This window comes from Xiphophorus hellerii, chromosome 11, assembly GCF_003331165.1.
Source record: "Xiphophorus hellerii strain 12219 chromosome 11, Xiphophorus_hellerii-4.1, whole genome shotgun sequence".
NCBI classification, from domain to species: Eukaryota; Metazoa; Chordata; class Actinopteri; order Cyprinodontiformes; family Poeciliidae; genus Xiphophorus; species Xiphophorus hellerii.
The window spans coordinates 3,332,018-3,620,375 of NC_045682.1; the positions used below are offsets into that span (position 1 = coordinate 3,332,018).

The window sequence follows — 288,358 nt, forward strand, 5'->3', positions numbered from 1 at the left end:
ACCTATTTCTCATAAGCCATGGCTCAATCAAATGCAGGGTTGGGCAACTCAGTCTTTCGGCACGTCAGAGCATGAGGTAGAAAAAAATGCTGCGACTCCTGAAACTCCATTCCTAAAGGTCTTTGCGTTGAAAGCATTGTCTAGTGTGTGGATGGATAATAAATAGGATGGGCTATACACAGAATAGAGTAACTGATTGTACTGAAATAAGAGTTGCAACTACGTCAAGATACTCAAGTAAAAGTAAAAAAGAAGCCGTCTAATAAATGACTCAAGCAGGAGTAAAAGCGCATTTGGAGAAATGGCTCCTCAGGTATTAAATAACTGATCATAACATTGGATTTAATATTTTAAAGGATGTCAAACGGACATCAAACAGGCAAACATATAAACTTATGTGCAAATTCTGGTAATTTGAAGACTAAAATGAATTACATTAATACAAATAAATAGTATAATAATGAAAATAACTACGGAAGAGGATTAGGGCAACTGGAGAAAAAAAATGTTGTTTTTTTTCAAAATTCTGAGAAAAAATTCCGCAGATTGACTTGACCTACGTACATAAGACACAACAGGTTCAGAGTACAGAAATTGCCATGAGTACAACAAAGCTGGGGTAAAAACAAGAGGTCTCACTTCAGCATAAACTGTAGTTGTGTGTCTGATGCATTTTTTGGTTCAAACATATTTGCTCTTCATTCAGTTATGTACCCTGACATTTTATTTAAGTGACAGTAGTAATATTTCATAATGACTCAAGTCATTTTACTAGGTTGTAGTAAAACAACTTCAAAAAGTACATCTTGCCCAAAAACCTACTCACGCAAACTGAGTAAATGTGACAAGCTACTGCCCCTCTGTCTGTTAATGAATTTCAAATAATGTTTTGAGACCCAAGTGACGGCTAAAATCCAGAAGTTAGATGAAAATGTTTCCCATGTGAATCAGATTTCTATTCATTCATCTGTCTTTCCTTCTTTGCTTCTTTGACCAATAGTTCCAAAATCAATCTTTATTTTAGGACTTTTGTGTAAGGAAACAGGATTTTGAGAAGTCAGTGTTTGGCCATCAAACATATAAACAAAACACACACATGGGGCCCTGTACTCATTTCTTTATTTTCTCAGACATTTGTTGCCAACTTTTTTTTATGAACATTTGTTTACACAAAGATTATCAACAACAGTAAAAAATAAGGTTATTCTTTTTACACAGTAAAATCAGAAAAGTTGTTAATGTGTCTTTTTGTGCCCTCTAAGTCAATACTTTGTAAAACTGGATTTCCATACTGTTACAGCTGCAAGTGTTTTAGGAGTGTGTCTCTGAGAGCTTTGCACATTGTGAGACTTGAGTTTTCTGCTTAATAAATCAGGTTGAGTGAGATTGCATTTGAGAGCACCTGTGAACAGGTTCTTAGTTGAACCTGGCTCAAGATTTTTGGCTCTAACACATAAACACATAAACATGTTTTCGCAAGACAACCAAACTCACACACACTCACACCAAAGGGCAATTTAGAGAGACCAAGCAATCTGATAGTCATGTTTTTGTGAGGGAGTCAGAGTTTAATCATGCTCATATTTGTAAAAAGTGGAATTAGTCAACTTTTTAATCACAAAATGAATCGTTAATATTCATTACATTGCATAGCTGACTAACGTTAAACTAAGGATTTATTTGAGTTTGTTTGAGCTGATGAAGCAAATTATTACCCTGCCTTTTAGGTTGACTCAGAAGCTAATATGTTGCTTATGTAATTATTCACTTTGGACACAAGATCGCCAGCAGGAGGGCAGCAATGATTCACCTAAAACTATTTTCTCAGCTTTCTGTTGAAGACGAGTTGGAGTTTGTTTGTAGTTACTAACAACTGACCTCTGGGAAAGAAAAGAAAAAAAAAATGTTCAGGCTTTTCAGTCTGAATGGCACAAAGGGAGGCCCGGCTTTGTGGTGGTTCTTCATTGAAGAAGCAGTTTTGTTTTTAATGTTTGCTGTGATGCGGGATCTCAGACAGCAGTGCTTTTTAGAACCAAACTACGCAAAGAAGACTTTCATCTCTGGATTTCTTCTCAATAGAGAGTCAATAAATTGAAGGTCAACATGGATGATTTTATTAAAGAAAACTCATAGATCTCATTTTTCAAGTAAAGTAATAACATTTCTTTTCACATCATGGTGTCTCTTATAGAAAGTCCAGTTTGATATATGTTGATTTAGAATATCTACTAACAGTGATGGTTATGACTTCAAGATCCAATTTTTTAGAACGAATACATAGAAATCTGCAATACCATTTACATTTTGGACATTTTTAAGTGAATTAAGAAGTCAAACTCTTTCAAATAATTACCAGCTTCACATGTAAAATGTCTAGTGAGATATAAAGTTTTTATATTTCCTGCATCCTCATCGTTTTTGCTTCCTGTAGTGTCAGATTTCCTCATGCTGTTGTACTGGGAAAAAGTCAAACCTTTTCAGTTTTGTGGTCCTGCCCCCATGTCAGATGCCAAATATGATAACATCGTATTACCAAAGAAGTGTTTATTCTTTAATCAGGAAAACATTCCATCCTTAAAGAGTGAAGGCTCAAAAGATTCAAAAGTCGAAAACTTTCAACTTTTGAGCCTTTGAGAAAATCAGACTTTTTTCTAGAAGATTTCTAACATTAATCTCAAGATTTCTGAGTTCTTTGGCAGAAATGTACTCCTCCTCTTTTTCTATATACAAGGACCGTAATACGTCGTCGTAGTTACCTGACTAATAAACTGCTATCATCTTCAATGTGAAGGCCTCAGACAGCTCCACCAATCCCATCATGATGTTCAGTTCAACAGGTAAGAGTCAGTCATTCTAAATGTCTAAGGTTTAAACTTCTTCAACATTTTGAAGGAGTTTAAATCTTTAATACTTTGTAGGTTTACAATCAAAGCTTAAACCTTTGACATTTAACTTTGAATTAGACTTCACAGAAAATGTTATTCAGTTCTTCTTTATTCATTTAGATTTATCAGTATTTTACTGGACTGATATTAGAAACAAGATATGACACCAGGTAAAGTTACCATCTGGTTTGTAACTTCTATTGGGTCATATTCTTTTCTAGATATATATTTATAAGAAAGAACAACTTTTATTTTCCTTTTTATATACACTAATAATTTAAATGATTGAGAAAATCGTGAAACTTTTGTTTGGAACAAATTTGACAAATAAAGCTACATCTGATCTAAATCTGCTAAATATATTTTAGATTAATATTTAAATCTTTACTGTTTATACAATACAATAAGTACTGAGGAGCCTGGAGAAGTACTGAGGAGAAGGTGGATAACTAGAGACATCTGGTGACTGGAAACAGCAAGACATGATAAAAACATAGCAGTAAAATAAATCAGAAATATTAAAGTTTTAGCTTCTTTTTTTTATTTTTCTACATTTTTCCAGATTGTTTCTACAAGCATTTAGTGTGATTTAGGCAAGCTAAACCTAAATATATATGAGATAGTAAAAGCCGCCAGTCCAGGAGTTTTATTTCTGTTCACCAACTAAAATTTAAGATTTTTTTAATGCCATTATGAATGGAATTTAAGACCTGTATTGTGGTAGAAATGTACAAAAGAATGTCATAAACAAACACGTTGTATAATTTGGTAACAGAAGAGAGCCAATGGCAAAGATGAACATTGTGCAGCCCACTGGTGATAGATTTGCACTTACCCATAATGAACGCAGCGTTTCCCCCACAAAACTTGCTAAGTCCAGTGGTCGAGGCGGCGAGTCGGGACGGCGAGTCGGGACGGCGAGTCGGGGCGGCGAGTCGGGGCGGCGAGTCGGGGCGGTGAGTCGGGGTGGTGAGTCGGGGTGGTGAGTCGGTAAACCATGTTTTTGTATTAAAAGATGTTAAGTAAGCAGGAAATGTAAAAATATTACTGGGTAATTATATGTTACTGGAATACATCACCAGTGAAATGCTATGTAAACCTACAACTAGTCTTAAAAACAACTAATCAAAAAATATAATTAAAATGAATATTAATTATTTGCACTTCTGTTTAATCCAAATTAAGTCAGTGGCTCCATAAAGCCCCTAGGGCTTCAGGGGCCCATAAATGCTAATATTTTAACACAGACCACAGATACATAAATGTAACATTTGTTTATTGAGATTATCAAGGCTGCTAAGTTTGATTTAATGGTTTCAGTATATATAAATTCAAATATTTTAAATTGTTTAAGTAAGATTTTATGGAGCTGGCAAGCTTGCTTTGTAAAAGTTCAAAGAACAATATTCATAGTTAGATTATTTTGTTACCATAGCAACAATCTGATGCTATGAATTTGATCTTTGAGTTTGAGATCTGTTTGTTCACAAATACAAATTAGTAAACTGCAATTATAATTGATTGTTTTTAGGTTGGCCAATTAAACTATCCCCCTTCTCCCAAATTAAATCTAACACAGAAGCTGTTAGAGGTGCTGATGTTTTTAGCAGGAAGAGGGGCCCCTAAGTAAAATTCTGCTCACGGCCTCATACAGCTTTGTACCGGCCCTGTGTAACAAATGGGAGACTTCATTCAATGCTGCTAATGTGACTTTAGTGGCTCTTCCATTTTGTGTCTGTTGGGTTTTTAATACGGGCCACAGAAACTGTTTTGGTTTGTTCGAACTGTAAGGAATGAGATTTTCTAATCTCTGCGCGGCCGCGCGCATCAACTCTGGCTGACTAAGTGGACAAAGCATTTGATAAGGTTTGATGCTTCGTGTAACCGGAAAAATGATAATAAAATAATATAAAACCAGCGTGATGCGTGACTACAAAGCGAGAGCGATAGCTCCTCACCGGGCTGAACCTGCATGATGAGGTTAGCGCTGGTTTGTTAACCGCTAACATATAAACTTTACCATCACAAACAGAGCCAGGCGGTGTTGGGATGTAAACAGCCAATATAATCCTTAGTTCACGAAGATAAATCAATCTCACCGCTCGTTCAACGCGCACATCAGAAATATTGCTGGGGTTCACAACCAGAGTTAACGTGGCGAGGTTTAAACTCCTACCTTGATGTGGAGTAGGCTACTCCAAAGAAACATACTTCCACACAGGGGGTTGATGTAAATATCTGTACAGGTCAGCCTGTGTCCAGTTTGAGTGAAAGAAGTTAAACTTCAGACATCCAGCTGCTTCTATAAACATAACTTTTAGGAACAAATCTGTTCAGCCAGTAAAACACTCAGAAAATTGCGTTATTTTTATTTTTATTTTTTGCAATCCGGCAAAAAAATAAATAAATTACGCAAATTTTTTTTAATTATTATTATTATTATTATTATTATTATTTTCCTAAAAACAAGCAACGCTTAGCCTGGCAGGGGGCTAGGGAAGCATGGCGGGCCGCCAGGCTTATAATACACTGGAGAAAACCCTGATGGACATAAATAAACTAGCTAGCTTCATCCTTGCAGGGTGTATTAACAGTTATTTCCAAGCACTTTGAGAACAAAGTGAGGATATCTGCGCATGACTCAAAGTTTTGCTCAACAGTGAAGTCCAGTGAGAAAAAAGGAAACTACACAGACAATATTACATTAAATAGCCCTGCCACAACAACATTTAAGACGTGTGATTAATGTATTTACGGTAAGCTTTTTTTCCCAACAAATTAGATATTTTAAACCATGGCATGGTGTGTGACTTAAAGGCTTCCATACCTCAATATCTCGCTAACCTGGATGTATTACATCCATATTGGTAATTAATTAAACATGTCTTCAAAGTAAGAGAAATACATTACACACGTTAATTTTAGTTATTTATTATACCTTTATTGGAAAAAAAATAAAGACATATGTTGCAGGTTGAAGTAAAAAAAAGGAGGTAGCAAGTACTGAGGCTTAGGAGAAAGTGGACAATAGGGACATCTAGTGACTGGAAATAGCAAGACAATAAAAACAGTAATAGTAATAGTATATACACCCCCACACACACACACACATACAGTATATATATATATATATATATATATATATATATATATATATATATATATATATATACATATATATATATATATATATAGTATATATATATACAATATATATATATATTATATATATATATACAATATATATTGTATATATATATATATATAAAGGTTTAATCTGCCAAAATCACACAAAATACTTGCAGAATCTCTATTAAGAAAATAAAATTCACTTGGAAAAAATACACATTTATCTCTGATTTCTATTGCTGTTTTTATTGTCTTGCTATTTCCAGCATATGTATAAATATATAGATATAGATAGATAGATAGATAGATAGATAGATAGATAGATAGATAGATAGATAGATAGATAGATAGATAGATAGATAGATAGATAGATAGATAGATAGATAGATAGATAGATAGATAGATAGATAGATAGATAGATAGATAGATAGATAGATAGATAGATAGATAGATAGATAGATAGATAGATAGATAGATAGATAGGCAGGCAGGCAGGCAGGCAGGCAGGCAGGCAGGCAGGCAGACAGACAGACAGACAGACAGACAGACAGATAGATAGATATTCTACAAAGAAGACATAAAAACTGGTACAGTTGTATTTTAGTTATACAAACAAAACCCTGTTAGTAAACAATGTTTTTGGATTTCACCCAAATCCATTGGCCTTTATTCCTAAAGTTTTAATCAAGATCATATTGCTCTGCATGATTAAGGTTTTCTATGCTGATTTAGAAACATAGATATTCTTCAGTATCCCCTGCACCAGAACACGTATCAGCCCAGGTGGTGGTTTGGAGGTTATGCGGTTTTGGCTGAGATCATGACCGGGGCATTCCTCTTGTCTATCTCCCTGGCCATCTGACACCAGATGCAGACGGTACAGAAGCTGGACAGCACACAGTCGTCAGGAAGGGAGCCCTGAGGATTAAAGCGCTCTGAAATTCAACAAATGCTTTTTTTGAACACGGTATTAATAATATGAAGGAAATAGAATAACGCCTTTGTCTATTTTTCAACTGACAACTTACATCGATGCCATAGCGGTGTCGCATGGAGACCCTCATGGCCAGAGTGATGGGTGGGACGCACCAACCAAACATATCCAGCAGGGGGAGACAGAGATGCTCGCCGTAGTCTTTAGAGGTTTTGCATGCGAAGCAGGGGAAACACCAGTACGCAAAACAGCCTTCAAAGGTGAATAAATAAAAATAAAATAGAGGAAAAATACACAATTATGAACCGTTGTTAAGCAGTTGCTATAGAATCGCATCAATGAGGAAGTCTCTGAATCTGTCTTTAATGTCTTAACCTCAGCAACGTTACTTACATGTTTTTATATCATCGAGACAATCAAACAATCCCGAACTCCACTCTCGTGGGTTCATGACCTCGACCACTTGTGTAGGTGGCGGTTGCTGGATTACTATTGTTGTTGTCATGATAAAGTCTAAAAGAGAGAGAAAAACATACCCATTCGTATACCCAAAGACATACGAATAATGAATAATTATGAATAATTTTGTGTAGTTGCTTTGTAACTACCCAAAGGAATGCTCTTTGCTTTCACTTTCTATGTAAATGGCCGCTTAAACACCAACAAAAAGTTTGAGCAGGATTTTGAAATTAATGTGATTTGGTTTTAAAGGGGACAACAAAATTAAATATTAGAAGCAACTCAGCAAGTTGGATTTTACAGTACATCACCATATCTAATTGCCACATTAATATTGATAACTTATAGGAAGAAAAACAATCCTATGTATCTTTAAATGAATAAAACGAAGCGTATGCTAGGTATATCATTTTTCTTTGAATGTTAAGTGAACTTCTCCATAATAAGACTATAATATTTAGGTTGTTGCAGCAACTGATCAGAAAGTTTGATGTCTTACCTGTTGTGCCTGAGCTCTGGGTTGAGCGTCTTCTCACAGCTGATCTCTGCTTTGAATAGCTTGGACTTGAGTCAGATCAGCAATAAGTTCCAGGATGGAGAAGTAAACCAACCAGACACACCGGTTCAGATCAGATAATTTGTATACGTCTGAAACAAAGTGTTTATTTTTAACTTCTGGCAAGAAGTAATGGGTGTTGAGCCATGTCTGGTTCTACGTCTGGTGTAGTTCTGCTTTTCTGATCCACCAAAACTTTTGGAAAGAATTTCCTTTTACTTTATAGTGTATTGAACTGGGACTGTCAGCGAGAAAAAGAGATTATTTTCAAGCATCTTCTTGTCAGAGAGAGAACCTCAGTTAGTGTCTCCTGGTTAAATAACGGCGAAACATCATAAAATAAACAGGAAACCTACAAAGATGAGTCGTGAATGAACTTTTCACCTCCGAGGCCAAAAGCATTTCATCGGAGCGAATCATGAGAGACATTTTACCAAAACCGATGCTACAGTAATAATAAACAACCGTGAGACGTAGTTTGACTGATTTTGTTTTGTTTAAATAAGTGAAAGAAAATAGCTCACAAATATTCCCACATGAAATTTCTCTTTCATATGGAAATGACAAAGCAATTTTTCCTGTAGAGCAACATTTCAACACCCAGCAACTCTTCTGGCACCACGACCATAAACAGCCACCATTAGGCAAAAAGCTGATACTTTTAATTTCATAACCCATCAAAACATGAAGAGCTTGATAAACAAAATAATAATAATAATAATAATATTTAGTTCTATTTACAGATTTCCTTATAGTGTTAGCAATAGAAAAGAAAACTTCTAATTGTTCCTGACACCCAAAATTCATGGTACACCAGATGGTGAGCCATATTGGCAAAATAAAAAAGTAAAGGCACTAAAATAGTTTTAACTTGTTTTTTTTTATTATTCCTATTTTTATAGACTTTAACAGCAGACTTAACAGCATGTTAACATGATAAACAGAAACAATAGGAAAACAGTACATTTGTGTGCTTTTTCCCCCCTAAAACTTAACATGCAAAGTGTTTGAGAGCGAATCAAAACAAAACCTTTTGAGGAGGATTTGAGAAACTACAATACAAAATGAAAATTTCAAGGGGGTATCAACAAAATTATTGATCTTACCACACTAGTATAGAACCAATACCTGATATTGATATTTTGGGTGATCCACTTTTTTACAATCCTACAAGTGTAATACTGACAAGTGAATATCTTTTTTCATGTCTGAAAAATCTGAGGAAGGCTGGGATAAATCACAACCAGCCCTTAAAGAGCTCTCCCAAAATTTAAACTGTTTCCATCCGCAGACATCTTAATGTGACACAGCACATGCCACAAACCTCTGACCACATCAAGCCCGCTGTGAACATTAGAGAACAATGCTCAGACAAAAACACACACGTCTTTCAGTACGCAAAACTGAAAACTGCTGATGGAAATCAGAGAGAATAATAGACCAGCTGTCATCTGGAGCCACGGAGAACATGTTAGATAACACAATGACATAAAGGAAAAACAGCTAAAGACAAAAGTGAGATTTGCATCTTCGTAGCAACAGAAACTACCTGCAATCATTCCTGTTTGACACTGGAGGCGTCTTATCACACAGCCAGTGGCAGCTAAAGTCTGGAACATCGAGAAGAAAAACTGAAATTTAATGATGGAACTTGACTTAATGTCATGTTTTGATTATTGATTCTATGTTGCATTGTGTTTCTGTGTTTGTAATGATGTAAAGCACTTTGAAATGCGTTGCTGCTGAAATGTGCTATACAAATAAAATTTGATTGATAGATTGAAATGATGTGCTTATTAAAAGATGAAAGTCAGAAAGCAGTTCTTCAGTCATTTATCATCATCAATAATTTGCACAGTAGTCGTTTTTATCCTTGACTCATTTCTGCTTTGCTTGTATTTTTGTGGCTTCAATCAGAGAGACATTATGTAGAAAAGTGACGCTTTTTCGTGTTTTCTTATGCAGAAAGTTTACCTAAAGTACAGTAATCAAAATATCGACGCAGATGTAAAAAAACAAAAAACTTTGCACTGTGCTTTTCTTCTGCTTTTCCATGAGTAAACTGAGATCTGGATTCCTGGCATTTGAAGCAAACTTCCACTCCTCCTCTGCTTCTCGGTACTTGAATGCTGCTACACTTGAAATGAAATGTGATTAAGATCATGGATAAAATACACAGATACATGCAGCAGGTCATTCTCAGCAGGAGGCCTGAGCTCAGCCACAGCGATAAGGTGAGAAGCTGTGTCACCACAGACTACAGGAAGTCAGCTGTAACCTCAGCAACAAGGACTCAGAATCATTTTGAATCTACTAGCACAGTGGACCACCACTTATTCACAAATTCACCTATTTAGATTTTTTATGTAGTTTATTTATTTCAAACAGGTTTTTAAAAATAAGAAAACAAGCATTGTGTCTAAACATTGCTTGTTTAGACACAATTCTAAACAGTATCAATTAAAATTGGTTTTGATTTGAATTTGGCTCGTTTTTCGCCAATTACTTGGCCGTACATTATTGTTTGTTCACAATCATACGGTTTGAGTAAGAAGGTAGCGCATGTGATCTGCCTAGTTAAAAGAATTTGGAGGTGAAATCTAATGAACTTTTTCATGAAAAATTAGCCTATTCATGAAATTATTCAAAAGTAAATGCAAATTGGAAAGCTGAAATGCCTGTTCCTAATGCTACCTGACAGACTATTGGCCGGCGTTTGCAAACCAGCCAATCCAGGAGCAGCATTTATTTTTCTTGACAACCCGTAAGAGCAAAGATAAGACTGTAGATATTAGCTTCTGTGGTAGTGCTAAGACCAGGGTTTCTATAGGTTTAAGACATTTCTATGACCATTATAAATGACATTTAAGAACTCTGTTGTGACAGAAAAATACAAAAGAAAAGTGCAAATAAATAAATAGTATATGTTGGCAACAGAAGTGAGCCAATGGCTAATATGAAATCATTCAGCCAACTGATGATAAATTTGCACTTACCCATGATGGACATAAATAAGCTAGCTACTAGCTTTACCCTTGCTGGGTGTATTAGCAGCTAGTTAGCGGTAGCTACAATCACCTTGAGTCACAGAACAAAGCGAAGATGTCTGCATGTGACTCAAAGGTTTTGTACAATGGTGCAGTCTTGCACAAAAAAAGGAAACTACACAGAAAATATTAGACTAAATAGTCCTGCCACAATAAAATGTAAGATCTGTGATTAACATATTTAAGGCCAATTTTTCCCCCGCAATGAATTTAAGACATTTCAAGTCCTTAATTTTTAGATACATCAATTTAAGACTTTGTAAGGATATAAAGACACCCTGTGTTTTCAGTTTTCACTGTGTGCATTAATGTGTATTGAGGTGTACTTGGGGTCTTATGTATTAGTGGATTTCAGTTATTTGGGGCTGAAATCCATATAGCCCCAAAAAGGGTTAAGGTGAATATGCAACTAAATGCATATTCATCTTAATCCCTACAAATACAGATAAAAGGCTTTGGACAGAATTTGACTCTGTCACTATAAAGATAGAATACAATAGTTTTAACTCAGATAACTAAATAAAGTGCAGTTTTATGTTCTTCTAATTGTGTCAGCAGCAGATCTGGAGGTACTGCACTATGCTGACAGCACCATCTGTGAATTCTACTGATAACTGCTTTTTGACGCTCTCCCTCTGCCTGTGACCTCAGCTGATGGCCACGATAAGAGAGAGTCTCATCCTGTTGGAACTTCCAGTCTGTGAACTTTATTCCAGAGAGAGGAGAGGGACAGCGTCGGCTCACCATGTGAGAATGACCTTTTGGGGTCAATGACAAAATGATTAGGTGTACTCTTTAAATATTGCAGGGCTACGTGTGCAACACCTGCAAACAGTGCAGTGCATACAACGTGGCGGACTACAACCCGGACCTGCTTCCATGGCATGCTGAAGGAAAACAAAGGGTTAAACAGGATTCATGCAGAGGCTGGAAATAAGACAAAGTGATTTTACAGACATCTCTTTTAGACTGAACACGTCTGAACTGTTCAAAATGTAAAAACCATGGTTGAATTTAAAGTCCATGTCATGTGCAGTTGATTTTTGAGTAATTGTTTGTTGAGTAATAATTCTGAATTTTATCTATGCAACTAAATGCATATTCACCTTAGACCAGTTGACAGTAATAGTTGGATTACTGGAATTAAAATTTTCTGCTATTTTGCCCCTCCTGTCTACATCTGAAGTGATATTTTGGTGAGAAAACATTACATTTTAAAAATGAGTTGCTTTGTGTTGTTTCTCAGGGTTTATGTGATTTATATTACCTGCATGCTTTCCTTAGCTCAGATTAATTCAGAATTGCATTGTGCTGGTGATATACAGCTTAATATTTCTGCTAACACCTAACCACAGGCCCTTACAGTCACTAAGTGTTATTATAATATTAATACATGCCTGGGGCTGAATGCTTCAAGCTTATTTCAGCAAATATTAAAGTCATTTTTAAGGTCAGTGAGCATTACAACTAAAAATCATGCACAAAACAGTTACTGTTATACATTCAGACTTACATTTTTACATTCACAAAAAGTACCAAAAAACTAGGCAATTATGGTCTTCAATTATTGAAAGAAATAAGAGTTTCTGACAAAACAGGAGACTAAAAAATTGGTGTACTTTATTAGTTTTAGAAGATGTTAGCTGTGTTTTTACTGGTCTCTAAAAAAAATTTTAATCCGTCATTTGCAGTCCAGACCAACGGCGAAACAAACTGGTGATTCCGCTAAAGAGTCACCAGTTTATCACCAATCCTAACCTGTGGAGAAATAAATCTTTTTTTTTAAATAATGATTTATTAAAAGAAAAAATGCTACCCAAACCAACCTAACCCTATGTGAAATAAAAACCAGGTAATTAAGCACACCAAGTTCACGCGACAGCAACAATGACCAATGGCATTCCAGCGAGTTTACCTCACAATTGCTCAAAAAAGACAATTTTGAAGTGTCCTAGTCAAAGTTTAAATTATGTGAAATGACTTTAAAGAGACCATTTCGAACATGAAAAATCCTTGAGTGTGGCTAAATTAAAACAGTTCTGTAAAGAAGAGTGGGCCAGTTCACAGAGATTTCAAAGGCAGCTATCACAAACACTTGTTGGCAATTCTTGAAGTTTTTCCCAAAAAAAAGGAAAAAAAAAGGAAAAGTCATAGAGATTAAAAAATAGTACGAGTTCAACAAAGAACAAGAATTAATACCAACTGTCACTGAGTGAATAATTACTGACAGTCATGTTTCTATACAACTTTCTTGGCAGAAGCTTAAATTTAGGTCAGGAATGTTCAGCTCTAAGTTGCTGACAAGTTAACATTCTTTAGCCATGGTTTGACTCAGCAGCTATCGGCTTTTCTAAGCAGCCAACGGGACTTTGAAATGAAAAACAGATGGCAGCACAGCAAGAGAAGGCTGTAAAAGAGTTGTACGCCAGCAAATTGTATCAAGATGTTGCAATGTACTGAACATAGGAGGATGATGGAAACTGGGGCAAGTTCTCGGGAGTGTCGTCACTAAATACACACACACTCTCTCTCATACACACACAGTCAGGCCACATGTTCAGCAGCCAGCCTGTTGTATCCACCGCAGATGAACCGACTGAACTGTGCATAGAAAGACCAGGCAGCTGACGTCTGGCTGTGAGCAGAGAGCTAGACGTGAAGCAGAGCAGGAGTCACAGTCCACGCGACGAGATATCCTGAAAACTGATCAGGAAGCAACTGAAATCAGGTAAGTTTCAATTAAACGATGCATGCAGCAGATCAGCTTTTTATTTCTAACTTCATTTTTTGTGGCTCTGGTAAAAGAAATGGAGATAAATTCAGAAAAAAAGAAGTGGACATTAAAGTTTAAAGGTTTGTTTTTTGTTTTTGATTTTTTTTTTTTTTTTGCTTTTATGATAAGAAAATGTGCGTGTGTGTGTTGGGTTTTGCAATAAAACACCAATCAGCTGTTAAAAAGATAACTGATGCTCAATGAAAATACCATCCATATTTCTTTTGGATGGTGAAACAAGGAGACAATAGGTATCTGAGATTAAAAAGAACAGAATCCGGTCTTTCTTGCAACTGAAGACGTCTCAAGATTGGCTGAAAAAATGCTGACATCCGCATACCAGCTGAATGATGTTTTTGTTCAAAGCGATTGTTTAAGAGAAACACAGATTAAACATGGTTGATTTTCAGGAATTTCTTGATCTTTATTTCTAACTCTGTTCCTGGTTAGTTTTACGTAGCTTACTGTGATTTTCTTTAAGAGCTCTTTCCATACAGTCCCTGCATTCTGCCTTTATTTGAGTCCTTGCAATCAGTTTCAGTAGAGAGTATTTGATCCTTCTTGTTGCTGCTTCCTGAGTAGTCTTTGCTTTTAAGTTCTCTCCAAACCTTCACCTTTTGACATAGGTTAGTCTTTTAGAGGTAATTAGGAAACAATGAGCTCAACATCTGAATCTGAGATAAATTTAAAGCACTAGGTCAGAAGGAACACCAAGTTCCTGGGTTTGACCCAAAGACTTCCCAAAAAACCTCCAGGAGGTGAAACGCATGAACTACCTTTCACTGAGCCTTTCCAATGAGGAGCAGCAGCTAAACGCCAGGCTACCTCCAGAATATGAAGCCTCTCACTAGAATGACCATCCTAAAACCCAATTTATCAATTTTTCCAACTCAATAATGCAGTTTTTCCATGAACATGAACTGAGCATAGCTGTCCCTGAATATGTTGAACTGCTATCTATCTTAGATGGGGTTTTTTAAAACAGAGAAACATTGAGGACAAACTTTTGTTCTTCATGCAGAAAAAAGTTGCAACATTTCCCTTCTAAGACAAAAACTTAGTGACTGCTCTGTGTGCAGGCAAATGCCGACACTAAATAAACCCTGGGCATCACTTTACCCCTAAAAGTTCTATAAGTTGCAAGACGGGGCTTTTATGGATTGAACCTGTTAGTTTGCAGTCATTTTCTAATCCCTTTATTACCATCAAGTCCCCGTTTAAACTATATTCAAAATACAAAGAAAAATAATCCTGCAAAAAAAATACGAACAAATATATCATATAATTTCTTTGAGACCTACAGTGACTTTTGTGACAATAAAATATTATTAGGGACAGTTTTAAGCTGACAGTTATTTTTAAACACGTTTAAGTTAAAATGAAATTCCTGCAAAGATTATTTCAATGTTTGCTTTCAGCAATGCTTTAGTTTTCAACATGTTTTGAAGGAATTTCTTTGCACAAAACAACCAAAGCGTTAAAATCCAACAAGATTGTGCTTATTGAATTGTTGTTAAGGCATTTCTTCTTCCTTTTATGTCTTTTTCTGAAGCTTGTTTAGGAAATCTGGAGTCTGGGGCTGAGGGACAATAAGGAACCAGCAGCCACAAAAAGGGTAAGATTTAAACTGCCTGCACTTATGTAAGAGATTCAGTGGAAAGCTTTACTCGGATTCTTATGTAGCATACCAGGGGATTTGTCTCCTGCTAGTGGAGGAAAGTTAACCTACAACGTAAATCTTACGTAATTGGGGCACAAATACTTTAGAAAGTGTTGCTAAAAACAACATAATAGAGAAAGTTGTTCTAAACAAAAGCAAAAAATACACTGCAAATAATAAAATTAAAGCATAGCTGCAAATATTGGAGAAAGTAACAGCAGGTTACAGCACTAAATGAAATTTAGCTTTTGAAGGAGTAAAATTTGGCCAGAAACACAGAAAAAAATGCAGATTGACACCAATATTTTTCCATTAGATCACACAGAACGTGCATTTAAAATGTGCAAAAATTAGAAAGTATTTTAGAAGCACAAAAGTGTTGTTAAAATGGATTGAAGTGATAAAACAGCCAGAAAGAAGAAGACCCAGAGGACATTTCATTGGGTAAAAAACTTATGGAGATGTTTTGAGAAAATATTTATTTATACATGAGATAAAAGTTAGATTATTAAACTCCCAATCTTTTATCAAAGATAAAAGCTCTGCTCTAGCTCTGCTAGGAAAAAGTATAAGCGTTACCTGCTGAGCTGTACATTTCTTCTTTGTCTAAGCAGCATTTCTTGGACCTCAGCAGCCCAGGACTTGACCCTGAACAGCAGGAAAGATGGAGTGCAGCAGGGATTATAACGGCTACAGCTTGACATTGGTCAAACCGAGGCCTCCTCCATCAACACAAAGCCAGACGGACTCTTTCCTGACCGCAGCCCGGTTGGCCCGCGAAGGACTGCTGGAGGACGGAAGAACAGGACGGCAGTTTTCTGCTCTTGGACAGTCTCCTTCTAGTTCACAAGAAAACCATGGTGCTGTCTTGAAAGGCCTGAGGATCAGGCGGTACACCATCGTCTCCAGGAGGAAGATGGAAACCGGCAGAAAGACGAACAATGAAGAGGGAAAGCAGACCCCTCAAGGTGCCTCCACAGCAAAAATAGAAGCAGAGAGACAGAAGGTGTGTTTCAGTGCATCTGACTGTCGCTTCACATGTAGACAACCTGGAAGGTTTAAAGTTGCAGTGTTACCTGTAATAGCAGAAATTTAGGCAACATTATAGTCAGAGTTCCAGACTTGTTGGTAAATTTGTGGTTTTGAGGTTTGAAAAACACCTGAAGGCTAATGTTTGGTTATTCCTAACATCAGCACTATCTAGTTTAAGAGAAAGTCTAAGATTAAGCATTTGACTTACGTACTGAGACTACAGGAGACAGCCATCAGCCTTTTATTAAATACATCACCTGAAGTCAGTAGTTTGTATTTGACTGTTTTCCAACTAAGACACACTGGCTTCACCTTGCAACCTTAAGGCAGTGGCAGTGACACCCATAGTTTCAGGGGGGAAAACATTGATATTTGAACACATTTCAATTTACTAGAGATTAAAACACTGACATCTAGTGGCCGTAAGTGGATGTTCAGTTGCACAAGATTTTTCCCGTTACAACCTGTAACTAATATATTTTATTTGGATAGTAGCACATTATTGTATGGGGAAGGGAACCGCCAATATATTTTTTTTATTGTTTAAAAAAAATAGTTTTTTTTATTTTTACATTTTTGTCATTAAAAACACCCTGGAAAGTGTGGAGTGCATTTCTGTCCAAGCAATCGCACAAAGATCTAGGGAGACTGATGTAAGACAGACATGAAGACAAGCGCAAAATAAAATGGCTTTTGCATTATCATACTATAATGTAATATAGTCAAGCTAAAAATACCACTGTGGTCAGTAAGTACACATCAGCAAGAAAAACCAGTTGGTTGACTGGTTTATTTATTGTGCCCCGCCACGTTTCTTGAATTTATTTCTGTTGAGCGACCATGCTACTTTCATTTGGCGGTTGTTAATTTAACCAAGTACATAAAACCTTTACAGGAAGGTTTGCCGAAGCAGTAAAATGTTAGTTTTCTGCATGTCAACTGTGTTTCTCTCCGATCTTCCAAAATTTGTACTCCTGCAAATAATATATGAACAAATATATAACATAGGCAAATGCTACATTTGCAATATATCATCTTAAGAGACTCCACTGAGCATCTCAGGTAAGACCCTGTTGGTCTGCTGTAACATAATGAATGACATTTTATAGCCAATATTATGATAACTGTGTTCAGAGGCTCTTCAGACGTTGACCAGAGGCCCAACACTTGAAAGGACTTCATGCCAATCTTCAATATATCATAAAATTAGAATATAATAAAAAAGTTGATTTATGTCAGTAATTCCAGTCAAAAAGTGAAACTTGTATATTATGATCGTTCATTACACAGATTGATGTTTTTCAAATGGTTATTTCTTTTAATGTTGATGATTACAACTCACAACTAATGAAAAATCCAAATTCAGTATCTCAAGAAATTACAATATTACTCAAGAAAACAATACAAAAAAAGAAGGATTGTAGAAATGTTGGCCAACTGAAAAATATGAGCATGTACAGCACTCGGTGCTTAGTTTGGGCTCCTTTTGCCTGGATTACTGCAGCAATGCGGTGTGACATGAAGTAAGTCAGTCTGTGGCACTGCTCAGGTGTTATGAGAGTCCAGGTTGCTCTGATGGTGACCTTCAGCTCTTCTGAATTGTTGGGTCTGGTGTGCATCATGTCTTCCTCTTTACAATATGCCATAGATTTTCTATGGGGCAAAGATCAGGTGAGTTTGCAGGCCTGTGTGTAGGTGCTAAGTCCTGTTGGAAAATTAAATCTGCATCTCCGTAAAGTTGGTCAGCAGCAGGAAGAATGAAGTGCTCTAAAACTTTATGGCAGATGGCTGTGTTGACCTTGGACCTCAGAAAACACAGTGGACCAACACCAGCAGATGACATGGCAACACAAACCAACAGTGACTGTGGAAACTTTCAACTGGACCTCAAGCAACATTGATCCTGTGCCTCTCCTCTCTTTCTCCAGACTCTCTTTGGAACCTTGACTTCCAAAGGAAATGCAAAATGTACTTTTATCAAAGAACATAACTTTGGACCACTCAGCAGCAATCCAGTCCTGTTTGTCTTTAGCCCAGGCAAGATGTGACAGCTGAAACCCATGTCTTGTATATATCTGTCCATCAGTGATGTGCCGTGAGGTGCAAAGCTGGTGAGGCACAGACTTAATCATAATCAGATATCGAAGACATAATCGAATCTGTTCTCTGCCGTTTCTGATCGCTTCTCAGCACATGAAACACGTTACACCGTTGGTGACAAAAAACACTGTACATTATATACATAAGCTAAATTATGGAAAATCAGTTCATATATTAAATGTTTAACCATTTCATTGGCGACGTACAGACAGGGGGAGCATGCTCCCATCGAATGGCGGCCAGGGCAGTTAGTGAGAGGTTGCGCAATCCCAGGTGAGGCTCAGCTCGCTGCTGCCTCACAGGCTGCACTTCTGAGCATTTGAAAGGGAAAATGCAAAAATTCTGCGATTTTGAAGAAAAAGTCATCAAAATTGGCTAAGCTAAATAAAAAAATTAATACTTTACAGTACAAACCCCAGGGTGACAATAGCAATATAAATAATTTTATATTTTTCCATTATGACAGGTGAGGCTCTGCCTCGCTTGCCTCCCCTGACCGTACGTCCCTGTTCATGGTGGTTCTTGAAGCACCAGCTCCAGACCACTTTTTGAGAATCTCTCCATATTTTTGAATGGATTTAGTTTCACAATTCTCAGGATGTGGTAATCCCTATTGCTTGCCCACTTCTTTTGTTCCTACCACAACTTTCCCTATCCCTCACCTTTCTTGTGTTGGACACAGAGCTTTGTGCAGTCAACTTCTTTAGCAATGACCTTTTGTGCCTTGTCCACTTGTGCTAGGTGTCAACGGTCATCTTTTGGACACCTGTCAAGTCAGCAGTCATGATTATGTTGCCTACAGAACTGGATTGGGAGACAATTTAGAGACCTTTGCAGGTGTTTTTAGCCAATTAGTCTGGCACCAGGGGTTTTCAATATTAAAACTTACAGAATATTCTAATTTTCTGATACTAAATTTGGAGTTTTCATTCTTCAGTAATAAACCTAAAAAGAAAAACAATTGAAATATACCAGTCTGTATTGTAATGAATAAATACAAGTTTCACTTTTTGAATGGAATTACTGATTTAAGTCAACTTTTTCCTGATATTCTAATTTTATGACCAGCACCTGCATATTTCCCGTCACCAGCCCACCATGTTGTAATGCTTTTGAAAAGAACTGAATTTCCACAGCGAACTTCTTGGCATGACCTTTGGTGTTTTTCCGTTTAATTGTGAAGTGTCTGCTGGACGAATGTCCACCAGGTGGCGACACATCTATAGTAAAACTAGTTATTTCCAGGATACTGAATTTGGAGTTCCCATAAGTTGTAAGCCACTAACGGAAGTAAACTGCAGAAACACACTAATTTATACACAACTGGACATTTTGGACCCTTCAGGTTTTTAAAATACTTATAAACTGGTGCTTTGTGGAACTAGACTCCGGAAATTCAAACTTAAGCCAGTTATATTTAACAGTAACATTAAAACAACAAAATAGAACAGAGATTTTACCAAATGTGAATGTTTATTACTAATAAAGGCCAGCGACACTGGCTGAGAAGACTACACTGGCAAGATTAAATCTGTCCAAAAAAGAAAAAACAAAAAACAGGGGGACAATCTAAAATCAGCGGTACTTAAATACTCTAAACAGAAACACCCACATTACGTCCTACACAGCTGTAGGCCTTCACACGTCAGCCTCACTCAAATGGTTTTCACGTATTCAGACAAACTTCACAAGCCCTCCAAATAAAAAAAAAAAGAAACAAACTCAACTTAAACCCCATTTTGATTCAACAAACCTGCAAGCGTCAGAACAAAAAGAAAAAAAATTTACTGAAAACTGGTTTTATTTGTCAAAAAAGCTCCTTTACAGCGCAACGATTTTATACTGTAAAGCCAGCACACATGTAAAATACAACCCTTACAATACATTAGAATCAAAACAGGTACCAAAAAGTACAGTAAAAATTACACTTCCAGTGGAAATGTGGAGGGGGAAAAATAAAATTTAAAGAAAATAAAAAAAACACACCAAAGGGAAAAGCAAAACTTAAAAAAAAAAAGTCTAAAGAAAAAAACAAAAAAAAAAAAAAAACATGGAAAAGTTACATTTCAGATGTTTTCTGTACAAATGGTCTTCTGTCATAAAAGAGGTCTTAGTGAACCCAGTGTGTCCGTCCTGCCGTCGGTGTTACTGGATCACTGGAGTCTTAAGGAACACAAAAAGTTTAAGTTAAGCTTAAATCTGAAAGAAGTGCAAAAACATTACTCATTACCAGAAAAACCCAGAATAACCAAATAAACATCTGTAACACAGCAAATCCTGTTCATCTGAGCCCACTGTCCGGGTTGAGCTGCTGATTAAAGAACTGCCGTTTTGATTCTAAAGAACTTCACTTATGTAACGGATGTGAATGTGTTGGTCAGCATACCTTCCCCCACCAAGTGATCATCAGTACGGCTTGTAGCTGGTCTGGTGTGCCCCCCGCCTCGGGGTTTTACCGTAGCTGGCATTCCCCTGGTCTGTCATGGAGACAAAACAGGAAAGTCAGACACTTTGGCAGGAAGTTTCTTCACTGTCTCCTAAATATAAACAAAGGACACGGACGAATGACCATCTTTAAATGGTCACCATTTAATCCCTGCAAACCGAACTGAGACCAATTGGGAGGGAAAACAGGATGGCAAATGGAAATATATAAAATCACACCAAGTGGTGAAGAAAACAACTCCAAATACGGCTGAAATGAAATTCCCAGCATCTTTAAGTGTTTTTTGATCATTTCAACACTTCAAAAGACTTGAACACTTCACCCACTACTGGGACCATCAAGTCATTAGATATAAAATACTCTCAAAGCCACAGAAATCACCAAAATAATCTGAAGACTGATGAAACGAGTTCATTGACTTATCACTTACTGTAGTCATATCCGGTGCCGTATCCATAGTAACCAGAAGAGTAGTCGTAATTGCCGTAGCCACTGTATCCACCGTAGCCGTAGCCTTGACCGCCATATCCCTGGTAGTAGTTTCCGTAGCCCTGGTTCCAATTCTGGCTCTGACCTGAGACAACAGTTGATCTTGTTCAGACCGAATACAAAGCAAAGGACGGCCTCCCTGGCCTAAGACTGGTATGCAATGATGTGCTTCACTTTGGACAATCACTAGTACTCACAATAACTGAGAAACAAGAGCAACTATGACTAAAACCTAAAAGTAACAAATTGTCTCTGATTGCAAGGGTTGCCAAATTTTTCCATGCCATGGAATCCCAAAGAGCATTAACGCTTGGCTGAGGACCCCATTTCAAATCAAAATTTGTAGCGAAACATCAACTTTTAGAATGTTTTTTTTATTGACTAGTGAATAATTATTACATTTATTTAGAATAACTACTGTTTCACACCTTCTGATTCTAGATGGCCATGAGTTCTATGGCAGAAAGGTTTATTAGATAATATGTCTATTACCAGATAATACAATTTTTCATTACAATTCCCTCCGTTATAATATGTAATACTTCATACTAATCACATCAAGTTTTACATCATCCCCACCGTTCTTATGGTGCTTGCATCAGAGTACGTTCCTTTGCCCTTTTTCATTATCAAACATTTCTATTTCTTGCTTGTTACACTAGCTTGTGGAGCAAAGTAGCTTGATTACTTTTACAGCCAATTTGAAAATGAGCATCAGGAATAACATTTAAATCAATAAAAAAAAATAAAATAAAGGTTTTTCCTCATCTTCCCTCCAACTTTGAGGCCTCTACATCGCCCCCCGGTGGCACACATTTGAAAAACACTACTCTAATGTATTTGAAACAGCAGCTCTGTCGTTTACCTCCACGGCCCCTTCCTCCCCGGCCTCCATATCCTCCTCCACGTCCCGTCCCGTACTGCTGCTGCTGGTACACCTCCTTCGGCTGGGCGATCTTCAGCTCACACTGTGGAGGAAATGAAATCCGCGTCTTGACCTGAGGCCATCCAGCTTTGAGAAGGCAAAGAAAAAGTGAAAGAGCGTACGCACCCTGCCACCTTCGATGGTGTGGTATTTCTTCTCCAGACACTTCTTAACGCTGGCTTCATCTTTATACGTGATGAAAATGAAGCCCCTCCTTTTCTTGGATTTGGGGTCAATGGGCAACTCAATGGTCTCAATCTAGGAGAACATCACAATATAAATGATGCAAACTTCAAGTGCAAGTTTACATAAAAAGAAGGTTTGCTAAAAACCTGTTTCACGACTTTCTCTACTATTCAACTGGACACCAACCTCTCCAAAAGCGCCAAAGTATTCCCTGATGGCCTCCTCGGTTGCTTCAGGATTCAATCCCCCAACAAAGATCTTCTTAGCAGGCTCTTTCTTCATCGCCATCGCCCTTTTAGGGTCGATCTGACGTCCGTCAAGTCTGTGTTCTTTCTGTTCCAGCACCTACAGAAACAAAAAGGTATCATCAGTGTCTCCAAGAAAGCCAACTGACATCTCAGGAATGTGTTTTGCTGTTGCAAGGAAGAACAATCAAATGAGGCTCACTTTGTCCACACTGGCAGAGTCTTTAAAGAGCACAAAGCCGAAGCCTCGGGACCGGCCAGTGTTGGAGTCCATTTTGATGGTGCAGTCTGAGACCTCCCCAAACTTGCTGAAGTAATCCTTCAGGTCTTTTTTACTTGTGTCCCAGCTGAGGCCACCAACAAACATTTTTCTGCAAACCGAAGACACAAAACACTTCCATCTCTCTTCTAAACAAAGACAAAACTTCTTCACTTAATCCCAGCATACACTGGAGTTAGCATGACTGTCTAAACTCTTACCCAGCATCCTCTTCTCCTTTGCTGGCGTCGATCTTGCCACCGTCTGTGCCGCTGTCCTGGCTGTCGTCGCCCCCCATCAGCTCCTGCTCGGCTCCATTCTGGTCCTCGTCTCCGTTCTGTTCCGATGTCTCCATGAGCAGATTCTCTGCGTCTGCCATTCTGAAATTGGTTTCTGTTCAAGAGACTGAGTACACACAAGCACAAAGTTCAAAGTATGAGGACCATCACTTGAAATGTTGAACAGGCCTAACATTACAGCTTTTTTTTTTTTAAAGTAGAAAAATGGCGAGATGCTAATAAATTTGGCCGTTTAAGGCCAAGGAGCAAATATTTATGCCTTCTAAAAAAATGCCCCCAAAGGAGCACATAACTTTATATTTTTAGTGAAAGACGCAGCTCTTCAGTGCGTTTCAGATTCATGCAGTTATGTGAATACTTTTTTTTCCCTAGAGAAAATATGAAACCATGGTTACTGCAACTGATAAATATTAATCCTAGGGAGTATATGATGAAACAAAAAGAGTGCTGTAATGTTTATATGGCGAATTAGTTCTTCAAATCAAGTTCCCTCCAAAATACTCAACCTTGCTTGTGTTTCGGTATTTTAATAAAATTGACAAACATCACACAAGCTGTGGGAAAAAAAACATTACACTGGTATATGCAACATTCAATAAATCGCGAGCCATGATAAATCTGTTTAATTTTATTTTAATTAAATCACAAGGCACCACTTTCTGGGAGCATACATTTCATTTGGCTTATTTCATGAGTCCAAATATGTTGTTCACTCTGCACCTATGTATACATTTAAGGCAAGTATTTATAACAATTTTCTTTCCCAGGACCAATAAAATGCCTTGTGTATAAATAATTGGATTTTTTAAAGTACGCCACTATATTACAGACTATACTATTTTTGTCTACCACATCTGAGAGTTCCAAGGCATTTGCTCCAGAAATTTCACTGTGTTGCAACATTGATTGATGCATGCTGCCCTTAAAAACTAAAGAACTTCACTGCTTTTGTCCTTCAGCTGTCTGAAAACTGGCAAATTTTGATAAATTAAAAGCATATGCCATTTTAATTAATATAGAAAATCACCATAAATGAATAGGTACTCTGCTTTCCTACCCCAACTCAGACCTTCAAAACTATAACTGTATAATTTTGGATTGAATAGTTTTATAATCACATCACTTGAACGTGTCAAACAGGGCCTGAAAGATTTTTAATAAACTAAAGTTTCCTAATAAACTAACTTCCACTAAAAAAAAAAAATTATAAATTTCTTGGTACTTGCAAACAGATATGAAGTCCAAGCTCCAAAATGAATAGAGGTCTTCTTTCTGCTTTTTCACAAATTGAACTAGAATTTCGCAAACAGAAATGAATAATTTAAGTGATCCCAACTATGAAAGGCCTCCTTTGGCAGTATGGCAGAAAGATTACACGTTCCTTATGATCGTTCATCTGCCAAGATTCATTCATTTCTACAGAGGACTGCACAACACAAAAGTAAACATGAGTAAATTATGAAAAAAAGAGAGACGTGTGCATCTCTGAGGGTCCATAAAACGACAATATATAAACAAAAAGATAACGAGCGCCGCGAGTCTCCATGTTGTTGAGCTTTTGAGCGGACCGCGCTTTGCCTCGTACCCGCTCGGGACGGATAGAAGGCCTCACTTGCAGCTAATCACTAAGGAGCCCGTTAAATTACTAATAACGAATAGTCGGGGAGTATACACCAATAAACAAGAGCTAAAGCATACGCATGTGTTGCTTAGTAGCGTGGGAACATGGAAGGGAGCGTTTCATTCATCGCTTTAAATAATCGCGTTCATGACCATTAGCTCCTTCAGCTAACTAAATGCTAACATCAAGACACGCCGCAAAATAACCCTCCCCTCTCAGAACAGACGCACACAGAATAACGCCTAAATAAAACTGAACCACCTCACTAAGGTTTAAGTGAGCTAATAACAACAGAACCCGCTGCTTACTTTGCGTGAATAAACCGGGGGGTCGCCGACTCACAGCTCAAAATGGACACTCCAAATTCGCCGCTAACTCGTGGCAAAATATATACGACCGGATGTGAGCAAGCAGTAGGGAAGCGCGGAAAGACGATGTCTGTGATTGGACAAGGTCTTGCGTTTAGTAATCAAAACTCTTACTCTATTGGCTGAGAAGGTGAAGGCTGTGACAAAAGGCATAGTCACCAGCCGAATGTTCTTTCTCTGTTAGCATTGCTTTTCACGCTGCTGTTTCTGTTTTAGATATATCACCGCATACATATGAGAGTAGCCGCCGCATCGGCTTCTTTGCCCACGATACATGAGCAACTCCGCCATATTGTGAGTGGCAAAGTTTCCGAAACAGGATTTCTGAACAAAAGAAACACTCAATTTTATGTACAACTAATTTTTGATATGTATTTTTGTATGTTTGTTTTTGTAAAATTTAGTTGGATAAAACAAAAATAACATTTATTGTCCCTCAGTGGGAACATTCGGTTGTACCGGCAGCAAAGTGTCAGGCAAGTCAAAGCATCTAAATTTACACAAAAATAAAAAAAGAAAATAGAATGAAGGATGACATAGTGTACCGTAAGAGCTAAGGTACAGCACAAAACAATACTAAACAGCTATTAAAATGCATACTCTGATTCAAAGAAATGTGCAACTGAGTATTATAAACTAAAACATGTATGAAACGTGCCTGTGTATTTGTGCATAAAACAAGACTATTTACAAAAACTAAAGAACAGCAAACAACAGGGCTGTGCAAATAACAGCAGGAATGTTAATCAAAATGAGGAAAACTACACACTAAAGAGCAGGGATGTGAACATTTCTGAGTATAAGCCTAATTGTGATAAAATATTCCAGTTCCAATTGCTGGGAGGAAGGATCTATAATTACACTGCTTTGTGCACAAAGGATTCAGCACTGAAGGAGCTCTCCAATTCAGCAATAGGTTCATGCATGGGACTGACTGTCCAACAGGGGCTCCCACCACCTGTGGTCTGCACTGGGTTGAGGGGGCATCTTAGGACTGGCCTTCCCGATTAGCTTAACTGCTTCCTCTCAGCTTTAGATAAGCTGCTGCTCCCACATACTACACTATAGAAGCCAGCTGATGTCTCTATAGAGTCAAAAAGGGCCTCCAGGAGCCCCCATCCACTTCAAAGGACCTCACTCAGTCAACAGGTAGTGTCTACTCCGACCTTTTCTCTAAAGAGCATCAGTGTTATGACTCCAGCTGTTTATTTTTCAGGTGAACACCCAGGTACTCCGAAGAGTAGCAATACCGGTTACCATTGAGAAAATATATCTTCAAAACAAAACTTAAATCGACCTCATCTCAAAAACAGCAACCCACTTAATTCAGATTTGTAATAAAACTGCATTATTCATCTACATTATGCAACCACAGTAGAATTATTGTGTCCATCTAGTTGACACCTCTTACTAAAAGGGAATGAAAAGCAGAGAAAAAATACAAATTGATAAGGCAATTTAACATTTGGTCACAAACAGGAAAACTAATAAAGGCACAACAGGCAAAATGGGAACATGGGATTAATATGCAAATTGGATATGCTGGAAGTTTATTGCTTCAAAAAGACAAATGCAGCTTCATACTTTACCATCTGGATGCAAATTAATCTGCTAGAAGACCAAAGGTGAAAGTTGTTCAAGTCTGAATAAGTTGCCTGCTTAGTTCCCAAATCTGCAAACAATTCAAATAAAACATTTCATTTGGACTTACAGTATCTTGACTGCATAATTTATATCATGCACACTATATGTAAACTATCTGGTATTCAGTGCAAAAACCTGGGACAGACACCAAAGGAGGCAAGTTGCTCATCTGCCATGAGTGGAATCACACATTACAAGATGCAGTCATAAGGTTTTCAGTAGAAATCTTGAAGTTTGCCATTTTCCTGTGGTGCAGTTGGGGCTTTGAGGTGGTCGTTGGTGCTAATTTAAGTGTCAAATACCTTATCTGGATTCAAAGTATCTTAAGTTCACATTCATACAGGCATCACCCACACCAAGTCATACCATACTAAGTTGTTAAATGAAGGGGGGAAAAAAAAGACAATTGGCAGATGATGCAGGAATAAATTTATTTTTCAATGACAGTTCATTCTCACTTTATTCACACTTGATTTAACCTCAGTTAAAAACACATAGAATTACATTAAAATAGCACAGTACGTTTCATAAAAACCTGCTTAAACAGCAATACTTTAAACTATCAATTTAAACCAATTCAAATAAACTAATTTAAAGATTCAAACACTATGAAAAAGTCTAGTCTTAAAGCAATACATTAAGTACTAAGGGAAGAGCCACAGCCAACTTCAAGATCGAGATTTGGAGACCCAGTGGTACTTGTCGACACGGGGCCCCGCAAAAGTAAACGTGGTCCGATTGGATTTAAAGCCTTTCTGGTTGGAGAACTGAGACGGTGGACATCCAGTGGAGGAAGAGAAAGACTCTCCAGGGAAACCCTTCCTCTTTTCTCTCAGCCAGGTCTGTGAAGCTCCTGGAGAGAACTCGCTTAACTGTAAAAAAAGAAGGGTACAACAGTTATTAGAGTCTAAAACATTTCAGAAAGACTCTTAAAATTACAAGGAAAGTTCTTAATGTTGAGGTTAAATAAAGAAATGGACAATTTAAGAGTTTTGGACAATATTGTAGCTTCATGTGGGCAAACCCGGTAAATGCTGTTGGGGTTGATGACAGTTGGGATGGTTTTAGGCTCGAGGCCTGTGGAAGGGCAGGGGCCTGATGGACGGCGGCAGCTACTGTTGCTACTCGTGCTGTTGTCCACATCTTTGTCTTCTTCATCAGAAGAACTTCCCGACTGGATGTCGAGGCTTGCTCGCTCCACAGCCTCATGGATGCGTCGGGAAAATTCACCATCGCGCCGATAGCTGTCCAACACTGAGACGCAGAATGGAGTGCTACGTTCACCGTACCTTCGAAAGAAAACAAAAGCAGATGGAGAAAGTTCCTTAAACACATTGACTCCAGTGGTTATTTTGGCAGTCTTTAACTCTGCAATGCCATTTATCACCAACTCATCTGGCTCTCAGGTAAACAGACCTGCAAGAAACCTCTCCAGGGTCGACCCACACTGTGATCTCCAGGGGCAGCCCCAGGTCTTCGTACCGCACTGCGCTCCACTCACAGGCCTGCTGCAACACCGGGTCCTGCAGCTGGACACGGTTCATACGAAGACACCTGAAACCAGATTGCAATGACAAAATTAGAATCAGAATGTCTTTGTCACAGAAGCACAGTTTCATTTCAGTACAGTTCATTCAAAGAGGAGAAACTGCATAAGACTGGGGAAGACAGGTGTTAAAGGCTGCAATTCAGTTTAGTAACTGCATTTACTTTACTCAAAAGGCTTACCATAACCAGTATATTACTAACCCAAACAAAAACTTAGTTCACACCATACCTCTAAATTTAACTAATAACCACCACTACATTACAATCAGAACGTGGCCCCATAAGGCCCAGTGGGCTTCAGTAGGTAAGTGAATGTGCCAGAGAAGGTCCAAGAAGAACAGTTAAACAAGTTCACAACACAATTTTCAATCAAGAGTACCAAGTTATAGAAGGCAAGAGTTCTCATTTTGACTCTCATTTATTGCTCTGTCACATAAGACAGCATATGACAGCAGTAAATTGAGCTTTTGGGTTCAGCTATTTTTGGGAGCCGTTTTTACCTAGAAAAAACTCTGAAAATATAATATACAGTTAGAAATTGGTCACTTTTCATACCTGGGTGTCCCTCCAAAAGAAAATTGCTAGCATATTGAGGTTATTGAGAATCACTTATTTTCTTTACCTAGTCTAGATGAAGGATAGCTCAAACAAACTTTTGGACAAAGCATCTCACTTACTTGTAGGTGAACATTTATCACCATAAGTGCAGCAGACAACCTAAAGGTTGAGGTTAACACATGGCCTCAGTCATAAGGAAATAGTAATTCCTGTAGAGCATCATCCAGTAGAGTAGTTCAAGCAGCAACTTTTAACTTTAAACCTGTTACACATCTTGGAGTCGTTACCTTGAGCCCAGCAGTGTATCGCAACGAGCTCCCAGGGGCCTCACCTGTAGGCCTGTCCTTTGGTGGGCACGCTTGGGTGCCAGTGATTCTTGTAATTCTCAAACAGAGCCGAGGTGAGGGCGGCAGCAAAACGCTCCCTGCTGTCGTTATCCAGACAGCCGTATCTTTTTACCAGCCGAGTAGTAAAAAACACAGCGGCAGCAATTTCCTCTTTCATGGCTTACACACTCTACTTTCCAGCGCAAAACACAGAAGCTATTCAGCTAAATAAGAATAAAAAACAAACTCAGATCATAAAAAGACTTGTACAATAAGTCTGCTTTTAAAGAAATAGAAATATAAAATTAACCAGACAGAGACAACGCAAGCAGATGTATTTGCGGCTAAAATTTCATTAAGCTCTCTGGATGGGCTACAAAATCTAAAAAACATAAATCGCAACAAACTTAATGAGTCAAAAGCAGCAAGATATCAGCCTCAACACTTTACAAAAAAAAAAAAAAGCTTCTCCCTCCACTGCTTCTCAGGGTTCATTAAAAACACAGCTCACCTGTGTGACAATCAGACACACCTGAACCTGGTCGGTTTGATGACCTCAACAAGCGCTAAAATAATAAAGCCTTCAATGCGTCACTTTAGTGCTGAAATGTCGCAGCTGTTTTACACTTAAAAGACACTCATTGTTTTTGGAATAAAGCATGCCTACACAGTCAGAGCATGTCCTTTATTTAGTAAATATAAATAACATTAAACCAAAGTGGCAAAAAAAAATTCACATAAAACTTTCAATATTAACATTCATCAAGTGAAAAGTGAGAATACAGACAACAATGATACAAGAAAATAATCATGGGCAGTGAAATATTTGTATTTTTTTCCCAAGCAGACTGATTTATTGGTTTATTACCTTCTCTGCTAAATAATTTGAACATTTGAAAGGAAATGCATCAGCAAGTTCGCAGAAGAAACACAGGCCTCCTTTCAGATTGATTTATTGGTTTGCAAATTTTTAACTCATTGCAAATATGAAATGCCCTTAAATGCAATAACTAATACGTCTGTGTATTTGCAAATAGATCAGTGTAATACTATTAAAATAAAAAAATCCTATATGAGAGAAGTCACAAGTCAGAAGAGAAACTGGATGTTTATATTTGAAAATGTTCCCCCCAAATCTGCCAAAATCAAACTTTAACAAAAAATATATGCTCCACACATTTCCATAAAAAAGTGAATTCACAACTATTTAACCAGTTTATTATGAGTAAAAACAAAGCATGTATGAGGCTATCTCCACACAATAGGCCTTTATTAGGCTTCACACAGAAGATAGCAGATCTCAAGTATTTACAGAGAGGAAAATATCCCAGTGCATATTAAACAGAAACATTCAAGACTGATGAAAAGCTGAAACTTTCTCCAAATAATATGAAGTTAAACTTTTTAACTTTTTCAGGATCTTGAAACAGCCAAATCTTTCATCAAGATAAATTCAGGACAATTTATCTGTAAGAGAGCCTTCTAGGACCTCTAGTGGTCACGTTTTTAAATGCAATGCTAACACTGCGACACAGTTTAGAGAGAAAACATCCATCCTTCACTGAGATGTGATAAGGATGGATGTTTAGAATTAAAACTTCACAGACTATTTTCTGATTAGTGCAAGTTTGTTCAATCAGAGAAGTGTTCAACTACTGACCGTAAAATCACAACATCATTCCTCATGCAGAATATTGCCAAAGAATGGGACTTTTTCATTTTGTATCAAATACACCATCTGAATGCAAACGATTATTATTGCACAAGTTCAGCTGCTGGAATATCCAACTTTTGATGGTACCAAAAAGCATGCCACAGACTGAACATCAAGACCTCACCAGCTTTTATAAATATGGCCTAACACCCAAACCCACCATGTAAATATAGCTCTACACAAAGAATGGTACATTTTTTTCTTTCTTATTTTGATGACGGCATTGGAAATTTTGAATGAAGACTTATAATAGCTGAACAGATAATTGTATTACCATGGCCAACACAATGTAAATGGTGTCTTGCTGTCTAAATAAAAAGACAAAAATATACTCAAGATCAAATTCTCTATGGTGATTTTAGAAACAAACTTTAAGAAGATTTAGACCTCAGTTTGTTTCACAAACACTGTTTTGTGCATATTAAAGGAACAGTCTCTTCAAAGAACATTAAATTTGACCAAAAACAAAGCTATTGGAAGATGATTCAACTTTTTTCCCCAATTGAATATTTTCATATAGATAATTATAACAGAGAACCAACTCCTTTTCAGTCACACATCAAAACAGTTTTCATTTATATTCTCAACATTGTGCAAATGAGCTAATAGCTACATGCTGTGATGGAAAAACTGATTACTTTAATGAGATGAATCTGTTTTCCCATTCCAAAAGACACAATGACTGGTTCTCTTAATGCTTTTCGGAATATACAGATTTGAACTAATTGCTGATACCTGAAATGTTGACAAAAACAAACCTTTGGCCCGAAAACCAATCAGAAACAATGAAAACCTTTGCAATGAGTACTAAAACTTGGTGATGAGAACCTTTTTAACATCTGGCTTGTTTGTTTTATGCACAGAACAAAGTGACTTTAGGGGCTTCTTTGTTTTTGTGTAAATCAAAATGTTGCCAATGTTAAACCCAAAATTTCTCATGATCTGAACTGTTAAAAAAGAAAAGAAAAACAAACACCAAATAATATCTTATTTTCCTAAAGAAGTGATTTGTCTTCTTCTACGTTTTCTTCATTTTGAGTTTTCTTGCAACCAATCAACCAATCACAACACTCCTCCTTCAATCCATGCATTGCTGCAGCAGCAAACATTCAGCAACTTTTCAAGCAGATGATAAAAGCGATAATTAAAGGCATTAACTGATTAAGTAGGGGATACAATGTGCTGAAACCGGAGAGCCTTCAGAAGAACATGAGGGAGAAACATGTTTCAAACTTTAGCTTAAGTCAACAAAAACCTACAAGCTCACAGCAGAATCTTTTCTGTAAACTTTCAAACTGAAACAGATGCTGTAGCACCTTTGAAATTAACCAGTCATATTAGAAATAATCTTATGAGGCTGTATTGCAGGGGTTTGAAATTTGTGACAACAGATCATATTGCATGTCATAATGCAGTAAGTTCCTCATCTGTACTTTGGAGACATTGATATGCCTCCTGAATAGTATGGGGCCTTTGTATGTACTTTCTTTTCTCTTATTTTATTGATTGTTTTTTTCTTTTTAATGTGATTTGGACTTCAATCCTGAAATAATATCAATCTATCTATTTATATTTAGATTAGAGAAAAATCTAGAAATCTTAATTCCAATCACTTGATTTACTTTTTCTCCAGTTTGTACCCACGAGTTGATATTATACAGAATACTACTTCCACATTCTAACTATGAATAATGTCAAACCAATGTACAAAAATCACAGCACAAGTTTGTTTGTTCTTAGTAGTGTTTTTGATTGTGGAGAGGAGTAGTTTAAAAAAATTCTTATTTAACTTTTATTTTTTTATTTAAGAACAATTGAAGAGTTATACCCTATTTCCATTTAATTTGGTCCTGATTCCCATTAATGCTAGTTGTCTGCTGACCTCTGATCAAAGAAAATTGAAATGTCCATTTGCTGGTAGATCTTATATACTGGAGTCACATGGCTGCATTTCCTTACAGTGGACTATGAGTGGAACAGACAATTATTCCAAATCGGTTTTCAGGACAAACCCCCCCCAAAAAGGTGTGAATTTATCAAGAGGTAATTATTTTTTAAACAAGCCTTAAATATGTTTAGATGTAATTGTAAATTTTTCTTTTGGATTAAAATAATTGATTCAGAATGTGATTTTGATTTCTGTAAAAAAAAAAATGTTATTAATCTAGAGTTAAAACAATGAGCTGCTGATCTCGACGTCATTTTCCAGGATGATTCATTTTCTGTCGACTGAACAAAGAGCGTGAAAACGTTTCTCTAGGAAAGTCAGAACAAACTAGTAGCAGTTGGGATCTTACTTATTAAATTATAGTGGGGATTAAAGAAAAATATATAAAAAAAGACAGAAACCGGAAGACAGTCACTGTTTACTCCATAAATGCAGAGGAAACATGAGTCAGGTGCTTATTCCCATTAAAACCATACGAACAGCACAGACATTTTTGTGGTTTTGAAACCTTTTAAAAACTTTTTTGTGGGTTATCAGCCTCGGCCAGAACAGAAATGACTGAAAGGCATTTTACATTTTCACAAACAAAAAGCAAATACGAAACAAATCTTATTATTAAGAAGCAATAATAACAAATAATGGCAAATAATAACATGTCCACAAACCCAAGAAGATTTCTAAACACTAAACACCCAGCTTTAAATATAACTCATATTCAAGTAAAATCCACACCTCTAGCTTTTAAAAGAAACATAAATAACATTTGACATTTAAACATGTTTGGTGATGCGGAATGTGAATATTTAGGTGTAATGTCTTTAGACCTATGCAACACATTAAATATAAGTTAGTTTAAAATTTAATTTGGTCTTCTTAATGCATGCAAAGAGTCTTATTTGGATGTGTTGCAACGGAGCAGCTCCAGAGAAATGTAACAGCGCCTAAAAGAATCCATGGTGCACCATGGCACTGTGGACATAATACTTTGTTTGGCACAAAGTAAAAAACTGAATGTACAGCTGATTTACAGGAAGTACATTCACCTTTAATGGGTGGATGAGACTGTACAGACATTTACATTATATACCCTATCAGGACAGAAATGATCAACCAGTTCCCTGTTGCTGTCTCAGAACGGAGGTGAACAAATTCAAAGGAATATGTCATTCTGAGGCAAAATAAGAAAACAACTTCATTAAAATTAGCAGCTCTGTAAAATAAAGTATAAATATAAATAACAATGCAAATGTGTCACTTCTTTTCTCTTTGGAGACTTTGGTTCAGTTGGGATTTTAACAGCATATTTTATTCACCAAAATCTTCCTATAGACGGATTTTCTAACTCTTTTCACATAAAAACAGATGTTTTCATGTTTGTTATTACTTCCTTTCAGTCAGGACATCTGCTTTACCTCCAGCCTGTAACAGTAAGCCTGTCATTTGTTCAGTTTTTCTATAAAGCATAAAGCATCGTGGCTTTAAAAAGAATCTTTTCATTATCCCTGTGCCGCCGTGTGAAGCTACTGTATGTGCACTCAGATCAGACGTTCCAGTGTTCGACTCATCTTATGATGTTGGACAAATAAAAGAGAAGTCAGTTCAGTAGATAAACACACAAACATGCAGGAAACCTGAGTGCATGATGAGGATAACAATATTTTTTTATTAGTTTGTGACTCGAGCGACCTATTTTATTCAGTCTCCCTTCTTTGCCAGCTCTCCACACACTTAGCTGCCTGAGGAGTATCCAACGTGACGGCATGGAACTAAAATGGCACGAAAACAAAAACGGTGACGGTAAAAAAAATATTTACACCAGTGCAGTGTGAGGTTCTGTCTTATTTACAGAGAGTCGGGGCTTGCTGGTGCACATAAACTCCTATCTGCTGCTCTGTTCAAACTCCACTTATCTCTGGGAATGTCCAGCAGACCAGCGCGGTCCCACGTGCGGCCCGCGTTAAAACGGGAGCGTCTTCAGCTGCTCGAACGTGATGAAGAACTGGATCGGTTGCTAAGGAAAAGCTCAGGAGTTTGCATGAAGGAGAAGCTTACTGGGAGTCAGATGACGACAATTCACCTTTCATTTTACTAGCAAATAGAAGATTGACATTCAAACACAGGCTGGCAGTGACAAACCTGAACAGAAAGGGACTGAGTATGATCTGTGATGCTGTTGGCCTATTAAAGTTCCACAGGCCTCTGGAATCTTCTTAAGAGTGCATGGCACCATGGACATAAACTCAAGGTTTTGTTTGCATTGCTAGATCTTGTAAAATCAAAAAAAGTTTTTTTTTAAATTTAAGTTTAACAGCTAACAAGATCAAAAAGTGACAATAAACATATTGGTTTCCATATTTGTATGACATTTTACTATATTCATTAATTTCACAATCATATGTCAATATTTGCAGCCACTGTTTATTTTCTCCAAGTCACAAAACAGTTAATTGAGTATGTTGGTGTTCATTATTGCAATAAATAGTATGTTCTTTCTAATTTTGTTAACAACGTTAAAGTGGAAAGAATAATTATTGTCCTTAAAAAATTTTGTGGATGATTTTAAAAAATTGTGCGAAGAGAAAAAAATCAAATAGTCTTCTCTAGGGATGGCAAAACTTGCAAAAGTATGGGAGGATTACATTCTCCACTGAATAAATGTCTTTAAAGTAAAGATTACATTTTCTACGCTATTCAAATTAACTTATTTTGATCCTCAATAGATTTACTTTTAGACAAACTGCAGGAAGTGTTAGCAGGTAAGTGTTAGATCTAAAGCAGCGTTCCCTAACCCTAACCCATTTAACAAACAATCCTGGACCACCTGACCTGAAATTGCCCCCGCAACAATACAACTTAAAATATATTGCAACCTGAAATGAAAATATTAGTCTCTTAACTCACTTATTGTTGTTTTCTTTGTTCATCTTTGTGAGAAGAGTGGTGCTGTTAGGAAAATGTGACTGGCCACAACAAAGCCATGAACACATCTACTTGGCATTTTGAGTTAACTGATTCTGAAAGTGTCTAAGCTTTCCAAAGATGTCAAACACATGGAAATAAAAAAGAAGTTTACAACCAAATGTTGTGTGCATTAGTAACATTTAGGGTTATTTGTTATTTAGAAGCACTATTAAAAAAAATAGACTTGAGTTGCTTTAGCAGAAACAAAAAATCCTTTTCTGCACCATTAAATATAAAATAATCCACCCATTTTTGTCAATTGTATTTACTAATTGTATTTAATTAATTTAATTATTTTAAACTAAATAAAAATAACAATAGCTTTAGATGTGTAAGCAGCGCATCATAAGCAAGCAAAGTAAAAAAAACAAAACAAAGAACAGTTCTGACTAACAGAGACCGCTCACCACAAAGAGACATTCAAAGGAACGTTCAATCGCTAGTGAATGGCACATCAACACTTTCAGCAGCTATGACTTGGCTTTCTCTAAGTAGTCCTGGAGTTGTTTTCTTCCCATCGGTATCAGAAGCTTTTGTTTTGGGTGACTTGGTTTTAAGCTTTCCATTTTAAGTTTTCCATTATTATTTTTAAACACATTCCTTTGGTAAGCTAGCTGTAGCGTCGCACTTTGAGCTAACCTCACGGCAAGTAAACTGTCGTTTGCATGCAGTACCTAACGGACCACCAGTGGGCGCCCGCGGACTACCAGTGGTCCAGGGACCACAGTTTGAGTAAGACTGGTCTAAACTATTGTCTTTTTTTGTTTCTTCACTGAAATAGGTTTTTCTGGGTGCTTTTAAAGGATACAATTATATTCCAAGGCCCCAGTCGCAGCCAGTTTGGCCAGAATCCCTTATAAAGAGCAAAGAATCCCTCGTTACTCCAAGTCTGCATCACTCCATCCAGCGTTCCTTTGTACATGGGGCTTCCAGACACAACCCGCTGGTTCATCATGCGAGTCCGAACCACATCCACAGGGTTGGAGGCGATGGCCCCGGCCAGGCCACAGGTAAAACTGGACCTGTGGAAAACATGTTGAAAGTGATTATTACCGTACACAAAAACCAAGAGAAATTTGCTATAAAGAAGAGACTGACATGAAATGTGTCAGGATGGTGTCTCCCACGAGGCCAGAGTGAAGGAGGTGCTTCTTTGTGACGTCATAGAAAGGAAGTTCCACTCCGACCACAATGGCCGCCCGCTGGGCAGTGGGGATAACACCCTGAAAACAAAGAAGAAGAACAAAGTCTGACTTTGGCTTTATGACGGAACAACTCTGAATAAACTGCCTAGAAGTTTGTCAATATTTTCCAAAAATATTTCTACAACTGAAAGTCAAAAATTATGCAAATAAGATATTTTCTTCCTTATCTTTAGGCCTGGGGTTAGACTGGATATGGTTATGTATTTCTGAGTTGAGGTCATACATACCATGTCTTTCAAAAGTATTCATACCTCTTCCAGTTCTTTTTTTTTGTCTTGTTAAAACCGCAAACTTCAAAGTAGCTGTTGCTATTTTGCAGACTAGCATAAGTGCTGCCAGGGTGAGTATGGAGAACCAGAATTTCCCAACAGTCAAGTTAGTTCGAAAGGCTAATAAATAGATTCATAAACACGAAAACAAAAGATATCATATTATAATTTTAGTATGTATTAGTTTTAAAAAAAACCCATGACATTGGTTATAGTTTGTCCCCTTTAATTACCGTTTTTATTTATTTCAGTTCACAAAAATGTTTCTTCAATTTCAGTTCTGGTTATTTCATTAGTTTTATTTAACTATATTGACCTTGCCTCTGAACCCAGTCGTCCCTGAACCCAATAAAACGTTCCACAGCAGCATTATTCCAAACATAATGGTCACAGAAGCATCCAGACAGAACCCACCCTCCACAGCCCTCTGGTGCCCTCGGTCTGGTAGATGTTGATGAAGTTGGACATCATGCTGCCCTGCAGCAGGCTGCCCTGCGCTTGCATTCTTATCTGGAATGAAAACAATTATGGAAAGTTAGAATTTTTTTAAAGATTCTCATAAATGTATGTTTAGGAACTGATTTATATGTCTACCACTACTACAGCCAGCTGTTGACTTAATGAGAAATGTTGAGTTTCTCCTTATTAGTGACGTCAGAATGACGTCATCTGCCTGAGTGCAACAGCCCTGGAAGAACACCAACCCATTTCCATGCCAACGTACCAGCAAAGCTGCTTTTATGTGTTGGCAAACAGACCCATCGGACTAATGTTACCATTAGCAATCACCTTGAGGACGTCAGTGGGGTTGGCCAGAACGGAGGACATCACTCCGGATACGACCCCACAGAAGATGTTGATGATCAATGTCTCATCTGTGAACCGAAGCACAATCAGAAGTCACCACAGATGTTAAGTCATAATGGAAATATCCATGTTTTAAAAGTCTGACCTGATGATTCTGATTTTGCTTGTTTAGGAAAAAAGGTTTTTATTTACATAACATAACCAGATCCAAGTATAAGGACTTGTTATTTTCACATCTGGATCTTATCTGAAATCAATAAAGGTTTTACATGGAAATATGTGACGTCCAATCGCTAGTGAACGTCACGCCCAAATGTTTGTACGTTTAAAATTAAATGCAAAGAAACATATTAACTGTTTTATGAAGGTTAGCTGCCCTAATTGCAAATATAAACTCCTAATAAAGACCGTTTAAAATCTCCATTGCTATATTGTCCTCGTTTTAAAATGGAGAAGCCTTGTTGGAGAGCGAGTGCTGCGACTCATTTTGAATTTACGCCAAATACAATTAAATTGCCAAATAATGACCTTTTGAAAGTTGTTTTTACACATTTTGACTTCACATTTGTTCTAAAAATAATCTGAATCAACTAAAAACAGATGCTTAAAGAAGCTGCACAAAAATAAGAGTGTGGAAATTGGCCACAATATTCTGAACAACAAATCTTTAGACATAACACAAATAGTTAGAATTTATGGTCTAATTCTAGTTCAAGGCTGCTTAAGTAAGGTCAACACAGTGCATTTACTGAAGAGCTTTCTAGTGAAAAAAATACAGTTTATCAGAATTATACTCAATAAAATGAGTACAGGCCTTCAGTCTTCCCTTCTTGCTTCAGATTGAGGAAAATCACGATTAAAATAAAGATAAAAAGTGAATTGAGTCAGTGCAAATTAAATTTAAAATAACTGCTTGGAGCTGAAATGTTTGTAGCTCTGCAGTTTCTGAACTTTACTCGGAAACTGCACTGCAGTCGATGATGGCAAAGAGACACTGGGGAGAAGAGAATGTTGTTGGCAACGGCAGGTAGCAGTGGCAGATAAAGCAGAAACCAATCAGTAGGAAAAAGTCATATAATGAATCATGAAGAGAGGGGGAAAAAAACCCAAAGAGCAGCCATAAACATCCTGACAGTCTGAAAAACATCATGGCGCCGCTTATTTACACATAAGTGAAGCTAAATGTGATTTGGATGTCAACCAAAGTCATTTTATGTACACACTGGAGATAAAGCAATCACTCAAGTACTTCAATCTCTTTATCAAACCCTCAAAATACTTGTATTTTTTTTTTAAATATATCAGTCATATTTTTCTTCTGAGCTCACAAACATAATCCCTGTCTGTAACAAAGAAATATATAATTCTGTTACAATTTTATCATATTTATCTTTGGTATCAGAGACAGTCAGAGGAAATCTGACCTCTAATTATTAGTACACTTCTTCTTTTGTAAAACATTTCCTCAAAATCTATTTTTCTGAAACTTGTTTCCCTCTTATTTAGCTTGCAAATTACTGAAGTCAGGTTATTATATTGACTCTGCGTCAAATAATCATAAAGGAAAGTTTTAAGGAGTTCTCCTCATTCTTTGTTTAAATGAAGTTGACTCCATTGAGGCTGTGAGAATAACTCTATTAAGCAGGGGTGTAAATACTACAATAAGCTCCCAACATAAGATTTTAATAAGACATAAAAAAGTGAAGTGAAACTTGTTTGATTTTTCTTCTGCGAATAGAAGTTTTTACATCTACACAAAAAAGATTTGGTTAAGACCAAAGCATAACTAATGCTATTTTAGTCTAGCTGTGTGTCTGCAAAACTATATAAACAATTCATAACTTTGAAATCCAAGCTTAGAGGATTTTTTGAAACATTGGAAGTGGTTTCAAACTAATAGTTTATCCAACTAAAAGATGGAAGAATGCATACTTAGCAAAAAATATACAAACACTTACCTTCTGGGTGAGTGACGAACATCCTCTTCAGAGAGTTGTACGTTCCTATTTTGATTGTACCGTAGGAAGCTTGTCTCAGAAGAGCCGGGGAAATCCTGTGCAGAGCGGTAAAATAAAATTTGTCAGTTGAAGTCAACAATTTTATCATTTTATATGCAAGACCAGGAGAGAAACATGTGGGTCTAAGTGAAAAGTCTGCATTTGGATCAGTGGACCAATCAACCCTGAACTGAACTAGTATGGTGTAAATACATTGTAACACCATGTCTGAAAGGTCAAAGTAAGAAATATCAACAAATCTTGAAAGCGATAGAAAAAAACTAGAAGAAATGTAAAAAATAATAATAATTAATTAGTGGTCCATAAAAATTTTGAAATACAGTACTCTAATATCTGATGACTGGATTCAACAAAATGATAATTCAACCAGACGTTTCTAGTAAGGTCAGATTAAAATTATTCACATCAATAACTAAAATCTCCTCCAGGAAAGCAGTTGGAGCTTTTTTTACTTTGTTTTAGGAGTTGTGGACCCCAATATTAGAGAAGCAAACAATCAATCACCCGGAAACGGTAATTTGAATTCTTTTTTCCATGTTTGGCAGGTGAAAATTGGATTAGTATCCCTAATACTAATGCACCAACACTAAGAACTCCCCTCTTTCAGTGAACTATATCAGTAGTTCCTTTTTCTAAGTTTAGGGAAAAGCCCAAATATCAGGAGTATATTTTTGATGCATAAATGGGAAAAATCTTGTAATTCCTTCACTTTTACTACTACTGCTGCTTGTACTGAAGACCCTGCAAAACTGCCTTATCTGGTTTGTGTTATAGATCACAAATCTGTTTTACTGCTTCTAGTAGGAAAAATCTCCTGAAATATTCCCAGGTGTCCCAACATCACTGAATAGTAGAAGACTCAGAAACAAATCAGTGTTGGTTAACTAGCTATAAGGAGCAGTGATAATAAACTACTAGTGATGATCAAATCTTCATTTAAAAACAACAGAATAACACCTTTAATGTTAATGAGCTGGGTTTCATGTTAAATATCTAAACTACTGAGAGATGTGATAGAACATGGAAGGTCTCTAATTTTCTATCTAATTTTGCAAAAACGTAAAGAAACATTTGGTGTTATCCGTAACTGAATCTAATATATTCCTAAAAGAAATTGTGAGCTATCTGCTTATTTGAAGTTTATTATTATTCTTAACCGGAAAATAAAAGAGGAAATCAAAAATCAAGAACAAAATGTGAGCAAGACACAGCGGCATACCCAGAGTAGAGCGCCAAGATTCCCTCCTCCTTGCCGATCCTGAGGAAAGCGTGGAACATGCCCCGGTAGCGCACCTCCATGTACTGGCACTGACCCTGGACCTGTAGCCGGGTCTTAGCCAAGTCCACAGGAAATGTACCTGAAGATGGAAAATAACAGATTAAAATGACGATGAATTTTGAGAGGGATGTTAGCCCCAAATCTTTATTGGGATTTTATGTGACAGTCCAATACAAAGTAGCACACAATGGTGATTTTTCTACAAGTGAAATTTATAAAATTATGGCCCAGTGTAAATACTTTTATAGAACCACGTCTGCTGAAGTTCGGGCTGTAAAGTCTGGATTCTGGGATTTTGTTCAATCTTTTTTTGAAAAAATAGCTTTACCTCAGTCAGGTTAGACAGTTTATGTAATCATCAGTTTTCCCAAGTCTTTTCATGGAAATTTCAATTGGATTTTGGTAAAACTTTGATTGGTCCATTCTATCTTCATTTAGCAGGTGTTTTTTACTCAGACTAATCCATCTTTCCATGTACTCTGATCAGCTTCTACTGAATGATGTTTCACTACTAGGATGGTTTATTCAATGTTAGCTACATTTACACTTAGACTAACTCTGTCACTTAATTATGTGACTGCTGAAGGTCTGTGGTTGCACTGGATATTATGTATTGATATCAGTGTAAAAGCAGCTACAAACAATATCTTATCATAACAAGATATTGTTTAGTTTCCACTCCGCAATCCAACACAGCTTTAAATTGCATTAAAATGTGTGGTTTTAATGTAGAAAACTTCAAGAAGTGTGGATACTTTTGCAGGGCATTGTATATTCTGTTATTAATTATACACAACATTAATTTACAGTCTAATACCTACATCGTTTACAACTTTTATAAATATTTATGTTACTGAAATAATCAGTATTAGGATGATAGATTTAATACATATACAGCTCTGGAAAAAATTACTAAACCCCATTGAAAACCTTATGGTTCTTCCACCAAATACAGATTCCTTTACTCTTCCTGAGTTAAAACATTAGTATTGTTATTTCTAAGTTAATATGAACTTGTTATCTTTGCATTATTTGGGGGTCTGAAAGCACCGCATCTTTTCCCTTATTTTGACCATTTCTCATTTTCTGCAAATACTTAATTTTTGCTTGGAATTTCAGAGTCATGTCAGATGTTCATAGAATAAAATAACAATGTTATACCTATTACATACACCTATTAAGAGTGCTAAACATCTATTAAACATATACCTATTAAGAGTAAAATCAGAGAAACTGACCATTTTAAGTGGTCTCTTAATTTTTTCCAGAGCTGTATATTTGTACAGGAATAATTTTCCGGTTTAGCTAGAGGCTAGCTCTGACTAAAACCTGCTGATATCACATGGAAGATGCAAATTGAGGCTAACTGCCATTCTGCTGTATCTTTGACTTTGTGAACTGTGCACATTATCTATTCTAGACTTATTTATTAGGTTTATGGCCTTTAAATCTATTTAGCAGAATCCACCAGCTTCCCTCTGAAACCAGAGTCATCATCACTCTGCAGGTGCTGCTGCACAATTTGTCAGCAAATTTCAGAAGCTGGTAACAATTTATACATAAATCTGAAACAAATTAGTAGTTACTGCCCTTTGGATTTACATTGAAATAGACTGAAGCGAGTGTCTGTGTGTATTGGTGCATCAAGTACCGAATTCTGCGACAATCGAGGCTATTCCTCCGTAGATGAATGGCTTCCAGTTTAAGTTGATCATCTCTGTGTCGGCGGCGGCCGCTTCCACCTGCTGCAGCCCGGCTAAAAACAAAAAAAGGCCCAGACAGAGGTCAACGCAATGCTGCAGCCTCTGACAGCACAGCATGTCGACAAACATTGAGCTCTGGTGATGCTACAGATCAACAAGGTTCCTCAGCATCAGCATCCCACCATACTGCGCCGGAAAGAGACAGCGAATACAGTCTAGGGAGTCTCCTATCTTTGGCTCGGGTTCCTATTGGCTGAGAGTTAAAGCAGTCAAGCGGTTCAGTGATTCTATTGGCTGTTTGATTAGACATAGTTGAATCAGTTGAGTGACAGCAAGCGTCACGAGCGAAGTTATTCAATAATAATGCAAATAAACACAACTGAAGTTTCAATTGCTTACACTTTTAGGTCTTCGAATAAAATTTAAATAAAATAAAATAGTGTTTCTGAACTATATTCATTACATGGAAGGTCTCCGGTTCCCTGAAGCTTAAGCAGATGGCTGTTATTATTATTAGACTAACGGCCATTCAGCTAACACTTCGAGTTTACCGGCTGGCAGTTAGGCAGCACTTTGAGCCAAAATGTCCCCTACCTGTTGCGTCGAAAAAAAAATCCCCAAACCACGGGACTATTTGTCTTTGTTTCCCATAGCTCAATGAAGTCCCGTGCAGTGACTTTACCAAAGTACAAGCAGGAAACTTCTCATCTACTGTTAGCTACCCATTTGAGCTAGTGTAAAGGTCCAAATGATTGAAGCTCAACTTCCGTTTATACTTTCAAAATAAACTCTTTCCCCCGGAAAACAGGAACTGAGTCAAGACGATAGTTTTAAAACAGCATTTTCCTGGTTAAATAAAGGAATGAAAAGTGAGGCGCACCACGAGGTTCTCTCTTCTGTCTGTAGTGTGTCGAGATGTATTTCCTAAGTAGTGAAAGTCTAACAGTATTAAAACCTTGAGTGAAACAAAGCTAAAATAACAGTGACCACCAGTTCAAGTTGTTTATTTTCACTCATGTAAGTTTGTATTTCATGAAATCAGTGACACAAACAGCAGGGTACTGCATCTATTTGAAACACAGACACAGCATTATCTTGCTTTTATTTCATCAGCAGTCGACTCATTTGTTATATAGAAAAGTCCATTTAATTTATTTATTTACTTTGCAATTTATAATGCTTTCCATTCACTCATTCCATGCAAGTGTGTTAAAATTTACATCACTACAACATGTTTTTCCCAAGATTTTGCTTCCTAAAATGACATTCAGATAAACAGCTTGAAATGATCCACCATCTTATATTTTCACACTTCTTTGCAAAATCACAAGTCCAACTAAAAAAAGAAATCAGCTCTTCTCTTAACGCAATGTCAAACTCACTGAATAGCTGTTTTTGGTTAACGGCTGTAATTAATTAGTCTATAAGGAATGCAAAATACCATCTAGTCTGGAGTGCTAGTACAAAATCCACATCTTAGGAAAGGCATGTTAATGCTGCCCATTGAAACTGATGTTGGTTATTGTTTCACTCAACAATGTAACTGCTGTTTAGATTTTCTAGCACAAAACGGAAAAGTGTTTCAGGGACCTGTTGCTCATCTGTTAGCTCCCATAAGCAGCTAAACAGTATAAATAGTAATAGTTATGGAGGTCATGTTTAAACATTATGAACCATCTAAATTTGTGTCAGTTAGCCTTTTTTTCATCAGACTTGTTTTACCTACTTTCTTCTGACTTTCTTATAGCTTTTCTTTCTAACTTACATATAATCCTTCTTATTATCAATTATAATTTCTTCTTCACCATCTTAGATCTCGTCTTTCTGACTCACCAAATTAGTTTCACATGATAAATTTAGTCTATTATCACAAACCTACTGACATAATATCTGCTGTTTTTTGCTATAATGTTGAAAAAAATAATTACTTTAGATTTAAATGATAAAGAACTTAGTTGGAGGCCTGAAGTTTTGGTTCAGTTCTCATCCAAACACCCCGTTTCAAAAGTAACTTTACTTTTCACTGGAATTTTTTTTTCACCTTTTCACAGGTATTTTAAGTATGTAGTTTAGAATTAGACTTTCAAAAATTTAAATTGTAAATGCTGTATATTATAAATATAATTTATGGTACACATTAGAGATGTCAAAAAGATTATACATTGCAATTAAGTAGATAAAGTAACAATGTAACTCATCAAAACTTGACAAAACTGAAACCTCTTCACAAACAACATGGGTTAGATGTAAGGAATGTGTCCTCCTGAAGCCAAGAAATAATGAGTTTTTGTCTGCATAAATCAGACCTTAGTGATTAATGTTATAGAAAAACTGAAAATGTACAAATACTTTCATAGGAATCTGTAACGCCTACTCTGGGTAATCTTGCAAACCGTCAAGACATTTGATTAGTTAACTTTTCTCTTCTGAACCACACTAATACACTACAAGTTATTCTACCAAGTAAAAATTGTAACTTTGTATTCAACTGAATTTTTTTTTTGTGTATTTTAACAGAATTATCTATCCAACAATTTTTACTCGTGATCAAACATACATTGTCAAGTGTAGAAAAATAAATTTGTCTTCATCTTCTTCTCTGGTCATTTGGAAAGCTGTTCAGACAAATATGAGTCAATTCAAACTCTGCAGTCCCACACATATTATTCCTCTTTTCTTTTCTCTTCTTTTATTCATTTGTTCTTGCTCTGTTGGGAGGCATGCTCGGTCACGGTCACAGTGACAGGAGATCCAGGGTGGCTCTTTCGAACACAGGAAGTGGTGTGAAGTCACAGCGTGGTTCTCAGCATTCGGATGACACGCTGGTAAAGTTGTTGGAAGACGGTCGACAGACTCCTTAAAGAAAATAAGAAACAGTCTTCAGACAGTTTTTCAGAAAAAAAAAAGGATTTAATGGAGACACATCTTTTACAAGCTTAATTTTGCCCTTAGTTACTAATTAAAATTTAAAATGTACCATCAAAATTAGTGAGAAGACATATTTAATATCTTTCAATAAATCACACATACTGTCACTTTGTTTTAATGAGGGTCAGAATTTGATAATATTTTCTAGACAAGCATTTATTTATTTTTTTACTAGAGTATTTGACTGAATACTCTAGGTAAAAACTAAGCTCTTGAGGAATCAGGTTTCTCAGTCTAAAGTATTCCGACACTAAGCATATGAAACATTTTGTGACATCTTCAGAAAAACTAGCTGATTGTATAAGAGGGTCCGTCCATCCATCCTTAGTAAATCTCCAGATCAGATGATGTTTGAATGTTCTCATTGTTGAGGAGTCCGGGCAAAATAATAGATACCTCCAAACCAACCATTAATAATTGTTTTAGAACCACTCACTATACTATAATACTAGACAGGGAAATTTGTAAAACTCAACACATTCTCTGTCTAAACAACAGCTCCACTCAAAAGACTAAGTATGCCTCTAAATGTGATAGATGGACAACATTTATTATCCATTTTGACCTTTCATGCAATGTAAAAAAACACATTGGTATTATAATACAAAGAATTCGGAAAGTCCGGGAATGTTTCACTGTTATTTTGAGCATTTCAAAAAATGTTGACATCATTTTAAAAATGACATTGTTTGAATATCATCACTTGTGTAAGGCTTGAAATACAAGTGAACCAAATTTATAAACCAATCATATTATTACTTTCCCATAAATCAGCTACCAATCCATGTTTAACTTGCAAAGTGTTTTGGCATCTTATACTCAACTTATCTGGGCATTGATGTTCCCTATAGTCTATAGACGCCAACTTGGTAAACCTGCGTGTTTCATTTACAATTAGCTGCCATTTTTGCCACTGTGAATTCAACAGAAGTTGTCTGTAAAGGATTCGTCAAACTCACCGCGCTCCCACTGAGACAATATTGCTGCGGTTTGGATGGAGGCAGAAGAGTGAGGCCACGCAGTAAACACAGCACAGAAACATGGAGACCAGTCGGCGCTTTAAAGACATCTTCTCTCCTGGCAGAAAAATAAATAAATGCAACAAGTTTCCCTAAAATCAGTCTCATCCTTAAACCCAACTGTTTACTGATAAATATAACTTTTTCACAGATTAGCAAGCCTTCTGCTCTCCGACACAATGAATTGTAAACACATTCACATCGCTTAAAGCTCCATATTTAATATAAAGGCCCTCCAAAAAGACAGCTTGTAAAATTTGTGTCTGTGATCCAAAACATTGTGAAACATGTTGAGGGGCTGTGAGTTGATTTGCAACCCATCGTGTGTCAAACAGTGTTCCTGTTTGACCTTTTTTTGTGAGTTTATCTTCTTCATGTCTCTGAAAATAAACAAAAGAAAAACTGAAGAAAGAAAATCTTTTTATTCTACATCAGAGGTCTCCAACCTGTGATTCTGCTTGCAGAAGGACAGAGATGGTCATCTGCATCCTCTTAATAACTTTGACTAAAAATAATAAAGAAATAACTAATGTTTTTAAATAAAGATATGACAACAAATGCAAGTTGTACCAGTTTTTCAGTTGTTTCATGGAATACTAGCATTGGAGTTCCACAACAGAATGACATTAAAAGTATAAATAACATTTATTTAGATTTTTCTTATTACATTGGAAACCAGAGGATTTTTTTCTTCACTTCTTTCCACAAATAGAAAGATTCCAATGAACAAAATGTATCCATCCTATTTTTGATTTTTTTTTTTTTTTACCTTTTTCTTTACTTTAAAACCTAAAAGTAGTCATAAAGTGATTCTTTAAAGATGACAAGACATTACCCATCATAGGCATTTCTCAAAAATGATCAGTTTTCCTTTTCTAAAAAAGCTTAACAAGCTTTATTTGGCTGAAGGGCCCAAATGGCTCTTTGGATTGTAAAGGTTGCAGACTCCTGGTCTACATGATAAAAAATTGAGACACAACTCCAACATGAAGCAGAATCTAACTTTGTGTTAATGCTTTGCACAAACATCATCGTCTGCAAAAGACGATGATGATCGTCAATAAAAGACGTCTCCAAAAGATGATCGTCTTTTGGAGACAATCATCATCACCTTAACAATCCTGTCCAGAAACAAATTCCTCACAGATTGATCTTCCTAAACGGTGGGAATCCTCACGTTGGCTCAGCAGAACTCCAGAAACCAGATCCGAGGTCCAGGTGAAACCGCCAGAACCCGTCACAGCCGCTGACCGCTGGTACCAACTGAAAGCCCGGAGCCCTCTGGGTTTCTGCTGGGGACCAGGCGCAAATAATGCTGACACATGCTTTTGTTGTAAAAGCTCCTGAAAGGTCTAGCATGGGGTGAATGACATTCCCACAATGTGTGTCTGCTGGAGTGATTTTGGTGCGTTGGTGTGATGGTGAGGGGTGACAGAACAAAGCGACTTCCTCTTATGTGGCTTTGAGTTTCTCAGTCTTCTACAATTAAATCTTTAAAGTTTTAAAGTTTTAATTGTAACTTTAAACTCAAAACACTTTTATCCGTTTGACCTGCACAGTAACAGACCACCAGTCCTGCCTGTTGTGACCCACTGAGTGAAGCTGATGCTCTTAACACCAAAATAAACAAGACTGGAGTTTAAAATTCACCCATCTTATGAAAGAAAAATCATTCAGGAATCTTGAACTTTTTCCCATTTTCATACACAAAGTGGGGCATACTTGTGAACTGGAAGATTTTTTTTCTTAAATAAAAATGGAAAAAAATGGGGATGTAAATTTATGGACAGTCTCCTTTATTCAGATGCTCCATAATAAAATCAGCTTCTGCATCAATGCAGTGGTGTGAACATTTTTTTTTTGCCCTCTTCACAATTTCCTGATTTTTGAATGTTTTCCACACTTAAGAGTTTCAGAACATCAAACCAATTTAAATATTAGTTGAAGGCAACACAAGCAAACACCTAATACAGTATTTTAAAGAAAGATGTTTATTATTGGAGAAAAAATCCAAACCTACGTGACCCCTGTGTGACAAAGTGACACTTTTGAAAAACACTTTTTCACTCTAGTGTATTTAGTGAATAGAGTCCACTTGTGTGTAAGTAAATGTTATTATAAATCCTGATGGTTTGTTAGAACATTAGTGACAAACAGCATTGTAAAGAAATGAGATCACATCAAACTCATATAGCACAGGACATGGTGGTGGCAGCATCATCCTATGGGGATGTTTTCTTTGGTAGGAACAGAGATCCTGGGACGCAGCAGTCTTCTACTTCTAAACCTTCAATTTAATAATCCTTCATTGCTAAAGCTTTAAATGAGAACTGCTTCAAACATTTTACCTTGTAAAACTGAGGTTAAAAAACATTTCTTATATAAAGAGAGAAAACTGGCTCATCCCTTGAGTTTAGGGGCCTTTTCTGGTCTGGATAATTTATAGGCCAAACACTTCCAGGAACCCCGAACAGCTATTGATGAAGACCACTTTAAGCGATTACAGCAAGCCTCTTTAAAGGGGAGATTTAAAGAAATGAGCAATGATTAAGACATTTATGTTGTAAAAATGATTCTTTTTCTGAAGATTTAATCATAAAAAATAACACAACAGCAACAACAAAAAAACAAACAATCAATCTCCTCAACTCTCATGATTCAGTTTATGCAGAGCTGTGCTGGGAACTGTATAAATAGAAAGGTAGCCATTTCTTTTTAGAATCTCCACACAGCCAGTAATGAGAGCTCGTCTTGATAAGAATTTTGCTGATTACAGCGTTTTGTTTTTCACCAACCGTGGCTCTCTGCCATAGCTTGAGGAGGAGGAGGACTGATGTCAGATAATGTAATGAATGTGTGCAGACAGAAAGCATCATTAGCTGGGTCTATTTGTGTGTGAATCCTAGTGGAAAATGGTCCCATTATCCCAGATGTCTCTCCTGAGGGCCCATGGCCAAAAAAAAAAAAAAACCAGCAAATAGAGGTTACACTTTAACTTTTTCAGATCTGCACGGCACATTTTTCCTGGCTGTGTTTTTGCAGGTACTTCACATTAATCCAGATAATTTATTGCTGTTTGCTAAATTATCCTCAGCAGTCTGACAATACTAAAAATGTATTGTAAGTTTTTGAGATTTTATTTATTTATTTCTTCTTTTTTTTCTGAATGTTATTGTTCTGACTGGCCCTCAAACATAACAAATTGAGTTGCTATGTTACATTGTGCATTAATGCTATATCATATATTATGTTTCTATTAGCTGATGATCCAAGCTTGTAGTTCAACACCGTAACTATATCAACCTGATCCTTCTGGATTACTTTCATGAGAATAACTCACACCCCTTGAACTGTATCTTTGGCGTAAAGGCAAAAGATTAAATTTGTAATTTTGTGCTGAAGCCTCTTCAGTCACTGGACAGCTATTGTCCCTCAGGTCGCTATAGCAGCAGCTGAGACCTCACCTCACAGGTTAATGTCAAACGAATTTGCCCCAGTTTAACCCAGTGTTGGTGTTGTCATCAAATGACATGAACCATTGTTCTTTACTGGCTGTTGAGGTCCCTTGCATCCCTGGATCCTTTTACTGACATTACAGTTTCATGATTGTATTTTTATTTTTTTTTTTATGTGCAGCGATATGTGGCTTGTGATAAATAAATAAATAAATAAACTGTTAATGTCTTTCTGCTATGAGTCCATACCCAAATAATAGGCTGTCCTCTTATTTGAAATAAATTAAACTCATTATTTCAATCTCAACAACAAAGCTTTATTGGAAAAAAAAATACGGCCGGTCAATGTCTATTGTTTTTGGCAATTAAATAATCTATTTCTATTTCTTTTTTATTACTTTACCACCTATTTACCTTCTAAAGCAATTACGATGCTTTAACTCAGTTTTTTTAATTAAACAGGGAAACAAGATTACTTTCATGAGAGCATGTTTCCATATTTATTGCAAATTCTCATAAGAGTTTTAATTCATTTACAATCATCCATGTGACTACACTTGAGGTCATGATGCAACACCCAGTCACAGCAAAGTACAATGAAAATGTCTGAAGCGTGTGGGAGCAGTGGGGCATCCCAGTGTTTTTGTTCCCACTCTAATTCATCCTTCCTTTGTTGTGTGTGTGCTTTCATAATATAATTAGGATCAAAAGACTTTACAGTGCAGCAATTTTAGCCATAATTGTTCCTACTAATGTATTAGTGAGTAATTAAACAAAACAAACATCTGTCCATAAAAGTATCTAACAAGTTCTTTTTTTTAACCCTCATTGGGTGTTTTTCTGATCTGTACCAACAAGGCTCCAACAGCTTCACTCTTATTTTGTTTTGATCATGGGAGTGTGACAAGAAGAAAACCACTGTGGAAAGACAAACAACATTTAACATTTAACATTTTGGACGCTTTTTGGTTCCAGCTAGTTTGAACATATCTGATAACATGTCCGGCCTCCAAGGATTTCAGGTTTTGCAGAGTATAAGAATATGTCATACAGAGGGGCTCTCCAGGCCAGACCTCAAACACGATAGAGGGACCATAAGCCACTTCTGTACTAGCGTGGCTTTAACCGGTTCTTCCCCGGTCAGCCTGGGCCAAATTCATCTCCATCTCCAAATCCATTTGTAGTTCCTCCCTGTTTTTTAGGAATCACATCATCTGTTTTTGGTGGTACCAGCTGGGTATTGCAGACAAGCAATTTGATTGGCAGCAGACTGCATTCATTGACTGGCCTGCTGATTTACATGACTGGATGAGTGAAGGTCGTACTTGCAAACTCCTTGAACAACAATAGCTTAACTATTTTCAATCTATGAAGAGACCATACTAGTAGATGTCATAGATGGCAGTATGCAAATTGATGACTGGATGGCCAACGTTGAGGTTCAAACCTTTTTATCAATTGTGGCAGTAGAGTGTATGGTATTAGCTGGATGGACCAATGCACAACAAACTAATATACTGAGAGACTTTGGAGAAAATGGCCGCCAAAAGGTGTGAGAATGAGAGAGGGAGAAACAGAGGTAAAAAGACTAATTAACGAGAAAAGGAAGCAGACAAAACACACCAAGGATTCAAAAACCACTGGAGTACAGAACATAAGCAATGAATAAGAAACCCAACACAAAGGAATGAACTCGAATGTCAAAACCGTAATGACAAGAATGAACAACTGAATGTGGCAAAAGCTTTTAAACAATAGTAAGAAATGAAATAATCAGAAAACCAACATGAAAGAAAACTTATGGATCACAACACATCCAGGTCAAGGAGACTGAAACCTCAAGAAAAACAACACGTTATAGTGTAAGATGTAAAATTAAAGCACATTTCAAATGCAATCCACAAGGGAAGGTGTTTGTCTGAAAAAATGTTTTGTCTCATATGTTAAATCCACAAGACCTGTAGGAAATAAACAGTTAAAAATCAGTGACAGAACTCATGGTTTTAAAGATGGCAGAGCAGGATTCAGACACAGCTTCATTCACAACTGCAGTTTGCACTGATTTCATTAGTTTACAAAAGGTATAAAATTTAACCAGCTCGGTTTAAAACAGAAAAAAACAAACAGGAATGATTCAAATGAACGTTTGTGAATACACTAACAGCTCACAATAAAAATAGATATCGTCACTTGTGGCAGAGAGCCAGCAAGCAGGCGCTCAAGGCTCAGAGAGGCAGAAGTAGCAGAGGGGTGTGTTTTCATTTGCCTGTAGGGCTCTGTGTGTGTTTGACAGAGGAGGGCACAACACAGACCCGCTGATAACATTAGGACCATCTCTGTCCTGCTAGCATTTATTGATGGGACTTCTAAAACCCAGATGTTGCAATTAACTTTGAGAGCAGAAGGATGTTTTAGGAAAAAGTTAACTTGAATATTTTGGGATCGGTCCGCAGACGACAACACTGGATTAACATTAGGAGATATTCTCGGATACTATTTTTTTTTCTTTTTTTTTTTTTAGCAATATCTGGAAACCTTTGATCATGTGTTCAGTGATGCTTCCACTGATCTACACAATCAATAAGAGCTTGATGTGACTGAAAATGATCAGTCTTGGAATAATGTCATCTGACTTTGGGCTTTTTTCTTCACTTTGAATCAATATGTCATATTTAACTGGACAAACCAGCACAGAGCCTTCTGTCAGCATCACGTCTGACTTCATGGACCAGCCAACCGTCCAAAGTGAAGTGAGGCCTCGGGTGATGGGCTTTGTCCTGACCTTCTCTGCTCTCCTCATTGTCTCCACCAATCTGCTGGTGGGCTCTGCTCTGCTGAAGCTGCTCCTGAAGCGAGGATGTCAGAGCTGGTGTTTTGTCCTGAACTTGGCTCTGGCTGACACTCTGGTGGGCGTAGGCATCACTGGACTGGCCACAGAAGACTTTAACAACAAATTTATTCAGCATCGCAGTGGTTATATTGTGATTTATCCTCCCACAAACGGGACACCTCCTGCTCTGCAGGGCAAGACCCAATGTTTGCTGCGAATGTCCTTTGTGACGTCCCCCTGCATGGTGTCCATCTTGACTATGTTCCTGATCTCACTGGACCGCTATATGGCCATCAAGATGCCCCTGCGTTACTCTCTGATGTCTGGGAAAGGGAGGACAACCGGGTCTTTACTGGCTGTGTGGATCAGTTCCTACACTATGGGATTTTTACCAGGTGAGGCTCAGCAATCAATACTATAAATACTAGAGAACACAGATGGAGGGTTTTCTGTTAAGTCAACGCAAGTTTATTTGTAAAAGTTAGCTCAAAGTCTTTTACATCATAAAAACATAACCAATTAGAACAAGCAATGAACATTACATTTGCTAAATATCATCAAAATTATCAAGCAAATACACATCAAATATTTTGATCAATGTCCCAGTAACTACTAATCAAAGACAGCTCTAAAACTGGGAGGTGGGGGGCAGTTAGTTTTGTTCAGAGTCCTGGTGACATCATAATATAGAGCTGTGCATTTTCTTTGTAGTTATGGCAACTAATCTTATGGCTTGTTAAAAGCCATGTAAGGTTAAAGTTGTCCACTAGATTACAGCAAAAAGTCAAAGGAAGTATATTGTGCATGCTCAATGATAATGTGATGTCTGGTTTGCTATGACATATGAACAATATGTTTGAGTTAAGTCCTTTAGCTGCAAATCAGAAAATAATTATAATGTCTTAACTTTGTGCAAGAAGGCGAGGTGAGCTACTTTTACAAGTCAACAAGAGTATCTTTGGGACAGAATGCTTCCAGAAAAAATACTTTTCCAACTGTCACAAATATAAATGTGCAGAATTTTCTAAAAGCTACTGAAACACTAACTGTAACTATACCTGTTAAAACTGATTTAACTGCTTTAACTCAGTTATAAAGAGCAATCTCTTTACAGGACAAACTAAAGTGCGCTAGATATAAATTATGGATTGCTTCCTGTACATAAATTTAGAAATTTTAAAGATAAATCGTATGTTTCGTCAAATGTGCAGATAGATGTTGGCATCTTCATTGTTGTGAAAAAGTACTCACATTCACATTTTATTTGATCCATCACAAAAGTATAATCTTTTTTCCCAATTAAAACATGAATTGTCCTGGGTGTAATTGTTTGTGGAATCACCTTCACTGCTATTATAGCTGCAGACTTTTTGGGGGAATGTCCACCGGCTTTGCACATCTAAAGACCAAATCTTCTGAATATAACACAGATCTTTAGTTGGTTTTGGACTGTAATTGATAGAGGAATCTTTTAGCATTTTCCCTGAATGCATTCTAAATATGCAGCAGCATTATATAAAGAGTTTGAGAACTGAGAGCTGCTAGAGTACAGTTCTTATACTGCTTTAAAATAAAAAAAATGTTCATGAATATAGCAATTTCACAGTGAAAACAATAGAAAGATATTAGCAGCAAAATTAGGTTACATCTGAAAGCACAGTGATTCCATTGGATTTTTCATTAAGGGATATTAGACTAAAGGGGACTGAATACAAATGCACAGGTCAATGTTCCAGTTTCTTTTAGGAATTTTAAAAACAAGTAATTTTCTTCCTCTTTGCAGCTATACACTACTTTGTGTTGGTGACATATAATCCTTTCAAATGTTCAAATGAAATACTTTGAAGTTTATAAAGTGGATAATTAGGTTAAAGTTTCAGGAGTGGGAATACTTTCAGAAGGCTTGTGTCTATTGTGGAGCAATGTCCTTTTAAATCATAAATTGCACTGTTTCACAATACTGCTACATAGTGACACTAGTTTAACCAACCACTAATCACTGATGATGCCACGTTCAACAGGTTGTAGATATTTCAAAATAGATTAGCTAATAACATAAGGACAATATTAAAGCATTTTATTAAAAGTTTAGTTATTTTCTTCTGCACAATGGCAACTATTTTGAAATCATTTTTGTCTGAACACAACAATACACCCAAAGCTAATTTTTCAAACCCAAGGTCTTCTAAAGCAGCCCAACTGCTGAAAACCCACCCAATCTGGCAACATTGCTTACTTTGTTGACTACATATTTAGTTGGAAATAACCTTTTTCTGCTGTTAAACGAAAAAGGAAGGGCCTTGATTCCATTGTGACCTTTTGCATTACCTTTGTTTTGTGGTTCTGTCATAAATGGAGCATAAATATGTAAATGAACCCGTGTCCTCTGCTCCTCAGTGGTGGTGCCCCAGCTGCAGGCGGCGGAACCCTACGACGGTTTCTGTGCTTTCTTCACTGTCACCCACGACATCGCCATCATCGTTTTGTACAGCCTGCTCTTCTTCCCCATCCTCTCCCTGTTCACCTACATGTACCTGGACATCCTGAAGATCGCCTGCGTCCACCACGAGCAGATCTCCCAAATCGGGCAAACCAGCTCAAGAGCTGAGGACAGCCATCACGGACAGTCCCAGTACCACCATCATCACCAGCATCACCTGCTGCGGAGCTGGAGTCACGTCAAGGCCTTGAGGACAGTGGGGGTGCTCGTCGGCTGCTTCTTGGTGCTGTGGAGTCCTTTCTTTGTGGTGTGCATTGTGCACCTCCTATGTAGGGAGTGTGCCCTTAAGGGGGTGCTGGAGAACTACCTGTGGCTCCTGGGGCTCCTCAACTCTCTGATAAACCCCCTGGTCTATGCCTGCTGGCAGAAAGAGGTGAGGCTGCAGCTGTCCGACATGTTTTCCTGCATCACAAACAGGTTGCTGTCTGCTGCACCGCCGAGTGTTATGGAAAGATGCCACTCATCGCCGCCTGTGCAGGCTCGTGCTTGTGTTTCTGAAGGAGCTATGAACAATCCTTCAATTAGGCTACCAATCAGCAGCTTGGACGCCACTGCCCTTCACCTGTCTGACACAACCAGTTTGTGATGGAACGAGGGAAACGCCACAGATATTTAAAACGCACTAATAAAGCGACCAACTCTTTGGTTAGTATTGCTGCTGCAACGAGAAAGTGAAAAATAGACCTGATTAGCTGTTGTGTGTAACCTGCACATGTGTGTTTTCTCTAACAGACATTAGCAGGTGTCAGTTTTAATGAACCTCAGGTTAGCAAACGGACATTTTTAAGGCAGAAGCACAAGCAGAGAAACTGGAAGATATGGATCCGATTTTGGGCTGAACAGGAAAACCCTAACATGATCACCTCAGCGGTTTGTCTGGATGTTCAAGGGCCAAACGAAATTATTATACACCACCATTCCTTTAGGATTAGTGGGATATATGTGATATATATGCTAAAATGTTTTTATTGGGATGGTGGCAGCTGCTTTAGAAATAAATTAAAATAGTCTCAAAGTATGTTTGATAATTTGTGCAAACAGAACAGCGTGCAAAACGCTCTATTTAGTGTCAAGTTGACAATTCCAAGGATATAAATGTTTCAACATTTGACATTTTAAGCAATAAAAGTTTTGTGATCAGTCCAAGTTGAAAAGTTCAGACAACCACAACCCCAACTCTCTTTTTATACACAAAATCCAACCTGAAGATAAGATGTTACACCAACGACCTAATATTAGTTACTTAATCTCACTTAATCTCACGCATCTGAAGAGAGTTTACTCCCTTCAGATGCTAGATGCTTGAAGGAGAAAGTGAAATCCAATAAATCTTTTTCTGTCTGGTTAATTCAAATTCAATTCAGTTAGTCTAAAAAAAACTTTATTGCTCCTGAAGGGAAATTAAATTTCCTTGTAACTCATCTTACACAATTGTTTTCAAAGAGTTATTTTAGATGCTGGTGTGGATGTGGGCAGGATGGATTTCCTGTAGCAGTCTGTATTCCAGCAGCTCTAAAGAAGCCTCTGATCTTCTGTTGTTGTATGACAGTTTCATGGTGAGTTTGCTCGGGGTTTGTCTATCATTTTTTTGATTGTAATCCTTTTTTACACCTTCATCTCCAGTGGGTTCACAAGGGTCCCCCAAAACAGAACCAGTCTTCTTCATCAAGCTGTTGAGTCTTTTTAGGTCCCTTCAATTTGACAAAACATTACCTGACTACTTGGGGTCACAGGAATTTCATTCGCAGAGGGTTAGTTTACACTTTAACATAAAACAATAAAAAGATGTGGTTGACATGACAGAAAAGTAATGTTTATGCGGTTGAAAAATGGGAATTTGTTAAACAGTTAGCATCAGTAATGGTAGTTAGCGAAAGAATGGGGAACACTGCAGGAAATGCATGTCTGTATTATCAGAAAATGATTAATCATTTGAGGATACAAAACATCGAATAAAAGGGTAACGAGCACAGCTGGTGGAACACCACTGAGGATTTTTACAGTTTCTATTGACTCATGATAGCAAAAAACTCAGTCCTGATGAATCACAAAGACCACATGAGAATTAAAAACCTTTAGTCTGTTAATTACCAATTTTTTTAAATTATGCAGTGGTGCAGAAAATTGATGACCAAGTAGATTTGTATGTTTTTTTTTCTCCCGTAACAACAAACACCTTCATTTAAAAAATGGATTTTGTTTTTACTTGTGTTGTCTCTGGCAAATATTTAAATTGGTTTAATGTTCTGAAACACAAACATGCAATTTTTCACACCACTTTAAATACTCACTGTTATTTTGGACTTAGAAGTGGAATATTTTAATCTGGTTTTATTACCTTCAAAACTGAATTCAAAACCCTTATCTCCTTTTTTTGGACAAATGTTTTCGGACTGCTCAAGCAATAAGTTGACTTTTACTCTTCTCACGTTTGGAAGAAGACTAATAAAAGCCACTCTTCATGGAACATGAGTGGTCAGAGGTCAGTGGTAGTAGAGGGCAGGAAGTTTAATGACGTATTGTGAACGGCTGTGACAGGCGAGCTGGGTAATTCCCTAGGGGCCTCAGACCCGTCCCACTGAGGAACTCCTGATTTTCCCTTTGTGCACACTAACTCCTAGCCTCACATCCCAAACTCTCCCTACATTCAACTGAAGGAAATTCCATAAAAGAGCGGGTGTAGAAACATGAATCATGAAAGAATAAAAACTCTGAACAAGATTTTGCAGAAATATTTTCTGAGGAATTTACATCACTTGTGTATCTTCTTTGTCTTATTATTTTTTTTTTTTAATTATTATTATTGCACAAACTGAAGGCATGAAAAATGTCAAGCTTTGCTGAAAACCTGGTAATGGAAAATCTAGGTGAATGTACACTAAAATTACATGTTATGCTATATGAATTATGTAGTGGAGAATAAGCAGATTTTCTTAATGAAAGCAACATCTTCCATATTAGTCTGATTTTGCAGTCCAACTGTCAGCTGTTCTTGGAGAAATTCATGTCGGAAACATAAAATGCATTCTCACCAAACTACAAAAATAAAGTAATAATATTTTTTTGCATAGAGAATGAATGTTTTGATATTTTATGTGTGTTCCTCATGTCGGACAAAGAACTACAATAAATTTTCATTAAGACTGTAGCTAAAACTGTAGTAAACGTTCACCCAAAGAGCAACCAGAACAGTTCAAAAATCAAACTAAACAAACAGACACATGAATTGTGCCAAGATTTTATATGATAATCCAACACAAAATAGCTTATAGTTGTTCATTTGAAGACAACTGACACATGACTTACAAATTTCAGATATAAAATATGAAAGTGCGACTTGCATTCAGTGTAGAACTACCTTGTAAAGGGGGTTGAATTAAAGCAGAATGTACTTTTCATATTTCGGAAATAACGTATTGTTTTCTTTTCGTTTCACAACTGTGCATTATACACACAAACTCCAACAAGTTGTTGCAACTTGGTTAATTTAGAAAAGGTCCAAAAGGGTAAGAAGACTTTACACATTACCAAGTACCTTTATAATGAACCAGCTTGTTTGACTTGCTTTTATTCATGATTACTAGCTTTTCTCTAAAAAGCAGTGGTTGAAGGGTTCGCCAACAAATATTTCTCTATAGCTTCCACGGCTACCTCGAGGTACAATAATACTACCAAATATCAGACTATTTGAGACAAAAGCAAAAGCTGTAGCTTTCCATTTTTCTATAATTAGCATGGCCTTTGTTTCTCAGTGTGTGTGATGGGCTGAGTGAACTGAAGCAGAGCAGATTACAAACATCAGCCTGGGACCCACTTTGTGTCATCCTGCTTTATTACGTCTGTGTAATCTAAACTGATCGCTGTCAGAGAGAAAACAGGCCGCCAGTTTATCTGGCAGGCTGCAGTTGAGCGTGTAATATTTTCCACCTGGATAACCGTTCGCTCATGGAAACTTCCTCAGCTGCTTGAACCACGATAATTATCCCGCACTTCACCTGCCAGCAGTCTGGATCAACAAAACACTTTAACTGGTTGATATCATGGATTTCTACAACCGGCTGTCTGATATTTACCCAGGACTAATACGTTGTGGGACCGATCAACTCTGCAGGGTTGAATATGGTATTTTTTATTTGTTGATACAATTTTATGCAATATAAAAGCCCTCTTAGAGTAAGGCATATTTAAATGGGACAGTGTGTGCAGTTGAAAGCAGACGTTCATATTCACCAAGCAAAAACACATATTTTTTTTCTGATTGTTTGAAGTCAAATCAGACAAAACTTCTCCCTGGTTTAGGTCAGTTAGAATGACCAAAATTATTTCTGTTTGCTAAATGCCACAATAATGAGAGAAAGAGCATGTCACAACTTTATTAATCAATATCTTCAAAATCAGAAGTTTACATGCATTTTCTCAGTATTTGGTAGCACTGCCTTGCATGGCATAACTCAGGTCAAACGTTTTGAGTTTCCTTCAAGCTTCTAACAATAACTTGCCGGAGTTCTGATCCGTTCCTCTTGACAGAACTGCTGTAACTGGGTCGATCTCTACAGAACTGAGATCAGGGGTTTGTGATAGCCGAAGCATTGACTCTTTAAGCCACTTTGCAACCACTTTGGCTGTATGCTCAGGTTAATTGCCCATTTGGACCAGGGGTCTCAAACTCCAGTCCTCAAGGGCCGCAGTCCTGCAACTTTTAGATGTGCCTCTGCTGCACCACACCTGAACAGAATAATTAGGTCATTAAGGCTCTGGAGAACTGATCTACACAAGGAGGACATAATTAAGCCATTTCATTCCAGTGTTTTGTACCTGTGGCACATCTAAAAACTGCAGGACTGCGGCCCTCGAGGCCTGGAGTTTGAGACCCCTGATTTGGACTCATTTGGACATGAGCCTTAACTTCCTGGTTGATGTCCTGTGATGTTGCTTCAATAATTCTACATGTTCTTTCCACAGGATGCAATCTATTTCATGAAGTGCACCAGCTCCTCCTGCCATAAACGTCCATTAATTTGAACATTTCAGACCAAACCACGCTCAATTCTGGGACAGAGAACCTGTCTCCTTCCTGACTGGATGGATGTTTCCATCTTGCATATAATTGTTTGAACAGATGAATGCAGCACCTTTGAGCATCTAGAAATTGTTTCTTAAACAACCACTGCAGTTTAAAACTTTAAATAAATGTAGTTTGGATTTGTCCATCTGCTATTGCATCATTTTCTGTGTTTCACGCATGAATTATATATTATTATTAATATAATTACTTCTAATATATTTGCATGATCTCACTAAAAATGGCTAGACAACTACAGCAATTTTACAGAGTAAAAAACAGTATCATAGCTTTGCTATGTTAGAGAAATAATTTACTTATTATCTGGCTGTAACTCATGTTTTGGGTGCTATTTTTTCTGTCAATATAATAAATTATGTATTTTAAGGAAACTCATCTTAAAACATTTTTTAAAATGAAATTAAGCTTAATTCATACATAATAATTCTCTTTCTTTTTTATTTTAGAAAATGCCTGCTGGAAGTAGACGCCAGCGCAGCATAACGAAACAGGGTTGGATGAACATGTTAAAGAATTATCATTATTTTTCCACCAGATGGCGCCACAGTTTCCGCTCTCCTTACATGCTTCACCCTTCAGTTTCTCGTCATAGTGCAGTTACGTATATCTCAAAAGACAATACATTTAATTAGCCAGAATATGATTCAGAAGTTAATTTGTTTTATTTTCTAAATTCAAGTGATAGTCACTAAGTGATGTACTTCACACCATTTTTTCTGTTAATACAGACAGTTAGAGCGAAATACATACAACTTTTTGACACTGTTTTGCCAATTTTCTTTAACGTTATTTTTTGTTGTTGTTGATTAGCAGAACCCAAAACCAAGCAAAAGGTAGGCAGTGAAAATTAATTTTAATCATAAATATAAGCAAACAAAACTCATGAAACTGGAGGGAAAACAAGAGTAGTTTAGAAAGATGTGAGGAAAGAAACGTGTGTGGTAACAACACACTGGCTGCTTTTCCACTGAAAATTGCACAGTTCAATATTTTGAAAATTCATTTGCTTAATGAAAACAGAGCAATTTTGAAAAACTTGATTTTTGATTAGAAAAAAAAGAAGTTTTGACACTCGAGTGAGGTAATTGTATCACAATTGGTTGATTTCACAAATCTACAATGGAAACACTTTTTTCACATCACAAGAGCCACATGATCAACAACCGGATGTTAACATTGGTGCAAACAAGAAAAAGACAACATGAAATCATTTCTTATTTAATGGGAACACCAAAACTAAAAAAAAAAAAAAAAAGTGTTTTTTATTGACAAAGTTTTGGGCTCATTTGTAAAAGAAACACAGCTAGTGTGTGATATGACAATAGAGCTCAGTAGGAACAGGCGAAACTGATTAAATGAATGTGGAACAGCTGCAGGGCAATATAAACAGGAATGCTCTCACAAACACAACTAAACCACATGTAACAACCATTTCTTGGGTGAGGTAGACCAAGACTGCGTTCTCGTTAGCTTCGCTCCGGTTGCTGCTGCGGTTGCTTCTCCGGTTGCTGCTCTGGTTGCTGCTGCGGTTGCTGCTGCGGTTGCTTCTCCGGTTGCTGCTCCGGTTGCTGCTCTGGTTGCTGCTCTGGTTGCTGCTCCGGTTGCTGCTGCGGTTGCTGCTGCGGTTGCTGCTGTGTTCTCAGTGGGCAGAAGAACGGATGCCACAGCGCTTCTTCCAGAGTGATCCGCCTGCTGATGTCGTACTCCAGCATGCAGCCCAGCAGGTCAAACAGCTGCTTCTCCTCCTCACTGTTTGTTCTCATGTACTGCTAAAATAAACAATAAACAAAGATTTTTTTTCTTCTTGTGAATTTAAAGCTGCAGGCAATCAGCTGATGTATTTAAACAAAGCAATTACTGTCAGTTTAAGGATTGGTTCTCAGTCCAGCCAAGAAATGGAGCCATACTTTTATTACAGTATGTTGTCTCTCACTGTGGGAATGTTTAAATGTTTGAATTACATCATAGATTTCAGTTTATTTTTGATAGTCACACCTGATTTCCAGCAAACCCAGACTGTCACAGGTTGTTTTCAACATGTCTGCACGGATGAAGATTTACTTAGTCCAAAGTCTGCTAAAGAGTGACATATCAATCAACCGATCAATCAAGTCAATCAAATTTTATTTGTATAGCACGTTTCAGAAGCAAAGCATTTCAAAAGTGCTTTACATCATAAACACAAAGTCATGCAACACAGAATCAACAATCAAAACTTTACATTAAGTCAAGTTCCATCGTTAAATTCATAATTGATTACATTTAAAATACAATTCTAAACAGGCTGGTTTTTAATTGAGATTTAAAGGAAGTCAGTGTTTCAGTTGTTTTACAGTTTTCTGTAAGTTTGTTCCAGATTTGTGGTCCATAGAAGCTGAATGCTGCTTCTCCTCGTTTGGTTCTGGTTCTGGTCTGCTCTGCATCCCCAGAACCAGAACCAGAAGACCTGAGAGGTCTGGTAGGTTGATACAACAACAACAACAACAACAGATCTTTAATGTATTGTGGTGCTAAGCCGTTCAGTTATTTATAAACTAACAACATATACACATATTCAAAATAATACCAGGATTTATTGCTTCACAAAACTCACCAGCACAGATAGTACAGAACAGCAGCGTTCAAATGTTTTGCACTGCCAGCCAAAAATAATCAAAATATTCAGGTGCCTATAATTATCTACATGATTAAAAACACACAGAAATGAGGTTATTTTACTTTTACCTCATTGGCGATAGATGTAAAATCTAACATTTTAATGAAGTAATGTAGAAAAAAGATTTTCTTCAAAAACCATTAAGTTTGATTAATATTTTTGAGTATAAAGTTGGTGGATGTTTGTAGCTCTACTTGCTTTGTTAAAATGAAAACTTTTGAAATACTGTGATATTTATCTTGAAAGGTGCTACATAAGTAAGGTTTTACTTACTTACTTGAATTACTTTGTGTTGTACCTAACATTATCCGTTTAATAAAATATTCATTGAAAATTTCTTCCTGGAACAATTACAAAAACTGCCTACCTGTGTGTCGTATGTAACTGCGTTAGACGGGGGCAAAAAATAAATCTTTGTTTTACCGTCAGAGGCTGGCAGTGTTTCCGAATATCATCTTCAGAGGAACTCGCATCATTCCAGTTCAAACGCTCATTTTTAACAAACTTCTTCTTCCTGCATGTCAGACAAATGTAGCTTGTAGTAATTCAACATCAATAATAGACAGACATCAGTTAAAATATGCACTGCGAGGGCTTTTGTGCATCAGCTAGCATGACTACATCGAGAGAATGATGTTTGCTGGTCTTAGCAACTGTTAGAAAACAAGAGTTACAAACAATACAATCATTATATATTGATTATTGTTATCTTGTTGAAATTTGAGCATTAAAAAGTTATCATCTGCATAAAATAGCACAAAAAATAGCTGCAAAAACTTCAAGTGATTTCCCAAAATTGCCAAAAAAGATCTCTTAAAATCATTTTTAAGCAGCTTAAGTCAGATTTTGAACATTTAAAACACTTTTTGTCAGTGGATGAAATGTTCAAATACAGCAGAAAACAATGACTGTGTCATACTGGACAGGATGTCTACTGGACCTGGTCTGTTTCAGAAGGTGGGGTGGAATCGGTCCCAGGACCCTCTCCATCATGGCCAGATGTTCTCCACAGTCATGACTCTGAAGTAATACAAATAAATGTTTAAATAAAACTTTCTGTTTTGAAGATTACTTGAGTTTGTGTGTTTGTGCTTCTTTACAGGGAACAGTGTTCGTCCGAGGTAATACTCGATGAGAACGCAGCCCAGACTCCACACGTCACATGACTGGTTCCAGCCCAGATCTGAACACAAACACATTGATGTCTTTAAAAACACTCGCTCCTGAAATAATTTAGTTTTTAATTAAGGATTTGCGTTGTGAGCATACCTAGTATGACCTCTGGTGCTCTGTAGTGCCGTGTCGACACCAGAGTCTCATGGTGTTGGTGGTCAAAGGTAGCGGTGCCAAAATCCACAACCTTTATGTCTAGACTCCTTGGTTTTGTATGCTTACAGTTCTGACACACACACACACCCCCAGACACCCCACACACACACACCCACCCCCACACACGCACGTGGGCACGCACACACAGACCAAAATGTCACACCCAGGTCAAACTTTACATGAATATCACAGTTGTGGTGTTTTTAGGAAACTCTTTACCGTCTGTTGGCTGTACTCCGTGTTGCAGTCACAGCTGACAAACAGAATGTTCTCAGGCTTCAGGTCTGTGTGGGTCAGCTTGTTACGGTGCAGAACTGTGGAACAGAAAAAAATAAAATGTGTGCATATATCCTAACTCAAATTTTTCAAGTTTTGCTTAAGCGCTGCAAAGTGAGTTTTCATTCAAAAGACGAGAAATTTGTACATTTAACTAACAACTGACATGCAGAGAACCATGTTATCCATGGGGATTAGCGACAACAGCTTGGTTTTAATACATTTAGGATAAATTGTATTACTGTCATTTTGTTTGAAATGTTTAGCGTTCAATAAACAACAAAATAATGAAAGAAGAGAATCTGCAAACACCGAATCACAAATAGGCAGGGGTCTACTGTAGTGTCATTCCTTTCATTTCTTATACAGTACATGAGTCCTTTCATCCATTTGTTGTCTTCTACAAAACAAAACCAAAAAACCCACAGCAAACAACTGTCAATGCACAGACTCTCAACTAAATTCAATTTAAAGTTTTCAGTTGACGGCCTTCTGAACGGTGGGAGGAAGCCAGACTGTGCAGCGAAAAAATACAACCACATGATTCAAACCCAAGACCTTCTTGTTTCAAAGCAAGTGCAAACAACTGTGCCACAATTTATTTTAAAAAAAGTCTAAAGTTTTAATTTGATTTAATATGTTTTACAGTTTTATCCACAGGCAAATATTGGTTAAAAATCGACATCTTGACAACAATTTTAATTTGGATTCATGCTACGGGAAGCGATGTGACAGTCAGTACTTTGTTCAGAGGTCACGTCCACAACCATCAGCATACCAATATTCAGGGTTAGAAGTTTTACAGGATTCACCATGTGAACTTACAGCTGACCGCTCTGAAGATCTGGAAGGCTACGTGTCGGATCTGCTCCACACTGAAAGGGACGAAGTCGTTCTGTCGCAGGAAGTCGAAGGTGCTGGGACCGAGACGCTCCAGAACAATGCAGATGTGGGATTTATGCTTGAACCAGTCCAACATCCTCACACAGGGGCTACCAGGACAGAGGAATACACAAGGACTTAACCTACCTTTATGACTGAAGGACTCAGTTGTCTAAAAGTCACTAGTTTTGACTCTAAAACAGAAAATAAACCAACTGGTTCAAAGTGAGTTCCTCACAATCTGTTGTCGTCGTCCAGGCCGTTGATCTCCTCAAGCACGGTGATCTCTGATCTCGCAACTTTACAGAAACTCTCAAACTTCTTCACAATTTTTACAGCCACACGCTGACCTCTGTGGAAAGTGTGCACAGACAAAATGACAGAAATACAGTATGTAAGCGTTCATTTCTCCTGCAGTGGCCTAAGCGAGAGCGACTAAGTAAGACACGTTTGGATGATTACCGTTGAGCCCTGATCAGCACGCATGCTTACCTGTGTCTGTCAATACACTCCACTACTTTCCCAAAAGCGCCTTCTCCCAGCGTGGAAGAAATTTCATCTGGTAAGAACAACCAGAGAGTTTTCATTTATTTTGTTTTCTTAAAGTTGTCATTTTAAGAGTCTCTCTTGTGCATGCCAAGCTGATATTTTTCTTGTTAAGTTCACTTTGTTTCTCCACAACAGTTGTTATACATTGTATTCCTCTCCAATGCATTTCTATTTCTTGTATTATATACGTATATAATCCATTCCCTAACATTCTTGTATATTCTGTATAATCTGTATAATCTGCGCATATAGCTCCCATATTTATATTTATATGTATACACAATATCAATATCTCTTTGCTATAACCCCTTATAGTCCATACATACATAGTCTTGTACATCTGTAAATAAATATTTATATCTCGTAGAGCACTTCTGGATAGATGCAAACTACATCTCGTTGCTTGTACTTGTGACAGTGCAATGACAATAAAGTTGAATTCTATTCTATTCTATGTCATCCATTTATTTTGCGTAAGTGTATGTCTGCTTTTCATCATTTCTAACTGAAGTTTTCCTTCATATATCTGGAAATTTTGAGGCGTTTTACCCCAAATCATGATGCTGTTCATGGGCAGGATGCATGTGTGCTTTTGTATTTCAAGTTCATACACTTAGACTGAAACTGCAAAAGAAATATTTAGAAGGTGAAAATCAGTGCTGCGCACATCTGTCTTCCAACACAAGGCCGATGTGATAGTCCAGGTTTCCATCGTCATCGTTCTGTCTGGTCTCTCTTTGCCGAGTTTCCTTTGGTCCATCGTCTGCAGCAATGGGCCTGCTGTCATGGAAAGACGCCGACTCAAGTTGGACTGAGGTGTTTTTAGTCTGTCGGGCAAATGCAGCAAGAAGGAAATTTATTAAAAGTCATCAAAGAACAAAATTTAACCCCAAATGAAGAGGTTTATAACCTTCATTCAGTTTGTTACAGTTTAAGATGTATAAATGAAAAAGAAAAGCTACTGACTGTCATGAAAATAAGAATCCAGCTGCTGAAAAGTACATTTTTTGTGTTGCCTGCCTGATTTTTCCTTTAAAAATCAGTTAAACTTACTTAGAAAATTAGACATTCTGGTGATACATTTAGTTATAAAGAGGAAAATAAAGCTATAATAGTTAGAAGTTCTAAATAACTATGAAAGGCCCCTCCTCTCAGTCTTACTGCATTTTTGACTCTTGATTTCAGATTGAAAAAACTTTATTTTACCGATTTGAAAATGTCCAGGATGGGCTGTTGTGTCTTCTTGGAGCTTCCAGACTTTAAGTCTGATTTAAACTTCCTCATGCCTACAAGAAGACAGAAAAAAAAAAATATTTTTATTTTTTTTACATTAAATAGATTGGAAACAGTTACTGCATCTTTAAGCCAGACAGTTAAGCTCATATAAAGTTTTGAAGCATAAATTACAGCAAATAATTCTGAATCCCTTGAATTTTCTTTGCTCAGGTGGGATTTTGTAGCTAATATGTCCATTTAAATCTGAATTACATCATAAACAATTCAAAGTGGTGTGCCTCTGGAAAAGACTTATAAAAAAACAACTGCAAGACTAACTTTGAGACAGAAAATCTTTACCACTCCAAGAATCTTTGTCATCATTTTTTCCCATAGCTCAACTGTTCACACCCAGAACTTTGTCCCACTTTGTTCCATGTCCGCCAGAACTTCAATAACACCTGAAAAATAGAAAGAAAACTTTATGTTTGTGTGATTAAATGACTTTGAAATCCCGAATCCCCTTCCAAAACGTCCGGATTGAGAAGGTTCTAGTTGGGAAATTTAGAGAATTACTTCAATAATAGGATTGTTTTGATCACAACAACTAACAGTCATACAAGTTCAGAACATATTTCTTTAAAAGTTTGTGCATTCGATTCCACAAAAGCATATTTGTGAATAAATATCTGACAGTGTTAGATGTGCTGCTGCTTTGGTGAGATACAAGCCTTCAAACAGCTGATAAATCTTTTATTTCTGCAGATCTGCTTGGAAATCTCTGACTCTCTCAGTGACTACACTGCCTTTTGTTTTTCTGACTGGAAACTCAGAAACATTGACCTCCTACGACAGACATAATGCAGCCTGATGTCAATCTTACTACTTATATGTCATGTATAAATGTCTGAGACCACTTATGAGAACTTTGTTATTGTATCTAACATGTAATTTATTAGGTTATCATGAGAATACAAAAACAAAACAAAAAAAGATCTACATTTATGCTGGAATTGCTGAAAGACTGCCATATTGACTTTTTTTTTGTAAATTTGTCTTTTTGTCTCACTTATTCTTTTTTCTGTGCATATTTAAGCTTTCATTTTCTTATTTCACACTAAACATTTTCCCTTCAGTTTAATTGCATCCTGTTAAATGACATTGAACTGGATGTGGCTGTCTCACCAGACAGAGCATATTGATTCACAGTGCTCTCTGGTCCATCACTGTTCCACCTGTCAGAGCTTCTAATGTATCTTCATGCAATTAAAGCCTTCCTCCGTTCCTCTTCCACAAATAGCCCACATGCCAGTCAGAGCGGAGGTTTCTTTCTCCATGTTGTTTCTCTTCTGCTTTTCGTCCCCTCCCCTGCATTACTTTTATGTGCCTTTCTGGCAGCTTAACAGTTTTGCTTTTAAATAGTTTTCAACTGCTCTGGTGCATAGTAAAGTGTTTTAAATATGTTTTGTTTAGTTTTTTCAAGGTGCAGAGCAGCTTCGCTTTTTATAGATGATAACGTGAAGGAGCGTTGTGCATTCCCTGGAAAGGTTTGTCCTCCTCCCTCTCCTGGAAACGGATCTGGGCCCCCGTGCCCCGGCTGGCCGGCCGGCCCAGCTGCCTCTCCTGTACTGTAAATCAGCAGCGAGGAAGACTCTCCTCCTGACAACACGTCGGATTTTTTGTCACTCACTTTAGATCCTCCAAGGCTCACGAGACAGCAACCGGTGGTGCCAGGAGCTCGGTGTCACTCTGTTTACAGCTTGAGGAGCAGAACAGGACTGCAGTTAAAAGTCTGACTGTCAACACCGGCAGCAGCAACTTTACAGGACAGAAACATTCAGGTTTGCTCTGTTTCTGCAGGTAAACAGGTTCGCTCTTTACAGCTAGACAAAGTTTGTATGAGAACACCCCTCCATCCCCCCAGTGTTGTCACCTTCCTAAAATAATGGTCTTTGTCACTTCTTTCCTAAACTGATTTTTGACTTTGGACCATTATTTTAGGAAAGTGACAACGTATTTTATTGGGATTTATGTGATGTGCCAACACATCATATAAAATGGAAAAGGAGTGATTCATAGTTTTCAACATTTCTCAAGATTACAGCTGTAGTACGTAACTTCAGAAATAAATCCATACTTATTAAATCTGTCACTATGTGGTGACAGTTTAATGAGAGAGATAAGTCGATCAAAAAAATAGAGCTTCTTCACTGCTTCATAGTGCTTCTATCATCTGCAAAAACGCACAGCTTCAGATTCACATCTTTTTTTAGCTTCAATTTTTTTTTTTCAGTTTTAAGATAATTTTTCAGTTTCAAATCTTTTTTTCAGTTTCAAATGATTATAATTATTATTTTTAACAAATTTATGGCCTTAATTTAGCTCCATATTAAAGCACCCAGAAAGTGGACGTGCAGAAAGGGGCTTTCTGCCCCTTTTAACCTCATGTCCCTAAATAAAATCCAATGCAACTAATAACACCTTGAGGTCACATATAGAGTCAACTTGTGTGCAATATAATTTCAATATAAATACAGGAAACAGTCATCAAACATCATAATGACGACCAAACAACACAGCAGAACACTCTGGAACAACTTATTGTTGAGGTTATAAAACAATAGCTCAAGCTTGAAGAAATGAACAGGACACAGCAAGCGTGGAAGAATGAGATCCGGTTCATCCAATCTGACTCAGTTTGTGCTATTCTGCAAAGAAGAATGGGGAAAAGTTTTACTCTGCAGACGTGAATAGCTGGTGGAGCTGTGCCCCTAAAGAGTAGAAGACGTCATTGCAATAAAAGGAAGTGATGCCGCGAGACTGAATGCAAATACATGGGACTAAGTTCTGATTTGTATTCATAAAGCATCTCGTTTTCCTGCCATGTCATAAATAAGTGCTGCTTTGTGTTGCTGTGTCACATAAAATCCCACTTAGTGAAGTTTGTGGTTGGAACAGGGAAAAGGAATAAAATTCAGCGGGTGTAAATGATTTATCTATGTATTTGATATTTTTGTTTTAGCATTGAAAATCATACTATTTTCATATTTGTTCTGCCTTGTTTATCACACTTCATGTGTAGTTAAAAACATTAATTTATTTCATTTTTGTTGGTTTTGATTTAAGACGGAAACGATACCAAAACAGTTTATATGCTAGTGCATAATGTAATAATAATGATTAAAGCTCTTAATTGCTTTGCTAAAATTATTATGCATTGCAGTTTATCAATGTTTCACCTTCAATTTCGACTCAGATGGGATATTCTACCTCAGAGATTTCAGATTGTTTTTCTTCAAACTTGCATTCTGCTTCCTGAATATTTTGTTCATTAAAACAAAAATACATTTTCAAAGTGGCACTGAAACTAAAGTGAACTTTATGTAGGAGAAAAGAGGAGCAAACATGTTAGAAATTCTTGACTGTGAGACTATTTCAAAACGAAAAGCAAAATGAACCAGTAATCATAAATTTGGTTTCTTTATACTCAACATCTGAATCTGAAACTGGTTTAGAAAACTCCTCAACTCCATTCCATATTGGTCTGTTCATCCAGGTTATTGTTTCACAGGTCATCTGATATGGCTAAAATTAGAGTGTTTGACTTTTCAGGAATCAGACCATCTCCGCTGTGACGCACAAAAGAAAAGTTTTGCCTCGATACCCGACAGCTGTATTTGACTGGAACCTAACAAGAGTCTGAGCTGTGCGAGCCGATCGTCTTTCACAGCTCCAACAATTATCCCTGCTAATCTGACCGGTGCTGTCAGGACCACTTGTCCCTGCAATTAGTGACCGCCTTTGAAATATCAAGAAGGATCTAAGCATAGTTTGTTATTGCTTACAGAAAATGATCTTTGTTATTGAAACGCAGCTTGAATTTCCGACTGTAAAGTTACAGGTGGTTTCCCCTGGTTTCCCAACAATGTTTGGCTTATGTAACTGTTAATAATTATGAATAGTAATGTATTATTATCAAAATGATTAGTAAAGTTAAAGTCCTGATCATCAGGAATAATTAGCCAAACACTGCATACACACCAACAACTTCTCTTTAAAGTTTGAGAATTTATTAATACAATACTTTAGCCTTACAGTCAACATGCAACATACAATATATGTTGATAGTTATAAACATGCAACTGACCTACTGAGCCAAAAAGCAGAAAATGAACAATAAGCAAAGTATCAATTTAACTAATTAATGAATGCTGATAATAAAATAAAGTGAAATAATGAGGAATAACTCAGAGACTAATTAAGTAATTAAATAGAAGTGCTGCTCTACTGAATGCTGAATGCTGGGAGATGCAGTTTGATCAGTTTATTTTTAGTAAAAGTAAGGCCAAACACAGGAAACGGACGTGTAAAACCCTGTATATGCCAGAGAAATCTTTTAATGCAGTAGAAAAATCTCACAATGAGAAAATATGATAAATCCAATTTTTAGTTTAGCAGTGAAAAAAAAAACCATCCCAAACCCTAAAATATCACCATTACTTTTCTTTAATAAATGAATCCAAGTGTCTAATGATCCAATGTAAAAAAATGAGTTCATTTGTTACAAGTAATCAAATTAAGTTTATCCAAGTAAATATGTTAAGTTTATTAAGTTGTCATGCTAAACCAACCTAAATAAAGTAAGCTTGACAAATTTAATTTGATTACATGTCACAAATTAACTCACTTTTTAAGTTGCAGCTCCTTTCTCTTTTTTACATGGTAGGACTTTCTGCCAAGCATGACTTCCTGTTCAAATATAATGCAACGCACAGGTCCGTTTCTTAAAGCATGCATCAAAATTGATAATACAAGTGAATGTGTAAAATGAGTATGCAAATAAAATCTCAAGAAAGTAACATCCGTAAAGCTCAGAGTCAAAGATAAGGAGCAAATAGTGGGATCAGAAAGTCTCCAATGATTCATTTTTGTCAAACGTTTGTGGCTCATGCCAGTAGAAATGTGACTCATAGCTCAGTGAAGTTGAGCAATTCAAAAATAGATCGCCAAATTAAAAGAAAATGTAGCCATTTAGTCTGGAAGCACCAAAGTATTATTTCTGATTAAATATTGCAAAGATCTGTGGAAATATAAGAAAACCTTTCATTAACACCTTTGCACGATGAGACAATGCAATTTCTGTGAACTTTTGTGAACCAAATTTTACCAGAATAAATTAATCTGAACAAAAGTAATCCTGTAAAGCCAAATCTGTTTTTTGTACTATTTCCTAGTAATTCTTAAACCTTTGCTTCTTTAACAAGGTTTTTACTTGATATACTTATCCCCACAACGCTTTAAAAATTAGAAACCACATGTTTATTTATTGTTGTTGTTGTTATTGTTGAGCAGTTTAATTGTTACAAATGTGAACGTCAGATTACTATTTCTTTAAAAGTTTAAAATAGTTCTGCTCGTTTGATTCAATGTTTTTTTATGGATTTGACTTAGAGCACAAGTTTTCACAAACATTACGATTTGTAATAGACAACTCTACTTCTTTAGTTTTTACTTTTGTCTAATTATTCTATTTGACTGCCCTTCTCCCTCTAAAAGGATGACATGATTTCATTTAGCTTAAAGCCTAAATAAACTCTAATATTTGGACCCAAGGAAGTGATGAGAGCTGTTGAAAAAGACTCAGAATCGTTTTCCTGATCTCAGAATGAAATGGATTTCCTTACTCACCTGATGTGGCTCCTTGAGATTTTCTCCAGTCTGCTCCTTCTCTGCTCGTCCGTCTATTTGAAACATTTTCCTTCACGCTGTTCACCTTCCTCCTCTTCCTCCTCCCAGCAGCCACGCAGCCGCTTGTTGCCATGAGGTGCAGCTGCCAAACAGCGAGACACAGATATGGCGTTCATGGTGGCGCAGTAAAATATCAAGCCGGCTACAGCAAACTAAGCCACGGACATTCCTGTGTCCTTCGAGGGCAGTAAAATCCTCGGCCAAGTGCAGTGAAAAGATAGCTGCTCCCGCTGTGACCCCTGGCCCGGGACTGCATGGGCTCTTCTTTCATGGAGCAGAAGAAAACACGGTGTACTGAAGCTTATCTGGAACTCATGATGCAAAATGATCAGGAAATATTGTGCGGTTTACTTTGTGAGTACTGAAAAAAGAAAACGATTAAAGATATGAGTTACTTTAAAACTGGATTTTTATCCATATGACTTGGGTCAGAAGTGTGTCTCCATAGTTTGGCCCATTGCTCTTGAAAAACTGTTACAAAACCAGGGGACTGAGATCAAAGCTGAGCATTGTCTGGCATGTTGAAAGGTCAGACATTGGCCAGGAACTGTGATTGTATTATTTCGAACCAGATCGAATTGGACACACACCTTCTTTTGTAGTCATTTGGATTAGATGAAGCACTGCACAGGCCATTCAAACTATTTTTATCTTGTTGGTTAACATTGTATTTTCCCCAAAGTTTTGGGATCAATTGTTGTCGGGTTTTTTTTTCTTTGTTAAAGTGAGACAGATCTTTTTCACTTTAACCATCTTCTGCTGGTAGCGTTTTTCAGCACTTTCTCATTGATTTTTTTTGTACATTTTAAGTCTACATCATGTTGTCAGTCAGGTGCCATCTGAAGTGAAACTAATCTCCCTGTGAAAGCAAAGTCCAGCCTCTGGTCAATTTTTGAAAAATTCCACCAAAGAGGGTGGAGCCAAGACATACTGAAGGGCGTGGCCAAATGAGCGGATGAGTGAAGGGGGTTAAGCCTGGCTGTGGTAAGGATGGGGGAAAGAGGAACGATCTAGAGTCAGAAAACAGCTTCAGTTATTGCAGCTTGAAACTAGAGATCAGGCCTGAAATGTGGGTGTGGTGATGAACTCTGACCTGAACATTTCCAGGATTAAAGGACTAATGTTTTATCAAGATCTAGAGAAACAAATCCATGCATTTATCTGTGGTCTCATTGATTACTGAAACGGTGTGTTCATAGGTCTGCCTACAAAAAATCAGAGAGCTGCAGCTGATCCAGAATGATGCTGCTGACGTTCTGACTAAAACCAGGAACCAGGTAGAACTCATCACTGCAGTTCTGAAGTCCTTCCACTGGCTCCCTGTAGCTCAGAGAATGGACTTTAAAATACTGATGTTAGTTTATAAATCACTGAACGGCTTAGGACCAAAACACATTACAGGTCTGTATTTGTATCAACCTTCCAGACCTCTCAGGTCTTCTGGTTCTGGTTCTGCTCTGCATTCCAACCAGAACCAAACAAGGAGAAGCAGCATTCAGTTTCTATCAACTACAATCCTGGAACAAACTTCCAGAAAGCTGCAAAACAACTGAAACACTGAGTTCCTTTAAATCAAGATTGAAAAGCTGTTGTGTTGCTGAAATAAACCAAGCTGTAATTTCCATTGTAGCCAATAGGAAAATTTGACCGCAGTAGCTCTAAAGAGGGCAGCACTAAGATGGTTGTAGGCCAAAAGATTTTAAATATTTACACAAGAAGGTCACAATTTGCACCAAAACATAAAGATATGACTTACTCTTTATGTAATTTATTTATCCTGAAGACAATTTTCTCCTAAAATAAATACATTTTCGCACACATTTACTTTTTCCTATCTTTGATTTGGTTCCATGTGTTAAGATCCATTTTCAGGAATCATGCACTGCCAAACAGAACCCACCCATACATCTCCTCCTGTTTCACCATGAGTCAGAGATTAATGTGACCTTTCATTAAACTTCCTACTGCTGACTTTTAAAGGTCTCTCTTTACTAGAAAACATCCTAATAAACTACCTTTAGTTTTACAACTGGGATCCAATTTAAATATGACAACACTAAACTTATGACCAAAACACTGCGGCTGAAAGTCCTGAAGTAGTTAGTGCACAACTAGCAATGAAACAAAATTAGATTCAAACTACCGTAGTTCTGTTGAGGAGTTTTTCTGTACTATGGAGAGACCAAAACTGGTATTATAATAAGTCTCCAGTGCGACTGCAGTTATTAAAACAAATGTAAACATCACAGCTGCTGTGTGTGCTAAGTAGCTAATTTTAACTTTTTGTAATTTATACAGCACCAAGAGGATTATATGCATTAACTTTAGAAATCAAACCTAGCGCTTGCAGTAAATGTACAGGTGCATTTCAGTAAATTAGACTACTACTTCCAGTCAGGAAGGGAAACCTGAATATTACATAGATTCAATAACTGTTAAACCATGCAGCCAAAATATGATGTAGTTTAACCCTTTATAATTGTACTATTTTAATGAAAATCCAAATGCAACCAATACTTATTTGGTTCATTCTAATTTCTTAATATTTTCTCCAAGTGGGATTCTCCTTATATAAGGTTGTTTTGTAAAGATTTTTTTTAATGAACCATTGATATTGCCTCAGTTTATTTTGTGTAATTTTTCTGTGACTTTAATAGAAAATACCGCTGACTCAGTGCTTGTGTCCTTCGCTGCATCTCTTTCCGAGACAAAGTATTCAACAAGACTGTTGTTGCTGTAAACGCTCATTTTTTCCCCCCTTGTTTCTCGAAAGTACTCCTGACTCTGTGGTTCTGTTTTTCTGTCGATGCAAATGGCAACTACATGCTGTACTATTCAGGAAAAATAGATATGAATTCAGCCTTTTTGCTTTGTAAAGCATTTTAAGATGGCTCTAGTTGGAGAAAAGCAAAATCTACGGCAAAAATAAACTGAACTGAATTTGTAGGAAATACGCCCATGTGAATCAGTGTAGCGAAATATTCGACGTGAAAAGGAAAGCAGGTGACAAATTCAATTTTCACCTTCACACAACTCGTTGTTACAAAGAATATGATATCAATTTTCATTTGTATTGACATGTGGATGCCGAAGCTTTCAGCTGAGATTGGAAATTAGTCATCAGACAAACCAGCTGGCACTCAGACAGCAGAGTGTCGATAGTTGTTGCAATGGAATGAGGAGGGATGAATTGTTCAGCTAACAATCTTCTGTTCTTTGACACTTTGGATATTGTCCACATTTGTATCTTTAAAAGCATTTTTCCATTTATCATTTCATTCTGCAGCTTTCCAAGGTTGGTTTCAGACATGAATCTCACTACAGACGTTTTGTCCGACACCATGTGGTTTTATCCGAGACTTCAGAACGTGGATCCATCCAAATTTACTACCAAACCAAGCTTTGAAATGCCACTAAAGCATTAAATGTGCATCATCTGCATTTCCAAGAATTGGGTTGTTGCCAAAAAGCTGGTCTGAATAGTTTGATTGGGAAAAAAAAGCACTGCATGAAACTATGCTTCATAAATCACACATGAAGTCAACCATTAAGCCTAATAAAAAGCCTCTCTCTGTCTTCATCACTTTCTGCAGCACATTAAATATTGAAACATACTAACCACTGGTTGAATAAATAACTGTCTCAGCGTGAATTACTAATGTGCATCCCTTTGATAAATATGTTATCTTTAAAGTAGTCTGGAATTTAGAGAGAAATAAACAGAAAAATTAATTATATAGTATGAGATCAGAGCACTAGGAGAGTTTATTTTCAGAAACTAGAACTGATTAAATTTTTAAGGTATGTTTGGAGTTTGAAGAAAGCTGTATTTTACACCAAATTATTATTATGCTAAATAGTTTTGATTATAGACTACAAGCAAGAATGGTGCTTTGCAAAAAGTTGAATTTCTTCACATTATAACTACACATTTTGAGGTATTTTTGGAATTTTATAGATGGACTACCACAAAAATGTTCAATTGTCATTGTGAACAGAAGGAAATTGCTACATGATTTTCAAAACTGTTGTGAATAAAAATCTGAAAAGTGTGACACACATTCAGCCCGTCATTACTTTGCACAACAATCTATTTCTGCGTTTTAAGCTGCGGGTCTTTTAGGTTTATGTCCCGACCAGCTTTGCACATTTCAGTTATTTTGCTGCTTCTTTGTAAAATTGTTCATGCTCACTGATTGGATGGAGAACATTTGTGAACAGCAATTCTCAAGTCTTGCACACATACTGTACATATTGTGATTTAACCCTGGACTTTCACTGCGTCGGCTGTATATTTAGTGCAGTCGTTCCTTTGCCGTCTCCAAGCTGTTTTCTTCCAGGATTGACCGGCAGCACAAACAGTTTTCTCAGAAGTAGCTTTCTTCTTCCAAACTCTTCCATTTTTTTTTTTACAAAAAATTTTAAAAGTCGATCTCACCTCATGTCTATGCAAAACACTCCAGAGATGGCATGCAATCTTCCCAGCGGGGATTGGTCCTTTTCAGCAGCTGGATGTCCAAATTACTGCCGGTTCAAAATACACATCACTGTGTCTCACCGCTTGACAACCATTCTGCTGAAATACATGTATTTGGTCAGAACTTGTTTTGACCTTATGCTTAGACGTCAACACTTAAAATGGCTATTGATAACACAGAATAATTGGAAAACTGACAAATATTTAAAAGTTATTTGGAAAATGTGTGAGTGCATATGATATTTTTGATGTTTGGATCAAATTTCTAGGCAAAAATTAAAATAGACTTGCAACATTTTTTTTTTAATTTTGTTCCATGTATGATCAGAGGAACAACATTTAAATATATTTTCTTATAAAACATAAATTTTAAACATAATGCGAACACGGTCAGAATTCTGTTATTTGTCAGTTACCAGATATCTTCTAATGATTCCAAATCTGATTTTAATAGAAATTTAATGTGCCTCCTTATTACAACATTTGTTTATGAATATTTCAAGAAATGTATCCAGCCAGCAACATTTTCTCAAACTTGCTGTAGGAGAAACCCCACAACTACGAGTTGATGCAAAGTTCAAGTCTGAATTGATTTTGTGCTGATTTAATCTCTTGATTGAACAGCAGTTAATATTTGATTGCTTATATTGATAAGCAACCAAATTTTTTGAAACTCTGTATTGTACTTTGAGCCAAACAGTCTTATTGAATTGGACTGTCTGGAGGTTCATACTATAATTGAGTTCAAAAGTTGACCTGGCTGAGTGGCTCCTCTGGCTTTTATGTCCACTTGAATGATGGTGACAGTAAGAGTGTGCTCGTGCCGCGGACGGCCATACTTCAGCCGCAGCAGAATTTCAGCCAGATCATCTCCCTCCCTCTCTTGCCATCAGCTGTGATTACTTTGGTAAAACAGCTCTGCGTCGCAGAGATCCAATTTTCCTAATGCACAGCCTTCACGCACACACACACACACACGCACACACACACAGCATGGTTATTGATGAGGCAAATGGGGAGGGGGGCAACAAGGGGCACACACACTGCTGGGAAATGGAGAGAAAGAGAGAAGGCGGTAGTGGGAATGAGACAGAAGTTGGACGTGGACAAAGACAGGGACAGCTGGAGAGGGAAGGAATGGCGTGAAGGAGGAGAGGAAGAAGAGGGGATGGCGAAGACATGGACATCCAGATGTGTGAAGTGTCCTTTGAAAATGGAGCGGGACATCCAGTTAAAGAGGTAATAAAGCAGAGGACATAGAGAGGGGGACAAGGGAGGAGAGGAGATGCAGGAAGGAATACTAATATGGCGTCTTTTCAGCGTGGAGGATGAAGTATTCTGGAGATGGTGAGGAAGTACGAAGTTCCTTCAGGATGCGTTTACCGACCGTTCACTGATGTCAAATGCTAAAGGGGAACATCAAGGAGAAAAGACAGCGTGCCGGTCAGAAGACGCTCCAATGATAGGAAGCAAGGTGAAAAATCTCACTCCTGCTGCTCAGGTTGGATCTGGGACGGTTTTGGGTGCAGTTTCTGCAAAGATGCACTCTCCACATTTACGGGATCAAGGGGAACAATGAGAATCTAACTGGGCTTTGAGAGCAAATGACAAACAAAAACCATTCTGCAAAAAGGACACAACACAACAAACCAATTTTCAGCATTCCAGTTTGCTTGTCAAGGATCAACACCCTTTTATTGGTCATTTCTCCACAGTTTCTGACAGGAACATTTATGAACATATTGAGGTTTGAAGAGACTGATTTGGACATTTTAAGGCAGAGCATATTCATAACTATAAAAGCTCTGCAGGGTCATGCAACAACGCAATAACTTCTACAGAAATCATAACCACCAAAGATTTTTTTCAAGATTTTCCATACTTGTTTTTCAAGAACTCCTCTTGATAAGCTTTTTTAACTTAAAACCTCTCATTAAATTCCTAATTATTGCCATGAATTAAAAGTGGGAGAGCCTGTATTCAGAGAACTTTCCCTTAAGATAAACATTTGTAAATCAAAATGTTGATGAAAACTACATAATTTGAAAAAGAGACTTTTTTCAGTGGTAGAAAGTTTGGCAGAAGTCTTGATTCCCAATGTGTATGTCTTCACTCACACATTTGGACAATCCAAACTTCTGAAACCAGTCTGTAGATCCGTGTTAGAGACATTTTGCTTTTCTTTCTAATTTTTTACAATTTAGTTGTTCCATGATTGTTCAGCATCCACTTAATGGTGCGTCTCTTTCTAACCAGAAATTGGTCTTTTTTTTGTCAAATGTACAATCTCAATTATAGAGATTAAGAAGGATTCCAGGGACTTGTGACCTATTTTATTTATTAATCCCTCTTTAACTCTGTAAAATACATCCTCACTTTGGGTTGAGCATCTCCAACCAGGCCAGAAGTGGTTGCAGCATGGGACTCAGCTGCTTTAAGTCTTGGAAATATGACAGTACAGGCCACAAAGGTAAGAAATACACACAGTTGGCATGTTAATTCCCAATCCCTCCCAAACTCTGGCTGCATGTGTGTCATCCAACAAGGAAAACATTTAAATGCTGAGTCAGGAAGTTTGGGATTCTTGTCTTGTGTGTCCGGGTGTGTGTGTGTGTGTATATACAGTACATTGACATTGAGAGGGACAGAAAGCTAAAGATGATGGGGAAATAGAAAGAGGACAGTGTTTAAATGTGTTAAGCCATGGTGGGCATGTGAAGGTCACATCTACTGTTCTGCTTTTGCTTCCTACAGATCAACAAAGATAACCAAAGTAAATAAAGAATGCAGTTTTAAAATAATGATTAGCTAAGTGAAAAAAGCTAACCCAACTCAAACTTTGGTAAATCATGAATTTAATGTGTTTAAGCATACTTCAGTTCAGTTTCTTTAGCCACTGTCATTCCTGAAAGCTGTCAGACCTGTAGAAGCAACAAATCATTTATATAGAACCTGTCTAACACAAAGTAGGTTAAAAAATCTCAAAAGCAGTACATCATTCCTTGATCTTAAGACATTCAAGAACAGATAAAAAGCAAAGTCAATGACATTTAAGAGTCTGGAAATGGTGACAAAGGCAACAACTCAATAGTGAGAATTGAAACCCTAAGCCTTTCTTAAACATTGAAGAAATGTTTAAGAAAGGCTAGAAAGAGTTCAACTGTGTCTTCCTCAATAAATATGTAGTCTTATAACTGTTACAAAATTCAATCAATATTTCATAAGTCTGCTAAAATACCCATTGTTGATGATAAAACGCAGTTTTATCTTCACCCAGTTGACCTGACGCTAACTGCTGTATAGCTTTAAAAGTAAACTCAATCTAAAGAGAATTTTATTCTGGACATTAGCTTCATTAGCTGAGTAGGTTAGCCAGAAAGCTATCACTAAGCATGGTTCAAAGCAGAAACAGTCATTAGAAGAGTTGAGTTTAGTTTAACATTAGCTTTTGAAACAACAATTTCTAGTAATTATACTGCCAAAAAAAGTTTCTACATATAATAAAATGCAGGTTTAAAAAAAGATTTCTTTTTTAGCATACTCGCTAATGTAGCTACATATTTGCTACAAATAAGACCAAAATTATCATTATGTTAAATCTCAGACAGGAGGAATTGATTTATGATGATCCCCACTGAGAAGAACATCTTCAGTGAAAATGTTTGATTTATATTTAGGTAACAGAGACGTGCTGGCCAGCCCAGGATCCTATTTCTTCCTATCTAACAGCGCCGGTCAGGGTGACGAGTGGTTGAAGAGCCTCAACAAGGGAGTCTGGATCCCTTTCACAGGTGCGAACTCACTAAAACACACAAGATGGTTCATGTGTTCATTGGTATTACTTGGAGACCCTAACACGGGACATTTATTGACTCTTACAAGCTTAACAAAAACAGAGAACTCCAGTCTGATTTTAGGATTTATCGTAAGGGAGGGATTTCTGTTTCCGTTGCAGGGGTTTTTGGGCAACGCCTGGAGGAGACGGTGCTGTATGAGCGTCGGTATGGGGTGCGCTTGGTTCCTCTGGTGGTGGAGCAATGTGTGACATTCATCCGTGAACGTGGTCTGCATGAGGTGGGCTTGTTTCGCCAGCCTGGACGCGCCAGTCTGGTGAAAGAACTTCAGGAGGCTTTTGATTCTGGTGAAAGGCCGTCTTTTGACAGGTTCCGCTCCTTCTCTTTTTCCTTACACAGATTTCAGATCACATTAAAGTGATCTGAAATCTGTCAAGTTTGTCTGTATAGTACATTTCAGCAACATTGGCAGTTCAAAGTGCTTTACACCATAAAACCATAATACAGTAACCAATTCTGAAACTAGCAATAAACTTTACATTTTGTTAAATGCCAACATCAAAATCATGAATATGTTGATTAATGTGCCACTTACAACTAGTCAAAGTCAACTCTAAACAGGTGGGATTTTAGCCTTGATATAAAGGAACTCAGTGTTTCAGCATCTTTGCAGTTTTCTGGAAGTCTGTTCCAGAAGAGATAAACATAAAAACTGAATGTTGCTTCTCAATGTTTCGTTCTGATTCTGTGGATGAAGAATAGACCTGAACCAAAACACCTTAGGGACCTGGAAGATGTTCCAGATCATTTTGTTGTGACAATGTGTTTTGAATGTATTTTCGTAAGCCATTCAGTGATTAATAAACTTTAAAAAAAAGTATTTTAAAGCACTTAAAAAACACCCAGAGGTTTTTTGTTTTGGCAATAATTTAATGTTTTTTGGTAATTGAAAAATGACCTGTTACAAAAACCTCTGGAATGTAAGATCCTCTCACCTGGCAACCCCAGTGTAGTCCAATTTATTACCTAGCAACCCCAGTGGCATTTTGCATGTCATCTAGCAACAAAAGCAGAGCTCCAGCACATTTGGTCAGCTGGTTTTACCGCTGTATGTGTTATACTCTGACTGCTGGAAAAGACAAACGTTACTATCCAGAAACCACTTGCTGCATTCTTGTTGGTTATGCAAGAGGCTCTACTTCTATTATTCAAAGATGTATGGTTGTATAATTGTGCATTTGTTTGCAGTCACTTTGAAGTGTGAATGTAACTTTGAGTTGGGGGCGCGTGGCTGTTTAGGTAAGGAATCTGATGTGTTGTGTTTTGTCTGCAGCAGGACAGACGTCCACACTGTGGCATCACTGCTGAAGCTCTACCTCAGGCAGCTACCAGAACCTCTGGTTCCCTACTGCCACTACCAGGACTTTCTGCTCTGCGGTCAGAAGCTGTTAAGTGACCGTACAGTGGTAATCACTCAGTGCCCCACACCACAGAGACTGATGAAAACACATTGCTCAGATTAGATTAGGTTTAAAGAGTGTTTTATTTTAGAAAGGTTCCTTCGTTCTGTTTTATCCCTCAGGGTCTGGAGGAGTTGAAGAATCTTCTTCATGAGTTACCCGTCGCAAACTTCAACCTACTCAACTTTATCTGCCAGTATGATCTGTCTGACTTCATTAGTTTTGACATTTTTGGTGATTAAATCAAGGCAGATTGTTTCAAAGTTGGGACCAGCTTCTCTGTTTGTGCAGCTCATGAGGAACGGATGTGTGTGCAGGTTTCTGAATGAGGTCCAGAGCTGCTCCAGCAGTAATAAGATGAACGTCCAGAACTTGGCGACCGTGTTTGGACCAAACATCCTTCGAGCCAAAGCTGAAGACCCACAAAGCATCATGGGAGGTAAACTGGCAACAGTTCATTTCATAGTTTTTGCTTATTTCAAAATACTGCATGATAGCAATAATTTCTTTCTTCATAACGGTTTTTCAGTGATCTAGAACAAGTCAATATTTTTTTATCCCTAAATTAAAAGCATAAACGGTAAGAAAATCTGCAGAAATCATGAATTTCTTTTTTGCGGACTTACTCTTGATGCGTTTACATCATTTTTCCATTTTTCTCAGTTGCCAGGAAAAACTAGCGTCACTGATAAACTTTGTCCCTCATGGTTGTTTTCTTAGGTAGGAGTTTATAAACCCTGCAGGTTTTCTGTCAGATCAGGTTCTGAGTTGGTGTTAGTCGATTGCAAAACTTTGTTCTTCTTGAGGTGGTTATTTTATTGATTTAGAAATATGCTTGGAATCTTGGTGATGTTTTCAAAAGGCTTAGCATCTTCACTGTCAGTCTTCTAGCTTACACCTGCAGATTTTGGGTCAAAACGGTCAATAATTTCATCTATTTCTACAAAATCCCATAGCATGATGCTTGCACCTGACTTACTCCTGGGTTTAGAGGTAATGCTCAGTGCTTTGCCTGTTGGAATTATCTTCCTAAAACTTAAGTTTACTTCCTTTAGACATGTTGGCGGTTTTGATCCAGACCTAAATATATTCTTAAGAAGAATTCTATCTTGCAACCAGTACTTGTTAAAAATTATTTCAGCTCCTGCTTAAGTTTAGGATATATGACCTTAAGCAAGTGCAACAACATTTTCTAGCTTTGACTTCCACACAAAAGTTCTTCTTGTCTGTCTCCAAGCTGCAAACCTGGTCCAGGTGCTCATGTCAGAGCTGATCAGAGAACATGAATCTCTGTTTGCCAAGTTCCCTCCTTCTGCCTGCTTGCATCCTTCTGCAACGCCTTTGAAGCAACCCCATCTCCAGCCACCGCCCTGCCTTCGCCAGCTGTCTTTGCCTCTTATTGCAGACCACTCCAGTGAATCAGGACAACCAGCCGCACATGCAGACCACACTAGGTAAAACCCAAGGGTTCAATCATTCAACCGTCAGTTGGCGATTAGTCGTTCTCACACAAGTAGAGAATAATAAATGCCTCTGAAAAATAGAATTCAATGGAAAAGTTAATTTATTGAAGTAATTGAGTTTAAAACCAACCACAGCGTCACCATGACCTTCAAAGCACTTTTTTAAACATCCGCCAGTGGGCAGGTACCTGGTCCTGCTGGAAAGTGAAATCCGAATCTTTATAAACCTTGTAAGCAGAGGAAAACTTACAAAAGACATTTTGATTTAAACTTATAATATGAGAAAACAGTTTTGTTCCACTGGCAGAGTATTTCACTTATAACTGCTAATTTTTCATCAATATATAGGAATTATTGACTTAAAACAAGCTGAAAAGCTTACTGTAAGTTAGTTTTGTTTTATTTCAAAGGCACTAAGATATTTGCAGTGGAAACTAAACCAACAACACTTGTTAACATTTGTGTTTTTGCAGTTTCTCACTTTTGAGATTCAAGTTAACGTTAAAGATCCAAAATAAATCCCTCTGTGCAACACAGTTTCAGTCTGACTTCAGTATGAGTTGTCTTTAATAACTTTTGAAGTTTCTTCCCTGCAGTTGTATCTTCTCTGCTGCTGGTAAATCAGACTTGCTCTCTGGTCAGAAGAAACACCTTGGCCATCGCTACACTTCCTCCCATCCAGAGAACTGCTTCTACCCCTTGCCTTCTTCCAGTGAGTCCATCAACCACCACCCTGGCAGGCACCAAGGAGATTTTTACAAGTACCATGCTGGGCAGGGTTCATCTTCTGCAAATGCTCAAGCCACAACAACCAACCCCCAGCTACAGGCTGAAAGCTCAAATCGGGGGGCAATGGGATGGCAACGCCAAGAAAAGGCAGCTTCTGCCTACTGGAGCTGTAGTGGAGCAGAGGAAGAGGCTGATATTCCTGAAGCAGCCAGTGGGGGGAGCAGTCAAGCACAGGAGGACAGTACACCCTCTGTCTATGACAACCTGGACAGAGCCTCTTTGTCTCACACATTGGAGAATGTTCCTACTGAGAACTTTGATTCAGATTCTCCAGGAACCAATGTTGGAATATGTGAAGCAGAGGTAGATCGAGCGGAACTGGGGAAGGCAGGAGACTCCTCTTCCTCATGGTCTTCCTGTGAAGTTCTACCATTAGATGAAAGCAATGATGACCTGGGGGTCAGTAGTCCTGATATCCCACCAAAGAGATCCAGAATGTTGCCTCTGAATCAGAGAACAGAACAGGAAATTTGTGATAAAGATGCTCATGACGGCAATAGTGCCAAGCAACATCCAAGCTCCTGGGCTTCCTGTTCTGTCATCAGCATCAGCCCTCTCAGCACAGGGAGCTCAGAGGTCTTCCTCCCCTCTGGGGCTCCGGATCTCCAGGTTCAAGAGTCTCACGTAGAATCGAGGGACACTAATTCTCTGCTGGCCAACCTGAGGCAGCAGATGACTCAGCAGAAGGCAGAGTACCAAAACAGGATTGAGAGGTATTACTTTTCCGCATTTTTAAGGTTCATACAATTTCCATCTGGCCCCTAACCCTTACCCTAAACCCCTACATTTTGACTGACAGACCCGCTCACCAGGACATGCACGTTTACAGTTAACATTAATTACCCCACTGTTGCCAACTCACTGATGTTCTTGCTATATTTAGCAACATTTCAGACAAAAATATCAGTATCGGCCACAATCAGAGTCGGCGGGTCAGGCTTTTTAAAGATTGGTAATCAGCAATTGGTCAGAAAACCACAATCAGTTCACTCCTAACGCAAAGGTGCTGCAACAAAATTAAGATGTAAAAATATCCAAAAGTTTAGGAAATCTGAACACTATTCTTTGTAAATGAAGAGGTGCAACACTTCGGTCACTCCATGTCATTTATTGGTGGATTACAGGTTGGAGCGCTGCAATGACGTCCTCGAACGGCAAGTTGCCGTTCTGCGACTCAGTCTGGAGCAGCAGAGGCGAAGCCAGAGTGTGGCGGAGATCAAGATCAGAAACATGGAGCGAGCCAAGGCAGATGCAGACCGCCGGAACACCACCCTTCAGAGGGAGATGGAGCTGTTCTTCAGGACATATGGAGAAATAAGGAGAAGAGGAGGAGATCTGGGAAGAGCTGGCGGAGGAAGCATCTGAAGACTGAAAGTTTTTCTCAGCAGGAGTGAAGAAGGGAAGAAAAAAGCTGCAATTAGCATTGGACAGATTATGTCAAGATGAGTTAATGGTATGAAAACAGAAACAAGAACATCACGTTAGTGGAGGTTAACGTTATTAAAGGTCAGGTCTGATGGCATTTTTTTTTTTTTAGAAATTTGCCTTTAAATCTCAAATTAATTCTTGTCTTCCTAGGCAACTCAGGCAGCACACTGAAGCCTGTGATGTAAGACTGAGACTCAGTCAGTCCCATGTGTCTCCATGTGATAAAGCATCAGTTTTATGTTCCACATACAGTCAAAACTGTACACCTTTATTTACTCCAAAAAGCCCAGACGTACAATGTACAAAAGATTTAACGTGTCGGCGTGACCTGTTTGGTTAAAACAGTTAATATATTGACATTAAAGACCATTTTGCTCTTTACAAAATCGTGGTGGAAATTAAATAAAATGTATAAATTATAATACGTAAAACTAAAATTATTCCAACACTTTATTCATTTTGTTTTTAGGACATCTTTAAGAATTATGAGTAAATATTTTTAGTTCCACCTTTACTAATTTAAGGGCACATTTACAAATCTATAAGGTCCCAGAACTCCCAACAAAAAGCAGTGAAGAATACACAACTACTGAACTTTAAATAGGTGGGGGTCCACTGTTCATTGATTCATTACTCACAGATTCTTCAAAGGTTACTTTTGATGACTGTGGCCAATGAAAACCCAAATTGAGCTCATTAGAAAGTCTTATACTAGAGTATAAATAATAAAACTTGGTTAAATGACATAAATGCTGACATTCTGATTTCTTGAGACGTGAAAGACCTGCACCTTTCAAATCACATCCACCTGGACTCTCAATATTTACATGTATGTCGGCGCATTGTCATTTGAAACCTGAAACCACTGTTTTCCGCATGAAAAATCTTTTCTAATAAAACCTATTTTAATCCACTTTCTTTTATTAATTATTGCCAGTTAATCTGACATGAATTAAATGAAAACTGAAAGCAGGTCTCTTCACAGGATGATGAGATCTACTGTGAGCAACGTGGAAATGATCTTTGTCATGAAGTGCCAATGAAATTTGTTAAAATAAAGTTTTTTAAACCAAAAACAATAAAGCTCAGACTTTTTTTTCCCAGAGGATGAAATATTTATTGTCAAACTGTGCCGGCAACGTGAACTAAACTGTACAGACACTAAAAAAATCGAAAAGAAATATAAAATAAAAATCACTGAACTGACAGAAACTTTCTACCAGAACGGAGTCACGCCTACAGACAGAACATCAAACTGTGATGCTTCAGTCTGATGAAAGGGGGAGAGTGACACACTGACCACTAAGCACCTGTAAACACAAGTACTATGGACTCATCTTTAACAAATGGAAAGTAGATACATCAAATATCAACAGTTAGTGACCACACAGAATGACAGCATCTGAATACGACCACAGCAGTTACAAGTGGTAAACTTTCAGTATTTTTTATTTTATTACATCAGAAAATAGTAATAAGAAAAAAAAAGGTTCACTTTATGGTCAACGGTGCCAATAAAAAAAAAACAACTTAAGTTCTTAATGAAGATGCTTTGCATGGGTAATTTTACAGAAACGTTTATATATAATGTTAGCCATCACCTGCAAACCAGCACAGTAAATAACTTAGCTAAATTAAGATAACTTGGCAGTAAGACCATATTTTGTTATTTAGGGAGAAAATATATAAAGTGTTAAAGTTATATATGTATATAAAAAAAATGTTGTAAAAAACAAATTCCTTCAAATGCAGCCGTCAGTAAAAACAATGGAGAAAAGTGAGTTCAATTAGTGAAAATTTCACATTTCTTTACAAGACGTTTGAGCTCAGGGGGAGAACAGATCTCTGATTTGAACTCTGGATGTCTTCATCCTTTTGATTTCTAACTGGAATAATGTCTGTAAAGTTAGAATATGTTAAATATGTACAACGAAAAAGGAAGAAAAAAAAAAAACTTAAATAATTCAGCTTAACCTTCCACAGGGCAGGAGCCTGTCAATTCTTCCTGAGACAACTTTTACAATATATCTGGAATATTTTTGCTCTGTTGGTTTGATCACCACTAAAGTGGTTCGACTTCTTCGTCCCGTCCTGCTTGGTGTCTCATTAACAAGGCAAATGAAAACAGTTTCTACAGGGGATAAAGTGCATCGTTACATCTGGGACCATAATCGCGTTTTAACTTCAGCTGAACAAAACAGCAGGTGTCTGTAGGCTGACGTCAAGTTGAAGCTTTTATATAACAGTTTAAAGAGCAGAAGGTGAAAGAGACGATTTGATTTTACACACAACATCAGAACATATAGAAATGTTTAACTTTTTTTCTGCTGAGGTGTTTGTGGCGGACATGTTGGAAACTTTATACTAAGTGGTTACGGCTCACAGGTTTCATGAAAAGTGATTTTCGTTTGGTACCCAGCAAAAATAGTGACATGAATACAACAGAGTTCAGTAGGCTGAAAACAAAAGAATCACGATAAATGTAGCGAGCAGGAAATCTTTCAGTGACTATTTTGACCTTTGTTGTTTTGGACTTTGTTAGCTGTCAATTCAGAAGAATTTTCCTCAGAGTGCTGTCAACATGAAAGAGTATCTGGGCTGCTGGAGATAAAAAAAACAAACAAAAAAACAAAAAAAACTCAAAATCTTCTACATTAATGTTAAATATTTGCAAGTAAAAGAATGAGATATTCTGGGTTTGGATTCGCCATGAACGCCTCAAACAGGACCTGGATAAACGCCTAAACACTGAGAGGAAAGCTGCATGGAGTCTGAACTCTGGAGATGTTCACATACAGGAAACATTTACAACTGCTGCATTTTCTGTGGCGAATGTCTGATTACATAAAGTCAGCAAATACATCACAATTTATGCTCTTAATCGTGTAAAATTACTTTTTTTCCCCTGTGTTAACATTCGACATGGGAGAATATCTAATTGTTTTCTCATAAATATGTGAAGATGATTTAAGAATTTCTGAGTTTGGCCACATTATTTCTTCCACTTCATTTTTTATCTGCAACGGCCCTAATGCTCGGTAATATTGCTCAGGAAATGTGACTCAAATAACATCTAACATAAAACGTTATTTTGGTTTGATCGGGGCGTTAATGTCATAAGAATCAATGGAAATAAGACAAAATATAGCAGAAATAGATTACATTTTACATGTGATTTGACTTTTTTACGCACCTTTATCTGCATAATTCATGAAAATACTTGACTAAAAATATAAAAAACAAAAAAATGAGTAAAATACATGCATGTGAAGCAGGAAGGGGTGAAGGGAGGGTAAATGCCAATGAATTAATCCAAAGATGAAACTATGTTTTTCATGCTAACTATTTTTTGTAAAATAAACAAACAAAAAAAAAAGCTGGGTAAAAATTGTCAACATAATAAACAAGGTGACATAAACCAAAAACATGAGGGAAGAAAATATTGAACATTATTTTTACAGATTAGCTAAATGAAGCTAACTATGCTCTAGCATGAACCCAGTCTGAGCTGCTGAACGTCTGAACTGTAGAGCTCTGCTTCTGAAAAACCTTCAGCTGGAGTTCAGCTCACCACTTGTTTGACATTACAGTTATGATAGATGGTCAGAGCTCTCAAGTTCCAAACTCAATGTATTTCAATAAATTTTGAATTCCTCCTAAATAAATAAATCAAACCCAGGGGGGTTTCAAATGCTTTCACTCTGACTGGAGTTTATTCTATTAATGATATATAGAAAATAGAAACATGAAATGAGCAGCAAGCACAAAATGTCTTTGGAAATGCCAAGACTCATGTTTCTGTTTAACCTGAACATTAAGAGACTGTGAACAGTAAAATGAGGGACCCTGGGGCGTTTTTTTCATGTCGTGGGACCTTGGTCGTATCGACGGCGTTCGTCTCAGAAGCCGGACGGCGTCAGGATGTTCATGTCTCGGTGTTTGAGCTTGTGGGGCCGCGCTCCCTGCCGCCGGCCCTCTACCGTGGGGATCTCCATTTTGGGTGGGGACACCCTCTGGGGGTTGTCAGCCAGTCGCGTGGCCTGCGACTTCATCACCTCCATGGGGGTCGGCTTCTGGGCTCCACGGTACGCCTGGATGGCAAAGCCTGCTGGGAGAAAAACGCAGCAGTCAGCATATGCAAAAACTCAAATTGGGTCATCTTTCAGTGCAGTAGCATTATTTTAGACAGAAAAATCTACTTTGAAATGGACTACATTTAATAAAGAAAACAAAAAACTGTTTTAGGAAAACCATCAATAATCCCTTAAAAGATTCTACTGAAGCATCTTTTCTAGATTGTTTTAATACAAATTTCAAGCAACTTCTAATTTGGCATCGATGGTGTTCTGTTTCCTTTAGGTATAAATACGATACGACACAGGATTGCTTATTTTAACCACTCTTCAAGATGGGAAAGACAAGAGAAAGTGGCCTGTAAGGAAGGCAGATATGTCAGAAACTGATTACAAAGAACTAGCGGCTGCCTCCAAACCACACATCTCTACAGACCATCTGGAACTGCTTTGCACAGAAGAAAGCGAGCGTTTCCTTAAACAATTCATGTAGGTCTTAAGTCACTTATTCATAGAGCTGTTTAAAATCAACCAAATCTGATTTAAAAAATAATTATACTGTTCATCCAAGATCTTATCTCATCCAAGCAGCCAAACAGAGGATAAATGTAACACTGGATGTCATCTGCATAGCAGTGGAAAAGTTATGACTCACTCTATTCTTATTTAAATGCATTTTTGAGCTATGTTATATATCAGAGCTGAAATTATACATTTCTAATCCCCGTGTTTACTTTGCAAATAGTGCATTTTTATTTGCTTTGCACTTTTGTAGCAATTCTTGTTTTAAAATGTCTCTAGCTAATTCAAAAAAAATACTTATTCTGAACTTAACAAATTTAAAATCCCTCAGGAAGATAAACAAATCTCAAATAATCCCAAACACATCCAGAAGCGATTATTCCCTGGTCACCTACCTAGAGTCATTCTGAAGGAGAGATTTTAGGTCTCCAGTTCAACCATTCCAGATGCTACCATCTAACAGCAGCTTCTCAGCAGCGTCTGCTGGTGTTCATGTGTTTATGTAGAGGGACGTTCTGCGTCACTCTTTGCAGGGGCCAATGACTGACAATGTGAATGTTGATCAGTGTTTACTGCTAGTCTGAAGGTCCTGCTTTCATCCTTTAACCCAGAATGTGGCTGTGAATCTGGGACAGAACCTCAACCTACTGATAAACCACAGTTTTTGTAGGTCTAAGACCTTTTTAAGACCATTATGAATACAATTTAAGATCTGCATCATGACAGAAATGTACAAAAGAAAACTGAATATTTTACATAGTAGTAATGCTTAGCTGTTTTGCACTGAATGAACATATGGCTAGACAACAGAAGTGAGCCAGAGGCTAAGACGAACATCCTCCAGGAAACTAGCGATAAACTTACACTAGTTTGCTAGATAGCACATGCATGCTAGCAGCTAGTTAGTGGTAGCCTCAAAAAGCAATGAGGATGTCTGCGCACGACTAAACGTTTCCTCGACAGCAAAATCCTGCAAGAAAAATGAATTATGGAGAACGTACGACAGAGTCCTGCCACCACAAAATTAAGACCTGCAAATTAATGCAATTAAGGCCAACATGCATATCATCACCTTCTTAATATAATGGTCTATCTTTGGCAAAAAAACAACAACAACAAAAAAAATTACCACCTCTTTCTTTCCTAAAGATGTTTAAAGCAAAAGAAAAAAAAAATCACTTTTGGCAAAAAATAAGACCATTATTTTGACGATATTTTCTACTGAATTTGTGACATTTTAAGGCCTTAGTTTTAGATAAGCAGATATAGGACTTACTAAGGATGCGCAAACACCCTGTGAACAGATCACTCATGCTGGACAAAATGAGTTTGTGTTGCTAGAACTTGTTTCTGTTGTATTTAAGCATTTGCAGGCCTTTACTGTTACCTGCAGCAGAACCATCTGGTCCCACGTCAGAGGCTGAACTCTGGACAGGAAGTCGAGGCCCAAACACGCCCCACCGCTCGACCGCTCCACCTACGCCTGGATCTCCCGCCGCTCCTCCTCCTCCCATGTCCACACTGCTGTTAGAGGAGCTGATGCTGACCTCTGACCCTGTACTCCCGAACCAGCCTCTGCAAACCAACACAAACAGCATGCCAGCTTTCAGGCCCTTATCCAGGTCACGCCTTTGCACAGAAGCAGGGCTCAGACCACAGGAAGCTGAAAGCTGCATGTGTACCTGCGCTGCTGCTTCGGCGAGCTGTGCGGAGTGTTCGATGGAGTGGACTGGGCAGAGGAGGATTTCTCTTCTCTGGCCTCCAGGCTTTGGATCTGCAGCTTCTACACAACAACACAGAGGGTATCTGTTATCTAACATTGCTACATCTGATACAGATATTTGCCAAAGCATTCAAAGCCTTTGGACTTTTCCACATTTTGGTACATTACATAACAAACTTTAATGGATCTTCTCGGGATTTTATGTGACAGAGCAACTCAATATGATATGGAAGGACAATGAAAGATGATATTTGAATTTTTTTTTTATTTAACATTCTGAGAATGTGTCTGCTTTTGTTTTCAGAACCCTGACTCCATTGAACATGAATATTTTGCTGAGATTGAAATCTGCCAGACTCCTGTTTGCAAAATATGTTAAACTCAGTCAGATTCAGTCAGAGCAATTTTGCACCTTCTAAATTTGATATAGGTTTGAACTTTCAAGCTAACCCCCCATAGCCCATCCATTTATGGATGTATGTTTAGACTGTCTATCCTACTTGAAGCTGATCAAGTCTTTTGCAGCCTCCAATAACAACCAGGGGTCTGAACACAAATGTGCACCGAGACTTATTTTATAATATTTGAAAACTATTCTTTATTTGCCTTCCACTCCAGAAGGAAAATTTCAACAGCAAGCGGATGAATTCAAATAATAATAGTTCAAACCAGGCAGAAAATACTGCTGGAGTTGCATTTTTTAGCTTCGCTAAAGATAAAATACTTCCATCAAATTTGGATAAGTAAACTCCAACAGGGAAAAAAGAAAGGAAAATAGAGGAGGATGTAACTACAGACCATGACGCAAAACAATGAGGAGTTATATTGTATATCATTTAATACCATAAAGTCTTACAGAATCTCTTCATATACAAAAAAATACTTCTTCCATTTCCACTAAACACTCCACTGCCTCGAGTCAGAACGTAATATCTGCCCATGACTCAAACGTTTGCCTGACAGAAAAGTCCTGCAAAAAAATAAACTACATAGAAAATACGAGATCAATACCTCTGCCAAGATGAAATTTAAGACCTGTAATAAACATATATAAGGCCAACTTACATGTTTTTGAATACTTTTAAGACATTTTAAGGCCTTGATTTTGGATGCATGTATTTAAGATTTTTTTTAAGGATGTGCGGCCACCCTGTTAATGTGATCTGCAGCTGTGATTGGTCAGCTGGCCTGTAAACCCAGCATATAAAGCACACGATTGGCTCCTCATGTTTTCTTACTGACGTGCTGATCTGACCTGGAGGGACTCGGGGACGCGGTGGTGGTGTCTCGTCTCCTCCGCTGTCAGGCCTTTGTGTGGAGTGTAACTGGTGTCGGTGAGGCCCGCCGTCTGCTCAAACTTGTACATGCTTTCCTGAGTGTGCTCTGAGGGCGGATGACAATACATTCACTCTAGTGGAAAGCTGCTTGATAGCAAAATCTACTTTCAAGTCTTAATCAAATAGTCTGATTTAGAAAATATTCAGATAGCATGGAGAACTTTCCACCCTAATAAAGGATCGTTACGTAGATTATAGGAGCTCCAACTTACTGGTTATGAGAGAATTCATGATGATGGACGACGCCTTAGTTTTCACCACAGCAGGAGCCTTGAAGAGGCCGCCATCCTGCCCGGCAGCCTGTTTGACGGCGCCGCCTTCATCCTCCTGTAAGGTCAAACAGTCAGACTGAGAGTGGACCTGTTGGGAAACGATCAGGCGTGGGAATGGAAACCGTGTTTTACCTCGGCCAGCTGGGAGAACTTCCTCTCCGGTATTACAGGCCGCCTCCACAGGTTGTTGATGCTGATGTCGTGGGGCGGCGTGGACATGGGGGCCTCCAGGTTGTCGTCGTAGCTGAGGGCCCGCCGAGTCATTCCGACGGGGAGCTTCATCCCACCCATCCCAGAACCCTCGATGGCTGCAGAGATAAGTTCATATTTTCTCCTCTTTCACTGTGATATTACTTCATCTCCAGAATGGAGAGATTTCACTGTAGCAAAGCGGCTCCGAACAAAGTGGACAAAAGCTTAAAGTTAACATTAATGTATTTTTGTGCTTGGAGTCGTTCTTAACTAAATATTTAAAGGGAATGAATCAGTTGAAAGAAAAAAAACGGAAACTTCTGAATAAAGGCTCTAAAAATAGGAAAATATCCAAAGACATTTTGTTCCATTCTTTTCAGCTAAGAAATAAGCAGGGAAATCGTCTCCAACTCAAAAAATGTTGGGATGATGATTTTCCAAACCAAAATCATCAAAAACAGAAATATTATCTGAAGCTCATCTGGATGAGCTCAAATGACAAAAATGTGAAAAATGATAAACTGATGGCTCCTTAGAGGAATATTAGTTTACTATAAGCAGACAGACTAAACCTATTAAGCTTCTGATAAAACTGTGGTGAACATGGACCTGAAATAAGTCACTGACAAGGAAATTCTAAGGATTTATTTCCTCAAAGACTTTGAACTTTTATATGTTGAATTGGTTTATTTACAAATAAATATTTTTAAAAAAATCAATTATGAAAATAAAATGTTAAAACACAAATTTAAAGTTAAAAAATGTATTAAAAAATGACCCCCCCTCCCCCCTCTACAATACTTAGTTTATAAATTGGATTTAACCAAATTTAAAGAAAAATCCATTGTAGAAATAATCTTACCTCCATCTGACAACTTAACTTGAGACAGACGGACCTTATCCTTCCTAAAATAACTCGCTTTGCTTGTTTTATTGGGTGTCCTGACCACAGAACAATTTAAAAGCAAAGTTTCAACATATTCAGTTACACATTAAATTATGAATACTATCTGGTGACATGGAATATGATTCAGTTAGGAAAATAAATATTGTTCAGTCACAGCAAAGTTAATGGTTGGTTTAGGTATGAGGTTGCAGGCGGTTGCAGCTGCAGGTTCATATGAGGTGCAGAAGCAGTTGCCAAGTTTTAAAGCTCCCATCTGAGGCGACTGAGAGACTTTGGTTTTGTTGATATTCAGGTCAGAATATTCCCACAGATACAAACATTAACAGAGCAGTGAATGACCTGTGGTAAATCTCTGCAGAAAGGAGGAGTGATCATGTTTAGTAAGTCAATTAAAAAATTTTCAGACCAAACTAAAACTTGCATTTGTGACCAATATTTATTTTTTTTTAAATCATTTTATACAAGTTAATATTTCTTCTTTAAAAAAACTCTTAACCCAATGAGAATCAAATGAGCCTTTATTGTTTGGCTTTTGTTACATAAGACGTATCCTAAAAAAATAAAATTAAACTAAAGTTACTGAGCAATGGGCAGAGCACGTACTGATTTATCAATTTAAAACTGACCTCCATTAATTCATATCAGTACTCACCTGGTAAGTCACCAGAACCAGACATAGCTGCAGTTAGTTAATAAACAAGTTGAGTCAGGGGAAACCTGAAAGGAATGAAAGGAAACAGAGAGAGAGAGGCGTTGGCTTAAATCTGTCTGACCTCTAAACTGAAATCAGACCAATTTCTGTTTAGAAATCACACTGTATTTCTAAATAGACCACAAGTATTAGACTTATGTAATAAATCTAATACTTAGACTTGTTACAGCAGTACAATCACGTCTGAAAATTTTTGTAAAAACAAAAACAGGAGCTAAATTGAGTAAATTTATTCAAAAGTGCAAATTCTTGTTGACTCTGCGCAAACTCCTTCTGGCACAAGAGCAGCATTCTCCTGTACAACTTCACAAGGCTGGAGAATAAAGACACAATGAGCTTTGACCTTAGTGCAATCTAGGGCTACAAATAAATACAGAAATAAACATTTTATTGCCCAAAATGCAACAACACAGCATTCCTTTAGTGAATGCTAGATGAATAGTAGCAAAAAATGCATGAAGGTTCAAAACTGGATTTTACTTTTAAGCTGCTGCATATTAAAACTTCTTACACATCATTACCACAACTTTCAGTTTTCAGGAAAAACTAATTCCTTACATGGGACTTTTGTATTTCAGTATTTTCCACATAGGACACATATTGTGTTTAAGAGTCCTACCTTCCAGTTTTGTTGCTCTGACTTGGGCTAGAAGGAGTGGAGGTAATTGTTATACTGGTCTGTGGGATGAACACAAACGCCTCTGGCAATGCATTGTGGGAGAGCAGCAATACCACTGACGCAACTGAGGAGACAGCAGAGAACAAAAGTGAGTCGTTCCATTGCATAAATCCTGCAGAGGACAAACAACCACTCAGTGTTTCTCCCTTAGAGCCAACGGCAAGGCAGACAACCAGAGTATGGGCAGTAACACACAGCACACCACTCTGTGCTCACCATCACTTATTGTAGGGAAAAGATTGAGAAAGCAGCTGGAGGAAGTGGAAATGAGTTTCCTGTCTCCCAGTTCAGCCTCGGCAGACAAAAGACTAAGTTCACATGGAAAACCAATGACAAACTCGATCAAAAATGGTTTTACCGGCAAAAATTCAACTGCTAAAAATTGTCTCGATTTTTGGTAGCTTGTTAGAGTTCAAGGGAAATGAATTATTGCTTTGAAATGCAATTGTATGCAAGCCGGTTAACTTCATAAAAATGTTGCTAAATAAACATTCCCTGCAAGAGGTTGAGAACAAAACAGCAATCACAATGTAAGTATCTTTGGTTTCATTGCAGTGTTTTTTTTAATTTTTTTTTTTTTCATCAATTACTATATTCTGCTGTGGTTTCCATTGACTCCTCTCTCCCCCAGTCTAATGCCTTTTGTATTTTTTCTTTATCCATTTTTAACTGTAGAAAAAGTCTCATGAGGAATAAAAAGGTATTTAACTTTTTATTAAGTTATCTTACGATTAAAATCCACTTTTTATTGTCTAAAAATACGGATTTCTTTCTTGGGTCAGTTGGTATTGGAAACACTGCTGCCTTGGAACAAGAAGGTCTGGTGTTCGAATCTCGACACGGGGTCATTCTGGATGGAGTTTGCATGTTCTCCCTGTGCGTGAAAGGGTTCTCAGTGGGTACTCCTGCTTCCTCTCTGAGGAACACGTTAGTACGTGTGGTGCGACTGTAACTTCTGTCAAATATTTCAGGGTTGAATTGTGTGCAGTGATCCAGCATCTGCATCTAAAAATCCCCTCACAAACCAATCACTAGCCTTCATGTGGGCCAAATTACTTCCAAGAGGGTCCAATTCTTTCAGAAACTGTACGTTAAGAAAAGGGTGACACATTTCTTGCATAAACTTGCGTGGAGCCAACAATGAGACAGCAACTCAGATTGCAGAGGACAGAAGATCCAATAAAGAGTGCCATGGCAAGGGAAGCTGGTTCCGTTATTAAACCCTTATAAAACAGGATCACTGCAGCCAGGCTTTAATGTGCAGACGTGCACCTCAAACTGAAGACATGTTTGGTTCAAGAGGGCCTTGAGGCAAATATTTCTGAGCTAAAATCAGCTAAAAAAAAAAAAAAAGACAACAAACTTGAAGGTCCTGACAGGGTCATCTGTTTTAACAATCCATAACCAGACTGCATTCAAAAAACAGCTAGAAGAAGAAGAAGCATTGCTGTTATTGCTTCAGACCTCTCGTTAAATTTCCGTTTATTTTATTCCATCTAACGTGGCCGAGATTAGTTATTCGTCGTTTAAAAATATTGTCAAGTGTACGCTTCTACGAAGAAAAATCCGATCTAAAACACTTGTTGTTGGCCATCGACAGTATAACTAGACTCGAAAATGATATTTTTACCCACTCAAAAATTAACATTAACTGCCAACGCCGCACAAGACCCGACTACAAACTGACCATTTACGTTGCAAAAAGTCAATTTCGTTATCGTTTTGCGCAGAGAATAGCGGAACCTCCGCAACACTGTGCTGAAAAGCAGAGTACATCAAACAGATAGTAGGTAAATATGTCTGAAAACGGCATTATTGGCGCATTTTGAATAATTCTCTCTCACCTGAAGTAACAAATGTATCAAAGCAAAGACGCAGACGTCGTTAATACGCCGGTTTCGATTCGTAGGCTAGCCTTGCAACAAAGCAGCTGGGCGGCAGCCATTATTGTGTTTGCAGACGGAAAAGCTTCCTCATGCACTGCAGGTTTGGTTGGTCTCGCTGAACATCGCGAGAAAAATAAGTGCGCGTGTCTTTTAGCTGTTTGCCGAGATAGTTGTGAGATCTGCTCCGTTTAAAATATATATTTTAATTTCGACGATATTTCAAACAGAAACAGGTTTTTGCGTCCAAGCTGTTCTAAAAATATTTCCCTTACGAATTTCTTTGGGTTTCGTTTTTTTTTTTGTCACATATAATGTTTCAGATAATTAAAAAACGTTCAATATCAGACAATAACCTAGACAAATATATCCAGCCCTAATCATGATTGCCCCCTTGCTAATTGATCATGATTAATCTTTATTTTAATCAGTTACATGCCATACAGAGGCCTACGGAAGAGGATTAGGGCCACCGAAAAAATGAAAAAGAATTCTGACTTTAAAGTTGACTTAAAAAAAAAAAAAGAAATTCTGAGATTAAAGTCAGAATTCAGAATTCTGACTTTAATCTCAGAATTCTCTTTTTTTTTGTGTGGCCCTAATCCTCTTCCGTAGAGGCCTGATTTATTACCTTAGTCTGAATATGAATGCTTCTCTATTTACCCTTAACATGCGGCAGGTACAGCTGGATTTCACCACATAGGACAGTTAAAGGATATTCTAGTCCTATTCTACTCTGATTTGAACATAACATAAAGTAAAATAAGGATCAGAAAAAGTAGCAAAATAGAAAACATTGTAGAACAGATAGGAAACAAAGTCACTGACATCCTTCAGAGTGAGAAATACAGCTAGAAAAGTAATTTTAAAATATTTGGGACTGTTGTGACTTGACCTGAAACAGACTCTCCACAACCTCTAATGTGTGGCTCACACACAGTTTTTTAATTTTTGTTTGGGAGTTTTCGATTTTGCCTGTGGGAGAAAGACTACGCCTGGACATTCTTCTTGCTGCTTATAGCAATATAATAATAATAATAATAATAATAATAATAATAATAATAAAATTATCATTATTATAATACATTACATACTGTAGTTATTATTATATTTAAACATTATTATTATTATTATAGTATTTACTACTATTTTTTGTCTCGAAATAAAGATTTTCTTCCTGTCTAAAAGGCTGTATTCAGGCACGAACCGCCACAGGGATTTCAACGGGCTCTGGAACGGGCTCTGGAACGGGCTCTGGAACGGGCTCTGGAACGGGCTCTGGAACGGGCTCTGGAACGGGCTCTTTGCACGTACGGCGCTGAGGTCACATCCGCTGAGCGAAATGCGGCTGACTTGCTTCCGCTTTGAGTGGCCATGACCGCAAGGAAAGAAAGTAGTATTTCAAAATCAATTTCAGCAATACCATGAACACTGTTGTGTTCCACGGTGCACGGCGTCTTCCAAATATAACGGGCGTTTACGTTTTCATGGACTTCCAGGCGATCCTGACTTAAAAAGACAATGGCACACAATTTCACGTTAACACCGCGTAGCAAAGTTTTCAGCCTTCACTTCACTTCACTCTGGATCAGCTTCTTCAGCCTAAAGCTGCTGGTGGGAGAAGAATGGTTAAAGGAGCCGTCCCTGCGTTATTTCAATGGAACAACTTCTGAGTTCAGCCTGAAAGAGCGAGTGTGTGGGAAGGAGAGACCAGACCAGAGCCAGACAGCCGAGCAACTGATCGGCCTGTGCAGTGCACTTCTGCAGATCACGATTATTGCTCTGTCCCAGAACCAGCTGGCCCTGACATGACAATAAATGAAAACAACATATTAAAAGAAGAAATAAAAGCACTAATAAACCAGATCGAAGAACTGAAAATCCAATCTACCTTTGGATTACAAAGGTTCGCAGGGTCTGATGACGACATCCGATTTTACACAAGGTAAGCTTGCACAACGAACCTTTTTCTTTTTAAAATTTGGGTTACTCACCCCACCTCTGGTTTGTTCATTAAATATGTCTGAACTCAAAAATACAATAAACAAACTTACATTTCGTCTTAAAGTCACACTTGTTAGGTCACATGCGTCATTGTTCAGAAGTGTTTTGTATTTGCTGAACCTGCTGCGCTATATGGAAAATAAAAAGTATGTAATGTTACTGAAAGTATTTTGCATTTTTTCTAACATAAAATGCAAGAATTAATACAATCTACTGCCGTAGTTTCAAAAGATTTTCAACTTTCTAAATTACATTTTTTGGAGGCTTGGTGGTTGTAAATTATTTCTATTCTTTAACAGGTAAAAGTTGTGGTTACTTTATCCACTTTTGCATTATTACAAATAATCTGCAATGTTACTGTGTTGTGTACCAATAGATTTGCAAGTTATGGTCACTTGATGATGTTCTGGGGGCTCATTGAACCTTCTGTCCACAAAATGATTCGCTCATCATTGTTATGAAGGGTCATTTGGTAAATAATGACACTTTTAATGCAAAGTTTCTCTGAACGTTACATTAAAAGTCCATCAAAAGTGCCAACTTTGCAATAAAGTGTCATTATTTACAAAATAATACAAAGTCGGATTCTTTATTAACCGGTGTTTGTCTCCACCTGGCGGCTGAATCAGATTATGCATGTTTGTTTTTCACCTCTACTAAAATTTCCAGCTTCTGTTTGTGGCTTTTAAAGTGAGCTCGTTATTTTGCCTTTGGGCTTGAAGGAAACAGTGTGAAGTACAGTAGCATACATGTAAGAGGAAATGTGCCTAGCCATTGTTGCATGGTTTTTTGTGTGTTTTTTTTTTTCTTTTATTCATGCGAAGGTAAATGTAATATCTTCGCAAAGAGTTTTTCAGGGCGTTGCCAATAATTAGGCCGACATGCCTGAAGTTGTGTGCTGGGCTCCACGGTAAGCCTCCCGCCTTCCCTAACATTTGCATTCAGAGCAGCAGAGCTCCTCCCTCATGTTTCAGGTTATCCTTCACAAACAAGTCACTCCTCCAACCGGACTTTCCTACCCAGTCTTCCCAGCTGAGGAGGAAATCAGTCGGTGGCGAATCACCAGTTTGCAGACAGAGACACCCCACGGAGGAGCTCTTTAGAATTCTGCGTGTTGTTTTTTTTTTCCTCACTTCGTGGACTCTCCCAAACTTTTTTTTTTTTTTGCTGCGGCTTCGGTTGTTTTCCTTTCGGTCCGAGCTGCTCTGCTCCAACGTTTTGAGTCAACATGTCTCACCACACGACCCAGAAGTTTCAAACGTACAAAACGATGACGTCCGAGCCGGTTGTCCAGTCGACCCAGAAGTTTCACACTTACAAAACGCTGACGTCCGAGCCGGTTGTCCACACGACGCAGAAGATTCAAACGTACAAAACGCTGACATCTGAGCCGGTGGCCACGCAGGTGTTCTCGACCAGGTCGATGTCACCGGCGTCTCCGCTCCCACAGGTCTCTCCGGTGTCTCCGGTTTCACCGATACAGTTGTCTTCGGTCTCTAATGTGACTACGCTGCCGGTTACCGCGATGAACGGCTCCTACGGGACAATGCGGTACCTGGTTCCGGTGCAGCAGGCCATGCCCCAGCAGAACTACGTGTTCATGCAGCAGCCCATGATGCAGCAGCCCGTGTTGCAGCAGGCCGTGGTGCAGCCCATGGTGCAGCCGATGGTGCAGCCGATGTACCTGCAGACTCTGCCCCGTGTGAGCAACAGCAGCAACCATGCGACTGAAATTATCTACCAGCAGCAGCAGCAACAGAATTTTATTACTGAGGTGAGCGCTTCCGTCTTTCTCCCTCTAAAGAGAGAATCACTAGAAAATGGAATGTTGCTCTGAAAACTTTCAAACATTCGGGCTAATATTTGTTAGTTCGAGCAAAAGTTCAAAGGGAACATAAATGATTCAAACTTGCAGTTTTTGTTTATGATTTAAGGTACATATTTGAGTATAAAAAATGATCTTGATCAAATGTATGGCAACTTTAACAAAATTTTACTGCTTTGGACTTTGACTTATTTCGATGAACTGACCAAGAAAAGTGGAGCACATTTACGTCACATGCAACCTCAAATCATGCTGCCTTCACTGTCCTTTAGAAGAGGGAAATCAAATCTCTTGCTGATGTAGATCATTTTTAAACATGTGATATTGGCCCTATAAGTAAAACTATGTATAGTAAGTAAACAGATACTAATAACAGATGTCATAAAAATACCAAAGTCTCAAATACAGGTTTAATATACACTATTTTCTGAACATTTTGCAATTTATTTCCCTTGGTTGTGGTTCCAATCTCTGTTTTGGTCGATCTTTTTAAATACGGACAACTATGATCTTTGAGCATCTTCCTGTTGATGCATTTTACTTTTTAAAATTGTAACCGCTGTTTATTACCATCTTTATCCCCCGTATTTGTGTGTTTTGTAAAGGTGCAGGGACGTGGCTGGTGTTTGTTTGGTCATGTGATAGTAATGCGTGTAGGATTGTCAGGTGTTTAACTGAAGCAGAGGAATGTCAGCCAGGAGTGTTGTTTCATACATTTGTAGATTTTTTTGCCGTCTTTGACCAAACTTGAACAAGGACAGTTTTGGATCCACTTTGACAACTGATGGATTGAGTAATAGTTGACATAATATCAAATCGAGCTGATCTGCAAGGAAATGTGCTTATGCAGCTTCAAAAAGTAAAACGAATAAATATGAGGTTTCTCAGATTTGATTTAATTTGATCAAGAGTCATGACCACGTAGGAAAAGAGTGACCAAACCAGAGATTGGAACCACGATCAATGGAAATGAATTGCAAAATCTACAGAAAAGATGCTGTTAAGTATCAAAATTCACAAATAACTAGACATAAATGGCTAAGTGGTTAACACATGGCAATGATATGGTAGTAAGGGACAAAACCCTGGGTATAAAATGGTTTTGTAAATTGGAGAAAAGGCAAATTGATAAACAAAAATATCAATTCTAAATGTCATTGAGATGTAGAGGCTCTGGTCAATCCATGTTAGCTCTGTCTGCTAACATGGAACCAGAAATATGGGAGGGTCCACATTACGAACCATACGTTTGAAAAGTGGATACTAATGTCTTGGAAGCCATGACTACTGTAAGATAGTTGAGTACAGAACAAAATGAGGAAAGTGCAAAAAAAAGTGAAGGGAGAAAATAACCAACACCCAATCTAATCTGGCATATTTCAGCAACCATTCCAAACTCTAAGTAAACAGAATGGAGTCTCAACACTAAAACCAATTATTCTTTAAGCTTTGTATGAATAGTAATGAATTCCTTTTGTCTTCAAATTCCAGGTTAGACAGATCAACAGAAACCCTCCCATAAGTCGAGGGTTTCTCTAAAAAGTTAACCTTAAAAGCCACTATTGGTGCAGATCATGAAATGTGTTATAGCTCAAGAAATACTCTTTATTTACACATCTAGTTGTTTGTATCTCTTTAAATCAGTGGCACCCACAGTTCTGAAGTATACCTAATAGTGATCATGTTACTTCAGAGTTTGTAGATTTGAAATTCAGAGATTCGTTGTTGTTTGGTTGTTTTTGTTAACTTGTTCAGTCAAATTTAATAGTTTCTCGACTCTTGACCAAATAATCAAGGTATGTTATGATGCAGCGTTTGCATTTCTGAAGAAAACCAAAAGCAGCTTAATGAACTAAACCATTATTTTTGATCCTCCTATTATTTCAGTTCACTCTAGGGCTCCTAATAGCGAATGGCTTCTTGTTAAACTGTTTATAACGTCATTTGTAGCAGCTTGAAAATGTTTGACTCTTGACTTATGATTCTTGATGTCTATGGTGATTGTGTGTCATTCTTCACTGCCTTCACTTTTCTGTTGTATTTTGTTCTGATTTTAACAAGTAACAACTGTACTTGTAAATCATTATGACCTACGTAGTTATTGAGGCCAGAGTATGCAAGGCTTCCTGGTGGACTGGTTTCTCTGTTTTTCTCAACCAGGTAAATAACTGGCAAGCAGCTCGTTTTAAGAGCTGATTCTGCTGCTTGACCTCTTGTTTTGTTTTCATAAATCAGTTTGGGCTCACACTGAGCTGTCAGACATCTCTGTTTATTAGTTTGCCAGTCATGATCCGTCACAGATGTCAGGGAAGACAGAAATGCGGTGCAGGGCTGAGGCCTCAGACAGGCTGTGGCGCTGTGGGAATGTGTGCTATGTGGCACCAGATTCTCAGTTCTCACGCCGGGTTCTGACTTTTCACAGCCTAGAGCACAGGTGTCAAACTCCAGTCCTCAAGGGCCGCTGTCCTGCAGGTTTTAGATGTGCCACAGGTACAAAACACTGGAATGAAATGGCTTAATTACCTCCTCCTTGTGTAAATCAGTTCTCTAGAGCCTTAATGACCTAATTATTCTATTCAGGTGGTGCAGCAGAGGCACATCTAAAAGCCCTTGAGAACTGGAGTTTGACACCCCTGGCCTCGAGTATCTGTCACAAGATACTCTAGGCCAGATGAACAGAAAGCAGATGACGTAAAGGTCCGCATACCTGCAGATGTTTTGCTAATTTGCATACAAAAACAAACTCCCGCAGAGTGTGAGCCTTCCAGGTTTGAACTTCTGGGTTTTATAACTCATAAATGAAGGGTTGTTAAAGACATACTACGCGTCTTTAAGATTTAAAAACATGACATGGCTTTGTTTGAATCCATTGTAGTTTTGGTTGGATGTTTAGAGGCGTATCTTGCTGGAAGTTGAACTTCCACCCAAGTCTCAAGTTTTTCCCCAAGTAATGTCCTGTAATGGTTCTTTAGTATTCAACATTTCACCAGCACACCTTTGTCCACATGTTTTATGTGCCCCCTACACGGCTTTAAGCAAACTTTGAACAGGTTTTTGCTTGCCACTTTTTCATAAAGGCCAGATTTTTGGAGTGTCCAGTTAACAGTTGCCCTGCCAACAGATTCTTCAGCTTGATCTAATCATCTCTGCAGCACCTCCAGAGTTAGCATGAACCTCTTGTCTTCTTCTTTAATTAATCTGCGTGCCTTGCATTTCCTTTCTGTACTCTTTCCATTTTTCAAATAATCAGTAGCAGCGGTGTGTACACTTTTGAGACTGCGTTAATAGGGTGCTAATTTTTTGTTTAGCGCTTTAACCTTTGCTGACTTTGGAATTGGTAATTTACTTGGCTATTTTGTAAACTTTCAGTTAAATAAAGTTTGACATCTGTTTTGAAGGTTTGGTTATGAACTGTTAAAGAATTCTTTAAGTAGTTAAGATGTTTATATCCATGCTCTTATTTTGAAGCAAGGGAAGACCGTTAACGCAGTATATCATGCAGGTAGGTGTGAAATAACAAATTTGACCCTGTTAAGGGAGATGTACTGTCCCACATTTTGTTATTGACACATTGTGTTCATCTACATGGTTGAATTTAGTGCTTTAGCATAAGCTTTTGCTAAGATCGCCTTCCGATGGAAACTGTTCCCTTCTTTTGCAAGGTGAACACTGCTGAAGCAGAAAGAGTTCTGAAATACCTTTAGATTAACATTCTGTCCCTCCCTACAGTATAATGTTACTTCATTAATATAAACTCTCATCGATTGTGCTGCCGGTTAGAGTTTCTGCTTGTTTTCTTGTTAATGGCACCAGTCTGGTCCTGAATCTAAGTTCTTGCCGGTTAACTTGTTGTTACTCCGCTCATGATTTCACAGAGGTTTACAGAAGACTCCTGCTGCAGGCTGTAAAACATTTGATTCATATCAGCTTCTCCATGTCTTCCTCTTTTGCCTTTATGCATAACTTGGCTTTCTAAGCAGTAACTTCCTTAGTTACTGATTTGCTTATGTTTGGTTTTCAGTGCAGTAGACTATTATCAAGGTATTTGAGGTGCTTTTTTTAATCATGAGTAATATGTGCCACTCCCTCTGTGACTCTGCTGCAGCTTACATTTGTAACACACATGGCAGCAGCCTCCCACAGTGCAGTGATTAAATCTGCTTTCTGTGTGTTCAGCTCCTTTCTCTTTGACATGTGGATTTTTAAGCATATTGCATAATGTTCTGTCTGAATTTAGTTTTTAAGGACACGCACACCGTTGAAATCAAACCTGACATCGTATTTCCAGTGTAAAAAATAATAGAATTGGTTTATATTTCCCCTTTTAATGAGTCACGCTAAATACATACATAATATAATATAATTATTTAGAATACAATAATTTATAATACAGTAGAGCACTGTCATCGTAGATGAGAAATATGAGGTTTAGAATCCGGTAGGGATGGCAGGGCAATAAATCAATTGCAAGATATTGCAATAGACATGTGATCAATATCAATATGCCTTATAAAATATTCAATAATTTCACTTCACTTTGATCCAGAACCGCATGGCATTCTGGGGGATGTAGGCAGAGGAAAGGCTTTAGCAAGGTGCCATCTACTAACTCACTCACTTGTTTTTGTGAAGCAGTTTAAGGCCACAGTTCCTCATAATCACTTAAAAATAAAAAGAAATGTCATGAAGAGAAAACTGGAGATAAAACAGGAAAGGTCACGCCAACAGTTTGGCTGTATTTCAGATATTTAAAGCAAAAAATGAATCAATAATTATTCATATTGACTAATATGAATTACGTATGTGGTGGTAAGTTTTTTTAGCCTTACGGTCCATCCCTGCTGTAGTGGAGACTTAAGGCTATAGGAATGGTATATCATGTCATATCATATCAGGAGGTAATTCTGGCTTACAGCTGGCTTTTTGTTTTGCTCATACCTTCAGAGTGACATCAGGGTAGAAAGACAGGCATCAACACCTGCTTCACTGACTGTAAACACCAACGTCTGTGCATTATTACAATGTTGTCAATGGTTTGATATGTTTTGTTTTTTTTTAAGTCATGAAAAAATGTAGAACAGCTTTTTCTTGCAAGCATCTCATTTCTTTTTGGAGGTTTTTAAAAGCTGCAGGTTTAACCTCATCGACAGACGGGATCAAATCAGACTTATTTTAATATTGACCTCTTCTGTTTGCATATTTCCTTCTTAAACTCAAGGAATTACAATAAAATCAGCCTCTTATGATTTGTCTTTTGTCATAGCTCATTGATTTTACTGTGTAATAAAATTAATTACATAGTAAAAGATGCCTTTGGATATTCTTTTTACATTAGAAACCAGTAAAGTCCTAATTTCTGGGCCTGATGTCCTAAAAGATCTGATTCTCTTCTGTCTTCTTTTTCTGGTCGTTTGTTCCAGATGGACGCTCAAAGCAGCCATTCAGTGTTCAGCCAGCCGTCCAGTCCCAACAAGAGCGAGGCAAGCATGCTGGAGGTGGAGCAGGAGGTGAGCAGCCTAACAGATAAACATAAAAATGTACCATGAACCGCATTGAAAATCCTGATTGGTGAAAAGAGAATACACAGTCAAGGAAAACCATGGAATTGAAGTATTTTATGTCTGGATGAACATTGGTTTGTAAAATAGGAGCATGGAGCATTGCATGTTTGCAATTTCAGACTGTATGCCCTGATTTTCTTCCTATTGTTGCTAATTACAGTTTACAGAAAATGAAAAAAAGTGCAATAACAATTATTATTATTGCACAATTACGCACAGTCATGTCAAAGTTTTGACATTTTTCCATAGGAAGCTACGCCACAAAACATTATTGCTAAAAAATCTGGCTTTGTAAGCATGTTAATGGAAAATTGAGTGGAAGGAAAATGTGTGCAAAACACAACAAGCAACACTTTTCACAAATATATCTTGAGCCGTAACTGTCCCGTGCTTTGTGTTAATCCACTACAGAACTAGAGGTGTCAGAAGTGTCCTATCTGGGCTAGGGAGAAATAGGATTGGACTAGGCCTGTCACAATAGCAAATTTTGCTGGGCAATAAATAGTTCCAGAAATTATTGCAATAAACAACGTTTTTCTTCTGACACCATTTTCAACTAATATATTGATAATTTCATAATAATGCCAGTTCAATTTCTCAAAGACAAATAAACTTTAATTTTGTACAGAACATTTTATATTGGAACTGGAAGACTTCTTCAATATCATAAATAAAACACGACAGCCAAACACTATAAAAAAAAGGACATAGAAACTGCACACAAGTGAGTCAATAAATAAAATGGGTTGAGATGGTTCTTCAAACAAATTGCAGTTCAAAAAATATTAATCGCCAGAATGGAAATTATTAGACCTTATTTCAATTCATCATGAGATTGATTAATTGCTTATTACGACAGGTTTAGATTTGTCAGTGGTTGAACATGCTCTTATCAGATGAAAAGAAATGTTGAATTTTACCATTCAGAATCATTAGGATTGTATAGAAATAAATGGCTACAATGTTATGTTGCTGAAATAAATTAAGTTTTCAAAGGTTTTCCAATTTATTCAGACACACCTGTCAACAAGAAGCCCTTTGAATTTTAATCCCAACTTTAAGTTGCAGTTTTCTTTTCTTCACTGTTTTCATAAAACCGGGTTAGAAATGCTAAACGTTTGGAGGATCATTTCAATGCACACTTGAACTCCGAGAAGAGTCTGACATCAGCATCAGCTCTCCTACAAGTTGAAACTGCACCAACAGACGCTTCATGTTAATGAACTCAGGTGAGCATTCTGCAATGCTGCAGATAAACGAGCCAGCAGCTTGTTGCAACAAGTCGAATGTAGCTTTTTAAAAAAAATAAAAATCAATCGGGTCATTGAAAACAGAAACTGAAAGAGTCTCTTTTTCTACTCTGTGTCTGAACTGCTGCAGCTCAGAGAAGAAATGTAACTGTGATAATGAGAAACAAATTAAATTTCTAATGAAGCTGGGAAGCGATATTACACAAACATTTACTTGCCACTCCCATGAAACCAAACAGCTAACGGTTGAAATTTACCCTGGAATTACTCAGAGTGACTGTATCAGTCAACATGATCTCAGGGGGTGGAGAGCTAATCCAGTCTGATATTAAAACGCTGCCCAACCTCTAAATTGTAAACGATTATTTGAAAAGGAAATCACCCTACAACAAATCTGTTCTACGTAATAGTTAAATAAATTGTTAAGGAATTAGTCTGGAAGTGATTATGAGCCAGACATCTGGGTCTGTAGGAGCATAAGTGAACTTTTGCTTGACATAAAATTCCAAAGAAAGCATTTGGCGGATACAGAACATGACTTTGAGGCGGGAGAGTCGTGTGTAGTCTTTGTTTGAGACTTCAGAGCTGAGTGTGCAGCCTCGCCCTCCTTACTCCACATTCACACACTTAGCCCCACTTTGCTCTCAATCACAGGAACTCCTACTGTTGCAAGGATGAGTGTCAAAACCGGGGCGTGTCTGGCTGCGTCCCAGAAGCCTTTGCGATAGGCGGGGAACATTCCTTTGATGTGAACCTGCAGCGTCGTGTAGTTAGCAGGGAGGCTCTTTGATTTATGGTGTGTCTGTGCCATTTGACTTGGCACAGCCGGACAAAAGTCTAAGCTGCGTTCACATGAACAGAGGAGGAGTAATTACCACTGCTGTGTCACTTTGGACCTCTAACTTACTGTCTAGATGAGAGGGAGGGAACGCTTGATCAGAAGAAACGTGTCCTCTGGGCTGCTGTTGAGAGCTTTCTTTAACTGGAAATCCTAAAGTTTGCTCAAAAATCAGTGAAAAAAAAGGAGAAAAAACTATAATCTTTTGTCAATATTTAAATGTTAATAATATCCATTTTTGAAGTAAATGTTTATAACTATTCATGCTTTTAAACATATATCTGTAACTATTGTTTGACTTTCTTTTACTAAACTCAAAACAAAAAATGCATAAAAGGCCATGTCTTTTTTTGGTGCGTTTTATAGAGTGAAAAAAGTGGGAATTTTTAGTTTTGATGTATTACACAGAAAAAAAACAGATCAGACTTTCCATTGCTTGACCTTCTTGTTACCAGTTTGAGATGCCTGAGGGGAAGAAAATGTCTAATTTTGATAACTGGTCGGCTGATTAGTGGATCACTATTTAGTTATACCTATACCCTGCAGTATAATTTATGATAATATGCCCATAAAGAAAATAAGGTTCCCAGCATTAAGATACATTTTCCACTGTAATTGTGCTTCTTGTCTATAATTTTATGATGGACAAAAAAGGAAATGTTTTTAATCTTTGCTTATCTTATTTGCATACAATCAGCATATTTTTATAAAAAGTGATGCGGCAGATTACTTCTTACATGCTTGAAATGAGTTTCTATGCTACAATAACAGTGGAGTCCTTTTTATATTTTGTTTTTCACCTCTGAGTTTGACCTGAATGTTTTCAGTGAACATCAGCGGAGGGCCTGACTCTATTTTGTCAATAATGTGAGAGTTTCTGTCACCCACTGGAGCAGCGTTTTGACTGGAAATCCAGAAACGGAGGCTTAAAAAAGAATTACTCGCCAAAAAAATAAAATTGTTTAACTTGCCTGACAGCAAATCAGAAACAATATTTTAATAAAAAGAACAAAGATGTATTATTTTGTGGAAAATGGATATGTGAATCTTTGTAGATATCAATCAGTCAAGTTTATTTGTATAGCTCATTTCAGCAGCAGTTTGAAATGCTTTACATAATAAAAACAAAAAAAATTGCAAAGTTATTATAAAACACCAAATAAATATAAAACAAAAATGGCTTTGCATGTTAGCCATGTATTTTTTTTAGGGTTGATTATTATAATTTTCTTGGTGTAGAGATATTTATTTATCATTGGCAACGAAAACAAGATCTAGATTAGCCCAGTCTAAAAGACAGTGCTTGTTTGATTTGCTCATATAGATTTTGGAGCTAGCATATTAATATTTGTCCTGCACTGTTAGCTGTGTAATGTTCATACATTTCTACCCGAGTCACCTGCCCCAGTAGTTGGCCAGCATTGTTGTGAAGGACACAATGTATGATGTATGAAAATCTCCAGTTTCTAGGGTATTACAATATTTTATCTTTATTTTAGTAAATGAAAAGTCTCTAACAGCTACCCCTAATTTGGTTTTTATACACAGTTGACTGACAACTTGCATGGGCATGTTGCCTGAAACCTTGTTCTGCTTCTGAATAGAGAACTAGGCCCTAATCTGGTCAGGAAAACTCTTGCCCTGTAATTGAACCCAATGATTCAATCCCTTTAATCATCTCCAGGTTCTCTGATCGTTGTTGGTTTCATTTTACCTGTCTGGTGTTTGTTCTTTCTTGTTAATTAGTACTTCAGAAAAAGATTTTGGCAGTCTGGCCTCAGGCACTTGTCCTCTAGATTCTGTCAACCTTACAGCAAAATGTTTTGGGTGGTGACAAAATTTAAAGAAACTTGTTGCAGTGAAGCAGCCACACCTCTTAGTGGCTTCATAAGCAACAGAAACAGGGACTAGTTGTCAATCTGGACTTCATATTTTCAGTTTTTTTTTTTTTTTTTTTTTTTTTTTTTTTTAGCTTTTCACAATATTATACATCTGAAACCATTTCCTAGGCCTGTGTTGCTGTTGTGATGCTATTTTTACCAGATGTGGAAATATGTGGAAATCTCTTGACACTCCACATGTGTTTGTAATAAAAACAAAGCCTGAAACACATGTTTGTGTTTGAAATGAGTAAAAAAGGATCAGCTCTGGTGGATTCCAGTTAGAGCGGAGGTGTTTAACGTCAGGGAGGACTTGGGTTTTGACCTCAGCTCTTTGAACACTAATTATGTGCAAGAACAACTGTGACTCTTACTCCTGTGTTACGAACACACAGCGGCAACCAACAAGGTGATTTACTGCTAGGATTGTGTTAGCTCCTATGTCAAAATGTGAGGCAATAGGCAAAAAATGGAGAAACAGATTTAATAGAGTGAACTGCATATTGCTGTAGTTGGCAATGTTTTTGCCTTGCAGCAAGAAGATCCTAGATTTATGGACATGGTCTGATCTCATACATTGGTTCTATCTGGGCACTCCATCTTCCTAGTCCAAAGTGGGCAAAATTATGTTTCTGCTCTAATTTAGTTGGCTCTTTCGTAAACTTTCAGTTGAATAATGTTCAACATCTGTGTTGAAATTTTGGTTATCAACTGTTAAGAATTTTAGAAGTAGTCAATATTTTTTTTAATGCTCTTATTTTGAAATCTTTGAACACCGATGATCTGTTTTTTCTCCTTGTGTTCTCTTTTGTTTTTTCAAACAAACATGCACAAAATAAAACAGACGATAGAGAGCAAGATATAAACATAAACACATTGTCAAAGAGCTTTATAGAATATGTAAAGTATGATGTCGAAGTTAAGTTTGTGCTCTAGGGTTGAATTCTTTCAATCGGAGAACTGAGATTAGCTATAACACAGAAAAATAGGGCCGGAGCCTGTACACAAAAAGGCTACTGCTAACTTTTAAATTCTACTATATAAAATAAGTTTTAATACTACACAGCTTTACTTCTACAATGTTTTTAAATTCGCAGAAGACTAATACAATCTTTCTATTCATATTGTCACACTCACATTTGCAGATGACAGAGGGCTGTATTTAATACATTGTCACAGCCCTTCCGTGTGTTTGGCCAGTTTTAGGAAGAACAATCAGTGATTTAGAGTTGCATCTGTGGAACGGTTTTGTGCAGTAAGACCAGGTTGTCATCATCGTTCAAGCCTTCTTGAACGATGATGACTTTTGGAAAGTCTTTTCCAAAACCAACACATGCCTGAATCATAATGACGATGAGTGATCTCTAAATGGAAGGTGTGGTGAAGCAGAAAAGCCAGAAGCATGCTGTACTCTGAATAACTGACTGTTTTACCAAAAGCTGCCTAAAATAAGATGCAAGCAGAATTGGAGCATAAAACCAGTGAGAAAGGTATCATTTGACTGTCGGCTATTTGTAAATAGTAGCTGCTAGTGACGTCCGCTAAATATGCCATGCAAATGTTTAACTTCTCCCACATAAAAACAAGTCCTTGAAAATCCAGTTGCAACTCACATTCTTTCACCTGATTGAGCAGATGAAACTGTGACAGATTGAGGTTACTGCCTGATCATTTTGTATTGTATCTTGGCCTGCAGTTATACGCTGCCATCAAGTTGCTACATGCCAGGGACACACCTGCGTGAGTTATAACCTCAATGACGGGCTTGATTCTGGTGCAGTAAAACGTGGACCTTATGCGGTAAAAGACTGTTATTGTTGATGAAGACTCAGCTTTAGGGTGGATATAGATTAAAAACAAGTCGGCACACATACGCTCGAGAAGAAATCCCATTGGTTAAGCACAATAATGCAGGGCCTAATCTGGCTTTCGGCCTGCTGTTTTCTTGTTTAGTCTTGAATATTAAATCCATTGAACCCTTACCCCTTCTTTTCTTAAAAACCCAAATTGACTCCCTGTCAAACTTTGACCTTATTACATCATCTCTTTTTTTTTTTTAAGATGATTTTATGTCTCAGCAGCCTGTTCTCACGACAACGTTCAGCACAGCTATCTTAGCAAAGTAAACAGGAATGCTCAGACACATGGATTTTGACAGTTGCTTATTACTCAACTGGTAATCCCATAATCTGTATCCACCTTCACTTTTTTCCACACATCAAATCATTTCTAGGTCTGGATGTAATTTTTTAGGCAACCAGTGGTAAGCAAATTCATTAACGTGCACCATCTAGGCAGCCAATCATGAAGTTATGGACAGAATATCTGACCATTCTTTATCCTCCAAAGGATACCCAGTCATACGGTTCATGCATCAGATATTTTAATAAAAAAAATCGTTCCATTTGATAGAACCTTCTGACCAAACTGAAAACTGAACCCCTGCATAAAAGTATTTACAGAGATATTACATAATAATAACTTATTTTGGCTTTAAATAAAAGCTATTACCTTCATCCTATTAAAATATGATTATGCCAATCATTATGATGCTGTCTGATACATTTAGTTTTGATGCATAGTAATGCATGGAGTGGGTAGTCATATACAGGTATTTAGAAAAAAATCAGTATGTCAAGTTGTTCTTATTACTTCAGTCATAAGTAATACAATTCATGTCAGTGCAGGCTGATACAGTAAGTCATATTAAAATTTTTAACTAATGTTGAGACACAGAATAAACACCTGATAAATTTAGTAAAAGTTAAGTAAATACGCATATTGTGAAGAGTATTATTTCTTCTTCTTGTTCTGATTCTTAGACAGTACAACTGAAAATCTAAAACCGGCATTACCTGGTTAATAGCTGGATTATCAGCGTGGATAGCTAGTCTGCACACTTGCTGCTCTATCCTGTTGGGAGGCCAGTGGAACTCTAGAAATACCATTAACTTAAGAAAATTGATGGAATGTCCTTCTGCATCACCTGACTTTTTGTTTTTAAACAAGCAAAAATGTGTAAGGCTACAAAATATATTCAACAAACTGTGATTTTTGCTGAGGATCTTTGCTAAGGTGCTAGCATAATGTTAGCTTGATCCCATTCCGACGTTTCTTGCGGATAATTTGGTTGACATGTTCTTTTTACATTCTGTTAATCATGTGATGACAGAGCTTAAAGAAGTAGATGCTAACCTGTTTTATAAACTGAGCTCTTTGCTTTGAACACTGTAATTACTAATTACTAGCTGCATAGTCTAAACATGAGTTGTGGACCAGTTCCAGATTGACTTGTGAGGCCTGTAGAAGCCTTTTAAAAAATATTTTTACTATCAAACTGTTGATAAGAAATGGGTAACTGCCCTGCTTGAGGATGATAATGCAGCTGCAGCAGTCTGTAAATGCTTAAGAGAAAACCTTGTGCTCTGTCAGTGTTTAAGAAGACTCAGTTTAAAGCTGTCACACTTTGTTTAAATACTTCTGCTGACAGGTCAGTCTCTTTAATTGGAAGTAAGGGCGACAGCTGCTGACAGATGTCTACTTCTCTTTGAGCTTATCTCTGCTGCAGTGAGGAGTGTCCTGCAGTGATTTCAGTCACATCGTTTAGACTCCAGGATTATCTGAGTTTGGTCAACTGAGACCCACAGCAGCTTACTGTAACTCTTTTTGTCTCTGCTCCGCTATTTGTTTCCCCATTCCTTTGGAGAGCTAAATTACAGGGCAGTGAAACAGGATGTCACTTTGTGGTGAGGAAGGGAACACAGAATGTCATGTTTATAATTGTTATAGTCTGGAAATAAATCTTTCAAATGTTTTAAATTGTTTTAAAGCCAGCAATGGATCACTATGGTAGATTTACAGCTTTGCCTTAACTGGAAAGACTTAATGATTTTTGCAGGTTCTCAATAAACATCCAATCAAGTTAGTGTATAGCTAGCTTTACAAATTTACTCTTGGCTAATTAACTTAATAATTGAAAGCTTGTCTATATGAGTGGTGATGCAGTAACAGTTTTTCACTCTAAAATTCAGCAGTGGTGCTTTTTGCTCTTACACCATATTTTTGGTGCAAGGTGCAGTTGCAGCCACTTGGTTAGTAACATGATACCTTAATCCTATTCTGCAGGACGTTTTGGCTCTCAAAGCTGCTAGAATCCACTGGGGTCATTTGATTTTCTAAAATGAAGCTGGTGGGATAATTAAGTATTTGTATATCTACACTGCTCAAAAAAATAAAGGGAACACTTAAACAGGTGTTTAACACTTAAAGTGTTCCCTTTATTTTTTTTGAGCAGTATAGTTTTGCAGCACTAACTGTCTTTCTAATTTGGTTTTCCAATCTCTGTCACCTAAATGCTTTGTAATGTGATTCTGAAAAAGTAAACGGTTTTGTTGACAGCTGGTTCATGAAGAAGAGATCCATCACCAAGGTTTTGCTTGGTTGATTTAGAAAATCTGTAGATGTGAGAGATACTGAATTTGGCCCACAGCCTTATCTTGGAGTGGATTCATATTAGTGGTGCAACAATCACAACATGTCCATGTTTTCAATTCCTTTGATGCATGTTTGTCATTATTATTATTAGGGCTGCACGATATTGAAAAAAACCAATGTGATTCTTGTTTTTCTAAACCTTGCGACATGGAAAGAAGTGTTCTGTTTAAAAGTAACCACTGAATAATTAACACGCCATCTTAGAAAACGGTTTTCTTTCTAGAAGCTCTTTGCACCATTTGTGGTTTCTCTTCAGTTATTGTCGTTGACACAGCAAATATGTGGTCCTTTGTCCCTCTGCACCAGCTACCACACCGACAGTTTATCTTTGATTTGTTTGCTTATTTATTTATGAACTTTTTTTAAGTGCGCATCAGGGTGGTCTAGTCTAAAATTGTTCTCCAGCCACCAGCCAGTTCTCTGTCCGTCTCAGAGGAATATATTTTCTGATATTTAGACATATTCCCGCAAACTCCATAAATGTTGCTCCATTTTCTACAACATAGTTAGACATTTGCTCAGAGGGCTTGTTTTTAGATTTTTGCTGAAGTAAAACACAATATATACGTATATTTGTGTGTGTATATATATATATATATATATATGAGCCTTTCAAGTCAAATGGGTCACACCTGTGTTACTTGGATCACTGCATGTATCTTTAGCATTTAGCTGCTTTGGTGCATGTTAAAGGCTGTACCCGTGTAATTCCTGGAAAGATGATCCTTGCAGCACAGACAAGGAGCCTCCTGAAAGGGCTTTGTTGGTTCATTGAACTTTTTGTCTTCTGACCTTTTTAAAAAGTTTTAAGCAGAAATCTGACAACTTTTTATTTCCTCCTTCTATTGTCTCTGTTTGTCACTTGCAGAGAAGTAGTTAAAGTTGTTGCAATGAGAATGTCATGATGAGAAACCTGTAACTAAACTGGAAAAGAAGGCTAATTTATTTTGATAAAAAGCTGTGCTGAGCATCCTGACTGAAACACCTCATTAACAGGGAGATATTTTGATGTATCCCAGCACAAAGAAGCTCACAGAGACTCTAACAAAGAGCTTGTGTGGAAAGATGACTCCTCCCCTCTTCAATAACAACCTCTAGTGTTACTTGGGCACACGAAGTTCTGAGAGCCAGAGTCGCAACGGAAGGTCCCCTGTCCCACAAACTGTGATAGAAAATCTGACTTTTGAGTTATTGGATATAATTTGTTCTCAATCTGGAAAGAAAATGATGACATTTTACATGTCTTTGAGAGCTGGGCCAGATATTACCTGTCTGATTTCAGTCACCAGCAAGCAGCTGGTATTGTTTCTTATTGATATTTACATGGATATTGTGTTGTTGCTCGGCGGGGCAGTTGGTTGCACTGTTGACTTGCAACAAAAAGTTCCAGGCTCAGATTCCTGCCTTGTATCTTTTTAACCATAACCTGCATAGCAAATATAAAATGTCCTCCTGCTGACAAAATCTTTTACTCCTTACATCTTCCGCTGTTTTAAGTCACCTACCTGCTGATAGCATTAGAGTTTAGTTTAAATTTGTCTTTCAAGATATGTTTAGGTTTAATTTAGTCAGGATTCCATCACAAAAAAAGATTCTGTTCCCAGGCCAAGACTTGAACCTGTATAGCCTTGCGTTGTATAAGTAAATGCTGCTAAATGTGCTGTGAAGCTTCAATGAATTCCACACTGTCTTTTTTATGTGTATGTACTTGTGGTTGTTTAATATCATAGAATTATTCATGAGTTTTAAGAAGAAAAGAGACTAATAAAATGTATGTGTGCATAAGACCTCTGGGCCATAAACGTTATGCTGTTGGCAAACCTGTTTGTTACAGTTCAATGGTGATATAGTTGTAAAGAAAATACATTTGTGAGATAAGTAGCAGAGTTGAGTGTGTGGACTGAACCCTTTTGAACACTTACCAGATCCTCTGTGCTAGTGACAAAGAGCTAATTCAGCTGTTGACTTTTGCTTGGTGTCATTTATCAGATTAGGTAAATGAAATCAGGCCCCAAGAGTGGAAATTAGTGATTGTCACTGGTTGTTGAATCACACTGAGCTATCAGTGTTGATATCTCCTCTAATGATGACAAGTATTGTTACAATAAAGGAATAAAAAACAAAATGCACATTTTCTTATTTTTTTGAGACAAGCTAAACATGTGGTGTTTTCGCAACTGATGATCCGTTAGGTTCAGTTCGATTGGGGACCAGAATTGCAACAGAATCTGTTCCCCCAAGCCTGTGGTGGCTCTGCCTCAAGTGAAGCAGCACTTTATGCTTTATGTAATCCTTCATCAAAAAGCATAAAAAATGGAGTGGCGTCAGATTTTAGCGGTTGTTAGACTTCTCTTTTGTCTTTGCCAAAAGACCACAAGTCATTTCCCCCAGTAGCATTAGACTCATTCCTTCATTTGGCTGTTTACCCAGAATTCCCTGCGCTGTAGCCTGCGTCCTACTTTTGGAGCCGTCTTCGTCCCGCTTGCCATTCACACATGCATTCAAACCGCACCAGAGTTCACTTCAGGGTCCGTATCAGAGTTTCATTTTCACATTCAATCAATGTCCCAAACTTTTCAAGCAAATGAATTACAGCACAATTAAAGCCGACTAAACACGGTTTTTGATTTTCATTTTAGAACTGCTGTTTTTGATCCTGTTAACCTTAAAGCTTAGATAAAGGTAAAGAACACAGATGTACAATGTGCACTATTGTTAGGACTGACACCTACTGGTTGGTCTGGTTGGATAACAAACTCTCACCCTGGATCTGTTTAGTGTGCAGACTGGTTCATGATTCCTCTTCATCTCCACTCTCCCTTTTTCTACGGGTATGACAGGCATGTGTGTGAAGCTGACACACCCACCTCCATGTACGCTGCTCCGCCACGTAAACAGGCTTTGCTTTTTACACCTCTGCTGTTTGCATTTGCTCCAAACCATGTAAGAGACGCTCTTTTTCAAACCTGACACAGCGACCTCTGAGCTCTGCAGGATTCTAAACCAGCCTGCAGGTTTTTATACCACGTTCTCTGCAGCCAGTCAGATACCACAGCCATGTGTCATGGGAGTTTCTCCCATTGCTACCAAGCCCTTGTTCAAACACTGGGAACAGGTTCTGTTTTGATAGCATGATACAATAACCTTCCCAGGTGTGGGAGTCGGCTTGTGTAAAATATCTTTTTAGTTGTGGGTAATTATTTGCATTCACCTCCATTAAAGCTTCATCAGGATCTTTGATGTGGTTTTTGACTGGTTCTAGTCAGATACCCTAAATGGGCAATTTGTTTCTGATTGGATAGCCACAGCTTGGCAGGCAGTGCCAACGAATCAGTATCCAGATTTTTTGTGTTTTTGTTTGAATTTAGTTGGAGGACATGCGAATTGAAACAGGCAGGAATGTTCCTTACAGGTGTGCTGACTCATGATGTCATTGTTAGTATTTGCAACAAGGAAAAAGTTTTGTCTTTAAATGAAAGAAACATGGTTTTAACATTTGTTAATTGCACTATGCCGATTTGCTGACCTTTTACAATCTTTGCTTTACCATTCTGCTTTAAATATCTCTAGATGTTCAGCTCATTCCACAGTTCTTCAGTAAGATTTACATGTTGTTAGTGAGACTGAGATGATTGATTTGTCAACCATTTGTCCGTAGGTTTGGGATCTTGGTGACAGACCCTATGATGGTCATCATAGGGTTAGTATTAGTTTTTAGTTTTCATCATTGTTAGTTTTCTGGTACATTTTTTTACATTTTAATTCAAATAGTGCGTGATGTCTGCAAGGTGCTTGTTAATATACTGTATTTTGCTGTCATCTTACACCAGTGTATTTTATGTATGCATGAGTAGAACACAGCAGGCTTTTTCACGAGACTTAAAGCAGGAAACAGTTGGAGTTGGAACCACTCAGGTATTTTCAGCCACCTGATTGAATGGGTTGTGCCATGTAGAAATTCCTAGAGTGCTGTTTCATTCTGTCCTCCCCGTAAACGGTTTCTGAAGGACAAAACTCAGCATCCCTGGTGTTCATCTCATCCAATCTCTGAATTTCCTGTTAAACAGGAACCTATTTCCTATTAAGGTGCAAGCCAATGCATCCATCTGCAATGCATTCCTGTGTAACATTAGCAAATTTACCTATATTGCACTGAAAAGTTGTCATAGTGTTCCGTGGGAACCCATCACGACGTTCAACTCATTCCATGAAGTGTGGAATTCTGTCTGGTCATTTTCCATCACTCTCATGTGGAATCTTGTTGAACTGCTTCGGGCAGAAGCCTTAGATCTTTAAGAAGGTACAACCTCTACATTCTTTCTTCTTGCTGCATCATTAGTGCGAAAATTTGTATTGATAGTAAACAGGGTTGTCTAACACTTGCTAAATGAACTAAATCCAGTATTTGGAAACTGTGAGAGAAGTTCTGTAGTCAGTACTTGGGTGGTCTTTAGATTATAGATCTTGCTCTGTAATTTCTCCTATCTTCTGTTGTAGTGTAGAATAGTGTCTGCGCTTCTTTCATACCTCAATCCTTACTCTTTGTCAGCTGTTTCACATTCATTTAATCAGACTCCTGGTTTGCTCGTTAGATCTACTGTACCTCCATATTTATTTTTCTCCGGTCTCTTGTTTGTTTGCATTCACTTAATACTTAATACATGTCTGAGAATTTCATTCCTTCTGCCTGCATTTGTGTCCTCCACCTCAACAAAAACTTATGACAGTTTGGACTTTTGAATTAAAAACTGAAGCACAATTAACGGACTCAAGCATTTGATCTCTTTCTTACTCTGCCTGAATAGTTTTCTCTCCAAATAAGGACAGTTAGAGAAACCACAGCAAATCACTGGTTTATCTGGTCTGTAGTAAGAGACCACTTGACTTTAGTCTCCTAAACTCAACCACTAGGAATGAATAACTTCCAAGACTAATTTAAATGAGCAAAAATTTATTTTCTTGTCTCTTAAAAATGAATGAACATTTGGATAAACCCATATCATCGTTTCACTTCAAGTTTCATTCAAAAGTTGGCAATCCTTGTTAGTGAGGTTAGTATTATTTTAGTATTCAGCCAGTAAACAAACAAATAATTTGCAGGTTTAATGTGGGAACTTGTAACACATGAACTATTTAAAAGGAGGGGGACAGAAATATCAAAATGTTTCAAGCAAATGACGGTCCTTGACTTGTTTTTGTCTCTTATGTATCACAGTTTTAATGTGTTGCCCTAATGTTGGTGAACTGATACTTACATTTTTATATCTCACAGATAAAAGGGCCAGTCATAAACATGAGACCAATGTGTTTAGCTGTTTTTTGACAGTGAGAGAACCTTACGACAAGAAAACTCCTTCAGTTTAGAGTCTTGAAGGAGTTGCTGTGCTTTTTGTGGGAATGGTCTACAGCAGCTCAGCTCTTGAAATTTACATAACTGATGATTAAAGCTGACTGCTTCACATGACTCTGTCGCTACATATTAAACTGACTCTGATTGTCCGTAGGTTTCAGTTTTGTTGTGAAGCGTGGCGTTGGCTTGATTCACGGCTACATATTAAATTGCTGATGTATTCATTAGCTGGAAGCATTGCCTTCTACATGATTGCCCTCTGTTTTATGGTTCTGTCTCTTTCTCTTTCACTGAAGTTCCTTCCGATGCGAAATTTTGCTTCCAATTGTACTTCAGCAGTTTTGGGAAAACCCTTTAAAATGACATCATGACAGCGCTACTATGACAAGCCAAATCAATGAATCACTAGAACTAGAGGCTGCCAATTTTTACAGAAATGCCTCTGGATCTTTACCAATCTTCCAGATCTTCTTTGTGATTCCTCCAGCAACCATTTTCAAGTTGGCTTCTCGTTCAGAGATATTTTTCCCTCTGCTATGACTTTCACAGTGTAACTTGTAAGCAAGGATCTAATTAGTCTGACCAAAGCTCTGACCTCAACCTCTGAAATCCAACAGCTTGGGGGATGACCAGGAATGCAGACTGCTAGTCCTGACTACACATCAGTGACTGCTTAGTATTGCTCTTTTGAAACCGCAAATGCAAATCTCAGCAGTTGTTGCTGAGCTTCATGGAGAGTTTAAATGGATGGAGCAGCTTAAATATGGACTTTGAGTCATCCAGTCACAAGTCTACATACACTTATCACTGGCATGAATGCCATAATATTTTCAGTTTTTGTAAGTTTGGTCTATCTAAAAGCAAAAATTGTTATAACTCAGAGTAGATTTTCTCTAATCCACACAGAATTAACATTTACGCACACAGGCTGCCACTATTTGACCAAGATGCGGAGAAACATAATTGCTTTTCATGGCCAAGGTCCTGGGATAATTCTGGCTGCAGATTTGATTGAAGTTTTATGTGTGTTGCAGGACGACGTGAAAGTCGAATTGGAAGTGACCGAGGACGTGGAGGAAGAGGATTACCAGTCTGGTTCTGCAGTGGTTGAAGAAGTGGAGATTGTCAACATCATTCAGCAGAAAGCCCCGTCGGTGAAGCAGAAATTCTCCATGTCAGAGCAGAGAGAGACGCCGGAGCCAACGAAGCTGGACACGCGTTACTTTGGCGAACTGCTGGCAGATGTCTACAGGAAGAACTGTGATATCCACTCCTACATCTACGATAACGTGTCCAAGATCAGTGGACAGTAAGCGCAAGCACTCAGTCGTGATTGTGAATTAGATAATGTTTGCAAAAAAAAATAAAAAATATATATATATATATATAATGCATTTTAGCAAGTCTTGATAAAGTAAACAAAGCACATTTCTTGACATTATATTCCTAAATTGAATAATTCATTTGAGAGACCCAGTGTCATGAGTCGGTATTCCTGTTGTGACGGTTTTGTGTAATCATTAGAATCATGGTCACAGACCAGTGCTTTGCTTTTTAATTAACTTCACGCGTGGAGATAATTTTATATTCATATAGTAAAACTACTGAAACTGTTAACACCATAAAACAAGTTTGAGATCTTATTTCAAGATCATAAGTAGACATTCCCATGGTAACGTGACCTTAAAATGTTTTGTTGATCTAATGAGAAAAAGAAACTGATGCTAGGCTCATGATATCTGAACATAAGGTACATAACTTCTCTCTTTAAAAATATATTTCTGTTAATGAGTGGCAGAGTCATTAACAGAATGACATTAACATAAAAACGTGCTTATCGACAGAATACTTGCTTAGCTACTTGAAAATTATATTCCTGAAGACTTTGGATTTTTCAGCGCATAGTAACTCTGCAAAACACTGAAAAATATGGAGTTCAACAATTGGCTAAATTCGGTAAACCATTATCCATAAAAATTACATTTTTAATAAAACATTGCATTTTTCATCGGAAACTTTGTGAATCCAACTAAAGTAAACATACCAGACATCTACTTTTAATCCTTGGGATCATATTGTCATTTTGGCTCGAACTCACTGCAGACAACCTTCATAACCTTAGAGATGAGTTGATATCATTCATATCAAAGTTTCATTTTATTGACATCTAATGAAGCCGATTCCAAGTAAACAACCTGAGGCTTTGGCCACTTGCCTGCAGTGGTTCATCTGCAGCTTGTTCAAACAGGTTGGAGTCGAGTTTCAGTTGTTCCCGTCATTCAGAGTTTTACATAAGACTTCTGCAGACTCAGCAGGTGGTCTGCTATTAAAGTGTGGGAAATTTAGAGACGTAGGAGAAAAAGTCGGTTCTCTTTTAATGTTTGGGTGTCTAAAGTTGCAGCCAAATAGTTGGAAACCAAACACATTCATGAATTTGTTAGTAGACTTAAAGGACGCAAAAAAATACTTAGGGAGTGTACTTTAATTTAGTCAAACGCGACATTACATTTGTGGAAGTCTTACACTTTACGTCAAGATATTTAAAGCAACAAAAGTGCAAATATAAAACATGAAGCTTCAGAGACGGATGCATCACTCTTACGGTGCCGGGAGCCAAATCTGGCCTGCCATACCTTTTCATGTGGCCCCCTGGACTCTGGAGACCCTTCAAGGTTACACCTGACATTGTCATGGTTCAAGTTCAGTTTTGCAGCAGAAATATAAATGCAACAGAGCAGAAACACACAAGTCATGAAATGACAATATTTAAGTCATGGTAAGGATGCTTTTAGGTCAGACTGTGTTACAATGTTGTCTTAAACTTAATTTATGTCCAATTTTGATGTATGCTGATATTAAGACCGACATGTTTTCTTTCACCTGCCTCCCTCTGTGTTTACCTGAGATTCCTGGAATACTGCAAGAACAAATATCAGTTTTTTGTGCAGGCACACACTTATGACACTCAGCTCCCCTCTGAGCTGTGCAGCCTACCTCACTGTGTTTTTCCTCTCTGTGTGTTACAGGAAACACACTCTGAATCTCTCCAGTGACCTAAAGGTGAGAGACGAGTCTGAACTGAGCTCTTGAAACAATGAAATACCTTAAAGATCAGCTGTGTACATAACAGACAAGAATCAGTCAGTTATATTAAATCAGATTTTCTCTCTACACCTTATCTGAGCAGATATCATCAATACTGATGTGATTTCCTGTTTGGATGAGGTGATGTTTGTATGTCTCTCTCTGTTGAGCCCTTGTTTGGTTCTTGTATGTGTGCAGGGGGAGAAACAGGAGGTGGAGTCTCTGATTCCGAAAGGAGCCAATGAACTGACCAAGCAGCAGATGCGCTACCTGCTGGAGGTGAGATACACGGAAAATATTCCAGCCCATTTTAATGAATAAATAATAAGCTATTATTGCTTATTTGGGTTCTCGTTCCAGCGCCTGCAGCCATAGTTTGCTTTCACAGTAGGTCTCTTCATTCCTCGCAGCTTTTTAGATGGAGAGACGACTGAGCTTTTACCAGGTTTTTCATAGATTGTGGCTCAGAGACAGGACTAGAGGTTATTTACCTGTAGTTCTGGTAGAAAAGAAAGTACATCCCTTTTATATAGCTCAAAGTGTACATAGTTTATAAAACATTTACAAAAATGTAAAAGACAGCAGTAAAACAGCATTTTCTTTTACCTGATAAACTTGATGTTAAAAAACAACATCAGCATTCAGTCCAGTGGCCTGGCTGTCAACTGCCAAGATATTACCTGTTATTACCTGTGATCCTCCATTAGGGCAGGAGTATGATAAGAACCTCTCTGTTATTAACTCCCCTCTCCATCTGGTTGTGTTTCAGACTCGTTTCACTGCAGAGAAGAGCATGCGTCTGCTGCTCTCCACCTTCAGCAGCCTGAGAGAGGAGCTGATGCAGATGTCTGAGGACATGCGGGTAAGAGCCGTCACCGTCGAGGCAGGGGCAAGGCGTGGTGACTCAGCTCAACCATAATCGAGCCCTACAAAAATCATCAGCTTCTGTTTCTTTTTCTTTTTGATAATGGGAAATTGAGGAGTAAGAGGCAAATATGAAGGTAGAAGAAGAAAGCTAGGCAGATTTAAAAGCGTGTTGGGATAATTGCTCCTGCTGCTACTAACTAGACAGATTTCAAATGTAGGGGAGTTAAAATTTTTCCCAAACAATAGAGGTTTAGTTGCCGATCATTACTTAGCATAAGTAGTATTCTGCAGATTGACCTGGAAAATGTCAAATCTGTCAGTTTTGTACAGAATAAGCTGTCAAAACAAGCAGAAAGCCGAATTTCATCAAGCCTTTCAAACCTCTGCTAATAATCAGTAACTAAAATAATTTAGTTGCAGCTCAACGTCAGAGATGTTCTCAGAAAATGTCTGTGAAAATCCCAGCTGTTCTTAAAGGTGCTGTTGAAACCTGCACAGTTTAAACTTTACCTTTATTTTCTTTTTTGATGTTTAAGTTTTTTTTTCAGTGAATCAATTTTAGCAACAGAATCCTGTACTAATAACCTCAAACTCTATTTTTTAAAGGGAAAAATCTCTGCAGTAGTGTGTGTGGAGTCGGGACATGTGTCTTTGTTCTTTGTTCAGGCCTGAGGCCAGACATAAACCGCCCCGCAAAGTTGATGTTAGCATGTCGCACAAACAAACCAGCATGGGTGGAAATTTAGTTTCATATTTTCCTTTCTATTCTTTCTGCACACAAGAAAACCTGATCAATTATACAATGTTATTGATCAGGTTTTATTCCAGTAAAAATGTGGTTTTACAGCTAATGCAGATTGTAGAATGAACTGCATTTCTGTCCTGAAAACTGCTAACACAGGTGTGTGTGGGCGTGTGTATGTGTGTGTTCACAGCGTCTGGAAAGCGAGAAGGAGTCTTTGGAAAGAGATCTGGCTTTCAAAGCGGACCAGGCTCTGCAGTATGAATCCCTCATAGAGAACGTCAGAGAGAGCAACAACAAGCTGCAGGTACTGTCTGTCATTCAACTAACGATTATAATCAGCTCATATGACATATGAATTTAATCTATTACATCTGAACCCAAACAAAACCAAAGTCACATCACATGTAGCCCTCTTCGTTTTTTACTTTTTTAAAATTGTTTTTGGTTGAGTTGTTGAATGTGTGGATAATTATTCCCTCATGGTTTTGAATGCCAAACAATTAGTTACATTTATTGCTACAGACATATTTCAGTAAGATACGTGTGTTAGTACAGTGCCAGGGTGGAAAGACATCAGCAATGTCCCACATTAAAACGAATTGTTGACAGACAAACTGAACAGCAACTGCAGAGTGTGAATGATGCAGTGACCCAGTCAAAGTCCACAACTCAACAAGTTCTGTAGTTGGACCATAGGGGTTGGACCATGAACATCTCACACTGAAGCTGAAGCAATGTTTTAGTTTATGGATTTTTATTTAAGTTGCAACCTTTGTGAATAAAGTATTTAAGTGAAAAGTTTGTGTATTTTTATGCAGCTGTCCCTGAAGGAAGCCCAAGCCTCCCAGCGTTCCCTGGAGAGTCAGCTCTCCACTTGCCGAAGCAGCGACTCAGTCGGCAACTTCAAGATCAAAGAGCTGGAGGGAAGAATGAGAGGACTGGAGAAGGAGAACGAGATGCTCAAACAGAGGGTAGAGGTCAACTTCCTCCAAAACATGGATTATCCATCCAAAAAGAAATCTGATTGGCTTAAATATAGACTAATATTTTCTTGTGGACACTTTCTGTTGTGATGGACAACAACAAAAAATCCCTTGAATTCATTAGGGTTTGTGTTTAATATTTATTTATTTTGTTCTGTGTCCTTACATTTTTGTCCTTCTGTCTGTTTTGTTCAGCTGGCTGGACAATCCAGCAACGGCAACCTGCACCTCAAAACAGAGGCGCTGACGCAGCACTACAAGCAGGAGCTGGAGACCCTGAAAACAGAAAGAGACATAGAGATAGAGAAACTGAGGGTAAGATGCAAAAAAATAAACAAAGCAGACGTGAAAACGTCTTGTTAAAAAGTCACAGCAGTTTAAAGTGGAAAATCTCCTCAGGAGACCTGTAGAAGTTAGATTTGTACATTTTGCGATCATTGATTCCGTGCTGTTATTTTGGGTTCCAGTTTGGTCAAACTTTACAAACCATAGCAGATCTACAACTTCTTAAGAAATGTATGAACTGAAAACAAATGTAGCAAAACTGTAAAATGCCAACTCTGACCATCATCCTCCTCTAGCTAGTGATCGATCTAGCTAGCTAGTTATCTAGTCACAGTTACCTATCTAGCTAGCTCCGCCTTCCTTCCTTACTTGCCTTTCTTCTACCTCTCTTACTTTATATTTTTTTAATTTAATTTCTTTCTTATTCCCATCCTTTCTCCTTTCTTAGTTTTTTCTTCTTTTCTTTCTGTTTTCATTCTTTGCATCCTTGTTTTGTATTTTCTTGTCTCTATCTCCTTTCTTTCCTTGCTCTCCTTCCCTGTTTCCTTCCTACCTTCTTTCCTCTCCGTCTTCCTTCCTTTCTGTCTTATTTCCCCCCTTTTTTGCTTAATAACTGAGCAGATGTATGTTATGCTGTAAACTCATAGGAAACCTTTACATTTATACTTTGAAAAGTTGAACTCTTTTAATTTGGAGTGTGGACTAATAATTTGTTGGAACGTTTGTATGTAGAAAAGTGCTTGTGATGAAGATTTAGTAACTTTTTCCCTTTAAGTGGCTGAATAAAATCTGCATCTTTTTGCTTATTCTTTCCCTTCTCTGACTCCGGTGGGCCTCAGTCTCAGATATCGAAGTTGCAGATGCAGATCACCACGACCACCACCACTACCACCAAATCCTCATCCGCAGAGAGCTCTCTCCAGCTGAAGATCTCAGAGCTGCTGTCCAGGTTGGAGCAGCGGGAGATCACCATCAAGCAAAAAGAGGAGGTTTGAAACATTCAACACCTCTTTCACTGTAATGTTTCACCTCAGATATTGATCTAATCTACTGGAGATCAACAACAACAACAACACAAAAAAACAACAATATTTCATCTCTTAGAGTTTAAACCTTTCCTAAATTTAGGGTAAAATGTGGACATAATTCTTTGCCTTCCCTCTATCTGGGGTCCGAATGTGCAATAAACACAAAGCAGCTTGGAAACAACTCTACTGTTATCAGAGCCACAGTATGAAGCTGCCACCACCATGCTTGAGAGATGGTTCAGTCCATGCAGGAGCTTCACATGCTTGTCCTCTTGTGGTCTAAGAGCTCGATCTTTGTACAAAAGAATCATCTGGCCTGTCCATGTCAGCAGATTTAAGTTGAGGTTTTGTACTGAGCTTGCTCTGCAGCCTCTCAGTACACGTTGCTGTTAAACTGACATCGTTGTGGACAGACCTGCTGGCTCCTGGGTTGCTCCAGAATCAATTTCCTTTTATCTGTGTGTCACTGTTTAAGTCAGAAACGTAGAGGAAACCAACCAAATCAAATGAAAGCTACAATTTTTGACAAGAGGTCAGTAAAATAGTAAAGTTTAAATATACATGTATCTTATGTACAACATTATCATATTTGCACCCTGGTAAACCATTTACAGCTAAACAATGCCTATTGGAATACTAAGGCAGTAGTTGGCACACTTCTGCTAATCGCACAAGTAATTTTTTGTTAAGCTCAGCTTTCCTTAAAAAAAAATTAATAAAGTTTTCGTAGAAAGTTCAAAATGCTGAATGTTTCCTAAAGATTGTTGGAATTTCATGTTTTTTGGGGATTTTTTTAACATTTAAAATAACCAATTTTCTGATACTTTTACAGATTCAAACATTATGAGTCCTTAGAATACCAGTAGCTGTAAAAAATTAGAACTATTGGGAACGGCTTGCCGACTCATGACCCAGACAGAGTGGTGAGGAGTTTGGCTCTTGAATGGGGGATAAGAAGTTTACCACTAGCAAAAAACAATTATTTTAAAAGCTGGTGACAATATTGTCTTTGTAGAATATTAATGTAGTAAGGAAAATAACCTGGAGGTTGATGAACTTATATTCTTATATTAATGTCAGCAGCTTGCACTTAGAAACGCAACACCTGTGAGCTGATTTGTTTTTTAATTACTTCAGAGGTTAGCTGCTGCTTTTCTGGTCCGACTGCATTCTGAGGTTTCAGCATTTTTTCTGTTCAGCCAATTAAAGCACAGAAATATTTGTCTTATCAAGCTTCAGCAGACGCCTGCGCCACAGTTTGTAGCCTTTGAAGTGAATTCAAGTGACTGGAAAACGAGGATTAATTCAAATGATGGTCTTTGTAGAACTTATGAGACGTATTTCAGAGAGTATTAAACTGTTACTGGTGTTCAGGAGTTCCTTGTTCAGCCTTTTTTCTGAAACTGATTGAACTTTGTTGACTTTGAGCTCTCTTCGCCTTCAGGAGATCAGAAGACTGTTGATGGAGAGGAATGACAGCTCCAAGAACGTCACCAAGACAATTATCACCAAGAGGTACAGCAGTCACACTGCTGACCTGAAAGCAGTTGTTCACTTTGTATAGTATTTAGCTTAATCAAAGATGGCAATAATTTCATTTATTTTAGTCTGACAATCAACACAAAGCTCTAAATTTCTCAGTTTATGTCATGTATAATACATTATACAAGTTATTATACAGTTCATATATAATAGTTTACAGTTTATGAGCCATATGCCATATTTACCAGTCAGAATGCAACTATGTTGTGGGTTAATGTGTGTATTATATTATTTGCTTTACACAAAAAAATAGCCAAAGGTCGATTTTGTACAATGTGTTTCAGTGTTTCATTTGGTGTCGATTCACAGCAAAGTTTTCTGAAATGACAAACCAAAACAAACGGTTTTCCATTCATATCCAGTTATCTTCAATCTAATGTTCAGATCCATCTAATTCAAACGTAGAGCTGAGTTTGATTATAGTGGTACATAAAATGATTTGTCAGACGTCTCCAGAAGTCACTACTGGGTGAATATTATTGAATAGATTACTATACTGATATCACAAGTTTGCATTAAGCACACCAAAACGAGTCCCATGGCTCTCCGTTTGTTTGGCTGTGCAGGTACAGGAACCAGTACCCGATCCTTGGTCTGCTTAGCGACGACTACCAGGCCACTTCACCTGTTAAAGAGGCCAAAACCATCGTCATCGAGAGAACCGGAGAGATGATCAAACAGGTATAAGGGTGGAAGGAGAGGCCTACTGAGAAACCTGCTGACTGTGAGGCATGGAGTCATGTTCCTTTTTAGTTAGTGAAAACTTTCACCTGGGCCAAATGGGTCAGAGTTTTCTCTTTATTAAAAGGAAGCTCATATTAGACCTTTTTTTAAAGATGGTGTGTCTAATAAAAATTGAATTCTTTAAAGTATACTAAACCATCAACCTTTTTAAATAAATGTAATAATTGCCTTAATTGTTACCAACCAGTTTAACTTTGTATTAAAATTTAAAAACAGTTTGGCTGCACCAAGTAAGATTACAGATTAAAGCCAGCTGGAGGAGAACATCTTTATCATTAAACGTCTTCCTCTGACTGTTAACCCGGAACTAAAATAACTACAGTATTTTTTAAAGATACGTTTGTATGACTTGGAGAGCTAACAAACTGACACACTGTCCAGAAATCGCTCAGTAAAGAATTGTAAACAGAAACTGTTTGTTTATATTAGAAAACCAGGCTGTAACAGTTTAAAATGTCACAGCAGTGAGTGAAAACAGCCCAAAGTCTCAGTTTTTACACATAATGACTTCCATTTCACTTGTGATGGCCATAAAAAGTCACTTTAGGCTAATACAACATATGTGGTAGTTGGAACGGAGGCAGAATTACTTACATCAAATCTGTGGTTGGTTTGGCTCATACACTGAAGGGAAGAAACAGACGACAGTCAAAACACAAAATGTAAAAACCTCAATGCAACAAAATGTTTCTGTTCATGTAAACTTTATGTTCACAAACAGCTTCAATGAATCAGGCTGTTGACTCCCGGCCAACGTGAGGAAAATCCATCCTCCTCACCTATTCATTTCACAAAGCTCACCCATATTTTCTGTCACTTTTAAAACGGGTACAGAATGAGAACAAGTCAAATCAAATTCATAACAGTTTCTCTCCTAAATTGTGCTTAACGTTTCCAAAGTCTGAATATTATCTTCATTTATAGAGAGAAAAAACCTGCAGATTGTAACAACTGTACTTGTGTTTTATTTTAAAACAGGAAATCATTACTACTCCTTAAAGACACACTGCTTCTCTCCGACAGGAATGATTGAACGTGGAGAAGACCTTGACGTCACCCTTCCTGCCCCCTGTGCATGCTCCTCCCCCTCCCCTCAGGCCTCCCAGGATTGGTGGTGGTTGAAACCCCTCCCCTTCTTCCTCCTGCACCACTAAGATCTGGTTCTGTGATTCAGTCAAATCCAGTTTGGTTGGGGTTAAAATCTAGTTGGGCTTTCTTTGGCTTCTATTATGTTTTATTTTCAACTTTTACCTATGTAAAAGTTGCATAATGCCACTACAAATATCCATTGACCCAGGTTTGGTTTAAAAAAATTTTTAAAAAGCATAACGGCTGGGAACTGGATGACATTTGGTTTGGAATCTCTAATCAAAAAGAAACAAAAAAGTAAGACGAATTTAACTCTGCAAGCAGTTTTTATGTCAGGACTTACTTTTTGAATTTTACTACCAAATAAATAAGAGTTGTAACAATTAATCAATGCATAATGAGAAATGTTCCACTTTTGGATTGTTTGGTCAGTTGCCTGATTAATAATAATAATAATAAAATCTGATTTGATACTTTTAGCTTGCATAATATCTTTGATGTGGTGGTTTTACTAAATGAAGAAGAAAGTATTAAATTTAGAAGGTGTTTAATGAAAGTGAATGAAATAGAATTTTGCATTGATAATATAAATGCATTTGCTGGTTGATGCTTAGCAACCAATTTTAAGTCCAACTGTTTTTTGACTGGAATAACTTTTAGAAAGGAACTAGTTCAGTGCTTTTTCACCTCAGTGCCTTTAGGGTGTACAGAAAGGAGCCTTGCCACACTTAGAAATAATCATCTAAAAGGAGAAAAAATACTTCAATCATTTAATAAAGAAATATTTAATTTAATTTTCATTTTAAAAAAAACAAACAGTTGGACTCTTATTGGCACATTTTGAAGGCAGTGAACAAAAATATCCAGAGCTCTGGATTTTCTGGTCTTAAGTTTAGGAACTGAAAACATTAATGTTACTTTGGATGTAGAGATTCTGTTGCTGTGTAATTGGAAATTCTCACAGTCTGCATGCTGCATAAATTTGAACAAAACTCTAGGAGGGTGTTTTGGGGTAAAGATAACACTAAAACTTTGTGGCTACATTCAGGCTGATTGACAAGATTTATCCATATGGTGAAAAGGAGAAGGATTATCTTTAAGTGAATGTCAGTGCTGAAAAAAAACAATTATTTTTGTTCTGTAGCATAGAATCAACTGTGGTTTACACAGTTCAGACACTCAAATATACAAAATCAAAACAAGAAAAAAAATCTGTTTTTTGTTTGTATATTGGATAAAACATATTTTCCAGCCAATTAAAGTGAATTTTCCTCCCAAATACGGAGCAACTTGAGTTGAGATTTGAGATAATTACCTTACTGTTCTCTTTTGAGTCTGTGAACAAGCCATCTCTTTAGTGTACAGATGTACAATTAGGAGTGATATGTCATGAGGTGGATGTGGTATAAATAGGATACTCTTGCAATTTTAATTCAACAAAAGTTTTAAAATGTCAATTTCTAAATATTTTGAGACGTTTACCATCAAAACAGTTGCGCCTCAACATCTTGCTCATTCTGGTCATACAGTTGAGTTAAGTAGCAAACCAAAGGGTCAACTCAGCTCCCAGCTGTCAAAAATGCAAACGAATCTCTCACTAAGCCACCACTGCCGTGCTTTGCCCAGGGGACGAGGAAGTGGATGCTTCATTATGATTGCTTGCTGCATGTAAATATTCACATGTGTTCGTATGATGATGGGCATGCTCAGTGAATGTGTTGATTGTGGAGCATCCCGTCTTAAATGTGGTTTTAAACGTAAATGTTCTCATGGGTGTTTTTCCTTTAGTTTTGTTTTGCGTGGTAGTTTATTTTAACCCCGTTTTACGTTGAGGTTTTAATGCGAGTCGAAGGTGCATGGGTCCTCATGCAACTTCGACGTGTTTGTACATCACTGTGGGGTCTGGGTGTGTAATGTCCAGCATCCATGAGGGGGAACGAGACCCCCATGGATGGGAACTAATGATGTGGGTGAATGTTGGGATGTGTGGAAATGGGGCATGATTTTTTTTTTTGGGGGGGAGGGGGGTTAAAATGGTGGAAGAAAGTATTTTAAAATACAATATTATATAATCTGTAAACTAATATTTGCTGGTTTTCTATGATGATTTTATGCGTTTTGTTTTTCTAATTAAGCATGTCATGTTGAAGGCTTTGTGTCCACCAGGTGGCAGTCTCATTCCTCTGCAGATTTCTAGCATACAGATTGCAGTATGAAATATTACTGAAGCTGATTCTGAAGGCATAATTGTCTTCTTTTAATAAGAATTCACTTCAGATCTTTTTTTTCACGTTGTATACATAATCAAGTGTCAAAACAAAACTTTCCACACAATCAGTCCCAGCATTATAGCAAAAAGTACAGGGATCCTGTGAAACAGGCTGTAATCCATGTTTTCCATCTCATCATCTCCTGCTGTATAATTCTTGTTTTGTAACTAATGTTAACAAATCTTCTGAACACAATTTATTTTTAAAATGTTCTATTAATACCTATATTTTTCAGTCCTTGCATTTTCACAGCTTTTCATTTCTAAACACAGTGGGCATTCGAAATACACAAATTTCGTCAGACTTCTTAATTTTGTTGTTTGCGAGGTTTTGTTTTGCAGATACATTTTCTATACTATAAGAATTGTAATATTTTATTTTATTTTTATACATCATTATGTGTCAGTTTTACCGATTTTTATTTGGTCTCAGCCAAAAAACTGTAAATAGCTGTTGGTTAGAATGGAATAACCTCAACATTTTTCTTGAGGAATGATAGAAATAATTCTACACTTGTGAAAAAGTTGAACAGTAAATAATCCAAGTAACAGACAGAAAGCAAATGCCACCAGGAGGTTTCTGTATATTTCTCAGAAGTCAAAGTTTATTTAATATAAATGAAAAAGATTAATACTTAAATTTAAAAACTGAAAGATTGTTACTGAAATTACCAATGATTAACTGAATGGGACTAGAAAATAAACATTCAAAATACAAACACGGAAACAGAATAAAACCTAAGAATCATTAACTTATAGATTCTCAGAAACCTAAAGTAAAGATTTTATTGCCAACTTCTGATTTTAATAACTAACTTTAACCTGAAATAGCATGGGACTTTAGGAAATGAAATGAAAAGACCCACTTTGGATTCACTCAACTTCTTGAGCCTCAAGATAGAACCTGTGTGCCTCGGAATCTGCTTCGACTAGGCCAGTGGCCGGGTTGATCTGGAAAAAAATTAACATGGATAGAAATTTTAATAAAAATACTTTGGGTAACAAAATTTTTGTTTTTTTTCCTGGTCTGAATAAATATGGACAAAAATAATAACTTTTGTCTTTCCAGACTACATTTATTAATGCTTTTTGAAATATGGAATTATTACTTTTAAATTGTTTTAAAAAAAATAAGCTGTATATTGAAAACAGACATTCAAGTGTCAGGTCATGCACTAAAACACTTACCTTTTCTACAAACATTAATAAAAGAAGAGTTACCCAACGGACACAAAGCCTTTCAACAGATTTGGACCTCATGGGAATCTAGTACTGAATGTGCTAGCCGTGTTAGTGAACTAATGTTAGGCTAGCATTAATGCGAGCCCTGATTGGTGGAGAAAATCTCAACATAATCAAAACTTTCATTTTCAAGTGGGCTAACAGAAAAGTCAACTTCCATGTTATTACAGTAATCTTTTAGAAGATACAAATCCTGCCTCTGATTTTTTCTGCTAGCTAACTAAGCTAGCTGGACGTAGGTAATATGCTAACAGAGTACATGTTTTCTTTTTTTTTTAAAGAGAACTAAAGCTGCAAGTTAGGCTAAGCCACTCTGTTCTCTCCTCTGAGAAATGTCACTGCTAAGAATAGATTAATAAAAATAATATATCTTTGCAATGTGTTCCTTTGTGTTTTACTGTCATTTTCCCAATGAATGTAGCAGGACATAAAAAGATGTCTAAATTCTCCCTGGAACAATTTAGTTTTATAATTTATGTGTACACTAAAAGTGCATTTCAGACCAGTTCAGAATTTTCAGTAAGCAAAATAAATAGATAAAAATAAACCTACTAAATGTTGGTCACCAAAGCCAAGAGTGTAAGGAGGTTATGAGGTAGTATTCTGGCCAATTTAGTTTAAAAAAATGTTTTAAAAAGGTTTTTCTCGTTAAATCCAACGTGGAAAGGTGTCTGTTATGAAAACAATCCAAAGCAACCTTGATTCAAAGCGTTAGAATGGATAAAATAATTTAGCCATTCTTTAGACAAACAGCAATGCAGAACCTGATAACTTCTGAAAATCAAGCAAGAACAGATTTAGACTGCCTTCATTCATCTAAAGTTAAATGTTAGCTACCATTTAATAAGTGTCATTTGACAGTATATTAGATTGTGCCAAGTGTTAAAAAGCAGTAAAATTCTGACTGATCTTTTCCAGACGTTCATGTCTTGCTTTGGTGTGGAGAACATTAGATGTCTCATCATTTCTCTCTTTGAAATAATTTTCCTGTTTTTTCCTCTAATAAGCACACATCCTCTGTGTTGCTAAGAGGATAATATATATACATGTTTCCAACTCTGACATGGCAGTGTTTAAGATTGACTTTGGTCATTAAATAGTAAATAAAACAGACAAGATTATTACTGACTTTAACTCAAAAACAACAAAACCCCAGCTCCGTAGATCTGGTTTATAACCCTGTTACCCCTCTCATGGTGGTGTCTTTATCCAATACCAGGCTGGGCTAGAGGAGACGTACACCAGTCCATCAAAAGACCAACACGGAGCTATAAAGGACAGACGGCTATGCATGCAGACACTCACACAAGAGTAATTTGAAGTCAACACTTAAATTTAACTCATATTTCTGGCTAAGTGTTCATATTTCACCAGCAGAGGGAGGGAGCCGACTTTAGTCTGCAGCTCACTCTCATCTTGGGGTCATCGAGTGGAGCTTATGGAGCAAAGAGACAGGGAATGAGGTCATTGCAGCTCTGTAGGGCATGGCTCAGTTGGCTGCTTGTCAACCATTTTGACTCCAGCGAATTCTCTGAAAGCCCACATGACCACAGAAAGCAAAAACCATCACAAAGTGCAGCACCACATAACCGGCAGAACTGGGAAGGAACAGATTATTTCAGTGGACAAATACTTGGTTAGATTGTTGTTGTTTTTGACCATGTGAAAACATGAAGACTGGGAAAAAATTAGCACTTTTTGACATTTTGTGTCCACAAATATAGGAGCAAGATTTATGTTAGAAAAATCTTACCCAAATCTTACCCCAAAATCACTGGCAGAGCAGGAACCTTGGGGGACGTAGAAGATTGAATTTGCTGAACAAACAAATCTGAAATTAAAACATAAAATGTGATGAAAATGGATGAAAATCAGTGCTTGTCTGCGGATCTACCTTATGATTTGGCACAAAAAATGCTGCAGATAAGACCTGTTTGAGACTGAAGCAAGAAAACAAGAAACTTCACAAGCTTGTGGTAAACCTTCGAAGAAAAATTGAGCACCTCAACAGCAGGTAAAATAATGAGACAGACTTTCAAGCACAAAGCAAGATGCTCTTGAATGAAAAATGATGCTCAAAAAACCCAGCTCTATTTTCTCAATAACCAGAATGAGAAAGCTAAACTCAAAATTCATCAGATGAAAATTGCAGGGAATGTCTTGGAGATGTCAAATGTGTCCCTAATATGGAAACTTAAGGCAAATACGTATAGAAAAAACAGAGGTATCAATGAGTGATAAAGCTGGACTGTGTCTCAAAAAGACAGGCGAGGCCAAGACAACTTGGCTTTGAAGAAATAAATTTCTCTGATTAGTAACAAGTTGGCAGAAATTGGCAGAGACTTTCAACAGGAAGTCCAGAAACTGAAAAATTGGGAACCATGGGGGACGCCAGCAGGGAAGCGGGAACCTTGGGGGACGCCAGTCCACGAGCCTTGGGGGGGCCCCGGTATAGTGTTGTAGTACTCGAGACCGTGCTTGGTCTCAAGACCGGCCTTGAGACCACCTTTTGATGGTGTAGGTCTTGCCTCGGCCGCCTTTGGTCTTGGTCTTGCCTCTGTCTTGGACATTGAGGACTCAGGGTTTTATTTCAAGACCAGTAAAGACCACAACTGTACAAATATCACTAAATTGTTTTCTTCCTTGTTTTCACCTGATGCAAAATATGACGATTCAATCCAAGCAATAATGTGACTTACAAATTACATGTTGTTACCGTCAACAACTGCCAATTTTTTTAAATTAAAATAAGGGACCCCCATAAATAAGCGGGGTCCCTTATTTTAATTTCATGAAAGTAGGACAGCCGTGTCATCCTACTTTCATGGGGTGGAATAGCCACTGCAGTGATAAGGCAATATTTTATGGCAGTGTTTTTATTTCACATAGAGGTGAAAGTGACGTCCCGCACATGCGACAATGCTGTGACCAAAGTCTGCAATATTATGGTATGACATTCACAAACTAGCAGACAGTGATGGTTTCTGACATTGGTCATATGAGTAAAAGGGATGACAGACCTATGCAGATTGTGGCACAGAGATGGAAGCAAAGCAGAGCATTGAAGAGTTTGAATTGATAATTATAATTTATTTCAGCTCTAAGCATTTAAAATCTGGGTGTTTTTATGAAAATGTGGATCTTTCAGATCAATCTGAGAAGCAATTTTGATCATATTTCACATTTTATTGTGTCATGTAGTGCAGGGCGCTGGTCTTGGTCTCAACTTCCCTCAGTGTCGGTCTTACTTGATCTTGGACCCTAAATGTCTTGGTCTTGATTTGGTCTCGGTTTAGGTGGTCTTGACTACAACACCGTGTAACCACACAAAGTCCAGTTTATTGCATCTATTTAGACAGATTGAAGTAAAATTTCTTATATTCAATCATAGTTGTAATTGAATGCAGTAAGGTTCATTTTATTATGCCAAACAAAAAATTTTCTACATAGGGAAGTGCATAAAGCTGACATAACACCTGTTATGAACATGGAGTCTTCAGGAATATTTATGACTGTTATCATGAAGTGTCATTCGGCAAATAGTGACACTGCTAATGCAAAGTTGACACTTTTAATGGATCTTTAATTCAACTTTATATAATGTCTGACTACCATAATGGCAATTACTTTTAATGAATTGGCAATATATTCTTTAATATGCTCTCCTTGGTGAAATAAACCTGAACTAAGAATGTAGTATGGTCAACAATTAGGGACTTTTTAACAACTGACAGATCATCCATCCATAGATCTCTTTGCGCAAACTAATGAGAACCGACTACATACCCCTTAATTCCAGGGAGACATTTCTTTGGAACAAAATATTCCCCAACAAGGAGTCCTCTTTTTTAGGTATTTAAAACAAAACCACCCATTCTCACGTTGTTTCCTACCAAGAAAAACATCCGACATTCATCTTAACATTGAACTTCTTCTACTTGCTTTCTCACACGCCGGTCTTTAGCATGCGGCGCTCCCTTTCCTCTTCCAGGACCTTTTTTTGTCACGCTTGGGCTTATGCACCATGTACAAACACATGCACTCCTCTTATTGTGTCTCGCTCTCGGTAAACCCAATATCCTCTGAGCCCCGGGGGTTTTAGAGTGTAAAGGCAGCATGGAGGCAGGAAGAGAGAGACTGCATTATCCACATCAAAGAGCGAGAGTTATCAGGCATAATCAATGCTACCCCATTACGCACTCCAGTCGGAAACACTCGCTCACACTAGCTCTCTAATGAGATCAATATGCTTTATTGGCGTGAATGAGAGTGTGATATGGTTATTGGAGAAAAAAGTAACAATTTATCAACAATGTGCAATGCTCTTAAAAGGACAATTAAATCACTGAAAGTTTAGACCCAAGCTAACTATTCTCCCAAATGTTTCGTTGATTACCCTGTACATCAAAAATCAATATGCATCGTGACTAACTCACAACTAACTCACCCCTGAAGCATCTTTTACATACCGAGGTGAACAATTTGTTAATGACTTTATGTTACGTCCACAAAGGGCACAACATATTTGAGGACACGAAGACAAAAATGAGGATTCAAAAGTAATTTTTATTTCAATTCTCTCGACCTTTTTCTTTAAGATGAGCTTCTTTTGATTTTTCTGTGAAGAAAAAAGAGAATTAAATCCTCGGTTCCCCGTGTCCCAAAAAAGAAAGAACACAAAAATCCCAAAGTATAAACAGAAAGTTGGACCTGATGAGCCGGTCAAAAAGAACAAAACGGTACAGCAGGGGGCCAACCCTATACAGGGCCGTCGAAGCCCCTGCTAGTACCGGACTACAAGAAAAAAGAAACTACTGTTAAAGAAAAATCGAAAACAGGACAACCGGTCCCACCAGGTCAAAAATTACAACATAAAAAACATCAACCAAACAAACAGCTAACAAAAACTACCGTGTGGCAGGCTGGAGACGTGCGCACCGCGTCAGAACGCATCCTGGGTCTTGGTTGGGAGTGGGCGTCCTTTACCTGGCGCAACCCAGCCTATTTATAGGCTGTCCAACAGCGTCACAAATTAACGGACCAATTACAAGAAAGAATTATCAAAACTCCAAAGTATATTAAACAACAACAAAAATCATACAACTAACTTCTATACAAAATAATCCAAGTGAAAAAAAATAGACAGAAATAAATACAATGTGCCGGAGCACATAACACCCCCACACAAAGACTCTGAATGGGGATTGAGGCAACCTGTAAAAAAAAACTCAACCCATTCAGAAAAAGAAAGGTAAACAGACTAAAGTCGTGAAAGAGCGTCGGGTTGGAATGTCTGCAAACAGCGATCGACAAGACTGGATCAAATTAATGACATCAGCCTGCTTGGAAAAATCAAGGTGAGACAACAGGAGAGGTAAGTCCCCCAACACCTCCGAATTTGGAAACTGTCCTTCTGAGGCATCCGGGAAAAAGACGTCACCTTCAGGGTCAGCACTGGACAGCTCCTTCCGTGCGTCCGCACCGACGCATGAGACAGCTCGTCCACTGGAAACGCAACTCACCGCCCTAGTCACAGAGGGCGCACGCTCGATGTAAGGCTCCAGCATGGTAACATGACATTGGCGTGACGCCCGCCTCCGATCAGGAGTAGAGACCACAGAATCACTAGCGCTGACCTTACTCTTGATCACATAAGGACCACTGTAGCGTGCTTGCAAGCTGGAACCAGGAACCGGAAGTAACACCAACACTTTGCCACCAGGCTCAAAAACCCTCACGGCCGCCTTTCTGCCAAATAACGACTTCATTTTAGCCTGTGCAGTTTGAAGATTGTCTTTGGCTATCTCGCACGCACGGCTCAGCTTCAGTCTAAAATCACTGACGTAGTCCAATAAATTTTGGTCAAATCTTTCACACAACCACTTCTCCTTCAATAGTCTTAAAGGACCACGAACAGTGTGAACAAAAACCATGTCCGACGGGCTAAACCCCAGAGACTCCTGAACCACTTCCCATATAGCAAACAGTTGTAAATGTACCCCTTCATCCCAGTCCTTTCCGAACGCCAAACAGTAGGTGCGAAGCATTGTTTGTAACGTTTGACGGAAACGCTCGAGTGCGCCCTGACTTTCCGGGTGATGGGCACAAGAATGACAGTGCTTTACGTCAAGTTGATTTAAAACCTGTGCAAATACTTTAGACATAAAGTTAGACCCCAAGAACTTACTCCCCGCTTTGGTTCGAGGCAACGGACCCACACAGTCAACCAATACTCGTTCAAATGGTTCCAAGATGGCTGGAATGGGATACAACGGAGCAAGAGGAATAGTCTGATTGGGTTTTCCAGATTTTTGACAGAAATGACACGAATTACAGTAGCGCACGACATCACTCTTCAACCCTGGCCAAAAGAAATGACGCAAAATGCGATCATAAGATTTCTGTATGCCAAGGTGACCAGCTAGTGGACTGTCATGTGCTAGTCGCAAAATCTCTGGTCGATATGGGGCGGGGACAACAATTTGTTTCATAATACTCCATTCTTCAACAGGGGAGACAGTCAAAGGCGTCCATTTACGCATCAAAACCCCATCATTTAAAAAATAACCAGTAGACATGAAGGCAGACTCATCAGTTAATGCATCGTTAAACAAAGATGCTAAGCTTTCGTCAGTTTTTTGGAGCGCCATCAGCTGCTGTCTGGACAATGACAGAGCCTTGACATCAAACATGTCCTCCTCCACACTTGTCTTTAATGGGACCTGTTCGGGTTCAGCGTTGCACAGAAAACAATAAAAACACGTTACATTCGGTTTTAAATCCAACACATGGTCTGACTGACATTCGACGCCATTGAGCGCAGCAGGTGTATCGGATTCAACGAATGAAACAGGCTTCACACACTCCTTCCCGTTATGTTCCGATTTGTCAAATATTTTAAAAACATGTGATCGCTCAAAATTAGCTTTGTGCGTCAACACGTACTCATCAACGAGTACTGCCGCTTGTGACACGTCTGACACTTTATTTTCATTCAAGTAGGTGGCAACTCTGTCTGGCAAGCTATTTTTAAAATCTTCCATTAAAATAAGCTGCTTAAGTTGTACAAAATCCGCAACATTCTTAGCAGAGCACCAGCGATCAAAGATAATTTCTTTGTCTCTAACAAATTCCACATAAGTCTGATTATAATGTTTCTTTAACTTACGAAATTTTTGGCGATAAGCCTCAGGCACTAATCCATACGCCCGCAAAATAGAATTTTTAACCTTGTCAAAATCAAGGCTATCTGCCACAGACAGAGACGCATATGCCTCTTGCGCTTTGCCACTTAATGTACACTGCAACAACAAAGTCCACACCTCTTTAGGCCATTTAAGTGCGAGCGCCACCCTTTCAAACAACGTGAAATATTTATCAACATCTCGCTCATTAAATGGAGGAACCAAGCGAACATTTTTACACACATCAAAATCATTTGATTGGGATTGCGAAGACGCAGCACCAAACTCAAGTTCTTTCAAACGCAGTTCGGCTTGTATCTCCACTTTCCTCTGTTCCAGATACAGCTCCTTCTCTCTCAAAGCAAGCCGTCCTAATTCAACTTCAAGTTCCTTCAAACGAACCGGATCATCTGGCCAAGAAGCTCTGGATGGAGACCCAACAAGACTCTTCGGTAAACTTGTAGCAGGAAAAATCCCAACCTCAACCAGTGCTGCCAACAACTCAGCCTCAATTGTTCCTCTTTTAGCACGTTTATTTACCGTAACCTTGAACTGATCGGCTACCAACAGCAACTGATCCTTTGTGCAGTTACCCAAGGACTCAAATGTGGGCTTTCTAACAAACTCATCCAGGTCAAACTCCATGTCTAGACCACAGAATCAAGCCACACTCCGCGCTAAAAGCCCATGCAGAAACAAAAGCTACCAGAACACCACGCCCACAATCTCAATTAAACCACCGCAACTCACACCAGCTGTTCCAAACTGCAGAGAAAAACCACACAACCGGAACAAACGCAAAACAAGCCCAGGACACAACTAGGCGCTAAAGGTAAACCTCGTTTAGACGAGCCCCCATAAATATGTTACGTCCACAAAGGGCACAACATATTTGAGGACACGAAGACAAAAATGAGGATTCAAAAGTAATTTTTATTTTCAATTCTCTCGAGCTTTTCTTTAAGATGAGCTTCTTTTGATTTTTCTGTGAAGAAAAAAGAGAATTAAATCCTCGGTTCCCCGTGTCCCAAAAAAGAAAGAACACAAAAATCCCAAAGTATAAACAGAAAGTTGGACCTGATGAGCCGGTCAAAAAGAACAAAACGGTACAGCAGGGGGCCAACCCTATACAGGGCCGTCGAAGCCCCTGCTAGTACCGGACTACAAGAAAAAAGAAACTACTGTTAAAGAAAAATCGAAAACAGGACAACCGGTCCCACCAGGTCAAAAATTACAACATAAAAAACATCAACCAAACAATCAGCTAACAAAAACTACCGTGTGGCAGGCTGGAGACGTGCGCACCGCGTCAGAACGCATCCTGGGTCTTGGTTGGGAGTGGGCGTCGCCTTTACCTGGCGCAACCCAGCCTATTTATAGGCTGTCCAACAGCGTCACAAATTAACGGACCAATTACAAGAAAGAATTATCAAAACTCCAAAGTATATTAAACAACAACAAAAATCATACAACTAACTTCTATACAAAATAATCCAAGTGAAAAAAAATAGACAGAAATAAATACAATGTGCCGGAGCACATAACACTTTATTAAAGTTACCTTGTTAATTAACTAACAGAAACCACAAGCAACAGACTTTGAGAGCTTTGGATTTGCCAAACCTAATAATGAAGTCAAACAATGAGTAAAGAGGAGACTGACGTTATTTAGTGGTGCTCTGTAACAAAGCAATGTTACTGAGCCAATGGATTGCCTTTTTTTCCCAAACAGAATTATATGCAAGAGTGGGAATATGTAAACAGCAGTGAGAATAATCTTTGGAGGATCTGGAAGAAAATGTTCATTGAGGAGTCAGGATAAAAGTTTCTCATAGAAAACATTTTTCAAGAGAGCATACTCCTCCATCACCAAAAAAAATAACAGTTTGCACATATTTGTTAAAGCTGTATTATATGACATAGATAATATGTGAAAAGATCAATCTCTCCCAACTCCTCACAGTGCTACTATTGCTGTCTGAAGAAATGCACCAATCCCGGTCAAAAACAACCAATCAGAGCCAGGAGGAGTGTCTTAGTGCTGTCAACCAACCTCCGGTAAACGCTGCTAAATGTGCTAATTGCTGAGAACCAACTTACTGTTACAGGAAACTATTTATCCACCATCAGTAGTCATGGTAACTAGTCTGAGTATTCATGAGAGTGAATACTCAGGCGAACTACTTGTAGCGTAGCAGAGAAACACAAGGAGGTTGTTAGCGGCACATACACAACAGTAATTGGCAGCGCTGGCTCTGGATGTTTCAGACAGAGCAGTGTATTTGTTCAGATGACATGGAGTCATGGGGCAAAGCAGAGGAGCTCTACTTTTGCTCTTGTTTCCAATGCACAGTAAATACCACTTGTAGCTCTGAATAGACTAAGACACACGTTAGATTCTTTTCAGTGTTAGCGATATGTTGTCTTATGTTACCCTGAGTTTTCTCAGCTAACTTACTTAGTGTTCCTTTAAGTGGCAAAAAAGTCCCATATTAAGAAATATTTGTTTGTAAACAAAATAACTGAAAAAGAAAAGTAACTGAAAAGCATTTCAATTTAATTGAAATTTCATCTAAATGTTACTTTTCAGATTTTTTCTAATGAATTTCTAAGAGTAACCATTGATTTTCTATCCCTGTGGAGTATAACTACAATTTGAAAAAGGCTCAATATTTAAGCTACTAGGCTGGACTACAACATGCATTGCTCTTCCCAGGCACAGTGAACAGGATGGTGAGGCTGGTAAAATGTTTGATAGCTGCAGCAATGAGTGGCATCTTGAGGTCATCTTGTGTCCAATACAACCAGTCCAGAATCTCTAGATAAGTGATTGCTTAGGAGTGATGCTCGGAAAATACTTTCAACCCTCTTCCATGTTCATCTCAGTCCAAATAGAAAACCTCTTGAAGAGACCACAAGGAGAGGACCAGGACACTCGCCGATTGGTATAGAGGATCAACATGCTATTAGACTATTTTCAAACAAGTACGACTGGTCGTACTTTTACTACTTCCACTGGTACTCAGAAGAACTTTCTTCTATTACAAGGTAAGCATAAATCAAATGTACCACTTCAAGTTAAACTGGATTGGCATATGTGCTAGAACTTAGTTTTGGATGGCCCGGGTCCAAGTTAACTCCTGATTCAGAGTTTTTTCTCAACTAAACAGCATTCTTTTCCCAAAGTGAGTCAAGCTGCATTTAACAAATCTTACAACAAAGAATTGAGAAAGTTCCATAATTTTTTCTAAAAAGATTAAATGAAATCAGATGATCCAGGGTACACAGAGGATAAATGATAGCAGTTAGCATATCAACATGAAATATTTTGATTTGGTTGATAAAATTGTTGTATGGTAGGCAACCGCTCATGCATCATGAAATGTAGATAGAAGTAAGTGGACCAAACTTTCTAAAACCTGTTTCTTACTTTAAAATTTTCTGAAAGTAATCTGTCTCCACATTCTCAGTTTTTCCCCAAGTCAGAGACATCACGACTTTCTCTGCCTCCCCACCCTCCCAGGAAAGTGTTGACAGCTCTCATTTTTCATCCATTTGATGTAATTAGGCTCCTCTCTACACATTTGAAGCTTTCCATTCACATTTTATTGTGGGATGAGCTCAGCTTTTCCTGCCGCAACAAAAACCGCTGGTACGTCTATGGTTCTTAGATGATGCCTTACAAAACTTCTGGATGAAAGGACAAACCACTTGTTAGAGCATCTGGTGCATGTGATCAATAAACATTTTTACAGAAACTCTTTTAGTCTCGAGTTGTACATACATGTATGTTTTGACACAAAAACGTATGTACAAATAAGGATGCTCTGATTTTTTCCAAACATATGTCACTTATTTTGTTGTTGCTCATCACAGAAATCTTCTTTGAGTGAAGTGGCCCTGGGCATGTGCAAATATTACCTTAATGATAGATTTGGGCTGGTTCATTGAGTGAAGGCACCCAGATGGCTGCTTTAACTAAAACTTGTGGCTTACATGTTGATGTCTAATGTAATCGATGTCTAAACAAAAATGTGTTTTTTAGCTACAGAAATGTGAGAACACCCTGCACCCTAGTTGCTAATATCCGATCTTGGATTGAAATAACTTCAGGGAGATGCTTCTTGTAGCCATTTACAAATGTCTGATATCAGTTTGATGTCAGAGGCTTGATGGATGGACTTTGGTCTAACAAAGGTTTGAAGTGTTCAAAGGGTCCTTCTTGCACACCTTCAATGAAGGTTAAACTTTTGTAATCTCTTTCTGATTGTACAAACATGCACTTTAATATCAGTGGTAGCAAGAGCCTTTTCTTGGTCCTGTAGGTTTTTTTTTTTGGAGACTACTTTTAACATCTTGTGTTCTGCTTGTAGGATAAACTTGCATCAATGGTCAGACCCTTGTTAATTGGTCGCTAATTTAAATGTCCTCCACTTGTGGGTTCAGCAGTGTTGGGTTCAGTGAAAAACGTTGGTTGCGTTAACTTGAAGGACTAATCATAAACATTAGCTCTGCTAATGCTAAAGCACTATACCAACCATGATAAACACTGATTCCTTTAAATCTCGACTAAAAACCCATCTGTTTAGAGTTGCTTTTGAAATATAATGAAACATCAATAATCTGATGTGTAATGACAGCAAAATGTAATGTTGTTGACTGTTCTATGACTTTGTAGTTTTGTGTTTTTATGATATAAAGCACTTTGAAATGCCTTGTTGCTGAAAGGTGCTATACAAATAAAATTTTATTGATTGATTAAACCAACCATGCGCTTTAGCAAACTTTAGCTAAAGCACTAAAGTTAGCTCTTTAGTGGAAGTCAATGCTAAAGCACTGACTTTAATTCAAATTATATCTGCCCTTGAAAGACTACAACCCTTAAGCATCAACTGAAGTTTTGCATTATAATTTATACACAGTAAAAACTGCTGGGTTAAAAATAACCCAATTCGTAGCCCAGTGCTGGGTCAAATATGGACCGACCCAACGCTGGGGTGTTTTAACTCAACTGGATTGGGTTGATGGTTTGACCCAACACATTGGGTTATGGCATCTAACCAAAGGTTGGGTTAAATTGACCCAAAATTGGGTTAAAACTTATAACCCAACACAAGGGTTATTATATCACAATATTTGGGTAAAAAAAAGGATTTATTTTAAATTTCACTATATAAAAACAGGATTAAAAACAATCTGAATTTAAAGCTTATTTTATTTCAATGTCACACATATAGAGACACTTTTCATTTACAAAAGTTACAAAACATAAGTAAGGTTTTTGAAAAGTATATAATTAAATTACTTCAACTCATTAGTTACTACACATTAGAAAACATTTAATGTAAAAAGTCTGTTTTAAAGCAAACTACAAGTAAAAATTTCAGCCATTAAACAAAGAGTATTTTTATCGACACTTTTTATCTCCTAATAACTTTGTAAAAGTTATTTTATTTTCCAAAAAGCATAATATACCCACTTTATTAATAGCTCTGCTCGCTCTCCTCCGCCATTACTGTTGGTGTTCGAACCCGTTGTTTCAGCCCGCTGAGGATGCGCGCGCATATTGCACTCTGCTAGCGAACTAAGTTCGCGAAAATCAGGGGACAAACCGTCAACTATCTTTTCTTTTAAAACTAAATCGATTTTTAAAAATGTGATTATGCTAAGTTACGAACAAATATGATTGAGGTTATATTAAACAACTGAATTTAATTTACTTGACAAATTGTGCTCTCCTCCTTCCCCTTCGTCTTTTTAAAAAATATTTTCCTACAGCTGTGTTGTAGCAACACCAAAGCTCGTTGTCAGAGCACCCTACCATAATAAACATGTTAAATAACCATAAAAATAAATATCAAACATGTTCTAAATAATTTCTATTTATTAATAAAATCCTATTCACATTGAGACGTTATCTTCTATACCATGTCTTCTTATTTCAAAGTAGAGAAGTCTGGATTATTTTTATAATGAATCTCCATCTTTAACAACATACAAGTATGAAATATGTAGATCATTATTTACAGGATTAAATCAGTATATATGTAGTCATTAGAAACTTTAGTGAAAAGAATAAAGTTTATCAGTTTTATGATGGTTGATTGACCATCATAAACAGACATTCTTCATGCACATTTCTCAACCGCATGTTTTGTTTATCTTTGTTTTAATTTTCACTTTTATCAAGACGGTTAGCTTATCTAACTGTCGTTGAATAAGAGTCACTGCAGGATTTCATTCAGTCTGACTCTGACCAGAAAAATCGTCCTGTAAAGAGTTTAACACAGCAGCTTTCTTTTATGATTTAAAATGGTCTTCATTAGAAATGTAACGTCAAACAATGGATTAGAATATGTCAGAATAATATTTAATTTAGTAAGTATAACCGAGGAAGACTGTTAGCTTTTCTCTAAGCTCTGTAGTTCCCACTATGGCCACCAGAGTGCGGAAATACCCCGCTCTGAATATAGAGGTGAGTTTGAAGAGCTGCAGCTGGTTTCTGATTTTTGTTAAGTTGGTCACGTTTAATATTCTAATCAATTAAATCAAGCCATGTTTGAAACAGGCAGCTGGTGCTGACCTCCTACAGGGCGTTCCACAGTTCTTCGTCTGAGTGTTGGTTAAAAGGGCCCAGGTTCTTCCTCATGGAGCCTGTGAACAGCACCGGGTCCTGGAAACAAAACCAACTGGGTTCACAAGTCACATAATTAATAATAAAATGTTAAAAATCCACCTCTGCATATTTAAACCTTAGAATAAAAGCTTCTGACATTTTCTCAGCAAAATATGGTGGTGGCAGCATCAGGCTATGGGGAGGATTTTCTTCAAGGACAGAGAATATTCTCAGTTTAATGAGAACATGGACAGAGCTGGATAGAGGATAAACATATAGCCAGAGAGACAAATCTGTGTGCAAGAATGGCCCAGTCAAAGTCCAGACCTGAATTCAGTTGAAAACATTTGGCCAAACTTCAATAATGCTGTTCACATTAATCACAATGAAGCGGGCTTAAGAACACAGAAAGCGTTAAATTGAGATGGAAAATCCTGCAAATTTTAAAGAAAATGCTTGCAAACAACAAATTGACAAATTGAGAAGAAATTGTAAATTGTAAAGTACTGTAGTGCAAAGCAGAGCAAATAAAAGGAAAAAAAATTAGTTAAGTTCTCACTGTAATGAAGGTCTTCATTACTTAGCTGGAAACTCTTAAAATGTGTGTTGAATGATATAAGAAACAGGTACAAACAGATTGATTGTTTGTAATAAACACACATTATTGATTGTGTGTTTTTATGTGTGTTTGTCCTTTCATCTCAGCTGGAACTGATGGTGTCCTGTTAAAATAAAACAAACAAATGGATATAAGTATTGTGACCGTTTGAAATGTACTGAAATGTTTGAAGGCTTTGTTTAGACGTGACTTATCTCTCTGTTCCTCTGCAGGGTGTTCAGGCTAAAAGATTCTCTGGGGGCCTGAGCTCCTTTTAAAGGTTCCCAAAGAGACCAATGCAGATGGAAGAGGGGGAGCAATAGAACTATGCATTTAGAAGTTTAATGTTGGATTTATATTTATAGAAATGTCTTTTTAGAAATGGAATGTTTGCTTAAAAATAAATAGTATTTGCTAACATATAATTATTCTGAAGATTTGGTTGTTTTTGTCAAGTTTGTTTGTGTGTATGTATTTTGTTTTACCCTGTTTCTTGGTGGGATGGTTAATTGGAGCAGCCAGGGACTATAAAATGCTGCATGTTGGCCACATTGCATGTTGGTTGCTGCTGAGACCCTAGGCCATTGTAAGCAGGGTTGTCTGTGTGTTAAATGTTGGTGAATAAACACCCAGTGGGTCTGCACCGTTTCTCTGCCTCAAGACTCCTACTTAATCCAGCCGCTAAGAGCCATTCTAAAACTCATAAAGAAACACATTTAGAGATAAACAATGTATCTATTGGTATTTTCTGTTGGTATCAACTCAAAGTAGTGCATTATTGTGCAGTGGAAGGGAAATAACTGCGACAGACTGGCGACCTGTCCAGGGTGACCCTGCCTCTCGCCCGGAACGTTAGCTGGAGATAGACACCAGCACCCCTCCTGACCCCTCTAAGGGACAAGGGTGTAAGAAAATGGATGTACATATACAGTATATAGTCATATGGCTTCCTAGTTCTTCCATATGACTCAACCCTAGTCCCCAGGGTCTACTCTCCTGCATGTTTTGAACATTTCCCTCCTGATACACATCTGACTCAAATGAACTGATGATTAAGAGGCTTCTGTTGCACTTGATGGTTTGCTGAGGATGCTGGATCAGGGACACATCCGGAGCATTCAGGACATTGGGCCCTGGGGGTCAGGCTTTAGAACACATTACTTTATACAATAAGTCTGATTTTGTTAACAATATAAAAATGTCCACCCTACAAAGTGTAAAGATTAACTGTATTGGCTGCTGCTTCTACTGTTAAAGTCCCTTCAGGCGACATTTCTATATATAAATAATCTGAACTGAATTGGATTGAATTTTGAGTTTTATAATTTCTTCTTTCAGCCAGTCATATGTGGAAGAAAAGTGAACTCAGTAACATCCAGAGTAATTGATTAACTGTAAGAAAATAAATTGTGAGCCTAACAAAATCCCCCTCCCTATTTCTCCTTCTTCATGTATCTCCTAATGTCTCGACCCTGGTTTGTCTTACCTAATTCTATCTCCTGATCCATCCATCAGAGTCTTGTTGTTTCTCTCCTCTCACACACCCTGTTCTCTCCCTATTGGCTTGTATCTCATCATGTCTCTTTGCCACTCTCCCTCCCATCATCCTCTCTCTCTCTCTCTCTCTCCGTTGATGAGGTAGTGAATGAGAGGCTGAGCGAATAAGTATGGACGAGCAGGCGTAGCCGCTGATGCACTCCTGGTCATTAATAAAACTTTTATACAGTCAGGAAATGCATTTGAGCCCCGGTGGCTGGAGCTCCTCTCAGACGCACAGGAAATGGACGCTTGGCCAACAGCCAATCCTGCTATTTCAGGGGGATCGTCCGGAGCCAATCAAGCTTTGCTTGGCCAGTTAATGGATCGGTGGCTCTGCTCTTCTCTACACCCAAATATCAGCAGCAATTAGAGGATGTGTGGTAGGTTGCACGAGTGCAACAAAATGAAATAATATAGTGGTCAGTTAGATTAGATTGGCTACCAAATCAGACATCTTATGCAATAAAATGCTACAAGAGAGTCACTTCTTGTACATGATTTTCTGTACACGTCACTCTAATTACAGTCTTTCTTCATATTGTACCAAAAAGAACTGTTAAAACATTGCATGAAGTCCTAATTATGTCATTCCTCATTTCTTTAGACTGTTTTCAAATCACAACAATCTTTTATATCTAAGTTCAAATTTCTAAAATAATTTATTAATCCCAAAGGTAAAATAAATGTTTTTGTAACTCATATTATCTTAAGTCCCTACAACTAGTAGTTGTAGGTAGTGATGGCTTTGAGCAGGAGGGTCCCGAAAAGCTTCTGACTGAAGTCAAGTCAAATTTACTTGCATAGAAAGTTTCTGCAACAAGGCAGTTCAAAGTATTTTACATGATTAAACGCATGGCACAATTAACAGACAACAAAAGAAGTACATTACAGTGGCAGTGCCACTTAAGGTAGTTTTGTCTTCCTTCACATGTTGGTTTTTTACCTGATTTTGAGCATACATTATACATTATGCAATTGTCGTTTGGTACCAGGAGTGGTTGGAAAAAAGTGCAAAGTAGTCAAAATCCAAAGAAGATCTCTAAGAGAATCTTTGAAAAATCATCATTCAAGACTCCCTACCAAACATAAAATAAATTTAAAGGCAGTTAAAACAGTGAGATTTTGGGTCATAGAAAAATTTGATAATTTATTGAAATGTGATTCAAGCATTTCTTGCATTGCCTCTATAAAAGAACCATCAAGCCTTTTTGTTAAATTGTATAACAGATATGATCTTCTCCTTGGGCTGCCACCTTATCGTGGTGGAGGGGTTTGAGTGCCCCAATGACCCTAGGAGCTATGCTGTCTGGGGGTTTATGTCCCTGGTAGGGTCACCCAAGGCAGACAGGTCCTAGGTGAGGGACCAGACAAAGCGCAGCCCGAAGACCCCTATGATGGACAAGAACTTTGGACTTCGTGTGCCCTTTGTCACCGATTCTGTTAATTACTTTCATAGACAGAATTTCTAGGCGCAGCCAAGGTGTTGAGGGGATCCCTTTTGGTGGCCTTAGGATCGCATCTCTGCTTTTGTGCAGATGATGTGGTCCTGTTGGCTTTATCAGGTCGTGATCTGCAGCTCTCGCTGAAACGGTTTGCAGCTGAGTGTGAAGCGGCCGGGATGAGAATCAGTGCCTCCAAATCCGAGGCCGTGGTCTTGAGACGGAAAAGAGTAGAGTGCCTTCTCCGGGTCGGGTGTCGGGTGTCCTGCCCCAAGTGAAGGAGTTCAAGTATCTCGGGATCTTGTTCACGAATCAGGGAGGAAGGGAGCAGGAGATCGACAGGCGGATTGGTGTAGCGTCTGCTGTGAAGCGGGCGTTGTACCGCTCTGTTGTGGTGAAGAGAGAGCTGAGCCAAAAAGCAAATATCTCGATTTACTGGTCAATCTACGTTCCTACCCTCATCTATGGTCATGAGCTTTGGGTCATGAACGAGATCGCGGATACAAGCGGCCGAAATGGGTTTTCTCCGTAGGGTGTCTGGGCTCTCCCTTAGAGATAGGGTGAGAAGCTCAGTCATCCAGGAGGGACTCAGAGTAGAGCCTCTGCTCCTTCACATCGAGAGGAGCCAGTTGAGGTGGCTCGGGTATCTGGTCAGGATGCCTCCTGGACGCCTCCCTGGTGAGGTGTTCCAGGCACGTCCCACCGTGAGGAAGCCCCGTGGAAGACCCAGGACACGCTGGAGGGACTATGTTTCTCTGCTGGCCTGGGAACGCCTTGGGATTCTCTCTGAGGAGCTGGAACAAGTGGCTGGAGAGAGGGAAGTCTGGGCTTCCCTTCTGAAGCTGCTACCTCCGTGACCCGACCCCGGATAAAGCCGAAGAAAATGGATGGATGGATGGATGGATGGATGGATGGATGGATGGATATAATAAAGTGGTAATTAGAAATCTCAGCAAAGACCAATGTTTTGTAAATCCCCTAACTCTTCTTGGACTGTTGCTGCAAATGTGCCTCAAACTGCTTCCAGTCATAGTGCAGTGTAAGTGGCACACATATCCCACAAACACCTTGAAAGAATGGTAATTGTTAATAAACCCCGGTGATAAGGAGTTAAACTTTGACTGCATGGTAATTAGCAATTACCATGAAAATATGGTAATTGTTAATATTACGTCCTTACTAAAAGTTAAACTTTAACTGCAGGACTTACTGTTATAGTGATATCTCCAGAACGAGTTGGGCAAAAGCATACTGGAAGAACTAATTTGTACATACTGTGAGTCATACTGGCAAGTATTAACTTGCCATGCAGCCATTTTCACATCACTTATACCTCATTCTGCTCCAATCTTCAACTTTTGTTTTCTCTCTCAATACACCCTGAAATCTTATAGTTGTTACAAATTCATACAGACTTACTGTAGCACTACTAGATTTTATAGGACACATAGAAAAAGAACAGCAGACAGAGTTATTTGGTCACGTCACTGCCTTGCCAACTTCTGGAAGAAGGCCAGAATTGTCTCACTCACATGGAAGGAAATTGATTAGGATGTGCCGGAATAACCCTGGAACCTCCAAAGCTTAAGCTTGAAATGAACTGGAAGCTGTAGAAACTTCTGTAGCAGTGTTGTGTGACCAAGAAAGAGCCCCTTTTTAAAATTTATACTTGTCAAAATGCCTTCTCGAGAAAAATTTTAAAGCCAGACGAGACCAAACTTGAGACATTTCAGAACTGCAGGAAGTAAGTCTGAAGGAGCCCAACTGATGCTTTAAAACTAAAGAACACGCATGGCGGTGCTGGCATTCTGCAGTGGGGGTGTGCTAATGCATGAAGTAGGGCTTTACCTCCAAATTCTCAAGTGTCACTTCAAATCACTCAGTGGATGGTTGAAACTTGGACACAATCAAATTTCCAACAGGACAAAGATCTCAAACACATATCAAAACTGGTTTTGGCTAACAATAGGATTCTGGAATTAGCTGTATCAAACATTTTGAGCTGTGCTTTAAAGCTTGGCCTGACAGCAGAAGTTGAGCACATCAAGAAAGGTTAACATTCACCCGTATAGACTCAGATAAAAGCACCCAGTAAAATAATGTAAGTAGTTCTGGTCACATGACACACATATTGTTCTGTGTTGTGTAAGTTGACTCTCATTTTCTCTATGGGTGGGATTTCTGTTCTGTGTCCAGGAGGTGTTTGTCACTAACACACAATAACATGCAACGTTGTCCTACACAGATACACAGAAACTCAGTGTGGAGTGTGGAAAGAAGAGAGCCGGCAGAAATAAATGACTTTGTCAGCTGGATGCTCTTAATCAGGCCATGTGTCATTGATCTCTGCATGACCCAGAACATTACTTCCCATCTACTACTTTCATCTCAGTCAACTTATTTTTGCTTAGTTGGCATCCATGTTTGACTGTCTGCGGAATGAACTAGGTTTTTAAATGTTACAAGAGCATTTTCAAGCTAACAACAGAAAGACAATTTGAAGAGAAACGGATTAACAAAATTTTGTTTATGAATAATCTGACCTACCACTGTTCTGTCTCAAACAATAGACTAATACAATACCAATGGCAATTAGCTAGTCGCTGCATTACAACATTCCTTTTCTTGATCCCTAGTTGGAAATTGATTTGGAAAGTCCTCTACATAACTGACATGATGAAATGGTTTCCACTGGATGTTGGATGCTTTCAGGGATGCCCTTTCAGACTTTATGGCCACCCTGGCTTGTGTTTTGGCTGAAAGTTGGGTGACCACTTCCTCCATCAGCGTGGGGAATTTTTTCCTTGATAGCATCTGCTATGGCTATCTTATATAGCCTAGCAAGTTCTTCATTGTCGACAGAGCGGATATTAAGCTGTTCTTTTGCTTGTTTTGCAGAATGTTTCTTTGAGGATGCAGCTATCAGAAACAAAAAAAGTTGACTTAAAGACCAGATATGTATGTGGTAAAAAAAAAAAGCCGATGTATTTAAGGAAAAACTGCGAAGCTACGATGACAAACTACTACATCCCTTGCCTGTCATGTCGTTTGATCATTTTTTCTGATTTCAAGCCTGAATTGGATTTAATGAGAAAACTGACATTTATGAGACACTGTTTTCATTGTTTTTTTAATATTAAAAAGGAGATTATATAAGTCTATAAAGTATTTCTGTCAAATTAGTGACTTACAGTATGAATTTTGTGAGATCCATTCGACCTTTTAAGAAGATGCCTCATACTTCTTGGGAAGACGGCACTTCTTCACTGGAGGTAGATTTGGTTTCTTTTAGATAATCTCATTGTCTTTTTCCCATCTTAATGTCTCTCTATCAGCAGTTTGTTTCATCTCAGATACTTTTCTCAACAGGAAACAGAGCTCCCCCTCCACCCCATTAGGGACCAGTGTCCAATTACATTCATTTGGGTGTATGTGTGTGTGTCTGCGCTTGCACATAGTGTATCTTGCTGTAGCTCAGATCTTGCTGAGTAAGGACAGAGACTAAAAGAAAAGAAGGATCATTTGCGCACCCAAACACACATGAATGAGTTTTCCCACACCGCTGCACACACAAAAGACAGGTTTCGTATTACAGTCGTGCAGCATTTTCAGGATGATCAGGCAGTGATGTCACTTACTGAACAAATGAATGAGGGGAAAGAGTAGCAATCTCCATGATTACTTTCACTTCTAGACTGTCCTTAGTCTAGAAATGAACATAGATTTCAGAATTGCTAAACAAACGGTTTTATTGACAAATTCCTCACAAATTGTGTTTTAGCTATAAAAACTGATTGACGTACCACTATGATGTTTGTTTTCTACCTGAGAGTATTCCTTTGTAGAAATGATCTTAATTTAACTTTTGAGTGCCTGACAGGCCCAGCATGCTCAGAGTCGGACCAAAGTCAAACTGTTAACGAGCGGTTAAGTGATTTTCGGATGCTAATTTTCTCACAGACCTTTTATGGTCCAAAAGACGCACCAAGTCGAGCAAAAGAAACAAACCAAAAAAAACCCAGAAGGCATCAGTGAGCCAAAATTCAGACCAATCACACAACAGGCTTGCATGGAGAGGGGACAAAAAGTTCACCCCAGGGGTTGTGATAAAACGGGGCAGATGACATGAGGTTGAGAATACAATTAGGCAATTTTTGTCAAGCAGCTGCAATAATCTGAGCCAAATTCAGCGGTTCGGTTCTACCATGCAGAATCCTTTAAACTGAATGCCTTCAGTCTATTGTACTGCTCTGCCTCAATGCAGTTGCCAACAGTTGGATCTTCTGGCTATCTGGTACTTGTCCACAGGAACAACAAAGACCTAAAAAGGCCTCCTGCAGCTTGAATGCACCATCACTGCTGGGGTCCAGAAACAGGCAGTGGTAACAGAGTACATTTACTTCAGTACTGTACTTAAACACTTTTTATTTTTATTTTATTAACAAATCTTTACTTTGCTTGAGTATTTATTGTTTAGGAAACTTATAACTTAAGCTCCACTACATTTCAAAGACAAATATTGTACTTTGGACTAATATAACAATGTATTGATATTAGAAAAATATAATTTGTACTATTAAATACCTGAGTAGTTTCAAAATGCACTTTGGAATACTTATGTATTTTCAAAAGTAAGTATTATGGCACTTTAAGTTGAGTAACTTTTACTTGTAGATGAGTAAGATTTGACCATCAACACTTTTACTCAAGTACCAGAGTTGAGTACATTGTCCAAACATGTTCCTTGATCCCTCCAATGCTACTTCATCCAAATCGCCACCAGCTGAGGGCCATGATTTTGCTGCTGCATCAAAACATATATAAATTGTTTATTTTTTTTATTGATGATGTTCAGCATGCAAGTCAAAGTTTTATTGATACAATGAAGCTAGTTTGCCAAAAATGACTTCACACTATGAACATAAATTCTTCCATTTGGAAATTTTGATGAATCAGTTCTGTATTAATGAAATTTGATTATTTTTTTTTTTAATCGTTCCTCCTCTGCATCTTGACTTGATTCCAGAGCTTGTTTAAGTCCAACTTTTGCCCAGTCATGGTAAAGCGGAGTTAAGTGAATTGAGCTGAATTCAGTGATGAAAGAGGGAGGAGTTGGAGACGGGAAAGGAGGAGGGCTGACCGGAGATAATGTGTGTGTGTGAAAGAGAGACACAGACTGCATGCAGCTCTCAGTCATTCATCTCTTAGAAAGAGGAGAGGAAACTACAACAGAAAGACAGGGAGAGTTTTTATAAATAACAAAGAAGAGATTTTTTTTTTTTACCTAGCAATCCTGACTCGTATCTCCTCTCATTCAGACTCCAAAAGCTGCATTTTTTTCTTTGCTATCAAGTTTTCACACTGCAAGTTCAGCTACTGTGTGGAGATATTTCTGATTCACTCTCAGGCATCTAAAGACTCATTTCCTGCTCTGAGAACTGCAGACAAAATATACCAAAGCCATACATGTGCCTGTTTGTTTGACATGATTCCAGCATCAGGAGCAGCCATTCCAAAGTGAATCTCTGTTGAGCAAGGACAGAGAAGGGCTGGGGGGAGGCTCTGTTTTTATGCAGTTTACACAAAAGGACTAGTTGGCTTATTTTTGGAAGGTGAAGAGCGGGGTGACCTGGAGAGGAAGCGCCCGGGAACAGAAAAGGTCCGGGAAGGAGGAGGAGGAGGAGGAGGAAAAGGAGAAGGGTGCTTCAAACTGAGAAAGAGCATCCTCCCAGCCTATAAGCAGATACCAACAAGACCACAACACCAGGTTTACTTTTATGTGTTTTAACAAAAAGAAACTGTAGGGATTCTGCACGCTCACATCCGGGAGGCACCGGCACACCGTCGCGGAATGGATCTCCCTCCAGTCAGAGGTAAGCATAAACTCATCCTGTCGCCATTCGATCTCATCATGATCTATTGGTGAGTTGCCTGACCTTGAAGCGAAAGAATGGTTTCAAGATTCTCGAGGAAATTCAAAGCCACTCAAACTCCCTGTTGTAAAGGTGGAAGCAGAGTTTGCATCCTAAAATTTACTCTGTTTAAAGTTTGTTTGCACTTAAGAAGCAGTGTAAGTTTTTAAATTTCAGTAACTAAAATAACAATCTCTCAGGAATAATTGTTTAAATCTGCAACACTTTAAATAACCACACTGAGATAACTACATGTAAGTACTGTTGTTTGATCCGTTAATGAACAACCAGCTGCATTACACGGTAATTTAACACCCTGCTCATGTTTGTGCGCATCCCTTGGAATTAAAAGCCTTCTAAATTCTCCTTCTCCTTCTGAATATATTTGATCATGGAACAGAACATACAAATAGTGCAAATGCTGCTCTAAAAGTCTCATTAATCAACATCTCAAAGAAAAACGGCTTATAGACATGAAATGTATCATGGCAACAACAATGCTGGTGAGAAAAAATACGAATGCAAATAAGTATGCATTAAATATAGTTGAAGAGCATTATTAACACTGTAGTTAAATATTACAAACATTTTGTACATATTTTAAGAGTCTTATTAAAAGAATAAAATAACACTTTTCAACATGCAGACCTACAAATATACGTAAAACTGCCAGTAGTCAACATTTCACCATCTGTAACAAGTAGGTTTCATCAGCAGGACGTGTTTCTGCTCATCTTGTTGCATCACATAAGAAGTTGGTCATTTGAAATAGAAAACTGTCTTTTTTAAAATATGGTTAACCTTGTGGTGTATCTATTTCATCACTCTAGTAAAACCCTGTGAAATTCCTAGATATGTTTTTACTCAGCAGCTTTAGGATGAAGTTAAGGTAACTTTATTCCAGCTGTTCCACTTCTAAAACCAATACTTAGCTCCAGAGCAGTTTACATGTAACTGCATTGGGGACATATGAGGCCGGGATTGATTGTCCTCAAGGTCGGATGTGGAACGTCAATACCCATCTACGTTGGGATGGGACTGGAGGGGCGGGTGGATGAGAAAATGATGGGATGGACTGATGGGAAGAACGGAAAGAAAGAAAATGAACCGGATGCAGGGAGGGAGGAATGGGTGGGCAAGGGGAAGAAGTGTTCACCATAGTTGGGCAAATGGACAGCTGTTTGGAAGGAGAAGTTACCTACACAGAATGAAGGGTGGAAAGAAAGAAGCGGAGATATGAAGCAAATATATTCTTAATTCATTCAACAATAAAACAGCTAAGAGATGGTAACATTTCATTCAGCAAGTATGGAACATTGATCTTTGGGGAAGACATAAAAAGTAAGATGTGCTGGAGAAAAAAGTCAAAAATCCTCCACATCTCACTTTCTTCTAGTAAGAACTGCAGTGGAATGGGAAAAAAAATGTATCCCCTTCTGGTTTCTTAAAGTCTCCTCATTCAAGCAGAGACCAGATTTAAAAAAAAAAAAAAAAAAACTTGAGAAAAAACCCCCCACGACATTAAAGTTAAAAACATTGGTTTGGAAGTCATTGTGTAAAATAAGTATTTCATCTCACTGCAGCATTACTTAGAAATTGTTGGAGAAAGAGATAAAAGTACTGAGATATTTCACCAGGTTTTTAGTGCTTTGCAGGATTGATTCTGACCCACTGCTGTTGACAGAAACTATCTAAATCCTTAAGATTTCTTTGCTGTTTGGTTGCAGATTTTTCAACAAGATGAAAGACTCATCCATGACACTAGATTGTTCATCCTAAATGCACAGTCTAATGGCTCCTCAATGCAATAAAGTAGACCAGCTTATTTTTTAGCCCCTTCCAGCTTGTATGTCAACCATGACTTTAATCATCACTTAATTTTCTTTCTTACCCATTCTGGTGGTCAATTTGAACTTTTAGTAAGCCAAAATGACTGCAGGGCTAGCCAGCATTACCTTTGCTAACATGTTATACTAGCTGTAACTTAATCCCAATAATGATCTCTTAGAGGTTGGAACGTCTAACAGGGAAAACATTAGCATTTTATAGTTTACTTCAAACCCATATGCATGTTTTAACTTATCAAATGACAGTCAAAATGAGTAAAGGGCTGGCTAGTCTTACCTTAGCTAACATGTTATGCTAGCTATATCATACAGCCATTAAATGATCTCTTAAAAATTGTAACTTTGAATTAGGTTTGACATTCCTCCAAGCCCTCTGGTGTTCCAGAGTGCAACCAATCATAAGGCAGCCATTTTGGATTTTGTAGTCAGGTTTAGTGAGAAATCTTCAACTTTAAGTTTCCAAGTATTGTCCTCAATAGGTTTTCCTGATGATGATTTTAATTAGGAAATATGGACTTTAAAATGGTTATGCTAGCCCCTCTCTTGGTATTATCTTGTGTAGGATCTTTTGCTAATCTTTTACTTAGCAAGTAGCTAATGTACTTTATCAGTCTGAGGACACCGCTTACTTTTAAGCTGCGTTTTAAGGGTTCAGTTAAATCAGTAGTGAATAATGCTAAAGATATGTCTTAGCTAACCTTTAGCATTCTATTTTGATTTATTTTGATATAAAGTCATCTCTTGAGGCCAGATGTTGATCAAGAGTAGCATGTAGAGGATGTATTGCATATGAATGAAAATTTGTGTTTTTATGTATTTATTTATTGTCCTTTTTGGACGTGCTGTTCTTTTTATTGTACTGCAGTTTCGCCCCTGATTTCTAGACAAATTTCTCCTACAGGAGACTAATAAGTTATCACATTATATTATCTTATGTTACACACAAATGTTGCTTTGAAACTGTAAAATGACCTAGGATTATTTCCATATTTCATCTGTGAAAAAGAACCTTTCGCTTAAAGACTGATTTTACCATTCCTTTTTCATGCTCTTGCAACATTCAAACTAAACATATTGGTTACGTAGCATATATCTTTGGTTGAGTTTGTTCCTCAGAGGAATTTACAATTAAAGACCAGCTATTTCTCACTTTTGTTCTTCTTTTTTGATTGTATGGCAGTATCATAGTAAGACAGAGTAGTAAATTAGAACTAGAAATCAACTGTCTCATCTGGTAAAATAAGTGTAATTAAAACTAAAATTCAGTCCAGGTTCGAAACATCCGTACTCCTTCTTATAACTGGGCAGAAATATCCAGTTAGTTGTGGAAAAACTTTATGTCCTATGTAGCCTACCAGCTGATGGATCATAGGCTTTCTCCTTTGTAGGTAATCTATTTTGATTTGAGCTTTTATTAATTTCTGTTATTTATTTACATCTCTATTTGAATATGTAAACAACTGGGTCATATAGTCTCTACTTCTTTCATTTTCATAATTTCAAACGTACATCGTTCCCTCATTCTCTGGCTCTTCTCTCTTCCTTGTTTCCTCCTTCCCATGCCTGGACTTTCTGGTCTGCAGTGTCTATTTCAGTCTTTCCGCTGGGGTCAGATTCGGCACATCCGGTATCTCGTCGAGTTTATTGTCATTGAATTCTGCTGAGCTCCCAGAGGGCGTTGGAAGGAAGGCCCCTGGGTCTTAGTGCCAGACTTGTCCTTAAAGGGAAAATCATAGAACCAGAAAAATCTGAAGTGATGACATTAAAAGATTTGACCTGGTGAATTCTGCTGGTTTGAAACACTCGGGGTATTTGTACGTAAAGATGAACACAATTTTTTCTATATTAGACTATAAGACAACTGAGAAGACATTTGAAACTTAAAAAGAATTTTCTTAATGCAATGTGCAGCTTAGGTTCAGTGGTGTGGTGGTAGTAAAATAAAATGAATATGTATTGCCACTCTTGAAAAACACTGCAGTTTACAAAATTTAATTCATTTCCTCTTGATAACTTAGCAACTGGAGGCACAATGGGATAAAAAGGCCAAAAGAGTTAAGGGAAAGGTCAGCAGGACTGAATGGCTGAAAAGCAGTTGAAAGAGTGAGTGGAAGGAGGAGGAAAGGAAAATGGGAAAAGAGCGGAGAGGGAAGGGCAACCCCTCCTCATTCCAAACTGTGCTGTCTGTTTTAAAATAGCCTGAAACCATGATGTCATCTGACGCCAAAAGATGATTAACATCAGTGAAGTTCAGCAGGTTAAGTTCAGTGACAGTCAGGAAGTCAGACAAGCTGATAAGTTCTTCACCCCTTTTGCAATTTTTACTCAGCATCTCTTTTCACCAAAATTGAGACAGCAGATGATTCATTTGGTAAATGTTGGATGCATTTACTTCGTTTATTTAATATTGATATTCACATTTGAAAAACTTGACTAAAATTTGTGGATATAAAACTTTTTTTTTGTACACAATTTGTCAGCTGTATGAGCGACGCCCAAGATTAAGACTTGGGCTTTTTAAGGCCTTCATGATGCATTGATGAACAGAAAATTTGAAAATGAAAATGTATAAAGTGCTTATTTATATGCAAATCCAAAAACACTGCTTTAATTGAGAAAAAGTGACTTTATTTTATGGGGGACTGTTTTCTGTTTTGGGCAGCTACATTAGCAGCAACATGTGAGCCATTGTCAACTATATAAACAATCTAGTGTATTTAACAATACCTGGAGTTCTACACTGAAACAACACAAAATATTAGTGGTTTTGGTCTAGTTTCTAATCCGAATATCATAGTACACTTCAAATGAGAGAAAATGAACTTACAAGTAACTTTTCAGCAAGATGTAAGAGCTTGTTTCACACCAATAATTCCTTAATGTGGATGAAAAAGAACTAGTGCTCTTATAACAAGATGTTTCTTTTGTTTCAAGGGAAATAATCTTCCAGTGGAACAGAAACTTTTTTTTAATCAATATTAAAGAATTATTGACTTAAAAAAAGCTCTTATATCTTGCTGAAAAGTTACTTGTTAGTTGGTTTTCTTTTATTTGAAGTGTACCAAGAAATTTGGACTAGAAACTAGACCAATAATACTTGGTAAGATTTTGTGTAATGGTTCCATAATTTGTTGTGACTTTAATATTAGTGTACAAATTAATAATATTTTAAAGGACTGCAGTATTTGTTGGCCTTTCTTTCAGTTGTCATGGATACACACTTTGCATGCTAATGAGATATTCAGCCCGTTGGATGGAGCTTATTGCAGCATTCACCCGTAACTCAGACAGCTGATAGTGATTCAAACCAAGGCAGGAGGTCTCTAAAGCCTTATATGGGCATGCTGATTATGGGATGTTATATTTGTAATGCACTGCTCTGGGGTGTTTGAGTTTGCACAATTTTTCAAACAAGAACAAATGCATGTACAAGCAACTAAACAATTTAACTACACTGTAGTTGCTTTAATAGACTAGTGTACTCTGTATTTTCCTGAGTACATGATAGACTGTATTTGTGCTATTCTGTTTAAATTCCAATTAGTGGTGATTTGTAGGAGAAGCTCAGTTTGATTCATTTGATGGTTTTTGTAAACCTTCAATTGAATTTTTTAAATTTGGATTTTTTAAAATTATTATTATTATTATTATTATTATTTTTTACAATCGGATAGAGTCTCTTTCCAATTGAAGTTAGGACTCTGGCTGCGCCACTCAAAAATGCTAGTATCACTTCCAAGAAGAATACACATATTGATAAAAGATAGAAAATATGATCATGATATGATAGAAATATATATTTTTATGTCTGATAGGACTTATGTGCTGACCTGTTTAACATATTTGAAAAAGCTCTGACAAAACAACGTAATTTTAATCCGTACATCGAAATCAATAGAAAGCCAATGTAGGGAGAACAGAACTAGAGTGCTATGATTAAGACTGCAAAAAATATGACCATTTATGTTTATGGAAAGATTACCACCAGAAAAACAATTGGTAACAATATTACACAGTGCAAAGGACTTGACACAAACATCTTGAGATTTGTAAAGGAAAGATTATGGTAACTAACACTACACCCTGACAAACCCCACGGGAGAGCTGCTGCAGCTGATAAAAGTAATTATCAGAGTAAAACAGTCAAAGCCCTATGCAAAGTATTTTTAATGTTTGTTTAAATAAGCCATACTACAGGATAGTATGAACTGTGGTTTTGAAGACAGAAACTAAACATCAAAACAAAATAACTGTAAGTAACACACCATTAAAAGAATAAGTGCCAGGTTGGACAGTTTCCACATAGGAAAGAATAACCGTAATAATAATAATTGTAATAATAAATTACGGTACAAATAAAAGACAAAAAAAACCCAAACTTTCTTGGATGGATGTCATACATGTATGTATTTAAAATACATATGCCAAACTGAATAGTGATTAGAAATTTGATGTGTGGAATAGTTATGTTGCAGCAAAGACAGACATAGTGTTTTTGTTGCAAGGAGTGATGGAAAAGAGTGTGTGTGAGTGTGTCCCGGGGCAGGGGCTCAGTCATCACTGATACTCCCCCAGAGCGCTTTCCTCAGGTTACTGCTGACAGCTTCTGAAAACATCAGCTCTCTCTCTTTCACAGTTTTCCCTCTCAGTTTGGTCTGCTACAGTGCCGTTTATTTTCATTTATTCTATGTTGTGTGCAGGAACTTCATCCATTTCTGTTTGATCCTATGATGACTTAATGCCAAACCTGACCACGGTCAAAGTGCAAGTCAGAAAATCATCTAAGTGGAAGCTCAGCACAGTCTAGTTCTATGTCCAAAAAAAGAGAGAGTATTTGGTAGTTGGCTTAGCTAACTACAGGTAGCCATAGCAACGCAATATCACAAATGGAGGTTTTTCAGTACAATGCCAGAGGGTTGCTTGGAGAACTCAAATGTTTTTTAGGTCAGAATTCCAATGTCAGGAGGTGAAATTCAGAATTAGACTTCAAGCTCAAACTAACCACAGCATCAGTGATTTTAATCTAGTATTAAGAGTATTTGGTAACTGACTTGTAGCTACTACCTAATAACAAGTTTATATCAGTATTTAAACCATTCAAATTCCATAACAATTTTACTTGCAGATGTTAGGCAATACAGTGTGGATCTAATTTAACAGAATACACAGCACCACCTTTCAATTTTTGAAAATTAGTTCAGAATCTAGTTCAGCTGAATTTGCAGTTTTCATCCTTAACCCAATCTCAAGTTTACTTTAGTGTTTTAGATATTTAATTAGAGCAGATCAAGTAAATACAAATTAAAGTGCTTTCAAATTCCTCATAAGTCTGTCATTTATTATGAGAAGGTGTAAATACAAAAAGAAACACAATTAAAAAGCAAAAATAATTCTTAGCCCCTTAAAACAGATAGCTATATATTTCAGGCGTTCTGTTAATGGTGATGATTATGGCTTGAAGCTAATTATAAATAAAAATCATGCCTTACCACAGAAAATAAGAATACTAAAGAAACGTTAAATCATGGCCATGTTGTTTGGAAGACTGCTGAGTTGACTCTTGTCCATCAGGCTGTAAATGACAGTCAACAACTTGATGCTAAAACAGTGGTTTCCGAGAATATCCATGGAAAATTGAGTGAAAGGAAAAAGTGTGTGTTAATGAGAATATCTGGGTGAACATACAACAGCAAATACCTTTTACAAGTCTCACCCATCATGTTTTTTTTTCCTTGTTCATGAATCCAACACAGTATCTGTTCCAACCTTCAAACTGCAACTGTAAGGACAATCTGTAGTTGGAATAGATCCAAATAAAAACTGTCCTGCATGCCTGAACCAAAATGGACCTCAGTGGCGTTACACATGCATTGCTGTGTGATTAGTTAGCAGGTTGCCACCTGCTGCTTACACAAGTAACAAATTTTAACTGTTTACTTTGTAGGGTCTATAAGTTACAAGCAGGGAATAATAATAATAATATTAATTGCCATACTGTGTACTAAGGTCATACGTTGTTCATTTGTTTTCACTTTCGATATTGGTTATATGTTTACACAAAGCCGACGTTTAAGTGACTGCTGCAGATTGTACCCCACATCCATTTACTGGAAGATGTCTCCATGGAAACCGTGTTTTGGGAAGCCAGCTTTCCAGAATCCTCAGACAATAACAAACATGTGACTCATAAAAAACACACGCAGACACACACACATCCTTCAGCTCCACTTGTAATGTGAGAGGGGGATGCTGCCTGCCCCACCCTCCTACTTCCTTTAACACACATACCCTTGTACTTCTGTTGGTCTGAGGACATTGTATTGACTTCCATTCATTTTAGTAAATGCATTTATGCCTAAGCTTAACCAACCGTTAACACACACACACACACACACACACGCCAACTCTTCTCCCAGTTGCTATGGACAGAGGACTGATAACAGACTCCCAAGCAGCTCCAGCCAAAGCAACAGTAACACTCAGCATAGTCATACTGAAGCACAATCAAGTAACTATGTTAACTTCAATTATTATAAAAAATCTAGATATATCAAACATAACTTCACAGAAATTTGACTTCACAATTTGATCTCTTGAAATTGGTCTCTGTCTCTTTAAGAAGCTCCAACTCTTTCCGACACTCCGGCTTCCAGAAATCACAAGATTTCTGAGATCATTTACAACTGTTCCTATTATGAGTGTCGGACTGAGAAGTAGCTCAGATGTTTGCAAATTGCTGCTGCCACTAGTCTGGAGGATCTCAGAGGGGGAGTAAAAGTCCTACCTGCGTTACAAATCTCTGCAGCTCCTCCAGAGTGACTGTGGGATGTTTTCTTTTTCTGATTAATGCTCTACCTGCCTGACCTGTCATTTCAGTACGATCTCATTTCTTGCCAGTTTTGCAGTTGTCATTTTGGATTATGAATGGGACAGTATTCTGTGAGATGAATCCTGCTGAACTCGCCCCCGACATCTAAGCTGTGTTCCTTTATCTTTGTAATTTAGTCTCTTCTCTAATGTATTTTAAAGACATTAATGAACCTTTGAGTCCTTCACTGCCTCAGCAGTGCTGCTGTGGGTATTTAGCTTATGCCACAAATCACAATAGTAGTAGAAATGTATTTATTTATTTTTTGCAATGTGTTCTACATCTGGCTGGCTTTGTGGTGAAAGTACCATTATTATTCGACAGGCTCCTTCACTGCCCAATTTTACAACCCATTTGAAAACCCAACTGAGACTTGATTTTACTTATCTTTAATTGGTATTGATTTGATCTGTTTAACTGTGCCGTTTTATTGCATTTTGAATTGAGCTTCTTTCATTCATTATTGTATGCCACTTTGTCACTTTATTTTTATGCTTTCGTTTATCTTATTTATCACGTATGTGCAGTACTTTGTTTCAGCTGTGGCTGGTGTTAAAACAAGTTATAAATACATGTCTGTTTTTCAGACTGACCAGATGTGGCAGAACACTCTGGATGATCAGAGTTTTGACTGCACAGTCTAGAAACCCAGCCGGGGGAAATTGCACTAATAAACAAGAGCAGCAAAAGCAAAGAAGGTGGATTAGCAGTACTTTCCAGTAACTAATAGTGTCATCCAGAAGATGAAATATTGTCTTTGCTGCTTGGAAACTGAGCTGCATAACAGCTGCATAAGACTGTCATACAACAACAGTGTGTCAAGAAGCCAAAGGCTCCTTCAGATTTGGTGCAAGACTGACTGCTACCAGACATCCATCCCTCCCACAGCATCATCATCCATAATGACGTTTTGAATGATGTGACATTTAGTTTCCCTTTGGGATAAAACAGTGTTGTGGATTGAACTGATTCAATAGAGAAAAAATGAATAAGTCAATAAAACTACAGATGCTCAGAAAATGACCAGCGATGTTCGATTTCTTCTTTGCATTTAGAGATGTTATTATTATTGTCGCCCTCTCCTGGCCTGACATGGTTATTTCAGCTTTAAAAAAAGAAAAAAAAAATCAATCCTCTAATCAGTTCATTAAAAAACACGAAACAAAACAAAAAACATTAAGATAAGCAAAAAATGTCAAACAAAATTGCAGTAGTGTAGCCCTCGCTTAGTCTAATATCCACAGTGAGAAATAATATTGGAGCAGAAAGTCCCTCCCTCCAATTAGTTGAGCTTGAAAAGAATTAGGCTCTGTTGTGTTCAGCCATCTCTCATGACTTCCGGGATCTGTGCCATGTTCAGGGTGGCATCAGTTGTAAGTAAATATGAGGTCATGAAAATGAACGACAGGCCTCTTCCCTTTTAACAATTAGATGGTCTGATAGGCGAGCAGAGTAGGAGTGAGCTGCAGCCACCGCTCTGTCTGATGAGATTAGTCACCAGGACCTCTCCTCTCAAACTAATTTGAAAAATGCATCTTGGTCTAACCAGCCCCATCCTTCCTTATCTGCTGCTTTATGGCTGGACCTGCGGAAGGAGGAAACCAAGGGGCTGACTGGTCACGTTAAGTCAAAAAGAAACTGTAAAACCACAATTTGTTCTGTATATTTTTTAATACAAAGGAGTAAATTAGTTTTTTTTTGTATTTTTTGTTACCCAGAAAGTGATCATTAATCAGTGTACATCTCTTTCCAGTGATGAACTGCTGTTCTCAGGTTTTATCCACCTACATTAGGTCCAAAAACAATAGAAAAATAAATAAGTCAGTTTGGATAAAAGCATAAACATAATTCCGTTACTTTTGCACAACTTTTTCTAAAGTCCTTCTGTTTCTTCTTGACTATGTGCCTTTAGCTTCTGGTGCCACATACATTTGCAGTCAAACATCATCTCCCTATATGCTGATAACTCATAAAATACTTTACCTGCCTCAAAAACAATATCAGGTTATATAATGCTGTTGTTTCTTACTCTTTTAACCATCTTTACAATCTTCTGTTCAAAACACATTTCAATTTTTCTTTTGAAAGGTGAGGCAGTGACCTCTTGACCTTGGACATTTGCACAGACAGATATTTTACTGTGTATTTATGCCTTGCTGTGTGATTATTGAAGATGGTGCATCCTTTCCACTTTTGCAGCCACATATTGCCATTTTGTTCAAATCTATTTTCATTTTGATAAATTATAGCAATATATGACTATTTACACTCTCAAATCTAATAAATAATTTGATTTAGTTGCATATCATTTTCTGATTATTTTATACTAAGCCATGTTTCCTCAAACTTTATACTTGAATATTTCTTGAAACAATTGTTACTAATCGACTAACTGGTCTCCATCTACCTCTTATTACCGTTCTGTTATGAGACAACCAAACTTTCAAAAGTATAAACCAGCTCGCCTTAAACATGTTTGGTCCTCTTTGTGCCTTCACAACTGTTGTTTTCTGTCCAGTTTGATGTCCAAACCAAGTGACGCTTCTCAAGAGATTAACTCAACAAGTTGAGGAGGAATGTTTCATTTCTTTCTCTTTTTGTAACAGAAATCTGTAACATTGCCAGGAAACCAGACCCACCGAACTGTGTTTACATATTCAGACCACAGAAACCCACATATCTTCAGTTCCATGGACATTTATTGATGCCAAATGTTTGGGCTTTATTACTTGCGGTTTTCAGAGTTGCATCATTAAAAACAAGTTTTTGGTCATCGAAATACTAAAACTAATTGCATTCGTTTTTGACTTGTGCTTTCTCCCAAGCGATACTAAAGCTATGAAGGTAGAAACTTTAAAAATACTTATATTTTTGATTTTTACTGAAAACATACTAACGTTATGACTCAAATAGCACTAAAAAAACCTTAGTTAATTCAAAAGAACCAGCAGCAGCAGCAGCAGCAGCAGCTGTGTTTAACAGATGCTGAATTAGCGGGTCGCGTCGCTCTGCTTCTGGCAGGCTAATAACTGTTAGTTTGAGAAGCAGAGATCCTCCACGGTCAGAGTGACACGGTGGATGACTGTTTGTAGCCTCTGCTGCCAAAATTAATTATTCACTCTCCTGTTATGTTTGTTTCTGAGGTACAGCAATAATGTTTGTGGGTCAATTTGACCCGGGGAGTGTTTAATCATGCCATAGTGTCAAAAACCAAAAGATTCCTCCAAAACATTTTTGTATCTGATTATTAACTCCAATACTAACCATTTCAATCAATATTTGTGCAATGATGTTTTTTTATTCCTCACAAATAAAGGATCAATGACGACAACCTGCTCATTTACTCATTTGGACATAAAAAATGGAATTTACATTTTTTATGTCCACTGAAAAAAACCTACAAACAAAGAAACAATAATTTCCTTGAAATTCATCTTTTGTAAATTTTTTTATATTACATTTTGATTTTTTTCTCAATGGGTGATCTTTATAATTGAACTTGAGACACACATACTGTTCTGGGTCAAATTGACCCACTGATTAAAATCAAGATAAATGAGTCATGCAGAGAGTATTTATATATTCCTCCACTTCTGCCGAGTGTCACTCAGTGTGCATGGAGTTTGTCCATGGGAACAGAAAAGATTCCCATCAAAAGTTATCTGAACACCTGCTTTCTCGCAGTTTCCTTGTGAAGTAAAGAGAATAGTGAGAAAGTGGGCTTGTGTGTGTGGGCGTGTGCATGTATGTGTGTGGTGTGTTGGTTCAAAGCTGCAAGGACGCATATAGAATTAGATATTATTTAATCCTTTTTTGCCCGTCAACTTGACTGCCTGGTCAAATTGACCCGAACAGTATCTCTGTAAAAAGTAGACGCAGGGGGGGTTGAAAATATGTAAAATGAATACACTTTCAATTTATATGTAGATTGCACCTATTAAGATAGATAGAAAAATTTTCATGCAAAAAAAATACTTCCAAATACTATTTCAAAACATTTTTTAAACTTTAAAAAAAAGGGGTCAATTTGACCCGCAACTTAACAGGAGGGTTAACCAAATGTTCAAAAATCTCTGAAGGCTGTATTTAGGTTTATTGCCTGTAACAGCAACATGTTCAGGCATGACTTGGTTGTTAAAATTAGACAGACAGACAGACAGACAGACAAGTAGGTAGATACTGTAGGTAGAATGACTTTGTGCCACAGCAGCAAATAACAAAATTGCAATTAGCAAACAACTCAACAATAACAAAACATTTGGGTGAAACAGAAATAAGCGGTTCCACTGGCTCCTGTAGCTCAAAGAATAGACTTAAAATATTTTTGCTCCACAAATCAGTAGCAAACTTCCAGAAAGTACCAGAACAGCTGAAACACTGAGTTCCTTTAAATCTAGGCTTGAAGCCTGCCTGTGTGGAGTTGTCTTTGGTTAGTTCTAAATGGAACACTGATTAACATGATGAGTATTGATGATTTTGATGATGACAATTGACAAAATGTAATGCTTATTGCTTGTTTCACGGTGACTGCATGATATTTTTATGATGAAAAGCACTTTGAACTGCCTTGTTGCTGAAATATGCTACACAAATAAACTTGAAATGTTTTGACAACTTTTGATTGTCTCAGATATCTCAAGCACCAACAACTGAAGCTGCTTTCTCTCTTCTTCTGTGCATTTGCAGAAATGTCTGATGTCCCTTGAGATTTGGGATCCCCTACCCCGGTGCCACACTGCTGGCTCCCCAGGATGGAACACACTCATTCCCTGAGAAATGAGCAGGACTCAATACTCTCACTTGACCAGATACGGGCCTTTCGGGCCAACAATGACTATGTGGACAGACCAGTGGCGTTGGAACCGGGATCCCAGTCTGGATTCTACTACGCCCACGAGGACCGTATAGTATACAGCCATCACCCCCAGCCTTCTTCTTTCTCCTCTGCTCTGTCCCGCAGTCAAAGTCAGCAGCAGCATGCTCATCTGGCACACCTGAGCCGCTCCAGCACCGTGAGTTCCTCGATTTCTCGGACCAGTGCCACATCCGATCAGCGGCTTCTGGCAGGTTTGACGCCATCTCACTCTGGATTCAGTTCAGTGATCCACTCTCAGCCTAAAGGGGAGCTTAAGTCCGACACTTCCTTCGGTAAAGGCCTGACAGACGAGGAGGCTGAACATTTGTTCATCTGTGAGCGATGTGGCCGCTGCAAGTGTCAAGAATGCTGCAGCCCCCGCCGCCTGCCTTCGTGCTGGGCCTGTGAGCAACGTTGTCTTTGCTCTGCCGAGAGCGCCGTGGAGTATGGTACTTGCTTGTGTTGTGTGAAAGGCCTGTTCTATCACTGTTCTGCCCAAGATGACGAGGATAACTGCGCTGATCGGCCATGCTCCTGCGCTGCAGCCCACGCCTGCGCTCGTTGGAGCACCATGGCGCTGCTGGCGCTCTGTCTGCCCTGCCTCTGCTGCTACCCCCCTGCCAGGATGTGTCTTGCACTATGCCAGTGCGTCCATGACCGAGCAACACGGCCTGGCTGCAGGTGCAGCAACACCAACACAGTGTGCCGCAAAATTTCTGCCTCCAACCCTAACGCCGGTCACCCACCGCTACGAAACAAAGACCTGGAAAAGTCGCTATGACACGTTTAGAGTTGGGGGAGAAAATCAAACCCCCCCCCAAAAATTATGACATTGTGGTCCATCTGCCTACAAATACCAACCTAACAAACCCAACATCAAATGTTGTTCTCCTAAAATACTTTGAATTTAGACCTCCAACTCAGGGGGGACCAAAGACCTACTGTGCCTGTTCATGTTGGAGACTTAATGCCTGAAAAAAAGAGCTCTACCTTTAACCCAGACTCTCAGACAAGAACAACCTCTCTTTGCCTTCTGTCTTGTTATCTCAGCGTGATAAAATCTATTTATTTATTGTTAAACCTCCTTCCTCCCCACCCTTTGCAGAAGGTTCTAGTGGAGCACAGAGAAGAGTGACTGACCCGCGGCGGTGTGTACAGTCTTCGCCAACAGGATATCCGTTCTTCAGAAACAGAATTTCAGAGCAAGCACTGAAACTAATCGTGAAGTGATGTTCTGAGCACTTATTGCAATCTAAGGACAAAAAGGGAAGAAATTAAATCTTTTTGCTTCGTTGACTGCTTGACTAGGGCAAAGCAAAGCATAAAGGCCATAAAGTGACTGTCTTCACAATCTGAAACCAAACAATGGGACCATCCACTGTACTGACTAAGTGAATTTAAATGCTATTAAGCTCATTTGTAAAAGAAAAGCACTGTGAGGTGGATGGACGATGTTTTCCACCCAGAACTGAACCGGGGATTATTAAACCAGAGAGGATGCATCCATTGTGTCAAGGCAGCGTGCGAATGTGTTTGTGTGTCTCCTCCTACTGTACAACCTGTGTGCGTGTGTGTGGGCGTGTGTGTGTGTTGTTTTGTCAGCAGAAGAAGCCTCCCTTGTCTTTATTTTTAGCTGTGCTGCTTTAGTCAAGCTCCAGGAGTCTGGTCAGGTTTCCTCTTGAAGTCAGTCTGTCGCCAGCCTCACCCCACTGACCGACCTCCATCTTCCTTCTCCACTCCTCTTTTTCTTATCTATTTACTCATCCACCAATCAGGTAATACCTTGGTTTATGAGGGTTAGCTTTGTTAATAAGCAAACTTACCATGAGAAGAGCTTGCCTTTTGTTCTTTTGAAGTTTTCGGTCATAATGACATCTGACGAAGACTCAACCCAGACAGATGGAAGAGAACTAAGACAATCCAACTAGAAAGTAGACACGAGGCATTTATATTGTATCTCCCTCCTGCCTCATCTGTCTTCCCTCTAAAGCTCAGACGGCTAAAAGCCTCCAGGTCCAGGCCCACAGAGAGTTGATCAAACAGGCAATTAGCTTCCTGTTAGCTCTTAATGGGCCATAGAAGACCGGAGTGTGGGAGGGAGGGAGGAGAGCGGACAGGATGCAGGAGGAGTTGTGGTGTTTGGCAGATGGAGAGAGGGATGCTAAGAGAGGGGAAAAGAGGTGGTTGATGTTGCAATGAGGTCATCCTTTATATTTTTTTATTTCAGCACTTCAGGCTTCAATGCAAGAGAAATGCGACAGACATTCTCAAAAAGGGAGCATCTAAGGTGAATGAATACAACAGTTACACGAGTGTGGGTGTGTATTTGTGTGAAGGCGTGTGCACACGTTTTCCGGTGTGTGTGCGTGTGTGTAGGTTTAAGAATTAATACGTCTTAGCTTGTCTGTGCATGAATAAGCACAGACTACACACTGACCTGTTGTGTTAAATATTACTTTGCTATATTTTTGTATGTAATTGTGGACCTTCAGCTGTATAACTATTTTTATTCAGTTTTATTTTCGGACAGCGATATTGTTTTCCATTAAAGTGAGAAACTTCCTGTGTTACGACACAATTGTGATCTTTTCTGAAACTTTTAGGGCAACTCTCACAAGCATCATGGGTTTTAGAAAACAAGTCTAAGACCCAGCTCATATGTGCAGTTGGCAACAAATGGGATTTTGCCTTGTGCACCTGGTCCCACAGTGAGCCCCATCGGAAAAACCTTATGAAGGTCCGTGTCTCAAATAACTATCTTCATTGCGCACTGAGGTGTTTCATTATTTTTGTTTTCACCTTTTGCAATTTTGTCTTAGGACAAAGGATGAAAATGAGTTCTTATGCCAAGAATTATGGTAATGTTGTTCACTGTCCAAAATGTCATGTCTGTTAGCAAACCAACTGCAGCCCTGTTACCTGGGCAGATAGCCTGACCAGCTAACATCGTCTTGTTGTGTTAGTTAATAAAGACAAAACTGGTAAAAAAGGGATACTATTCTGCACAATAAGCACTTGAAAACTTCTAAGTATAATACAAATAACAAGAAATACATATTCCAGCACTGTAATGTTATTTTAGCAGCGTTTGTTATTGTCTATGTTATGAAGCGGTACTGTCCAGGGTTTGCCTGAGAGTTGCCCTAGATTTTTCCGTACATCACTGATCCTACACTGAAAGTTGAGTTTTCACTTATTAATGTTTTCCTCCCTTTTTTTTAGTCACAATGTTGCAACTTTTTCCGCATTTACTATTGTCTACGCCATAATTACTGCAAATAGTCCAAACAACATAATCAGATGCTCAGTAATCAAATCCCTAAATGTTACGTCCACATCAATGAAGATGCATGCGAGGACCCATTTTTATATTCTAGACACATAAAACCATGCTTTCTGAAAACAAAAAAGAAGTTCCTCATTGGAGCCATTTTTGATACTTTGCTGGTATATGCATGCAACTGTGAATGACTATGCTTCAAAAGCAGCAGAACAGCTTGGGTGCCTGATCTCAAAACAGAAGCGTGTTGTGGTAAAGATTTTTAAAACGTTTTTTCAATTGCATCTTCATTGTTGTGGACCCAGGCGGATTCTGCACAGAATCTCCTCTTTAGTGGCTGAATGCCTGCAGTCAAACCTCGGTGCTTGTGAAGACCATGTGAGGAACAAGTGTTTCATTCTGGAAATGTTTTAGCTTGAACTCTTTAGCTGCTCGGTTTGTTATGTACAGAAACACACAGAGGGGAACTGTGGAGGAGAAGCCAAACTCAGTTCCAGACAAGCTTAGTTTAAGTTAATAGTTTTTAATAGTTCATATTTTTATTGACACATCCGGCCTGAAAGCTGGCAAACTAATGTTAATGTTCTGAAACATGAACTGAGTTTAAAAAGCTGCAGTTTCATTTCTCTCTTTCATTTTACCCTCCATCTTTCCTCTCCTAACTTTATTCCTGTTGCTTTCCTGCATCTTTCCATCTTTTTTCTCATTTTCTTATTTACTTCTGCCATTTTCCTTCTTCTCCCTCTATCCTTCTTTTCTTTTGCCAATTTTCCTTCTTCATCCTCCATTTCCTTCTTTCCTTTCTCTCTTTACTCCCTCTTTTCAGTTAGCTTTTTCCTTCCTCATCCTTCTGTCCCTCTTTCTGTCCTTTTTACATTGTAAAAAAAAAAAATCATCTCCAATTTTACCCTATAAATATGGTAAAATTCTGGCAACCACAGCTTGCCGGTATTTTACCATAAATTAGCGACATTTCTTTTTTACAGTGTTCTCTTTCATTCTTCCTCCTCTTTTCATTACTTCCAATTCCTTGCTTCCTCACTCCTTAGATGTCTTCTTGTTTTTGCTTTTTTGCAAGTATTATATTTAAATGCTGACTTTTCAGAAACACTTTCAATTTGCAATTCAAAAAATGTCAAAACATTGACTAAGAACTAATTTCAGTTGAAAGAGTTTTGATTAGCATGCATTGCTGCTCTTCATCCTCCACAACTCGCCTCACCAGATGATTCTGTATGTCTGTATGAATTCAGTCCTTTGCATCTTCAGGAATCTGTCTGCTGCTAAATGTTTGAAGGCGCCCACAGTAACCACTCCACTTCTCCTTGAGTTGTAGCAAGCATCGTTCCTGGTGCTAGTTGGCATCTTGTAAGTTGTTAAAGAATCTAGGGAGAGTATATAGAACACATATATATATAAATCTATCTAAAATAAATATATATATATTATATATAAGGCAATATGCATTTCACAGTTGGTTTCACTGCTGTTTTTGCTTCACCTATATATTTATTTGAATGGTTGCAACAATTGTGCTAACATTAACCATGTTGTATTTATTTTACAGCACTCAGTGAAAGCGAAGAGCACCAATGTTGTTGTTTGAGTTTCTTTGTTCCTCTCAGTGTGGTGTGGCTGCTGCTGCCCCCCTGGCAAAAGACGAACCAATAAAAGAACAGTTTTCAAACAAAAGCGGAGTTCATATGGTCTGATTTTATCATGCAGCTGTTCCATCTTACCAGTAATCAAGACGACAGTTTTATTCCAACAACGAGGCCAGACTAACTTCCATTCATCCTGTCTTATCTGAGGTTGCGTCGTCAGCCGCCTCCTGAATATTCTGCAGGTTGACTGAGAACTGCAAGGCAAGGACCTAGCGCACTGCAAAAACACAAAAAGAATTTTTTCATCTAGTTTCTAGTGAAATAAAGCAAAACTAACTTACAAGTAACTTTTCAGGAAAATTTAGGAGCTTGTGCCAATAATTCATTAATATTGATTTTAAAAAAAAGATTTGGCTCCACTGGCAGATGATTTCACTTAACATGATAAAATGTCTTGTTATAAGTGAAATCATCTGCCAGTGGAACTACTACTTTTTATTTAGGAATTATTTAAGTAACACAAGCTCCTGTATGTTGTGATGGAGCCACTATAATTGTCATCAGCTGCTTCTCCAACGTCAGTCGGTGGCGGCAGACAGACGCTCACAATGAGCCAGGTTCTGCTGAAGGTTTCTTCCTCTTTAAAAGAGAGTTTCTTCTCTCACTGTTTCTACATTCTTGCTCAGTGTGAGGGATTGCTTCAGAGTCAGTGGCTGCTGTTCCCATATTCATACTTGTAGTAGTGCTGCAAGTAAATGAATCGATGCAATCGACGGGGGATGTTATCATTTTTGAGTTAAATGTTAATCTGTGTTCTTTCAAATTGTAAAACGCTTTGAGATCAGGTTCTTTTGAAATGGCACCCTCTTAGTTTGATCGGAAGTGTTCCAGTAACTGCCTGCTAGGATCCGATAAGTCTCAGACCTACTAATAGAAATAAAGTTGTAAACAGATTTGACTGCATTGAACCAATAAAAGTATATTGTAATCTCCAAATAATTACATAAAACATGAATTCCAAAAATAACAACCTCTTATGAACTTCTTAATATCACATAAGATTTGTCTCTTCCAGTAGGCCTTTCTGTTTACCCTTAGAGCTCCACCCCTAAAAGTCCAAAGACAGGGCATTTTTATTAAAAACAGAAAAATATAACTAAACACAATTATGTTGCAAAATCAGTTTTAAAGTTAGGTGGGTCATTAATAAAATGTTCATTATTAATTTATCAGTATGACAATGTAAAGAGAAATGTTTGATGGGTGTGTCATATTACACAACGTAACAAGCCAAAAAATGACAGCAATCAAGGCGTCAACAAGACAGTCCAATTGACATTTTTATTTTTTTTTTCTTGTTGCACACAAAACAAAATGCAAAGCATCAGAAAGGATGGTGAGTAACCAAACAAAAATAGAGTACCAACATTTAAATTGACTTAAATTGATGTATTTTGACACTTAGGTACCTACAGTAAGTGTTGTGTTGTGTTGTGTTCCAGCACCCATGCTGGCCTCAGATAACCCTTCATTCACAATCAGCGTTCCGATTTTCGTTTGATTTACAAAGGGATCACTACTGGTGTCCATTAGTGGGTCTGATTTCCCTAAAGCTTAATTTGCTATGAAGATCCCGAACATGACCCATTCTGACCTCATGTCCCTAACCTGCAATCAAGTTAAACATCTCCTGAAACAGGGTGTGGATTCGGTGTGCTTGTGTTTTTGCTGGTTAAATTGTGAATGTTAACATCATCTGCAGTTAAAATCCAGGGGAGGAGTCAAACAACAGTTTGCTCCCCCATCCTGGTGCGCCACTCCCCTCAATGTACTCTGTTGGGCCCATAAATAAGTAATCACGGCTGGCTCAGACTAATGGCTTCCTAAAGCAGTGAATATAAATGGATGGGTGTTACAGAAACACAAAAAGAGTCCTAGAAGAAATATATTTAAATGGGAACACAAGTTTGTTCCCCTTTTATTACCTAAAATCAAAATGCTTCTCAGCAGACTAAATGCACCTTTTCCTCTGCACCCGCCCCCAGCAACCTCAGACAAACAATGACGACACTCGACATACGGTCCTCCACATGCACCTATACGTGAAATAGAAGTTAACACACACACACTCTGCCGACCGTCTCTGTGTGTGAGCAATGAAAGTGTGATAAAGAACATCAATAATGCACGCGCACCACAAGCTTTTACCAATAAACCCCATTTACCAGCTCCCAATTCTGTGATGCCATGTCTGGGGTGACATTCGGTCACAAACACAGAGATCAAGATCATTGCCGTACGGGACTCGATCTGCACTTTGTCCTCAAATCAAATGGTAAAACAATATTTACAATTTTGGAAGATGTAGAAAAACCAGTTGAACCGACTCCATTATTGTCATAGTTTCTATTACAGAATAGAAAAATGTGCATAAAATCCAGCTGCATGATCATTTCTAAACCTATATCATAAATCATTTTTCTCGTCCTCTGAGTATTTTTACTAAGAAAGAAAGTATAAAGAGAACCTTTGAGGACATTTCTGAAGACAGAAGACATCAGACTCTTCTGTAAATCACTGGATTTCCACGCCCTGCCATACCCACTCAGACTTGTGGTTATTAGTTGTGGGCTTTTATTTTTATTTTGCTGGAGGTTCATGGGAGTCAAAGAAACTTGAAACAAAAATCACCTACCCATCAAGAATCCGTGCAGATGTTAATCACTGACTCTCACAGGCAAGTGAAAGAAACCTGTGAAAAATGGATAAAGGACAGGGAGCCACCACATAAGTAATCCAGCTTTGTTCAAAGACACTTTAAAAATTATAACTTTTAATCTCACAATGATAACATGACTCCAGGAATGTCACGCTCACATCTGTTACCCACAAAGAAGAAAAGATGAGCCCTGAAGAAGCTGCAGGAAATGCACTAAAGTTGTTTAGGACTTCAGTTCAAAAACTGTGTAATGAAAGTGTTCATCCATATTTTCTCCAGCTATTGCTTAGTGTCTCCATTGCGCATTAGTATATTAGCTGAAAAAGTAAGAAAATTTGTGTGTGTGCATGAATGTTTTTGAATGTAATAATGATTCTTGACAATAAATGTTATACTATTTGAAAGTCTCATTATTTCCCTTGAAATGGTCTCACATTTTGAAGATAAAGGATTTCTGTGTTCAGTTGTAGTGAGTTGCACAAATGAGAAACTTTCCAAGCCCTCTCTTCCAATTCCAAACAACTTATTCTGCTATTGAGTCTTGCTTGACATTATTTTTATTCAGAATTAATCTGAAGCAAATGTCTGTACAACCACTGCACATTTTTTATTACCACATAGTCTATCTCTTTTAATGCTCAAATAGACATGCACATTATGTACATTTCTTTATTTAAGCAACTCAGTTGCACATTTCTCCCTCAGAAATTACAACTGACATGCTGTGGATAATTTAGCCTCAGTTTTAGAAGTGGACAGTGAGACGACTGGAGCTCAAACAGAAAAAAACCTCGGAATAAGTCAGGGTGCACAGATGGAGGAGGGTGGGAACGCTGTCAGGTCAAGAGGTCAGGAGAGAGGTTTCAACTCTCTTCCTGTTTCTTCTGCTGGGATGACAAACATCCCCTCTCCCTAGCCTCTGGAAATCACATCCATCATCACACTCATTCCTCCCCAATTGTTTTTCCAGCCACTCAAATTTCAGATGTTTCAAAATTCAAGGCAGAGAGGAAGCACAGAGATTTGATTTAAATGCTTTGACCTTATCAGACATGTTTTCAAATTTCATTTTCTAGTGACGGATTCTAGGTACTTTTATGGAACATGAAATAACAAAAACAGACTTTACTCTCGGGTCTGTTGGCTTCATAGATTTTAGCCTAAGTGCAAAAAGCTTAGTGCCAAGTGAATCAAGTGTGCTCTATTTATCAAAGGGGCAGTATTATGTATTTTCCAGTCAAATTGTGTCATTTTATAGCAAAATCATGCTACTATTTTACCATTAGTCCTTATAAAAATGTTGTATAAATCAAATATTACTTAGAAGAAATGTTACTTCATGTTTTAACGCACTGAAATTGGGTCTCTGTCCCTCTAAAATCTTCTGCTCTTTCAGAAACTCTGCAGTTAGGAAGTCATCACAACGGCGCTCCTATTAACCCTTTAATAAAGTTTTTACCTGCAATTTACTGGGAAGCAGCTCATATAATGAGCTCCCCAGGTCCACCAGGTGTTTGCTAATTGCTGATGGCTAGTCTGAAGGAGTTGTGTGGGGGAGTCATGTGGGAGGGCTGCTTTGTGAGGCGGAAGCTCATAAGCTTGGAAACCACAGCTCCCAGAAACAGCATGCTGATCATGTCCATGAACACACAAACCAAAACCATTTAGATGCAATTATGTCAGCCATGTCACCAACCTGACATTTTACTACAGCCTGTCCAAAACAAAAAAACAAATAAATAACATAAGACATGGGTATTGTTTCTAGTGCCTTTATCATTTTCATACCACTGCAGTGTAAATGCTTTTTTTTTCTGTACACAATGGAAAACGTTTTTGGAAACGTTGTTGTGTAAACAGAGTCAAAGTGGACACAACTGTACAATACTAGTCACATAGTGTAAAATCCTAATTGAAATACAATTTGTGATTTAAATGTGACAAAATGTGAGAAAGTTCAAAGGTGCAAAAATACTTTTACAAAGCATCCTTGTTTAGGCTAAACTATAATAATACAAATTATTCCAAAGTGACATTTCTTTAGTTGCATTTAGGTATAAAAAGTAAAATAAAAATATGCATATTTCTTGAAGTGTATAACCTTTTTAACTCTAATGTAGGTTGTGACCAGCACCAATCTGAGCATCGCTGCTGTGAAGGTTTGCATCCTGTGGACAACGAAGAGAGGAAGTGATTGAATAATTCAACATATTTCCTGGACAGTAATGGCCCATGGTGCTGATGATGGTGTGGTATTGAGCAATGGGGTTAAGTGCTCTGAGCGCTCAGCCAACCATGCAACCCGCCAACCAATCATCTGTCTGTCCATCCGTCATGGTTGGGTTTGTTGCTGGATTATTTAAATACACGAACATCAAATTATCCTGGAAAATGCAGCAGCTGAAGCTGCAGAAACTCTTCCACAACAGTTGAGAGAAGAAATAGAAAATCTCAACGGTGAAAGCCTTTTCCGGGACAAAGCGGGGAATTCACAGCCCTATCAGGGCTATATTCAGCCGTCAAGCTCAGGAAGCAGGATGAAAAAAAAGGAGGTGGTTGTTAAGATATTAGAGAGACTTGTGGGACAAACCAGAGCTGCAACTTTCCCACAGTCTGAGGTAGACAACGCTGGACGAGGGCCCTGACAGCTGGCCCCGCAGGGGACTCTGGGTAGACGACCCACTGACTCCACAGGAAGGAGAGGTCACAGTGCAAACACACACACACAAGCACCCAATCAGCTCAACACACACAGGCCTGTCTAAAAATACCAAGGCCTTCTTGTCTACATCTATTCTGCTGGTCAGTATTAAACAAAGTACTGTGCAGAAGTCTTGGGTCCAATCAGCCAGACCCTTCAGACGATCTTTTAAAGGGGTCTTGATCAATACTTCTCCCATCTTTCTGAAGGTTTTTTTCCTTTTTATTTTTAGTTACTTTTTCTTCAGCTCAGATGTCCAGCTGGTGACCTCAGTTTGCAGACAAAGAAAGCTCCTGTTGAACTCATCTACATGCACATAAAAACCTGCTCTGAGCACCTACGTCCCAGCTGGGAGCGACTAGAGGTCAGCTTCTTTCAGTGTACCAAACAGCCCTGCTTGATCAGAATTGATACATAACTGATATTTTGGATCGATCCACCAACCTCTAACACAAACACAGTGGATACAATTGTCTACAAACCACAGAAGATGCTGTGGCAGCTAAATGTGTCATTTACAATCACTGTAAACTCACAAAACATACATAGTTCTAGTTCCTCAACATTTAGAAAAACTTGAGTGCAGTTTGGTTTTGGATGTAAAATAAGATCCAAAACCCAGAGGTACTGCTGTGATAAACCTGCTGCAAAACACAAAGTAATCTTACGCTGCAAATATTTACCATAAACAAGGTAATGAAGCTCGAATTCAGTCGATCAGGTAGGCAGAAATATGAAAGGAAAAATGTCTAATTCCATCCATCCACAGCATTAAGAATCTGAGCTTGAAAAAATTTGAGATTTGACAATAACGTGTGTGTATGATTAAAACGTGTATGACGTAACACCAGTAAAATTCACTTTATGTAGGCATTATACCTGTTCAGTTGTACGTCATGTTTTCTCTCCTACTGGTCCAAGTTTGCAGGAAGCCTGTTAGTTAGCAAGGAGGATGAGGGAAGTGACGCCACGTCTACTTTCATCATCCTCTGTCTCCCTCTACTGGACTCAATTATAAATGCATTCTTGGAGTCTGGTACAAGTCATTTTGCTGTCAGATTTCAGAAAGAAACAAATTTAGCCCAACGTTAACTGAAATAACAATTTGTCTCAGTTAAGATCTGTGGAGTAAAAATACAGAAATTCCACTGACAGATAAAAACTCTGCTAGTCAAATTTAATATAGATTATTTTGTTTAAATAATTCCCAAAATGCAACATGGCCCTTCTACATGTCTACATAATGACTAATAACTTTAATGACACGACATTAGAGCTATTAGCCAGATGGACAGAAACATCCTTCATTCACCTCAGTCATTCAGACACTTTTTCTTTTTGCCCCAAAAATATTCTCATCAGTTTGGAATGAAAAGCACAAACATAAACAAATGAACTTAGCCAATACGGTTATGGGACCAAAGCTATTTTCAGCTTCTTCAGATAGAAAATGTCCTTAAAATTATAAACATCTGACACATATTTTTCTAAATGTAACATAAAAAAAAACACCTAGAAATTTGGCCAAATTTTGTGAAAAAAAAATAAAAGAAAATAAATTAAAAATTGGGGTCACAATATTTTTATGCAAATTTGTAGATTCATGTTTGCAATATTAACATTTTTTAAAATCATTTCAAATAACATTTTATTTTTGTACTTTTTTTTTTACACGCAGTGCTACAACTAAGTTTTGGATTCCTTATAGATCTCTTTTGTTTTTAAAATTCTTTCACATATCAAACAAAAATAACTGGAACATCCCAAGATACATTTTTCAAATAAGAAATTTCAGTATGAAAGGAAAAAGAAACACAGCCTTGTGTGAAAAAGTAGATTCCATTATAAATAACAAATAAATAAAGCTTAGAGTGAATCAATTGCTATTTATTGAAATTGTGTAAATAATTTTTTATAACATACTAAGTTTTGGACATTTTTCCATATTATTGTCAAATATTATATAAAAAAATTGATTAGATATTCCACCAAATATCTAATCACTACTACATACTGTATAGTGAGTAGTAGTGAAAGGCTACTCCCTATATGAATCCGAGCAGAGGAACAAACTAAATAGACATGGGAGGGGCAGGTGGTCAGAAATGAGTGAAGCTGCTATATTATTTGTGACCACATAGTGGCAGTATTGAGCCACCATAAAAACTTTTTGGTGGTCGATCAACACGCTCCCAAAGATGCAAAAAAGGAGTGAGGGGCACAACATAAACAAGGTGCTTAACAAATTTTACTCTACGCCACATTGTTGATGTTGTTTATGACATAAATCTGTCATAATTTATTTGTCATGCTTAGTTCAAACCATGCATCATTTACACAGAAATGTCACGTTATATCCCATCTGTCCATTCCTGATGGAGCTCTAAAATATGAGGCATGCGGCTCACTGAATAAATGCTGTACTTCTCCTCAAAAGGAGCCCAGAAAGAAGACTGTTAAAAAATAAAGAAAGATTGTTAACAAAAAAAAAAAAACTGGCCATCATGGAGAACTTCATGAAAGAAACTTAATTGAAAATTTTGTGCAAGGAAAAACTGTGTTAATAAAAAGGTGCAGAGTAGCAAATATAATTACAGACTTTAGACAACTGTGACATGTCTTTGGGTTGATGAGACAAAAGTGGTGCCTTTTGTCCTGCCATATCTAGCTCTATACTGACAGAATGAAAATTGGTACAGCCATGGCCACTGTGACCCATGAAGGGGAATCTGTTTTGTTTTGAACTCCTGGAGGGAAACATACCGGCCTGCATTAGAAGGCACAACCTCAGCTGCAGCGCATTATTCCTCTGGCAAGAATTTTTTTTTTTTTTTAAATGAGCTAATGGCACTCAAAAGTTACTAAATATTCAGAAATCTAAGAGACCTGACAATAAACTTGTTGAACATCTATGGAAATATCTGACAAATGCAAACTGACCCTCCATGTTTACAACCGGAAACAGCTTTAGCAGTTTGCTCAGGAAGAGAGGGCCAAGCTGCCTGTTCATAAACACATCCTCCAGTGATTGCTTGTTGCCACGGTTTTCTGCAGTAGGAGATAGCACTGGGGATGCACTGCTATGGAAATGATCAATATCCGATATTAATATTGCTATTAGCTTGACAAGAGGTTTTAAATCTGAATGGAATTTTATCTCGGTATATAAAGGTTAAATTAAAAAACACAAAATATCCGATAACCGATATTTAACTATATTCTGTATATTTCACTACCGCTTTGACAACTTTGACTTCACCACTGCTTCATTTAAGCGACCCATAATCCTGTGCTACATGACTGTAAACAAACAAATACTACATAACCAATCCCCTCCACTCCACAAACAAACTGCAAGAAGATGGAAATAAATATTGGTTGTTAAAAAGCAGCCCATTTATTTATCAGACCAAAACCATATGTTAAAAAAAATGTCTAATATCAGTCAATACTGATGTTAGTGAAATTATATTGTGAATTCCTGACGAGCACAGCAAAATATTAAGAAAGTGGTACAATCTTTTTCTATCCCTGTATTTTGATTAATGATATAAAATATTCAACAAAATCAACAACAGAAAAAAGCTAAGCCTGTTAGCTTGTCGTCAGTCTTCAGTTACTTCAGTGTTTTGTTTTATTTTCAGGAACAATGCTGATAATCTCATCTGTTTATGAACATCTTTTCATAATTTTTAACATAATTGAAGCTTTTTTTTTTAATTCTAGGCTTCAAAATATGATTTGAAATACACTTCAACAACACTGTGTTGGGCCTTCTGGTATTTCCTGCTGTGTTATTTCCACATATGCCCCCAAAACCCATCCCTAACCTGCCTTGAGAGAAATCTACTTTGGATCCGCGTTTCATCTAAACAAGTGATGCCAAATTGCATGAAATGATGAATATGTGTGTGTTTTACTCCACTTCTGTGCAGCCAGAACCCAACTTTCACTGAGGTCAAAGTGTTATTCCTGACTGTGAAGAAGCACTTTTTAAACTTCTGTAGGAAAACAACACAGAGACAGCTCTCAGCACCTTAAAGGAAAATAAATCCCTTTCAGCTCTGCGGCAGACACTTCCCCGCTGTCTGGACATGTTGAGCTGACTACAGTGTTCAAATACGGCTAAACAAACTTCAACCCCTGAACCCGAAGTGAGACATGTCATTGAGAAGCTTTCACACTCACACTTAAGTGAAGCGTGAACGCACTGCAGCAGCAGCATGGAGCTGATCAATAAGTAGCGCCCAGGGAGGTTAGCTGTCACTCCTGCAGGGTCTGACTGCTGCAGACCAGAACTGACTGACTGTGTTCAGAGCCGGTTTTCTGATGATCTGGTGGTTCACTTTCAGCCGTGATAGACTACATGATTCTCCAGCTTTTCTTTTTTTTTTTTTTTTTTTTTTTTTTTTACATTATTTTCTGGAGATACTGGACAAAAGGTTGTGGTCACTGTATTTCAATGACTGATCTAAGACAGGGGAATTGTTGAGTCGGTACAGAGATTACGTTTGAAATAAGAAATAAAGTGGAACATCAAGAGATGTTTCAGTCTCTGAAACTTTAATTAACTGATATAACTCCTCCCACATTGCTTCTCCAGCCCTTCGTTACGTTTTAACGTGTCAAAAGAGGCGTCATGCTTGTAGAATCAGCTTAAACTAAAAGCAAAATACCCGGAGATGCAGCACAGCTGGGTTTTATGGCTCGTTTTCCTTCTCATAACAAGTGAATTTTGTGCAGATTCGAGTGAAATTTTTTTTTCTTCGCGATTTTCATGTTGCTTTGTTCTTTGTTGTTTTTCACTAATGTTTCTGGTCACTTGTTGTTGCACTTTGCATTACAGTGAACCCCCAGTACTGACAAGTGTTAGGGCCAACATAGAACATAAACATAACGCCTTCTTCAAATGAAACAAAATTGGTGTCAAACATTTGTGCAGCAAGAATTGTTGTTTGTTCTGCTACCATTTTAATGATATTAATCAATGTTTCCAGAGGTCATGAAAGGTCAACCTGCCCCCAACATTTATAAAATCAAGCTAATTTGGTGCCAGTCAACTGTGTTACAAATCTTTTAGATGCACAAGCAACATGAATTCTGTGTATTTTTTTATGTGAAGGGGGGAGCAGAATAATTTCTGGGGACTTCTGGAATTTTTTAAAATCTTAAATATTATAACAGTACAAATATTTTGCTGCACAAAGCAGCACAAACAGCACAGTTGACTGACACCATATATTCTTTGACTTTATAAATGTGGAGGGGCTGGACCTTTGATGACTTTTAGAAACATTTAATCATATCTTTAAGGTGCCGGCGGCACAAACAAATAATTTTGCCGCACAAACGTTTGACACCAATTTCGTTTAATCTGAAGTAGGTGAAGACAACTTCCCTCAGGTCCCCTAGAGACACTTTTAACTGCTTATTTTAAGAAGTCAAACATAAAATATATCATAACATAAATCAATACGCAGAGTGGAATCCATCTTAGCCCTACCACAGCACCTAATATCTAGTATTTCTTATATCTGCTGTTGGGAGTTCAGCCAATCAGCACCGAGAAAAATCAACTGATCCCTTGAATTGGCTACTTGCTAGCCAATAGCATGCCATGTATTGTGCCAAGGTGTTTCAACTTTCCAAACTGAAATAAACGTCCAACAGAATAATCTGGAATATGAGAAACCATTCCAGGTTATCAGTTCAATGTTTATTTAACAAATGAATTTCTATAAAATCCTTTAAATCAAAAGACAATCATATGTAGAGTTCCACCTGATAGTAAAGAATTTAAATATATTTGTCATATTTTTCATTATTGTAAAATATTTGTAAATTAGAGTATTTGGGGATTTCTTTGTATATTATGTCACCACTGTGTAAAGTTGGAAACAAACACCTTTTCTCTGCCTCAAGCCTCATGTTTATTCCAGCAGCTAAAGGCCATTTAATTCTTAAAAAGCCGCTTGTAACTGTTTTTACATTTTTTTTCAAAGATTAAAAAAAAAAATTCCCTTTCAAAAACTTAAGATGTTTAAATATAGTCCTGTAAGCCAATCAGTCATACTTACTTTTCACACACAGCCATTTCATTTTGGCTCAAACTTTATTTAATAAATCACAACAGCATGAAAGCTGGGCGTTCCCTGTATGAATTAACCGATTCTCTGCTTGTGCAACAGAAAAGGAGCTTCTACTGTCAAGCTGAAGGGAAAACAACAGGAAGTCGGAAGGAGAAGCAAAACTCAAGTGGGTTGAGATGTCACACCAAGCCGACAACCGAGACACGAAGCTGGAGTACACACAGTTCTCAGCCAACTAGAGAACCGATGAGATGGAGAAAGAAGTCAAAGTGACAAGCCGAGCCAGCAGACTGTCAAGAGTTGATGCGGGAGAAGCAGCTCAAAGAAAAACACTCACAGGAGGAATGATTGGAACAGAGAGCAGCAGCCGGATCCTGATGGAGGAGAGCGGGCCGCCAAGTGCTCCCAGGGAGGCGAGAAGCGCCTCTGATGGTGCGGAGTCGAGGTGAGGCGTTTCCCCGCAGGAAGCTTCTGATCCACCGTGGAGGTGGAGTGTTAACGCAGACTTCAGTTCAGCAGGAGAGGGGCTGCAGCCAGATCTGAGCCCCCTGGTGCTGCTTCAAAAGCGACTCCAGCAGCCAGATTCCACTGAAATCCTTCCAAAATGGCTCCATTTTAAAGAATGTTACATTCAGCTGAAGAATGCAAGGAACAAAAATCTCTCATGTTTTTCACAGCATGCATTTTATATACTTCTTGTACTGTGCTGCTGAGAGGAAGGGATATTTGTTCTTAATTACACAACCACACTGCAAAAACACAAAATCGTATCGAGTATTTTGGTCTACTTTTGAAACAAATATCTTGGGACTCTTGGAATAAGACAAAACTAACTTACAAGTAACTCGTCAACAAGATATAAGGGTTTGTTTTAAGTCAGTAATACCTTAATGTTGATGAAAAAGTCCTAGTTCCTCTAACAGATTATTTCACTAAAATATGGCAAAGATTTTCTTGTTATAAATGAAATAATCAACAAATGAGGATGAACAGAATCCAGAAACCATGAAGTGGTTGTACAGATAGGACATGATCTGCTTGGCTTCTTCAAAAACTTCCCTTTCATTTTTTCCAGTAAAAATGAAAGGGAACTGATGACATTTGGAGACGTGATAAATCAGACCCCGACTGACCCTGCAAGCGTTACATCAGAGCTGCAAGGCTGCAGAGACCCTTCTGAGCTGCGTAGCTTTCCACATTTCTCAGACACTCTCATCCTGCGGGACATCCTGACCAACTTAGACTCCAGAACTGAGAAAAGAGCCAAGACATTGTTGATTAGTTCATCTGAAATGTACAAACTTACGAACAATTTAGTCAGTTTTTGTTAGGATTTTCTTTTTCTTTTTGTGACAGGTTGAAGTTCTTGAAACATATTTTTATTTGTCCAGGAATAAGTAGCTGCATGACCATTTGTCATATAATTGCACAATTTGACATTTCATATATAAATTCTCTTAAAGGGAACACATCAATTTTGAAAAAAAAAAATCTCGCTTTTCAATAAGAAGTTTTGGTGCTGGGATGAGGTTGTTTTAATAGCCAAATCAAAATTGGTTTATTTTGTAAAACTGCAGTGAAAAGACTTTCTACATCTCAAGAGTCACATTAACCATCAGATGTTGCCACTGACGCAAACCACGAAGAAGAAGATGACAGGAAGTGGTAGGAGAATGATGGTGTGGCACGATTTTTAATAACTTACCACATGAACAAACTTATTTAAATTATTTTAATAGCATTTCTTAGTTAATGGAAACACTGCAAATGCAAAACTGTTTTTTAGCGTAACACTGACAAAGTTTAGTTAATGAGTGACATTTCTGAAGCTTGAAATTGAGCAAAAATGAGAACGTGTGGATAACTCTTCTCCATGGAGATGGGGAAAATACCATACAACATCATTAAAGCCCAAAATGAGAGGTTTGTGTGATAAAGAGGTGTCTGAAACCCAATTACTGAAGGATTTATTCATTCAGCAACAGGGGGAGGCGAGAAGAGGGCTGGACGGAAACGTGTGGGGAGTTTTCAGCATTGAGCAATTCCAAGGCCTAAGAAAAATTTGAGAAAACAAAAGTCAAATTTGAAAAAAAGAAGCTTTTCATTTAGTTTCCTTCATCAAGAGTCCTTAAAACAAATATTTTTTTTTTTCTACAGAGAGAGGGGGAGATGAAGAGGTTGGGGGGGGTAGTTGATTTTTCTCTCTTCTCTGCTATTTTCCTTTTCTCTTTTTTCAACAGATGTAAAAATGATTGAAATCCCAACAGGCCTCATTACCACGGCTCTCCGGAGAGCCGGCGCCGGGGCTTAAGGTCTTCAAGTAACGATTGAAACATGATTTGTATTAAAGCCAACAATCTTCCTCACCAGAGCATCAAATTAGCGAGAACCTCTGGTGAAGAAAGGAAGAGATATCACCAATGGGTAATTGTCTCTGATGCCCTGAGCCCTGGATAACACTGCAAGCTGAAAAGCTCTCATGGAAAGCCTACAGACAGCCCTGTTGTAGTTTATGACTGACATTCCTGTATCCATACCACTGAATTACACCATTAAAGAACAGCTTGAGAGACCAGATGGTTTCCTCTGCATTGTTTTTATCTTTTCAGGGTCTGTCATAGCTTAAGACACCCGCTGTAGCTGATGAAGAAAGGTTGTTTTCTGCGGAACAGCTCAGCGAACACGCTGGAAGTCTTTGATGCCCGGGATCAGAATTCCCTCAGGAAGCTGCAGAGTGACGCCTGTGTTTGAATAATCAAGGCTTTGTTTTTCCTGTTTGTTAATGGGCAGGATTTAGCCTTACAAATCCCAGCCCTTTGCCTCTGTGTGTGTTGGTTCAGACACAACCTTTGCGCCTTCGGTGGTTGGAAACCTCCAATTCGGACGTTCAGTTGAGCCAAAAGCAGTTACTCATCCAGCTATAATGCCGGGTTTTTGCTTCGTGACGCGTTTTATTTTCAGACATCTTAACCTCTCAGTACGGGTTTTCTACAGAACTGGAAACACATGTGCACTCCGTTAGTCTGCACCATGAGAAAATAGGTCAAACCAAGCAACAGAGGAAACATTGAAATGTGTCTACTGGCTCAGTAGTGTTAGCTTTTAACTGTGATATAATATACCACAAAATACTCTGGCTAGTATGCAAATCAAAGTTACAACAAGAATGTTTGCATCATTATGGACAGCTGTAAGGAGATAAAATAAATTAGAAATATGTTGTTAATAAATACAGTCTTTACCACTTTGTCACACGAATGTAGAATCTGTTTCAAGGCAAAACATAAATAATGAATTTTTATGTAATAAAATCGAATTGTCAATAAAGTCAGGTAATATGTGCTGTTTATGACATAGTTTTTCTCTGTTTTGATCGTTTTCTGCTTGATTTGCAGAATATTTTCTCAAATTTAAGATGGAAAAACATTTATTTACCTTCATTTGCAAATCTGTGTGATTTGAAATCCCCCAATTAGTTTCTATGAAAATGGAGTACATGCCATTGTATACACCAACACAGAGATTTATATTCAGATACTCAAGGATCTTCTAATCGATACACGTCAATACAAGCAGCTTTGCCCTCAAAGATAGCAATCAAACTTCTGAAACTTGAAGGTGTAACCTTGTCAAGCTCGGTTTTGGGTTTATAGATATTTATCTACAGAGGGAAATTTATAACTCAGGAGATTCTCTATTCCAATACGGCAGCCGTGGTGCCTGCCGAGCTTGGAAGCAATCCAATGTTCATGGAAAAAAAGGAGCAACAGGGGAACAGGTGGAAGAAAAAAAAAAGTTTTGTGCAGAAGGGTGCAGAAGGTGGGAAAGCATTGAAAGGTGATAGAATGATAAAGGAAGAAGAAAGCTGATGTAAAAACCTTGAGGTAGAATCTACTGAGAAAAGCCTATAGAAGTTTAACGCTCGCTGAGGGAAACCTTTCTCACACTCCCTGCTTCTGCTCCTCAGCGTCCTCGGGATTCCTCTTTGTTACGTGAAAAAATCTCTAAAGCTTCATCTCCTCTGATCGTCCCAATCTGTCACCCTTTTACTGGTCATTCATAAACTGGTTTCTGTTTCACTTCCCGCTCTACCCTCTTTTTAAACTTTTTAATTTCCTCCCTTAATAATAGCTCACATTTCCACTTTGCTTTTCCTCCTCATTTCCCCCCTGGGTCTGACCTGAGGTCAGCCGACGATTCCGTCGAGAAACGAGGAGTAAGGAGAGAAGAGAAAGGCAGCTCTCCTCGTCACTCGTTCCTCGTGCCTCCCCTTCTTCCTTCTCCTCCTTCTTCTGTGTTTGTCTGTATGAATGAAAACCTTTGAAGGGGGAGAAAAGGAGCTGTTATCGATCGGGCCCTGTGAAAGATTCAGGCTGAGCAGCCGGACCCCCGCTGCACACCTCCCACCTCTATCACTCCGGCAAATCGATAGCTCCCAGCTCTGAGCGGGAATCCGAGTGAATTTGGTGTGAAGGGCCCGAGGAGGAAGAGGTGAAAAAGGGAGGAGGAAGCAGAGGAGGAAGAGAGGGTGAGGATGGTTTCAGTGATGAGCAGAATGATGAGAGGCTGACTGACAGACTGAAGTTTTCTATGGTTTAATGATGGCAAGATGATTTTTTTAATGAAAACTTTGTAGACACATTTGATCTAATCTTCCTATCAAACAGAGCGAGTGCTACAGCAGAGGAAGTAACAAATATCTTACAGTCAGAGACCTGCGACAAACCCAGACAAACATATCAAGAAAAATTGTGTTATTACAAAATAAAACACAAAATTTTAATATTATTTTTCAGTAAGTAACCAGGAGTACCAATGTAATTGGTAATCTTGGTGACTATGGTGGCAGTTCTCTTCCGATTAGCAACAAGCTCCTCATATGTACTCCAGGGCTGATCCTTCACCTCTAATTTGACCATCGTCACCCCATGACGTAAGATCGACCAAAAAGAGACCAAAAAGAAGTTAGCTATTCCTTTTTTTCCCTTATAAATAATCACAGTAACAGCTTCTCAGCAAGCTTCCAGGTGACAGTCGTGTTCTCCATTCCAGCTTCTGTCTCCTTCTTTGGAAAACTCTTTGGTTCGGCTCATGGTGTTGAAAAGGTTTTGATCAGTGGCGTCTGGAAGTGACTGATTGATTAAAGACAGTTACCAAATTTACTAAATCGGAACGGGATCTAAATGTATGCACTAACTGTATGGTGTAGTTTGTAGAGAAAATATTGCTGTACACAGAAATAGGACAAAACTAACTCACAGGTAACGTTTTAGAAAGATGCAGGAGCTTGTTCTAGGTCAATAATTCTAGAATATTGATGAAAGAGTACTATTTTCACTGGCAGATTATTTTATTTTTAACACGGGAAAAATGTCCTGTTATAATTTAAACATTCTGCCATTAGCACTAGTACTTTTTAAATTTAATATTAAGTAATTAATTGCTTAAAACAAGTCCTTATGTCTTGCTGAAATTATGCTTTTAAGTTTTGTCTTATTTCAAGTGTACTGAGATGTTTGCATTAGAAAGTAGATCAAAAACACTTGCGTGCTTTGGCAGTGTTTCCTTTTGAAAAATCTTTTATTAAGCATAACCATCGACGCGTCATGGCGTCTTTTCACATCATTCTGTTTCATTTAAAGACAGACAACGTGCTGCCTCACTTTTAGAGCCTAATTATTGCAATGAAACAGTAATAATCTTTGTTGTCCTTTGCAGAAAGATGTGTCAAAGCACCAGACTCTCAGGGGTGGGATCATGTGTGGGGGTGTTTGTGTGTGTGTTGATGATGCCTTGATCAAGCCTCAATCTAGGGAATAAAAGCCACACACACACGCCTACACACACGTCCCACTTTGGCCTGATCTATGCAAACAGCATTTCTGCATGGCAAACAGCTTTCTCCCCTCCTGTGAGAAATGAGAAGACGGAGAGAAAAGACTGACAGAAAGAGAAGAGTGCCAAAGAATGAGGAGAAGAGAAAGGAAGAAGGGTGTCATCTGGTCCAGCTGTTACTTCGGCCTCAATCAGGCAGAAACATGTTAGAAAACAAAATGTTTCCACCACATAGATGCAGTAAAAGTAGACCCTCGTTGCAGTGGAATAATTTAGCACCAGGAATAAGTGAGTTACACAAACACGTTCCACAGAAACGTCATAGTAAGAGCATCTTCTCCCAACCGTTCCACCAACTGTTACTTATGAAACCTCTTCAGACAAATGGATTACTGCAAAGTTATTGACTCTGTTTGCTGAAGATTTCCCAGTTATTGGTGCTAATTTACTGACCAACCATAACTGAATTGTAACTGTATGATTGCCTTGGATGAACTGGATGATTTGAATTTAATTCAGACTGATGTCGATGCCATAAAATGGGACTGGTTAGTGTTGTAAAGTACCTTGAGATGACATTTGTGGTGGATCAACTTAAATTAAGTTTGAATTAAGCTCAAAAAACAAAAGATGGGAGTCAATCTGAGAAATAAAATAATAGAAATGACAGGTGTGGAGATGAATTTATTGAAAAGAACAACAATAGAAACCAAAAAGGCTAACAGAGAAGAGGAGATTGCAGGAAAGGGAAAGAATGTTAAAATATGGAATACAAAAGAAGAGAAAAAGTAATGGGGACAGAAATAAAGAAATTTGATTTCAGCTAGCGAGCGATCCAGGAGCAGGGTTAAAATTCTTTCAGATCAGGTACACATAATAGGCTTCGTTAATATTCATAGTTTCCTCAGGTACAGCGAAGGTTAAATTTTACTTACTTTTCAACTCTCATTACTAATACATGATGGCAATAAGAATATTCAAAGTGGACGGGTGACCAAAGGTTGATGAGAACCTTACCTTTCCTCTGACATTTAAACACATTACCATTTCAGGGCCCCTTCCTCTCAATCGTGCCCACCAGAATAAATTGCCAGCTAATCACAAGTCATCCAGCACATCCCGTCGGAATGGTGATATTCCAGGAACAGTCCACCCCTCCATTAAAACCCCACTCTCATTACGAGCAAAAAGACTGGTGGTGTATGTCCAGGTGAAAGCTTGATCTATCTATCTATCTATCTATCTATCTATCTATCTATCTATCTATCTATCTATCTATCTATCTATCTATCTATCTATCTATCTATCTATCTATCTATCTATCTATCTATCTATCTATCTATCTAGCTATCTATCTATCTATCTATCTATCTATCTATCTATCTAAATGCCCACCAATCCTTTATATTGAGCATGCATGTGAAGAAAGTGGAAATGAGTTTTCTTATAATCACTGTAGTTAGAGCAGACAAACAAACACAAAAACACATAAGAACTGATCTAGGAGTATTTTCTAAGTTAAAGAAAAAGCAAAGAGTTAATGGCACCAGCAGCTTCTTTAGAGGCTTCATGGAGGAGAGAAACACAACTAAACAGATAAGATCAGAGGGGGTAGTGAAATTTATGGAATAAAAAAAAAAACAGAGTACAAATAGTTACTCGCAGCAATCTGCCAAATTTCTTTGTGGGAGACAAACCAACTCACAGCAGTACAACTTCAATAAGTCTTCCTAACTGGTTGGATTCATCAGGATGGATGGATAAACACAGCTGAGTATCATCGGCATAGCTATAGAAATTCATCCTATGCACCTTGGTAATTTTGCCAAGCGCTAGCAACCACAGACTGTTAGGCTTACTGAGGTCCCAGTGAGAATGAATTTATCACTAGCTAAGGCGATTCAGGCTGTACCACTGTACCACTGTACCACTGTCATGTGTTTTTTACCAAAGCTAGTCATATTGGTTTGACTGTTTTTGGTCCAAATCTGTGTCCCTTACGCCTGAGGGAGGAACACCACTGTCTGGTTTTTGTCATGGTAAATAATTCTGAATTTTTTTGTTGCTGAATTAAACTTGATGATGATAATGGAGAACAACAGAAAACAAGGCAATGGAGCACAGAACATAATCAGAACCTCCATCCTTTGTCTATTGGTCAAGACTGTGTGCACAAACAAGGAGTTGACTTCAGTTCAGGTTCCAGGATGTGTGGGGTCTGCTGAGATGTTTGTGACCCTTTTTTTTTACTTTCGACCTATACAAGTCAGCAGTGATGATCCTCTCTGCAGATCTGATTGTTTGTTGCAGTTTGGGCCAGTTTTTTTTTTTTTAAGTTACACCTTAACAAATATGACATTTTGATATGACACAAAGATTTCTAAAGCTAAATGGGAGGGAAATAATTCGTCCTGATTGACTTTTGATAGAAATATGAAACACGATGACTTTATTACTAATAACACATTTTATTGTAACTTGTTATTGCTACAAACTACAGAGTCAAAATCTCAAAATGGGATCAAAAGGATTCAGGTATTCAGGTATGACTGTGTCAGAGTGAGGGGCAGCTACACGTCCAGGTGGTGCTGTGACATGACGGTGCTTTAGGTGAACAAACAGGGACAAAGCTCCCTCCATCAGGACTGATCAGCGTCAGAGCTGAAGTGTCTGTCGCCCCGAGGCAAACGGGATGACAGGAGAGGAGGCAGAACGACCCTCCACCTGAACACTGACCCGTTTACAGCGGCAAATATTCACTGCTGAGAATTCAGCAAAGTTTCCAAACGTAGATTTCTAGATTTTCCCAGCAGTTTTACAAAATGACGGATTTTTGAGAGAAAAATGTGCATGGAGTTAGGATTTTGTGCATGTTCCTCAAATGATCAAACAGCAAGCTGCTGTTTGATTTCCAAATCTGCAGCTTGGAGCAACTTATTTCACCTACATTTCAGAATCAATAGTATCTAACATTCACATATTATTCAAACCCCTTCCTTTTAGGGGAGATTTCGTTTATGTTTGCCGGTTGGCTCACATTACCTCCCCGCTCTTCCTGTTTTCACGCGGAGCTGCAGTTTGTGTCTGGGACTTTTGAGTGACAGGCGGAGGCATTTGAAGATGTGTGACGGCGCATGTTTTACTGCATGTCGTGTGACTCTCCAGCGCCGACTTCAAGGCTTTCTTTGAAGACATCAAAGTGAAACAGTGGCGGGTTTAAATCGTCCCTCTAGACAGAGTTTAGGGAGGTCATTATCCGTCCCTCAATTCATGGCATGACACACCTCTGCTGCACCGGTGTTCTCCACACACACATCACAGAGAAACGTATCGAGGATTTAATAAATCCAACATTTTCTTAGATTTTAACATTAAACTAAATACATTCCTGAGTAAAGAGCTAGAATTTTTTTAAATTTCATTTCATTCATTCGTACTAGTTTTTCATGTAAGACTAGAGAAAAAAAATGCATTCTTATACCTGCAAAATGAAAAGAAGACATTTGCATTTCATTTTGCTTCTACAATTTTCCCCACAAGTAATTCCTAACAAAAGCAGAGACAGAAAATCAACCACCCTCGGCGATAAGGAGGTTCAACGGTAGAAGGCTTTGTTCAACAAGCCAGGATTTCTGTGCTGATAACTTCACTTTGCAGCTGAGTTTTCGTACTCGAACCATACTTTACCCTGCAGGTTGCGTGTGAAATAGAAAGTTGGGTGCAGCGGAAACAATGAAGGGAATGTCAATGAAGATTTGGGCAAAAGCCGTGGAGCCTGGACGTTCCTGAGTGGAGTTTGCATGTTTTTGTTTTGCTTTCCTGGGATTTTTCCAGGTTTCATCCTGCAGCCAAAAGCCTGTTTCAGGAATCAGAACGTGTGTCTGTGATTGGTCGGTATGTCTTTATGCTTGACTTGCATGCAGAACTTTTTTTTTTATTCAACTTTTATCCCACCAATACTGAAAACTTTTTTTCCAAGGAGAACCTGTCAAAGTGTCCTACCTCCATCCTTTGTTTCCTCTATTTTCTTCCTTATCTCCATCCTCCTTCCTGCTGTCATTCCAACACATTCTCACTCCCGACTCGTCATATATTGACGAGTTGGGACGGATTTCTGATCATGCGTCATGTATCCTTTCCTTCTTTGCCTTCTTGAATCCTACCTTGTGTCTCCCCCTGCTTTCTTGTGTCCTACTTCCTGTCCTCTTTTTCATTGCTTTCCTGTTTGCATCCTTGTTCTCCCCTCTTCCTTCCTTTCTTCCCTTTCCTGTATCCTTCCCTCTGTCTTACCTCCTCCTTCCCTTTTTGTATCTTTACTTTCACCTGGTTTACCTCTAATTCTTCCTAACATCTTTTATTTCCTTCATCTGTCCTCCCCTCATTTATTATTTGTCCCTTCTTTTCGTTCCTTTCTTCCTTGCAGTTTTTTTTGTCTTTTTTGCTGGTTCCGTGTTTAAAACATGAGAACTCTGAAAATCTGAGTGGAAAATTCTGGAATCTTTCAAGAAAATGATGCAGGAACCTCAGGCTTATTTTGTCGTATTCAAAATAAAAGTATTTTTATGAAATAAAAACAATTTGATTTACTTTAACTCTACAGAAGCTAAAAAAAATCACTCAAAAGAAACTATTTTTCATCAGTCCTTAGGCTGCCACCCACCTTTCTGCAATCTGCAACAGTTTGTCATTGGAGCAAGAAGACTCTGGTTTATTAAGAGATGACAATTTGAAGCATATCTGATCCACTTGGGCAAAAAAAGTGGATGGCTACATAAACTTTTCCTGCATTCATTTGTCCCTGATTCCTTTTGCATGAATCCCTGCACGCCAGTTTGTCACTTAAACGAAACCTCACAGACTGGCAGGCCGATATCTGAGTCTTTAAAACGAAACTACCAGCAAATGAATTTTTTATCCTTTCTTATCAGTGACTGATGGGCCGCCGGGTCCTTCCCAAACCCCTCTGTGTCCCTGCGGGCAACTCCAGGAACCCGGGAACCAAGGTTTTTTTTTTTTTTTATATCCTAAACGGCGGTAAATGGCTCGCCGCACAAATAATGCATAAACAGCTGTTTTGCCCAAGTAAGTTATCCTCTTAAAAGATTCAGAACCCCCTCTCTCTCTTTCAGCCGTCCCACAGTCTCCTGCTCTCTCTCTGCCCATCCCTCACTCAGTTAATTCATCAATATCTTATGATAGCAACAGTTCTGCTCGGCACGGGTGTTAAGTACCAATTAGTGGGGCGGGTTCCCCTCGGCCCGTTCCGCCACACCTCTCCTCCTCCTCTTACAGCGTTCCTCTTCCCGGCTCGCCTCTCCCTCCGCCCGTCCTCTGTCCGGTTCCCTGTCATCATTTTCTATGTTTATTTCCCAACGCCGCCACGTCCGCTCCACCAACGGGCGTCCTTCCGTGTCCATCAAATGTTCTCTTTCGTCTCAGAAGTCCAAATCGGAGAGATTTTTATTAACTTTTTAGTACTTTAAATTATTCATTTGAGATAATCGCTGATCAAAAGGCAGAAAACACACATCAATCAGCGGAAACTTCCAGTGGGTGTCCGTATCTGGTTAGCCAAGTTGCCTGTTTTTGATGCAGTTGTGCAACACGACCCCTTTAATGTTGAAACCAGGTGCTTTGGGTGTAAAGAACCTAAAACTTTCAAGTTGGGTTTCAGTGACGATAGAGGCAATGGAATGAGTGGGACACTAATGGTGCATGTTTTTGTCTTGAATGCAGCTCTGACATTATATTTAGACAGGAGCAGCAGGAGCAGGCCACCATCTTGGTTTCTGAAGTGCTGCCACTTGGCTGTGGAGTCGTCTTCAGGGCTGTTAAAGAGGTGGGGAGGCCAAGAGTGGCCGGAAGCCGTTGTGTCTCGTCTCTCTCTCTGGGGTCGCTCAGATGTCACTGCCAAACATCACAGTTGCTCACACGACAACAATCTGGCCAATGTGAACAGCAAGATCCAAGTTTCTTTATTCTCTGCCAACTGATGGTAAGAGAAGGAAGGTCTTATCTAAAGTTTGACGAATTCTACAAATGTCATTATCAGGCAGGAAGTTTACCCTAAAGTTACTCTGCTTAATAGTTTTTCCATCTTTAAAATTGGTTAACTCCAACAGAGTGTACCAGATTTCCTTCTGCCATTATTGAACAGGACCCGTTCTTTGTTTTGGTTTTCTTTTGTGCTTTGATCATTTCAAAATGAAATGAAAGCAACATTCAACTTCATTCAACTGGAATACATTTTCAGAAAACTGCACAACAGCGGAAACACCGAGTTCCTTTAAGTCAAGGCTAAAATCCCACCTGTTCAGAATTGCTTTCAACCCAAAATCACTGGACCATTGACTAACATGGGTCGATGATCTTAGTGATGGCGTTTGACAAAATAAAATGTTTATTACTGGTTTCACAACTTGATTGATTAACTGATCATTTCCATGTGGTTTATTTATGTTCAGTAGGTTTTGTCAGATTCATATATTTCTCCGTGTTCATTATTGTTTCTAAGGTGTTGCCATGTCACCTAATTCATTCGTGGTCAGTTCCGTAGTTTGTTCTGTTCCAAAGAATCACTTCCTGAACTTCAAACTGCACAGATTGGAGTGTAATCACAAATCTGACATTCTTGAGATTAATATTTTAGTACATGTCATTGACACATGGTTGAATTTAACGCTTTACCATTAGCTTCCACAAAATACCATGTTGACAGAGGGTTAATGGTGCTCACCACTGCTGCTGAATAATGTTGACTTCAGAATTCACTTTTTTCAACATGTTCAACCTTGACTCCTCATGACCTTGAACCTGGTTCAGTTATAAGGGTTCCTGTCAATTGTTTGACACAAACACCACTGGGTATCAAATATTCTTCCCTCTAGGTTTGTGATTTATTGGTTACAAATTGTGTGGCAACTTGGATTAAAGGGATCTGAGGCCCAGCGGCCAGGAGAGCTCCACTCCTGATCAAAGTGGTCTGTTGGTTAAGAGTGAAAAAGGTTTTTGTAGATTTTCATTAAAACGTTTTATCAGCATTTGAAAGTAGACTTATTTGAGTAACAGTTAAGATTTACAAGTTTACATTGTGAAGATGCAAAGAATAATCTCCACTGTTTGATTGTTGTGTCACCATAGTTACAGTCCAATGCTGAGTTTCTCTGACTGCTTTCAAGCTCATCCAACCAAACTCAACCATCTCTCCCAGGGTCCTGCAAATCTCTCTCGACTCCTGTTAGTTGTGGTGATGTTCTCAAATGGACCAGGGGCCCCTAATCAAATTCTGCTGTGTGAAAATATTATAAATAGCTTTTTGAAATAATATGAGTGACCTTTCCAGTTTTTCTCTTTATTTCATACGAGACATGTAGGCATATCTTAAGAATTCTGAACTTCTTTATATAGTTTTCTATTTTGCACCCTTTATTTTAAATTTATGTCAACCGTTTATCATGCCCTGAACTGTGTTTCATTTTCAAGCATTATTACAGAACCTTCCGCCCACTTTCCCCTCGGTTGGCTCTGCTCTTCCTCGTTCTATTTTCTCCAGCTGACATGGAGTTAAAAGAGATCTCTTCTCCAATCAAATTACGCCTGTTTTCTTCCCTTTGAGCCTGCCAGTCGGAGCCCAGGGAGAACCCAACCAAGAATATAAAAACCCTCTTTGAAAGTGTCCCCAGATTCTGGAGGCCTTTCAAGTGCACCATCTAGATTCATTTATTTCTTCTTTCATGTTAGAAATTTGGTTTCATCATGGCAATTAGCCCTTTCGTGTCCCGACCAATTATTCCATTAAATTAACGACTCTTCCAAGATAATACGGACGGTAATTGATTTTCTTTTTCTTGGTTTTTCATTTTTAGCCTCTTTTTTTTTCTCCAGCTCTTGTGTGTGGCTACACCTCATTTAAAGGCCTTTTCTAACATATTGCCCTCATTAGCCGTTCAGAGTGAAGTGTGCGCACTAGACCGTAGCGTCATCGGCTCACACATTCACACACACGCACACACAGCAGGGTTTACACACAATCCTAACTGTGTGTAAAGTAATTTGTCAAACATCCCCTTTAATGAAATACGCGAAGGGATCTGTGACGCAAAGGAGCATTTCTTCACTGCTTTTTGTTGCTTCCTCTAAACCTTACCACCACCATCGCTGGTACTGTCACCCCAGGGTACTATTTAAAAAAAAGAAAGAAAAAAAGAAAGGCCCCACTTGCAGAAAAAAAATAGAACAGAAAAAGACTAACATGCTAAGGAGAAGAAGAAGCAAAATGGGTGGTTGGCTGAAAAGGCAAGGAGTTGGGTGCTCTTGGAGGTGGTGGAGGGGTTAAATGAATCATTCATTAGGAGCACGGAAAGAGAGAGAGAGAGCAAAGGGAGAAAGAGGGAGAGCGATAGAGAAAAAGTGCAGCAGGAAGCAGAAGAGGAGGAAGAGGCTGTTCAACGGGGAACGCCGCTGATTTTTCTGGCCCAGTCCGCAGAAGCAGGAGGTCGGTCGTTGGGGAGCCCAGGGGATCCAGGCCCGTCTCCTGCAGAGACCCCCCTCTTCCCCCTCATACCCCCGGGCTGATAGGGTCGGCCTCCAGATCTCTCTAATGAAGCCCCCGGCCTCCTCAACACAGGCTGCAGAAAAAAATGTCAATGCTGCGCGAAAATGTCATGTTTTGAACGAGAGAGTTTCACCTGAGGCAATGAAATGCTCCTCTTTAATACAAAAACAAAACAAAACAAAAAAACATTTTTAACACTTTCTATGTTTGTGATACATAGAAACTGTGTATCACAAACATCACATTGGCCATCTTTATTGTAAAGTAGAAACTAACTGGCAGTTTATAAAGTCTGCAGCTTCAGATTAAGGATCTCAGCTCTCACAAATTTGCATAAAACGACTTTTTTTCCCCCTAAAAGCTGACACAGTTTTTATGTTAATTCATTTTAGATTTGTTTCTTCCTAGTGCCTCACCAGACTTAAAAAAAAAATAATAAAACATCATTGCTGTTGTGAGGTTTTCATTTTAAGCTCTTCAGCATAAAACGTTCTTCTAACCTTGCAGAGCTGCCCAGGCTTAAATATTTGAGTTTTGATGATTAAACAACAAAAATTGGCGAATGAAATAAATAAAACTGAGGTTAAATTAAACTTTCCTCATTTTGATTACAGATTAATTGGTAATTTTGGGTCTTTTTCAAAATTACCAGTTGCAGGTAAAATATTGGAAATATTTGTGGCGATATGCATGCCTCATGTATGTAGTATAGCAATTTGTGACTCTTTTCAGCCTGATTTTCACATCCTGATGTTTCATAGTAACAGATAAAGTTTTTGTTGTTGTCTTTTATTTTAGTGCTGTTTTTATTTCTTTGGACAATAGATTTGACAGCTATTTTTCTCTCATCAGTCTGTGAACGTCTACTAAGGAAAGGGCCTGAGATGAAGATAAAAAGATGAAACAACTCAATTTGATTTAGTTGATTTATATAGCGCCAGTTCACAACAAATGTCATCTCAAAGCAAAAGTTTCTTTTGCTCAGTTTTCATAAATCTGCTGTGTTTCTAAGGGAACGCAGCAGATTGCATCAAGTTATTGATTTTCAGCAATGATGAAATCAGTCACTGATTTTTCCTAATTCTTTTGCATGATCTGCATCCTTCCCTGCAAAGACAAAGATCTGCTCCGTTTCCTTTTTATAGGAGGAATACACACACACACGCCCACCCCCCCACACACACTCCTCTTTGATAGGTGCAGCTCCAAACAGCCGGTCTCCATCCCGGAGCCTCATGTTAATTGAATTTCCTCAATACTAGCAGTGGTGCTATTAAACCCATTAAGAAGCCTATTAATCAGGACATAATTAGATCACTGCACATGATGGGAGTCGGTCGAATCAAACTAACTACACAACTGTTATTGGGCTTGAATACCTACACCTGACCACACGTTAAAAATATGCTCATTTACAGAGCAAACTTATTGAAAATTAATTTTTATGTAAGATATTTAAGGGATTTAGGTTGATTCAACCTTTTCAATATTGTTAGGTCATATGCAGTCTTTAGTCATCTCATAACTTAAAGCTTTGCAAGTGAGTGAATAAACAGAGAATTTCAGCAGAAATATCTTCATTTCAGTCACTATCCAGAGTTCTTTACCTTCGGTGACAATAGGAACATAGGTTGAGAATTTTTCTGATAGAAGCTTTAACTAAATTTGTTCCACCCAACCTGGAGTTCAACACAGATGTTATCCACTGACACCAGAGATTCAAATACAAATATGCCTTTCAGAGTGGTTTTCAGGATACAGATATTTCAAATATTTTTTTATTTCAATGATTTTTTTATTTTACATTTTCAAATATTTTTGGCATTTTTTGCATACAGACACCGGTTTTTCTCTAAAACCAGTGTCTGTATGTTTATTAGGTAAAAGATTTTGTTTGGCTTTAAACACAGTTAAATAGTTTAGACACCACAATGAGTAACATGCTTGGTTCTTTAAAACCATGTTACTAATGTGTGTTGTCCTTTACAGATACAGACGGAACAAAGTTTACAAGTCTAAAAGCAAATTAGCTCCAATCATCTGCAACTTTCTTCTCTGTAAACCATTAATTCCATCTAAAAAACTTTTTTTTTTTTCCTGTTTCTTGCGCTGCAGATGATCAGACCTGCAGCACATCAACATATATAAAATCTACTAGCTCAGCCCATACCACTCTGGAGTTTTGTGCTGCAGGCTGCTGTCTATTAATGGATCATGGTCATGATATAATCCACTGACTGACTTAATATGCTATTGCATCAACTCTCGCTGTAGTTAACAAGGGATGGAGATTCACATCTGCAGGCAAAACTCTTCAGAGTCTCTCATAATTTTTCCACTCCCTTTACTGACTTTTCTCCTTTTTGTAATTCCACAAATGCAGAGATATCCCCCAGACAGAGAGGCTGAGAAACCTTCTCATCGTGATTTTTTTTTCTTTTCAAGCAATTTCCTTGTAGGTTTTTCAGCTCTCTTTCCTTCTCACTTTTCTGTTAAATCCCTTCAGGGAGACAGTCGAGCACTGTGGCAGCTAATTAGATTAGCAGCTAAATTAAAACTTGATTATTCCCTGGATGTCCTCTGAAAATATATTTACACAGTGGCATTTAACTTTTAAAACCAAATGCTTTTCTTGAACTCTCAGCCCGCCTTACCGCAGTATCTCAGGGCTGTGTCTGCAGGGAGCGAATGTGCAGACGTGTGTGTGTGTGTGCACGCCGGCGTGCGTCTGAGCTTGCACGTCCGCTCACTGGCTTGCATACCAAAGCTAATTAAGTTCAATTAAACACTCGGAAAGTCATACAGAGGAGGCTAATTATGTCTGCGGCTCATAATTGCAGATGCCGGGGCCTCGTTAAAGGAGAGTTGACTGGTTGAGGCAACCAGTGAGGTGATGTGCATTTGAAGTTATTATAACTCAAGAATTGACACTTTATTCAAATTTTAAACTTCGATTTTTGAACTTTTGCTTAAACAGCTTTAAGCAAACACCTTTCTGTTTGAATGCGACAAATCGCAGCAACGAACAAATGATCAGAAAACTGACCTAAATAGGCATGATTTTGCATTAATTCTTTTTTTTCCCCTTCAAAACACATATACCTGTTTGTAACTAGCAAAGTGGGGAGGTTGGGTCAATCAACAGTTTTCAGAGTCTGTTTAGATCAGGGGTCTCAAACTCCAGTCCTCGAGGGGCGCAGACCTACAGTTTTTAGATGTGCCACAGGTACAAAACACTGGAATGAAATGGCTTAATTACCTCCTCCTTGTGTAGATCAGTTCTCCCAGCCTTGCTAATGACCTAATTATTCTATTCAGGTGGTGCAGCAGACACACATCTAAAAGTTGCAGGACACCGGCCCTCGAGGACTGGAGTTTGAAACCCCTGGTAGATTGTGGCTACATAGAACACTGTTCTATTCCTTCAGAATAGTACAAAATTATTCTGAAGGAATAGATGCATTTGCTAAACCAGTCACAGCAGCAGCAATCCGATTACAAAAAAAAAACAACAAAAAAAACACCAAAGAAACATACAATAGATCATTGGTTCTCAAACTTCTTGTTCAAAGCTCAACATTGAGATTTCTGAGGTCAAAACTGAGTTTAATATAGAAATAGAAATTTGGCTTTACATCTCTAACAGTTTGTAGCCCTAAGCCTCAGTAAGTTTGAACACTAATGTGTATTGAGCAATCTAGTCTCAAAAAGAGTCACATAAGCTTTTTTATTTAAATATTTTTGCACGCCTCAAGAGGTTTCTTATTGTACACGGAGATCTGTTGGAGAATCTGGAGGGAGTTAAAGATTAGGGTGATGTCAAGTAGTCCTAACAAACCCAAAGACAAATCCTCAAAATACCAGTCGAAAAATACTAAAAGTTGTTTGGTGATAATAAAGAAGGGTTTGATTGCTGTGATGCCAAAAAAGGGTTTTTCCAACAATTATTGAGAAGCGTGTACAGTGGAATGCCCACCAATTTGTGGTGCAGTATTTGAGAATCTTTCTGTAACTGTATTTCCACGTTATTCACTGGGAAATTGATCTATTCATGGATTTTTACGTTGAGCTCATATAAAATAAGCAGTTATAAGAGACGGTCTCGAGTTTATGTGCATTTTAGTTATTCAGAGGCAATGATTTTGTCATGCAACTTTTAGTAAAATAAAAATAAAATCAGCTTCTTTTTATTTCAAAAATGATACTCCTTCAACATTTTTACGTTTTAGAGGATACCAGTCTAATTTATGATAAAAACAAACAGTTCAGTTGAATGAAAAGAAATTAAAATCTATGGTTTATCCCAAAATCAGATTTTAATTACACAATGATATGGACAACCTGGTATAGTCTCACATCATTATTTGAAGCTATTTTGTCAACATTTATAAAAGAAGCATTAAAAAAAAGTAACTAAAATCCTGTGCAGTTAAAAATTATGTACTTTTAACTGCAAAACTTGCAATTACATTATTATCATTTTCCAGTGGCTCCAAATATGTGATAAATTAACATTTACAAACCCTTTTTTTATTAGCCAAGGACATCATATTGAAACTTTTGATCAAACTTCATCCCTATTGATCGGATCCTTCAGTTCCACCCTTCGTCCTTCCTTGCTCTGTGTTTAAAACTCGTGTGTGTGTACAGTAGAGTGCTCTGAGTGGACACCAGGCAAGCCGGGGGCAGAAAAACAAGGGGCTTCTCCATTCATAATTCACATGGTGAAAGAGTACTGTAAAAGTGCTGGTAGGTGGTGGTGGTGGTGGATGTGAGGGAAAGGGGCGCAGAGATCCATTAATGGAGAAATTCCGCCTGATCGTAGTTTTTATGAGGTTTTCTTCATGGTTTTCCACTGTAACTTCACTTTAACACGTCTGGGTTGAAACATAATAACAGAAAAGCTGAGAAGAAGCTGAAAACTAATTTCTGTTCATTGCTGTAAAGGTAGATGTCCAACAAATGAACTGAAATGGTCAGTCCAATGGGAGGGAGAGAGAGAGAGAGATAAAGATGGCACAGTCCAGTGAAGTGACTGTTTTGTGTTTTTTTCTCTACAAATGTGGTCGAGGCCGTGACATCTCTGTGGGGAATTGGGGACACCAGGATGCTTGTATTCTCTTCAGCATCAACCTGCACCGGCATCAGGGACAAGTGAGAGTCGAGTTGGACCTTCTGCTCCGCTTAACTGCAACCATCCATCATCCATCAGCCGGAACAGATGGAGAGTATCTCAGGATAAGGTGATGCTAAAATGGCCATTTGTTTTTGAGATTCTGTGGGAGTCCTCAAATGAACTGAACAAAGTAAATTCATAATGCAAAATCCACAAGAGCTTCCTGTTTTGAGGTGTCCAATAATTTATTAGTGGTGGCAGGAAAAAGAGATGCATTTCAAATTTAACTTAAAGATGCAAGCGTTCATATTTCATAATTACTACAATCTAAACATAGACTTGACCTCAGCTGCTGATGCGGACATGTTTCATAATGTCACGGGAAAGATCACTGATTCCTACTTTGAGGGGAAAAAATTGAGAAACATGAAAACTGGGGCCAGGATTACATCATACGAGCAAAACACTAAGAGAGCACAACGCCAGTGGTAATAATCAGAAGTTCAAAATGTTTGTTTGTTGTTTTGTTTTATTTTTAATCATGTAAAACACTTTGAATTGCCCTGTTGCTGAAATGTGTTATACAAATAAAACTGCCTTGTCTAAAGCTTTAATTCAGCACAAGAAAGATCTCAAGACATTTAGCAAGACTAAATGGTCAATTTCTCATTCAGTTAAATAGAATACAGTTCAGACTCAATTCAGTTTATTTAATGAAATCCAGTCTCACAGTCATATTTAGTGTTTTTTTCACACTGGAAAATCTGGTGAACTCCATTCAATTGGGGAGAAAAAATTGTAACATTTGTTATATCTTCAGCAATCCAAAGCCTTTGAAAAACCTGTTCCTTGCCTTGCCTGTAGGGGTGCTGCACCAATATCTACTGAAGGAAATGATACAAATACCTCTGAAGATAAATACACTGAGAGCAACTTCCTCCTCTGCCAAATGTAAATAGAGTGGCGTCAGATTGTAGCGGTTGAAGGATTTTTCTTTTGTCCACAAGCCATTTCTCTTGCGTTTGCGCTAGATTCCACTTCCTGCTTTAAGAACGGTCTCCAGTCCGCTTGGCATTCACATATGCATTCGAACCAAACCAGATTACTTCAATCGAACAGAGCCCTAGGGTTTTAGAAGGAAAAAGTTTGCAGACTGAAAATGTGTTATTTCAGTCTGCATCGGAGTTCAATCATGCATTAGTACTTCCCCAAACGAACCGGAATTTCTAGGCAAATGGATCCCATTAAAGTCCTTCAATTGCTCCATCCAGGAACTGTAACTGAGTCAAGGGTGGAAGACAAAAGACTAAATGGAAGCGATGCTTCCATCAGTGACACAAACATAGAAAGAGACGCAACTAAGCTTGGAAGCTATGGGCCAGGTGCACCTTCTATGTAAAGAGAACAAAGAGAGAGTTGTGGGAACTGAGCATAAATCCAGAGATAGCTAAGGGCACACACACACACACACACACCCCCACACACACACACACACCCACACACATAGCTGACTATATGCGGCCCTCAGTCTGTCTGGCAGACTCTCGGCCCTCTCACTGATTCCCGCTCGCTGACGTTCCCACCGGTCTTGTCCTTTAAAGCGCGCCCCGTTAGGACGTTCGCAGGCGCGTGTAACTCCACGCGTGTTCCCGACTTACTTCCACAAATTATCTGCATGGCTGGACTCGGAGCACTAACGCTCAGCCATGATTTCTGTTACTCAGGCAGCTCTGTGGGGAGAGACGAAAGAGATGAAGACAACTCAACGCTCCGCTCAGAGGGTAGAGTTCAAGAGAGTCACGGCAGAATGTGTGTGTGCATCTGTGGGCGTGTGTGTTCATTATTTAGTTTCCCAGTAATCTTTTCCTACCCGGTCGTTTGCCTTGAATCTCTTCTTTACCTCATCAGCTCATCACAATGTGTTCCTCTACAGAGCCTATAAAGTATCCACACCCTGTGGATGTTTTATCCTTTCATTACTTCTACAAAGCAATGAACAAAATTAGGCTTTTTTAACTTAACACCTACAAAAACAACCCTTTAATGTCAAAGTGAAAACTGATTTCAACAAAATAATGATAATTAAATAAAAATATTTAACAATAAATATTTAGTTGCATAAATATTCAACCCCTTTAAAGTGACAAATTCAACTGAGGTCCAGCCAATTGGTGCCAACTGTCTCACAATGCAGTGAGTGTGGTGAGTGTACTGTAGTATAAAGACAGGAAGGTACATTCAATGTTTTATCAGTATCCATGGTGACCATTACAAGATGAAAACTGCAGCATCCAGATGTGCAAACCTGGCAGAGACCTAGAGCTACATGTACTACATGCTAACCTGAAGGGGGTGAATATTTATGCAATCACTTATTTTGCTGTTGATGTTAAAGATTTTTATTTAAATGTTATTTTGAAGAAATTAGTTTTCAGTTTGACATTAAATTGTTTTTTGGGGGTATTTTTTCTTTGTTAAAAAAGCCACAAGTTGTTAATCATGACTGATTTGAATAAAACACTAAAACATTCAAGGAGTTGAATACTTTTTACAGGAACTGAATAAAAGCAAAATACAAATTTCAATTGTTTTCATATTTCTCTATTAGCTTGATAAATGACTAAAGTGTTAGCCTCTACTTCAACTAATTAATATCAGGACATAAAGTGTCATTAGTAATATTTCAATCATTGGAACTAAAATTGAACTAACTACAGGCTTACAAAGCTCCTGTTCTTTTTCTCCACCTCTTGGCCTCCACCTGACTCGCTTCCTGCTCTTCTTCTCCACCTCCAACCCCAAGAGGATGTTTCATGCTGGCTATGCTCGTTTTTTTTTTGTCTTCTTCTTTTCTTTTTTTACGTGCCATTGGCTTCGCCGTGTTACAGTTCTGTCTGCAGTCTCCTGCATCATTTAACAGAATCCTCCCAAAGCGGGACAGCAGACAGGTAGAAGAAGAAGAAAACATGGCGGGGAGGGATGAGGTGAGGAGGGGCCGAGTGAGGCCACAGGGATGGAGACAATAACAAAAGAAGACAAAACGAAAGACAAGAGGTGGAGAGCGGGGCAAAGGGGAAAAAAAATAACATCATCTTAGTTTGGGGAAAATAATCTGCCACTGCGTTCAAACATTTTCTCACACTGTCTTTGTTGGAGTACAACTTCAATAAACTGGCAAAAACACTGGATTGATGAACATATCAAATAATGTGAAAACTACCTCATATATTTGTGTACATTTTTATTCCCTACATTATTTAATATACAGTGTAACACTACAAAAATTTGAAATGATTTCCTTTTCGAAATATGCTGAGTAGAACCGTCATGATGACACATTCTTCTGGACGATAAATCGTCTCAGAAGTAATTGCGATAAACGGTAATATTGTTGTTTTGAGATCATTTTTCAAGTAATATAATAACAATGGAATGCAAGTTTGCCCTATCAAATATCAATAAGCTTTGATTTTGTAAAGAGCACTTAACATTGGAACTGGAGGATATTGTTAATAGCCAAAAAATGAAACCGATAGATAAAATGGAAATAAAAACCACACACAAACGAAACCATAAATAAAATGAATTATAAAACCTCTGTTACAAAAAAAGTGCCCTTCAAAAAACATTAAATGATCATCAGATGAAATTTTTGAGCTCATTTTAGTTGATCACCAATTAATTCATTTATTTCCTATTGCAACTGGCCTGATGCGCAGGGCCGCCTGCAGTGTGTTGTGTTTGCAACAGGATAACTTTGATTTCCCTGCTGCCTCAAACTAAAACTGAGAAGAGACACATTTGTCTTTCCTGCTGGCAGAAATCATACGACTATTTAAATCTTTATTTTATAAGGTTGTTATGACCTGAAAAGTTGTACTGAAATCCTTAATGCCATTACAGATATTTGCTAAAACAGCTTGAATATTTGTTGTGCTTTTGCAGATGTGACGTGATTTTCTTGGGGAAAACATTCTTTCTTGCTGATAGGATTGATAAACCTCAGGGTTATTAGAGCTCCCAACTTCAATAAGAATGCAAACTCTGTGCATTGAGAAAACACCTGTACCCTGAGAAAAAAGCTATGTTTGGCCCTATGTGGAGCGATTCCAAAGGTCAACTCAAAGGTCATGGTGCCTGCATGTCCCAACCTGGAGAAGACGATGATGTAGAACTGAAACACACTCAAGTTGTTTCATCTGAATATGTTGAAAACCTGTCAATCGGTTAGTTCACATTTACTGCAAGTTAAGCACAAAACATTTAGAGGATAAAATCACATTTGGTAAAATAAACCTGCATCAAAAGATTTCTTCAATAAAAAACAGAAATATCAATCAATATCAAATTTTCTCATGTAAAATAGACAATCATATTCTCATTTGAATAAAGAGTAACCGAATAAACTGTAACTGAATCCATATAAAAAAGCAGACAGAAAACAAGACGATTCAACATGCTGTTGGATCACTTGGTGTACTTCGTTTTCCACAAAAAGCTTTTCCGTTCTGACTTTATTAAAAATAAACGTGTTGAAAAATAATTTATTTTCTATAATGATGACCATATCAAATTGAAGAAGACTGGATCATTCATTTAAATTTCACATTTATACAGTTATAAATATTGATCATAGCAAGTTTTATTTTCCACATTTCAAATCCTAATCTTTTATTTTACCAGTGATAACTGGATTTGATGTCTGGGTGTGTTTTCTGTCCTTCTCATGTTCACCAGTAGCTCATGTGAATCATTTACCAGATAGCATAACTCTCCGTGTTAAAATCACCTTTAAACACATTTCTCCCTGAAGAAGCTGCCCTTTCTCTCTATATATGTCCCATAATATTATGATTCATTCTCCCTGCTCCTCATCGCCTAAATGTTTCAGGAAATAACACAAGTGCAAGAGTTACTAATTCATCCAGCTTTTAGACTTTTGGGTGGCAGTTTTTGCTCTTGGTAGAGCTCAGTGGGACGTTTCCTGGTTGTGATGAAAGCCCAGGGGGAAAAAGTCTTTTTTATATATATGAATATGATCTTCGTCACACCTCCTCTGCTGTGAGGAGGGTAAGTTATCCCGGCAGCCGCCCTTGAATCATTTATCCTGCTCAGTCTGCAGGATGGATGCTTCACGCGATTGAAACGTAAAGCTGGACAGAAGTGGAAGAGATTCACTGTAGAGATTTATGCTATTGTGGAATGGAGCATCGCATTGTGCTGTTGAAGTACACTGACACAATTTTAATCATGAAAAAGACTAAACAATTTAGGCCTTTTTCTGGTGCTCTTAATAGCTTTGGTCAAAAATGGTAAAGCTTTGACCAAGGCTCCAAAAGGTGAAGGTCATTTCAAAGGAAGTATTAGTTCTAGCAGCTTTTTCTACTGTAGATGTTTCCATGAAATATATGCATTTTCACAAGAATAACAGTAATAACATCTGTATGAATAGGCTGCAAACTGCATTCTTAAAAATCTCCTTAAAAAAATCAAGTTTAAATAAAATAGAGTTGCCTCTAAACAAGTTTTATTTAACTTTACTGAGGGCAGACACAACGTGATGGTTTACATAATATTCATGGGTCAAAATGGTCTAGTCAAAGTATAGGCCTGAATCCAATTGAGAATTTGGGGAAAGACTTGAAAACTGTTCTTCACAGATCATCTTTGCCCAATTTGACTGACTCTGGGCAATGTCAGTTTCTGTGTTTGTCTAAAATATTAAAATCATAACAAGTCATGATAAAAAGTTTAACAATAACATTGAAGTTTGTGGGTAGAGTTTAATTTACTAATCCTATAATTAATCCCATCATCACTCTTGCCAGTGTTAATACCTCTGGTTTTCATTTAATATGTGTCAGATTTGTGTTTTTTGAGTTCTGTGTGCTGCTTTTGGCCAGGAACTAGTTGGTGCCTGTCCATAGCAATGGATAAGGAGAGCAGTGACTGAGTTTCTGCCTCCATGCATTGCATTGCAGGCACCTATTGTTCTACACCCAATAGAACGCCTCTTTATTTATTATTCTTCCGTGGCCGTTAATGCGGCTCATACCGCTGCGTGCCCAGCCACAAAAGTCGTATCAAAACGTGCGGCCCGATGCCGGGAGGGGAGCCATTATTTGAAGTGGTATTCGGAGTTACGATGGCGACGTAAGCGAAAAACAAGCAAAATTTCCAACTGCCGAAACGCAGAGTGTAACTGACACCAACTGCTGCTCCGTTAGAGTGTGAAATGAAGTGTATTTTTGACCCCAAAACAATTTTGAAATTGCCGTCACTCCCACAAATATCGTCATATCGGCATCGAACTAGGTCATGACATTGATACGCATGCCTGCTCCGGTAAAATGTTTTCGAAATTTTGCTAGGGCTTACGGTTTTCTGTCAAGGTGCTTCAGAGCGAAATCATGTGCCAGGGTAACTGACAGATCTCACTGATTCATTTCCATGTATTTCTGAAAAATTTCAGACCTCTGCACACACCATTTTTCTCTCATCGCTGTTAATGTGAGTGAGGTAGAGATATGAATCGCGGGACTATCGGGGACGACAAATAGCCCTCTAATACGCTTCAAACGGTTTTCGAATATGTATCACGGTTCCCGAATGGAAAGGAATTGTTCGGACTGCTTTTTTCAGTCAAACTGACTGGCTCAAACAGATAGAATTCTGTCAGCTGTGAGTGTATCTCACTCACAGCTGACAGACATGCTTCATTACCATAGCAACATAACAAAGAGCAGGGCAGAGCAGCTGATTAGGACTACAAAAACGCATCACTGTTCTAACTATGGCAGAACTACAACATGGCAGAACTGTCAGTTACTACAGAGGAGAAATGACCTGCCTTTAGAATTACTTGTGTTTTGATCATTTTATAACTGATTTTAACCAACCATTGCTACACACAGAGTTAGTGTGGCAATTTAAAATGAAGCTTACTGAAAATTTCAAAATAAAAGCCTTGACAGTTTTTACATCAGGTTATTGCTCTTTCGGGCATTATATAACTGATTTAACCCAAGCACTGTTACTCATTGGATTAGTTTGGACATTTAAAATGAAGCTTACTGAAAATTTCAAAATAAAAGCATGAATATTCCTCTCAGGTCTTTCAGAAAAACTAGCTATGTCAAACTATTAGAATTCTGTCTCTCCCTCTCTGTCTCACTCACATGACAGTTGAGCTGCTCTTTAGAACTACAGTGACTCAAGGTTAGGACTACAACATGGCGGACACTCAGTGCCTACAAAAGAGGTCTGAACTGAATGTAAGAACTAAAACATGGTGGAACTGTCAGTTACTACTGAGAAGGAATGAACTGGCCTGTAGAACTATTTGTGATTTGGGCATTTTATAACTGATTTTATCCAACCATTGTTACACATGGGATTAGTGTGGCCATTTAAAATGAAGCTTACTGAAAATTTCAAAATAAAAGCCTCAATATTCCTCTCAGGTTAGTGCACCGCCATAGGCGGTGCAATAATATTAGCCTGTATTATCTTTACCTCTCAGGTTAGTGCGCTGCCTTGCTCAGCAAGGCAATGCATTAGCATTAGCACAAATATTAGCATTTCACTTCCTTCCACTATGATCCTTTTCCCTAACATAAGCATTTTAGCTACTCCTTATACATTAGCTATGTTTAGTATACTCAATGGAGGAAGTGAATGTAAGACAACATGCTAGTGATACCCCACATGCTACTCACAGCATGCATGCTAACATTAGCATTTTGGCTGGTTTTATGTTTTTTCCTCATATACTAATTAGACATTATTTGACTGAGTCCAGAGGAAAATCTCCAATATTCATGTTGTTTGGAGACAGAATACTGGAGTCAGGAGACCAAAGTTAGATACACAACAGAAACGCTGCAGTCAATACACAAATAATCTCACTGGTTGATTAAAAAAAGCAGAAAAGCCTGAATCTACTCATCCACTGTGAAAGCAAAGGCAGAAATGATTCCAGTCAATAAATTATTCACAGCTAATTTAAATTTTCTCTGCTGCAATTTCCACTCATGTTAATGTTCTTTCCTATCGAAGAAATGCTAACGGTGTTAACTAGCGCTGCGAGAACAAAACATGTGTATCGGATATCAAAGATTATACTATAAGGTGATGATAAAACCAAACCAGAAAATAAATAAGAAGGTGATCCAGTCAAGAAAAAAACAGTTTATGTGAGATCAGCAGTGTTGCAGAAGGGTTTCACCACACCTGGCAAAGGGTCAGCAAAGCACTCTGCACCCATAACCAGGTTAATGGGTAGGTGGTGTGTGAGAGGTGGGGGGGGAGTGTGTTAGATGGAGCTGATGGGACAGGTGGTGGAGATGGAAAAAAAGGAGGAGGGGAATGTTTTTGAGAAAATCTTAAGAGTAAAGAAAGCGGGAGAAAATATGAGATTTTTTTTTTCTCATTTTCTGGCTCGCTGTCATCTCCTCCTCCACCGCTTGTTTTAATCCGACTAAATAGGATAACCTGCTCTTCATAAAAAATGGATGCCACTTCATTTGGCGGGACCTGCCGGCAAAACCCCCCGACCCCCAGGAGGCCACGGCCAGCCGAGTTCTGGGGCTCCGTAACTACCAAACCAAATCACCGGCCATAATTAATTACCTCCTGCGTCCACACACACACACGCTGCCAGCTCATTCCAAGGCATCTCCTCAGCAAACCCCACACTCAGAAATCTTAGAGGAGTGACCACAAATATGGTAAATAGTTGAGATTGAGAAGACCCAGAGAAAGGTAAGAAGAGGAAAAAGAGGGTGATGTGGGGCGAAGAAAGCCAGTGCTTGCTAGGCAAAGTGAGCGGCTTTTTAGCCAATCACGCGGGGGAGTTTGTCAAGCAGGAGATTGCAGTCTAAAATATTAATGTGTCCCTCCTGCTCCCCCCAGCCCCCCACGTCTCCTCCCAAGACTGAGCGAGCCAGCTCTTGGAAGGGACACTCGGCCGTCAATATTTCATGAGCCAGGGCCCGGCCAGACGCAAGCAGGCACAGCTGGGCCGCCCGCCCCTTTAACGCTACATGCATCAGCCATCCCTGCCTTTAATGTAGCCAGCGCTAGTGGAGGGGAAAGCTAGGGTGAGAGAGGTGGGAGGTTAAGGAGTGGGGGCTGGGGGAGAAGGATGAGAGGCTGGTGTAGTCAGAACATTTGGTGGAGGAATTGGGGGAAATGAAGAGAGCGCTGTCATAGAAGAGTGACTTCTTCCTTGTTTAAAGAGAGACAAGAGGGACATTTACTGCAAAACACAAAATTGATAGGATCTTTGGTTTGGTTGTTTGAGTTTGTTTTTGGGTTTTGTCGTTATTTGTGTTAGTTTCTTATCTATGTTAGTTCTTCCTTGTTTCTAATTTTACTTTAGTTTCTACTTAGTAGTTCTAGTTACATATCTAGTCCTTTCTTAGTTACTATAGTTTTATTATGTTTCTTTGTCTAGTTATTTGGTTAGATTCATTCCCTAGTCCCCATGTGCTCTCAGTTTGCCTTCTGCTCTGTTCCCACACCTGCAACCCATTAGCTCATCAGCCCCCCGACTTTTTTTCAGCAATCAATTTAAGCAATGTAAGCACCTCTTTCCTCTCACTCCTCGCTGGTTCTTCCTGTTAAACCCTGTTTCTGCCCCACCTGTACTCCCTGTACCTCTTTGCTTGTTTTCTCTCTGTGGATTCTGGTTTTTGTTCTGCCCTGGCTCCCTTTGGATTTTCACCGTTTTCATTAAATCTTCAAATTCATACGGATCCACTGCAACCTCCACACAACATGACAACAATTTTACGAAGTATTTTTGGTCTAGTTTCTAGTGAAAATATCTTAGTCACTTAAAAAAATGCCATATTAATTTACAAGTAAGATTGTCTTACATAAATAATTCCTTAATATTAAATATAAATTATACTAACTCCATTGTTATTTCCAGTATAAGATATTGTTCCCATGTAATAAGTGAAATAATCTGCCATTGAGACTAGTACGTTTTATTATTATTGAAACAGGCTCCTATAGCTTGCTGAAAAGTTATTTCTAAGCTAATTTTGTCTCATTTCAAGTGTACTAAGATATTTGCTCGAGAAACTTTACCAAAAATACTTATTGTGTTTTTGCATCTCTTAAGAACACCTTCTGTTCAGCTTCTCCTAATTTTGTTGGTCATTCTTCCATTAAAACAAAAGAATATGCTGTTTCTCAGATCATAACTCTGGTCATGGAGTCCCATGACCACGCATGTGAAGGGAAAACTGAGTGGAAGGAAAACTTTGAGGTTATTGTTATGTCTTAGGCTAGTATTGTCTGAACATTTGATGGTGGAATTGGGGAAAATAAAGATAGTGGTGTCATGGGGGAATGACAAAAGGGACATTTACTGCAAAAGCACAAAATCTTACCAAGTATTTTGTCCTATTTCTAGTGCAAATATTTTGGTGAAATAAGACAAAATTAACTTACAAGTAACTTTTTAGCAATATAAAGGAGTTTGTTTCAGGTAAATCATTCCATAATATTGCTGTAAAAAGTAGTACTCATCCCTCTGGCAGATTATTTCACCTATAACAAGACATTTTCCAAATTTATAAATGAAATAATCCGCCCATGGAACTATACTTTTGACTTCAGAAGAATGAAATCAGAATTCTGAGAGAAAAAGTCAGAATTCCATTTTAGTGGCTTTGAAAATAATGCGATGGGAAAATAAACTGATTCCCTTACAAAGGGCCGAACTGACCAAAAGACACTGAGATGATAAAACAGTGTGCACCATTTTTGGGGCCTGCCATGCAAAGCAATGGCAGGAACCTATTGCTATTCTCCCAATTCTTTATTTTTCATCCGTAACCGTTAATGCGGCTCATACCGCTGGGTGCACACCTACAAATGAGGTATCAAAACGTGCAGAAAATTCACGCCATTGGAGCTATTACTTTTGGTGGGATTCGGGGTTAACATGGCGACATAATTCGCAAAAAACTATGAAAAAAACCCCATTATAAGTCAATGGGAAAAATCCTAGAAATACTCTATTTTTGAGGATTCTCTGTGTCGTCACGAATTCACGTAGAAATGCCATTCAAATTTCATTTTGTAGATACGTCTGTGATCTCTTCGAAAGTGAAGACGGCTCGTCGATACCAATTATGGTTTGTCCACAATTTGTCTCTAAGCAACCCAAAGTTTCTCATTTTTCCTAAAATTAGAGTGTGAATCTTCCTGAGTGCCCCTCTGCTAGAGTGAGAAATGAAGACAATTTTTCACCCCAAAATAATTTTGAAATCGCCATCACGCCCACAAATATCGCACGATTGGTATCAAAATCGGTCCTGACATTGATATGCATGTCTGCTCCGGTAAAATGTTTTCGAAATTTATCTAGATCGTACGGTTTTCTGTCACGGTGCTTCAGAGCAAAGTCATGCGACAGGATTTTCTAGGCTGTCTGAGGCTCTGTCACTAACAGTTCACACCTTGGTGAGAAACTTATTTAACATAGCAACGGAACTCAAGAGGCTATTGGCTGGTGATTAGGACTACAAATACGCATCACTGTAGTTCTATCTATAGTGGAATACTCAGTTGAAACAGAGCAGGACTGAACTGGCCTTTAGAACTACTTTCTGCTATGGGCTGTATATAACTGATTTAACTCAGTAACTGTTACACATGGGATTAGTTTGGAACTTTAAAATTAAGCATACTGAAAATTTCAAAATAAAAGCCTTGAATATTTTTAAATCAGGTAATTGCTCTGTTGAGCATTATAATTGATTTAACCCAATGACTGTTATACATGGGATTAGTTTGGACCTTTGAAATGAAGCATAATAATAATTTCAAAATAAAAGCCTTGACAATTTTTACATGAGATTATTGCTCTTTTCAGCATTATATAACTGATTTTATCCAATGACTGTTATACATGGATTTAGTTTGGCCCTTTGAAATGAAGTTTTACAAAAATTTCAAAATAAAAGCCTTGACAAAAATTTTAAATCATACTGAATGGTGCACGGCCACCTTACTTAACGTTCTTGTGATTCTCCACATGCTACTGATTACATTGCAGCGTTCTTTAGCATTGATGCTAATTTCTAGCATGACAACGCCGGGCCCAAACCGACGGGCACGCTTTGGCAGGCCCCGGTTAAATTTCTTCAGAAATTTTCTAGTCTGTATTTGTTTTTTCTTGAGGCAGAACAAATGTTTCTCTCTGTCGTTATACAGTGTTAATAAAGTTTTTTTTTAAAAAAACATCCCCCCTTCCCCCCCACACCCAACAGACTTCTTGTGGCTATGATGTTGAACTGTGATGTCACACATCCTGTTTGTGACATCACTGGTGACTGTCTTTGTATTCCCAGATTCCACAGAGAAATTCATTTGCAGTTTAAGGTTCGAACGAGAAAGAAACAATGGCGGAGAAAGATTTCACGTTACAAAAGTTAGAGATTCTCCAGAAGAACCAGATGAAGCTGAACAGTGAAAATGAGCAGCTTCAGAAAACAGTGGAGAGTCTGAAGAGGAAACTAGAGAGACTGAACAGGACTGATGACTCAACAAATTGGCATGTAGAGAATAGCAAACTCATAAGTTCGAATGGGTATTATAAAAAACAAATGATTAAAGTTAATTTGGAATTGGAGGAAGTGAGAACAACAATTGAAAGAATGCAAAATGATTATTGCAACATGCAACAATTAACAATTAAACTAGAACGGAAGCGGGCCATGGCAAAAAATGACGCGGAAAAATCTTTAAAAGAAAAGTCAGAAAAACTGCTGTGCCTTACTAGGGAGAACGAGGAATTAAATAAGGAGATCGTGGCTTTAAAAATCAAGATAGACAGAATGGAATCCAGGGTGGAAAAAACCAAGATTGAGCCACAAATTGATCAAACACAGGAGGAAGAAACACCAAAACCGAATATATTCCGGAGAGTTGGGCGTGTTTTTGTTGACATGTATAATTCGGGAACGCTGAGGTACTGGGTGCCACCCTGGATTTTTTAATAACTGAAAAAAATTTCAGGTAACTGGACGTAAGTATTGGGGGGTCACTGTGTTGTGAAAACTGGTATGAGGAGGTGGGATCATTCCAGACTAATGCAGACAACAGATCATGAAGGCCTGAGCAAGTGAATCTTGCATTTTGATTTTTTGATGATTATGGGACAAGATATTTTGAATTTACTTATGATGATCATACACCATATATAAAACTGTAATTGAAGTAATAAACAATGTGTTAGATACAGAGGCAAGGGAAAAAGGCAAGTCCGAACATGTCTGGACTTGCCCCAGAGCTGTGTCCCAATTAAGGATCTGAAACTAAGATGGTCACGAGGAAAGTAAGGGAGGGAAGCAGGGTATATGTGGGAATGGCTGGGACTTTCCGATGAGGTAGTTGCATGCTCGAGAGGTCACGTACGCCTTATAGAGGGATGGGTTGAAAGGGTATATAAGGCCAAGGGGACCAAGAAGAGAGGTCTGGCACCCTGGAGCCATGGGGAAGTTGAGACTTCGCACCGCCAGAAGGGACAAGACCCCTTGACCCTCAGCCCTGGTTCCTGATTTGGCTGCCTTACTCTGCCTCAACCCTAGGATCTCAAAGTTGCAGCAACAGACTTGGAGAAAAGACAAAGGTGACTGAGTGATGAAGATCTGAAGTGTTCGAAGGACAACAGCCAGGTCTGCTTTGCTTCTATTTCAAAGAGGATTTTGACTAGTCTGTAACAAGCGCACGTTGTACTTAGAGGGGGCGCTACCGTTAATAGGAGTGGTTATTGAGGTTGTGCAGGTGTGAGGGCTACTCAGCTGATTGCTTCTTAACTGGAAAAGGCCATAACTCTTGGACTGTAGGTAGTTAAAGGCTAGTTGAGTCTCCTTCGACACCAGCTTAGATAGATCATCTCTACTAGACTTGCTTCAGGGTAATACTCGAAGGCTTAGAGATTTTTTGGACCCGTTGGACGGAGAGCTGGTCAGTAGTCACTCCTTGGATGTTGTGAGGTTGAGGGCGGGGCTGACTATTGCGTAACGACAGCTGGTACCATAACGCTGTGGGGTTAGCGACAGCAGAGAGGAGAACTTGGGGGGTAGCTGGTACCAGGATGTTTGAGGATAGCGCCAGCAGAGAGGGGAGCTTGGGGGGTTGCTGGTACCAGGATGTTTGGGGATAGCGCCAGCAGAGAGGGGAGCTTGGGGGGTTGCTGGTACCAGGATGTTTGGGGATAGCGACAGCAGAGAGGGGAGCTTGGGGGGTTGCTGGTACCAGGATGTTTGGGGATAGCGACAGCAGAGAGGGGAGCTTGGGGGGTTGCTGGTACCAGGATGTTTGGGGATAGCGACAGCAGAGAGGGGAACTATCATTGTTTCCTCAAGAAATGCTTTACAAATGTCACAGTTAAGACTTTTAAGACGTGCATATTAAATGTGCAGCTATTAACATGAAGTATTTAAAATAAGTTATGCTTTATGATATTTTCTTTGCAGAAAAGACAATAGAACAATAGTTAATTGAGAACTTTCTAAGCTCTTCTGGATGCAGATCAGAGCATGTTTACTTAGGGAATATTAGAGCAGTTTACCATATATTTATTTCTCTGTTTTCTTAATTAACTAAGTGGGAGGAGACATTAGAGAAGGAAAAGTGGAAAAGACAGAATTATTAAAGTAGAAGTTTAAAGTATACCGTTGTCTTTCTCATTCACCCAGATTCCTTAGATCAGGGGTCACCAACCTTTTAGAGACTGGGAGCTACTTCACGGGTCCAGAGTAACACGAAGGGCTACTTGTCTGATACAGACATAAATTGTCTTGGCTATATATATATATATATATATATATGTATATATATATATATATATATATATATATATATATACATATATATATATATATATATATATATATGATTACATGCTGCCTGATCATGTTAATGTTAGGGACTACTGACAGTAGTTATCAGTAATAATTTACCATGGCAGCTATGGTTAATTGCTATTATGTGATCAGAAGTTCTTAGTTCAGAGTTTTGAGTTTGATTCCCTTTTGGAGCTTTTCTGTGTGATTCTAAATTGCCCACAAGTGACTGAGAGTTTGGATTGTTGCAGCAGCAGCTGTACAGCTGGACGCACTGAGAGATTTTCCTTTAAATTAAAAAAAGAAAAGTTATTGTATTTCTATTATCCAACCCTGTTTACTAATAACAAAATTATGGAGAAGAAAAAGTTCTTTTGTGCCAAAACATCTTGTATGTAGCGCGCATCAGTGTGAGTCTGTGGGGGTCAAAGGGCACCCAAAGCCTAAATCTTATTGGTCAGTTTGCTTTTTCTGTGAGCTAAAAATGATGAGTGGAGTTTGAACCTCCCGTAGTTATAAGATTTCGCCAATCCTCCTCTTTCCGTGGATCTCACTGCTTCGCTTCAATGTCTTTATTATTTAGCATCGTTTGTGTAAAAAAACAGAAAAAAGAAATAAAAGGGTGCGCTGCTTTAGTGGTTTAGTTTTGTGCCGATGTTTGCGCGTTGGAGAGGTGGTTGTGCTCCTGCAGGTCGGGTGCAGTGATAGTTTTGTACCTTCCAATCTGTCAGACATTTTTTTTCGACATCTGCTTGTGTCAGCCCGCAGGTGACCCGTCAGCTGTTCAGTTCACAAAATCACAAAAAAGCTAATAAACCGACAACCCGCCAGAACCGCGCACTGTAAAAAGCTCAGGCAGAACCTGAGGTTCAAATGATGAGTGGTTCAAACTCCAGTCATCATTTTTAACTCACAGAAAAAGAAAACTGACCTATAAGATTTAGGCTTCGGCGTTCCCCACCTCACCAACTTAAAACTCTGAACTAAGAACGTCTGACCACAATATAGCAATTAACCATAGCTGTCCTTACTGATAACTATTGTGCATAGTCCCTAACATTAATATGATCAGGCAGCATGTAATCATATTTACTTAAATGAATTTTTGTTGTAAAGAAAATTTATGTCTGTATCAAACAAGTAGCCCTTCGTGTTACTCTGAACCTGTGAAGTAGCTCCCAGTCTCAAAAAGGTTGGTGACCCCTGGTCTAAAAATAGCCAGACTTACCATGATTTTATGTAAAAAGAAATCAACTGTTAAGTACTATTTTTTTTTTTAAAAATGGTTTCCACTAGTATTTTAACCATTTTTTTTCTTTCCAACAAGAATCCAAACAAGTGTTTGTAGTTGGAAGTTCTCTTTTCCATGACATCATCTTCATTCCAAATTTCTAAAATCTTCAACTTTTCAAGGTTAGAAAATTTGTATCCTTAACCTTCTTGAAAACAAGAAGGTTAAAACAAGAATGTCTTGCATGGCAGGCACCTATTGTTCCACACCTAATAAAACGTCTCTTTATTGGGGCCTAATATTAGCCTGCATTATCTTGTTATTTCAGGTTAAGGCACTGGCTTGCGCAGATAGTGCCTATCTATTAGCTTTAGCCTTTAACCTAATGCTAATAGATAGGATTACAAATACGCCATATCTGTAGTTCTAACTAACACTGAATTAAAACAGAGGACTGAGCTGCCATTTAGAACTACTGGCTGTTTTGCCAGTAAATAACTCATTTAACCTAAACAACAATTCTATATGAGGCTTACTGAAAATTTCAAGATAAAAGCCTCAATATCCCTCTGAGGATAGTCACAGATTGACTTCAATGCATTTCTGAAAAATTTCTGAGCTCAGCACACACCATCTTTCTCTCATCGCTGTTATTACTGTGAGTGAGGTAGAGAATATGAATCGTGGTACTATTGGAGACGACAAATAGCCCTCTCAGATGCTTCAAACGGTTTTCAAGTACGTATCACGGTTCCCGAACGGGAAGGAGTTGTTAGGACTGCTTTTTTCTGTCAAACTGGCTGACTCAAAGAAATAGAATTCTGTCAGCCCTGAGTGTCTGACAGACAAGCTTCATTACCATAGCAACAGAACAAAGAACAGGACAGGGCAGAGCAGCTGATTAGGACTACAAAAACGCATCACTGTAGTTCTAACTATGGCAGAACATGCAGGTTAGAACTACGACATGGCAGAACTGTCAGTTACTACAGAGGAGGACTGAGTCTGCCTTTAGAACTACTTGTGTTTTGGGCATTTTATAGCTGATTTTACCCAACCATTGTTACACATGGGATTAGTGTGGCCATTTTAAATTAATCTTAATAAAAATGTCAAAATAAAAGCCTTGACAGTTTTTACATCAGGTAATTGCTCTTTCGGGCATTATATAACTGATTTCACCCAATCGCTGTTACTCATGGGATTAGTTTGGACATTTAAAATGAAGCTTACTGAACATTTCAAAATAAAAGCCTGAATATTCCTCTCAGATCTTTCAGAAAAACAAACTACTTCAAACTACTGGAATTCTGTCTCTTCCTGTCTGCTTCATCACGCGACAGCTGAGCTGCTCTTTAGAACTACAATGACTCAAGGTTAGGACTACAACATGGCGGAACTGTCAGTTACTACAGAGGAGGACTGAGCTGGCCTTTAGAACTACTTGTGTTTTGGGCATTTTATAATTGATTTTACCCAACCATTGTTACACATGGGATTAGTGTGGCCATTTAAAATGAAGCTTATTAAACATTTCAAAATAAAAGCATTGACAATTTTTACATCAGGTAATTGCTCTTTTGGGCATTATAGAAACGATTTAACCCAATCACTGTTACTCATGGGATTAGTTTGGACATTTAAAATGAAGTATACTTAAAATTTCAAAATAAAAGCCTTAATACTCCCCTCTGGTTAGTGCACGGCCGTAGGCGGTGCAATAATTTTAGCCTGTATTATCTTTCTCTCTTAGGTTAGTGCGCTGCCTTTCATAGCAAGGCAGTACATTAACATTAGCACAAACATTAGCACTTCACTGCCCTCCACTAGTGCACCGCCATAGGTGATGCAATAATATTACCTTGCATTATCTTTTTCTCTCAGGTCAGGTCACTGTCTTGCGCAGTAGCTAATCTTAGCATTGATGCTAATTTTTAGCATCCGAACACTGGGTCTAAACCGACAGGCACACTTTGGCAGGCCCCGGTTAAATTTCTTCAGGAATTTTCTAGTTACTCTTTAGTTTCCGTCTTTGCATGAACATGCGTTCATGTGGCTGAGGGACACCGCAGCCCAAAGTCCTTCTGAGTCCTGGTCTCCTGACCTGTAGCCCTCATTGACCCCCCCAGCCCTCCTCTGGCTCTCCTCAGAGCTCTCGGTGTGTCCTGATGCCTCAATAATTGATGCGGATGGATAGGCTCATCCCGCCATGGGAACAACTCTGTCACCTGTCCACACTCGAGCCTCCTCCCTTCACACACTCATAAACTCCTTGTGACACGTCCACACACATGCAGCCTTATTGATTTTGTTAACTGAGCCAATGCTGTGGAGACTCAGGCTGAGCAGCAGGCTTTAGCTGAAGGAGACATAAACACATCCTTTCACATCTTTAATTCCCTGTCACTCACCAAGGCCTTCTTTCCCTATTCTTCTGTTACATTTTTTATTTATTTTCTTGCTGCACACACATCATTTTATTCAGTTATAACTTGATTATTTCAGGGAAAAACATCACAAAAAAAATATGCTTGAAGTAGACGTTTACAGCTAAATGTTTAATCATGATATTTTGCGGTTCTATTGTAATAACAATAAAAGTGACAATGAAATGTATTAATTACATCTTTTCTTAGGTACTGTAACTCGTTGATTGTGACTGGGTGTCACAGCAAATGTAGCCCCACAAACACAAATGCTGTTCTTGAAAATCATTCCCATTTGTCCTACATTTTTTTAAGACACCAGTCACATGAAGAAGTTTGATTTGTATCACTAATCTGCACATGGTAACTGTATTTTAAAGTGTATTGGTATTTATTGATGCTTTTAATGAATAAACAGTGGAAAATTCAGTAAAACTAACAATCCTCAACAATAAGAATAGTTTTGGGGGGTTTTAAACATCATCAATTGAAACTTATTGTGACGACAATGAATCAAAATTGTTATAATAATAAATGTATTATGATAAATGATACAATAAATGATACGATAAATGCCCACCCCAGTTTACAACCACTCATCAGGTGAATGAATATCACCTTCAATTTTTGTTCAACATTTCCAATGTCAGAACAACACACAAGTTTAAATCCTTCAATTTAAACTTGTGCATTAAAACGCATCAATAGCCCAAAATAAAATATGGCTGAAGCTGTGCCCCTTTAACACAGAATTATAAAATTTTGCCCACTGAGACCCGGACATGAACACATAAAGCTTTTAGATTTAAGTACACTTCTGCTGATGTAGCATCCATCTGTCCAAACACCCACACATGACCAATCGGATAGATGGATAAACAGAGTTACCACTTCTCTCCCACATCCTCTCTGCTCTTTCTGCCCCAGGTGTCCTCCCCTCTGGTCTTTGCCATCTTTTGTCCGCTAAGTACCAGTTTACAATATTAATGAAGCCTGGAGGTCCAACAGGCAGCAGGACACACAGTTTGAAGGGCTCCTTGTACAGTAAACGTGTCAGAGTGGTTTTGTGTAAAGCCACACAAGGGAGGTTCAGATGTGCTGCTGACTTCCATGGTTTATAAGCAGAGCAGGGTTTATGAAGGCAGTGTTGTAGTGTTTTGGTTTAAGACCTTTAAATTATATATATTTCAATATTTAAATTGCTGTGTTGGAAATTAGTCACAACTTTATTGTATCATATCAGTTTGTCAAAAGACCTTTGTAAACAAAACACAATGCAGACGGCTACTCTTTAATTGCAAGAGCGAAGCAGATACTTTGGCAGTCAAAACCATCTCAGCTCTACCCCAGAAAACAACATCTATGATCTTCTTTTTCTTCACTCTCTTTGCAAACATTAATACTGAACTATGAAACATTGCAAAAAAAACTGTGCCCAACAACTGAGCTCAAAATAAAATGTTATTATTTAAGAAACTTCGATCAGGGTTGGAAAAATAAAGCAGATGCTTATTCAATCATTGTATTTGTATCAGTAGCAAGAACAATTCAAAATTGTTGGTAAAAATGATAAAAGATAAAAGACATAAAACATAACACACTGAAAACCGCAGCCCTGGTTTTATCAGATCTAAACATAAGTGGAGGGACTTTCTACAAAACAAACAACATCATCTATTTACGGTTCAGTGCCTACAGAAAGGAGAAGTTTTAGTGTTTTGATTATTTCCACATGACCTGAGGTTAAAGTCAGCAAAACCAGCAGACATAAAATTGTCTGTGCGGGACTTCACAAGAACCTCAAATGAAACGGTGGAGAAAATTGTTGTGATTCACTCAGTGGAGATGTTATTTTGTTGTCTTCAAACCGACAAAAGCTTATTTTCATATCGCTCGCCTCCCATCTTATGATCAGACGTTTCATTGGACCTCCCTGCCTACAGCAGCTGAAGCGCTCTTGATGATTGCAAGTTCAAGTTTCTTTATCCCAACATGAAACCAAGGCATGTCTTTACCTTCAGAGGCATGTTTCTCAACAGCCTCTGAAGGTAAAGTTTTGGCTCAGGTGTTGTGCAGATCGTCCCATTGATTGCACATCCAGTAATCTGTGGAGAAGTGCAGCGATGAGTGACAGTTTTCTCCAGCGCACGTGTTGGATATGGGAACAAATATTTAAGGACACATCAAGTGTGAAATTGAAATGTTTTCCATTTAGCTTGTGTGCGTCTGACCTTACTCGAACGATTGCATTTGAACAGCCTTGTCAAAATTCAAATATACCTTTTAATACCTGAATATTCTAATGACATAAGGCCCTTCGTCCTCTGTGTGGTTAGGCGGATGAGAAGATCTTATTTTGGTCAAGAAAAGTTGGTCTTCAACATGAGGGTCTGGAGCCACAACTGGCTCTTTGGACCTTCCACCATGGAGCTTCCAAATGGAATAAAAATTAGAAATTTTTAGTCAAGGCTCATTGACTAAAAATAAAAAGGACTAAAAATAAAGTTGGTTATTTAAAAAGAACCAACTGATTCTTTGAAGACATAGTAAATGTCGGCTTTTTTATTTTTTAGGAAATAATTGCATCGCCTAGTCACAAGAGAATGACTTTAAAAGTACAAGTAATATCAAAAATACCTTTCAAGAGAATGGATAAATCCTCTTTCTCAAAAGGTGTTATGATTTTCTTTTTCAAACTTTAAAATAGAAATAAAATAGGGGTTTGTCGGGAAGATGAGGGGGCTGCACAGTGGTGCAGTTGGTAGAATTGTTGCCTTGCAGCAAGATGGTCTTGGGTTCGATTCCCGGCCCGGGGTCTTTCTGCATGGAATTTGCATGTTCTCCCTGTGCATGTGTGGGTTCTCACCGGGTAATCCGGAGATGACTGTCAGGTTAATTGATCTCTCTAAATTCTCCCAAGGTGTGAGTGTATGGTTGTTTGTCCTGTCTGTCTCTGTGTTGCCCTGTGACAGACTGGCATCCTGTCCAGTTTGACCCCGCCTCTCGCTCGAAACGTTCGCTAGAGATAGGCACCAGAACCCCTCCTGACCCCGTTAGGGACAAGGGTGTTAATAAAAATATAGAAGCTTAACAGATTTTCTAGTCTGGACATTTGTTGTCCCGTTTGAAAGGCAACGACTCAACTTCTCATAAACTATTCAGCACATTACCGCAGCTGGTGAAGTCATCTGCTGATTCTGAAGCAAGTCTCCTTCTTTGAGTAACAATCCTCTTTTCACCAAATGATGTCATTTACCAACTGTTTTCCCATGATTCAGTCGAGTGTTGCAATGGCTGCTGTAATGGACAGGATGTGAAGTCAAGTGGAAGGACCAAGAACTGTTGTGAAAAACTAAAATGTGAAAGTTACTTTTTGATATCTTTGAAAACATTTTTTCTTTGTCAATCTCAAAATAGTATTTTTTTATGTTTACCAGTATGTTTTTCATGTTGTGGCATATAATCATTCTTAACTTCCAAGATCAATGCCCTTTTGGCTCCTGATTCTTTTATTGCCATGTGTCCCTTATTAGCCTGGGAGTATATATGCAGATAATTGCCACACTTCAAACATTAGATAAATATTATATTCCTCTAATCGATAAAAAGCTTCCAGAAAACTACAAGTCAGCTGAAGTATAGATACTCAAAACATCTGGCCAAGGACATGTGGTTTCGAAGGTAAGTCTACCAAATACTAAGCACAGGTTTAAACTTGTGATTTAAAGAAAGCTTAAGATAATTCTTTAGAAAATAACTCATTTTGCCAGTTAGCATATAGAAATTATAACAGTAATCTCAAGTGACAAAAAACAGGAAAAGTTTGACCAATCTAATAATAGACAGTGAGAAAATAAAGGTTACATGTTGTTTTACAGAGTATCTATATGTGATTTAAACTGTACATATTTACTGTTCTGGTTGTAATTCTGCATGGGTAGCAATATCTGGAGCTGGCCTGATGCCTTTAGTGGCCATTTTTGTCATAGCAACAGTAATAACAATAATTTTTTGACAGTTGTCTTGTGCGATGAAACACCTTGTTGGTCTGAGCATGTTGAGCCAGATCACTTATTACTTCCCACATGGGTATTTGTTAGATTTTTACCCTCTCAAGCAAACGTTGTAAATTTAACATGGCTGTGACTGCTGTGGGATCTGCCCCCCCCTCCAGCCCCTCTCAAGGCCTAATCGTTTGCTGGAGGGAATTTCAGACAGAGAGAGAGAGAGGGGGGAATCGTATCAAATATTTACTGTCAGGTTCTACCCAACGGTGACATAAACTGCATAAATTTAACATGGCCGCCAGTGGAGACAAAAGGCGGGTCTGGGAAAAGCGGACTTCCTGAAGTGTCGCGTCAGGCAGACGGAGGCTGGGTTGGGATATGAAGCACTACATATAAAAGTGAAGGAGAGGGACACAGAGCTGATGTTTGACCTTCGCTGCTTCACTTTTAGCAGGAAGTCACGCCGAGGTTGCGCAGGTGACCTGAGAGTCTGGGCGCCTGCTCACTTGCAACCAACTTTGTGTGTGGGGGGGTGGGTGAGGGGTTGCGTGGGTGCGTGTGTGTGTGTGTAAATAAATCCAAATCCACGCATGCATGTGTGTGTGTGTATGCATATGGCATCCTAGCATCCGTGCATGTTGAGGCCTTAAATTACGGGTGCTGTTTGTTGAGAGGTCCAGTGGAGCGCACAGTGACAGATGATGTGAATTATTGATTGCAGACTTCTCAGTGGAGTGTGTTGGGCCTTGTGCTCTTTCTCCCTCTTCTCTTTGTCTTTCTCACAACACTTTTCTTTCTTTCCTTCTTTAGATCTAATCTTTTTCTCTTGAACCTCATCTCTCCATCTGAGGCACCCTCCGTTTTTCCTCCATCCTTTTAGAAAATCTACACTTTGGGCTCATTCACTCATCGATATTTGTACACAGAAAACCTTAGGCAAATTCAAATTTGCTTCTGTTTATTTAAGGAGAGTGATTTTTTTTGTATGAATGGATGAAAAAATATCTATATTTTGAAGGAAGACATTATTTTTAACAAAAGGAGTGAAAGCACTGCTAGAAGTGAGGACAAAGCTGATATCATCTCGACTGTAGAAGCTAAAATTATACCTAATTTATTCCTGTTCATGTACAATCCAGAGGTGGGGACTCGAGTCACAGGACTTGGACTCGAGTCAGACTCGAGTCGTTAAAATCACGACTTGAGACTTGACTTGAAAAAATGCTCAAAGACTCGGACTTGAAGCTGTTTACTTGAAAAGACTTGATATTTTTTACTCAAAGTCTTAAAATTTAAAACACATTATTTATAAAGTGGCGTCATTAATTAATTTCACTCACTCCGTATCAATATGCGCAGACCGTCACTATGTTTTTCCTCTCTCCTTATGTATGTATGTGTACGTAGCTGCAGCACAACCAATCAAATTAACAGGATTTGGACGTTTAAAAAAACGCGGCAAAGCTGCAGAGCTCAGGGAACGAAATACGAAATAACCGCTCGAATATGCTTCCGCGAGTAATTTCTTTTGGCTATGTAGGTTATGAACTTTCGACTAAAAACCGAACTGCAACTTGTAAAACATGCAAGAAGAGAATATCGGATGGAGATGCCACGACGTCCAACTTTGTCCGGCATTTGAAGCTTCACAAAGATCGGTAGGTGGCACTTTTCTTTTGCTGTAAGATAGTTGACTTTAGCTAACTTCGTGTTAGCATGTGTACTCCGGGTTAAATTGGTGATGATTTACCATAAATCCGGTCCTTCAAATGCCTCCACAAATAATGTGCACCGTGTTAGCTCAGGAAGCCGGTGGATAGTGAGCGGGGCTCCGGAACAGAAAGCAGATTCTGGACCTGAACACGGAACAGAGTCTCTCTGTCCCATCATGATGATGAGCCGGGTCTAGTATCATCTAAGGATGGTTGGTGTATTTGAAGACATCTACGTTGGGAAATTATATTGACAATATATTGTTTTGACAGGTCAGAGAAAAGAGGAAAAAACTGCTGTTATGGTTCTTTGTATTGTGCTGTGGAAATGTCAGCATTTTCGTCTTTTTTTATTGAATATCAAGTTTAACAGAACTGGGCAATAAAGTGGTCCAATTTAAAAATGTTTTTTATACTTTGTGTTCAGCTACACATGTTCTATCATTTGAGATAAATACATATTTTAAAACGAACAAATGGTCTATTATTTGAATTTTTTGTATAATTGCAAATTATAAAAAAAAAATAAAATAAAAACGACTCGAAATGACTTGAAATTAAAGGTTCCTGACTTGAGACTTGACTCGACTTTTGCCTGTCTATACTTGAGACTTGACTCGGACTTGAGGACAAAGACTTGAGACTTACTTGAGACTTGCAACACAGTGACTTGGTCACACCTCTGGTACAATCTGTGGCGTGTCACTAGCTGCTTTTCCATTTATCTTAAAATGACTCAAATCACATTGCCAACTTCAACAAAACATGATTTTCACTAAAAAGGTTTTTGCTCGATTTTATGAGGTGTATTGAAATTAGTGTATTTTGCTAATCTGCGATGAAAACACTCAGTATGCATCACAAGAGTCATGTGATGAACAACCAGATGTTGCTATTGGTGGAACAGACAAGGAAGGAGGGTGATGATGCAGCATGGTTTTAATGATTTATCATGTGAATAAACTTATTCAGGTATGATTTTAATTGTGTTCCTTGTTTAATAAAAGCAGTGGAATTGTGAAACTGTGATTCTTTTTGTCATAGTGAAATGTCGAGAAGGTTTGGCACACATTTGTAATGGAAACGGAGCCACTGACGGCACTGTTTGACCTGTAGGACCTGGTTTAGTTTGGTTTCCAATCAAATGATTTTCATGCAGGTATCTGTGAGATTTGCATTAAATGCTATAGCAGGATCTGAAACTTGTTTATAATCAATGAAACTAACTGGGAAACAAAGTTAGTGGAAACACACTGTGTAATTTGGAAATAAGAACTTCTCCCTGATTTTTTTTTTTTTTTGCATGAAGGCACATTCCTCGATACGCTTTGCAGTGGGAAAGACAGGAAAACACACTGTTCAAGCAAGGCAGATGTGTTTTCATCTTAAAGCATAACTAGACTCTAAATCAAGTTTTATGCAGATAAACTGCTTAAATTAAGCCTTAGAGATTCTATTTTTATGTTTTTGTGTGACATTTTTCTGCAAAACTTGTTCAATTCTGCAATATTTTCCCTAAAACTATCTCTGTGCTGTCTTTTTTGGTTTGAATGGTGGCTATTGTGGTCACATTTTTTCTGTTGGATACAACGGTACAATTTGCTGGAGGTTATGTAATGCTGTGAGCCTATTTCCAGTGGCCCAATAACCATGTTAGAATGCATGGAGTTAAGAATTCTGAACAAGACATTCAGATGGATAATGAGCCAAAACATGTGGTTCCATCAACAAAGAAATGCCCCAGCAGACACAAAATCAACCTTTTTTATGTCCTCTGACATAAATCCAAAGAGAATAATTGCAGGATTAGCTCAAAGTAAAATAAATATGAAGTTGTTTTTCTGTTTTTATGAGATTAAACTACTGTAATAATCTATTTTACCCTTTTCCCCCATTTTTACATGAGATGCCAGTAAGCATGGGCGTAATATTAACAGAGATCTAGAAACTATGGGAGAAAGACAGGAGAGGCAAAAATATTTTATCCTAAAATAGTAAACAGGCCAGCCACCGCTCACACAGATACACAACACAGTCTGAAAGTCAGAGCTTTACTTTTGACCTGTCATAAAAAATACAAAAAATAAAAACACTCTTCCTTCCCGCTTTAGCTGCCACCTCAGGCTGAATCACGCACCTCTCACCCTGAAAGGCTTCAGATGCCCTCTGAGTGCCACAACGTGTTCATTTCCCTTCCTGCAAATGGCCTCCATGTACTCACACACTTGACTCAGTCCTGTCTAGACCAGCCGAAGCGCCGTGTGCGCGTGCATTTTTAGAGGTGACAACACAAACTACTGGAACTCTGAGTGAAAGGACAGAGGAGAAAAAAAAATTACCTCACTGCAAAAATGTTACATCTCATTAATATTTCACTGGCCCATGTCTCGCCACGGACATCTCACAAAGACCGGGTCGCTTTTATTCACTTCACAATTTACTGGACTCATTACTGTCCATCTAATGTCATGACTGTCTGCTAAGGTCATTTCTATCCTTATCAAACATCCATCTTCCTAAAAATATGTTTACACCAAGTTATCTTTTCATCATTATATGATCCAAATCGATATCAGTATCGATTCAATACTAGTATTGTAAGATTGATAGTTAAGTTTCAAATTCTTTCTTGAAATTATATTCTATTTTTATTGTGTCATATCATATCGGTATTCATATATTCATATTGGTGAATACATTTTGGTGATATTGTCTCACCACCTGGTATTGATACCAAAATATGCAGTATCACACAAGAAAGGAAAAAATTACTCTCGAATCATTTTAATAAATAACTTCTTGATCTGAATATTTAAGAATTCCAAAAAAATTTATTTCAGTTTTGATCAGATTTTTGGTCCTGGAGAAATTTGTCCATCCAACGGAGAGCATAACAACAATGCACACACTACAGGCATCAGATTAAATGGGCAAAGCTGTAATTAACGAATGTGATGGAAATCTGTCTTTCTAAATAAAAAAATAATTACAAAAAAAGTTCTTCATCTGTCAATTTATTTCTGAAGAATATCTGACAGGGACTAAACAGGCCTAGGTGAGGTTACTCTGAGCATTTGTTTTATGTATTTCACCATGTCCAAATTATAGACAACTATAGACATCACCTGGTATATATATATATATATATATATATATATATATATATATATATATATATATATATATATATATATGTATATGTCATACCAATTTCCCTTACGATTAATAAAGCATATATTTGTATTGTAATAAATTCAGCCAATAAGATTCCGAGAAAGCTTACAAGCCCACAAGAGAACTATTGCCATAGTAATATCAATGATGACATCACAGACCTTTTCATGCATCATACACAAGAATTGTATCTTATAAAGACACACAGTTCCATAGAAATTTACCCACTTTTTACTGTGCGGCTTGTGCGAATTGTGCGGATTGAGCGGATTGTGTGGAAAACATTGTTTTGAGCAAAACCTGTTTGAATAAACCAGAATGCAGAAACCAATGGCCTATCATCTCAACAATGAGCTCTTTGACATCTTTCAGCAGGAGATCAAGGAGCTGCACCAAGATGTTGCGGCCATTACAATGGAGAAATTAGACACAGAACGCTACTATGAAGACCTTGTCTCAGAGGAGAGGGAGGAGAAGCAGGCCTTGCTTCTGGAAATTCAGGAGCTTAAGGAAAAGCTGGAGAAAGCTGACTCCAAGAATCAAGGCCTGGTGGGCAGAGATGAGACAACGTGCTGCCCCACAATACAGGAACTCCAACAAGAGATAAAGGAGATGCAAAAGAAACATCTTCAGGAAATTGAGATGCTCACCATTGAGCATGAAATTGATCTCGCTGTGGCTCAGAAAGAGGTGAAGGAGCTCCAGGAAAAGCTGAAGAATGAAACAAATCTTGGTGCAGAAAGGGATTCAGCGAAAAGGGAAGCCATTAAGATTCCCCTACAATTCTCTTGCCACAAGAATCAACTGGAGCTCCAACAGCTGGAGAAAAACATCCAACAGGAAAAAGCACTATGGGTCCAGGCAGAGAATTTCTTGGAAATATTGGACCAAGAACTGAAAACTGAACAAGAACGTAGAGCCCAAACTGAGGCAGACAAACAGGAAGCAGTGGAGATTGCAGAGGAACTAATTAAAAAGCTTGAGGACATGGAGAAAACATCCAAGGAGGCTCCATTTGAGAACAAATTTGAACTGGAACTCCAACAGCTGGAGAAAATGCTCCAAGAGGAAAAAAGACTAAGGGTCCAAGAAGAGAGTAAAAATGCTGCTCTCTTGAAAACTGTAGAGATCCTTCGGCAGGAAACAATTAAAGAACGGCCGAAACCATTAGTCTATCACCTTAACAATGAGCTGTTTGACATCTTTCAGCAGGAGATCAAGGGACTGCACCAAGATGTTGCGGCCATTACAATGGAGAAATTCAACACCAGACGCGACTATGAAGACCTTGTCTCAGAGGAGAGAAAGGAGAAGCAGGCTTTGCTTCTTGAAATTCAGGAGCTTAAGAAGAAGATGGAGAATGAAAAAAATATTGGTGCAAAAGGGGAAGGCATTAAGATTCCGCTACAATTGTCTAGCCACTGTGAAGTTTCCAGTGAACATTCAGCGGAAATCAAAGTTCGAGATGAGGACATTCCTTGTCTTGATGTACGACAGCTTCAGGAAATGCTCCAAAGAGAGAGAGAGCTGAGGATTCAGGCTGAAAATGAGAACCTGGATCAATTTAAATGTGCGGAGGCATTCTTTGAAATGATGGAGCAAGAGCTGAAAACCGAACGTAAACTTAGAGCCCAAATTGAGGTGGACAAACAGGAAGCTGTGGAGATAGCAGAGCAACTATTTAAAAAGTTTGAGGACATGGAGAAGACGTCCAAGGAGGCTCCAACTGAGATCACTTTGGATGATAGGGACAAATTTGAACAGGAACTCCAACAGCTGGAGAAAATGCTCCAAGAGGAAAAAGCACTAAGGGTCAAGGCTGAGAATTTCTTAGAAATATTGGATCTGGAACTGAAAACGGAGCAAGAACTTAAAGCCCAAATTGAGGAAGATAAACAGGAAGTTGAGGAGATTGCAGAACAACTATTTAAAAAGCTTGAGGACATGGAGAAGACGTCCAAGGAGGCTCCAACTGAGATCACTTTGGATGATCGGGATAAATTTGAACTCAAACTCCAAAATGTAGAGAAAATGCTCCAAGAGGAAAAAGCACTAAGGGTCAAGGCTGAGAATTTCTTAGAAATATTGGATCTGGAACTGAAAACGGAGCAAGAACTTAAAGCCCAAATTGAGGAAGATAAACAGGAAGTTGAGGAGATTGCAGAACAACTATTTAAAAAGCTTGAGGACATGGAGAAGACGTCCAAGGAGGCTCCAACTGAGATCACTTTGGATGATCGGGATAAATTTGAACTCAAACTCCAAAATGTAGAGAAAATGCTCCAAGAGGAGAAAGCACTAAGGGTCCAAGGAGAGACTGAAAATGCTGCTCTCTTGAAAACTGTAGAGTTTCTTCGGGAGGAAATGGACAAAGAACTCCAGAAAGAAAGGGCTCTGAGAGAAGAGGCAGAAAGAGGTAAGTTGGAATTGGAGAAGGCAAGTGATAAACTTTACCAGGGTTTCGAGAAAGCCTGTAAGCTGACAGAGACGCTCTCGGCTGAGACCGTACTTTTTACCAACAAGCTTCAGGCAGACGACCAGAAACAGAGATCTCTGCTCAAAGACATCCAGGAACTCACCCTCTTGCTGGAAAAGGAAAAAACCCTAAGGATCAAGGCAGAGAACTATGAGATGGAGGCCATAGAGATCGTAGAGGCTTTGCAGAAGGAAGCAAAATATAGATCCCGGAAGAACAAGGATTTGAAAAAGAAACACCATCACATCAAAGCTCAACCTTTTTAAAGTTATGTGATTAACAACCTTGTTGTTAGATTATTAATACTTTAATTCATGTAAAAATAACTCATGTTTTTCTGTTTCACCACACCTGATTCAAATGATTGCATGACCTCCTCTGCAGCCACCAAATACTGCAAAAGTCTGTCAATCAGCCATTCATCTGAGTCAGGAGAAGGAGACACCTAAAGCATGTAGGGCCTGGGTACTGGAGGACTACGGTTGGGAATCACTGCGGCGGCGGTCGATTCCCGGTCTGTCCACCCTTTCCCGTTTGTTTTCCCACTTCACCCACCTTGCCTGCTGGCGATTGTAATTCCAGTGTATGGAGAGAATAGATTATGACGAGAATTTATTGATGCAGCACATTGAAATGACGGCCATCGAGAAAGCCTAGTGCTCCTCTGATCCAGAGATCTGATCTTTGTCCCGCCCCGGCAGCCAATGAACCAATCAACAGCTAACTCCAAACCGGCCCGGTCTGGTCGGCCCGATTGGAACCGCAGCTCTTGTGGTTCCAGGGAGCCGGGTGGTACCGGGCTGGAAGTGCTAATGCAAAAATGATCAGCCCTGCTGATCCGGTCTGACCAGGGCCAGACCGGGTCTGGCTGTGCAGTTCAAAAGGGGCTACAGACACATTCACTCCCTTCAGATACATGAAGTGGCCTGAAACACATCATACAGCAGGGGTCTCAAACTCCAGTCCTCGAGGGCCACTGTCCTGCAACTTTTAGATGTGCCTCTGCTGCACCACACCTGAATAGAATAATTAGGTCATTAAGGCTCTGGAGAACTGATCTACACAAGAAGGAGGTAATTAAGCCATTTCATTCCAGTGTTTTGTACCTGTGGCACATCTAAAAACTGCAGGACAGCGGCCCTCGAGGACTGGAGTTTGAGACCCCTGCCATACAGTGTCAATTTGTTTTAAATGTTGCAAGTTCTAAGTCAGTGTTTCATTTTTATTGTACTCTTTTATTTAATAAGAAAAGGCTTAAAAACAAACAACAACATAAAAGGAAAGGACAGTTTTGTATTTTTTTGACTTGGGATTCAGCCTCTTAACTGTAATATAAATAGCTTCTTGTGTTTGTTTCTGTTTTAAATGTTGAACGTTTTACATCATCATCGTATGTATTCAGACTCGTAATGTAATGTAAATAGCTGCTGATGTGTTTGTTTTAAATGTTGCAGGTATGTTGCATTTTTGTTATTTATTTTTATTTTTAAAAATACACATGCAAACGTTATGCGAATCATGACTCTGTACTCAAACTCTTAACTAGAGATATCCAATGCTGAAAAAAATAAATAAAAAAATCCAATGATCGTTCCATATCACGATATGGAACGATCATTGGATTTTTTTATCTTGGTAATTGTCACCATAGCAACCAAGCTTCTAAAATGGCATTTGCTTTGTGACGTCACGCGTGCAAGATTCTGCGTTTTACTTATCAAACAGTGCAGCAATTTAAATGTATTATTTATGTCAGTAAAAGAAAAATGCAGAATGCATCATGTCATTGACTTGAGTTGTTTATACGCTTCTCCCTCTTCAAATTACTTTTACCCTGTAATGACTGATTTTATCCATATTTTCTGGGGAAGCCTGTGGAACCAACATGAACATTTGCTGCCTTCTTCCTTTGCTTCTTTCTTTTTTATACCAGGGCCACCACAAAATGAATAACCTCACTGATTGAGCTCTGAAATGAATAAAAAGTCATTCAGTTAATCATTCAGCTACTCAGAATCAGCACAACATTGACTCTTTCCATCTTTAAGATGACTAGAACAAACTCCTCACTGTTGAATCCATGGTGTTGACATCACTTTATCACAGATGATAATAAATAACTGGAAATGTAGAAATATAATTCTACCAAGATGGAGCTTAATCCGCTATTACTGGACACTATTATGGAGTTCCATAAAGTCTAACAGTCTGATTATCACTTATTGTTTTTCATACTTTAATTGTGTTGTACTTTAAATCCATCACACGTGGTCACACACACACGCACGCCCACATGCATACGCACAGGTACACTGAGCACCACTGCCATCGACCTTTCCCCAGAGGTCATGAGAATCATCCTGTGGTGGGGTCAGTCCTCTCCCCCCTTCACACTGTGTATCAGGACAACCTTCTGTTTAAAACCAGAGGTAAATACAACATCCGAATCTATTTAAACTTCTCTTGGTATAGTATATGCTATATATGCAGTATACTATTCTTGATTATCTAACACTTATTGCTTTTCATACTTTAATTGTATTTCTCTTAAAACTCAGAGGTCAGAAGGAGTTTACCAACACAAAGTGTCACAAAGGTGGGATTAACCGATGTCGAAGGAATGTTTATTTTAGGGGGGCCACATCCGGTCACCGGAAATTAAAAGCAACTAATGATTAGGGTAATAAATCACTCCACCGATTACATTTTGTCATAAGGGTGCCTATATATCTCTCTAGCACGAGCTGAAACCACAGCTACTGGTTATTTTCAATCCAGTAATGAAAGATAACAGCAGAGAGCACGCCGCTGTCAGCTGCTCATTCGTAGGCCTAATGAGACGAAACATGGCAGGGATGGGGCGTCTTACTGTACACAAAAATAAAATTATGTTCTCCCGTGGCAACCATTTAGCTCCTTCAGACTAGCAAGCAGCAATTAGCAAACACCTGGTGGAACTGTGCATCTGCTGAGCTCATTGTAGGAGCTACTTCTCAATGCAATGCTGGTAAAAATATTAAAGGTCAATAGCGGAGCCATGTTGTGATGGCTTCCTGACGGCGGGGTTTCACAAAGAGCATTAGTTTCTTAAAGCAGTCCTCCAGTGCCACTGTCCGCACACCCAAATGGAATCTTCAGTCACCTGCTTCACATGTTGGCAGGTGTTTTATAAAAAGCTCATTTTATTCAGGTGTGTAGGAGCAGGGATGCATTCTAAAGGAACTTTAAATCCCACCTCCCGCACGTTTGAATAAAAGCATGCGAACAGTGACAAAAATAGCAAGCCAACTGCAGCACAAACACACCCTATCATCATAGTCCAGCACACACACAGATAAACTCAAAGAGACAGAAAAGCAGCGAGGTGTTTATTGATTTAGGCGTGAACATCGATCACATGCACAATTAATTGTTCTTTGAGGCGGAACAGCTCCGATCATCATCCAACTTCAAGTAGAGATCCATAGTGTATGGACAAGAGGGTGGGGGGTGAAATGGGCCAAAAAAGAGACTTAAAGATTTATTTTTCCACATAAAAGAGGCAAACGAAGTGAGGCTGATCAATTAATATACACAATATTTTACTTTTGGAAATGCCTGTTGGTATCTATAATGTAGGAATGAAAAATAATACATGGACAGGGAACTTTGTCAATCCTCCTAATGGGACAACAATCCCCCCAAAATTTGACATACAGATTTAATAAAATTTTTGTTGAGCAGGTAAAACTAAAAAAGAAAAAAAAAAATCAGAAATTACAAACTAATTTTTATTTAATGAATTTTCAAAGTTTTGAAAGTTTGGACACCACTGGTTTAGATCAAAGCATAGTCATGTGTTAAAACAGCCTAGTCAAAGACCAGATATCCATCCAAATGACAATCGGTAGCAAAACTGGAAAACTGATGTACACAGACACTCACCACACCTGAACCTTTGGTGTTTTGCAGATGAAGTGGCAGAGAGTGTCTAGATCTGCAAAGTTAAAACAGAGTTAGCCCAAAAGTCTTGCAACTTTGACTACAATGACAGTTACTTCTCATTGTAACTGTCATTGACTCAGGAGTTGAATACTCCTGAGTCAGTATTCAACCCTACTGACTCAGGAGGGTTGAATATAAATGCATGCTTTTCTTTTTAGATTTTAAATGTAGCTAGGTGCCAAATCCTCTGATCTGTCAAAGAGTTTGGTGAAGGTAAGGGATGAATGACATGCATCCCTTACCTTTGTCTTGATCTGTGACACAAAATCCCACTGAAATACTTTCAAATATTTAGCTATATAATGCAAAAATGTTCAAGAGGGAAACACATTCCCTAAAAAACAAAAGTCCATCAAGATTTCAGACTAAGAAAACGAGTCAAAAACTATACTCTTGATCTATTCCTCAGGAGGAAAATACCAATTCTGCCAGCTCAACTGAACTCGAAGTCTACCTGCTTGGCTTTTACTTGGGCATGAGTGGTTTTCTGTTTTGGGCAGGTAAGAAATAAAAATATATAGAGAAGCAAATGAAAAGAAAACCTCACACAGCATTAGACTTAAAAGGGTAGGTCCTCCGGGGCAGTAGAGATTGGTGTTGCACAGAGGTTGTGAAGACAGGCTTATTGAGTGTAATTCAGATATGGCCAGAAGTCAGAATTCAGATCTATTCCAGCAACACCCCTGAGCTGAAAGCACAGTGGCTGATGGCAAAGTCAAACATCTTAGGCCGGTGCTTATTTTCAGCTCTTGACTTGAATGGCTGTGTATGCTTTGGGATCCACAGGGAAAAGAGAAATTACAAGACAGAAAGACAAACAACGAAGATAGAAAGTAGCAACGTCAAACTCCCCGTCTCGGCAAAAAAAAACACAAAAAAAAAACAAAACAAACTAAATCTCCAATGACTTTCTGTGAAATTCAAATTCCACCCCCAGCCGATCCCACTAGAGAGGGAGTGATGGAGCGGAGGCCGGTTGGATTATTGGACAAGGTGGGGGATGATTATAGGAAAACAGGGCTGCGTTGATCCGCATGGCGAGTGACGCCAAGCTTCTGTCAGCTGGCACGGACTCGGCACGAGACGGAACTGAAGACAACAAACCATATATGAAACGAAAGAGAGATTTGGAGAGTCAGATATAGAAAAAGGATGGAGGAGGAGGAAGAAGACATGACTGAGGATGACAGCAAGTTGGAAGATTTGAGATGAAGACAGCGATGCGAGAGAGCAATGTCATAATCATCTTTTTGACTTATTTCCCTTTCACAACAAATCTCTCTCCTCTTTTCCGCCTCTGCCCTCCTCCCCATTTGTTAGCCCCCCTCTCTCCATCACCATCTCCATCCCTCTCTCTCTCTCTCCAACAGGCTTCCAGCTTCAGAGGCAAAGCTCCATCTGATCAATAATGGATGCTGCTGTCTCCTACACTGCTGGAGCAGGGCCGGTACATTAGGTAATGCAGGGGCTACATTTAACTGGATGGGCTTGTTAATGCGTCCCGCTGGGGAAACACCCCACCAACGCAACCCCCCCTCCTTCTCCCTCTATTGCAACACACACATGGACACGCTTCATCCATCCACTCATCATGCCTGCCCTCTCACTGCCATGCAATGCAACTTTTTATTCAGAGGGAGGAGCTGGAGGAATAGTTGTGGACCACAGATGGTCTGGTTCAGCTGAGGAAGGCCTGCAGACGACAGGTGGGGTGAAGTGGCACCAAACATGTTCTGTTTTGGGTGTCTCTTTAAAGCTGCACTATGTACCTTTTACAAAAATATCTGTTTCCATATTTGTTAAAACTGTCTTTATGTTGCGACAGTATGACATAAGACAGATTATCTGTGACAATAAATTAAGCTCCTCCACTTCTTCCCAGTGCTACTATTGCGGCCTGCAGCTATGCACGTCAAAAACAACCAATCAGAGGCAGGAGGAGAGTCTTAGCACTGTCAATCATGCTCATGTAGCTGCTGCTTTATGTGCTAATGACAGAAAAACAACTAAGATAAACAGATGCTAAGGTTATGCTAAGTAGCCACTCCAACATGACACAGCAAAACAACATATGTGTGCATTAACTCCTGTGAAGCTTGTCTCAGTTGGTTGCCTAATATTGCTTTTATGTACTTGATTTCACTGTAAAAATGGTAATTGGATGCTAGGCAGTTGGCAACAAACAGACAAGGATGCTAACCAAACCTGTCATTTGGTTAGTATTTGGATATTTGGGTTTACCCTTTTGAAAAATAAACCCAAATTGGTAAACAAATAGACTTTTGTACTCTGAAATCTCCTCCAATGTAAGAGGAAATGTTTATGATTAGTGGTGTAAATTATGCAGTGTGAATTTAGCAGAGTCTGGGATTTGATCAAATAAACAAATACATCAGAAGGGAGGTGAGTTACTTCCACAGACAAATTAGCACAACTTGAATAAGAGGAATCCATGGTTATCCAGGCAAAAACAACTTGGGAAAACAATCTCAGTCGCTCCGTTGAATACTTTCAGATCCTTGAACATTCACAGAGCAATTGTAAAGTTGATTGGGGTAATTAGATATTTTTTCGCATGCCTCTTCCTTCCTGCAGTTGTTGATTGATGCCACAACCATCCAAATTAGGAGTCTTTGTTTGGTGGACAGACGCATGACACTAAATAAGTAACGGAACTTTCTGAGCAAGCAACCAAAAAGGATCAATATGTTCAGGCCAGTAAACAGAAGAACAAGCCAGAGGTTGTTTATAATAGGCCAACTTGGCAACTGAGGCTTCGCGGTTAATCAAACAGCGGACCAGTGGGTAGGATTTTAATGGGCTGCACCGGCATCCAGCAAACCAGAGCAACAATGTAAGCTCTAAGAAGCACCACTGGATTGGAATGAAGAGAGCAAATGTCTTTTCAAAGCAGAGGTTGGGCTACACTTTGTCTGTCAAAATACCATCATGATCTTTTTTTCCCCTGACAATTTGTGTAATGATAATAATAACATATTCAATTACATTTACATTTCTTTTGGTTTAACTAACATTCAGTCCAAACCAGCTAAACAAAGAATCCACACCATGCAGATTAATAGATGCTTTTTCTCTGGAATGACAGAAACCACTGACTGTGGCTGCTATAATTATAAACAATGAAATTAAACAATTGCACTTAAATTATAAACAATTAACCAACTCTGTTCTGAACACCCACTGTGGTTCGCATGAACCAAGGGGTCAGGTGTATCCGGTGCTTTGTATGGCTTGAACGCAGCTCCTCCACCATGGAACCATTCCATGAAGCTTTCTGATCACTGTTGAGCTAATATGAAGACCACATGAAGTTTGGAGGTCTGTAGTGACTGACTTTGGAGAAAGTTGGCGACCTCTTTGCACCAGGCGCTTCAGCATACGCTGACCCTGCTCTGTCAGTTTACGTGGCCTACCACGTCATGACTGAATTGCTGTCATTCCGAAACGCTTCTAATTCAGCTGACAGTTGTCTTTGGAATATTTAGGAGTGAGGAAATTTCATGACTGGATTTGTTGCATCACAGTTCCACTGGAATTCACTGAGCTCCTGAGAACGACTCATTCTTTCACAAAGGTTTGCAAAAACAGTCAGTATGCCTGGGTGCTTCATTTTATACACCTGTGGCCATTGAAGTGATTGGAACACCTGATTCTGATCATTTGGATGGGTGAGCAAATACTTTTGACAATATAACCTCCTGGTTATATTGTCAAAAGTGAAAGATTATTATATAAAACTAGATGTCAGAAATCAAGCATACTGTTTGCAAACTGTCTTTATAAGATCTTCAACATAAAGGTGAAGATTAAGTCTAGACTCCATAAAAGTGGTAAAAATTGACATAGCGTTGCTTAGTAAGCAATTTAATCACTTCTAGAAGTACCAGTTCTTGAGATGAACCCGGGATGAAAAAGATAAAGAGCATTTTAAGAAATATTTTCATAAGGTCCTCCTAGATTCAATTTACATTTAAATCTATTCTAGGTCTGATTTATTATACTTGAGGTCTTCGAGCTGCTCCACATCTCCTTGTCTCTTTCCTCTATGTTAGGGGCCCCCACTGGCCCCTCTCGGCCCTGCGTAGCCCCAGATGAAAACCATGATTGGTCCTCTGTGGGAATTTTAAAGGACCTTCAATTAGTCGTCCAGGGAAGTGTCTGTTCCTCCCCACTTTGAATGCGGGTCTCGGCTGGGGTCTTGAACCTGAGCTCCATTCGTCTTTCCCTAAAGTGGCTGCTTGAATCGTCCTACCAGGTGACACGCATCGTATGCAAAAGAGAGGAGGAAGAAGGACAAGCACAGGGAAATAATGACTATTGTGGATTTTTTGACAATTTGTTTTGTTGCACCATGAAACAAAAACATTTGTAAAATTAAACCAATGGTTTTGATCATAGATATATGTTGTATTTTTAAAACATGGAAGTTTTTAGAATTATAGAGACTTTTGAGACAGCATCAAGTTCAAGGTCTGTAGAGGTCCAATACATTAAAGTGGTTATCACTAAACATCAGGTAATTGTTTGTTTAATGCAAAATACGTTGACAGCGATATTTTAAACTAGAATAAGTCAACCTCCAACATATTTCAACTTTTCAAGTTGTTTTTATGTCCCTAAAATTTGGTAAATTTTGCTCATGAGTGGCTGAGCGACTAAAGCCTCTTCTCTGCCTACAGCCCCCAGAATTCCATGCGGTTCTGGATTAGAGTTCAGCGAAATTATCAAATTTCTACCTGTTATAGTTTCTACTGATATCCACATAGTAGAGTATTGGTAGCTAATTTTTCTATGGTTGGACTTTGTACTAAAATAAGCTAATATTAGCATTTTAGTTAATAGACTTTATCACTAAAATTAAAACTAAATTTCTCTCATGTATCATGTGCTGATACATGAAATCCTAGCATTGAGAGAGAAAGTAGCTGTCATGTACGATGGTGTATTAGGAGCGTTGAGGACAGAGGGAGAAAAGGAGAAGATTTCTGCCAAGAAACTCTGAACTTTTCTACAAAAGCAAGGAAAGAAATGAGTTTGAAAAGTTGAACATTTTTGACATTTAAAATCCAAAGATTTCCAAGTAAAAAATGTTCAACTTCTCAAACTTAGAAATTTCCATGTTTTTCTAGAAATATTCAGAGATTAATCTTAACATTACTGAGTTTTCTCTGGCAAATGTTTGACTTTTCAAATTCAGAAATTTCCTTGTTTTTTCCAGAAAATCTCTAAAATTTATCTCAACATTTCTGAGTTGTTTGGTGGAACTCTTCTCTCCCATTTTCTTATGGCCCTAATATGATCGTAATAATGCGACTGAGGCAATTACAGTCAGATGTAAATGTCTAATCTGAGTGTTAGCATGGAGTCATTAAGAAAGCGTCATGAAAGACGGACAAAGACAAAAAGGATGTAGGGGGAAGGAAGGAGGATTAAAAATGACCTCCCCCCCTCAGTTGGTGGGTAATGACTCTTGATGGGACAGGGATGAATGAGGAGGGTGAGAGGTGAAGGGTGAGGTAGGGCAGCAGGTGCGTCTGTCATAACCAATATCTGACATGCAACTTGTGCTCTGCTATTTGCATACATACACAGACACACACACAGGTTTAAAAGGAATCCTTGCATTTTCTTTTTTTTTTTTGCATCCTGGCCATTCATCATCCCCTCCTTTCCTTCCTCACTCTCACTCCATCCACTCCCTATTACCTTCACTACCCCTGATTTCCTTTCTCTTGTCCGCAACCTGTCTTTCTCCTTCCTTCTCCACCCTCCTTCTTTCACCGTCTCCACACTTGTCGTCCCGATTATGCAGATGAGCGTTTGTGGCGGGGCCCTAAAAAGCAGATTAGGGCCGAGGAGCCTCTTGATTGTGACATGGCTATCCCACAGAGGCCAGCAGGAGGGCGGCATTTGCACACGCGTGTGCATGTGTGTGTGCTTTGACTCGTTATTCCAAACACAGCAGTGACCATGACCAGTGGGCGTGTGTGTGTGTGTGTGTGATTCATGGAAATCTGTGTGTAATCATATGCATGTCTGCATGTGAGAGTGCATCTGAGCATGGAGGGCAGGCGAGAATGCACAACACTGAGCCACTTAGAGATGGCCCATATGTGTGTTTGTTTACGCCTTAATGGAAAGACTTGGCAGTGGTTCAAATACGATCAGAGTGGTCTACATGTTGCGGTAGTCCTAAAGAGAAAATGCTCAAGTCCCACTTCATGTCCGGTAGAGAGGTTCTGCTCATAGAGGGTGCTTATGTGCAAAAGTAATGGAGCTACGCGTATCCAGAGCTAGTAATGATGAGATTCAGCATTAAAGGGGCAGCATTGTGTATTTTCCAGGCGCATTGTGACATTTTATAACACAATCAAGTAACTATGTAACTTTCAGGTGTTATAAAAATGCTGTATATATGAAATATGAGTTAAAAGTAATTCAACTTCATAATTGAACACATTGAAATTGGGCCTCTGTCTCCTTAAAAACTCCTGCTCTTTCTGAAATTCTACATACAGGAAGCAGTCACAACAGGGCTCCAACAGCGTTGGCTAAGAACGTTTTTTTTTTTTACTAGCGTTTCACTAACAAGTAGCTTGTGTAATGAGTTCAGCAAAAGTGTAGTTCCATCAGGTGTTTGCTAATGGCCAGGGCTGGCCAAAGGCATAAGCAAACTAAGCAGTCGCTTAGGGCCCCAGGGCTACTAAGGAGCCCCCTCAGTGGAGCTGATTTTTTATATTTTTTGGTAATAATTTTTGTGTCATTATAATATCAAAAACACACAATTTTACTATGAACTGATTTGTTTTTACAATAATATATATTTGATAATGTATGTAGAAATAATTATTTTATGGATAAAAAGAAAATAAATAAGTTGCTCTTGGGGGCCCCTGGTGGCCGCGGTAAATACTGCACGCTTCGCCGGTACCTTGAGCTGACAGGCAATGTGCATCCAAACGTCCAAAGCTTCGGTCAGAAGTTAAGTAAGCAAAACAATGTCTCAAAAAATTACTTATCCTTCAGGGAGGGAGAAAGGGGAAGAATAGAAAAAAAGCCAAGATAAAGTTTGTTTTAATGTGTCTTGGTAATGTAATGTAATGTAAAAGATTTGTAAAGCTGCTAATAGAAAGTTAGCTTGAACGGTCCAGTTCAGCAGCCAAACATTTATGCTAGCGTCTTTGTGTTTGTGTGAAACTGAGTTTGAACTTTAAATGAGTTGATTCTCGGTTGGCTCTGTATATTTCTGAGGTATTTTGGGCTTCAAAATGCCGTGTTTGGTAACGTTTGATAACAATAATTAAAACTTCTCATTGTTTGCCATTGTATAGCAAAATGTTTTTACGTCAGGCTACATAGCTGCTACATCGATGAGCTGCTCTATGCTGTAACTTGGGACATGTTGTTTGTTGCTGAGCATAATCATTTTGTGGCTAAAACAAACATTATTTTTACATCAACTTCTAAGACATGTGAAACTTTTGTTAAAATCATTTGAAGGCTCAGAATCAGTCTAGTACTGGTACCGGTCCACATTCTCTGGGGAGAAAGACTCACCTGGTATAAATTAGATTTTTAGCTATTGGAGTAACGCTTAAGGGAAATTAATTTGGTATCAAATTGATACCAAAAAATTATATTAAATTATAATTTTAAGCAAAAGGAAAGGCACATGAAAAACCAAAAAATACAGTAACATTTAAATAATGTGCTTTAAAATATAATTTGTTGGAGCTAAGCTGAAAAAATCTAAATGAATGTCAAACTATAACACATGAGGTAAAGTTCTCCCTTTTTAAATTAATTGGTGGATTTTAAGTGTATTGATTTATTTATCAAGACCTTTATATATTTCTGCTTTTATTTTTAGTTAGGTCAGTTTCAGTCGTCCATAGAAGTTTGCCATAAAGTTTGCTGTAAGAAACAACACCCTGAAAATCACATAATCGCCTGATTATGTTATTTATCCAGTAAACGTCTTTTAAAATTCTCCAGTAATAAATGAAAAAATAACTCTTCTCCCTGTCTTTGTCGGTTTTGCTGATTCTCTTTATTGCCTCAGACATGGAGAACGATCTTGTCTGTTTCTCACTGATTGGTTTGGGTGTTTCTTAAGGTTGCTGCTCTGTATTTTCAGCCTTGGCTTTTTTTTTTCTCCCTGCATCCCCTCTGTTTTCCAACCTCTCTCTTTCAGCCACAGCTCTGCCCTACTTACAGATGGATTCCTTCTTTGCATTTGACTGCAAGTTTAAATGAAATTAATATTCCAGATTGCAAAGAAATGACAGTTTCCTGGCAGGACTCTGATGTCGGCGTGACTGATGCACCTAAAAGTTTGATTTATAACTACATTTTAGTTTAACCAAATTGCTGGAAATCAGACAGAGATAAGACTAGAGGGGGAACTCGCAGGCCAGGATTTTGCTGAACAAAGATTCAACATTTCAAAACAACTCAGCCTATTAATTTTTTAAGTGTCTGTTTCATTTTGGAGACAATGATTAAATATGGTCTCCGCTTTAATTCAGAAGCTCTGACCGATTCTTCTTTGTTTTTGATCTTGTTCTTCAAGAGAGATGAGTTACGAAGAAAGCGAGTTTAATCTAAGAATAACACTTTCTGTTATTATATCTCTTCGGGCTGATTTTGCGGTGAAGGCAGAAATGAAGAACAAAATGTATTTCCCTTGTTATCGCTCCGAAACTCTTACACACAAACCCTCTCACACTAATCATGACACACATAAAAATATATATCTACTGTTGATTCCACTTTGTATATTTTTTTATGCTATACGTTTCTCATTGCCTAGACTATAGACTCACAAAAAACACAACTACTCTATTTTAAGAAAAGCAACTTCCCTTTTTTCACTTAAATCCACAATAAAATTCAAAATTCTTGTTTTTTCATAAAAAGCCCATAACAGCAAGTTATGGGCTAAGGTCAGTCTCTCCTCCATGAAGCCACTAAGATTAACTTTTTTAGAATATAAAGTTCTGTTTTCTACTAATCATTTCTCACTTTTGTACCTGCGGCTCCATATGGAGATAAAACTAACATTAGAGGGCTTGTGTTTTTCTTTTGAGTGTAATAAAAGGTATTCCAAATGTAAGCTTTGTTCTCCTCAGACCTCACAGTTTACATATAAGAGGCCTGTCTGATATTCCTTGATGTTCCTTTGAAAGTCAGAAAATGAGAAAACCTGCTCGCCCACACGGAGAAGGTTGAATTAATTGTCTGTAAAATTAGCAGATATGAGCGATTGCAGACAGTAAGGGTTTTATTTTACTTGAAATAAGGGTAGAAAAAGCACAGAACACACATTTTAAAAAGCTATTAAGGTCATCATCTTCTGTCACAGCCAGAGGTTTCTTTGAATCGTGATAGGTAAAATGTATGAGGTATATCTTAAGTTATGCCTGGCTCGCATGACAAGATTTAAAAACTCGATTTTCTAAACCTAAAGGACAACACACATGACAATAAGAAAAATCATAGGGTAACAGCTTTGGTGTCACAGAAAGATTTCACTAATGAACATTTAGATTTCAGCCCGAAAATCTCACAAAACCGCTCAAGATCAATCATGAAGTTTTGATTTTGAGTAAATAAATATGGCTGACAAGGAAGAAGCAATGGTTTGTGGCCTACTTTTAACAGATACAAAACAATGCAATGCCGTCTTTAATCTCCATGGGACTTTCTGGTCCACCACGGCCGTTGTTTTATCCTGTGTATTTGTAATTCTCTGTGTTTCCCTCACCACGTTTTCTGATTGGTGTCATGTCGCATTTGTCCTTGTGAAACACCACATGCTGCAGTATCAGACCAAGACGATCCAACATGTTGAATTTCCCTGATTTGAGTTTGAAGGAGTCCCATTGTCCGTTCACATTGACTAGATCATGCATAACACACCACACACAGCAGCAATATCTTGATAATTGAGGTGTCCTTCAAATTGTTGGAAGGGTGAGATCGAGACAAAAATCGGCATAATTATCTTGTTCTATGAACTAGGTGTTAGTTGAATCAGTGACAGGACACAAGATGCATGATACCATGTATTGCTGGTAGTCACCAGGGGAATTTTGTTCAGAGAAGTCACAAAATCAAGTCACTATTGAAGCCAAAAGAGAAGTAACGTCAGCACACAGATTTGGCGTATCCCTTTTGTAAGTCCTTGAAAACAACTTTAAATGCCATAAAAGAAAGTATTTAACCCCAGTTATACTAAAGCATGTTTAATAAGTTGTTGTTCAACTGATTAAAAACTAAATGATGAAAAACAAAATTTTTTTCATTGTGGTTGAGTCTACGATGTGTCAAGTGACCTTTCTTAAAACTAAACGATGGCTCAAAACAAAGATGACCATGCTCCAGTGGACACTTGTTCTGATCTAGTTATGCAGTTTTTAATATATATTTGGTTTGAAATCATTTATTATGTTCTCACTTTTGTACATCACAAAACCTGGCATTTTACCAGCTGTATGTACACTATTGAGACTCCCCTTATTGTTTTCCGCTTACCTAAACAAATAACTACACTCAAATATGTTCACGTCTTTTCTTCCTGGGTCCGTCCATGTCAGTACTAACAGTAACCTCAGGCTCAAACTTTCACATTGACCCTGTATTAAACTCCATTAACCTCCACTGTATTATCTGCTTCCTCTGTACATTAGCAGAAAATCTTTTCAGAGAAGAACCGTAACAGCGTGCCGCGAATAATGATGGGCAGCTACGTCGAGTTAGCGTCTTCTCCCTTCTTAATTAACCAACGTCCGAGGCGAGGAGAAAACGTAGGGGAGAATCTTAAACACCGAGAGAAGGAGGGGAGAAGGTGATAGACGAAGAGAGTCATGAGCAGGGTCATCTCGCCCGCTAATTTGCTGACACGGGGGCACCAGGGAGGGCTGGCCTCCCGATCAGATTGTTTCTTGAAGTAGCAGAGTGGGCTGTAAAAAGAACAAAAGTAACCGTGCCCTGCGAATCCTGTTGCCAATTAGTCCGTATCAATAATTAAAAAGCATTGTCTGCACAGGAGCAGGGGCGGCAGATTGAGTTTCCCTCCATCGAGCTAGATTGTTATGACAAGCAGCGCCTACATAATGATATTAGGCATGAATAATTTATCTGAGGGTCTGCGACGCTGCAGGTGACAGGAGGCCTGAGCTCCGGCAGCCGTCAGGTACCCCGTTTGCCAATTATCACAGGTCAGAAATCAGAAATGGAGATTGGAAATTGTTCTATAGCGTCAAGCGTGTGTTCTCAGTGTGAGGAGAATGTAAAGAGGAAGTGGGTTTATGTGTTGGATTAATCCATCATAGGAGGATTAACTGGTTTGGTATTTCAAGAGTTTTAACGTTTGACTTTAAAAAGTTAGCAAGCATTACAGTAATGATGTCCTACTTTGTTGTGTAAGTTTTCTTGTTGCATCAAGACGCAGACATGAATCGATTAACAAATGTCTAAATTTAATTGTCTTGGTGTTAACTTAAAGCCTGATTTGAAGGAACGCCAAAGGGGAAACGAAAGCGTCTGAGTGCAACACTTGCTCAGTTTATGTACAACACAAAACAGAAACTCAAGAACTCCCTGCACTAATGGAGAAACTTGGTCATTTGTCCAAAGTTATGTAAGCTGAGCTATTCTGAATCACAACATTTATGAGAGATTATATGGTGTCACCCAAAAATGGGAGAAAAACAACTGCCTTCACCAGAGAATCAACAAGCCTGCGATATCAAGATATAATAAAACTATAAAAACACAATACAATAACCAATTATGAAACAAACAATAGACATTAAAGCTCATTGCTGTTTCTCCATGTTTGGTTCTGGTTCTGGGGATGAAGGTCAGACCAGAACCAGAAGACCTGAGAGGTCTGGAAGGCTCCGTACGATTAACAGTATTTTAAAGTCTGTTCTCTGAGCTACAGAGAGTCAGTGGAAGGATTTAAAACCTTGGGTTATGTGCTCCATCTTCCTGGTTTTAGTGAGAATGTGAGCTGCAGCGTTCTGGATCAGCAGAAGCTGTCTGTTTTTTTTTCAGGCAAAGCTGTGAAGGCACTGTTGCAGTAATCAGTGAGACTAAATATAAACACAATGATGAGTTTCTCTGTCTTGTATCAGTCCTTTAATCCTGGAAATGTTCTGACTGATGTGCTGACTTTGTCAACTGTGTTTATGTGGCTCTGAAGGTTCAGGTCAGAGTTCATCACTGTGTCCTGATTTCAGGCCTGATCCAGTTCCTAGCTGTAAAAGCTGAACCTTTGTTTCTCTTTGGATCCAGAGATCATTTCAGTTTGGTTTCTGTTCATCTGGAGAAAATTGTCCATGCATTGATTTGTTCTAATATTAAAACAAACCTTTAAACAAAGTGGGACGGCTGAGAGCAGTTATGCTAACCTGAAACCAAATATTCACTTCCTAAATGTTCAATATATAAAAAGGTCAAAACAAAACTGCTGCTTTAGTCTAAATAGAAGCAGAAACCAACAGCAGTGTCCCGAAAAAAAGTGGAGTTACTATAATACTGACAGTGTTTTAGTACTCAGAATGTCGGTTGCCATGACTGACAGAGAGCGAAGCCCTGAGGGCCTCACAACAACAGCAACATCTGCACTGGTAAGAAGAGCACAACAAAAAAGAAAGATGCTGAATACTAAGGTTGTGTGTTTGTGTTTAGGTGCAGATGAGAAGAAAACAGCTGTGGTGTCCACGTGTCTTCATGTCCCTGTGGGCGTCCACAGAGTGGACTGTATGCTAATCAGAGCTGTCCTCTGAGCCCGGGATGAGCCGCACGTCCTGCTGTCATCAGAATGACTCAGTCCCTGAGGTCACTCTGTTAATGGTCAACATCTGGACCAGCTTTTTCTAATGGGAGTAAATAGTTTAACATCCTCAGCTGATATAAATAAATTAAAAACAAAACTTGTTTGTTTAGTTCCATGTTTTTGGGAGAAATTTGGAAGGAATTTAAAAAAAGGAGAAATACAACAAAAAGTCTGGAAGAGCTTGGAAAAACAGAGAATGACTGAAGTGAGGGATGGATGAGTGTGAGAGGAGAGCAAGACAAAGGATGGGAAGAAAGGTATATCTAGGAAAAAAATGGAGGATGACATGATAATTCATCTAAAATCGACCCTGGACACCTACCATCCTTCGTGAATAAACCTGGGTCAAATTCTGCCATTAAACAACCCATTGCATCTAAACAGCTTGTCAAAATCAACAAAGAAGTCATTTCAGAAGCTTATTGGCTGACAGAGTCCTCCAGCATCAGTAAACATTCACGTCAGTCAATGCTAGTCTTTCTCATCTGATTGTTTACAACTTGTTTTTTTAGTTTGCTTCTATCTACAAATAAAACTGAATATTTATGGATTTTTTTTCTTTGCAGACTCCAATATTTCGTCCACACTTTTGGCAACATTTTCATTCGTATTCAAGTTATTCTACAATCCATTTCACTTTTTTTGCTCAATCATAATTAAAGAGTCATTCTGGACATGTTTATATGTTTTGTACTGTATTGCCAAAAGGTTTCTCTCATTTGCCATCACACAATCAAGAAATAGAGTTTAATGTGATGTCAGGCAGACTTTGAGAGTTATTTACCTTGGCAATAAATATACCTAAACATGGGCAGAATTGAGTCTAAAAAGCTCATAGAATTGTGGACACAGTTTATGTCAAATTTCAGGAACAGGTTCCTCTTTAATTTGAGAACCGAACACCTTTAGTACAATCAGATGGATGTGTGAATGTGCCTGTTTGAGCCGGATGAGCCTGAAAATAACAATAACAACTCCACTAGGCACACTTTTTGTCACATCTTTAGCTGCACGCAGGACGACAAAGTTCAAGAGAACAGACTAAACTCACAGTTTAAGCCACCAGAATCAGAGAGACAGCATGCAGACGGTCTACCATCCTCTTGAGACTTTGTTCTGGTGACAGAGTCGACATCAAATGCTCGGTTGCTTCCCTATTCACTTTAAAGTCTCCTCTAAGGCACTCACTTATCGGGAATGACCTCAGCGCCTCTTAAAAGCAGTCCAACACAACTTAGCATAACAGTTAATTATACATAGAGTCAGCAGGAGGGAAATTGTATTCTTTCTCCCAGCTGAAGGAATGAATAACTCCAACTGAAGTGTGACTCAGATTATGTGATTGACACTTAACCCTGTCAACGCTTGAAGCCAAAAGGAGTGATCAATAAATTAGGGACACAGCATCAGATCTGTGTGTTTTAATTGCTGAGCAGTGCATTATTTATATATCTGAAGCAGATGAGCTGTGAACCGACTCCAAGTGTTGATTACTGAGCTAAAGACTGATCACAGCGAATTAGAGATGGGTCCCTTTGAAATGCCGAGGCCTGACGAGAGCAACTCCACACATACACACGCACACACACACGCCCCCACACACACATATGTACATATGCAGCCAGGACACAAGCGAGAACGAAGTATAGAATTTTATATCGACTTTCCTGATGTATACTTTTTGATTTTGCTATTGTGAATTTAACATCTGCTATTTTTCTTCATCTTGTGATCTCTGCCTCAGTGTCACTTCAAATTACTGCTTGTGTTTGAAAATTCACAATTAAAACTTTTCTTTTTGAAAGTTTATAAACTGGAAAGTGCTTAGAAGTTATTTTGTTCGATAACGGAAATGAGGAGGAAAATAAAGGAATCACTGCTCTCTTGGGTTGTGCAAGCTCTGGACTGGTGGCAAGATAAGGTCACCAGTGCAGAGTGTTACCAAGATGATTGTGTTTCCAGCTCTTCCCAAGCAGAGCTGGAAAATCATCGATCAATCAAGTTTGTTTGTATCGAACATTTCAGAAACACGGCAGTTCAAAGTGTGCAGCATCTTAAAAAGATCAAAGAAAACACCATAGACATATGATTCAGTCTACAGTTGGGGAAACAGATTTTACATTTTGTCAGGTGGCATTGTTAAAATTGTCAACACACAACAAATATGTTGGTCAATGTTCCGTTTATAATGGTTTATCATGTACACCCTGAAGTCTTCCTCACTTAACTTCTCACCTTCAACTTCTTTTAGCTGCAATATTCTCTGCAGGGATCCTGCTGTCAACCTGCTATCTGTGAAGCAGAAGAATTTTGTATTGTTACTCTTAGATTTCACCTGTACTGGCACAAGTCTGGTCGAGCTTTCATCCACTTATAATTTGCATGAAACTTCCATTAATTATTTACCTTAAATGATGCATTTGAATTGCTCCTTGCTCGGAGTGGAATGAGAATATAGCAAGCGACTTTAAAGGGACCTGTGCTGCAAAATGTACTTTTTATACATCTTTATACTTGCATTTCCAAAAACAAAAATCATCAGGCTGTTTTCTGGAAATATTCATGTGTTTTGGTGTATAGAAAATGCGCCATCTTACTCCCCATCACCTGGTAGCAACCCAAGAAAAGATCTGCCCACTTTATTATTTGATAGCTGGTTTTACTGCTATTGTATTCCACAATGGCTGCTGGAAAAGACAAGTTTTATTATTGACTAGCCATCCACAAAGTTCACTTTTACTGCTTCTGTGTCTGACTCAGGGTCAAAGATGTAAGGTTGTGCAACTGTGCATCTTTCTCCAGCCCTTTTCACGTGTATAAAGTGTGAGTTTAAACATTGAGTTAGGGGGCGTGGTCAGAAACCGCTTATTTGCATAAAAGTGAGAGAGGCCATTAAACAACTCATTCTGAAAAGAGCTCAAAATAGGCAGAACTGAGCTGGTAGAATCTGATAATTTGATAATTATTTTGTGAAAAAATGCAATGAACATATTTTTATAGCCCATAGATCTATCCTAAACTAGTGAGAAAGGAAGCATTGATCCCTTTAGATGTTGTTGAATCTGCACAGGATCCAATATAAACACACTCTCCCATTAATCTGGCTAAATGTCTTAGCATGTTGCACCTCTACCACTTTATTACAGGTTCCTGGATTGTTTCTAACCATTCTAACCCACTTCCTGTCATCTGAGGGACAGTTCTTGTAAAATAATAGAAAATTGAACATACAAACATGGACAAAAATGTTGGTAGCCCTCTGTTAATGAGCAACAAAACTCACAAGGGTGACTGAAATACTAAGTAAGAATTTACTAAAAATTAACCAATAGAAAACATACATCTCTTTTAAATTGTGGTACAACAAAATCATTTTAGCAATAAACTTTTAATAAAAAACAAATGTGGACTAAAAAAATGGAAACTATTTAATTGAAAATATCATCTTACTAGGAAAAAATCAACAGCTTTGCAGTAAATAGAGTAGGGAGCCATTACAGTGTCCTCGGAAGAGAAAAGGGTGCTCATGATTTTGTTATAACTCTGACCTTTAGTTTGGTCGGTGGTGCACACTTTAGTCCCTCTGTGCTGTAATGTTTCCCAAGGTGCAGACCAGGAGAGTGATGCAAACAGACCCTTTGACTTGCTTAAAGAGCCTTCAGGGTATAAAGTATAAATAATGTAACTTAGAGAGAGAAGCTGAGTATTTTATACAATTTCTCTCCCCTTCAGTACTTTCACCATACAACCACAACTTCCCTCTTATGTGTTTCTATCTGCTGAACCAGCCTGCAGAACTGTTCTGCAAACACCCATCCCTCTCTACCCCCCCCCTTCTTTGACTTTATGTTTGTTTTCTGCCGTGATTTGCTGTCCCATTAAAAAAGAATACGAGCTTATGACATATTCAAAGAGGGCAAGTCTGGAGCACAAAGTCTAAAGAGGCTATGATTCATTAATGGAGCTATGAATGCATAACTCACTCTCGTGTGATATCATACTCACCATTGAATTTGCAGTGACATTCACATATTTTCCTGTTCGCAGAATCAGGATATATTGCAAACAGTACATGAAAGAATCATCGAGAGGAATCCAAACTATTCATAGGCATCCAGCTGAAGTCTAGGTGCTTTGTATGCCCCGTGTTGCTCTGAAGTTACAGTTTTATCCTCAGCTATCATCATTCAACTTAGAAGAAATCTTTGATGAAACATCATTTTTTTACTATCATGACCTGAGAGCAGAAAAAAAACTGTTGATGATTTGGATGACAATTCCTTCTCTCAAGCTTTGAACTGACTTTTAGTAATTAAAGTTTATTATCATTTATTATTATTACAACTATACTTTCAGTTACTTAGATCAGCAGTTATAATGCACTCAGACTTCAAATTTAGTTTGGATATATGTATTTGTTAGATTTTTTTCAGTTTTATTAGTTTTATTCAGTTTAGTTACTTCCTTCCTTCCTTCTTTGCAGTCCTCCTTGCTTCCATCTTTCCTTCCTTACTGATTTCTTTCCTTTACTTCTTCCTTCCTTCCCTCCTTCTTTTTTTCCATTCTAGTTTCCTACCTTCTTTCATTTATAATTAGGTTAATTATTTAAGGTCAGACAAATTAGCCAAAGAAAACTTCCTCAGGGCCTTCCTCATATCAAAATCTACCAATTTTCTCTGCTTTTTTCTCTCCAAAGCACTTTGGTTCAGAAGTCTTGTGGTCCATTAACTTCACAAACCTAACTCACGCTACTGTATTCTTTTAATAGATAAGAAGCAAACAACCCACAACTGTTCAATTCAAAATGAAATCATTTTAAAAGCAGGTAAATTATCTCCCATTTGAAATTGTAGGACTTAAATAGGATGTACTTTCTTTATGCAGTTATCAACTCTCAGATTTCACAGACTGTCTCATAATGACAGACCCGCTCTGCTAAAGATGAACCGAACGTGTTTTTTGAATCGCAGCCTAAAAATACCAGCCAGTACAAATGCTGTTCTCCTCTCAGACGTTGCATAAGCTTTGTTATGAAATGAGCAGTGGGAGCAAACATCAAGTGCATCTCACCAGCACAAAAAGGTCCCATTATCCGACAGGCTCAAAGAGCGCAGGAATAAACAAAAACTTGAATGGACAAGTCCAACCCTTCATGTTGAACTCAGAAGGCACATGAGTCTCCCTCCACTGCTGCCGCTGTTGTTGTTTTTATCGCCCTATGAGACGATCGCTGCGCTCTCCTCGGCTCTCTTGTGTTTTAGTTCAGTGAGCTGTGCTGCACCTCCTTCTCTGTTCTGCTGCCTTCCGCTTTGTTCTGTTTCTGACCCCGTACGATCAACAGCTGGACTTTCCTCTACGGATCCTCACCAGCACCAGCACCAAAGCTTCTCCTAATTGCTGTGGACTCTCTGCTCACCAGCCGCCTTCTGTCTTGGAAAAGAGACCATGTTTGTAGCTTGCTGTTCCGCTTTTATCTATATTTTAAGCCACACACAAGGTGTAGAGTCAGCCTGGAGCTTGTTACCGGGGCCCATGACTACATAATTCATGAAGAGAAGCTGCCTGCTGCAGCGGCTAAATAAAAGATCTGGATGGCAGGACCGAGCAGCGCGCTCTACCTGCCCTGCCACCTGTGTGTGTGAATGCTGGTGTGTGTCTGTTTGGGTTCAGATTGTGTGTTTCGGTGCTTTCACCAGAAACCCTGAGGTAAGATCAATATAAGAGTGTATGAGATACACAGGGGTGTGCATTCTTCCTGCACGGTGCACTGTGGTTGAGCCATGTTGGCCGATCTGTGCATTGTGTCTTCACTCAGTAAATTTACCCACGCAGCTGCAGGATGAAACACCAACATGCGACGTCTTCTTCTTAATCAACCTTTCAGTCCCAATTCTTTTGCTCACACCCCCAAAACCTTCACATCAACAGAGCGAACACACTTCAGCGAGGCTTTGATCTGTTCACGACCGACTGAACAACATTGATCTGATTTGTACAAATGCGACCCGAGACACTTGGTTATGTTCTCCTACATCTGATGCCAATCTCATCTTTCCAGATGTGACCTTACCGCATTCAATCCGAATGTCATTAATACTATACAAATGTCACTATTCTGCATCTTGAGAAGCACAAATAGGAGAAAAAAAACACGGAGGACTATGATGCGGATTAAGTTGTTAATGTGCTGGAAAATAAGTTTAAAATCCCAAAATATGCTCCGTCGTTACCATCCAGCTTTACGTCCACAAACACTGAACATGCTGGCTACGTGTGACATTCAAGGTCCTCTGCTTTGCATGTGGGACACCTTTAGGTGTCCTGTTTGCAGTACACACAGGAGATCATATACAACTTGTATATATTTGGAAAATGTGAAGAATCACACAATCGGATTTCACAAAAAATTATATTTGAGAATGAAGGCCTACAACAGAGGTCTCAAGCTCCAGTCCTCAAGGGCCGCTGTCCTGGAGTTTTTAGATGTGCCACAGGTACAAAACGCTGGAATGAAATGGCTTAATGACCTCCTCCTTGTGTAGATCAGTTCTCCAGAGCCTTAATGACCTAATTATTCTATTCAGGTGTGGTGCAGCAGAGGCACATCTAAAAGTTGCAGGACTGCGACCCTCGAGGACTGGAGTTTGAGACCCCTGGCCTACAGGGTGAACGTAGCTAGGGCTCTCTTAAAAGAAACCAAGACTTCGGTTTGTAGGCATACTAGACTTTGCCTTTTGGTCATCATCAGAGTTTGATTATGCATTCACACCTCCACAAACAAATTGGACTATCTAGGCAAACAAACTAGGATTCCATTAACACAACTGGTGTGAATGCCCCCTAAATTTAGCCATATGAAACGTACATCAACCCAAAGCTGACTGATTGTTTTTGTTATCTGTCCTTCAGTTCTCCTGTCTTTGTCCATCTTTCTCCAGCAGCTCTCCTCGTCACGCTCCACAACAGCACAAACAGTTCTCTCTCTCTCATTCTCTTTGTGTTGCGTCTCGCACTCCTCCCTGACATCCTCTGGAGCGATGCAGCTCTGGTATAGCTGCGCTTCGTGGGAACAGAAGACGTGGAGGCGGTCGGGAGGGAGGCTGGAGAGGTCAGCTTGGACGCGGGGATGCTGGGGAAGGTTCGGCTCCGGAGGGGAGGACGGCACGTGGAGGCGCGTGGAGCACCAGCAGCAGCAGCAGCAGCAGCACCATGGGAGAAGGCCTGATGCCTTGGATGCAGACAGGCGAGAGAGAAAGCGGTGAAGGAAGAGGTCTGTGGGTTGATCTCCATAAAAGCCTCTGTTCTTGCAGCAAGTGCAAATTATTACCAGCATGCAAGAAACAAGGGCTTTGCTTCAGGGTGAGCCACCCAGGAGAGCTGCTAGCCTTGGGCGATTTTCAGAAGAAAGTAACATGGGAGAGAAATAATAGGAGATGGGTGTACACAGAGCAGGGGGGCTGTGGGTTGTGGAGCTGTTGTTGGGAAAAGTTAAGAGGATTTTTTTATTCTCCTGTTTTCCCGACTTGCTGAATGCCTGCCTGCCTCACAGTCTCCTCGTTCAGAGGCTCTTCATGCTTCTGCTACACTGTTCACCTCCTGGGCCTTTCTCCTCTTTTCTTTTTTCCCTGTCAGTACTCCCATGCTCTGCTCTCTTTTCCCTCCTTTGACAAGGCCATGTGGAGAGGTCGCTCATAGAGATCTAGCGGACAGATTGCTCCTTGGACCGGTGAGAGGCTCCCTCCTCTTCTCCAGGCAGACTCTATCTTCACTTCATTCTCTACTAGCATTTATATAATTCTAATCAGTTAAATCCCACAAGTTAAACAGTTTCTGGAAATTTTTCACAATGACAATCTCATACTTTAATCATGCTATTTTCTATTATCTTATCATTCTATTTATCAAATTCTTAGGATTAAAATAAACACTAACAATTACAACACTTACACAACCAGTCTATAAGCTGACCTGGTTGAATTTGAAATTTACATTAACCTCTTTTTTTTTTTTTACACACTGAGCATCATTTGTTTATCTTGACTACATCATTCTGTCCTTTATCCACAAATTCTCTGCACCACATAACCTACACTACAAAAACACAAAATCTTTTTTTTTGGTGTAGTTTCTGGTGCAAATATATTAGTACACTTGCAATAAGTCTAAATTTAACTTAAAAGTAACTTCTCAGCAAGAAATAGGGGCTGGTTTTAAGTAAATAATCCATTAATATTGATTTTTTTTAAGGTACTTGTTCCACTTGGAAGGTTATTTTATTTCTAACAAGACATTTTTCTCATGTCAACAATTAAACAGTTGTCTTTTCCTGCAGCCACTGTGCAGTGCATACAGCGGGAAAACCAGATGGAACTCCACTTGGATTGCTAGGTTATGGACTGGGCTTGTTAATAAGTAACCGGTTTATTGTGACTCAACAATCGGTAGGTTTTTGAAACGGCTCATTTTCCAGACACCAAAAAGTATATAGTTCCATCTGAAACTATATACTTCCAGGTGGAAGTATATAATTAGCCCCCTTTAATGTTCCACAGAATTCCATTTCTGTTTTCACATTTACAGTCTAAATGTAATAATCACGCTTTTCACCACACATACACACATACATGTAAAATAAAATTTACATCAGAAAAATAGTTTTTTTCCTGAAAAGTTACTCCAAAAATTATCACCTCCAGTTAGCCAAGCTGTCTACTTTAGATGAAATTGGCTAGGACCAAGGCTCCACCTTGTCATTAACAAGAGTGTGCTGGAACACCCATGTGACATCCACAGAGAATCATGCCAGCATGGATTAACAGGGTGGCCACTAAGAAAGAAAGTCCTGCTCCAAAAATAGCATCTACAAGCTGGAGGGAAATTTGTGGCTTCCTCATGGACAAGACAAATGCCTTCTGCAGAAAGGTTTGTAGGTCAGATGAGACAAAGTCTTTGTTAGTTGGCCAGAGTAATGACAAGTATGACTGGAAGAGTCAAACTGAAGTTTAAACCTGGGAACACTGCACAGATGCCAAGCATAGTGGTGGGTGCATTACATCGTTGGGCCTTTTGACTAAAGGTACTGGTGCATTGCACAAAAAAGATGGAATAATGAATATTCCTCTTCCAATCAACTGCTAGATAATGAAACTTCAACATTAACTGCGCTTCCAGCACAAATGTGCGCAAAACGTAACAATCCGGTAACGTCGAAAAAACACAATTTAGCAACTGCTGTGTTTCCATTAAATACAAACCACAATTAAAACCACATGTGAATGTGTCTGTTCCAGACATCCACTTTATTTCACTTGTCTAAAGGTTGGGTCGGTGCATAAAATCAAGTTATTTAAAATGAACTCCACTAATTTTGAAAAGAAGAGTCGTCAGATATGCAGACAGAATTTTAAAGCTTGTTGAAGAGTTCAAAAATAATGGAATCAAGGTACAACTTTTTGACGGGCATTTAACCAAAGATAATTGTGGGAATTTATGTTTAAATGAACAGCTCAAAAGAAATCATTCAACTACTCTGCTGTAATGCATGTAAACTCCTCACCAGAATTGTACAGCGCAGTGTTTTTAGTTGATCTGTATGAAACAAATCGCTGCTGTTGGACACAATAACAACACAATGCTTTCTCCTTTCTGTGTCTGTATTCTTCCAAGAAGTTAGACGTTGACAAATTTGCTAAAGTGAAACCATCATCAAACTTGTGGTTTCAGCCCTTAAAGCCGGTCCATAACCCTACACTAACCTCTAGAAAAAGTGAAAACTGAGACTCCTCACCCCATTAAGATGTCCTCTTCATACAGAGATAAAACTTAGCAGAGGACATGAACATCCTCTCTGATGCACTTACCGCTGTCCCACTCACCCGCCCTCGCTCTCACTGATGTGAAGCCCACGGGCCACGGCGTGCTCTGACTGATATACATCCTGACATGTGTAACGGGGAGGCGGCGCGGCGCTGCCCGTGGCAACCTGGAGAAACATGCTAATAGCGAGGTGCATTAGTGCACTCACAGACGGGACCGCTAATCAAAGAGGACATTTGTCCCACTCTGACTCTTGAGCACCGAAAGTGGATCTTCCATCACTTTCTTCACTCAAACACCCTCACAGCACCAATGTTGCTACACACACACACTTAATTACCCCAACCTCACCTCCCTGGAGAAAAAAGCAAAATGTTTGTTTATGCATAGACCTTTCATATCAGAAAAACTCGAAGTCATTGCAAACAGTAAAAATTAAAACTACTTATAGCCTATATATATATATTGTATAAATATATATATTGTATAAATATATATATATATATATATATATATATATATATATATATATATATATATATATATATATATATATATATATATACATATATATATATATATATATATATCAGTAATTCACAACAGAAAGTCATTTAGGAGCACTTAAGAATTCTATGTTGAAAGCTTACGAGTTTCTTCTGTTCGCTTTTGTGGCACTCTTAAATGTTCCAGTTAATCAAACCAATTTTTATATCAAAGATAACCAGACCGTAGCTATATATAAACTGTATGTATTTTTATAGTTCCTGCTAAACAGCTTTAACTGGCTCTTCCCAAGTCAGCCATAGCCATGATGCAGAGCCTCCATGTTTTTAGGAACCACCTCAGGGGTGGACCAAGCCAGGTACTGCATGCAAGTGATTTGACTGGCAGCAGAGCGCATTTGTCGAATGGTCCATGGATTTATGTCACTGTGTGAGCAAAAGCGGATCTTGCAGAAGCTTTCATCCAGCATCAACTGGATTGGGAAACCTGCAACGAACAAATATGCCAAGAGATTTTGGAGAAACTGTCCACCCAAGGATACATGTACAAACTGACAACATTGGAGCATCGAACACAGGTCCTCTGTGCTCACAGTACTATCCACATTCTCACATTTGCTCTCATGTTCTTGCTCATACTCAGACCCAGTATGAGCTTTGTTTATTTGTTTGAAGTGAACTCTGATACACTTTGAATGCCAAAGGGACACCAGAGCGCTCCAAAAGTAGGAAGGGACAATAGTGCAGAGAATTCTGGGTAAATATTACCAAAACAAACGTGAGAGTTTAATGCTTGTAGGAGAAATGGCTCATGATTTTTTGCCACAAACAAGCGCGAAATCCTACGACCACTAACATCTGACAACACACCATTTTTGTTTGAAGAAGGAATTTGCACTCGTGTCTTCTTCAGTGCTTTTTGTGTCCTTTCCTTCAGTGCTTCTTGCTGCAGCGCTGGAGGAAACCTGTCATAGGTTTCTAAAAGTGTTTGGTTTGTTTGACACAGTGTAAAGTGAAAGAGAACCACAGCAGCTGAAAATGTAACAAATCTTGAAATTCTGATCCCCAATTGAACTGAGTCTACTGGGCTATCAGTTGTGAAAACACCCTTAGTGACCCTCCTCCAACCCAGCTGACTCAAAATGTTAAAGTATCTCCTCAACATATCACCAAGTTTTGCCTGGACCTGGTAGTGAACCACTCATCTGATTCAGGTGTGTTGGACCAGGGAAACATCTGAAATGTGCCAGACACCAGCTATTGGGGTCTGAGCCTTATCACCTCTGATTTACTGTAAGCACATATAGTCATGGTTGTCTCATGATTGCCCTACTTTAGAGATTCTACCAGGAGTAGAGCTTGTGGCCTACCCAGAATACACTGGGAAACAACAATTTTCCTTCTGGCCTGGGAACACCTTAGGAATGCCCTGGAGAGAACTCAAGAATGTCAATCATGAAGAGGATCTAAAGACTTAGCTTCTGAATGGGTTACCTCTGTGACTCAACTTGAGCTGGATGGATGGACGGATGAATGAATGAACGAAAAGACTCTTGAAATCACAGATAGGCAGACAGATAGATGAAATAAATCAAAAGGATGCCGTGAAGTGAGGAAACTTATTTTCATGTCAAACACACAGTTGTACTCCATGGATGAAACTGGATGAAATCTTTGTGATCTTATTAATTCAAAAGCTCCTGAATGAGCCAAAGGACATTTTTTTTTTTTTATCACCAAAGGAACAAGTTGAACCGACTCATCCAGCTATACACATACATGCCAGCTTGATTTTCAGAATATAAATCAAAGATTTATCATTCTATTTGATTTCATCCATCAGCCATTGGGATATTATTAAGAACTATCAAAGGACCCCAATTGAAACCTTTTTGCTCCACGAGAAACGCCCTTTCCTCCACCATCCATTCAGTCTTGCTTGAGGGAATAACAGAAAAAAAAGAATTTCATTAGAAAAAAAAGAGGGGGTTAGAATATTATTAACACAAAGTGGGGCTGATTAAACTTTAATCTTCAGCCAACAGTGTTCAGCCTCTCTTGGAAAGTGGTTTCAACAGGTCTTAATCCCCCAGCGGCTGACCAAACAAACCCCTCAATTGAAATGACACCAGGAGAAGGAGCAAGAGGAGTTATTGACTCCTTCCTTGCTCCGTCCTCGGATATCAAAGCTGCTGACTTTATTTGGAATCGATAGTGTAGCTTTCTTCATCTTTGTGTTTGGACTCATGATGATCCGATGGGGTAATTACAGTGTTACTCTGACAGATCGGATCCAGTCAGTCCGCTCATTAAGCCGGTGTTAATGTTCTCATCAGAACTCATCAATCCATTATTTATGTCTCAAAAGGAAAACAAAAGTGCAATGCAGGCTGGATTTCAAAGCTCCAGATCCACTCGGCTTGCTTTGCTTCTGTCTGTTGCACCTCCTTTTCTTGTCTTATTCTGCTTTTCTCTCCTTCATTATTATTTACTTTCTTCTGTATTATCAAACTCTGTCTCGTCCTTTATGCATTCCAAATTTCTTGTCTCCCTCTGTCTTTATATTACCAACCTATTTCTTGTCTCAGTCTGTCTCCACCTTTGGTCTTCCTTGTCCTCCATTTGTTTCTTTCATCACCATTTTTGCTTGTTATAGCTAAAATGAAAAATCTGCAAGAGCTACCTGGAAAAGAGGTACTCTTTCTACTTTTATTAATTAATAAGGAAATGTTTGTTTTACAGTAAATTTGAAGAACTCCAACTATGTTTTCAGGTTTTAGAACAGGAGAAAAACATCCAACCTTCAAAACAACAGGGGTAAAACACGCTTTTTACATTTAAAAAAATGTTTCACTTTAACAAATAAAGCACACAATTTACAGCCAAACATTAGCAAATTTTAAAATTTCACTTTGCTGTTTTAAAAGTAATACACATCGGGAGATTGTTGCTAAATGCAGTTATCCAATGGTGCCAGCAGAGGGCGTTGTCTGCCACAGGAATTGTCAATCTTGTGAGAAATCGGTCTGCTGCTATTTTCCTGATAATGAGATTGCAGCTCATATATTGTAACATAAAAATATCTCCCACTCTGAACGATGTTTCCACCTCAAACGGCTCTACAACACAATGGGAGAAGTTCCAACACAAAATCGCAGAAGAAGAAGAGCAACTATTCAATTCTATTCATCTTGAATGTTTCTAAATAGTGCAGATTAAAAAAATTATCGGTTTCTTTTTTCTTACAGATTTTGACTTTTTGCTTACAAGACTCTTTGCTCTCCTGGTCACTTTAACTGGCCAGCTGGATTTTAAATAAATTAACTTTCATTTAGCCAAACTAAAAGTTAACTGATGTTTTAGCTAGCTACAATTAGCTCAGTTAGCTGATACCTTAAAACTGCTTATTTCTTTGTTGTACCATTTTTGTTTTCACGCTGTTCAACAGATGATACTGTATATAAAACACACAAATATTGTGACCAGGGTCAGTGTTGATTCCATGCTGTGCAAAAAAAGTATTTTTATCAAATACCTTAAAGAAATCCCAGAGTTCATATTATAAAGTTACCATTCCTAGCAACTTGTTGTCATAGATACCCCCAAAGTCTGCCTCTGATTGGTTGTCCAGTTCCTGGTGACAACTCCTCTCCTTTGGCAGCAACGATCTTGTGCTGTGACTGAAGACACAGACAGAACCAAAGACCCAAGAAACGTTTTGTTCCTGTTTTAGCCGCTAATAAGTAGTGCATAATTTACATAAATTAAATGTCTTCCCTAAATAAGAGATCTAAGTGTAAGAACCCTTTTATATTTGGGATTTATCATGATTTACTGATGCACTTTCTAAAAGCTGACCAATTTGCTTATTTTATTCAAATATTTCTCGTTTACTTTGTTGCTGACAAGTTAAAGGTAAAGCTAAAAAACACATTGAAATTTCTAATTACATTTTATTTTAAAAACAAACATTTTGTGATTGCAGATACTTTCAATTTGACTTTTGGTCGAACTTATATGTCACCAGAGTTTCCTCCAGTGTATTATCAGCCTGGCGGGCCACCAGGCTTTACTTTTCCCCCCATCAGGCTAAGCATTGCATATTTTTGTAAGGCTCTTTAAAATGCTTGCATTTTTTAAGATTTTATAGTTGGTGTTCAGGCATTAATCTTCCAATCTTTTAATAACACTTAATTATCAAGTGATATTTTCAAATTTCCTGTCAACTTTAAAGATTTTTAACACAAATTCACTGGATGAATGACTGATCTAGCGCCCAACCACCAGGCTTAGCCAGTTTTCTGGGGGAAACCTTGGCCACTATTTTAGAGAAACCAACGTGATTTTAAGATGAGAGGCAGAACTTGAAAAATTAGGTTTTTTGTTTCCTCTCTAGGAAAGGATTTTGTTGAAATCATGTTTCTGGTCATTTCTAATTAGAGACCGTTTCCGCGTGTGGATTACAGTCAAGTGCTGCAATGAAAGGCACTATCTCTTTGTTAGTGTAGAGAAGACCTGACCAATTTTTGCTGTTTAAAATAATTCTTAGTAAGAATGCCCAAAATCCCAAACCCAGCCCTTAGTTGGGTAAAGCATCAAAACTAGTTCCTTTCATCACCTGTGTTGAAGTGATGAAGGTCACAAAAAACTGTGAAATTTCTCTGCTCCTTTGTTTCTTTTCTTCAATCTCTTCACTCCAGCACCAGAACCAGCACACTGTCAGAACAGAGGAGCGTCTGAAGCCACACAACAGAATTTGAATTCATGGAGGGATTTATGGGCTGCAAGGCTTGTACGGTAATTCTGTTAACAAAAGGTATCCTTAGATGGAATTAAATATTTATCTGGCCTATGAATAACAATTGACGAGCGAAGGGAGCGGCAGTGTTTACTTTTTCGTGGTTGGTGGGGAAGAAGGCTGGTTCTGTTCAGGATGCGGCGTTGGTGAGCTGATTGCAGAGAGGAGGGGGGAGGACGGGACAGGCTGGGTCTGCAGGCGGCCATTACGCGCCGCTCAGGGCTGAATCTCAGCCTCTGTTTGGACTCAGAAAGAAACGGAGCAGGCGGATCTCCGCATGGTGTCTGACCTGAAGTGCAGGCTCCTGCTGCTTGTTTATGAAGCAGAAGCTGTGGGGAAGCCGACTGCCACCAGTTCAGTATGATGCCATCCATTTGATCTGTATTAGGAACCGCATGACCTGATGTCGCATCGAGGGCCACTGCATTAAAGACGCTCATGTGGGTAGCAGGTTGTTTGCATAAGCAGACTCTCCTGTGCACAGAATTGTCAACAACATTCATTGCTAAATTTGAAAGAAGCCAAAGGAAGGATCACTTCTCTCGGATTCAGTTCAATGAGGTATTTTTGGAGTCAACATTTCCATATAGTTCAGGCCCAAACTTGGATTGGGCCACTTGCAGCAGCATTGCTCTTTTCCTTTGCACTCATTCAATTCAATTCAATTCAGTTCAAATCAAAGTTCCCAAAGGAGATTTAAATGTCATCATAAATGATTTTATATAAGTGACTTCAGAGAGGTCTTGTGGATGATGGTGTGGATATCTTGCAACGAGTCGGAAATGCCTCTGACTGAAGACCGTTGCTGCCACTGTTATGACATGCTAACAGCTCAGTTTCCATGTAGCAAAGACGATATTCCACATTAACATGCTGTAGGTGGCACAATCAGTTGTGTGTAAGCACAGTTAAGCCGCCTCATTTGTTTTTGCCGCTGCTCTTTAATGTTAGAAAACCCGACAGGGAGATGCTAGAGTAGGGGATGTGAGCCTCAAAGACGTGAGAGCAAGAATCCTCTCCAAAACCAGAGGAAATAATTGTCCACACATGGAACACCTCAACCATGAACATTATGAACGAAAGTCTACAAACAAATCAGAACTACTGCAACATCCTACCACCATAAGAAATTCTATGAATTAAAAATATTTTGTTGTAGATTTGCGGAAATGTTTGGGATTGTTGTCTTGTTGATGTCAGAGCTTCTGACAAGCGTCAGTTTTCACGCAGACATTTGATTCTAGAAAACCTTGACTGAAAGAAAAGTCTAAATGGCTGCAGATGACTAGGCCTCAGCCAGAAAAAAAGGGTCAAGTGAATTTCTGTGTGATGTGATTATTTTAATTTTATGATAGCAGATTTGAGGCCTGGCTAGTTCACAATGTGCAAACTAAAAAAAAACAAAAAAACATTATTCAGTATTCTTTCCCCTTTTTTGTTTTCATCCTAAATCAGACTGTTTGCTGACCACATGCAACGATTATTATGCTCCTTAAAATAAAAATACACACCGGCCTGTGGAACTCTTATTAGGTTCGAAAGGCCAGTGAGGTTCTTTGCTTTACTGAGCCGAGCTGGCAGAGGCTGGAAGCACTGGTTAAGCAAATTGGTATTTAACTGGAAACTTGCTGGCCTCCAAGCTCTGCATTATTCATCACCTAGACAAGAAAGTAGCGCTTCATACATCCCTACAGCAGCAGCAGGAGCAGCAGCTTCCAGAGCTGAGCTGGAAACAGGGGAGAGAGAAGGCAGACAGATATATAGGGCATAAAGCAGAAATAAAGCAGCTCTGTCCACCAGGAGCCAATCCCCAAACCACTGTGCACGCATCCCTCATATCCACACATCCATCCAGCCTCCTCACACACACCAATTATCGCTTTCTCTGTCAGTTTGTTTCTGTCCGTTTGTTGCATCTGAAAGGAAGGACAAGTTTGCTTCTTTTTTTTTTTTTTTTTCCATCAAATTGGTCCAGCAGCCCAATTCTCTGCTTTTCATCCAGACTGTTTAGCATTTTCTCCCTGATGTTTTTGGTGTTTGGGACCTGAAACAACAAATTGAGAATAAAACCAACTGAAGACATTTTTTCTGGATGTGTGCCGTTTTATTTATTTCATTGCTGCCTGTGAAATGTTTTCAACCAAATCATTTTTTTATGATGTCATGCATTCAATGCAACTTTTTTTTTTTTACATTTATCTAGTGAGCAAGCAATCAATTAAAGTCTCTGCATAGCAAACTGTGTTTTGCTTGCCAGTCAAATGAGTCAAATGAGCGTGCATGAAATGTTTTTTTTTTCCAGCTCAGAAATGAGCAAGAATGATTAAACTAGCTTTAGATTATGACCACACTGCAAAAAACACAAGATCTTACCAAGTATTTTTTGTCTAGTTTCTGGGAAGAATATCTTATTACACTTAAAATATGACCAAACTAAAGTACAAGCAACGTTTAAGCAAGAAATAAGAGCTTGATTTTAGTCAATAATTATTTAACATTCATGAAAAACCTACTAGTTCCACTCGCAAATTATTTCACTTATATAACATGTACAAAATATCTTGTTATAAGTGAAATAATCTATGAGTGGAACACAAATGTCTTAATCAATAGTTATTAAGTATTTGTGACATAAATGGTGCATATTATGTTCTTGCAGCCTCCAGGCTAAGAAGAGGCCCTAAGCAGACCTAAAGTGACAGGAAATACCTCATGTGGGCTTTGCTTATTGTAGTAGATTGAATTTATGTTGTTCAATCTTCTGTCACGACAAGCCAATACAAACTAGTGGGCAAGTAAGTTGTAGAAGGAAAAAAATAAATGTTTTTCAAAAGATATTGCGAGTAAAAAGCTGGGGGGGAAAGCATTACACTGTTCCCCCTAAATAAAATCAAATGGAGCTGACTGCCTTCAGAGACATAAAAGATAAATAGTAAAATTAGTCAGATCATGAAAACCAAGGAATTCATGGATATTTTTTAAGGACAGAATCTTTGAGCATAATTGTGCAATACAGAATTTTGGGACTTTCTAAGAAAACGGTGGTAACAAGCCTCTGAAGTCCAATTTTCGACTTAGACACAAGAGATACAGCAAACATAGAAGAGACTGTTCCGGTTGTACGGAACCAAAGTTGAACTACATGGCCAACAGATCATTCTGTGAACCAAAAAAAAAAAAAATCTGAAAATAGATGGACAGATCTGGAAGAAAAGCATTTAGAGATTCACCTTTCAGCAGAACAACAATCTTAGCGCCATGGCTGAAATGATTTGGATCAAAACATGTTCACGTGACAGAAGCCTAGTCAAAGTTCTGCATCTGTCCAAAGACTTGATGCTCTCCGTCCAACCTGGCTGAGCTTGATCTGTTTGGCATAGAAGAATGAGCAAAACCTTCAGTTAGATAGGAAAGACTCAGCAGCTGAAAACAAATGGCCAGGGTTGGAATACTTCTGCAAAGCGTCGCAGCGGCGGGCGGAAACACGCGCTGCATTAATAAAATGCATGTCGAGCATTCAGCTGAAATTGGTGTTTTCGTTCATGCTGCAGCTGTAGCGCTCCGTTCTGGCTGTTTTCTGCACTACTCTCATTCCTCGGCATCAATGCAGCTCATTTCATTAAAATTGTACTGTAACTAAACGCCGAAGTTTAGCCGGTGTCCGTCCGTGGAAACGGGGCTTCATGTTGCAGCAGCTCCTCGTTTCGGGCATCCTGTCAGTTTTTGAAATGCATTATTGATGAGACATGACTGGAGAAGGCCGAACCAGCGCCTCTCTTTGAACATATTTATTCGCATTAACTTGAAATTCATGTTATATCTTTTTACTTTTTTTCTTTTATTTTTTATTTTTTGTAGCCAAAATGCACGTTTTGGACTGGCTCTGCTGCATGGATGTTTCCCTTCATGAAACATGTTTACTGGAGTCATTTCAACCAGACCTGATCGGTGGAGTTAAAACGGCTTGATTATCTCAGTAAACACGCGGTGAGTGGACCGGGCCCTTCCGCGGCTGCGTGCTGTCCCGTCATGTGTGGGAATATTTCCGCGCTGACTGGCAGACGCTCAGCGCGCTGATTCCGACCTCCAGGCCCGCGGGCTGTGATTAACTCCCGCTGCCGAATCTTATTTTGGCTGCTGATGCCTCGGACGGAGAAAGCGTCGGCGCTGCTGTTAAATAATTCCTGCACACGCGGAGGGCGAGAAGGAGAGCAGGAGAGGAGATGCAAAGAGAGCGGAGTTTTTATTTCAATAGAAATGTCACTGTGGGCTCGAGGGGAAAGAAAGCTGACGGTGTTGGGTGAACCAGTCACCTGCGGCTCGCAATTTTAAACCGTTTAAACTCCATTATGTTTTCTTCTCTCGCGCGAACATTTCTGTGCATTTTAAATATTAATATTTGTTGAATTGCTTTTTTTTGTATTACATGCTAGACAGATATTGCAATGCAAAAATAATTTTAAAAAATTAGTTTTATAAAGCCAAGAACCTTAGAAACCAGCTGCGCTCACTATAGCAACCTGTCTCAATTTGTCGCCTGCTGCACGTGCGCCTTTCAGTGGCACGCGCATTGTGTACAAGTCTGTATATGTGAACGCTTTTTTAGCTTAAAATTATTATTATTATTATTATTATTATTATTATTATTATTATTATTATTATAACGTTAGTATGAAATAACGTCAAAAGCGTAAGGAGTATTTAAGGGGAGGTTACGTGTTTTACATGATTGATTGAGGCTGAAATCAAGTGAAAAGTGACGCAAACCAGATGAAATCTGGCCCCAAATTTCACTGAAAACGAGTATGGCAGCGTTTCCTCTGACTCTAGTTACAAAAGCCGCTCATACGCAATAGAGTTAAACGAAAAATAAGGCAGGGGTCTCCCCAGAATATATTCTAATAGCTGACTACTGTAATATTATTTATTTATTCGATCTGCGCGGCCTGTTTTGATTTTTAAAACACGATTATTTCATATCAGACTATCACAGATTTTTTTTTCCCTTCTTCATCTTCTTCGTCTTCAGTGGGCTAATAGAAAAGGGTTTCCCAAGATGTGGGATTCCTGTTGTGTAAATATTGATAACTCTGCTACGATATTGTTGTGCTTTTCATAATTCATGCCATTGCATTTTTCATCGGGTCTGGAATTTACTCGACACATAGTTCAGCTGTTTTACACAGACACTTAGGGATCTAACGGTGTAGCATGATGATAATAATAATAATAATAATAATAATAATAATAATAATAATAATAATAATAATAAACAGTGAGTACCGTTTGGAACTAACGGTGGGACTGTCACTCTCCTCTCCGCCCATTAAGCCTCATCACTCGGCCTTTTGATCACCGCCTTGCCCGCCCCTGATGCTCATTTGGCCTCATTAGTTATACAATGTTCCTCATTAGGGCCGCCATGTTTTAATTACTGTGTCGTATGCCCAATGTCGTCCCTGAGACGCGCGCGCGCTCATGCACACGTGCGCATATTAATAATGATTACTTCATAATGACGTTTCAGGTGGCTTCCAGCATATTTCCTACTCACATTGCGAGCAGGAAATATGGTACAAAGATACAAACATTTTTGATGTGATTATAGAGGATAGAAAACTGACAAACTGATCCAGCTCTAACTTGTAGCTTGTGGCTGTTTTTTTTTTTTTTTTTTTCTTTCTTTCTTTTCAAAACAACTTTACTCAAAGCTGAGCAAACTGAAGCTGATTGTGAATTCATCAGAAGAGTATGAACATTAGAGGTGGGTGTATCGATCCAAAATATCTATAACACCAGTAAGTCTGTATCAGAATAAGATCAATACTAGCATGATACTTTAGTTCAGATTCCCTCTTGAAATTTTACTTTATTTTTGTATTGTAGTTTCTCAACTCTACTGTAAAAAAACATTTTGCTTTGATTTGGTCTCAGATGACTGAACTTTTTATTTTTTTATTTTGACAGTTCAGACCAATTTGGTTGGTATTTGTGATATATATCACGTAAATATGTACATTGTATTAAAGTATATTTTATACACCTATAAACTGATCAAATAAACCTAAATTCTGTCCTAACAAAATAATTCAAGGGAGGAAAAAAAGAACACAGAAGAAAGGTCAGTGGTTTGATTATGTCATAAGTAAATAATAAGTATCAGTATTGATATCGGTGAAACCAATTACAAGGTGAGTATTTTTGTGCATGGAAAGACTATTTGGAAGAAAAAAAACAGCAAATATTGGCAGGGATATGAACACTTATTGAGTTTGTTGGAGCGTAATGGTTATAAAGCCTAACAGCTGCTGGGAGGAAGGATTTGCTACAACGCTCCTTTGTGCACCTAGGATACAGCAATCTGACAGCAGAGTCGACCTTTCTGATCAGCTGACCTAACCACTTCCTCTCAGCTGTCAAAATGAATAAATGGTTGAAACGATAGAAGGAACTGAAAAAAAAATCATCTAAAAAGACTCTAAACAATGGACTGCTTTAGATCAGAGCATATTTATGTGTTGAAACGGCCTAATCAAAACCCAGATCTAAGTCCAACTTAGAAACCACGCAAACAAAAGAAATGTGTTTCAACCCAGATTTTAGCTAAGAAACAGAAATAAATGAGAACTGTTTTTCACTTATCGTGCTCGTAGGATCCCAAACCTACTTGCTGTGTTTGTGTCTGAGTGTGTGCCCCAAACCCAACAATAAAGAAGCTTTCAAATGGCAGAAACCAAGGATTAATCTTCTGACGTCACTGATAAATATAGCTTCAACAGAATTGAACACTTCCCATGTGTCTGTAGGCAGAAAGCATGCTTGTGGTGTGTGTGCGTGCGTGCGTGGGCGTGGGGGCCTGTGTGGGGGTGTGTAGATGAATCATTCCCGTGACAGAACACTAACAGGGGTCAACTTATTTAGGTTACAATAAATAAAACCACAAAAAAGAAAACACAAATAAAACGAAGCTCTACTTTCTACTTAAAAACTCCAGCACGCTCAAACCAGCTTCCTAATCCCCGACACACACACCCACGCACACGCACACACACACACATCACCCGCCCCTCAGTCTGCTCCCTTTCCAGCCATGCTGTCAATATGCAGCTGGCTGCCCCATGCACCACTGCTGCAGCACTGTGTGTGTGTGTGTAGTGTTTGTGTTTGAATTAGTGTGTGTGTTTGTGGGTATCTGATAGAAAGAGAGAGAGAGAGAGAGAGAGAGAGAGAGAAAGAGAGAGAGTAATGTAACAGAGGGCTGATTCTCCAAGGCCCCAGTGCTGCACTCAAGACTCCGAGCTTCATTAAAATTTCATCGCCACAGCGCTCGGCCAAGGTCTATTTATGAAAATGCGCTTCCTCGCTTCATGGAAACACATGCCAGAGAGGAGTGGATGGAGTAATCTGGAAAAAAGAGTGAAATTAACAGCATCTCCTGCTTATTCATATTGATCCTGCTCCCTGCTGAGTGGCACATTCGCTATCATAAGGCACCACTGCTGCTGCTGCTGCTGCTGCTGCTGCTGCTGCTGCTGCTGCTGCTGCTGCTGGGAGCAAAAACCTTACAGACCACTTTCCAGTTGACTTGATGTTTATTTCTTCCCCTGGTGCAGAATGAAACCCGGTTACATGTTTTCAAACAGGAGCGGTTTGTGCAGAAGGTTTGGAGGGTTTGCACTGAGGTGCAGTTGATGTGCTCTTTTGCAGAAGCAGTTACCTGGAAGATTTATTTTCCCCCATTTTATACATAAAAACGTGCCCAAAGAGCGAGCGGAGGAGACGAGGGAAAGCTCATGCTCTCTGTTTGTTCACATAACGCTTTACCAAGTGGTGCAGGCACCAGCGGGGGATCTCTGAGTAACGAGACAAATTCAAACATAAAAGAAAAAGAAACAAGCGCAAACTGCAGATGAAGCGCCTCACATTTATACCTGTGAAATATGTTGAAGCTGGAAACAAAGTTGCTGCTTATAGGGTTTCCTTTCCAGTCAGGTCTAGAAAATCTGAAGCGTAATTGATGCAAGCTCTAAAAGTCATGCATTTGTTTACATAAAAAGGTCTAAAAGAAGAACAGAATAAACACTGCCAGCCTTTATGAAGCTAAATACAGAACGCAACATTAAACAAATGGCTTAGAATAAAATGAAAATATCTTCAATCAAACAGAATGAGAAGTTTTAGCAGGAAGACATTTGGAGGTGATCACAAATTGGTTAATTTAATTGGATTTTTTGGATGTCAGATCCAAACAAGAGCAAGTCAGACAGGACAGGATGTGTGTGATAGACTGAGAAAGTCTCAATTTTTAAGTGGAATGGAAATAATCCTACAATTTCTCAGTGATTAGTGAACATTAGCGAACAAACTGCATCGACTTAAAATCTTACCAAATCATTTTTATCTACAGTGCAATTATGTCAGTACACTTGATATAAGATTAAACTAACTTATAGGTAACTTTTCAGCAAGATGCATGAGCTTGTTTTAAGTCAACAATTTCTTAATATTGATGAAAACGTATTAGTTCCAGTGACAGATTATTTCACTTATAACATGGGAAAAATGTCTATATTAGTTAAATAATCTGCAGTTGGAGTACTTTTTAAAATCAATATTAAGGAAATGTTTACTAAAAAACAAGCTCATATATCTTGATAAAAAGAACCCGTGTAACTTCTGTCTAGTGCAAAGCTAACTTTCAGTTGTACGAAGACCTTTGCCCTAGAAACTAGATATAAGGTAAGTTTATATCTAGTTTCTTAAACTCAGTCATAGGGAAGCTGGTGAGAGTTGACAGAAAATAATACAGGGCAGTTCTGTTTTCTACCCTGTAACAGGCTGCAAAAAACTCACCACACTTTTCATGCTGTTATTTGTAAAATCATGAATCCTTTAACTTCCACTCAACAAAGACAACAATTAGGTGTTTGAAGCTCTTATTTCTACGCTGGTTTAGACGCACACACAGCATGAATGCAGTCCTCCTCTTAGGAAGACTGCTGCACTGTAGCAGGGTGGCTGTCCACATTGGAAGCATCATTTTCAGGCCTGTTATGTCTGAAGAATTATGATTTTAGACTTTTCACCTGTCATTTCATGCTTTTTGTTGTGTAGTAAAACAGCTTACGCTAGGTTAAAAGTTCAATACTGTGAGTCATTCCTTGACACTGGAGGGTGTGGAATACAAGTTTAATGCAAAAAAAAAAAAGTGCAGCTCCAACAAAGAACATGATTTAGATGAAATTCATAAAATAAGAAAGCAAAACATGAACTAGAAGATGTTTCAGGTTTTGTATTTGATAGCATTTGTAAGAAAAGTGAAGAATGTTTAAAGAAATATAGCTAAGGGTCACATCTGGGTCATTGCATTTAAAAGCCTGTTAGTTTGACTCTTAATAGCCGCTGGATTTACACAGCACAACAGTTAGCGTGAGTAGCTGTTAGCTTGATTCTAACAAATTGTCTTCAGACCAATTTGAAATTAACTGTGTACAATTATTTGTTTTATGTCATTTATTGTTTCTATATTTCTTATTTTTGCATGTTTATATGTTGTGTGTTACCTTTATGATATTGACTCGGGAATATCCATAAGAATTCAGTTGCACTTGTTTTAAACTTGTACATACAATAAATAAAAATATATTATATTATATTATATTATATTATATTATATTATATTATATTATATTATATTATATTATATTATATTATATTATATTATAATAGGCAGTTAGCTTACTTTTGAGTAGCTTTTAACTACAGTAGCGCTTAGCTTCTCTTTGAATAGCTGTTAGCTTGACCTCAACTTGGTAGCTGAACTCTGACAAGGTGTTAGCTTGTCTCCCCTATTAATATTCCCATTCTATTTTTCTAACACGAATCAATTTAAAGGTGTAGTAACTTTTAGAATAATGCAGATGTTTTCTACATATTTGTTACAACTGTTACCATGTCATGACAGTTTATTATGAGGCAGATAATCTCTGAAAAGATTGATTTCCTCCACCTGAGCTACTGAAGAAAAGCACTACTCCCAACCAAAAACAACCAGTCAGAGTCAGGAGGAGGGGCCTAAGACTGTCAATCAACTCATGTGCTCGCTGCTCGATATGCTAATGGTGGAGAACAACTTACCATTATAGGAAATCGGTGGCTATGCTAACTAGTCTTAGCATTCACAACAGGCTCTGGTATCAGGAAGAAGCTGCAGCTAAGCAGAGAGTAAGCGAGGCAGGGATGAGCAGTGCGACAAGATTGATTCACAGCTCTAAGAACCTCTGATTGGTTCTGATTGGTTGTTTCCAGTTAGCATTGAGAGAAGGCAGTGGAGCTCCATCTTTTCACAGATTATTGCACACGGTCACAATGTAGTGACAGTTTCAACAAATATGACTTTGTTTTTTTTAATAAACGTAACAAACTGCAGCTTTATCTGGTAACCACTGACTACTCATAACTACCTCAGTCAGCCCCACTTAACAAATCCCATCCACTATTTTGACCATATAGCTAGAAGTAGCTCTTTAAAATTCAGCAACAAACATGTTTGGTGACTAAAGTCATACTGATTGGCTCAATAAAAATACACCAAGCTACTCAGCAGAAAATAACCTGAAAGGAAAAGCTAGACTGGCTTTCAGCTGACTCCAACTGCTCTTGAACAAGCAGGCCTACATACATGCCAGGGAAACACACGTTTTAATCTGACATCCACAGCACATTTAGTGCCTTACCTCTGAATGTAAGGCGCTGAGGAAGCTGTATGTGATGTTACTTCCCTCTTCGATAACAACACATTGGAGACATGTTGACTGACTGAAGTTTAAAGGTTGGGAGGAAAGTGTGTTTGTGTGCAGCCACATAAGCTCTTCTCCTGCTTCGTGCTGAAGGAAGTCTGCTGTCTGACTTGCTCTTGTTTGGATCTGACATGAGAAAACACAGAGGATGAAAATGAGGTCTCCCAATCCTTAATTATTTAAATCAAACAATTACCCACAGCTATCTGGGGAAAAGCTCTTTTATCCGCTCTTCCAGAGCATCCAGGGTGGAGTCTGGAGTGGAAGACACGTCACATGGAGAAGAGCAGAAAACACACAGTCATTTTTCTGTAAGATTTGAATTATTAAAACAGCTATTTTAAACTGCACAGGTGCTCTGTAGATCGCAGGCTTAGATCAGGGGCCTGCTGCAAAGCAACAAAGATTTCCACTAAATAAGAAAACTCCAGCACGGGTTTGTCTGGAGAAATACTATCAAAGAAAACATGAACACCTTGAAGAAGTCAAAAAAGTCTGAATTTGATAGAACTATTTCTCTTTAGAAAACCAACAACAACAAAAAAACAAAATTCAGAAACATTTTTGATATATAGCTATGCATCCTATTTCTTTTACAAAAGATTAAAGAAACATGAAATAATATTTTTATAACCTCTTCTGAGGACTTATGAGAACCATTTGGTCATATTCCTGCTTCTCTCTGTTTGTTGTTCTCTGAATATTTGCGTTCCGTCAGTTTGTTTCAGGAAAACTTGATCCACTGCTCACATTGATTACACGGTCAATTATATATAATTTATAGGCCTCAACTGGAGAGCCGCTCCACCATTAAACTTTGATGAAGCCATGTACTACATTCTTTGTTATAGACCAACATGCCAGCCAGCCACTGTCTGGTAGGCACCGCAAAAATAGAGAAAAAAAAAAAAAATCAATAAAACATATTTATTTATTTATTGCAAAAATTTTAAATACAATAAGGATAACAGGATAAAAAGATTACCCAGCAAGTACAATAGGTAAGCATATGTTTGCTTGTTATTTTAAATATTTAGTAAATGTGTTTTAATAGAATAAAAAGCAAACAAAGCAGTTCATATACCAAACAAACAAAAACATTGTTTCTGATCTGGTTTTTTTTGTCCATATGTCTAAATTTCACAAAACTAACTTTTTTAATATCTACTGCATTAACATGTAAAGGCTACAAAAGCTGTAACACTGAATATTTCAAATCAAGATGACTTCCTATTTCACATAAAAGGGTAAATGTTACGAATAAGAATAACAAAACTACTCTAAAACTATTGAATTAATAAGGGGGAAATTCATGTTGTTACCATTAAAACACTTTGTGTGGTAGAAAATGGTAACGGAAGAATTGCTTGGGATATTTATTTCCTTTTGCTGGCCCTCCGGTGGCCCCCAGGTGCTTGTTTGGGGTCCCGCTGCTGTGAAGGCCTGTATTGTGTTGCTCCGAAGGGAACCGGGGGCCTGAGCTCCTGTTATACAACACACAACTGCAACTTCTTAACAAACACCCTCAGAAATCAATAGTATCATAACAGCTTATATTTATTATTCATTAATAATGTGTTTGTGGACCCAAACCACCCGCTCAACCAAGTTGGGATGAAATATGTGTGTGTGTGTGTGCGGGTGTGTGTGCGTGTGTGTGTGTGTGTAATGCCTTTTTTCTTCATAGAATGAAGACAGATGTTTTGTTACTGTGAATAAAAATGTGAATTAAATGACCTTTCCTAAAAGTGAGGCTTTACAAAATGGTTTGTACTATAAATACATTCATGATTTAGGCAAAACTCACATTTTTAAATGTATTTTTTTGTCCTTAGTCAATGGGATTTGTCAAGTAAGAACAATAATAGCACTGAGTATATTGTGAAAATCATTTATTTTCTTAATATAGTTAAATCTTGTGGAAAACATAGACAATAATAACAATAATTTCATTTTAAAGGAAAGAGTCAATACTTATATAAAAATGAGTATGCAATAATAAATGTATATTATTTGAAGTCTCAGACGTTTAAACTTCGTACTTTCCACAAAGTAAATATAATATTAAATAAAAAAAACTGTTCATCAAATAATACTTTGCGTTTACAATTAGAAGTAATATTCCTTATTGCTTTATACTAAATAATTCTAATCCTTCAAGTCATATTAGTTCAGATGTTCGACTTTTCAAATAGATTTGATTCAGTGTCGAACATTTCCCTGCAAATTTTAAGGCTGCGCTTTTCATTTCATCCGGCCAGATTCAAAAGTTACAGAGCAGTTTAGTTGATTTCATGAAGATTTTTCAAATATCTCAACATCTGTTGTCATTTTCTTTTTCTTTTAATCAAATTTAAATGTTGACGTGAGCTCTAACGTTTAAGTACAACAAGCAGACATTTCCATCAGGAAAATGAACTAAACTGTGAGTATGCACACAAAAAATCGCTTGTTTTATATCATTATCCATATTCTTTAAATTAATTTATTCACTTTTAAAATTTTCAGCTTAAACCACCTGGGACATATTCATGGCACATGGGTCTATTTTTAGTTCTCGCTCCGTCTTATTTTGGTCTCGTATTCATGATGTCAACCTTTTTTTTTTTTTTTTTTTTTTTTTAGCTCTGCTCTCGTCATTTTTATTGTATTTACTTATTTATTCATTTATTTATTTAAATGTAATCTTTTAAAACGCTCAGAGGCCGGAACTTTTCATCTGCTCAGCTAAGAAACTGAAAACGGCACCGGGCACGATGGGATAGAGCCGCGGAGACTTCATAGCCTGCAAAGCTGATCAATATGAGAGTCACTCAAGTATCAGATCCTATTCATCACCGCTGGGAAAGCAGCTTTCAGACGGAGCTCCTTCACCTCTGGGGCTTCTCCTGTTTCAGCGCGGCAGCTGCTCAGGACCCGCGCGTAAAACACGCGCGGTGTCTCCAAGAGGCACAAACGCAGGAGCGCCGCACTGCCAAGCTCGCGTTGCACGAGCGGCGCCGTTACATGTTTGCTTAAAAAGACACCAGCAGGTAAAACGACGAAGAAACGTGCACAGTTTATTTCAGCTTCTGCAGCTTTACAGAGACACATTTGAAGAACACTTTCACAAATGAAATGTTTTCTTTTTTCCAGAATAAATTAAATTCAAATAAATAACAATTCAACATAAAAAAAATAATAATAAAAGTAATAATAAAGTCTTCTCAGAAGTGTTGAAAAATATGTATAAATAAGGCCGACTACACCTCCCTTCGTCAGAATATCTACAAAGTGCGCTCCACAAACGGGTCAGTGATCAGAAGAAGTCGAAATGATTCGTTTTCATGAGGGCGGGGAGAACAACAACACTACTCATAATTATCTGATTGTCGAAGCATCATTGTGGTGAACAGGTTTTACACGTCAGTGAGTCTCCTACAGGCCTAATTCAGCCAGTGGCAGAGAAAACAAACAGAAAGCACGTCCAAGAACCAACCAGAGTGTTCAAAATCACCAGAAATGTGCCATCACTTGCGTAATGAGGTAGACGCACAGCTACGCCGGGTTAATGTGTGTATCCGTGCGTGTTTATATACGTGAGTGAATGTGTGTGATTGCGTTTTATTGCAATGCATTCACTTTGGAAATTAGGAAGGAAACATCGGGGGGGGGAGGGGGGGGGGGGGGGGCAGTGTCGGTCAGTTTGGAGCAAAACGCGCAGAAACATCAAGCCCTCTTGCGCTTCTGCACAGGAACCCATGACGCTGAATGCACATCCTGCGCACCAGATTCTGACTTATTTTACCTTTTTCTACTCGTTTGGTCTGATTTGTCCCCCAAAGTGATGAGCAACCCAACAAAAACATCTGGGAGGAAAATTCAATACATTTCAATGACAGTTTCCACACACGGAAGTGCATATATTCACAAATATGTACACTGATAAATATAAAAAAGAACTATCCGGGCCACAGAGGGTAATACGAACTATTATTCCTCATTTCCCGCTGTTAGTATTTTTATTTTTGTACAATAATTACTTTTTCAACCACAATGGTCGCCTTTTCTCTTCAGTCAGAGAACAGCAGTTCATTCTGTGGAGATGCAAACAGCTTTGAGAGTCTTTTTTTTCTGTCTGCGGTTCCACTGTCAGGACCAAACAAGGTACACGGTGTGACGCAGAACACAGAAGTTCCTGTTTACACATGCTGAGCGGTGAAAAGTTCGCAGGTGTTCCCGAGTCACATCTGAGCTGAATGGCGCACCAGACTGCGTGATTTCTGCTCCAAAAAGCACAATCCTGCGACCCGCGGTTATCACTAGGGAGGCTCTCACACAACACCGCTGCTGTTCAACCTACACTGTAAAAATGAATTTCGCAAGGTATTAAACTGAAGTACTTCTGTTTAGTTATTGGTTTGAATGCAAAATGTTAAATTATGATTAAATTCTAACATTTGGATTTTTTAAATGGAAATAAATAGATAAAACCCCACTAAACAGTCAGATTAAAATTTAAAGCTGCAAGCCAAACTTTTCTGTAAAAGTATTTAAAATAGCCTAAAATATAGTTTTTTCAGTTTATAAATTTGTTTTGCTATATTGTTGAAGATTCTTATTTAATCGAGATAAAATCGGACCTCCCAAAAACCATCTTACACAATCTATTATGACATCATGAAAGGCACTGAGCATATCCTGTTGTACTTTTCCTTGATTTTCCTACAGTTCATGCACCTGCAACACATCCTATACTGTCACAACTTAGTTGCAAGACAACCTGCCAAAAATCCATTGCCTACCATAGCAATTACTGATGCCATGATTGATTCTTGGGATTTAATCACTGAAACAAAGTACTCAATATAATTCATTTTCATTAAACCCTTTGTATTTAATGAAATCTTCACTGGAGATTCATAATTCATTATTACCAGTTTGTATTTGTTAGAGAACAACATACATGACTGGATAACATCAGTAACTGAAAAGGTTGTAAGTTCAGTCAACCAGTTTAGTGACAATGCTAATGCTAAAGTCAAACTTGCTAGCATCCTGAACATGCTAGCCCAGAGGCAGCCATTGCTAAGGAATGGATCAACTTAGCGGTGGTTGTCATTGAAAGGTTTACGCGTCTTCCTCTGATATGATTACATATGACATTCATTAGCAATGATATCTTCATGGTTAAGATAGTAAGCAAGCTAGCAAGTTGACATTAGGTCTAGCACTGTTGCTAAGTCTTAAAACTTAAATTGTATGTGAAACTCTGAAACTTTCTCAACCTCAAATCTTATGATAGTTTTGAACACGCATATTAATTCCCACTAAGACCCATATAAATATATCAGCCTGCCTTTTCTTAACTAATGAGAATAACAGTAACGCAATTTATTTTTTATAAATTTCATCAGAAGAAAGTACCTAATGTGAGGGTTTAACCATTATTAAACACTTATATATTCATTCAAATTCAAATTCAATGGGCATCAACTAATACTCTCCAAAATTCATTTTTAAAGTGTAGACATAAGTCGTTTATCAGGATTTCAGTGGCATTAGATGCCTTTATTGCAAACCAAATATTACTTTTTGTTTTTAGCATAAGATTAAAACCTAGATGAACTGAAGGCCTTTAATAAGTCAGAATTTAACAATTTTATTTCGACACATTTTAAAAATGGGCATGAATTTAATATTTTATTTAAGTGTCTCTTAGCAGGTAAACTTGTAATAATTTTCCTCAGAAATTATTTTAAAATTAAATCCAACAAAATGTAAAGATGAAGAAGTTTAATTGGTTCATTTTAACCAATTAATTTAAAGGAATTAAGTTTTGTCAGTGCATCGATTATGAAATTCAGTCAAAAATTTTGATTTTTTTCTTCATTAAAGATGCCAGTTTAATTTATCTGAAACTATAATTAAAACTAACATCAGTTGCCTTTTTATTTAAGAATGAAAATGTATAAAAATCACATGTGACTTGTTTCAAGTGCCGCCCTGACAATCCATCTGAAACGGTATTTCTTTGGCATCTTTCTTGGGAAAGAAGCAAATTTACCTGATCTAAACTTACATTTTAAAACAACATATTATGTATTTGAATGTGCGAATCTCAATCTGAGATTGTGAGACTTGTTTTGAGTGCGCATCTTTGCGGCCCTGGCTGTGCGCCACGCAGAGCCTCTCCCCGTGGGAAAGAGGCGCAGGTACCGTTCTGGTACCTTGTTGATTCTGACAGTGCGGCTCCAGCAGACCAGCCTCAGCAGCTTGTCTCTGGTTTGTCTCTGTGGAAA

At 38.3% G+C, this 288,358-nt stretch overlaps 11 protein-coding genes and 4 long non-coding RNA genes across 25 annotated transcripts in view; 6 read left to right on the forward strand and 9 right to left on the reverse strand.

Moving 5' to 3' along the window:
- Positions 1–6,612: 6,612 nt before the first annotated feature.
- On the reverse strand, positions 6,613–7,969 carry LOC116727958 (cornifelin homolog B-like). Its single transcript, XM_032575663.1, has 4 exons — positions 7,907–7,969; positions 7,342–7,461; positions 7,043–7,200; positions 6,613–6,932 (listed from the first exon to the last, which is right to left on the reverse strand). Exons 2-4 carry the CDS (start codon positions 7,451–7,453, stop codon positions 6,813–6,815), a joined length of 390 nt encoding a protein of 129 aa, XP_032431554.1. The 5' UTR covers positions 7,454–7,461; positions 7,907–7,969; the 3' UTR covers positions 6,613–6,812.
- A 5,556-nt stretch (positions 7,970–13,525) lies between these two features.
- Positions 13,526–17,907, forward strand: LOC116728276 (uncharacterized). Its single transcript, XR_004340972.1, has 3 exons — positions 13,526–13,738; positions 15,336–15,398; positions 16,058–17,907. It is a non-coding gene; the product is annotated as an uncharacterized LOC116728276 (long non-coding RNA).
- Positions 17,908–20,029: 2,122 nt separating this feature from the next.
- On the reverse strand, positions 20,030–25,485 carry LOC116728274 (heterogeneous nuclear ribonucleoprotein A/B-like). The gene is made up of 9 exons (XM_032576238.1): positions 25,354–25,485; positions 23,347–23,530; positions 23,069–23,237; positions 22,808–22,966; positions 22,562–22,693; positions 22,376–22,478; positions 21,452–21,595; positions 20,962–21,052; positions 20,030–20,738 (listed from the first exon to the last, which is right to left on the reverse strand). The coding sequence occupies exons 2-8, from the start codon at positions 23,502–23,504 to the stop codon at positions 20,982–20,984; spliced, it is 936 nt and encodes a 311-aa protein (XP_032432129.1). The 5' UTR covers positions 23,505–23,530; positions 25,354–25,485; the 3' UTR covers positions 20,030–20,738; positions 20,962–20,981.
- LOC116728277 (uncharacterized) lies at positions 21,602–40,529 on the forward strand. Its single transcript, XR_004340973.1, has 3 exons — positions 21,602–21,758; positions 21,875–21,877; positions 40,517–40,529. It is a non-coding gene; the product is annotated as an uncharacterized LOC116728277 (long non-coding RNA).
- On the reverse strand, positions 27,470–30,038 carry btg4 (B-cell translocation gene 4). The gene is made up of 4 exons (XM_032576239.1): positions 29,495–30,038; positions 28,474–28,611; positions 28,082–28,346; positions 27,470–27,929 (listed from the first exon to the last, which is right to left on the reverse strand). Exons 1-4 carry the CDS (start codon positions 29,665–29,667, stop codon positions 27,726–27,728), a joined length of 780 nt encoding a protein of 259 aa, XP_032432130.1. The 5' UTR covers positions 29,668–30,038; the 3' UTR covers positions 27,470–27,725.
- On the reverse strand, positions 30,686–44,175 carry slc25a14 (solute carrier family 25 member 14). 2 transcript variants are annotated; one of them, XM_032576236.1, is made up of 9 exons: positions 43,988–44,175; positions 43,342–43,446; positions 41,631–41,769; positions 40,352–40,446; positions 38,376–38,461; positions 38,001–38,096; positions 37,211–37,335; positions 36,921–37,134; positions 30,686–35,150 (listed from the first exon to the last, which is right to left on the reverse strand). In XM_032576236.1, exons 2-9 carry the CDS (start codon positions 43,403–43,405, stop codon positions 35,109–35,111), a joined length of 861 nt encoding a protein of 286 aa, XP_032432127.1. In that variant the 5' UTR covers positions 43,406–43,446; positions 43,988–44,175; the 3' UTR covers positions 30,686–35,108. The 2 variants fall into 2 exon arrangements, with proteins under 2 accessions (XP_032432127.1, XP_032432126.1); XM_032576235.1 differs by lacking the exon at positions 43,988–44,175 and having other exon boundaries at positions 43,342–43,586.
- Positions 44,176–45,933: 1,758 nt separating this feature from the next.
- Positions 45,934–47,391, reverse strand: LOC116728787 (uncharacterized). The gene is made up of 2 exons (XR_004341025.1): positions 47,281–47,391; positions 45,934–46,249 (listed from the first exon to the last, which is right to left on the reverse strand). It is a non-coding gene; the product is annotated as an uncharacterized LOC116728787 (long non-coding RNA).
- Positions 47,392–53,560: 6,169 nt separating this feature from the next.
- On the forward strand, positions 53,561–57,011 carry gpr119 (G protein-coupled receptor 119). The gene is made up of 2 exons (XM_032577417.1): positions 53,561–54,020; positions 56,023–57,011. The coding sequence occupies exons 1-2, from the start codon at positions 53,561–53,563 to the stop codon at positions 56,709–56,711; spliced, it is 1,149 nt and encodes a 382-aa protein (XP_032433308.1). The 3' UTR covers positions 56,712–57,011.
- A 4,835-nt stretch (positions 57,012–61,846) lies between these two features.
- Positions 61,847–73,955, reverse strand: LOC116727853 (dual specificity protein kinase CLK1-like). Of its 7 annotated transcripts, none has more exons than XM_032575498.1 (15): positions 73,804–73,955; positions 69,806–69,874; positions 68,847–68,961; positions 68,455–68,576; positions 68,107–68,186; positions 67,568–67,727; positions 66,844–66,910; positions 66,590–66,703; positions 66,295–66,461; positions 65,413–65,507; positions 65,134–65,263; positions 64,965–65,047; positions 64,805–64,884; positions 64,288–64,378; positions 61,847–62,977 (listed from the first exon to the last, which is right to left on the reverse strand). In XM_032575498.1, the coding sequence occupies exons 4-15, from the start codon at positions 68,507–68,509 to the stop codon at positions 62,675–62,677; spliced, it is 1,425 nt and encodes a 474-aa protein (XP_032431389.1). In that variant the 5' UTR covers positions 68,510–68,576; positions 68,847–68,961; positions 69,806–69,874; positions 73,804–73,955; the 3' UTR covers positions 61,847–62,674. The 7 variants fall into 7 exon arrangements, with proteins under 7 accessions (XP_032431389.1, XP_032431393.1, XP_032431390.1 ...); XM_032575502.1 differs by having other exon boundaries at positions 68,476–68,576; positions 73,804–73,954; XM_032575499.1 differs by lacking the exon at positions 69,806–69,874.
- Positions 73,956–79,447: 5,492 nt separating this feature from the next.
- Positions 79,448–88,447, forward strand: LOC116728415 (rho GTPase-activating protein 24-like). Its single transcript, XM_032576522.1, has 9 exons — positions 79,448–80,810; positions 82,018–82,131; positions 82,296–82,503; positions 83,468–83,600; positions 83,717–83,790; positions 83,912–84,033; positions 84,832–85,048; positions 85,654–86,559; positions 86,971–88,447. Exons 1-9 carry the CDS (start codon positions 80,759–80,761, stop codon positions 87,209–87,211), a joined length of 2,067 nt encoding a protein of 688 aa, XP_032432413.1. The 5' UTR covers positions 79,448–80,758; the 3' UTR covers positions 87,212–88,447.
- A 287-nt stretch (positions 88,448–88,734) lies between these two features.
- LOC116728416 (putative monooxygenase p33MONOX) lies at positions 88,735–99,687 on the reverse strand. Of its 2 annotated transcripts, none has more exons than XM_032576524.1 (9): positions 99,536–99,687; positions 97,632–97,755; positions 96,953–97,017; positions 95,334–95,509; positions 95,142–95,256; positions 94,848–94,975; positions 93,552–93,652; positions 93,257–93,444; positions 88,735–91,379 (listed from the first exon to the last, which is right to left on the reverse strand). In XM_032576524.1, exons 3-9 carry the CDS (start codon positions 96,975–96,977, stop codon positions 91,174–91,176), a joined length of 939 nt encoding a protein of 312 aa, XP_032432415.1. In that variant the 5' UTR covers positions 96,978–97,017; positions 97,632–97,755; positions 99,536–99,687; the 3' UTR covers positions 88,735–91,173. The 2 variants fall into 2 exon arrangements, with proteins under 2 accessions (XP_032432415.1, XP_032432414.1); XM_032576523.1 differs by having other exon boundaries at positions 88,735–91,382; positions 99,536–99,686.
- A 2,885-nt stretch (positions 99,688–102,572) lies between these two features.
- Positions 102,573–137,032, forward strand: pof1b (POF1B actin binding protein). 3 transcript variants are annotated; one of them, XM_032576071.1, is made up of 14 exons: positions 102,573–103,352; positions 108,824–108,910; positions 110,516–110,518; positions 123,811–124,085; positions 125,803–125,836; positions 126,059–126,139; positions 126,630–126,722; positions 127,663–127,776; positions 128,291–128,443; positions 128,651–128,770; positions 129,580–129,729; positions 131,213–131,283; positions 131,877–131,991; positions 133,033–137,032. In XM_032576071.1, the coding sequence occupies exons 1-14, from the start codon at positions 102,807–102,809 to the stop codon at positions 133,051–133,053; spliced, it is 1,863 nt and encodes a 620-aa protein (XP_032431962.1). In that variant the 5' UTR covers positions 102,573–102,806; the 3' UTR covers positions 133,054–137,032. The 3 variants fall into 3 exon arrangements, with proteins under 3 accessions (XP_032431962.1, XP_032431963.1, XP_032431964.1); XM_032576072.1 differs by lacking the exon at positions 110,516–110,518; XM_032576073.1 differs by lacking the exon at positions 110,516–110,518 and having other exon boundaries at positions 102,575–103,352; positions 108,824–108,911; positions 123,809–124,085; positions 133,078–137,032.
- Positions 137,033–159,016: 21,984 nt separating this feature from the next.
- On the forward strand, positions 159,017–176,501 carry LOC116728951 (protein sprouty homolog 3). Its single transcript, XM_032577307.1, has 2 exons — positions 159,017–159,903; positions 173,344–176,501. Exon 2 carries the CDS (start codon positions 173,409–173,411, stop codon positions 174,291–174,293), a length of 885 nt encoding a protein of 294 aa, XP_032433198.1. The 5' UTR covers positions 159,017–159,903; positions 173,344–173,408; the 3' UTR covers positions 174,294–176,501.
- Positions 176,502–176,727: 226 nt separating this feature from the next.
- Positions 176,728–184,777, reverse strand: LOC116728952 (uncharacterized). The gene is made up of 3 exons (XR_004341048.1): positions 184,696–184,777; positions 178,532–178,673; positions 176,728–178,441 (listed from the first exon to the last, which is right to left on the reverse strand). It is a non-coding gene; the product is annotated as an uncharacterized LOC116728952 (long non-coding RNA).
- Positions 184,778–285,110: 100,333 nt separating this feature from the next.
- The window catches only part of pou4f4 (POU class 4 homeobox 4), a 5,660-nt gene continuing 2,412 nt past the window's right edge, over positions 285,111–288,358 (reverse strand). Inside the window, exon 2 of the mRNA XM_032577399.1 lies at positions 285,111–288,358. This exon is cut by the window's right edge and continues 969 nt beyond it. The gene's annotated coding sequence lies outside the window, so the exon portion shown is untranslated.

Coding starts and splice junctions, on each gene's coding strand:
- LOC116727958 (XM_032575663.1), bottom strand. CDS start 7,453: ATGACAACAACAATAGTAATCCAGCAACCGCCACCTACACAAGTGGTC. Junction 7,201..7,341: donor TCTCGATGATATAAAAACAT/GTAAGTAACGTT, acceptor TCACCTTTGAAG/GCTGTTTTGCGTACTGGTGT. Junction 6,933..7,042: donor GACACCGCTATGGCATCGAT/GTAAGTTGTCAG, acceptor TTTAATCCTCAG/GGCTCCCTTCCTGACGACTG.
- LOC116728274 (XM_032576238.1), bottom strand. CDS start 23,504: ATGGCAGACGCAGAGAATCTGCTCATGGAGACATCGGAACAGAACGGA. Junction 22,479..22,561: donor ACACCATCGAAGGTGGCAGG/GTGCGTACGCTC, acceptor TTTCCTCCACAG/TGTGAGCTGAAGATCGCCCA. Junction 21,596..22,375: donor GGGAGGAAGGGGCCGTGGAG/GTAAACGACAGA, acceptor CTGTTGTCTCAG/GTCAGAGCCAGAATTGGAAC.
- btg4 (XM_032576239.1), bottom strand. CDS start 29,667: ATGAAAGAGGAAATTGCTGCCGCTGTGTTTTTTACTACTCGGCTGGTA. Junction 28,612..29,494: donor ACCAAAGGACAGGCCTACAG/GTGAGGCCCCTG, acceptor ATCTGGTTTCAG/GTGTCTTCGTATGAACCGTG. Junction 28,347..28,473: donor CCTGGAGAGGTTTCTTGCAG/GTCTGTTTACCT, acceptor TTTCTTTCGAAG/GTACGGTGAACGTAGCACTC.
- slc25a14 (XM_032576235.1), bottom strand. CDS start 43,522: ATGTTTGTCGACATGCTGTGCTGTCAGAGGCTGCAGCATTGCGTTGAC. Junction 41,770..43,341: donor CTCGATTGTCGCAGAATTCG/GTACTTGATGCA, acceptor TTCCATCTTCAG/GTACATTTCCTGTGGACTTG. Junction 38,462..40,351: donor GTTCGTCACTCACCCAGAAG/GTAAGTGTTTGT, acceptor TTCGGTTCACAG/ATGAGACATTGATCATCAAC.
- gpr119 (XM_032577417.1), top strand. CDS start 53,561: ATGGGCTTTGTCCTGACCTTCTCTGCTCTCCTCATTGTCTCCACCAAT. Junction 54,021..56,022: donor CACTATGGGATTTTTACCAG/GTGAGGCTCAGC, acceptor TCTGCTCCTCAG/TGGTGGTGCCCCAGCTGCAG.
- LOC116727853 (XM_032575500.1), bottom strand. CDS start 68,509: ATGGGAAAAAATGATGACAAAGATTCTTGGAGTGGTAAAGATTTTCTG. Junction 68,187..68,454: donor TAAAGATTTTCTGTCTCAAA/GTTAGTCTTGCA, acceptor GTCTTCTTGTAG/GCATGAGGAAGTTTAAATCA. Junction 62,978..64,287: donor AACACTGCCAGCCTCTGACG/GTAAAACAAAGA, acceptor TGTTTATTTTAG/CAGTACATGAGAACAAACAG.
- LOC116728415 (XM_032576522.1), top strand. CDS start 80,759: ATGGGACTCAGCTGCTTTAAGTCTTGGAAATATGACAGTACAGGCCAC. Junction 83,791..83,911: donor CTACTCAACTTTATCTGCCA/GTATGATCTGTC, acceptor ATGTGTGTGCAG/GTTTCTGAATGAGGTCCAGA. Junction 84,034..84,831: donor CCCACAAAGCATCATGGGAG/GTAAACTGGCAA, acceptor TCTGTCTCCAAG/CTGCAAACCTGGTCCAGGTG.
- LOC116728416 (XM_032576523.1), bottom strand. CDS start 96,977: ATGTCTGGTTCTGGTGACTTACCAG. Junction 95,257..95,333: donor AGTTCTCCCAGCTGGCCGAG/GTAAAACACGGT, acceptor TTGACCTTACAG/GAGGATGAAGGCGGCGCCGT. Junction 93,653..94,847: donor GCGTCCCCGAGTCCCTCCAG/GTCAGATCAGCA, acceptor GTTGTTGTGTAG/AAGCTGCAGATCCAAAGCCT.
- pof1b (XM_032576071.1), top strand. CDS start 102,807: ATGTCTCACCACACGACCCAGAAGTTTCAAACGTACAAAACGATGACG. Junction 128,771..129,579: donor TAGAGATAGAGAAACTGAGG/GTAAGATGCAAA, acceptor GGTGGGCCTCAG/TCTCAGATATCGAAGTTGCA. Junction 129,730..131,212: donor CCATCAAGCAAAAAGAGGAG/GTTTGAAACATT, acceptor CTTCGCCTTCAG/GAGATCAGAAGACTGTTGAT.
- LOC116728951 (XM_032577307.1), top strand. CDS start 173,409: ATGGAACACACTCATTCCCTGAGAAATGAGCAGGACTCAATACTCTCA.